At 49.1% G+C, this 244,447-nt stretch overlaps 3 protein-coding genes across 13 annotated transcripts; all 3 read right to left on the bottom strand.

Moving 5' to 3' along the window:
* Window positions 1-18,414: 18,414 nt before the first annotated feature.
* PRDM15 (PR/SET domain 15) lies at window positions 18,415-96,245 on the bottom strand. Of its 4 annotated transcripts, none has more exons than XM_073231307.1 (25): window positions 95,485-96,245; window positions 72,667-72,970; window positions 71,280-71,325; window positions 70,676-70,769; window positions 69,282-69,435; window positions 66,802-67,054; window positions 59,498-59,599; window positions 58,408-58,632; window positions 56,762-56,891; window positions 55,384-55,565; window positions 54,731-54,825; window positions 54,328-54,415; window positions 49,059-49,226; window positions 47,031-47,125; window positions 44,525-44,656; window positions 42,735-42,869; window positions 42,252-42,415; window positions 41,341-41,420; window positions 41,013-41,132; window positions 30,730-30,864; window positions 28,049-28,132; window positions 27,466-27,641; window positions 23,813-23,893; window positions 22,003-22,212; window positions 18,415-20,981 (listed from the first exon to the last, which is right to left on the bottom strand). In XM_073231307.1, exons 3-25 carry the CDS (start codon window positions 71,314-71,316, stop codon window positions 20,499-20,501), a joined length of 3,423 nt encoding a protein of 1,140 aa, XP_073087408.1. In that variant the 5' UTR covers window positions 71,317-71,325; window positions 72,667-72,970; window positions 95,485-96,245; the 3' UTR covers window positions 18,415-20,498. The 4 variants fall into 4 exon arrangements, with proteins under 4 accessions (XP_073087408.1, XP_073087411.1, XP_073087410.1 ...); XM_073231310.1 differs by having other exon boundaries at window positions 30,730-30,861; XM_073231309.1 differs by having other exon boundaries at window positions 95,481-95,575.
* A 4,008-nt stretch (window positions 96,246-100,253) lies between these two features.
* Window positions 100,254-150,340, bottom strand: C2CD2 (C2 calcium dependent domain containing 2). The gene is made up of 14 exons (XM_037014759.2): window positions 149,756-150,340; window positions 141,228-141,326; window positions 131,429-131,548; window positions 128,789-128,893; window positions 125,740-125,862; window positions 122,663-122,786; window positions 121,256-121,364; window positions 119,284-119,348; window positions 117,614-117,738; window positions 116,964-117,138; window positions 116,022-116,135; window positions 113,976-114,103; window positions 111,896-112,205; window positions 100,254-104,120 (listed from the first exon to the last, which is right to left on the bottom strand). Exons 1-14 carry the CDS (start codon window positions 150,026-150,028, stop codon window positions 103,900-103,902), a joined length of 2,091 nt encoding a protein of 696 aa, XP_036870654.2. The 5' UTR covers window positions 150,029-150,340; the 3' UTR covers window positions 100,254-103,899.
* A 23,468-nt stretch (window positions 150,341-173,808) lies between these two features.
* On the bottom strand, window positions 173,809-195,308 carry ZBTB21 (zinc finger and BTB domain containing 21). Of its 8 annotated transcripts, none has more exons than XM_037014704.2 (5): window positions 195,180-195,298; window positions 189,591-195,053; window positions 189,251-189,317; window positions 187,353-187,483; window positions 173,809-181,034 (listed from the first exon to the last, which is right to left on the bottom strand). In XM_037014704.2, the coding sequence occupies exon 5, from the start codon at window positions 181,019-181,021 to the stop codon at window positions 177,842-177,844; it is 3,180 nt and encodes a 1,059-aa protein (XP_036870599.1). In that variant the 5' UTR covers window positions 181,022-181,034; window positions 187,353-187,483; window positions 189,251-189,317; window positions 189,591-195,053; window positions 195,180-195,298; the 3' UTR covers window positions 173,809-177,841. The 8 variants fall into 8 exon arrangements, with proteins under 8 accessions (XP_036870599.1, XP_073087407.1, XP_036870601.1 ...); XM_073231306.1 differs by lacking the exon at window positions 187,353-187,483 and having other exon boundaries at window positions 173,809-178,833; window positions 179,434-181,034; XM_037014706.2 differs by having other exon boundaries at window positions 194,209-195,053.
* Window positions 195,309-244,447: the final 49,139 nt, after the last annotated feature.

Genomic DNA, 244,447 nt, shown 5'->3' with positions numbered 1-244,447 from the left:
ATCTTTGTCATGGTTAGAAGGATCTTAATTTTGTCCCAAAACGAGAAATACTGAATTCTGTTCACTCCAGGCCTCCTGGCCACCTGACTGTAGCTGGTCAGGAAGCTCAGCTGGGGTCTACAAGAGCATTTATGTGTCAACCTGATTGGCCACAGCGTGCCCGGCTATTCGGTAAAACTAGCAGGTGTTGCTGTGAGGCGTTGTTAGATGAGATTAGCATTCAGATCAATGGACTGCAGAGAGCAGACTGCTCCAGTGTGGGTGGGCCTCGTCCAATCGGTTGAAGGCCTGAAAAGAGCTAAAAGGGACTCCTCCTGCCTCGTGGTCCCTTTGGATAGAAACCCTGGCCCTCCCTGGGTCTCAAGCCTTCTGTTCCTCAGACCAGAGCCCAGCCACGGACTCGCCAGGCTCTCCAGCTGCCAGTTCACCCTGCAGATTGTTGGACTGTCAGCCTCCAAAATCATGGGAGCCAATTCCCTATAATAAATCTCTTCATATATATATATCCAATGAGTTCTGTTTCTCTGGAGAACCCCAACTAATACAGGGCCTTAGAGGTTTCCCATTTACTCCTACTTTGTAAAGCCTGGCCAGTCTTTTTGTTGGCAAACTGGTAGACTCAGTTTTGCAGGTGGTTTTGTGTTTCATATTTTGTTTTGTTTCATTTTTTAAAAGCCATTTCTAAGCCTCTACAATGACATCTGATGCTACTGTTCAAGGTCAGTAAAATGAATAGTCAGGGCAGGAGACTTCACTTGTCTGGACAGGTCCTCCGTCAAAAAGAAGTAAAGACACCAGGTGCTCTCTTTCTGAGCTGAACTGCGCTGCATTCAAATGATCTTAACACAAGGCACGTGCAGGCCGGGCTGGCCTCCCCTCTCTGCTGGTGAAGGTAGAGGGTTCCTCCTTTACTGCTTCACTTTCCCACCACCCCGGCCGGGACGCACCGCCGCCTCCTCCCTCTGCTCCATGAGTTGCACCTGCCCCGAGCCGTGAGTCTCGCATGCCTGATGCTCTGCCAACAGGGCCTCTCCTATCGCCATCCCAGATCAGACATCCAGCCAGGACTTTGCTCCCCCAAGATGTCTGTTTGGAAAGGAATGCTCCGTGAGTACTGCTTCTCACACACACCCCAGTGGCTTTGCCAAATTCTCAAGGGCACGTTTCCACGAGGTGGCCACCTGCCATCTGTAGGCCGAGTGTGCTAACTGCAGCTGTGGCCGCTGGAGAATCAGGATGGCCCTCAGATGAGCCAGCAGACTCCCAACCAGTCATTCATTCATTCAACAAACATCTGTAGTGCACATTTTGTGCTGGGCACTGCTGGTAGCACAGATGGCCATGGCCTGGCTCTGCCCTCCCTGGTATCTCAGCTGAAGCCTCAGTGAATCCCAGGGACCCAGCCTGGCGGAAGCGGCAGCATGGCACAGTGGCTTGGGCTACCCGTGGCGTCCCAGTCCGGCCTCTCCACCTCCCAGTGGGTGACTAAGCTCCCTTGCCTCAGTTTCTCCCTCTGCAGAATGAGGAAGGTAAAATCAAGGGTCCCTACTTCGCAGAACTGTGGAGATTAAATAACCGAGCATGTCCTCAGAAGCATTTGCTTGTACTGCATCCAACACAAGGGTGGGCTCTGAGCAGCTTTCTTCTTTCAGTCTGGGCTGCTTTCATGGGCTTTCAGTGATGCACTGAATACAGCTAATCTGACGTTAATCCCATCTGGTGTATTTTCCCATGGAAGTGAACAAATATAATAATATCAAATTATATTTAATAAAAGAGCAAGCTATGGGCCTTTACATAATGAGGCCATCTCTGTTAAAATATTATACAATTTGTAAGAGCAAAAGGTCAGAAGCAACCCAAATCCCCATCAATGGGGTGCTGGATTTAATTATTATTATCACTCATCCACGTGGAGGAGTACTATGCAGCCACGGAAAGAGTGAGGTGGCCTCTACACATGCCTCTAGGATGATCACAGCTCTCTGTGGACAGAGCAAGGTGCACAGAAGTGCAAAGTGGGCACTACCGTTTATCCATGACAGGTGGGAAGTAGGAAGGCAGCCAGCTCTCTGTCCCCTGTTCATCTACATCTGTCATCTATCATTACCAATCAACTATCAACTACTTACCAGCTATCTATCATCTCTCTATCAGCGTCATCTGCTTCTATGTTAAAAATGAGCAGTGAGAAAATAATCCCTAAGTATTTTTGAATGAAACCTATAGGAGATGGAGACTGGAAGGACCTGGGGGGGTGGAAGCCTCTTTGTCTATGCCTCATTTAAAGATCTAACTTCGTAACCATGGACATATCTCACATACTTATGAAACAAAATTAACTTTAAAAACACAATCCCCAAATATCCCAAATAAAATACGGCAAATGAACCAAATGTGTGTCCATTTGCTGGCCTGACCAGCCAGCCGGGAGCTGTTCCAAGCGATTTTAAAACACGAGTGTTTGAAACTCCTCCTAGTGGAGAATATGCTAAGGACACAGTGAACTACAGAGAGGGAAGAACAGTGTTGGACCCTTCCAGTGAGCGGCCTGGGAGGGTTAAGATCTGAGGCTGGTGTGTGTTAAGCGATAAAGTGAATGTGATGTTCAAATTCTATCATTACGGGTCATGGGGATATGGATATTTTTGGTGTGAGAGATGGAATTAAGGAGCTCTGAATATAATAGGGAAATATCAGCACAAAAAAAATCAGCAAAATTAATAAAAACCGATCATGCAAATGTGGTCTACATCAGGCTAGTTATCCATCATAATGTACAGACATATCTTGGGGGATTTTCTCTTCCTCCTCTGCACTGTCAGCCAACTAATTCTATGTAAACACAAAACTCCCATTTCTACCAAAGTGATGTGTGTTTTGTTTAATGTAGTGAACCTTCAGGCCAGTCTAAGAACAAAAGATGAAATACATTATTCAGAGTTTACTTTTTAAGTTTCTTAAAATGCCACCCCACCTCCCAACTGGTCAGTTACTTCTATCCATGAGCAATGGTGAGATTATCATGATTTTTTTTCCTATTAACTTTAAAGGTCAGAAAAACATATTCACTTTTCTATAACATGTCATTTAAAAGTTATGAAACAACAGTAGGCCCAAGTGATGCATGCAACTAATAACATAAGTTCTGCAGAAATCAGCATTTACATGCTTTCCACTCCCCTCTGACTGGCCCGGAGGTCTAGAAGGTATGTGCAGTGAAGTCACGCCCATCCTCTCCCAGCCCATACTCGCGTGCTCACTTACAGAGATACACGCAGTTTTCAAGCTTCAGAGAACACAGATGAAAGTGACTTTAATTAATGTAATTCTTTAAATTATTTTCAAACACAGCTCTGCTTCACAAGGACTCAACTCATTTGTACTCCAAAGCTTAAACAAATGATGTATTATGTTAAGTGCTCATTTTCAAGTTGTTGAGAGAACAGTTAATATTTAAAGACTGTGGCTCAAATATAAGACCTACCTAGTGGAAAGCAGGAAAAGATCAGGCATGACTGTTGAATACATGAAAAATATTATTAAATTTTTACAAAACTTGATCCCTCCCAAAGTCTAATGGACTTCTTTACCTGTGTGTGCACATGTGTGTGAACCCAAGCCAGCCTCCCAGCTCACTGGCCCCCGCCCCCCACCGAGAATGCTGGCAGCCAGATGCACCCACACACCACCACCCACCACACGGAAGACCCACCCTCCTGAGAAGGGAGCTGAGCACCCGAGCTTGGTGAGTGCGGACAAGCCGGCACCAGGGGAGGACAGCGTGGATCGGCTGTCAATCCCCCAGGCGCTGAGGTGCAGCCCAGGTCAGAGGCCAAGGAGAGCCGCCTGCCTTCGTGCCAAAAGAATTCTACTTGCTCTACGCACAGGTTCTTTTTAACTCTATTAGATAGAAAATATCCATGTGCTTTTCTTCAAGATAGTACCAAGACTCAGATTACAGCTAAGGGTACACCTGCCACAGACATGCTTCAGACTTACTACTGATGCTCCTGACTTACAGCCAGCCCCAGTTACTTTTGTTTGCCTTCTGATCTGTCCTTAACTCCTCCCGGTTGTCACAGAAACCACAACTGACGGGCCATTCATCTCAGAGAGGAGGTATTTCAACAACCCATGGTTGCCCAGTGGACACCTGGAACGCTTAACTATAAAGAAATCAGTAGAAATGCACACGCAATACAGTTCTTCTAATTTAAGGTGTTAACTTCTTGATTTGCAAAACAAAAGCCTTTGCAAGCAACCTCCATGATATTTGTATTACTTATTAAAAGTGTACTTTAGTATCAAAGACTTTTAATGCAATGTCAACCGTCTTGAATAAATATATATATATATTCTGTTTCCAACAAACGCAAACTACTTGCAGGGTGCCCAAGGCATGTGTCAGAGCAGTAGTTCTAAATATTTTAACCTGCAGCCTAATGGGGCCCAAATTCCCAGGGCTGTCCCCTTCACAATATGCAGGGGTGAGCGCTGTGGTCCCTCTGTGACAGATCCCTATTTCCTTCCTTCCACTGCCCCAGGGAAGGCCCAGAGCCGAATGGATACCACTAGCTGGCAGGGGCTCTTCCAGGCAGCTCAGAAGTGCAGGGAGAAGGGATGACCCACGCACCACGGATGGGCAAAAGAAATCGCAAATAGCCACAGCTCAGAGGTAGGAATTGAGAAATAGTCATTATAAAAATCATACATTTTTCTCTGCTAAACTAAGCAACATGAAACCAGAATGTAAAAAAGCCAAATCTTGTCATTTTTAAATGGTGAATTCTTCCCTTTCTGTAGGGATGCATCTTAGCAGTTTTTCCTTGGCTTTAGTAGACTGTAATAAATAAAATTATAAAAATGTGACTTCTTATAATTGTTTTCAGAATACACTATCATGTATTTATAAAGTGACATATCTTTTGTATTTAAATCTAAAACTCCCCATAAAGTCATCTGTGCTTACAGGCAAACACCAAGAACCCTAACTCACCTACCAGGCATTCTCACTGGGTGCCTTAGGCTTTGCTTACTCACAAAGTATTTGCTGCCCTCCTGGGAGGAGCATGCTCTAAAATTAAACATAAACTCATCAATAAAGTATGATTTCATACAAGATTTTTTTAAGTATAAATTCCCTATTTTTCCCCAAAAATCTACCTGGGATAAAAGTATCAGTGAGGCACACATAAAAGCAGAGTTGGGCACAGGTAGAATAACTTGAATAAAGTAACACTGCAATTAAAAATTTTTTGAAAATATAAAACTGCAATAATAAATCATCAAATATAAATATTTCAGAAGACATTTCTACCTGTCCTCTAACTTACTAATGTTAAGCACACTTTTGTAAGGACAAACTATAGGAATATTAAAGATGAATGTTAACTGCACTATTTACAATAGCCATAGATATGGAAGCAACCTAAGTGTCCATCAGTAGATTAATGGATAAAGAAGATGTGGTACATATACACAATGGAATACCATTCAGCCATAAGAAGAAAACAAATCCTACCATTTGCAACCACATGGATGGAGCTAGAGGGTATTATGCTCAGTGAAATAAGCCAGGCGGAGAAAGACAAGTATCAAATGACTTCACTCCTCTGTGGAGTATAAAACCTCAATTCTGAATGCCCATTTTTCCCTGTCTTAATTGCAAGTAGTGTACTTTTCAACCTTCCTTAAAAGAAGTTCAAATTGAAATATAATTAACTTGATAAAAGCCATCTTAGCAGATCTGCACACAGTGCGGCTTCCCAGGGAAAGCAAGGTCCTGAGTGCGGCCCGCAAAGGCATTTGCCAGGATTCTGAGCCCAGCAGGGGTCAACCTGAACATCTGCAACCTGATCAGTCGTTGTACAGAAGTGACAGTCACATTGATGTCACCATCTTGTCAACTCAACTCTAAAAGAAATTTCTTAAAGAGCTGGCAAATTGCAACGATAAGGAATTCTCTGCTGCCAACCTGTCCACAACATCCGATGTACAGAGTTATCCCCTGACTTCAGATTCAAAAGGAAGTGCCAATTTAAAACATATTACTGTAATCAGAAACTGTCAAACCTTCAGACTTTTAATGTCCCAATTGAATCCAACCACAGAAAAAAAATATTCTGCAGGGGTATTTCATTTGTTACAAGAAAAAAAACAAAGCCAGCAGCTAACATTGTCTTCTCGACTCTATTGCTTCACATGATCCAAAACATAATAAATTTGGAAAACATTCCTGGACAAGGACAAGTCAGAACATTTTCCCAAGGGCGTGTGCCCCATCTAAAAGTCACATCCTTGTGGATTATAAAAAGAGCTCGTCAAACTGGGACATTTTCCTGGATGTGAAAAGGGGTAGCATTACTTCTCACGGGGCATTCCATAAGCGTAAGAAAGATGATTACTACTATCACCGATACCTCTAGCCCTTATCTCCTGGAGCTCTCTACTTAGAGCAACTGAACAGGGCAGACAATCATGATGTGTACATGCAATAGAGTATGATGTGAGCTACAGAACAAAGGAAGTTTCCTTTCCCCTCCAGCTGTGGTGGGGCTGTCATGGACTGAAATGGTCACTGCTAAGGTATTCTCATTGAAAGGACAAGAAAAGACAGAAACATCTGCAGCACAAGGGCAGCCGCCACAGTGCTTTGGACGCCCCACAGGTTGAAATTTAAATTCCCCTGGAAACCTGACAAACAGGTCATCAAATAAATTAAGTCCAAAGTTTCCATGGAGTAGAATGCTCTGATAGAAAATAAAACCACAGAAATGTACAATGATGAGCTGGATCTTTTTGCAGAAACAAGATGGAGTTCAGACTGCTTGAAAACGAGCATATTATTTATGTGCATTAAAAAAAGAACCTTTAGTGAGCAACAGGTAGTTTCCCCTCAGCCTTAGATTTTGTATTAACACGTGGGAAAGGACCCTAGTTTTACGCAAAGGTCTTTGCACAGGATCTTTCAGAGGCTGCCTGCACATTCTTGGTCTCCTGTGCTAAACTCGTGTCCCCGTAATGGTTCGGACACGTTCAGCTTTCCCTCATCACATCACAGGAAAGTGCTTCAGACCCATCATTGTTTTACTCCTCACAGGAAAGTATTTTCAAAGGCTGTCACATCAGTGATATTCTGCCAACTTTATCGCCAAAGACAGAACAACAATCAATAAATTCTAGAAACTCTCTGTGTATTTATGTCATGTTTAATCGCAGTGAAATGATTTCGAGTTTCTAAGTCACTAGACTTCAGTCACACACAGCCCTTGCCAGAAAACCCCTTCACCTGAACACACAAAGTAAAACTTCAGGGTTTGCAATCCATATTTGGAACCCTTGAAGGTTCAGAGGAGAGCCAGAGAGGAGAAAATATCTGGAGAAAATGCTGAAGGACTAGCAGTTAGTTCTAGGAGTTCGTTTGTGGGTTAGAGAAGTGAAAGGTTATTAGACCTAAGGTATAAGTGGCTCTTGCTGATCTTTACACCAACAGAACCAGGGCGAATACTCGCAGTCATCCGACACAAGGATGCTTTCGGACAGAACTCTTAGATAATTGTGTGATGTTGTGAAATCTCTTCCTCTGGCTTCATTAATAATAAAATAAACCACATCTGGAGTAGTTTGGCCATGTTTCTGTTCTTGGTTTGAAATAATGGCACCAAAGCCCAGGTAGGGGCTAGAAGACTTGAGTAGGTCTGGGGCTGGGGAGAGCCGCCCAGCCCAGCCCCGAGGTCCAGAGCTGGGGTGAGCCGTCCGCCAGCCAGAAGCTCTCCCGGCCTCTGCGTGGCAAGCTGGAGGTGATGCCAAGCCTGGAGGGTCACAAGTCTGACTGTGGCTGGTGAATAATCAGTTAAACTATTTAGACTTTGATTCCACTTGAAAGGCAGGTATGGGGTAGGGGCTTGATCACAGCCAGAGCAGGAGAGCTCGCCAATGGGAGCCATGGATGACAGTCGGCTAGGAGCCTGTAAAGGCATTTCATTTTTGTTGTTGATGCCCTTTAAATGAAAAGGGAGGGAAATAGGTCTCTGGTTAAAAAAAAAAGTCTGTGAATAATTCGTCACATTCAGAGACTGGTTATTTAAGGGACTTTCTGACACACCCCAAGGATGCTCTTATTCAGGGGCCTAAGCACACCGGCTCAGCGTGGGCTGTCTACACCAGCATGGTTCTTCCCTTAAGAGGAATTATTTGGCCCAAGTAGGTGGCAAGCAGCTTCTTCAAGCCCCCCGTTTTCCCACCAGCACTGCCACCTGTCTAAATACTAGGGAGGAAACCCAGTTCTGCAAACATGTCACAAATCCACTGAGACCAAACTTCCCCTCCGGTGCATCATGGCGATGAGGTGCCCTTTTGTCGAGAAGCCCGCACCACCTCCCAGCCAGAGGACGGCCCTCCCGGGGCCGCTGGGGGACCAACCCACGCGGATGGAGCCCCTGCTGGAGCAGGAGCCGGCAGCTCACGCCCTCATTCCCCTCATCCTTCGCTGATAGGCTGCATATTTCAATACACTCATTTCCCTTCCACATCAATACTGAAGCTTCCAGGGCGTATGGGAAACTAAAGTCCAGCAACACACAGTTCTGCTCTCGGTTCTTAAGGAACCAGCCTACAAAATGGTACCCAGCTGCAGTAAAATGACCTCTGCTTGGGAGACTAAGATAGAGAGGACACAAGGCACCAGTATGTTTTTTACTATGGGGTCCACTGGCAATTCCACTGCTCTTATATTTCATCCATCAGGGTCTCTCACACCAGGGTCTGTCAACGGGGGGACCTAGAGTTAGAAAGGAAGGCCGGGAGGTGAGGGAGCAGTCCAGAGGAGATGAATTTTGAGAACCAAAGAGGGTACAGTAGTATCTTACCGCTTCTATATTGGAACACCCATATTTACATGAAGGTCTTTAAAAATTTACTTCAAAAATCTTAGGCAGAACACTTACAAGATTGTGCCAAATAAGCATCTTTTTTATTTGCTGTTTCCATTATGTGATCATCTAACATCATGAAGATCACTTGCCTTAAAGAAAACCATTTTCTAGTGAACAGTCCCTTGCATTAGTCATTAAGATAGTGTGAATAATCAAAAGGCTTGAATAATCATGTTTTACTATTTGTTAACAAGGGAAAAATTGTAACTTAATAAACAAAGCTGAAGAATTAATTAATAATCTTATTAGTAAGACTGAAACATTGGCAATCAGGATTTCCAAGAGTCTCATGAAGACTTAGAAACTGCAAGTGATAATTCCAACTGGATATAATGAATTCAGGGTATTTTTGGTGCTTCAAAGCTTTAGCAGCCAAGGGAGTATATTTTCCCCCAACATTTAGGAAAAGCAAGGTTAAAAATAGAAGGTGTTGGGAGTCTTTACTCCCCACTGTCCCTTTGAGTTAGGCAAATTCTTTTTCTTATTTCCTGAGGTGATGAACTCAGATGTTAAGTTTTGCTCTCAATACAGCATGGCTCATTCTCACCACCTCTGTACCTTACAGTACTAGTTACAGGGAACACACAAACCGTACCTGGAACAACTTCATTTTGGTTATCGGGTGGTTCTGCAATTATTCCCAGAGAAATCTATGTACTGACCTTACAGTCTGGTAATCACACTCTTGGACATTTATCCTAGAAAAACAAAATTTACATACATAAAAATATCTGTACACCCATGCTCATAGCAGCATTTATTTGTAATGGTCCCAAACTGGAGACAATTCAAAATGTCCTTCATTGGGTCATTGGTTAAACAACCTGTGGTCTGTCCATACAACAGACTCAGGAATAAAAGGAATGAACATGGCAGGATCTCAAGGGATTTATGCTGAGTGGAAAAAAGTGACATTCTTAGAAGATCGGCTGTAGTGGTAAATGCACAACAAACACAGGTGATGAAACTGTATACCATTTAATACACACACACACAGACACGCAGACACACACATGCAGACACACACAAACACACATGCACACAGACACACACATACACACAAACACTCACTGTCTTAGTTCATTCAAGCGGCCAATACAGAGTACTACAGACTGGGTGGCTTGTAAAACAACAGAAATGCATTCCCACAGTTCTGGAGGCTGCAGTCCAAGATTATGGTGCTGGCAGATTCAAGGTCTGGTCAGGCTTGCTTCCTGGGCCACAGACATAATTTCTTGCTGTGTGCTCACACGGGACAGAGAAGCTCTCGGGGTTCTCTTTCATTACGGCACTAACCCCATTCATGCAGCTCTGCCCTTATGAACTAATCACCCCCCAAAGGCCCCACCTCCAAACACCATCACATGGGGGATTAGGATCACAACTTATGCATTTTGGGAGCACAAACATTCAATCCATTGCAATGAGTAAAACAGGAAATCTGAGTAAGATCAATGGGTTGCATCAAAGCCAATATCCTGGCCATAATATTATAATAGTTTTTCAAACCATTACCATTGACGGAAAGTGAACAAAATATAAGGGATATCTCTGAATTATTTCTTACAACTGCATGTGAATCTACGATTATCTTACTAAAAGTTTCAATTTAAAAAAGATAATGTTGACTAAAATGTAAAGAAGAGTAAGACAAATGTGTGTAATTTTTTTATGTCATTTATTCTTGAAATGAAAATATTACAGAGGTAGACAACAGATGGTGATGGCCAGGGGCTAAGGAACAGGGCAGGGGTGGGGGTGTATAATTATAAAGGGTCAGTTCCATACCTTGGTTGTAGTGCTTACTGTAGTTTACACATGTGACAAAATCGTACAACTACACACACGAGTGTCTGTAAAAACTGGTGAGCTCTGAGGAAAGTCTGAAGTACAGTGGGTGCAGTGGGCCAAGGGCAGCACCCTGGTTTGCTGTGTGACGGTGTGGAAGCTGCCCGCACTGGCGGAGGATGGCTGAAGGGCTCGTGGGACCTCCCTGAACTGGGCAATTTGCTGTGAGTCCACATCATTTCAAAAATCTTTTTAAATCACTTTGCCTACTGTGCCTAACAGTTCTGAAACACAGGATCAATTTTCCATTTCTTACCTCCAATACAAGAAAACCTAAAATAGAAAATTCAAATGGTCCGCGCTTTACCTGTATATAAACACTAGAGCACATAAGGATGTGCACCTTTTCTGCCTCATCCTTCACAGCAGACCGTTTGCAACCCTTATCACTAACAAGAAAGGCTCTTTACCACATCAACAATGCTTAAATTCAGGGCCCCCTGAATTCAGCTCTTGAAAAAAACCAAATTGGCACAAGTTTTCAGGAGAGCAGACAACGACATTCATTTGAACAAAACCACCAACGTTTGACAATTGGGGGCCTACAAGGACAACAGTTTTGTATGATCAAACCTATGCCAACGTCCCTTTGGAAGACCTCTAGGCTCCAGGCAAAAGACTGTCTGAAAGCTAAAGGCACATGGAGTCTCAGCACTGAGTATGAAGTCCTCACTCCACCTCCTAGCAGCGTGCCCCGGGCAAGTTCCACGACCTCACTACTCACCTCGCTTGTAAAGTGAGAACGGCCATCCCCCTGTGGGGCCTGCATATCATCCAAGCTGCTTGGCGGTGACGCCCACCCCTCACCCTTTCCAGGCACAGGCAGGACTCGCTTCCTGTCCCCAGCGACTGGGCTGCGTGACTGTCCTCACCCATGAGTGGGGAGTGACGTGTGGCACTACCAGGGCACAGCTTCTTATTCTAAAGTCATTTATGTACAGGCAGCGCAGACTTGGGTCTCGTTGGTCTTTAATGCAGCCTGACAGTCTCTGTCTTTGAATTGGTGTCTAAACCTTTTCATTTACTACTGTCAGTGATGCGGTTGGATTAAATCCCCAGCCTGCATTCCTTCTCTTTGTCGCTTCTGTTCTTTTTTTCCTCTGCTGCTGCTTTTGTTTGAATTGAGCATTTTTTTATGATTTCATTGTGTCTCCTTTGCTGACTTATTAGCTCTAAGTCTTTGTTCTTTGATTTTAATTGTGGCTTTAGGGTTTCTGGTACACAGTCCTAACTTATCACAGTCAACCTACAATTGATATTCTAATACTTCACATGTAGGAGGAAAACCTCACAGCGGGGAGACCCACGCCCTCCCCTTCTAGCCTCAGCCCTGCTGTTGCCACCCAGTTTATTTCTACATATGAAACAAACTCCAGAATACACCCGTTTGATTTTTGCTAGAAACTGTTAGCTTTTTTCAGCTCTACTGAGGTGAAATAAGTAACAAATAAGTTATATATATTTAAGGTGAACACCTTGATGTTTGGATATACGTACACATTGTGAAATGATCACCACCAACAAGCTGATTAACACACCCACCAATTCACATAGTTTCCATTTTCTTTTCCTTTTTGTGGTGGGAAAACTTAAGAGCTCCCATGTTCACTACAGCATTATTTACAATAGCTTAGGTGGGGAAACAACAAAATGCCTGTCATCAGATCAGTGGGTATAGAAAATGTGGTATATACATGCAACAGATTATTATTCAGCCTTAAAAAAGAATGAAGTTCTGCCATTTGGAACAACACGGACGGACCTGCAGGACATTTTGCTCAGTGAAATAAGCTGAACCCAGAAGGACAAATACTGAATGATCTCACTCACCTGCAGAACCTCAAACAGTCAAACTCACAGAAGCGGAGAGTGGAATGGTAGGTGTCAGGGCTGGGGAAGATGGGGAGGCGTTGGTCAAGGGGCACAAAGTTTCAATTATGCAAGATGACTAAGTTCTAGAGACCTCATGTAGAACAGTCACCATAGTTAGCAATTAGCTTTTAAATATATTTAGTAAGAGATAAAGACTTGCACATTTACCTACCATTTCTGTTACCATTTCCGGGTCCATTCCTTTGTGTAGGCCCAGGTCTCCCCCTGCTGCCTGAAGGGCTTCCTTCGAAGTCACTGTCGGGCAGGTATGCTCCCCCTAACCCTTCCAGTTTCTGTATGTTTGAAAAAGTCTTTATTTACCCTCCTTCTTTGAAATATGTTTGTGCTGGATATAGAATGTATGTGGGCCATTTCTTTCAGCACTTCAAAGGCATTGCTCCCCTGACACCTGGCCGTGTTATCTTGATGAGAAGGTTCCTCTGTATGTGATGTGTCTCCTTCCTCTGGATGCCTTAAGGTTTTCTTCCTTATCACTGGTCTCAAGCCATTCTGTTATCATATGCCTCACCGTGGGTTTCTTCCTGATTCTTGTGGTTGGGGGTCCACTGAGCTTCTTGAATATGTGGGTTTATAATTTTCATCAAATTTGAAAAAATTCTATTTGTTTCTTCTTCAGGTATTTTCAGTCTCTCCTCTTCCTCCTCCCAGAACTCTTCAAGGACGTGAATGACACATATAACTGGGCTGCTCGGCGCTGTCCCTAACGGGACCTCAGTGCCCCTCACCCATCTCTTTTTCTGTATGTTTCATTTTGGATAGCGTTTATTGCTCTAAGTCCAATGATCTTTTCTTCTGCCTTGTCTGACCTGCTGTTAATACTGCCCAGTATATTTTTCATGTTATCACTGAAGTTCTACCTCGGAAGTTCAATTAGGTTTTTAAAATATGCCTTTCACGCCTCTAACATGATAGATCTTTCCTCTAGCTTTCTGAATATGTGGGAAACAGTTAAGACCACTCTTTTAATGAGCTTCTCAATTAATTCTATCCTTTCTGAGTTGGGTTTTAATTAGTTAATTCTGCTTCTCACCAAGGGTCATATTTTCCTGACTCTTTACATGCCTGGTAATTTTTGACTGGATGTTATTATGAACTTTACACTGTTGGGGGCCAGATATTTAAATATTCCTATAAAATATTCTCCAGCTTTGTCCTGGGAGTTAGCTAAGTATCTTGGAAACAGTTTAACCCTTTAATGTTCTGCTTTTAAGTTCTGTTAGGACTAGGGTAGAGTTTAGGGCTCATTTCCCCTGGTATTTAGGCAAAACACTTCTGAAAACTGTCACAATTCCCCTAATTATGAGGTTGTTCACTCTGTGTGGTGGGAGTAGGTGCCTGCTTCCCACGCATGCCCTGTCGGTGCCCAGCTGAAGAGCCCTGGGGACGCTATGCTGGTCTCTGGAGTTCTCTCCATGCAGTCCCCTCATGCACAGTCCTCCGCTTGGAAACTCTACCTGCCTTGGCTGCACTGGGCCCCCAGCTTCATCTCCTCAATTCAGAGACTGCGGCCCTCTGCCTGGATGCCCTCTCACCATTCTGTGGCCTGGAAACTCCCTGCAGGCTGGAAGCTGAGCAGCCCCAGGGCGCAACTTGTTTTGCCTCTCCCAGGGACCACTGTCCTTCACCCCTGCTGCCACTGGTTTGAGTATCACCGTTCCACGTTTCTGTCTGGGCTTTTTAGTTGTTTTAGATAGTAGGGCAAACCCAGTCCTGGACCCCTTGGCCAGAAGCAAGGTGTTCAGATCAGGTAATTCCATGCGTGAACCCCTCCCCCCCACCCCCAGTTCTCTTCTTCCTGTAGCATGACAGTGAGCAACATGTGAGAGGGGAGTGTCCTCTGAGCGACTCTGAGGAAGGGGCCCCAGGAGACACAGAGACACAGCCTGAGCACAGATCTGCGGGGCGGGCAGGTGCTGCTGGAGGCCAGTGCCACGGCGGCTGGTGCATGCAGAGACCCTGGGAGGGCCCGGCTGGGGGCAGGCAGGGCCAGTCTCTGCAGGCTTCAAGGCTGCAAAAGGGCTACATGGATGATAGGGCTGTGGGAGTGAGTGGGGACGGGCAGGGAGGGCCAGGTGTGGAGCTGGGGGTTAGATGTGCTGAACTCCATGTCCTTTGAGATCCAGGTGGAGATGAACTGGTGTGCTTTAGCTGAACAGAGAATAACGATCCACAAATGACATAGCAGATGCCCAACTGCAGCCCGCACCTGCCCCGGCATTTTAAATGAGTACAGCCTTCGATTTCTAGAGCGGGTTCCTTCAACAGAGGGCAGTTCCCTCTCAAAGAAGTGTGCCAGGTGGGTACTTTGTGAAGACACAGGGTGGGTCCATGTCCCCTTGAAGGGATGCCTTCCCCTGTGAGTCTCCCTCTGTATGGAGCAAATGTGGGAAGGCAAACCTGCCAATGGAGAGAGAGCAGGCTGCACGCTTCCAAGGCCACCTGGATGTGGGATGCTCATCAGGTACCCTGTGGGAATGACAGCTGCCTGTGCCAGGGGGCTGTGGGACCCACAGGAGTCACAGTCCCCGGGGAAGCCTCACCTCCAAGGGGACCAGGGCTTATATCTTCCGGACAGTTCTGCTGACTGCACCACCACATGAATAAGATCATCAGAGCCTGTCACTCCAGAACTAGAGGCCCTTTGACGTTGAAGCACTCAAGTCAGACGTAAAAATGACAACAGGAAAGCCAGGGCCTCTGCCATCTCCCCCTTTCTACTAGAATTTGTCTATAATGTGACTACTATATTTACAGCTTGATTTGTTAGCTCTTCATCACATCACATGGATGACTGTTAGCAGAGCAAATCATTATGTGGCAATCTGTACTTCACAATGAAACACAGGGCTACTGATGAATCTAATGTGTACGGCACCGAGTCTTCCTTTGGAGTGCTTGAAAGGTTGCCTTGGGGTGCAAAGAGAACCACGAAGGTCCAGCACTTACAGGAAGGTGCTCACGATCTGTTGAATGTGGAATGAACAAAGCCTGTTCCCTGGCAGGAGAATCAGTTGGTATCAGATGCACTCTAAAATATGACTAACGTTCCTAAGGACAGGTTCTCAGAGTTCATATCCTTAGAATGGGATGACACTAGGTATTTCATAACTTCAAAGAGAGCATTCCTAACAAATCAGAAAATCTAATATCTGATCAATAAAACAAGGGATCATTGCAGACCACCTGCCCAAAGACAGGCATTCCTTAAGGTTTCCTCTCTCTCCAGATGCCCATCTTTTTTGTGTCCTTCTTCTCCTGATCTAAGCTTTGCAAAAAAATGCCACCTGCACCTTCTTTGTTGCCTTTAAAAAGAAAAACTTAAGAAAAAAAAAAGCTTCTGGGCAAAACTGGACAGCTATATGCAAGAGAATGAAACTGGATTACTGTCTAACTCCATACACAAAAGTAAACTCAAAATGGATCAAAGACCTGAATGTAAGTCATGAAACCATAAAACTCTTAGAAGAAAACATAGGCAAAAATCTCTTGAATATAAACATGAGCAACTTTTTCCTGAATGCATCTCCTTGGCAAGGGAAACAAAAGCAAAAATGAACAAATGGGACCACAGCACGCTAAGAAGTTTCTGTACAGCAAAGGACACCATCAGCAGAACAAAAAGGCATCCTACAGTATGGGAGAATTTATTTGTGAATGACATATCTGACAAGGGGTTAACATCCAAAATAAATAAAGAACTCATATACCTCAACACCCAAAAAACAAATAACCCTATTAAAAAATGGGCAGAGGATATGAACAGATACTTCTCCAAAGAAGAAATTCAGATGGCCAACAGGCACATGAAAAGATGCTCCACATCACTAATTTAACAGGGAAATGCAAATTAAAACCACAATGAGATGTCACCTCACACCAGTTAGGATGACCAACATAGAAAAGACTAGGAACAACAAATGCTGGCGAGGGTGTGGAGAAAGGGGAACCCTCCTACACTGCTGGTGGGAATGTAAGCTAGTTCAACCATTGTGGAAAGCATTATGGAGGTTCTTCAAAAAACTAAAAATAGAAATACCATTTGACTCGGGAATTCCACTCCTAGGGATTTACCCTAAGAATGCAGCAGCCCAGTTTGAAAAAGACATATGCACCCCTATGTTTATTGCAGCACTATTTACAATAGCCAAGAAATGGAAGCAACCTAAGTGTCCATCAGTAGATGAATGGATAAAGAAGATGTACATATACACAATGGAATACTATTCAGCCATAAGAAGAAAACAAATCCTACCATTTGCAACAACATGGATGGAGCTAGAGGGTATTATGCTCAGTGAAATAAGCCAGGCAGAGAAAGACAAGTACCAGATGATTTCACTCATCTGTGGAGCATAAGAACAATGCAAAACTGAAGGAACAAAACAGCAGCAGACTCACAGAACCCAAGAAGGGACTAAAAGTTACCAAAGGGAAAGGGACTGGGGAGGGTGGGTGGGAGGGGTGGGAGAAAGAGAATAAGGGGCATTACGATTAGCACACATAATGAAGGCAGTATAGCACAGAGAAGACAAGTAGTGATTCTATAGCATCTTACTATGCTGAAGGACAGTGACTGTAATGGGGTATGTGGTGGGGACTTGATAATGGGGGGAATCTAGTAACCACAATGTTGCTCATGAAATTGTGTATTAATGATACCAAAATAAAAAAAATTAAACATAAAAGCTTCTGATACCTCAGTATCTAAGGGAACATTCCAAATAATCCAAAACATTATGGGTTCTGGACTAGAGGGAAATCGAGACATAGTTGGCAGCAGGAATTCACCTATATATCCATGTATAGGGTATCAACTACATGGAATGGACAGTTTAAGCAGAGGCCAGCCATTGAAAAGCATAGGCCAGTTTTGTCACCATACAAACTGAGAGGACATGAAACACACTCAACTTCTCAAAACCATCTTAACACCTTTCAAAATCCATTGGTTAAGCCACCAATGCTGCCTTTGGCTGGAATGCCACGACTCACGGCTTTGGACACTGTGACTTGGAAAATCACGTAGGGCCCGTGACTGGCTCCCACACCCTCCCACTCTCCCCCAAAGCGGTCTCCCACTAGGCACTGAGGTGACACCGTGTGTACTCCAGAGGCTGAGCGCCCACCCCCAATGCTCCACAGGGCACAAGATTCAAGGTGAGCGGCTGCACCCCGGGGGCCCCCTCTGAGGGCTCACCACCACGTGACACAGGACACACGACCTCCTGACCTCACAGGCCCAGAAGAAGTTCTCGTGATTTATTAACTTAGAATAACCAAGAAGGATTCACAGAGCTTGGTGGCCACAACAGCTTGATCTAAGTTCCGCCTGGACACAGCTGTGCACCTGGGATCAGCTAAAAAATTAAACACTTCCCATCAGTAAATAGTGATATATATGCAGAACCACCTGCAGTCAAGGACTTTGGCTGAGTGGCACTTTTTTTTGCTCCCCAGTTTCTTATATGCAAATTCATAGCAACTGTGTTAAGACACATGAACCAACTTTGCCACAGATAGGAACCCTTTTAAGACCAAATATGTCTACAGAAAACTCAGGAGTATATTTACTTTTTATTTAGAGTTCTCACTTATTATAACAAGAAGTATTATTATGCGTCTGTGCATTTTAATAACAGTGGTAGTATACCAGGGTCACCCAACCGAAATTAGGTTCTATAAAAACATTTGATGCATTCTTACTCAAGGCACAAACACAACTTTAAAAAAATAAAACTGTGATTTAAAAGGCCTTTATTTCATAGGAAGAGGAATAAAAGATAAATGTGAGCAGATATTTAATGTCTGGCTATTTTGCTTGGTCATTCGCACTTTGTACTCAGCAAATGCAAACAGAAATTATCAATGACTTTAAAAAAGAAATCTTATGAACCTTAGCTTTCTTGATGGTTCTGTGGCTACCTGGACTACTTTTATTTGGAGAACGGAGACAATATTTTAGAAAATATACCAACCCTAGCCCAAGTTCATCTGATGAAACTATTATGTATAAAGTAGTTAATTATATACATAAATAACATAAAAATAATTATCATAAATTAAAAAGTCAAATAATCTCCCACTATTAATTCAACTTAGAAGTGAGAGATGGGAGTGTATAAATGAGCTGTGAGTGTGGACGGTATGAATGTGGAAGACCCCTTTCACGTGCTACATGGGTGAAGAACTCCCTTAGTTCATAAAGGCATATATTGCACAAAACAAATTCCAGCCCTATCCTCAAAATTCTGCTGTTTGGAATAAAGTGAAGTGCTGAGAAAGTTCATTTTGCATAACAAATCACCCTTATCCTCACTGGCAATGTAAGATTACTCTAGTCTCATTTACCCACTACCCATCAGTATTTCTTCCAGAAGGTCTCCCAAGAAACAGAGGATCCAAGATAAACAGTAATCAAGGAAAAAGCAGGCAAATTTATCATTTCATTCTGGACAGTGTTAAACGATGTCAGGAGACTAAAACACTAACCTCCTTTCCCTACACCCCTTTCCGTTTCCTGCCTGAGCAGCAGGAGGGCAGCCGAGAGCCCTGCCCTTCCACATACTGCCTCCGAAATGGTACATGTGTACGAATACACATGCCCCAGGGAAGCAGAGACTGCTAACCGGCATGTTCACTTATTAGAGGCATTAATGCTTCTACTGGTGAACTAACTTCCACTTTCATTACTGCCTAGCAGGAAACAATATCTTTAAATTTCAGAAAAACCTACAGTTTTCCACTGTAAAGAGCCAAAGTTCATTAAATATTTTTATAGAAAATTGGTCTTGAAACACATCAACCTTTGGAACTAAATTTAAACATTAAAAAAACATGAATTTCTTCCCTGTTCTTCAGTAGAGGGGATTTGGCTAGCCTCAGCCATAATAAATACATTTGGATTGCAGAGGGTCCTGAGACAACTTCGAAGGGGCCACCAGAAGGGACACGAGGCTTACTCGTTGCACACCACTGTGCCCCTTTGCATTTGGGCAGTTGTGTAGAATTGGACCTGGACCAATGGTCCTACAGTGCAAACGACTTTAGCATGTTAAAACAAAATAAAAAACAACATGGCTACAACAGACTCCTGAACACATAACATATGCACAAAATTAAGTAAAAAGCTTTTAAAACGACAATGAAAATCAACTCACACATTACTAAGAGGCCTTTTGTGCCTCAGTCAGCAACTCCGCACCGTCCCTTGGCCCTGCTGACCTTGGAGGCGGAGGAGCACACATTCCCAGCACACCTCACACGTGGTTTCAGCCCAAAGTTGTAAAACGAATTTGACTTAACTCAGATTCCAAAGAATATAAACGTTCCTTTAACTTCTACCTGCTCATTCCCCAAATACATCCAGAAGCAAGGAGAAACTGCTTCACTGAGCAATGGCCACCCATGAACACTGTTTTAACACAGTAACTGAACTCTAAAGGAAAAAATAAAGCAGACGCTTATGTTCCTAATCATGTATCTCTTGCCTCTTATGATCCTGCTTCTCTTTATGTTTCACTTTCCAAATCCTGGGTCTGCCTAACCAGGGTTTGGTAGGGGAGGCGGAGGTGTGCCATGGCCCAGGACGCCTGCTTCACTAAGACATGGCACGGGCCCCACCCCCATGAGCAGCTAGCCTGTGGAGTTAAGCTGACAGACTAATGGCTGCCAGGTGTCTGGGAGGGAATTCTGCAAAAGCTCAGTCACCCTTACTTACATTGTGATGCAAGGTTTTTCCTTTGTTTGGTATCCAGCAAACAGACCTCAAAAATAAACAGAAAACCTGTCTGTGGTTCTCTCTCCAGTGCTCCTCAGGGCGCCTCAATAGCTGTACATCTGCTGCGGCTGCTGCTCGGTTGGCACCTGGGGCTGTGGGGCCTGCAGCTGGGGGGCCTGCGGCTGTGGGGGTGGCAGTACGTCAGTCTGGGGTACCGCCCTCCATGTGAGCGGGTGCTGGTCACCCAGCTGGTTCCCCAGGGGGGTGATGGAGTTGACCAGCGTGGTCAGATTGATGAAGTGGGCCACGGACTGAGGGTTCGAGGCTTCTGGCTGGGGGTGGAGCTGGATGTCGTTCTGGCGATTGTGCAACATGGCAGAGCCACTGACGGTGTCAAAGGTCACGGTCAGGATTGAGTTGTCCAGCTGCAGCTGGCGTTCTGGGGTGGTTAGGTGCCCAACGGCCACCGGATGGAGATTGGCAAACTGGGTCCCAGCTGCAGTGGTGATGGGGGTCACGGTGATGTTGGTCAAGCCAACCGAGCTTGATGGAGTGGTCACATTTGGGTCACCCAGAGTCACCACCACCTGCAAGAGTCACACACAACAGAAAACAGTTAATAGTTTCTGCAAAATGGAGAACGAAAGAACCTTCCCAGGCCGCACTCTGTGACAGGCACTGTGTTACTGCACTGGGAGGGTCACATGCTCAGCCCAAAGGAAGAGACGCAAGACATCTTCTGGTGAATGGCTAAACCAAGTTAACTCTGTCCTGGAAAAATTATGAAGAGGAGAAACAAGTCACACACAGTCACAGAGACTACTTAGCTAGAACTGAGAAACAGTGACTTCACTGGCCAGAGGAAAAGGAAGGAAGTAGTCATGAGAGACAGACAGCGGATTCTTCATCTTCCATCCCCCCTCTAAAGCACCTTGCCGGTGGCGAAGGAAAACCCCAACTCTGAAGCTAAAACAGGGCATTAAACAAATTCACAGTAGCAATGGTCGACAAATAGAAATAAAAGCAGCATTCCTTCCCATGGGGAGGGATGGAAAGGCAAATAAATGCAAGAAATGTTTGCAATTAAGATCACCCATCTCCAAATTCGGGCCAGGTGTGCAGTGATAAGACACATGGATTAAAGATCTTGGGGCCTCAAAAACCCAAAGTGCTGAAGTTGAGCAAACTAGAAGCTTCTGTTAAAAGCAGCAGATAGACTGGCCATATGCATCCCTCCCTTGCCCCAAGCCACCCTGGCCGGGTCATTTGGTGTAACCTGACCCCACCTGTCAGCAATGTACCCTACCTCCACAATAAAGGGACACACCTCGGCTATTCATAATCTCCCAAACTAGAGACAACCCAGTTCCCAGCCAGGGGGCACAGCTGTCCTTAACGTGCTACAATGTCATGCTGTTATTCACAGTGACAAGTGTGATCTCCCTCTAAATCAGTTAAGTGTCAGGTGCGCGAGGCTAAGGGAAATGACGGGCACATGCTGTCTGCAGCCAGGGTCCGCCCACGCGCTGCACACGCGGCAGGCAGATGCGCAGGGTTCACGGGCCCAGGCCGCAGCCTCCTGGGGGTGCCCAGGCCCCTGCTGGCCACCTGCTGGATGCTCTGCACAGCAGAGTCGGTCTCGTCCCCCACGCCGCCCGGGAACGCAGGCTCCTTCTCTGGGTACTCGCTGAAGGTGGCATCCTCGGCCCCCGGCGCCCCCGCCTCCTCCTCCGGCTTCTGCTCCCGCTTGTGAACTCTCCGGGGGGCTTTCACGTGCTTCCCCTCAGCCAACTCCTCCTGCTCCAGGCTCAGTTCAGGCTGCAGGAAAACAGGTTTCAGTGACACCAAGGTCGAGGGGCAGTGTCCCCATGGTGGCCAGTGTGCTCCCAGCATCCTCCCGGGCACACGCCTGGCTGGCAGCGAGGCCCTTGAGCACTGGGAAGTGGTGGCCCCAGCTTCTGTGCTCACTTGCATTTCTAAGGATTGGGATAAGCTCCGGTTGGTTTCACTTTTTTTAAAAAGTGAAGGAAATGACATACAAGTCATATTTTTAACAGCCTTACCTAGTGCTGAAATACAAACATCTCTAAAGACAAGTTTAAGCTACTGCGCCAGCCCTGGTGAGCTCAGCCTGCAGCTGGGAACACTCACGTCAGGGCTCCCAGGGAACAGGCTGAGACAGACGCCCTACAGAAACAAGCTTGGATCAACACGGGCCTGACCACAGGAGCTGTACGCTTGCCTCCTTCGGGGACGGCAAGGACCCGGCTGTAGAGGCAACCACCGATGGGTACCCCGCCACACCGAGGCCAACTCTGTGGCTGGGCTTACTCAGCCTCAGAGGCCACTGGGCAGTGGTGGCCAGTGAGGCTTTCCACCCTGGTCTCCCACCACCACTCCTGGGCCTCCAGGGACATCCCATGTGACTTGGTCCCACCCCAGTGGGCATCAGACCCAGAGGAAGCCTGCCAGAGCAGGGCCATGATGGGCCTGCCCTCACCAGAGCTGGCTGTGGGCCTCTGGGGCACGGCAGGGAGGTGGGCCACTCCACACGGCCCAGCACCGAAGCACAGCACTCAAAGCACCATTTCAAAACACAGGTATAAACACCATTTTAAAGGAAGACAGCATGAAGTATTCCTTTTATAATAAAAGGCCATGTTTATTAAGGTATTGACTACCCATCACCTTAAAGAGTAAGCTCACCTAATATGTTTTAGGTACTTTGCTTGTGCCTTAACTGTGCCAAGCTTTTGTGGAAACCATCTGTGAGGGTAAATTTTACGTGTCAATGTGGCCAGGCCACGGTGCCCAGATGTTTGGTCAAACAACCAGCCAAGATGTTGCTGTGAAGATACTTTTTCGATGTGGTTAACCTTTAAATCAGTATACTCTGAGTAAAGCAGATCTCCTTCTCTGATGTCGGTGGGCCTCAGCCCAGCAGGTGAGGGCCTTAAGGAAGAAGACTGAAGTCCCCGAGGAGGAGGCAGCGCGGCCCCCAGTAAGGTACGCCAGCTCCTCCCTGGTCTCCGGCCTGCCAGCCCGCCCTGCAGACTTTGAACATACCATCCCCACAACTGCATGAGCCAGTTCCTCAAAGCAAACCTGACCCTCTCTGCACACACACCCTCCTAATGATCCCGTTTTCTCTGGAGAACTCTTAATATTCCACTATTCTCCACAGTGCGATACATCAATGTTCAGAAAACTGAAGTCCTAGAAACTTTACAGAAACCAGGAGATGTTCCAAACTACTGTGCGGAATAAGACCAACCCAAATCACAGAGAACGAATTGACCGTGAAATGTGAGGTGGAGATCCTTACACCACCTGCATGCGCCCCGACCCCCCAGCCCCTCCGCAGATGTCTGTTCACCTGGAAGGTCCTGCGCCCCTGCAGGGCCGGCTCTGCGCTCACCTGGACGATGCCGATGGAGGAGGCATCGATGGTGGTGGTCTCTGGGAGGTGGTCCAGGTCATCGATCCTCACAGCCAGGACCTACGAGCAAGCAGAGCCTACCATGAGCCAGGAATGCGGGCCACCTGCTGACCTGTTAGTCCCGCAAAGGCACCCAGTGGTTCTGGCCTGGCCCTGCTCAGGACTGGCTTTGCAACCTTGGTTCCAGAACCCTATCCAGGCTCATCCTTTTTCATCCTCGTCCATCTCCCTCCTTTCGAGTTTGTGCAAAAGTCTTGCACACAGTGGGTATCATCCCACATCTGTCCTGCCCCTCACATCTACTGCCCCCGAGGGTGGAGTCTATTGTCTGCCTCTTTTGCTCATACGAATGTGCTTTCAGTCAATGAATTTGCAGTGTATCTTCTTATTTCAAGCCATGAACGCATAAGATACAGCATGGTGAACCTCTCCTACAAGGAATCACCAAAAACGAGATACCCATACTTTAAACACTTCACTTTTTTACTTGACAAGTAAAGATACTTTCACTTGTCAGTTTTGTGATACAGTGACCCCTGCCCCACCAAACCACACTGAACGGTCCCCAGCGTGCCAACCTCACACTGAGACTCACGTGGTCCCTCCCACCAGGTCAGAGTGTCTTGATTCTCATCCACAAACCTAATGCCACTTGTACCTGTCACTGTGTCCACCTAAGTTAGATCATGAGCAGGACGGCAGAAGGAGTACAGAGAACCGAATGCCCGGGAAGGTGTAATAACAGCGAGCTGAGAGTGCAGGGGAATCAGCTGTCTGTAAGGGTTCTTCACCCAGACGGCTTTGCAAACGTCAAATGTTTGCCAAATAAACACCACAAAAGGGAAATACAGACTATATGCGTAGACACGGCTTACTTAGAAAGATGGCAGAACGGCGCCTGGGGACTTAGTTCAAAGACCATTGTTGCCCCTTTCCAGGGACGGAGAACAAGGGCATGCCTGTTTACTACAGCGCTGATGCTGACAGCAGCACTGAACAGCCCAGTGCGACTCTTGTCAGCCCGGAGTCCAGATCTGTGATGCTCACAAGGACTCTTGAGTAAAAGCCAGCTGCCACTGATGCGACCTCTGCCACTGTCACTACCACCTCCACATCGTAACCACACAGTCTCATCACCTCCTCCACCACCATCACCCCCCAGGATAGGCTGTGTCTAACTGACATTCTTATCCAGCCATGTGGCAGCGTCCACACATCACTGCAGGGCCCACCAACTCCCTCCTCGCCCCTCCCTCTGCCACGTCCCCTGCTGTCTCGGAGCCTCCTCCACATCCTCTGTTCTGTAGTTACCTTCCCTCCCGTCTGCCTCCTATTCTGTCTCGGGAGACCATCAAGTCCAGGAGAGTGGGGATGCACTGTCCCCCCGCTCCCAAGCGCTCTGCACCAGCAGGCCCCCGAGATGCATCTTTTTGCACACCACAGAATGAAAGGACAGCGCTCCAAAGGCACGGCCCGAGGAGGGCGGGCTAAAGGCCCCGAGCATGGAGCTGGTGGCAGCGTAGCCCCGCAGCACCTCCCCGTTCTGTGTGCTGGCCATCCCCAGCAGGGGGCTCCTTCTGCCTGGGGGGGGGAGCCTGAGTGGGCCACGCTGCCCTGGTCTGAGAAGCAGGTGTGATGGGGTGACCCGGCAGAGTGATCAGTGAGAAGCGAAATCCGGGTAAGGACTCACTGGGCCCAAGCGATTGCTGAGCACCTGTGCGTGAGCAGGGCCTCCCTCTGCACCCAGCAGTGCAGTCACACCCTGTCTGCAGAAACTGCCCTGCCTGCTTTTTGCTGAAACACAGAACTAGAGAAGCCCCTGAGTGACAGAGAAATCACTGACTCCAGCCTCTCAGGAGCCTGCAGCGTCTGCTTGGGACCTGAGGCGTGGAAGGTGCCATGTTTGCCGAGGCTGGGCAGCAGCATGGACTCTGGCACCAGGCTCCTGCTCCCCAACCCGGTTTTTCTAGGTGGAAACACTGGCTGGTTGCGAGGTGGAAAAGGAAGCAAGCTGAGCTCAGCCGGCAGATCCCACTGCCTGAGCCCAGTGGGGACAGCCGGGAGGACTCAGGCCGGGGACCTGAGTGGGCTGCAGAGGAGAACACATCAAGGTTCCAGAAGGAAGGGACACACTTATTATATCCAAATTAAGGCAGACTGTGCTTTGATAATCGCAAAAGTAATGCATGCTCATGAAAACAAATTATTAAAAATGAAGAAAAATCCAAAGGTAAGAAATTACATTTAACTTCAACACAAGAAGCCCCCTGTATTCTTTCTTCATGTGTTTCATTTATATCACCTAGGCGAGCATTACACACACAGACCACAGGTCTGATGTATATCATACATGCACATGCAATACACATGTGCACGCTTTCTCACAATGGGTATTCACAATTTTAATTTTGTGAACAAGTTTATCTCTGTGAACACATTTATATAGTTGAGCATACTGCTAAACTATTACTTAATGTAATCACATTCCTCTTGCCGGAAATCCCTAAAGCACTGGGCAGACACCGCCATGCTTTCCTGGAGGACGTCCAACGGCTGGAGCGCACAACTCATGCCAGCCAGCATGATCGCTTTTAATCTAACACCTCCTACTAATTCAACAAAAGACGGCACCTTCTGTTAACACAAACTTCTGGGAATCCGTGAGGCTGCAGGCTACTTTCTAGGCCTCAACCATGCATACTTCCTCTTCTCTGAACTGTTTCCCCTGTGTGCACGGGGCTCTTCGTGTTCTTTGCCCTGAATGGTTATCGTTTTCAATATTAAGTTCAGGCCTCTGCATGACGGCGACCTCCACGTGTCTCACTTTGACCTCTGCTTACCCTCTGGACCCACAGAAGCACTCGGGGTTCCATGACCACACCTGTGATGCTGTTCATGGCCTCTTTCATGGCTTTTTCACTTGGAAAGACTTCCTCTACCTGCATTTTTTCTAGTTTTTTCACTTTGCTTCTTTTTAAAGCACACTGAGTGCAGCCTGGAGAATACAGCCAATGGTTCTGCAACATCTTCCTATGTTGACAGATAGTAACCACACTAGTGGGGGTGAGGATTTAATAATGTGGGTAAGTGGTGGACCACTGCATTGGATACTTGAAACCAATATAAGATTATGCAAAAAAAAAAAAAAAGATTGTGCATCAACTATACTTCAATAAAAAGAAGAAAACTAGATAGATAAATAAATAAATAAATAATGCCCTTCCTTTAGAACAGGCTTCAGGCCAAGCCAGGGTGTAATTACCTCTGTGCGGTCTGTCGCTCTCAGCCCTCAAGGCCACCCTCGGCCTGCAACCCCATGTGGAGGCTCCCCGCTCTGCTCACTTTACTAGTACTCCAAAGCAGATGGCAGGCAGGGCTGTGCCGACCTTCTGCCATCTGAGCGACAATTTAATTTGTATTATTAGCAGAACTATGTTGGAGGCCCGTCTGGTGCCTCCTGGCTGCAGGTGCTGCTGTTCAGGGCTGAGCGAATGCAGGACCCGGGTCCTGCCTCAGGGAATCCCAGGTCTGCAAAGGGAGATGGATCCTGAGCCAGCGCCTGGGGCCTGAGCAGTAGATGCTGGCGCCGGCTTGAGGGCCAGGAGAGGATGCCGCGCCCACCCCAGGCTTACCTCCGGGTGCTTGCGCCGCATGTGTCTGCTCATGGAGGCCCTGGTGGACACCTTGGTCCCACACAGCTGGCAGCTCTGCGCCTCTACCTTGTCGTGGGTAAGCTGCACATGCTTCTGCAGCATGTACTCGGTGACATATTTCTTGTCGCACACGGAGCACGTCCACTGCTTGCCCACTTCCCACACACACAAGGAGGAAAAGACAAGCACGGGTCATGAGCAGGGTGGTCCACAGCCCGCAGAACAGGCGAGGAGGGGGCCTCCCCTCTGTACGTGCTGGAAGGGCTGCCCACCAGGTTGGGCCATAGGAACACGCAGCTTGGGCAGAGAAAGCAGGAGAGGGGCCTCCTCCCGCGTGGAGCACCAAGCCAAGCCTGCTGCTCCAATACTTGCAAATTCAAGAGTGGATATTCGAAAGCTGTGGTGGGCTGACTTTGAGGGGGTAAGGGGCCACCATCAAGGCAGGATGGCACAAAGTGTTCTGAAAGAGGCTGCAGCAGAGAAGAGCAGCACAGCTGTCCCCATCCTGCACACTAGAGACTGCCGTGCAGCCCAGAACACTCTCTTGCTGCCCCCTGCTTACCTGTGTGGATGAGCTTGTGCGTCTCCATCGTGTTTCTCTCACTAAAAGTCTTTCCACACAATTCACACATGAAGTCTTTAATCCCTGCAGAAAAAGGTGTCTCCTAAGTGTTTTAATTTTACACACCAGACAGCATATTGTCCCTGACAGGCTCCAGTGTCTACAGAAGCTGCAGAAGGGAAACTGCTGAGAGACAGCAGGCAGAAACACACACTCAACCAGAAAACCATGCTTGAGAAATATATTCAACTTGAGAATCTGACCCTGCTGCAGATGGCTTAGCAAGCAGCTTCCTCAGAAAGGGAGCACGGCCAGATCCAGCCGAGCGCCCTGGGGACGGCCATAGAGCGGGAACTAGAATCCCAATCAGTGAGCTTTACTCTGCATTAGCTCAGGAGGAGGAGAGAGAAAAGCCTCATTTATGGAACTTCTAAGGTTTCGTCAGCTTCGTTCCTGTCTTGAGTGTTGAGAATGATCACTGGGTCTGGGATGAACATCCTGCCTGCTGGTCACCCGGCAGGCACACATGGAGCTCAGCAGCCTGCTTCACTCCCCAACCTGATGAGAAATAGGGCCTCTGGGGTGTTTTTTTTTTTTTTTTGGCATCATTATGAGCATCATTATGGTTACTAGACTCCCCCCATTATCAAGTCCCCACCACATACCCTATTACAGTCACTGTCCATCAGTGTAGTAAGATGCTATAGTCACTACTTGTTTTCTCTGTGTTGTACAGCCCTCCCCGTGCCCCCCCCACATTATGTGTGCTAATCGTAATGCCCCCTTTCTCCCCCCCACCTTATCCCTCCCTTCCCACCTGTCCTCCGCAGTCCCTTTCCCTTTGGTAACTGTTAGTCCATTCTTGGGTTCTGTGATTCTGCTGCTGTTTTGTTCCTTTAGTTTTTGCTTTGTTCTTATGCTCCACAGATGAGTGAACTCATTTGGTATTTGTCTTTCTCCGCCTGGCTTATTTCACTGAGCATAATACCCTCTAGCTCCATCCATGTTGTCATGAATGGTAGGAACTGTTTTTTTCTTATGGCTGAGTAATATTCCATTGTGTATATGTACCACATCTTCTTTACCCATTCATCTACCAATGAACACTTAGGTTGCTTCCATTTCTTGGCTATTATAAATAATGCTGCAATAAACATAGGGGTGCGTATGTCTTTCAAACTGGGCTACTGCATTCTTAGGGTAAATTCCTAGGAGTGGAATTCCTGGGTCAAATGGTATTTCTATTTTAGCTTTTTGAGGAACCTCCATACTGCTTTCCACAATGGTTGAACTAATTTACATTCCCACCAGCAGTGTAGGAGGGTTCCCCTTTCTCCACAAACTCTCCAACATTTGTTGTTGTTTTGTCTTTTGGATGGTGGCGATCCTTACTGGTGTGAGGTGATATCTCATTGTGGTTTTAATTTGCATTTCTCTGATGATTAGCAATGTGGAGCATCTTTTCATGTGTCTGTTGGCCAGCTGAATTTCTTCTTACCTTGGGGTGCTTTTTAAACAAAGATTTTCCCCCCAAGTAGAAACACACTTGTGGAAACAAGGTAAGTGATTTTAAAGGTCCACTGAACTCAGGCCTGTATGTATCAAGCCCCTTGTACACACAGGGCCCTGTCCTCATTGTGACTTGAGAGGGACAGATTGGGACAGAGGCCACTCCACCCCAGGGGTGGGTGTGGTGGCAGGCAGAGTGTCACAGGACCTAGAGGCGGCACATGACCTAGAAAAGGTGAAGCAAGTAAGGGGAGTGCTTCTGCATGAAAAGGAGGCTGGCACACGGCCCTGACAGCCTAGACTGGCGGCCAGCAGTCAAGGGCACCTGTCCCAGACCCGTGTGGCAGCCTGGGTGGCTAACCTGCCTTGTTTCCACTTTGAGGGAAAATCTTTGTTTAAAAGGCACTCCAAGGGTCCACCTTCTTGTCAGTCTGGGGACTGAAGCAGGCTGATAGCTTGATGCTTGCTTGCCAGGTCGCCCGCAGAGGGGGCACAGGCAGCTGGGCCCGAACCCACTGAGGGCAGACACGGGAACCGATGCAGAGGTTCACGCCAGAAACTGCCACTCAGACATACTCCAAACGGGACGATCTTCCTCCGACTCTGACGCTCCTGTCATTCTTACACGCACACACATTTATCTGTAACCAGTTTTACGAAACACAAACTCACGTTTGTCATTGCAGGGGCTGTTTTTTCTCCTATTGTATCATGAACTCCTGAGTAAATTAATACATCAATCTCATCACTTTTAATGGCTATGTGGTTCCTTCCTGTGGATGCACGGCAGTTTGGCCCTGCCCAACCCAAGTGTTTTCTGTGTCTACCACTCCAGATAAGACGTGACAACCAGCCTGGACACTCATCTCTGGGCCCTTGTCTGGCCGTTTCTCAGGCGCACTTCCCTGCAGGGAAATGACTGAGTGCAGGGCAAGGACTCTGAGAACTGGCCGGTTGCACCAAACGCCCAGTGGCAAGTAGCACAGTAACCTGGGCCCTGTGCGCAGGGGCGTGTGTGCACAGGGGTGCGTGCGACAGAGCATTTGCAGGGGAAGTTTTCTGAGACCAGCTGCTCCCCACCCCTCCTGGAAGAAAAGACCCAGGGCTCAGTGGGAGCTCAGACCGTGAAAAGCAGCGAGGGGCCTGCTTCCTGCAGGCGAGCGTAGACTCACCCGTGTGCCGCTTATAGTGCTTGAGCATGTTGACCTTCTGCGCGAACCTGCGGTGGCACTCCCTGCACTCAAACTCCTTGATGCCCTTGTGCAGCTTCATGTGGTGGCGCAGCGCATGCTTCGTCTTCATGCCTGCTGTTCAGAAGCAGGTGAGCAGACCTGCTGGCCAGCATCGCCCCCTCCAGAGCCACCCAGTGCCCACAGCTCATCATGCCTGTACCTAGGCCCCCCACACTGCTTGCACCACCCAGCCCTGGGCCCAGAGCCCACTCCACTGCCTGTGGCCCACCCTGCACCTGGGCCCCCACACTGCCTGCACTCCACCCTGCACCCTGCCCCTCAGGCACAGATCTGAGTGCAGAACCAGCAGAGGGGAAGGTTAGGGCGTGGGGCTTATCACCAGCAGCCTCCAGCAGTTGTGCCCTCAAAAGCTGCCCCTAGGGGGGTTTGCTGTGATGTCCAGAGAGCTCCCATCTCTGGGGCCCACCCATCCTGTCAGCGCTCACAGAAACAGGAGCTCTCAGTAAATGTTCGCAGTTTACCACTGTGACCCAACCGAGTCATCTGGCAGGAGACGTGCAAGTGTGCTGAGGGTTCCTGCTGATCGTGATAATGTAAACGTCATTAAGATCTGGCGTAAGTCCACTGGAAGTTACACACTCTGTGGTCTAAGCATGGGTGTTCAGTCTGCTTTGGTTTAATGTAACAAAGCCAATCTCTGCATAAGCTCCACTGAGTTAGTGAAACTCAGGCCAGTGGAGAAGGGTTGACCCTGGTATATGGTGTGAATTAATGGCCATGGCCTCGGCCCAGGGTCACCCTGGTGGGCAATGCTGAGTAGGAAGGACAAGCATGGAGGCTGTGGGGGCAGTGGGCCCGGGGCACCGCGGAGCAGGGCAACCCCCAGGCACAGGGCAGACTGGGTCCCAAAGGCAGTGGACGGGCCACCGCTAACTGCCACCAGGCCAGAAAATGACCTGGCACCTAGGTGGGGAGTGGGCAGAGTCAGACGCCACATGGCTCCCGGCCCACAGGGCCCTGGCCCCCAACAACCCCAGGCCCAGTTGTGCTGAGAAGCCCTGAGAACTGGCCCGGCTGAACCAGCAGAGGGGCCGGAGTATCTGAAAAGGCCACCTGCCTCCTGCAGAAAGGCGTTACTAGGCTACAGGACACGGAGGATGCAGTGGGCCTGGCACCAACTTCAGAACAGGATTTTTCCCTTACAAATTTACTTCTACTAATCTTTTCAACTAAAAAGTCACAGTGAAAAAACCACAGCCAATAAAGTTACCTGGAGGGGGCGCCAGCAGCCCCGCCCAAACAGCCATGCTGCACCAGGAAATGTGCTCCTGTGTGTGTCCTGGCCACACACCCTGGGGAGCCTCACACCTCCCAGGCCCTCTGCCACCCAACCACCTCTATCTGCATGACCATGAGACACATGCCTCACTGTCAGGCCTGGCCGGTACAAACCTGAGCACATCGCTCTCAGCAGTAAGACACTCATGGCTTGTATTTGTCAGCAACAGATACCTGAGCTCCTAACATGAGCTCCACTCTGTTTCCGATGCCAGAGACTGATCAGTGAGACACACCAAGTACCCAGCTTCCCAGGAAAAGGCACCAACAAGTCAAGTCCCCTGGGAAGGGGCAAAGAAAGCAGGATAAAGCAAGGATGAGGGGTGGAGGGGTGGAGGCAGTCAGACTGCTGGCTCATCATGAGGGTCACGGGATCGTCTTAGAGGATGCATCTGAAAAAGTGACCTGAAGACGTGTGGGACAGGCAGACAGCTACCTGGGGAAACAGCATTCCTGGTGGAGGAATGGTCAGTGCAAAGGCCCTGAGGCCAGTTCTGTTAATCCCTTGGTGTTGCAAGCTGTCCCGTGCCCAGTGGGTATGTGAACAGAAGGGTGCTGCTCCTTAATGTCCTGCCTCAAACCAGCACCCTTCCCACAAGCATCTAACGTGAATGGTTCTAGATCACAAATACACAGCCATCAAAAAACAGAAAATGCACAGAAGACACAGCAAAGCTCACCCCCCATTCCAGCCTCCTCATCACAACCAGTGTGACAATTATGTCCCCGTCAATTTTAACACTATCTGTGAACTGTTTTAAACTAAACATGCCTGCCACATGGTGGAAATTTTAAGCCTCTGTGAGAATTTTGATTGAATTTGTGTCACATTTACAATTTACTTTGGGAAAAACTGGTATTTTTAATCAGTTAGAATCCCCAAACCTGGAACAAGGCCTGAGTCTCTCCGGGCCTGGTGGTTTTCTTCTCTTTTCTTTTTTTAAAGATATGAAGATTATTTTTTTTTATTAAGGTATCATTGATATACACTCTTATGAAGGTTTCACATGAAAAACAATGTGGTTGCTACATTCACCCCTATTATTGAGTCTCCCCTGTACCCCATTGCAGTCACTGTCCATCAGTGTAATAAGATGCCACAGATTCACTGTTTGCCTTCTCTGTGCTACACTGTCTTCCCTGTGATCCCCCTACACCATGTATACTAATCATAATACCCCTCAATCCCCTTCTCCCTCCCTCCCCACCCGCCATCCCCCACCCCTCCCCTTTGGTAACTGCTAGTCCCTTCTTGGAGTCTGTGAGTCTGCTGCTGTTTTGTTCCTTCAGTTTTGCTTCATTGTTATACTCCACAAATGAGGGAAATCATTTGGCACTTGTCTTTCTCTGCCTGGCTTATTTCACTGAGCTTAATACCCTCTAGCTCCATCCATATTGTTGCAAATGGTAGGATTTGTTTCTTTCTTATGGCTGAATAGTATTCCATTGTATATATGTACCACATCTTCTTTATCCACTCATCTGCTGATGGACACTTAGGTTGCTTCCATTTCTTGGCTATTGTAAATAGTGCGGCAATAAACATAGGGGTGCAGATGTCTTTTTGAATCTGAGAACTTGTTTTCTTTGGATAAATTCCTAGGAGTGGAATTTCTGGGTCAAATGGTTTTTCTATTTTTAATTTTTTGAGGAATCTCCATACTGCTTTCCACAATGGTTGAACTAGTTTACATTCCCACCAGCAGTGTAGGAGGGTTCCCCTTTCTCCGCATCCTCACCAGCATTTGCTGTTCCTAGTCTTTTCTATGTTGGCCATCCTAACTGGTGTGAGGTAATACCTCATTGTGGTTTTAATTTGTATTTCCCTTTTAATTAGTGATGTGGAGCATCTTTTCATGTGCCTGTTAACCATCTGAATTTCTTCTTTGGAGAATTGCCTGTTCATATCCTCTGCTCATTTTTTAATTGGGTTGCTTTTGGGGTGTTGAGGTGAGTTCTTTAAATACTTTGGATGCTAACCCCTTGTCGGATATGTCATTTACAAATGTATTCTCCCATACTGTATGTGCCTTTTTGTTCTGCTGATGGTGTCCTTTGCTGTACAGAAGCTTTTTAGATTCATGTAGTCCCATTTGCTCATTTTTTATTTTGTTTCCCTTGCCCAAGGAGATATGTTCAGGAAAAGTTGCTCGTTTATATTCAAGAGATTTTTGCCTTTGTTTTCTTCTAAGAAATTTATGGTTTCATGACTTACATTCAGGTCATCGATCCTTTTCAAGTTTACTTTTGTGTATGGGGTTAGACAATAATCCAGTTTCATTCTCTTCCATGTAGCTGTCCAGTTTTGCCAACACCAGTTGTTGAAGAGGCTGCCATTCCCCGATTGTATGTCCATGGTTCCTTTATCATTTATTAACTGACCATATATGTTTGGGTTTATATGTGGGCTTTCTAGTCTGTTCCATTGGTCTATGGGTCTGCTCTTGTGACAGTACAAAATTTGTCTTGATTACTGTGGCTTTGAAGTAGAGACTGAAGTCGGGAGCATAATCCCCCCAGCTTTCTTTTTCCTTCTCAGGATTGCTTTGGCTATTTGGTGTCTTTTGTGGTTCCATATGAATTTTAGAACTATTTGATCGAGTTTGTTGAAGAATGCTGTTGGTATTTTAATAGGGATTGTATTGAATCTGTAGATTGCTTTAGGCAGAATGGCCATTTTGACAATATTAATTCTTCCAATCCATGAGCATGGGATGTATTTCCACTTATTGGCATCTTCTTTAATTTCTCTCATGAGTGCCTTGTACTTTTCAGAGGGGAGGTCTTTGACTTCCTTCGTTAGGTTTATTCCTAGATATTTTATTCTTTTTGATGCAATTGTGAATAGAATTGTTCTCCTGATTACTCTTTCTGTAGTTCATCATTAGTGTATAGGAATCCACAATGCAACAGATTTGTGTATTAATTTTGTATCATACAACTTTGCTGAATTTAGACATTAATTCTAGTAGTTTTCAACTAGATTCCTAAGGGTTTTTTACGTACAATATCATGTCATCTGCAGTGACAGTTTAACTTCTTCCTTACCAATCTGGATGCCTTTTATTTCTTTGTGTTGTCTGATTGCTGTGGCTCAGACCTCCAGAACTATGCTGAATAACAGTGGGGAGAGAGGGCATCCTTGTCTTGTTCCCGATCTTAAAGAAAAACTTTCAGCTTCTCGCTGTTAAGTATGATGTTGGCTGTGGGTTTGTCATGTATGGCCCTTATTATGTTGAAGTACTTGCCATCTATACCCATTTTGATGAGAGTTTTTATCATGAATGGATGTTGAATTTTGTCACATGCTTTTTCAGCATCTATGGAGATGATTATGTGGTTTTTGTCCTTTTTGTTGATGTGGTGGATGATGTTGATGGATTTTCAAATATTGTACCATCCTTGCATCCCTGGGATGATGATGATCTTTTTGATGTATTTTTGAATTTGGTTTGTTATTTTGTTGAGAATATTTGCATTTATGTTCATTAGGGATATTGGTCTGTAATTTTCTTTTTTTGTGGCGTCTTGGCCTGGTTTTGGTATTAGAGTGATGCTGGCCACATAGAATGAGTTTGGAAGTATTCCCTCCTCTTCTACTTTTTGGAAAACTTTAAGGAGGATGGGTATTAGGTTTTCACTAAATGCATGATGAAAGTCAGTGGTGAAGCCATCTGGTCCAGGGATTTTGTTCTTAGGTAGTTTTATTACCAATTCAGTTTCATTGCTAGTAATTGGTCTGTTCAGATTTTTTGTTTCTTTCTGGGTCAGGCTTGGAAGGTTGTATTTTTCTAGAAAGTTGTCCATTTCTTCTAGGTTATCCAGTTAGCATATAATTTTTCATAGTATTCTCTAATAATTCTTTGTATTTCTGTGATGTCTGTAGTGATTTTTACTTTCTCATTTCTGATTCTGTTTGTGTGTGTAGACTCTTTTTTTTCTTGATAAGTCTGGCTAGGGGTTTATCTATTTTGTTTATTTTCTCAAAGAACCAGCTCCTGCTTTCATTGATTCTTTTTTTTTGTTTTATTCTTCTCAATTTTATTTCTGCTCCAATATTATTATGTCCCTCCTACTTACTTTGGGCCTGATTTGTTCTTCTTTTTCTGGTTTCATTAATTATGGGTTTAGATTGTTCATATGGGATTGTTCTTCTTTCCTGAAGTAGGCCTGTATTGCAGTAACTTCCATCTTAGCACGGCCTTCACTGTGTCCCACAGGTTTGGCAGTGTTGAATTATTGTCATTTGTCTCCATATATTACTTTATCTGTTTTTATTTGGTCATTGACCCATCAATTATTTAAGAGCATGTTGTTAAGCCTCCATGTGTTTGTAAGCCGTTTTGATTTCTTTGTACAATTTCTAGTTTCATACCTTTGTTTTCTGAGAAGCCAATTAGTACAACTTCAATCTTTTTTTATTTACTGAGGCTCTTTTTGTGGCCTAGTATATGATTTATTCTTGAAAAAGTTCCATGTGTACTTGAGGAATGTGTATCCTGCTGCCTTTGAGTGGAGTGTTCTGTAGATGTCTGTTAGGTCCATCTGTTCTAATGTGTTATTCAGTGCCTGTCTCCTTACTTATTTTCTGTCTGGTTGATCTGTCCTTTGGAGTAAGTGGTGTGTTGAAGTCTCCTAAAATGACTGCATTGCAAGCTATTTCCCCCTTTAATTCTGTTAGTATTTGTTTCACATATGTAAGTGCTCTTGTGTTGGGTGCATAGATGTTTATAATGGTTATATCCTGCACTGGACTGACCCCTTTATCATTATGTAATGTCCTTATCTCTTCACTTTGTTTTGAAGTCTAGTTTGTCTGATAGAAGCACTGCAACTCCTGCTTTATTCTTCCTATTAGTTGCATGAAATATCTTTTTCCATCCCTTCACCTTTAGTCTGTGTATGTCTTTCGGTTTGAAGTGAGTCTCTTGTAGGCAGCATATAGATTGGTCTTATTTTTTTATCCATTCGGTGATTGTATGTCTTTTGATTAGTGTGTTCAGACCATTTACAATTAGGGTGATTATCTATAGGTATGTACTTATTGCCATTGCAGGCTTTAGATTCATGGTTACCAAAGGTTCAAGGGTAACTTCCTATCTAACAATCTAACTTAACTCACTTAGTATGCTATTAAAAACAGAATCTAAAGGTTTTTTTCTTTTGTTTTCTTCTTCCTCCATTCTTTATATATTAGGTATCATATTCTACACTCTTTGCCTATCCCTTGACTGACTTTGGGGGTAGTTGATTTGACTTTGCATCTGCTTAGCAATTAATTGTTCTACTTTCTCTGTGGTTTTATTTCCTCTGGTGACAGCTATTTAGCCTTAGGAACACTTCCATCTAATACTGTAGTGCAGTCCCTCCACAGTACCCTGTAGAAATGGTTTCTGGGAGGTAAATTCTCTCAGCTTTTGCTTACCTAGAAATTACTTAATCCCTCCTTCAAATTTAAATGATGATCTTGCCGGGTAGAGTATTCTTGTTTCAAGGCCCTTCTGCTTCATTGCATTAAATATATCATGCCACTCCCTTCTGGCCTGTAAGGTTTCTGTTGAGAAGCCTGATGATAGATAGCCTGATGAGTTTTCCTTTGTATGTGATCTTTTTTCTCTCTGGCTTTTTTAAAAAGTTTGTCCTTATCATTGATCTTTGCCATTTTAATTATTATATGTCTTGGTGTTGTCTTCCTTGGGTCCCTTGTGTTGGGTGATATGTGCACCTCCATGACCTGAGAGACTAACTCCTTCCCCAGATTGGAGAAGTCTTCAGCAATTACCTCCTCAAAGACACTTCTTATCCCTTTTTCTCTCTTTTCTTCTTCTGGTACCCCTATAATGCAAATAGTTCTGTTCAGATTGGTCACACAGTTCTCTCAATATTCTTTCATTCCTAGAGATCCTTTTCTCTCTCTGTACCTCAGCTTCTTTGTATTCCTCCTCTAATTTCTATTCCATTTACTGTCCCCTCTACTTCATCTAAACTTCTTTTAAATCCCTCCAGTGTATGTTTCATTTCAGATATTGTATCCCTTAATGATTGAATCTCAGTCCTGAATTCACCCAAGTTCTTGAATATTTTTCTATACCTCCATGAGCATGTTTGATCTTTACTTGGAAATCTCTTTCAGGAAGATTGATGAGTTCAGTTACACTTGGCCCTTTTCCTGGGGTTTGTGGGATTTTGGTTTGAACCAGGTTCCTTTGACATTTCATATTTGAATGTGGCAGCATCTAGTGCCCAGAAGCTCTACTCTTTGGAGCTGCTTAGCCCCTGGAGTGATGTCGGAGGTCACAGGGGAGCCACGCTGGTGCCTGGGTGGGATGGGGGAAAGAGCTGTTTCCTGCTTTCTGGCTGCTATTCCTGTCTCCAGTGCCAGAGCCAGTGGGCCAAGCATACAGGTTGCGTTTGTAGCCTCTATGCTTTGCGTTTGTAGCTGCCATAGGCATGGCCTCCCTCTGGTTGGCCTGATGCCAGGGCAAGGGCTGGGGGTTTGCGAGCTGGTGCTGGTTGGCAGGGAGGTAGGCGCAGCAGGCTGCATATCACAGTAGGGGCTTTGGAGCTGTGTAGCCAGCCAGGGGGCTGGAGTGCCTGAAATTCCTGAAGGTTTCCAATCTGCTGGGCAGAGTGCGCCCAGACAATTTTGTCCACTTGTCCTTTCTCCTGAGCAGCAAGCTCTGTGCAATCTTTGCCCCTTTAGCAGCCCCCTGACTGTTAGGAAGTCTCTCAGACTGCCTGCCTTTCTTTTGTCCCATAGCAGCTGGATGTGGATCCCTGTTTTCCATAAGCAGCTGGAATCTCAGTCTCTCCAAGTATTCCATGTGTTAGCTTTCCAACCCCACTAATCTCCAGAGCACCATGCAATGCAGGTTTGTGCTCCCAAAGCAGATCTCCAGGGCTGGGTGTTCAGAAGTCCTAGGCCTCCACCCCCTCCCCGCTCCATTTCTCTTCCTCCCGCAGGTGAGCTGGGGTGGGGGAGGGGTTTGGGTTCCGCCAGATCACAGCTTTGGTGTTACCCTGTTCCGTGAGGTCTGCTCTGTTCTCCAGGTGTGTGCAGTCTGGCGCAGCCCTCTTTCCTGTTGCTCTTTCAGGATTAGTTGTATTAACTGTATTTTCGTATTATATGTGGTGTTGGGAGAAGGCCTCTGTCTCACCTCATGCTGCCATCTTTAATTCTCCTTGGTGGTTTTCTTCACACAGGCCACACAGCTATCTCTCCAGCTTTGTCCCAGGTATCACATGGCACACAAAGGGACTGCGACCAAGACACGTCCCGTGTATCCTCAGCACCATGCCATGCACAGAAACGGCTGTCAGGAGGTGGGCCACAAGTTACTTCTAACAGCCTCTCACCAGAATAAGCCCCAGTCAGGTCTAGAATTTTCAGGTAACAATATAAGTAATAATATGCAAGAGCGTTTCCTGCAACATCATTTGTGATGACAGAAGACTGCACACACACAAAAACCCTTTGTACATAAATAAAAGGGTCTGGTTATAGGAATCCACAGAATGGAATCCTATTAGAATTTTAGGAGAAGAATTAGGGCTATATTTACCTATTCTGATATGAAGAGATCTCTAAGATGGAGTTTTAAGTAAATAAAAAGCAAGATAAGTGAAGATCAGACAAGTACTAGGGGTCATACACAAGAGCAAAATCACGATACCAGTGTTTTAACATTATGTGAAATAAATGGGTTAAATAAAGCATTTATTAAACTATTCAGAATTCATGAAGGATATCATGAAACTAAATATTGAACACATCTCTCATATAAAAATGTATGCAACATTACAAGGTGTGGCTCTGACTTCAGAGCTACCAGGTCCTTGGGGAGAACAGGTGTGGTTTCTCTCTGCCCACCCATCACACCATCTCCCCCTGACCCTTCCCATCTTTATCCTGCTCTACAGTCTCCCCCAGCCAGTGGGGGCAGGTGGCAGCAACCAGGAAAGGGGCCCAGGATAAAGGTGGGGGTGGCAGCTGGAGCACAAGGCAGCAGAGCTATGGCTAAGTCATAAGCAGAAACCTCTAGAAATTTCCTAGGAAACATTAACAATGGCTCTTTCACAGTGGTTCTTCTGAAGAGTGTCAGGTCAACTTTATCTCACAAACCCACTTAATGTTTTGGTAGAGAGCCTCAGCAGGCTGCCCTCACACTGGGTTACTCTGGAGGGCAGACAAAAACTGTCCCCTCTGCGGAACGGTCCTGGAGATGGGTGGGGCAGGGGAAGAGGGCACTGCCTGCTTTCCTCTGCAGCTAGGTCTTCTAGCCTGGTATGTGTGATCTTATTTGTTCTGCATGTGATGAGGCTGGTCCTGGGGCACACCACTACAGACAGCCCTGGTGGCTGCTAGGAAGAGCCACCGTCTAACCTTCTGGACAGTTTGTCTTGGTTTTTAAACAGAATTGGGTTAAAATTTTACCCTGGTCTGTTTTTTTTCTTTCCCCTCATTTCACTTGCTGATGTGAGATGTTTTGTGAATGGGTTGGTTATTTAACTAATTTCACCTGATTAAAATAAAGGTTAGAGTTATCACTGGTCACAGTAAATCAGTGTCTTAGTATGTGGCTGGTTCCAGTCAGTAGTTAATAGCCTGGGATTCCATGTGAGCATGCAGACAGTATGGGGATGTTTAGAACAATTCCCTCTTCCAGGTGACCACATGTAAACTTATTTCCGTACTTCTAAAACAACTGATTTACATCCTCAGTTTGTGGTGTCTATTCCTTCTGAATCCCTCATTTAAATACTTCATCCATATCTTTTTTCTAAGTAAATGATGTTAAGTCAGGGCCACCTGTAGGTGGGTCGGTGACCCCTCCCCGGATGGGCCAGCTTGTGCTGTGGCTCTCACCTGAGCCCACCCACCATGGCCACCCGCCCACTGCCCTCTGGTCCAAGTGCACCCGCACCTTTCCCACACTCAGCACACAGGTACTCCCGGATGTTGTCATGCACGCGCATGTGCTCCTTCAGCATGTCCTTCCTGGCGAAGGACTTCCCACACTGCTCACAGGCATGGCTCTTCACACCTGAAGACAAACAGCAAATTTCCAACCTGCACACACTGCCCTGGTATTAGAGGGAAAGGCCGGAGGGAAGCTGGCCTCCACCTGCAGCTGAAATAGTGGCAACGGAGCCATCCGTCCTCGGCCTCCCTGGAGCCTTCTCTCGGGCTCTCTGGCAGTGAGCAGGTGGGCCGGCCACTTGGGCCCACCCGCCGGCTGGGGGCCAGGCTACCTGTGTGGATGAGCTTGTGCCGCTCCAAGTTCCCGATGCTGTTGAAGATACGCCCGCAGATCTCGCAGGGGTGAATGTACCTGGAAGCAAACATGGGCTCAGGACAGCCGCGCAGCCTCGTGGGACTGCCAGCAGCAGAACGCACTTCCGAGGGGAGTGTTATCAGCAAAAGTGAGGCAAAAAGGTGCTTGGCACATGACAAGAGGCACACAGATTTTAGTCTCAGTTATGGGCTGAATTGTGTTCCTGTCAAATTCCTGTTGGTGTCCTGATGGACAGTCCCTTAGAATGTGGCTGTTTGGAAACAGGATCTTCACAGAGGTCATTACGTTAAAAAGAAGGTCATCAGGATGGCCCTAATCCAGTATGACCGCTGTCCTTATAAAAAGGAGAAATTTGGACAGATACTCACAGACCAAACAACATGGGAGGACATGGGGGAAGGACATGGGGGAAAGACAGTTATTTATACCAAGGGGAGAGTCAGGCGCAGGTGCTCTCAAGACCTCAGAGGAACCAGCCCTGTTACACCTGATCTAGGACCTACAGCCTCCAGAACTGAGGTAACACGTTTCTGTTGTTCAAGCTGCCAGCCTGCGGCACTTGGTGATGGCGTCCATGGTGGCTACCGTGGCCTGTGAGGGGGACCATGCACTCACTAGTGGTCCTGACCAGGAGCCACAGCCAGATGTGACACCAGCATTCACAGGACCTAACTGCTGTCCTGCAGGCAGGCCAAGAACCATGTTTATTCTGTAACATGTCCTGGGAGAGGACTAAATACAGCCAACCTGGCAAGCGTGCCTGAGGCCCTGGCGTGGGGCTCCAGGGGACACAGGCTTGCCCCCAGCACCTGCCTTTGCAAGGGAATGCACCCTCCCTCCGCACCAGTCCCCCCAGCCCCGCCTCACTTCTGCACGTTGGGGTCAGGCAGGTTCTCGCGGTGGATGACCATGTGGGCATGGTAGGTGGCCTTCAGGGCAAAGCGCCGATTGCAGATGCTGCAGCCGTAACCCTTCTCCTTGTGCGCGTCCATGATGTGCTTCAGGTACCCCTTCCCCCGACCGAAGGTGAGCTGCGAGCAGGTACAGTGTTCACGCCAGCACACCGGCCTCGGCCAGTGCCAGCACTGCCGTGCACCAAGGCGCCCAGGATGCCCTGTGCAGCCCGCCACCCGGCTGGGAGAGGGCCAGCTCCTCAGGGCGGCGCCACCATAACCACCAGTCGGGGGTTAAGAGGCTGACCATGGCTGCTCCCAGCCTCGAGCAGGCACGGCCCATGGGGTACCCTGGGAGGGGACACCCTCCTGCCCAGCCCAAGCCTCTGGGTCCAGCAGCCCTGCTCTCTGAACTTCCTGTCCAGACAGCCCTGCACCCGAGGCAGCAGTCAGTTACCTGACACCTTTTGCAGCTGTACTTGTGAGGCTCGGAATCTGCACTCTCATCAGAATTATCATCGTTTTCTTCTGAGGAAATCCCGATCTTGCCAATAAACTCTTCCCTTTGGTGGTCATCCATCAGCGCAATGTCCTGGTAAAACAGGTGTCTGGTTTTCATTACACGTGGAGGGCACTCTGCTGGCTTAGTTATACTGCAGGACAGTGAGACTCGCCCACATGGAGAAGCCAGCGCCGCTCTGCAGAGTAGGAAGGCCCACCAGCTCCCACTTGTCACATCCCTTATATGACAGGCAAGGGACCAGATACAAACAGTCCCCTCAGGTCCCCACTTCACACCCCACCTTCCTGACATAAAACCACCAGGCTCTTGCTGCATCCAGATAATGCCACAATGCCTAGGGCTGATGCCCACTGAGGGCTGAGGGTGGGGGCAGCAAAGTTGATGCAAGTTCCCACCCCATGTCCCTGGGTTTCATCCCAGCCCAGGCAGTGCTGCCTGGACTCAGGAATGCCTAACATCTGGCCTTGAGGTGGAATCTGTGGTCAGTGGGCTCTAAGGCTTCTTTCCTGTGACCTGGCCAGGATTGTCCTAAATTCCAGGAAGTTGTCTGAAAAAGACTGCAAGATGCACCTTGGTAGGCATCCAAAGGGCCAGAGAAACTAAGGATGCTGAGCTGGGCGGGGACCAGCCGAGAAGCCAGGAGCAGCCCTGCCGAGCGCAGCTGCAGGGAAGGAGGGCCTGCTCACTGGTGCCCCAATTCTTCTTCCCATGGCTACAGGGCCTGTGGTCCACTCTCCTCCCTGCTACCCATTTTCCGGCAAAGCCTGCCAGGGTGCCAGGTTTCCTTCTGAAGTAAAATTTAAGGGGTGAGAGCAACTGCCTCTAAAAAGTCCGTTGTCCCCTCATCCCAGCCCCTCCTGAAGCATAAGGTTTCACAGAGACCTACTGTTCATTCCCTCAACTACATCATCTCACAGCCATTCAAATTCAGTCCCTTTCTGTCTCTCCCACTAGCAAAGAAATGGCAGTGTCCATTCGAAAGCACCCAGCCGAGATTGCACCCCCGGCTGGGGGCCACGCAGCCACAGGCACTCGCACCGGCCAGGCCCTGCACCTCCACTGGCCCTGACTTCTCCTGCAGGAACCCCTTGCTGCGCAGGCCTCAGGGCCCCCACTGCAGACAAAGCGGTGGGGGCTCAGGACGGCTGTGGGACTGGCACATCAGGTCCCAGCAGGACACAGCGAGCGGGTCCGCAGGGGTCTAAGTCCCTCCCCTCGAGGCTCTCGGCTCCCCCTGGGCCCTTCCTTCCACCTCAGGTGGGCTCACGTGGCCTGGCATCTGCACTGGGAGCCTCCCACACACATGCCTCACCCCCGGGGCTGGGAAATGCCGGGGACAGTCGCTGCACTGAAGGCAGGCATCTTGGGTGGGTGTGCTTTTCCTCTTCATCTGGGTCTCGGCACTGCCTATCATCTCTCCCTGTATTGGCGCTTCTCCTGCCCATCATGACCCCGCTCCTTGCTGCGACCCCCAGCTCCTACCAACTCCTCACTCCCCTCAAGGGCAGGGAGGGAGCACATGCCTCCATCCCAACCCTTGTTCTTGCTCCCGGGAAGTGCCCAGTCTGGAGCCCCGCAGGTAGGCTGCAGGAGATGCAGCCGAGTCACAAGGACTCCTTTGGAGAGAGGCAGGTGGGCAAGCCAACAGGTGTGTCAGGACGCTGACCCGTGGGCCTGCCGCACCTCCGCATGACTACCCAGGGAAGGGCAACGCTGGCCAACACCTTGAAGTGGACGTGGATGTGGTCCCTGAGCACGTCCACACGGAAGAACTTGCGCCCGCAGATCTCGCAAGTGTATTTCTTGTCCCCATGTGTCAGGAGGTGCTTGTTCATGTTGCTCCTGCAGGAGAACACCTGGGGGCAGAAGAGCTGAGCATGAGCAGCCTCCCATGTGGAAGTCATGCTACACACGTAGAGGGCTTCCCTGACAACTGTAACCAGGCCCCAAAATGCAGCATGTTCCCCCCAAAGCTTAGTTCCAACAACTCAGGGGTTGAGACACAAATAACCACTTGGTGCTAGAATTACGATCACTCACTTCACCATTTAAACACATGCTTTGCTCTAACACAGTCTTCACTGTAAATACTACCCAGTCACTTGAATATTTCACTAGGATGGGGCCTACAAAGAAGCCAGGACATCACAGAAAGAGCTGCAGTTTTCTGAAAGAAGGAATCAAAGAAGAGTCCCAGCCTCCGTGTGTGCACCAGGTTTCAGGCACTGTGCACAGCCATTCCCCCCACTTCATGCCACTTCCGGTCTGGCGTGACGACTGTGTGCACTCAATCACTCACCCAACACTCGCCCACTGGGCATCCCTCTGGGGCAAGCACTGGGCCAGGATGGGAACACTGAGGTCACAGGCTAGCTGTGGCCCTGCACCACCAGCACAGAGCTCCGCAGACCAGAGAGGGAGCAGAGGCTGCTCCAGGGCCTGCCGCTAATCTGAGCCTCTGCCTGACAGCCAGTCCTAGGAGCCAAGGAACCCGGAGCTCGCCTGACTGCACGCATTCAGGGAAAGAACGCGAAACATGAATGAAAGGAAACAACCTGCAATAAACAGAGGGCCAATGTTCTCACGGGATGTCTCTCTTCAAGATTTCTAGTGATCTGGGGCCAAATGCCCTACGCTCATAGCCTAGGGTGCTGGGTCAGAAGCTAACTCGACAGGTGGGCTTCCTGGGAGGGACAGAGGCAGCCAACACCTCTGTTCTCAAGGCAGACTGGGCTGGAGACAAGAAATGGTTAGAAGCAGTGAAAAATTCAGTTTCAATAACATTCATGCTGTTTCACTGCCTGCCTCAACCCTCTGTGGGTACCTGATGAACATTTCAGAGTAAAACGTGTTTGAACGTTGGTCACAGAGCTGGGTGGCTTCACACATAGACCTCTCAAAGGCATGGAAGGGACATGGTACCAGTGCTGCCCGAGAGCCAGTGGTCAGCAGGCAGGATAACCAGGACGAGGACACAGCACAGGCTCTGTCCACCCTGCCCTGTGTGTGGCTGGGCCTGACCACCTGGGCTCATGTCCCAAGGCACCAGCTCCCTCTGTCCCTCCAGGCTTGTCAGCCCCCTGCCCAGACTGTAAGTCCGAGGATCAACATGAGGCCCAAGGGCCATATCGCCCTGCTGACCTGTTTGCTTTGTGTTTGGAAAAATTTGGAAATTTCACATAAAAACAGATTTGGGTTTTCTCTTTTGAGAAGGTCAAAAGATCTGGTGATATAGCCATGTGCCAGGAGGCTGGGCCGAGTCACAGCTGGCGTGCACTGTAGCTCCAGGGCCAGACGGCTCATGCAGACTGTGCAGGGCTGAGGCCCAGCAGCTGCACTCAAACAGTTGGCAGTTCCGTACCAGCCCTCATGGTGACACAGCCCTGTGGGAGCCCCTCTGGGCACCCTCATTCTATAGCACATGCTCTATGACCGTGAGGGCTGAGTTCTAACTCTAGTCTTGGGGACACGGCTGACCTTCACCAACTCCCGAGTCTAAGGGACAAGAAACAGCATTTTCATCAAGACAAAGGAGCTTGTGTGCAAACAGCAACACCACTCATGTGGCAAGCTGTCATGACCTAGACAGCAGAGCCAGGATGAGGTTCCCAGCATGAGCCAATGAGTGGTGGCATGATGGGATGTGGCCCTGGGGCTCCTCTGACGGGCAGTGTGCTTCTGGACATACAGGGTTCAGTGTCCTCACTGACAGCCCACGTTGGAGGCCTCCGGGACTGATGGCACACTTTGCTCACTCAGGGAGCACCAGCATCCACTGAACATGCCACAGCATGCCTGTGGCCTTGGGGTCGGTCAACACTCTCACTCAGAAATACTACTGAGGAGGCCAGCCCAGCACTGCCCAGGCAGAGAAAGGCCCGCAGACCTCCTCCTTCCTCAGTGCACTGGGCTCCGGTCTAGCACAGGGACACATCTCAGCAGCACTAAAGAGGACGGCACGAGGCTGGGAATAGAAAATCATGGCAAAAGGGGAAACAGGCCATAAAGGAGAAGTCACGTATTCTAAGCCCATTTATGGAGACCCACCTTGCCAGCAATGAGAAGGAAATATCAGGCACAAGAAACGCATGGGTGCACAGCTCAGACACCCTGACATCTGCTCGGATCCTAAAGATTCCCTTCAGTATTCACTGGATAGAGCTCTGAGTCTTGACTTAAGGAAATGATGGGCTTTCCATTCCAGTTCCTAGAACCAAGCACAAGAGGTACCTTGCCACACACGGGGCATCCTGAGGGCTCCTTCTTGTAGCGGACCAGGTGCTCGCTGCCGGCGTCCAGGCCTTCTCTCTTCACGCGCCTCACTCCTGGGACACCCACCCAAGCAAGAGAATCAATATACAGAACACATGAGCATCAGTCAGTTTCCCCCTCAGCCCAGTGTACTTCCAGCTGGACGAAGGGAGGGCAGAGCTGCCCGTGGTGGAGGGACAGGTGAGTGAGTGGCGTCCCTTGAATGCGATGCCTCAGAGCTAAGCACTGCTCTCATCCAGCTCCTGGGGAGGCGGAGCAGCTGCACCCCCACAGGGTTCGGTCAACAGTTCTCACATATGAAACAGCTGGGAAAGGATGAGGGCAGCGGATGTTTCACGTTTTACCCTGAGGAAGAGCTCCAATGAGCTGCCGTTAAAGGACACAATTTTACTCAACCTAAGGGCTCAGGAGGAGGCAGGCACTTTTATTGAAAAGGCACAAATACTCATCCTTGCAAATTAAACTAGTCAGGATCAGGGTAAAAAGGCAGATGATAATGAAATCTCTATGGTTTTAAGCATAACGGTTCATGATTGGGATCAAAAACAGACTTGTCTTAAAGAAGTCTACACGAAAAATGTAACCTCTGAATAAAACGAAGACAGAAATTCATTTATCATGGTTTTTGTACACTGCTGACCCATTCTGGAACATTCCTGCACACTGTGGTGCGAATGCAGAGCCAGACTTCAGAACACCCTTGCAAGCTGGACCTGAGAGACTACATCATTCTCCAAAAGACGCCCAGGGGCATAAAGCGCACCAGGTCTGAAGCAGGGCCTTACATTATGCTCCAACTTTAAGAGAAAAGCACAAAATGGCATTACTTTACTGCCATGGAAAATGACTGGAGTTATGCGTCAGTTGTAAAATGTACAAAGCCGTAAAATGAAACCCAGGTATCTGACAATCAGGAAACCCCCAACTGCTTGAAGCACTGATGGCAGCTGGCACTTAGGGCCCACATGGGGCTCCAAAGCAGGGTCTGGTTCAAAGACCCACCTGGTGATGAGGGTGACCCCACTGCACAGATGAGGAAACTGAGGCACACAGCAGCTCACCCAAGGCCAGCCGGCTTGCTGGAGGCCCTTTGTGCACCGCCTGACAGACCACAGAGGAAAGAGCGGTGGGCCCGACAAAGCCACACGAAGCACGGCGGGTGAGACAGCAGAGTACAAAGTGACAGAGAACGAGGCCCCAGGCTTGTTTAAAAAGTGTGACGATGCGTGTGTACACACGTTTGTGTGGAACAGACTTTACACACAACTTTGTTTCCCTTTCTTTTTCAACACATATGCTTTATTTGCAATTCTTTGTAAAATGGTATTTTTCAAACTCTATGTAAAGGTGCTCAGGTCAGCAAGAGGGCAGTGGCTTTGAGGGTAGAATCAGGATGACCAAAACTAAAACGCTCACTCTAAAGAGGGTCTGTGCAAGCAGGTCTTCAGAAAGGCTGCAGGCGGGATCAGGACACACCTGCAGTCCAGGTGCTTCCCTGCCCTTGGCACCTGTGCCTCCCCATTTGGGGCTGCTGCCCGTGCAGCTGGGGGTCCACCCGTGGGGTCACCCACACCCCGCACCTCCCTTCCAGTCTTCCCTCATTTCCACTCACCCCACAGATGCCCACCTTTCTCTTGTGCCTGGTTCTCATAAGCCCAGCACACGGAGAGACAGTCCCCCAATGCCCCAAGCCTGCTATGAGCTGCTCAGGCCATCAGGGACCCCACGAGGATGAGCAACGAGGGAGAAATCACTCAAGGCCTCGCTAGCAGCATCCTCCTGGAGCATTCTGCCCCGTAGCACGGCTGATCTCAGACACCATTCCTTCCCCACCATTAATCCCCGACAGCGCCTTTCCATGCTGGAGCCGGATGCTCAGAGGAAGATCGCCCACCAGAGGGGGGCACCAGCAAACAGAATCCCAAGGGGCTTTGCCAAGCTGTGCCCACCCCCCTGACGAGCTCCTCCCCAAGGCAGCAGGCTCACCTTCCAGGTGCCTCCGCTGGTGGTCCAGCATGACGTCCTTGCGGTAGAACATCTTGTTGCAGACTTCACAAGCAAACTTCTTGTCCCCATGCTTCTTCTTGTGTTTGGACAGGTTACTGTTGGTGGAGAAGAATCTGAAACACATCTCACACTGGAACGTCTTGTCATCTGTCCAGAAAGCAAGCCAGCACACAGCCACATTAGGGAGACGACACAGCACAGGCTCAACATCGGGCCATGGGACAGCAGAGAGGCCAGGTGCAGGGTGGGGACACAGGAGGACCACGCAGCCAGGGGAAGCCCCCAGCACTGCCGCAGCCTCAGGCGTCCAGCACCAGGCACACAGCCACAGGCCGAGTGCTCAAGGCCCCTTCACCAGGGGAGAGGCGCTCACTCGGCTCATCTCCTTCCACACCAACCCCGCCAGCCACTCTCCCCACGACACAGCCACACCTCCGCAGCACTGGCGGTGACGCCTCGCCAAGTAAGAGCCCTGAGCCCCACCTGTCTGTGGTCAGCCCCTCCTGTCCCTGGTGAGCCCAGCTGTCCCTGGTGAGCCCAAACTGCCCCTGGTGAACCCCACCTGTCCCTGGTCAGCCCTACCTATCCACCTGTCCCTAGTGAGCCTGAGCCCTACCTGTCCCTGGTGAGCCCCACCTGTCTGTGGTGGGCCCAGCTGTCCCTGGTCAGCCCTACCTATCCACCTGTCCCTAGTGAGCCTGAGTCCTACCTGTCCCTGGTGAGCCCCACCTGTCCCTGGTAAGTCCCACCTATCCCTGGTGAGTCCCACCTGTCCCTGGTGGGCCCAGCTGCTCCTGGTCAACCTCACCTGTCTTTGGTGAGCCCCACCTATCCCTAGTCTCCCCCAGCTGTCCTGGGCTCTCACCTCCCTGCAGTGACCTGACCACAGCTCCCACCCCTCTCCTCTGCAGCTTCAGAAGGGCCTCCCTCTTTCCACCTGGGGCTCAGCCCACCTAGTACCTCCCTTCTCCCCACTTCCCCAGCACCTTCCCACCCACGCCCACCCACCACCTGGTCTCTCCCAACTTTAGCCAGACGGTCCTGTTTCTGGGGCCCCTTTAAGAGATAAACACCCCATTATCACTCACACACCCCCACCCAGCACAGGCCTCAGCCGGAGCTCCCAGCTATGTTCTTTGCTCTACCCCATTACCCCCAACCTCCTCCCCACCAGAGTCCCCCAACCTTGCTCCTGCCAGGACATCTTTCTATCCGCAGGTCGCCGAAGCAGGCCCGCACTGCCCACCAGCCTGCCTGCATTGCCAATCCCAGAACTCAGGCCATGAGGTGCCCGGTTGAGCTGCCCTCCCCTCCCTAGGCCACCCAAACAGGTGGGTCCATAGCGTGGCTCACAGTGTGTGTCCCCACCAGAGCAGGGGCCCTTGAACACACTGTGTCACCTTCACTGCTGGGCCCTGGCTGGCCCACTGACCGGCTCCCAGAGTCAGCAAACGTTTGCCAAAAACACTAATCCCCAAGGCTGCATCTTGAAAACGTTCCCATTTTCTAGAGTGAATTTGACCGGGATTCTCAGTCTGCTGCACATCTAAGGACCCCCACCTCCAGGGGTCTCAGCTGGGGTGACATATGAGCTGGTCACTCTGTGGTGGAGTCAGCCTGTGCACTGTACATGACCGGCAGCCTCCCTAGCCTCCACCCACCATGTGCCAGAAGTGCCCCCTGCAGCCAGCCATGACACCAAGTGTCTCCTGACACTGCCTGATGCCCCCAAGGGGCGCCACCAGTCACTCTTTAGCTTCTCTCAAGTGATCCCACTGCGCAGCCCAGGTGGATGCCCAGGAGGCGTCTACACAGTCCCCTGAACCCATGTTCATGAGTATGCCGTACATGTGAACATGCAGAACATTCTCGTGCTCGTTTAAGTGGCTTCACAATATTCCATTCAGTTAGTTTACACAATTCACTCCATTATTATTGATACTGTAGGTAATTTGGTGATCCTGAGTATCGAAGCCTTCCTTTTCCTGTTAAATTCCTTCACATGTATTCTTAGGGACAGGACCACCAGAGACGAAGGTGTCTGCCATCTTTGGGAAGGGCCGTAAAGTCGGTTCCATCAGATCACTAAAGACCTGCCCTGCTAACCAGCACAGGTGAGCCTCCCTCCCACAGGTACCAACAGCACAGGTGAGCCTCCCTCCTGCAGGTACCAACAGCACAGGTGAGCCTCCCTCCTGCAGATACCAACAGCACAGGTGAGCCTCCACCCTGCAAGTACCAACAGCACAAGTGAGCCTCCACCCTGCAGGTACTAACAGCACACGTGAGCCTCCCTCCCGCAGGTACCAACAGCACAGGTGAGCTTGCCTCCCACAGGTAATAACAGCACAGGTGAGCTTGCCTCCCGCAGGTACCAACAGCACAGGTGAGCCTCCCTCCCACAGGTACCAACAGCACAGGTGAGCCTCTCTCCTGCAGGTACCAACAGCACACGTGAGCCTCCCTCCTGCAGGTACCAACACTACACGTGAGCCTCCCTCCTGCAGGTACCAACACTACACGTGAGCCTCCCTCCTGCAGGTACCAACAGCACACAGCCTCCCTCCCAGCAGGTACCAACAGCACAGGTGAGCCTCCCTCCCAGCAGGTACCAACAGCACAGGTGAGTCTGCCTGTCTTGCCTGAGGGTTTCAGCCCTGGGCAAGTTCAATCTTGATTAGATGAGATCAAAAAATAACAATGGAACGTTCTTGGGGTGAAAGGGTTTGTACCCAACTTTATTCCCACGGTAGAAGGTCAAGCACAAGAATCCTGTCCTCCTCAGGGCAAGTCTGCATGCAGGAAGCCAGTCTCTGTGTCTGGGTCTCAGTCTGTCCTGGGTGCTGACACCACTCCAGCCTCTCCTGCAGCCGTGCAGCCCAGAGCACTGGGTGGAGCTCCTCATATAGTCAATAATACCGTATTACCCACACATGTGTAGCAAGCCAGCCAGGGTCAGGTGAGAATCCTGGCCACAGGGACTTTCACTTCCTCCACACTGCCTCCTGCAGGCACTGACAGCAAAATGAGTCTCCCTCCCACAGGTACCAACAGCACGTGAGCCTCCCCTCAGACTAACCATCTGCTTGAGGGCCTGGGTGTGAACCTTTCTCTAGCTCAGTCTGGATGGTCAAGGACCATTTAGATGCACCACATTAGGACAGGTCCTGCTGAGCGAAAGCTTGGCAACAACTTGTGTACGCATTTCAAAGGGCTTCTCCCCACATCATAAAAATTCTTGGTTTAGTGGTCTACAAAGGCACATGTTCTCTCAATGTGAGTACTATAAAAAAGTGTGAGTATACAAATAATACATTATGAAAGTAGGCTGTTTCCAGGTTTATCCTTTACCTTCCATCTGTAATACCTAACCTTTGAAATTAGAAAAAAGTTATATTTCAATTCACTGCTGCTGTTATTCTACTTAAAGAAGAAAGTTAAGCATCTGATTTAACAGTAACAAAAGCCAACTTCTTTCTCCACCGAGTCTGTTGCACCAAACAGCTGGTTGGACCCAGTCATCATTCTCCACTGACACTCTGACCATGCAGCATGTGAGTGGCCACACGGAGCTCCAACTCTGTTAACAAACACAGCCCACTCCTCTGACTGATCCTGCATTGATGGAAAGAGCTGGTGGATTTCCCCCAGATTCCTGGGAATACTCAGTATGCAGAGCTCAGAATGCAGGTGTGCAGCACACTGGAAGTTCATCTACAAGTTTCCAAAGGCACTTCATCCCACAGACATGGATGCTGGAGCTCAGGTAAAATGAGACTCAGAAAACCCTGCCATGGGAGAAAGGCACCAAGGACGGAAGAAACAAGCCAGCGTTTCAAACAGGAGACCTCAAAGCAGAGAAAAATGGACAAAGGGACACAGCACAGGGTGCCTGCAGGGAGAGGAGCAGAGTTCTCTCTAATGCTGGTGTGGATAAAATGAAGGTTCCTGTGGCCAGGATCCTCACCTGGTCCTGGTTGGCTAGTTCACTACACATGTGTGGGTAATACATTGTTACTGACTCTATATAAACAGCTTCACCCAGTACTGTGTGACATGGTGGCACAGCTGCAAGGCTGTAAGAGAGCAGAGGCTGGAGTGGTGGCAGCACCAGGACAGAGACTGGGATGGCTGTGTGTGCAGAGGCCCAGAGGATGGCTGTGCAGGTAGAGAGGCCCACAGGCAGAGACTGGCTTGCTGCATGCAGACTCGCTCTGAACAAATGAGATTTTAGTGACTGATCTGACACCATGGAAATAAGGTTGGGTATAACCTTTTCATCCCAAGAACATTCTACTGTCATTTCTTTGGTCACATTGAATCTATAGTGAACTTGCCCAGGGCTGAAACCCACTGGCAAGACAGCTGGTTATGGATCTCTGAGAGACTGGGCAGCCAGCACCTTAACAGGAACCAGCACAGCCATACAGGCGGCATGCACAGATGGATGGGCCAAGAGGAAGGGAAGGGGGCTTGGAACCAAAGGCTAACCTGGCAGGTCTCTCAGCTGACTGCCACAATGCCATCCCACCTTTTGCTATGATTCCTAGAGAGAGGAACAAGGCAAAGACAACACAACCCCCGGCCGGACGCCCAGGGAGAAGTGCAGCAGGGACGGGAGGGGGTTCTCCCCACCGGCTGGGCTCCTCCTCGCTCCTCCTTGCCTGGCTTCACAAAGGGATTTGTATAAGAGGTGTGCTTGCCGGAGAGCCAAAGACGCGCCCAGGCCCAAAGTGGCCCCCCTCAGCCACAGGCTCAAAGAAGCACAGGGCTTCCATTGCAATCTGAGTTTCCATTTCACTTTGGAGATTGATGGACGACAGAGGCAGGTTCAGGACAAAGACGGTCTGCGCAGACAGCAACAAGGCCTGATCCTGGACGCTGGCAGGACTGGGGGGCGAGGCGGGCAAGGTGGGGCAGTGCTCTCTAAAGTATCACCCCACCTCCTTTTGTATTACCAGTGAGGTCCCAGGACAAACTCTACCCCACCGCTCACCATTCTTACTGAGGATGAAACCCACTGCTTCAGTGGAGGCTCAAATGTGGGGCACATATAGTTTCTTGAGTAATAGGAAGAAACAGATTTCTTCTTACTCAGGAAGTTTCCCTCTGTCCTTAGAATAAGTCATTACTACTTGGAAGCAAACGAGTGAAGGGGCATGTCAAAGGTGATGATACTTGTTAAATCCCTCTTTGCTCCCCTGCAAAGTTCGCCGGTTCCCACCCAGTCACAGGAGGGTCCGCTCACCTGTCCTGCAGTTGTGAAACTCCAGCGCGCTCTCGATGCGAAAAGTCTTCTCACAGGTGGCGCAGCGGTACCTGTACTCCCCGTCAACCTGGAGGTGGGGGGAGGGGAGGCCGTCAGCGGCAAGAGGGGGTTCCCGCTTGCTGGGCCGCTCCGGCAACTTCCGCGGCTGGGCGTTCACAAGGCTTTCTCTCCGATTCCATTTAGGAACATGGAGTTTTCCCTCCAGCCGCCCCCCATTCCCCTGCGCCTCGGCCTCCTCCCCGCCGGGCGGCCGCGCGGCCAGGGCCACCTCGACGTGTCCTCGGCTGGCGGCCGTCCTTTGGAGGCTCCTCTCTTGCCAGCGCGATCACTCAGTGAACTGTCAGCTCCTCCACGACCAGAAAGAGATGGTCGGCTCACCCACCTCATTCCTGCTGTGCTTGTAAGAAACATGCTGCTTCAGACTCTCCTTGCGGCTGAACAACTTGGCACATTCCTCACATTTAAACAGCTTGTCACCTTCGATGCAAACCAATAAAAGCGGATTCACTACTCCAGACGCACCTGGGGGCACGTGACACACGAGTACGCCGGGTCTGCGGCCGGGCAGCCCCAGCCAATGCACCCAAAGGGTATGCCCCCGTGCCCCGCCCCGCCCCGCCCTCTCCCCCTGCCCCGCCCTCTCCCCCTGCCCCGAGGCCCTGCCCTCCCCCACACTGCCCTGCCGCGCCTCCCCAAACGCCCCGCCTCCCCAGCACTCCGCCCTCCGGCAGCACCCAGCCCCCTCTGGCCCCGCCCACCTGACCCGCTCCTTCGCCCCGCCCTCCAAGGCTCCCCCCCCCCCGCCCCGCTCCCATCGCACCGCCCTCCCGGCCCCTCTCCTGCACCATCGCCACCCTTCCCTGGCCGGCCCCGCCCGCCATGCCCCACTCCCATCGCACCGCCCTCCAGGACCCCCATCGCCCCGCCCATCGCCCCACCCGTCCAGTTCCTTCGCTCTGCCCTCCCCAATCATCCCGCCCTCCCTGGCCCCGCCCCTCCCCGTCGCCCCGCCCGCCCTCGGCCCCGCGGACTCACCGTGCGAGCGCACGTGCCTGCTCAGGTTGCTGCTGTTCTGGAAGACCTTGCTGCAGGTGCTGCACTGGTACACCCGCCTGTGCTCCCCGAGCTGCCGGACCAGCTTCCGCCGGACACCGTGTCGGCTGGAGAGAATTAAACTCCTCTTGAGCGTGATGGTGCTACTCTGATGGTGGGGGAACCTGCCAGGGCAGACAGACGCACTGGTGAGACAGGCAGACGGTGCTGCTGGAGAGGAAAATTAGTTGCAAGCATCTTGGAACGGCCTCACCCCCAACTCGGGGGGCTTCTACGAGGAGACACATCTTGACGGGACCGTGTCAGCAGCCAGTGTTTTACGTACCTGCCACATGTCTGACCACATTTACTCCGGCCTCCAGGAAGCCAGGGAGACAGACTGTCTGTACCACTATGATTTCTTACTTGGTTTGGCCTCTACTCCCTGAACCTGATTTTTTAAATTTCTTCTCCCTATTATATGTATTTCTGATGGTAAGCCACCAAAATCCTCTCGGAAATAAGATTTAAAAAATAAACAGGTGACACTATTTCTGACAGCACTTTGGTCTCAGTCTTCAGTATTTCCATAGGTTCCCGGACTCCAGAACCAGGCACATTTTGACAATTATGAGGCACTCCAAAAAGGGCCCCCCCCGCAAAAAAAAACCATCAACTTATTCAACTTCAGTAAACAAATTTACCCAGGTAATACTAAAATACAAATATTTTCCTTGTTCACAAAAAGAAAAACAGAGCAAGGTATTCAATTCAGGTTACAGAAATCCAATACAGAACTGTTTTGATCATAGCCATTATTCACAACAGCCAAAAGGTGGAAGCAACCCAAGTGCCCAGCACAGATGACTGGATAAATGCGATGTGGTCCAGCCATACAGGGGAGTATTATTTAGCTTAAACGATAGGACATACTGATGTGATGAGCCGTAAGGACATGATGCTCGGGGAAAGAAGCCAGTCACAAAAGGTCAAATCCCAGTGATACGAGGTTTCTAGAGCAGTCAAAGCTTCAGACAGAAAGTGGGATGGTGGGTGTGTGGGCTGGGGGAAGGGGACAGGAGTTGGTGTTAATAAGGATGGAGTGTCAGTTGGGGAAATGTTAAAGTTCGGGAGATAGCTGGTGTGAAGGCTGCACATGAATGGACTTACCACCACAAAACTGCACACTTAAAAATGTCAAGATGATAAATTTTATATTACATGTGTATTTTACCACAATAAAATATTTTTCAACTGCTTTCACAGGGGATGTGCTAGGACACTCCACGGCTCTAGAATGCTCCTGCTGCTGCTGCCGAAGCACACCCACTTCCCACCACAAGAAATAAACCAGCCCCCTGGCCCCTGCAGGAGGCCTTACTTTGGCACTGAGCCCGAGTCACTGGTGGTGGCGGCCAGCTTCCCCAACACCAGCTCCACGATCCGCTCATCTGGCGTCACAGCCACGGGCTCATCTGGTGGGACCTCGGTGATGATCTCTGCCACTTGCTCTGTGCACAGGGGACGGGACAAGCCGTGTCACCACCAGGGCAGGGGTCAGAACACAACCGAACCAGAGGACACGCCCAAGGGGCCCGCCGCCAGGCCAAAGTTGTAGACATGGATTGCAAGACAGAAAAAAAAAGGAAAAGCTAGCATATTCTGGACTCAAACACTTACCTGCACATTTACAAGAGGAAAACATTACTCCTAAAGTGGAGCTCTAACTCATGAGTGTTTTTCAAAACCACAGCAGTTATAACACTGTTTCAGTCCCTTTTCATACCAACCAAACATTTTGATATCAGGTGGGCTCTTTTAACTTACTAAATCAGCCCTCATAGAGAAGTGGAAATACTAATTTTTTAATTAGAAAGCCATACTGAGTATGTTTAAAAGCAGATACCATTTTGTACAAGAGTCAAATATCAAATAAGCACAGTAATAGGCATCTAGGCCCAAATCTCTGGAAAAAACTAAATGTGGGAGGATTACACAAAAACACTAAGCCACAGGTTTCTACCACTTCACCTAATGCAACTAATGTTAGTGACACCATCACTTAATAAGCGCTCTGCCCCCTTCTCTACCCATTTGTAAAGAGGTAGGGAGACTGCCCAGAGCACGCTGAAGCCACTCTCCTTCTATCATTTTCAAACAGGACACAGACTGGGAGCTGCTGCACACCCAGAGCAGGAAAGGGTACTGCCGGGTATATTCTTAAAAGCCCCTCTGCACTGTTTTGTTTAATTCTGAGAAAGAATGAGCATTTCTTCTCACTCACAAAGGGAAGCCTGGGCTATCCCAGATGGCAAGAAGGAAATGGCCCAGTGGTCAGTAATGAAGGTAGGGGGAGCTGGGTCTGAGCATTGCCTCTGATCATCAGGATGAGTGAGGCCCGCCAGGAAGCTGCAGGGAGAGCTGGCAGAGGCCACGTGAGGACCAAGGGGACACAGGCCTTGCAGGGACTGCCACACCCAGAAAGGGGCATCAAAGGTCCCTCCGCACTCACCTGAAGATGCTGTCACAGAGCACGAGCTTTAACCACAGCCCAGAAACAGCATACAAACCTGAGCAGACAGTGGGGTACCCACACAGCAAATGAGCGGCCAGACCCAGTGTGCATGAGTCTTACCCCACATGCTGCCTGCAAGATGCCAGGCACAGGAAGAGTGCCAATTACGTGAAATCCCAGGATGGGCAAGACTGAGTCATGTGACCACAAGGAGGAAAGTGGCTGGGGAGAAGGAAAGGTTCTCTATCCTGACTGGGGTCTGCTTACGAAGGTGGGCCCTGCTTGACAGGTGGTGCCAGCATGCCCAGCCTGCATACTCTAGGACATGTGCTCAAAGAGCCAACAGACAGAAAAGGACAAAAGCTTAGCCCTGCCTTGACACAGCCTCCCCACGTTGAGTTCCCTGCCCAGCAAAGAGGTGATGTGGCCGGCCTTGGGTCCCTCCACCTTCCCTGGGACCCACCTGCCAGGACCAGCCCCCTCCCGACTCACCTCCCAGGACCAGCCCTCACCTGCTGGCTCTTTGTCTTCAACGATGTCTAGAGGCTGCTCTGGTCTCAACGCTTTGGGTTTTCTCCCCCTTCGAGGCTTTTTCTTCTGCTCTTTGGTGGCACTGACACTGTTGGGAACTGAAGGAGGCTTCCCCTGGGGTGCCTCCAGCTCCTTCTCGGGAGTCACCTCGTGCTGGCCAGCTGGAGGAAGGCCTTTGGCTTGCTCCAAGTGACCCAATAGATGCTCTGCAGGAGAGGCGAGCCAAGCCACAGGTGTGTGAGGAAGCCCACCCCCCCCACCCCCATCTGGTTTGTTTAATTGTATTTGCTGAGAGTGTGCCCTCTGCATAGGCAAATAAACTTTAGTTCCATTGCTTTTGAAAATAAAAGCTTGTCCACTGCACCAAACACAACTACTTTAAAAAAGTAAATTAGATGATAAAAGCACGGCAGGATCCCCAGGCACAAGTTCTGTGAAAAACAAAAGTGTGCCTACACACAGATGTGCCAAGACAGACTGGGGAAGGACGTGTCCAAATGGCAGTGTGGTTCCCTCCAGGCAGGACATTAGAGGTGATTTTAATTTTCTTCTTCAAGCATATTTGTAACTTTTAATGTGTCTGTAATGAATACATAACACAATACCTTAAAAATACAGTTTCTAAAGAGAATACTGCCAAATGCTCAATTCAGGATAAATAAAACTGTGGCTTAAAGACACTGCATGAAAGCAAGACAACTTTGCCCTTTCCAACTGAAGAATGCTTTAAAGACTTCCAGAGACCGAGGCAACAGGTGGGCAGGAATGGGCGCAGAAATCTGGGAATGGACTGGCAAACCGGATGGCAGGGCCCCAGTGAGGAGGGGGAGGGATGCCCCACAAGAGGCGGCGCCTGTGAGCACACAGGCCTTTGGTATGCAGCGGCTGTTATTCTTCATTCATTCCATATCTAGGGCATGGTGCTGGGTGAGGGTCTCAAGGAACTCAGTCTAGAGAGGATTAGAGGCTCAAAAAGCAAACACAGCCAACAGGACCTGCGCCATAGGGAGGGTTCAGGCAGAGCAAAGCCAGATAATGAGTCCGCTTGGCTGAAAAAACACCACCCCTTACCATTCAGGAGCTGCAGCTCAAGGAAGGTGGTGGAGCACACTTTACACGCCCACTGGCTGGGCTCTGAGTCCACAGGGGCGCTGTTCTCCGGAATGCCTGCAGCTGCAAGGAGTGGACAAAAGGTGAGCCCCAGCAGCGCCCTTCCTGCACAGCTCCAGCCCAGAGGGGAATGCCCCTGAGGGGTGACAGTGACTCAAATATACCAGCTCGCCCTGGTGAGCACTCTCAGCATCCCTGGCCCCACTCTTATTTTTTTTTTTATTTCTGGTTTATTTATTTATTTATTTTTTACTTTGTTATCAATATACAATCATATGAGCAACATTGTGGTTACTAGATTCCCATTATCAAATCCCCACCACATAACCCATTACAGTCACTGTCTACCAGCGTAGTAAGTTGCTGTCGAGTCACTACTTGTCTTCTCTGTGCTGTACTTCCTTCCCCGTGGCCCCCACCCCCACTACATTATGTGTGCTAATCGTAATGCCCCTTATTCCCTTTCTCCCTCCCTTCCCACCCCCACACCCCCATTCTTTTCCCTGTAGCAACTGTTAGTCCCTTCTTGGGTTCGGTGAGTCTGCTGCTGTTTTGTTCCTTTAGTTTTTGCTTTGTTCTTATGCTCCACAGACGAGTGAAATCATTTGATACTTGTCTGTCTCTGCCTGGCTTATTTCACTGAGAATAATACCCTCTAGCTCCATCCATGTTGTTGCAAATAGTAGAACTTGTTTTCTTCTTATGGCTGAATAATATTCCATTGTGTATATGTACCACCTCTTCTTTATCCATTCATCTACTGATGGACACTTAGGTTGCTTCCATTTCTTGCCTATTGTAAATAGTGCAGCGATAAACATAGGGGTGCATCTGTCTTTTTCAAACTGGGCTGCTGCATTCTTAGGGTAAATTCCTAGAAGTGGAATTCCTGGATCAAATGGTATTTCTATTTTGAGCATTTTCAGGAACCTCCATACTGCTTTCCACAATGGTTGAACTAATTTACATTCCCACCAGCAGGGTAGGAGGGTTCCCCTTTCTCTGCATCCTCACCAACAATTTGTTGTTCCTAGTCTTTTCTATGTTGGCCATCCTAACTGGTGTGAGGTGATATCCCATTGTGGTTTTAATTATCATTTCCATGATAATTAGTGATGTGGAGCATCTTTTCATGTGCCTGTTGGCCATCTGAATATCTTCTTTAGAGAAGTATCTGTTCATATCCTCCGCCCATTTTTTAATAGGGTTATTTGCTTTTTGGGTGTTGAGGCATGTGAGTTCTTTATATATTTTGGATGTTAACCCCTTGTCAGATATGTCATTTACAAATACATTCTCCCATACTGTAGGATGCCTTTTTGTTCTGCTGATGGTGTCCTTTGCTGTACAGAAACTTTTTAGCATGCTGTAGTCCCATTTGTTCATTTTTTATTTTGTTTCCCTTGCCCAAGGAGATGCGTTCAGGAAAAAGTTGCTCATGTTTATATTCAAGAGATTTTTGCCTATGTTTTCTCCTAAGAGTTTAATGGCTTCATTACTTACATTCAGGTCTTTGATCCATTTTGAGTTTACTATTGTGTATGGGGTTAAACAATAATCCAGTTTCATTCTCTTGCATGTAGCTGTCATTTTGCTAACACCAGTTGTTGAAGAGGCTGTCATTTCCCCATTGTATATCCATGGCTCCTTTATTGTATATTAATTGACCATATATGCTTGGGTTTATATTGGGGCTCTCTAGTCTGTTCCACTGGTCTGTGGGTCTGTTCTTGTGCCAGTATCAAATTGTCTTGACTACTGTGGCTTTGTAGTAGAGTTTGAAGTCAGGGAGCATAATCCTCCCCACTTTATTCTTCCTTCTCAGGATTGCTTTGGCTATTCGGGGTCTTTTGTGGTTCCGTATGAATTTTAGAACTATTTGCTCTAGTTTGTTGAAGAATCCTGTTGGTATTTCCCTGGCCCCACTCTTGGAGTTTGACACACAGGCCCTCGTTCGGTCCTCCTAAGTACCCACATTTCATGGATGAGGACACTGAGCGTAGAGGGTGGAGGCACAGCAGCCTGCTTCAGGGCCTGTCCCAGGCATGGAAATGTGGCTCCTTCCAAGAAGCTAGTCCTGGGGGCCAGACACATCTCTTCATGAGACTCCAAGAAAAAAATGCATCCTACAGACCAAACTGTCCTCCTTAGCACCCCACTGCCCATACAGAGGGTAGAGGAATGTGTGCCCAGAGCCCATGTGCAAGGACAGAAATGCTCTATAACTGTACTGTCAGCATAGCAGCCAGTGGCCCTGGGGAGATGCATTTTTAATTTTACTTAATTTGAATTTGCATTTATATGGCTGCCTGTCCCACCAGGGCAGAGCCTCCGGCCTCTCCTCGGCACTCCATATAGCCTGGAGATGATGGCCTGGAACACAGAGGGAGGCCCTGGCTGTGAAGAGGGAATTGCAGCCTCCTTTTTAACAAAAAAATCACTGATGCTCTTGTGAGACCTGAATGTTGGGGACATTCTGAGAGTATGTGTCCCTGATTTCCTGGCCCAGCTGGGTTTCCCTGAGTCTGGTGGGGCAGCCTGGCAACACTGGCCCACAGCCACCAGTCCTCACCACCACTCTGGCCCCTCTCACCACACAGCCTGTTGATGCCCATGAGCCATCACAACTGATCCAGGGCCACTCATACAGCAAAACTCCTAGGTCCTTAAAATACCATCCAGAATTGCGACTGCACATATGTACAGTCCCAGAACAGAGCACAACTCTTTCTGTATCAAACACTAGTAATCAGGCTACAAGGAATAGAAGAAAAAGAGGGAGTCCATTGCTGTAGTGGTTTGCATGCATTTTCTGAGTCTTCATAAGATAACAAGGAAGAAATATAAATGCAATATGACATTTTTTGTTATACTAAAACCAGAGCTGCATCAGGAGCAAGTGCCTAGGCGGCAGGTGTTTGGGGTGCCCCATCCCGGCCTCTGCTCCTCTGCACTTGCATGCTGGGAACCCACTGGTTGAAAATTATCAGGAGATTGTGGACAAATGGGAGCTGGAGCCCAATTCCTGCTTCACACTCACCTCTGCAAACACATGTGGGAGCTTACAGAAAAGCACACCAGCAGGTGGGAGTCTCAGGGAAGGAAGCCGAGGGGTGGTTAGCTGTGAATCAAGGCCACTTCTCCACTGCAATGGGCTGCGGTCTCCCGCAATAAGGTTTCCACCCCCACAAATGCAAATGCAAACCAACCTGGAGCAAGGACCAGGGAGCTCTGCTGCCCACATGGCGGGACTAACTAGGAGAACTAGTCGTGACCTGCTCCCTCATCAAGGGAAGTGCTCTGCTTCCCAGAAATGATCTTAAAAAGATAAATAATTTTTAAGAAAAAGAAATAGCCAACAATCAGAAGGCAATTCTTGACTACCACTTAAATGACCATTGAAGCAAAAGGCCACACATTACAGCCACGAAAATGAGGCCACAGAGACAGAATTAACAAGGAAACACTGAAGACAAGATGGTAAGTAAGAATGAGCGTGTAAGTAAGAGGAAGCAACAAAATGGCCTCAACTATATAAAAACTCACAGGTTTTCAAAAGACTACAAGAGAGATGGCAGAACCCACAGGGACATGAAGTAGCTTGCTGGTGTCACAAGGGGGTGGAGTGCAAAACTATATAGAGCAAGAAGTTCTAGATCCTGACTGTGGTGGGTTTACACAGCTGCACACTTTAGTCAAAGCTCTCTGGACTGTACACTTGAAGAACTGGTAAGTTTTGTTACATGTAAACTATTATGTCAACGTGATTTTTTAAAAATACTATGTTAGTAATAAATGCGGAGTCCTTATTAAAACGGTGATGTTACATGTGATTCAAACTAGTTCCCCAAATGGTATGAAATGTGTTTCTATTTAATCTGCTGGTCACGGCAGCTGATTCTGAACCCGACATGCTCACCCGTTACGACCATTCGTGCTTCTTGGGCCTTCATCTGTCCAACAGGCCCAGGTTTGTGTGAAGAAGGAAAAACAACATGAGCTCAAGACAAATTAGAAAAGCAAATGCACTACCAGAAGAAAACAGTAAAAATTAGTTTTTTAAAGAAGCACGTCACTGCTCTTTCAGGTGGAAGCCACCTTTTCTCTGTATCTCCTGCCACCTCCAAACTGGCTGGTCACCACGACAGAGACGCACGGGGCAGCAAATCCAAAAAGGAGACAGAATAAAGCCGGTGGGGCTGGGCTCTTCTGATGCTCCCCGGAAATACCCTGAATGATTTACAGGGAAGACCGCTACCTGTCGTCAGCCCCAGCACATCCTTCTGGAACATACTCACAGAACCCCGACCCCACTCACCGTGTTCGCCCCACCCACCCCCGCCCCCCGCTTTGGTCCAAAGGCACAGTGGTGGCCACACAAGGCCCCTCCCCTCCACCGTACAGCCTGTCTCAAGGGCACGTCCAGGCCTGGGCCAGGATGGGGAGGCCTCAGTGCTGAGGCCAGGGGAAGCCACCTCCCCGCCTGGTCGGACCTGGGTGATGGGCACCAGGCAGCCGCCACTGGCTCTGTGTTCTGGGTCTGCACAGGTCCCGGTTTCCACTCCAGCCTCCAAGAAGCGGGCAGGGGCAGGTTCCCCATGCGCGGCTACGGTAGGCGAGGAGCTCAAAACACACACTGGAGATGGCGCTGGGGGTGGGCAGGGTTCTAGAAGCTGCCCTGTGTCAGGAGGGGGCTCCTGCAGAAGGCGGGGAGGGCTTCGGGGAGGGGCTGGGTGGGGCGTGTGGTGAGTCATCACTGATTCGCCAGCAGGCGCCGGTACAGTGGCGGAGTCACTGGTCACTGGGGCCCTGGGGAAAGCCTCCCGGGGAGCACGGGGCTGCGGAAGTAAGCGCCCACTGGCGGGTAAATGCTCCGAGTGCTCATTGGTGGCAAAAGAAACAAGGAACCCAGCTGAGTCGATCATGGTCAATGGCGTCCCTACATTTCTAAATCCTTGCCACTTGTCCCCAAACGGACAGTGAAAACCCTAAGATGTACTTCTAAAATTTTAAAGTACCTAAGTCACTTCTTTATTTTCCCAATTCAAAAGCTTGTTTAGGGTGACAGTGCCTTCCAGTTCCGCATGATCTTGGCATAATTAATGGTGTCCTATGTTCTTAGAAGGCCAAAGGAGGAATCACACAGTCACCCTAGCATTCCAGAATAAGAGCTATTAGGAAGCAGCTGCGTTGGTCAACACAGTCCCAGACTAATTTCATCAGAATCTATTTTCTCAAACTCAGCTCCAGCTGAAAGAGTTTACCTATAGGTAAAAGGCAAACAGAACTTTAACTCTGATAAGGAGTAGTAATCTTCACTTTGAATTTGACCTTGAGAGTCAGGGAAGGGTGTGACATCACCCAGGACACAACTCCAAGGTCAGCCTCTAATAACCCAAACCCCAGTGCACAGCCTTGGCTGGTCCCGGGGGGATACCCCGCTCACCAGCTGCTCAGGTCACAAGGAATCAGGACACGGGAAACCAGGTCAGGAGGGGCTCTGAGAGCTCGGACAGCACGGGTGCGCCGGCCTTACCAAGCTGGGAAGTGAAGCCTGATCCAGCAGGGCACCGCCGAGGGGGGCCTCCTCAGGTGGGGGGCCAGGCCACGTGCCTGGTTTTAGCAAATCCTACCGGGTGGGGCTAGGAGCAGCCAGGTGACCAGCTACGGGTCTCTCCAAATCCTGTCTGCCCCAAAAAGGTCACAGTCTTCCTCTGAAAATATCTCTGGGAAGGGGGCAACCCTCAGTAGCAACCAGAGTCCAGTGCAGGAGGCTGGTTCCCCACTGACACTGCCCAGGGGCATCCACGGAGGCTCCACACTCCACCACCCCAGCCAGCCTGCAAGGGGTTGAAGAGTGGTCCCCCAAAATTCACGTGCACCTGGAACCTCGAACAGGGTCTTTGCAAACATCATCAAGTTCAGATGGGATCACCCTGGATTACAGGGGGCCCTCAATCCCGTGACTGGTGTCCTTACAGGGCGAGAGCACAGAGGCCACGCAAAGACAGGCAGGGCTGGGGGATGCATCTACAGGCCAAGGAACACCAAGGGGTCCCAGCAACACCAGAAGCCAGGAGAAAGGCCTAGAAAGGACTGTTCTTCACAGTCTCCAGAAGGAACCAACCCTGCTCACACCGTGACCCTGGGATCGGGACCCCCAGACTGAGTCAGTCCATCCCTGTTGTTTAAGGCCCTGTGCGTGGTGCTCTGTTCCCGCAGCCCCAGGACTCCTCCCCCCCCCACACTGCCTCGTGCTTAACCAGGAGGGGCCCATTGGGGAGCCTTTCACTAACCACAACCTCAACAAGCACACGTGACAGGCCAGAACCTCCCAGGTGTGCAGACTCACTTGTAGAGCTGTTTTGTATCACATCATGTTCATTATAAAAAAGAAACCATTTCCTTGCCAGAATCCTGCCCTTTTAGGGGTCAGAAGAAAGTGCCTATTTCGGCCCCAGCAGTAACTGTGGCTGCCCCTGGGAGGTGTCAGGCTGAGTACTGGAAACCGCCGCTCCAACTAATCACAGCTGCCAAGCGTCACAGACTTCCTGTGGCCTCAGCTTGCACATGGTGAGTGGGCAGAAAGGAGTCAGACTCCAGGCACTTGACAAAGTGGGGCCCAGGCCCTGGGCCAGCAGGTCGCACATTCTGGATTGTTCTTCCAACAGGAACACTGCCTTTGGGCAGCATTCCCACACGACCTTCACTAGGGCTTTCTCTGAACACACACGCACACATATACTCACACAGATGCATGTCCTGGGCACACACCCAAATCTGGGAGCTACAAGCACCATCACTCGAGCCAGATTCCAGGTTCGAATCCTGCCTCCTGCATTCCCAGCCCTGTGACTGGGGGCAGGTTCCTTAGCCTCTCTCTGTGCTCTTGTCTCCGCAGTCCAAATATAGGGACACTCATCCTGCCTAGAGGACGGGAGGATGAGTTACTCTGCAGAGCCCTGGGGCCAGAGCTGAGTATTAGGCGTGTGGTGTTCAGTGCCTAGATATGCCAGGGTCGAACTTCCCACCAGCCGTCTGTGTAGGGCTGAGCTTGTCCAACTGTCTATCAGCCCAGATATTTAACAAGCAGAAAACAGACCCAGGCATGGGGGTCAAGATCAGCCCCTCGGTGCTTCCCACGCCCACAAGCTCACAGGCATGATTCCCTCACTGAGGTCAGTGACTGCAGTGACCAAGAAGCCATCAGTACCCACGCACAGCATGACAGAGGCAGGGGACAGGGCAGAAAGCTGGGCATGTACCGTGGGCACTGGGGCAGGACTGCTTCAGCATGGGCTTGTCCATCTTCTTGGCGTAGAAGGCCGCATACCACACCCGCAGCTCAGTGCCGGCGGGGATGTCGCGCGACGTGGTGAAGTACACGTCGCTGCCGTGCTGGAAGGCCGTCAGGTTCTGGTGCTCGGGCTCTGCCGCCGGCCGCACCAGCATCATCCAGTTGCAGTCATCCTCGTTGGAGGTGTCGAAGCACACGGGGTGCCTGTCCTTCTGGAACACCTGCAGGTCAGCACAGCCGCCATGAACGGCAAGGGAGTGGGTTACCCAGGCCTACACAGCAGCATGCGTGTGCGGGGGCTCCTGAGCAAGCAGTGCAGACAGCAGTGTGTGGAGCCTGGCCAGGCTTCCCAGAGGACCCACCTGGGGTTTACAGTGGGTAGCAGGGTCACTGGGGGACCATGTGGCTTACACAGACCAGGCTGGTCACAGGCAGAAAGCAGCAGACAGAGCAAAAGGCCCAGGTGTCTTCGGGCGGCCCGGTGGGGAGTCGGAACACCTGCTCCAATTGGGAATTAGGAGGCCTAAGTTCTGCTTGTGATCCAGGTGGGCACCTGAGTTCTACTGCTGTCCCAGGAAGCACAAGGAAACCTGAGTTGTACCCTTGGGCTCCACATGGGACCTGTTTTCTGGAATTATCAGGACCCCTAAGTTCCATATGTATGGCCCAGGTGGGAACTGGGACATCTGAGGTCTATTCATGGTCCAGGCATAGAATCTGGACACTCAGATTCTCCTCAGTTTTCAGATGCGCCATCAGAGTTCTATTCCTGCTCCAGTGGCATGAGGACGCCTGACTTCAGCTCCCGGTCCAGCTTCCACTGAGACACCTGAACTCTGCCCCCAGTCCAGGTGTCATCTGGACACCTGATTTCTACACATGGCCCAGCTGGGATTTAGGTTATATGAGTTTGACTTGTAGTCCCAAAAGGCATCAGGACATCTGAGTCCTTCTCCTGGCTCTGTTACAAGTGTGTCTACTGACTTCAGCGAAATTCCTCAGTCTTTATAAGCCTGCTGTCATCTGTAACATATCATGGTTGCTTTTTGGATTAAATGCGGGAAAGGAGCTGGGGGAGAAACAGATATTTTGAAGTTCAAAGTAAGTGCATGAGTACAGGCGGTTCTTGTCCCCTATTTTCCGACACAATCATCGCTTCCTTCTGTAGGAAGAACTCTCCCTCATCCTGAACTTTTCCTGTAGGGACTTCCCATTGCTAACAAGCTAGAGGCCACTCAAAGGACGGAGCCCTCGGAAGTGAAAGGAGGGTGCAGAGAGAGCCACCAGGTGCCTAAGGACCCCCAGCCATGTGGGGTCATGCTCCCAGTGGGCCTCCATCCCCCCAGTAGGGGGCATAAAGCTGCCCCCAGGCACATAGTTGCTCAACACTGAGGGTGTGCTGAAACAACTCAAAATCACACACAGACCTGAAGAACCCAGTCACTGAAAGACACCAAATGGGCACCAAAAGACTTTCCCAAAGGGCATCAGCCCAACCACATGCTCACAGAGACTGTGTGCATCGACCAGCCCCAAGCCTTTGTGGGGCCTGGCCTTAGGCCTCTTTGCATCATTCCTTCACATAAAATAGACTTTCTTTTTCTTTTCTGTAAACAAATCAAATGCCATTCTTTCTCCCATTTTGCTGAAGTCTGCCTTGTAAGCTGAATTTTTCAAAGGGTGCTAAAAATTTGAGGTTGTCTATTTCCCCTCTGACCTGAAACATTCGCCTCTGTAGGTTAATTGTTGGGCTGCCAGCACCCTGTTCCTCACTGGTATGTTTCACAGATACACAAATGTTCTGGGGAGAGGGCTACACCAGGGGCGGGGACAGAACCAGAACAACACTGGTGTCCCTGGCCTCATGGCCCTTCCACAAGTCTTATGTTAAGTACCTGAAGTCTCTTCTGCAACTGACATTCATTTTGTTTTTTTATGTTTCACATAAAAGCTATTTTTTTTCCAGTTTGATGTGCTTTTTAGAGCTACCAAAGTTTGTACTGGTGTCTAATGGCTGCCTAAACAAAACACCTTCCATTTGAAAGAGCTCTGCAAAGTACCATCTACTCTGCATAGGTGTGACAATAGCTATACGGACACACTCCTGCAAAAAACCCAGAAATCACCATGCCCTAAAGCCTGCGAGATTGATTTAGGGTGTCCTGGAGAAGTAAAGGCAACAATTTGGGTCTCCTCTGGCATATGTAATACACTCTCAAGTTTTGCAAAGTTGAAAATCAGAAAATGCTAACTTAGCTTTGATGCCTTTGTGATATAAAAACAAACTAAAAAAAGAAAAGAAACGTCTTGAAAATTAAGAACTATAATATTTAAAGCTGTTTCCAAGGTATTTATAAATCACTGAAACTCAGTGGTTATAGCTCCCCATTGGCACAGGAGGAAGGTCGGAAAACATCCAGTTGCTAATGTGCTGGCACCAGCCTCTACCTTCAGGGGAAACGCAGACTCCTTCTCCCATTTGGCAACCCTCCTTGACTCAAACGGACCAAACTGCGTGCGCTTCACGAGCTGAGTTACAGCAAACACTCCCTCGGCTCCGTCATCTAGTCGTCTGATCTCCAAGTTGGAAGGAAGGGATGACCTAGAAATTGAATAAAACAAGAAACTCTCAGCTCCTGAGCACGTGTTGGCTGAGGGGAGTGCCAGAGAAAGACAGCAAAGTGCCCCACACTCAAACGAGGGAAGGGTTTCCAGCTAGGATGAACTGGGGAAGCTGCAGCCTTTATAACTAAACTAGGAGAATGGCAAGGATGTGACACTGGAGGAGGGAGGCATGTGGGCCAAGATCCCAGAATGAGCAGAGGCGTGGGGGCAGGGCAGACCCCGGGGCACCGGGATGAAGCAGAGTCCCTCCCAGGAATGGGCAGAAGGATGGTCGAGCCAGAGGGCCCAATCACAAAGGGCTACTCTTCCCACCAGACTTCTGTGTGCAACAGGCAATTACTAGAGGCTTGGGAGACTCTCTCTAGGCAAAAATATTAATCTCCTTGTTTTGAGAAGTTAAGTCACGGTGAGAAAAAGTAAAGAGGCAAGGAAAATACGTTGGAAACCTTCTAATAATAATACCGATAACAAGTTCAGCGCCTCCGTGTGCCAAGCGCTGTGTCCTGTGTGATGAGGACAACCTCACAGGGGCACTGTTATCCTCCCCACTGCACAGGTGAGGCCACCAAGGTGTGGACAGAAGAGAGCCTCCTCCAACTCCAGACAGCTCCCACGTGGCAGACGTGGGCTGTGAACTGGGCAGCCGCTCAGAGCCCTTGCTCTGGCCTGCCAGGTGACATTGCCCCTCCGGGAAACACAATGGCAGAGCCCCCGAGGCTCCTCACAAGGCCTGAGGATGTTTTTCCAGAAGCCACAATGGCTTTGCCTTGTTACTGGCACTGATGGCCCAGCGCCCCCAGCCCCCGAGCCCGCCTTGCCCTCTGCGGGAATCTGTCAGATGGCAGGCCTCGACCTGGCCACGGAGAAAGCTGAATGAGCAGGCCCACAAGCTGGGCCGCAGCGCCCGCCACACAGATCGACTCGGCCCGCTAGCCCTTGCGTGGCTGCCGTGTTGCGTCCTGGGCAGCGCTGCTCCTTGGGAGTGGGACGTACACTCTAATGCCTCTGAAACTCCTCTTGGCGCCTCCTGGTGGCCGGTTGCGTGGTGCACAGCAGGACAGAAATCGCGGGTGCCCTTGGGCGTCCAAGGACGGCCTTTCTTGCAGCCCTTCTTATTCCTCCCTCTTTGCAGACAGAGAGGCTGCCAGGCTCTCGCCACAGTCCCCCGCCCTGTCTGACAGGCAGGACTGTGAAAACAGCCTGAGGCGCTCACTCACCTTGCCCTGCTTAACACAAAGGAGTCTTTGACAGTGACCACAGGGCCCAGCTCAGGACACTCGGAGTCATGGTACTGGCTGCAGTCCTCACACCCTGCAGGCAGACATCTGGATGTCAGAGGAGACGGCAGGGGGAGATCTGGGGCTCCAGGCCCGGGAAGCGCAGACTCCCTGCCAGCCACAGGTGACCGGCATGCCTCCCACCAAGATGACCCAGCTGTGCAGCACATTTCAAAGCACAGTCACCTGTATGTTGATGGAGAACATGATCTCCCCAAGGAATGAGAATAAATGAAAACTCACCAATTTAGCCTGTTTATTGTAAATCAAACATCTTGTAAATCTCTAAACCCTTGGTCTACTTTACTGAATCAGCTGCCACTCCCTGCAAAGGGCCCTTTGCCAGGAGGTCTGAGAAAATTGGCTCTTCTACAACCACACCTCTGCAGTGCGTTTCTCATGTAATAAACTGTGTTTCTAAAGCAAGCAAAATAGCTTCAATTGTAAAAGAAAGCGGTGCTACATCATGAAAACACAACGTGGACATGGCTTTGCCCAGACAGCAAGCACTGTGCCCATGTGCATCTGAGGACAGGCCACTTACAGACGAACATGATCTCCTCGCTCCCATCGTCGGCCATCTCCGACACCTGTCGGGACACCAGACAGCACTGTTAGTGATGAGCTTTCTGCCAAAGGAATTTTTAAAGATGACTCCTGCTAAAGGCCCCCAGGAGCCTGAGCAGGAACCGTAGCTTGTCTTCAAAGGCAACATACAGTGGGGTCCCCTTTACTGTGGGATGGGGCTGGGGGTCTGAAAGGTTTTCTCGCCTAACATAATGCTGTTTTTAATGAAAGTGAGAGATCGGAATGGCCCTCAGACCAGAACATCTCTGTGACCTCAGGCTCACATCTTTTTATATCAGCTGTAAAGTAATACCTTACCATTTTTAAAAAAGCCCATTTTCACGTACTACTTCTTTTTTCCCTCCTCTGTTGCTGGACAGCAAAGTCCTCAAGGGCAATAGCAGCGCATGCAGCCTGTCTGTCTGCAGCGCCAACCTGTGCCCAACACACAGCGACACATGGTGACACCTGCTTCTCCAGGGACTAAAGCTGCGTGGAGGGGGCTCTCCTGCTCCCCACAAAACCCCTTCCATCTGGCCCCTTCCGTTTCCTACTGACCCTTAAGGTTCACCTCAAGAACCACTTTCAAGCGGGCTGAGCCTAGGCACCCGCCACATTTGTGGGGTGATCTGACATCTTAATTCTGGGGCCCTCTATTCCTGACCATGAAGCAGAAGTGAAAGTGCTTGCCTCATGCAATTCGGGAGGGGTGCCAAGTGTGACACACCCAGCATGTACCCCTGGGCGATCGGTCCCCCTCTCTGCTCCTACCACCCCATGTAGGCCAACCCCACAGTCTTGCAGCCCACCCTGCACGAGCTCAGTGTGCCCAGCAGGTCCTGCCTGGGGGAGGCGTGCAGGCGGCGCTCCAGGAGTGCCAGCCCCATGCGCCTCGTGCCCCAGCTCTGTCCCGGCAGCCTGAGCAAGGAGAGGTGGGTGGTGGCAGCCCAAAAGAGGGCTCACGCCTCCACAGGTTTCCAGGAACAGGGAGAGCTGGGGGAGGTGGGGGGAGCATCACTGGGGAAGACGACTCAGTTCCCAGGAAACAGGGCAGACACGGGGCTTCAGCTTGCCCTGCAGTGCCAAGGAGACGTCACCAGGCGCTCGTCCCAATGCAGCACAGCATCTGCTCTCTTTCCCCGGGTCACCTGTTTAGGTTAGAAGGCGCCTTACGTGGCCCTAGCAAGTTTAGCTTAGGGGTTCCTGCTGGACAGGTACATGCATGTGGCGAGAGGCCAGTCTGGAGTGGGGACCACAGGTCACCAGCAAAAGGTGAAGAGGGACAAAGAGGCAGAAAAACACGGAGAAACCTGCTTTACTGAGTTACTGAGTTGCTTGAGTGCCCCAGGAGCCTGAGCACCCACCTGCCGCCGGCAGGAGCCCACCTCACAGCCAGCACCGCTCACGGCCCAGGGGGCCTGAAGAGGCAGTGGTGGGTTCGGCCACCCTGCAGTGGGGCCACGGCAGAGCACGGGACCTGCTGCTTGTCAGAGTCGGGGTGCGGGTGGAGGGGCCGCCCTCGGTCTTTCCTTGTGGGAGCCTGGATCAATCCACTCAGGCCTGGTGCGCCCGCCTCTCCTGCTGCAGCGCTGGCCTCTCAAGGGGAGGCGAAGCAGACAGTCTCCTGTCCCCCAGATGTCCCCAGAAAAGCTGCTCCTCCAAGCATACCTGCTGGGAGAGGAAACCAGCTGAGACTTTTTCAAAGTGGCCACAGGAAAAAAACAAGCGGAGACAAGAAACACCTCCAAGTTTTATCTTTTTATTATACTGTGCTCTTGTCGTATTTTAGCATTTGAGTACTGAGAATAACATCCTTTAGTAGTAGCATGTGGTCTCTGAAACATGGCTTCTGAAATGGCTCTTTAAGCCCAAGAACACAGATCATAGCCACCCTGGGCAGCAAGTCAGACCTGAAGGAAGGGAGCATCTTGGAGACTGGGCTCTTACGGCAAAATTACTTTAGGGCTCAGAATATTCCTTTGAAGAAAGATGGTCCAGTCTCCAGACTTTTGCAGCATAAGAGAAATTCCAGAGTAAGGGGTATACATAGTGGTGTTTCAGGAAAAATGACAGAAAGACTTAAGTGTAAGATTCAGCCATTTTAACTACCAATCTTGGGAAAATTTACCTTACACCAGTGGTTCTCAAAGGGTGGTCCCTGGACCAACAATAGCAGCTGGAATTTCCGAGAAACACCGGAAATTTCTCAGAAATGCACGGGCTTGGCCCTTCCCCAGACCCACTGAGGATGGGATGATGCCCTCTGGGTTTTCACAGATCTCTAGGTTAGTGAGGCAGCCCAAGGCTGAGTGCCACTGCTCAACCTTAAATCTTTTTAAAACTTAACATGCCAAACTACTAAAAAACCTACCTAACCATAGCCACGATCACTGGGAAGCATAGCAACAGATTCAGGGACCCACATTATCAATCAGTCGGTGAGGTTCAGAGCACGATCATCTGCGCATAAGTTGGCAGGAAATGGGGAGCAAGGGTAGGTGGACAAATGCTCTCCATGACACCTGGACTCACATGGCAGGCCCCGGGATGACAACTGTTAAAAACAGTTTTTGGAAAAAGAAGAAGAGGAATGGAGAGGAATCAATCTATCTGACTCCAGGCTTGATTATAAAGCTACAGTAAAGGCTGGAGTCCCGGTGAAGGGACAGAGATGCAGCAGCGGAAGCCGCGAACAGGCCCGCACAAACACGCCCACCTGACAGCTGACAGAGGCGGGCTGCTGCCCAGGAGGGGAAGGCCACTGTGGCCACAGCACCAGCACACCCGTGGGAAACACGGGATCGCGGCCTCACGTCTTACACAAAGATCACATCCCCATGGGACATACCTGAAACATTAAACAGTCAATTTCTTAGAAAATCTTTGCGATCTAAGGCTAACCAGTTTTGAGACTTGTCACCAAAAGCATAGCCCATACAAGGAAAATTAAATTGGGCTTCATCAAAATTTCAAATTTTTGCAAATTTTATAGAAGGAGCTGTTAAGAGGGCTAAAAGTTTGTTGAAATCTGGCCTGAAGTTGGATACCAATTGTGTACAGGGCTGATCAGTTCGCCTACGGACAATGCTGCGGCATTCGAATGAGAAGCTTTGAGCCCTGTGGACGTGCTCACGCACCTTGCTGCCTCTCCTATACAATTGTACGTCCAAACCAAAGAAGAGCTATTGAAGCCAGGATATGGCCAGCAGAGCAACATCCTGCTGCCAGCCCCATCTGCATTAAGCCCAGAGACACTGTTGAACATTTCGACACATGGACCAGTGATGGTGACCCTTCTGGCACCTTGGGGGAAAGGCCTGGAAGCTGGCCTCTTGTGCATTCCTGTAGTAACAGCAAAGTGGCCAAAGATCACAGTAGTGTGCCCAAAACGTGCAGGAGGTAAGAGCATCTGATGGGGAAGTTTGTTTTATCTTTATGGCCAGTGTATGTACCTCCCGTAGCCCTATATATCGACCCACCTGTAACTCCCACAGGGATGGGGGTGAAAGTCTGGTATACTAGACCAGGACAAGACCCCATTCCTGCCACTGTCCTATCACAGGACCCCTCTCTTGCATGTATCCTACCTGATGGACAAGATTTGCCTATGCTGGTGTCACTAAACATTTATCTTATCGTCGTTAAGGTTATTTTCTCCTACAGTCCTTGTGGCCTGAATGTGCCCCCTGGCTGCAGCTGCTGCGTGACTGCTCTGAACCCTGGACTCCTGCCAGCCTATGGAATGACGAGCTATGGCCTTAATCTGCATAAGACTGTAAACCTTGCTGAATCCTCCTGCTTGAGGACTGTCATAACTTTATCACTGTTACTATTGTTATGTCATTAGTCTGGTCACAGTGCTCTAGTTTTCTCACCCAGGGACCATTGTGGAAGAAGGGGAACGAGTAGATTGTAAAGCGAGATTTCTGGAGGGGTGGCCTGTGGGTAAAAGTGTAACATTTCCAGAATATCTGGCCTGGCTGCAGTGTATCTGCATATCCTTGGGGGTGGAGAAGTTCATCTCCATGTCAATGGGTAATTACCTGGGCAACCGAGGGCGTGTCTGAACGGGAGAGTTTAAGGGGGGAGCGGCTGGCTTGCTTGCTTGCTGACTTCTTCCCAAGCAGAGAAGAAAGACAGCCTAGGACTGCAGTTTGTGAACAATAAATGGGTTTTAAACTTTATTTCTCCCTTTGACTGCTTTCGGTTTTTAGAGGTATTTTGCCCTGGGATTTCCTCTCCCCGGCCTTACAAGGGGGGTAAAAAGACAAGAGGAAGACTGGGAGGCACTTTTACAAACCATGTATCCAAATCTAGAATACGCAAAGACCTTTCAACAGTAAAAATACAGTCCAATCAGAAAATGGGCAGAAGACAGAGAGAGACAGTTAGTGAAAGAAAATCAGAATGGCAAATAAGTGAAAAGATGTCGAACATTAGTCGCCAGGGAAACGCAGGTCAAACCACAACATGATCTCACTACACGTGCACCAGACAGGCAAAAATGCTGGTGAAGATAGGGAAAACCTGGGGCGCTTGTGAGTGGCTGGTGGGGACGCAAACCATGTGGCAGATGCTGTTAAGGTCAACATGCCCGGGGTCTGTGACCCAGTGACTTGCGCTTGGGGGCCTTAATCCCAGAGAAAGAGAAACTTGAATTGCACAAAAGCCTATACAGAACTGTCCCATAAACATCTCTTCCTAAACCTCGTTTGACTTCTTGGTTGCTCTGGACAGGCCCTACTGGCTGGCTGCTCTCCTGAAGCGTCTCCCCCCGGATCCTCCTCCACCTGATCTGGGCCCTGGCCCTCCTTGGGCTCAGCCCCAGCCCCTTCTCATCTCTCCTCCAGCTGGACCCTCTCCCTCGGCAGCCACACCGCTCCTGAGGCTGACACGAAACCATATGGGTGCTGGTGACTATTCGGAATTCTGCACGTGTATCCAGCTGTGCAACCACACCTTGTCTGGAAGGCCCCTAGCAGCTCAATGTGCCGGTTGTCACAGACCTGGACTCTGGCCCCCTCATAGCCCTAGACGTGGACTCTACCAGCTGCCTCCACCACCTCCCCTGGCCAACCCCAGCTTCTCCCACTTGGAAGTCCCCGAGGGCCTCTGAATGGCTCTTCCTGCCCCGCTCTGGCTAACCAATCCTTTCCCGCACTGTGGACGGGCTCTTCTAAAACATGAACCCAATCAGACTACTTGCCAGCCTGAAACTTAAGGGCTTCCCACTGTCCCTGGGACAAAACCCAAACGCATCAGTCCACCTACCGGGCGCTGACCCTCTCAGGCCATAGCAGCCTTGTTTTAGTTCCCAGAAACACATTCTCTGCACTTGGAACTTCCTTGGCTCTGCCGCTGACTGACACAACTCACTCTTTACATTTTCGCTTAATTGTCACTTCTTTGGGAAGGGTTTTCCTGACCCTCCCGTTCCGCAAGAGCCCTTCAATTTCCCTCCACTCTGCTTTTGAGCACTGCAGTCACCTAGGTGTGTATGACTTATCCACTGAACCTAAGGACCGAGAGGGAAACACCCAACAGCAGGAGCTCAGTGCCTGCAGAGCGTGCCACCGTGAAACCTGCTAGAGAATCAGCCACTTCACCTGGACTTCCCTCCATGCCCTGCGGCCTCCCCCCTCTGGGCCACCCCCCAGCTATGGAAGCGAGATCCCCTCCTGGGGTACAGCCGCTTGCCCCAGTGTGCTTCCTCTGCCCATGTCCTCCCCACTCACCCATGACCCACCAACCCTTTCAAGACAGAGCCCAGCCTCCCCCTCCAGACATCTTCCTCTCCGTCCTTTGCTCTCCCCTCCCTATATCCCCAAATAAAGGTGACTCTTCCTATTAAACAGTCATCTCAGGCTGTCATATAAGCCACAGACGTCTGGGTTTTTTCCTAGATTTCTAACAAAAGCTTGATGTTGATCTCTCTATTCACTCCCTTTTTAAATTAGTATGTACTCGGTATGTAATACTCCACATAAATGAGCCTTGATATCTTTTGACTGGACGCCATCTGTACCTCCAGGTAATAAGAGTTGGTTGGTGTGGGTAAAACCCTAATATTTCCAGAATATCTCACTGGGCTTTAGTGCATTTGCATATCCTCAGGGGTGGAGAGAAGTTCATCCCCATGTCAATGGGTAATTACCTGGGCAAAGGAGGGCATGTCTGAACCTGAGAGGTTAGGGGGAGGTCCTTGCTTGCTTCTGCTGGAGTAGGAGAGAGAGACGGCCCCAGGCTGCAGTTTGTAAGCAATAAATGGATTTTAAACTTTATTTCTCCCTTTGACTGATTTTGGATTTAGAGGTATTTTGCCCCAGGATTTCCTCTCCCCGGACTTAACATCTGGCATACTCAGCAGGACCTCTGAATCTGAAATGGTTGCGACCTTTGGGAGGGCTGCCCCTAGAGATGGTGGGGAGATGCCCAGAACCCCCCTGTGGATGGTGGGGAGGTCCTAGTGGATACAGTGGCAGAGGGTGCAGCTTCACCTATTATCCCCCCCAGCTGTGGGGCTTCCATTTGGGAGCTCCTAGTGGGGAATTGGTCTAGGGTAAAATACCTCCTAGAGGGGTGGGGCCTTCCTCAGAACTGGGGGAGGGTGGAGACATCGGAAGCTGCAGAATTAGCCCTCCGTGAGTTGGAAGGCTGCTTGGGAGACACTAGGGGGCCAAGTAATGGCTGGCTGTGGGTAAAACAGTAGTATTTCCATAATATCTCGACTGGCTTTAGTATATCTGCATATCAACAGGAGCTCAAGGGTGGAGAGAAGTATGGCTTTACTACATTTGCATCATTCCTCAGGTGGAGAGAAGTTCATCTCCATATCAATGGATAATTACCTGGGCAAGGTGAGCTTATCTGTACCGGAGAGGTGAGGGGAGGGCCGGTTTTGCTTCTGCTGGAGCAGGAGAAAAGGGCCTGGACTGCAGTTTGTAAGCAGTAAACAAATTTTAAACTTTATTTCTCCCCTTGACTGATTTTGGTTTTTAGAGGTATTTTGCCCCAGGATTTCCTCTCCCCAGACTTACACTGGCACTGTAAGGTTTCTTTTCTTTGAGATAGTGGAAAATGTTACACAGGAGAGAGAGAGGATTATCGAGAGGGTTAGGGAGGAGAGAGAGGTACTTCAGCATTGCTTGGAGGAGCTGGGTGGCATACCCTATGGGATGCTAAAGATAGTTACTGAAAAGGCAGGTCACGCTTCTAGAAGATTCCTTAGTAGCTGCGAGCGGGGAGGCAGCAGGGAAAGCCACGCTGCAGCAGGCCATGGGGGAGGGGGAGGAAAGAGTAGTGCCTTGAGTTCCAGAGATGGTGGAGGATGGGGGGAAGGGTGAGGAGGGGGCGGAGCCACGGGTGGATCTGCTACCCAGGCCACCGCCAGAGGCACCAGCCTCTCCAGTATTAAAGGCCTACCCAGCTGTAATTAAGAAAATAAAAACCAAACTACTGCAGGCTCCGCAGGGGGAGGAGCACTCCATGCTCTGTTCCCATACCCAGGATGAGCTGGTGGGCATGAGCGTCCTGTATAGGTAGAGACCACTGGAATCTCTGCCTACATGGCTTTTATATCTCTGGGAATATGGGGGGTGGAAAACATTGTTGTGTCGGGTACTGAGATGAGTAAAAGCCTCCCTGACGCCTTTCCCTTCCCTCCAGCAGCAGTTGCAAAATGCCCATCACGCTCCTGGGAATCAGGGAATCAGACACTCCTGGAATGGCTGATAGCAGCCATCAGGGTAGTTCGGCCTAATCAGGGTGATTTACCATATTTTCCTAGTAGCTGGAAAATGTATGCAGAGCTCCAGCAGGTACTGTGGGAATTGGGTATGAAAAATATCTATGACATGGACCCCCAGGGCCTGATGAGGAGGTGTTCACTATAGGAATGAGAAATCTGGTGCTGCATACAGCTCCATCTCTCTTTGGGTCCCTAGTGAATACTCTAGGACCCCTCCTAGGGCAACCCATAAGGGAGGCTACTCATATTTAAGCAGATCTGGAGGAGGTTGAAACAATAAGGGCACAGAGGGAGGTACAGGCCATGACTGAGAGGAGAGGTGCAAAGGGCCCGTGAAGGTCTCAAGCACTCAGATGTGGGTTGATTTGAATAAAGGCCAGGGTATGGAAAGAAAAACTCGATGGGCAGCCCAATAGACTATTGTTAGAACTGTGGCACCAATTAAAGCCAGAGCAGCAGTTCCAGCTGCTGAGGTCCAGGACACGGAAACAGGAGTCAAGGCCTCATGCCCAGCCTGTGTCCCTGCAAGACTTCCTGGGGAACGATACTCAGGATTCACCTGGGCCCTCACCCCCACAGGAGGATGAGTGGGCATCGCGGTTTGACTGGGAGAGGGTATGGGGGTCAAAGTCCCCACCTTGGAGGACATGTTGGGGACTGGAGGCCACATGTAGAGTTAGCAATTCATTGGTCCCCTGTGAATGTACAATGTGTCCTGGCGCTGGTGGACACAGGAGCTGAGTATTCTCTGATTCATGGCAACCCTGAGTGTTTTCCCAGGCCCCCTGCTGTGATAGGTGGCTATGGGGGTAAGGCAATTAGAGTGGAGAAAGCCCACATCCCATGGGGGATAGGGCATTTACCCCCAAAGGAGTATACTGTGTACATTTCTCCCATCCCAGAATATATTTTGGGGGTAGATATCCTGCAGGGCCTGTGGTGACAGACCACTGCAGGTGAGTTCAGACTGAGGGTACATGTGGTAAAGGCAGTTCTGAGGGGACGTGCTAAGCACCCACCTGTAGCTCTGCCTGTACCTTGGCGGGTGACAAATACTAAGCAGTATAAATTGCCTGGGGGGCACAAGGAAACTGGAGAAACTCTACAGGAGTTGGAGAGGGTGGGCATCATAAAGCCCACTCAGAGTCCTTTGAATTTTCCCAGTGTGGCCAGTGAAAAAGCCAGACGGCTCCTGGCTTATGACCGTGGACTACAGGGAAGTGAATAAAGTCACACCCCCTTTGCATGCTGCTGTCCCCTCTATAGCAGACATTCTGGACACCCTCAGCCATGAGCTGGGAATGTATCACTATGTAGTAGACCTTGCTAGTGCTTTCTTCTCTATTGACATAGCACAGGAAAGCTGGGAACAGTTTGCCTTCACATGGGAGAGCCAGCAGTGGACATTCGCTGTCCTCCCACAGGGATACCTCCACAGTCCCACCATCTGCCACGGACTTGTAGCCCTGGACCTGGCCACATGGAAGAAACAGCAAACAGTGCAGTTTTATCACTACATTGATGATATTATGTTCACATCTGATTCTCTTGCTGACTTAGAAGGGGCAGTTCCTAGACTGTTGCAACATCTACAGAAAAAGGATGGGCTATGAACAGCACCAAGGTTCAGGGACCCGGTTTGTCTGTGAAATTCTTGGGGGTTATCTGGTCAGATAAAACTAAAGTTGTTCCTGAAGCAGTAATAGACAAGGTCCAGGCTTTCCCTACCCCTATCACTGTGGCAGTATTACAAGAGTTTTGGGGCCTTTTGGGTTACTGGAGAGTGTTTATCCCACACTTGGCACAAATTCTGAAGCCCTTATACTGATTGGTACAAAAGGGCATCAGGGGGGACTGGGATGAGACATGTGCAGCTGCTTTTACTGCTGGTGAGTGAGCAATCAAGGCCATAAAGGCCTTGAGTGTTAACAGTCTCATCAAAGCCCTGTGTGCTATATATTCATGTAACCGAAGACTGTTAAGGATGGGGGTCTTTAGCAGCTGCTTGAATGGACATGCCAACCTATTGGATTCTGGTCATAACTATGGAAAGGAGCAAAGGTCTGGTACACCTTGGTAGGGAAGCAACTGGCTGCTGTGTACCACACCTTGCTGGCTATGGAGCCCATTGCTAGAACAGCTCTGACCAAGGTAATAACCACCTATCCCATCGTGGGGTGGGTGTGAGACTGGACCCAAAGGCCACGGAGTGGCATGGCACAGAAGCCTACACTGGCCAAATGGGGTGCATATTTACAGCAGCACAGTGCCCTCTCTACTAGCCCCTTAAGTGGAGAACCCCAACACTTATTGGGGCCAGTGACCAGACCAGTAGAATGCAGGAAGAACTTGCTTTTGAGCCCTTGGTGGCTGAGACTCCTTATCAGGAGGGAAAACCCCCTATACCTGAAGACGCTTGGCACACAGACAGCTCCAGTCATGGGGAGCCCCCGAAGTGGAGGGCTGTGGCTTTCCATCCTAAGACTGAGGCAATATGGATGGAGGATGGAGAGGGGAGAGCAGCCAGTGGGCTGAGTTACGGGCAGTATGGCCCGTGATCAGCCAGGAGCCTTCCCCTGTAGTTGTCTGCACTGACAGCTGGGCCATCTATCAGGGCTTGACCCTGTGGCTACTGACATGGTATCATGCCAACTGGATGGTTGGTCACCAGCCCCTCTGGGGGCAAGAGTTCTGGCAAGACCTGTGGGCCCCTGGTGAGACGAAGACTGTTATCATGTATCATGTAACTGGCCATTTGCCTTTGGCATCCCCAGGGAATGATGAAGCAGACACACTGGCCCAGGTGCACTGGCTAGAAGGAAAGCCTGCCTCTGATGTGGCCCAATGGCTACAACAGCATTTGTTGCATGCAGGGCAAAAGACAATGTGGGCTATAGCCCATAGGTGGGGCTTGCCGTTGACCTTTGAAGAAGTCAGCTGAGCCCGGAACGAGTGCCTTGTGTGCTCTAAGAGGGACTTAACGGAGTCCCGCAGCAATGTGGGAAAATAGTGAGGGGGCTGATACCCCTTGTCAGGTGGCAGGTAGACTCTACTGGGCCTCTGCCCATATCAGAAGGGTATCAGTATGCCATGACTTGGGTGGACACGGCTGCTGGACTATTGCTTCCTTTTCCTGCACATCGTGCAAATCAGCAAACCACCAAGAGGGGCCTGTGGCGTCTCTTTGCAGGCTATGGCCTGCCACAGGTGACTGAGAGCAATCAAGGCACCCACTTTACTGGACATGCGTTACAACAATGGGTGCAGCAATTACAAATGAAGTGGCAACTTCATGTACCCTATAACCCTACCAGGGCAGGCATGATAGAGAAGTATAATGGTTTGTTGAAATCTGGCCTGAAGTCGGACTTCAATTGTCTACAGGGCTGGTCAGTTCGCGTATGGACAGTGCTGCGGCGTTTGAATGAGAAGCCACGTAAAAGAGCTTTGAGCCCTGTGGATATGCTCACACACCTTGCTGCCTCTCCTATACAACTGTACGTCCAAACCAAAGAAGAGTTATTGAAGCCAGGATATGGCCAGCAGAGCAACATCCTGCTGCCAGCCCTACTGCATTAAGCCCAGAGACACTGTTGAATGGACCTGGCCCTGGACATTTTGACACATGGACCAGTGATGGCTGGCCCTTCTGGCACCTTGGGGGAAAGGCCTGGAAGCTGGCCTCATGTGTATTCCTGGAGTAACAGCAAAGTGGCCCCCGAAGATCATGGTAGTGAACCCAAAACAACCAGGAGGTAGAGCATCTGATGAGGAAGTTTCGTTTTATCTTTATGGCCAGTGCATGTACCTCCTGTAGCCCTATGTATCGACCCACCTATAACTCCCACAGGGATGGGGGTGAAAGTCTGGTATACTAGACCAGGACAAGACCCCATTCCTGCCACTGTCCTATCACAGGACCCCTCTCTTGCATGTATCCTACCTGATGGACAAGATTTGCCTATGCTGGTGTCATTAAAACATGTACCTTATCACCCTTAGGTTATTTTCTCCTACAGTCCTTGTGGCCTGAATGCGCCCCCTGGCTGCAGCTGCCATATGATGATTGCTCTGAACCCTCAGCTACTGCCTGCCTATGGAATGGACTAACTATGGACTTAATCTGAATAAGACTCTGAACCTCGCTGAATCCTCCGGCTTGAGGGTTATCATGATTTTATTGCTGTTGTTATTGTTATGTCATTAGTCTGGTCACAATGCTCCAGTTTTCTCACTGAGGGACCATTGCAGAAGAGGGGGAATGAGTACATTGTAAGGCAAGATTTCTGGAGGGGTGGCCTGTGGGTAAAAGTGTAACATTTCCAGAATATCTTGCCTGGCTTTAGTGCATCTGCATATCCTCAGGGGTGGAGAGAAGTTCATCTCCGTATTGATGGGCAATTACCTGGGCAACTGAGGGCTTATCTGAACCTGAGAGGTTAGGGGGAGGGCCTTGCTTGCTTCTGCCAGAGCAGGAAAGAGAAACGGCCCTGGGCTGCAGTTTGTAAGCAATAAACGGATTTTAAACTTTATTTCTCCCTTTGGCCAATTTCAGTTTTAGAGGTATTTTGCCCCAGGATTTCCTCTCCCAGGACTTACAGTTGGAAAGTCTCAAATGCTGCATTTTTAAAATTCATGCCAGCAAGTTTACAAATTTGGTTAGATTAGCAGTGAGACCTAAAAGAGAAATTTTACACATTCCCAATAAAAAGCGGTTTTAAATGTTTATCACTTTTTCAGTATTTACAGAGCATCTGCCAGAAATAAGATTCCAATGGCGCCTTGGCACCTGTGGCCCAGGGCTTGGGTGGCAGGCCCCCGCGCGGTCCTGCCCCAAGGCAGGACAGGTCTGGAGCTGAGGCTCTTCTCCTTTGTGGCCTCCCCGGGAGACAGCTGCATCAGTTTGTCCCTGCTGTCACAGGGCCCCTGCCTTCCCTCACTCAGACACTCAACCTGTTTAAGGGTTTCCAGTAAATGTACTTGAAAGTTTAAACAGACAATCTGTTAGTGAAGAAATCTTGCAAACCCATAATTCTGTTACAGGATATGGCAGCTTTTCAGGGAAGTGTCTGGTACCCATGAGAATATTTTCTCAGCTCAAATAAGTCAACATCATTCTCTTAACATCCAGGTATTCACGGAACACCCACCACCACCAGGCTGCGAAGGATTATTCATTCCAGGCAGGAGAACAAGTGTGAGCCCTCTCCCCTCCCACAAAATACCAGACAAGGGCAGCCCAGGGCCTGTGGGAAGGCAGCTTGGGAAAGCTTCATGTGGGGCCTGTGTTTGGCCAAATGTGTCATTCTCCATTACTGGGGAGAAGTGCCAGCTGTCCCTGGCACAGCAATCAGCCTGCCAGGTTCAATCACAAAGTCACACACCTGTAAGGGGCTGGGACCACAGCCACACAGAGCACCAAGCCAGTCCCATTTCTCCAACGGGCTGGTGCTCAAGGGCCCGGGGTCACCCACTCTGCCCAAGCCCAGTGATTCAGGCAGGTGGTAAGGGAACAGCAGTTCCTTTCTACAGCCGCAAACATTCATCATTCAGAACTCTTGAGAGGCGAGAAGACACCCCACAGCCACCCTCAGCCCAGAAACCTCATTGGACTATTTTGAGTTTTATATGTATTTTCTATAAAAACAGCGTGGTCTACAGAATGCCAGCCATCCAGAGACTCCCCCAACCTGCCATTAGTCAAACAGGATCTGGAGAGGGAACTAAGATGAAAACCCTTTTCTTCCAGCACAGACCAACTTGACTTCAAACTCCCCAGGAAAACAGGTTTGCAAAAGGTTCCCAGAAGTTTGAAAGAAAAGCCAGAGGGTCTATTCAACCTCAGCAGAACATGTGAACAGAGCACTTTTTTAAAGGTTATGTAATGTGAATTTGACACTCCAGGTCCCTCGCATAGGTGGGATTATACAGTATCTGTCCTTCTGTGATTGGTTGATTTCACTTAAGGTCCTCTGGGGTCATCCAAGTCCCCACACAGGTCACGATTTCATTCTCTTCTAAGGGTGAACACCTGCTGTGCACATACAGAGCCGTCTGCTTAGCCACTCATCTGTCAGTGCGCACTGGGGCTGCTTCCATCCCTGGGCTACTGTGAGTAATGTTGCTGTGAACATGGGTGCACAAATATCTTTTCAAGTGCCTGCTTTCAATTTTGGGGGGAACATACCCAGAAGAGAGATGGCTGGATCCTATGGTAGGTCTATGTTTAATTGTTGGAGGAACCTCCACAGTTTTCCTTAGTGGCTGCACCATTCTGCATCCCTGCCAGCAGTGTGCAAGGTTTCTGATCTCTCCACATCCTTGCCAACACTTAAGATTATTTTATTTGTTATACAGTAGTCATCCTAATGCACGTAAGATGGTAAAAGATTTTTTTTCAATGTGACCTGTAAAGGCTGGGATTTAGAAAAAGTTTTGAAACATTGGAAAATGAAAACATCTCAATTTGAAAAGGTAGCTAAACATAACTCAGAAAGAAAGGTGTTTGCAGGAAGGGTGTTCATCTAAGTGTGAAATGAAGATTATCTCGTTGGTTCGCCTGGCTGGGCCTTCCTTTCCTGACCCCCCTGCCCACTTATGTGACAAAGGGGGACAGATAAAGGAGCAGGGTGATGAGGCTGACATCCTGGGGGTCTACTGCAGGCCTGGATGACTCACCAGAGTCTCTCCTCTTCGGTGTCCAAGTGGTACCTCAGACAGAAAAGGAAGGTAACCCACACATTTAACTTTTTTGGGCTGTTTAAAGTTTTGAAATAATTACAGAATTGCAGGAAGTTTCAAAACTAGCGCACAGACATCTGGCATGTTCTTCACTCAGTTTGCCCCAAGGGTCCTATCTTCCATAACTATGTAACCTATTGCAACTTTTACGTAACTATGGCACTGTCCAAACCAAGACACTAGCCCTGGTACAAAGGACATGCACACAGTTCTCTGTCATCTTATCACAGGCACAGTCACGTGATCACCTCTGCAACCAAAATTCAGGACTGCTCCCATCCCCAAGGAGACCCTGAGCACGTACCCCTTTACAGCCATCCCTTCCCACACCCCAAATTCCTGGCACCCACTAAGCTGTTCTCAATCTCTATCATTCTGCTATTTTGTGCAAGTGTTCAGAGATCAGCTGGTCTTCACTCTGCACGACGCCCTGAAGTCTACTCAGCCTGCTGTGGACATCAACTTCATTCCTTCTTCTTGCTGAATAATAATCCTGGTGTGAGTACCACAGTTGGCTTAACCACTCACTCACTGAAGGATGCCTGGCTTTGCCCCCACTGGGGGTTATTACAGATAAAGCCACCATGAACAATTTGTAGACATTTCTGTCATTTCTCTGGGACAAATGCCCAAAAGTGCAATGAGTCATACTGGGTCATTTATTATATGGAACTTTAGTTTATAAAGAAATTGCCACCCTGGAAACATATGAGAGATCCAGTTTCTCCACATCCTCACCAGCATTTGGTGTTGTAACTATTTTTTATTTTTGCTATCTTCATAGAGGTGAAGTGTATCAAACAGGGATTTAATTTGCATTTCCTTAATAGCTAATGATATGTAACATCTTTTGTGTGCTGATCTGCCATTTGTAAAATCTCTTCAGTAAAATGTCTCTCCATGTCTTTTGCCCATTTTCTAGTTGGTCTGTCAGTTTTTTTACTCAGTGTTGAAAATTCCTTACATATCTAGATTCTTTGTAAGACCTGTGGTTGGCCAGTGTTGTGACCCCGCCTACAGCATTGCTTTTCATCCTCTTAACAGAGTCTTTTGCAAGACAAAAGTTTTTAATTTTGAGGAAGTCCAACTTACTGATTTTTCCTTGTAAGGATGTGCTTTTAATGTCATATATAAGACCTCTGCACCAAGCCCTACCGAGGTCCTGAGGATTTTCTGTTTCTTAGGGACGTTTTTTAGTTTTACACTTTACACTTAAGTCTACTATCCAGTTGGAGTTCATTTTTGTGTAAGATGTGAGGTTAAGGTTCAAGTTCATTTTTTGCCTATAGATGTCCATCAAATTGCTTGTGCACCTCTATCCAAAACCACTTGGGCATGTTTGTGTGGGTCTGTTTCTGGGTTCTCTCTTCCAACCCACCAAACTCTGTGTCTATCCCTCCAACCAATACCACATTTGCTGGAGATCAACCACCCAGGCTTGGTTACACAGCCGCAGAGTTGGTCTCAAAATCAGATGGGGCGGCTCCTCCACTTCCTCCTTCTTTTCCAAAGTAATTTTAGCCCCTGTCATTTCTTTACCTTGCCAAATAAATTTTACAATCTTATCTATATCTACAAAAAATCTTGCAGGGTTTCACATTTGTAATTTTGGTAACATTTCATTTAACAGAATACATCCAAAATATCATTTCACTATCTAATTCATGTAAAAATAACAATTTTTTCAAACTAAGTCTCAGAAATCCAGCATGTATTTTATACTTACAACCTATCTTAATTTGGATCAGCCTCATCAAGTGCTCAGTAGTCAGCCCTGATCTAGATTCAGGGAACTTTTCAAGCAAGCAAGACATTGTACCACTGAGCATAGGCCTCTGTGACAATATTAAAAGCTTTCAGGGAAAGCAAGCCAACAGGAACTCCCTTCACAAATGTGTGTGAGCAGTCCTGAACAATGCCCTGGGGGGTGGCAGGCAGAGGCGGGTAGAGAGGAACTCTCTGGCAAATGAATTCGGGAACATTACAGATTTCCGCCCTGGAGTCCTCATGCACACTGGCACCTTGAAGGCCCTGAGAAGTCCTGCAATACTAATCTGCTGAAGTGTGTTTAGCCCAGTGGTTCCTGCACTTACTTGGGCCAAGACCACTTCTGTACATGCTCATTAACATGCTAGAGAACCATAGTCAGGAGCACAGACCCTGGGTGTGTCAATATCAGGGAAGGGCCTGGTCCTATTGTAAGAGGATGGGCTCCAGGGACCAGGGTGTGAGTCTGGCCCTGGCACTGACTGGATGGGAGAAACCTCAGTTAGTTAATTTCCCTCCATGGGCCTTGGTATCCTCATGTGTACACGAGAGTGTTGGATATCTACTCGGAGCCCATTTCCAACCTGCACAGGTATGGTTTTGAAATTATAGCTCATCATTACAACCTCATAACACAGTAGCCCTCAAACATTTCCATTACAAGACCTTATCTCCATCACTACTTTGCTATGTATCTACTTTTCAAAAGTAAGCTTTCAACTTATAAAGAAATGGTGTGCTACAGCAACCACTCCCCTTTGCTTATTAGCCAGAAATGTTCAAATCTATGAATTTGGCACTGGCAGCTCTGTAAACTGCGTTACCTTCCCTTTCTGCCTAGTCCTCTTTCCCATTACACAAGATGCTTGGCTCCAGCTGCATTATGTGACTTCCTGTGCCCAGTTTTTATTTCTGCACTTTCCCTGTCCATGTTTATGCCCACCTCCTTTCTCCCTGCCACAGGGTGTACACCATGGGGACAGAATTTGAGTCTAGTAGGTACTGCCCAGCAGACCCAGCTGGGCTCCATAACCATCTGTGGGCATTCCATTGTCTGCAGGCTAATTTCCAAGAGCAACTTCATCAAATACACTGGTCCCAGTCCAGGAACTGCAGGCAACAGCGGGTCCCAAAGGTACTTGCAGTGGCTGAGAGCCCACTCCGCACGTCCCAAGACAGGAGGGCAGTGGAATGGAACAGTGGGCTTCCTGCTACCATGGTAGCCACGTCAGCAGATTCTTGACTTCAGGATCCCAGCTCCTCCGTGTTTCCATATGTGGGAAACAGAGTGGGAGGTGCACCTGAGTGGCCAGCATGACCTATGTGACCCAAACCTGCCCTTTGGCCCATCTCAAGCCTCCCTCAGGGCAGGCCTTACAATTTGACAAAGAAGGTCTTTGCTCCCCTTCTTTCTCTTTTTCTTATCTAGGATCATTTCTGTTCTATTAACATGAATATATAAGGCACACATCTAAGAAACCCAAGTGCCTCACATCCCATCCTGGTTCCCAGGTTGACCCCTCTCAACTCTTTCATTTTTTCTGTTACATCTACTTCTGCATCTTAAAGTAAAAGTAACATGCTTCTCCTGAGAGCCCCTAACTCCTCAACGTTGGGTGTTGTGCTTTTCATCCTCACGGGAGATGAACACTTAGCTTTCTTATACTCTTCTGCTCCCGTCATCCAACAACAGAATTTTGGTCATATCAGTGTATATGATATTATGACTGAAAATATTATGTACTCTTTGCTTAAACAAATATATTATTAATATGCTCCTTTTAACTGTAATTCATTTTTTTATATTTGCTTTGTTCTTGTATTTTGTTACTGTTGTGCATGATTGTGTTATTTGTTTTGTGTGTGCATTAGAGCTTGCTGCATGTTACTTTTGCTGTTTGTGTGGAGGTTTCATTGTGTGCAGTTGTGTACATTCTGGCGATGGTGGAGGCAGTGTTGGGGGGAAGGCACCTATGGCTACATCTTCCCAAATCCTGCAACAGCATCTCCTTGTGTTCGTTTTTCACAAAGTTAAGCCACTGACACAGTCCACGGCTTCCACTGTGTTCCTGAGCCCACCATTCCCTGTCCAGTGCCCTCCATGTCTGACACAGGCTCCGTGCAGGCTCACTGTCACCTGGGCTTCCTTTGGGGTGGAGCTCTCATTTCCTGGGTCCCTTTGCCCCCATTTTCTTGGTTTTTCCTTCAATCTAGACAGCATTTATGCTGTAGTGTACTTAGAGTGGTGCACAGGAGGTGAATCTTTTCCAGGGACTTGGCGTGTCTGCAACTGTCTTAATACTAGTCTCACATGACAGCTGGAGTACTCAATGGTCCTTCAGCCTCCTGTACTCAACTATCTTTCCAGCAAGCACACCTTAGTATAGGACTCCTCACCCCTGGAGTCTTGTGGCACTTTTGTTTTAGCTCTGGTGATCTCACGTTTCCAGGCCTTCCCTGATGCTGAGTGCTGGCCTGGGGCCCTCTCACCTAACATTCGTGTCCTTCAGCCTGAAGATTTTCTTGTGTTATTTCTTTTGTAATTTCATTCCTCTTCTCTTTCTGAACTTCTTGGTTTCATCAAAGACAACATCTCTATTCCTGATTTTCATGCCTGGTTCCTTAAGAGGGATTTCTGGGCAAAGAAGGGTAAGAAAGGAAGGTCTGCACTCGGCCACCTTAACAATGGAAACCTCAGGAGGTAGTGTTGACTTTATCATGCTGATTGATGCTCTGAGAGTCATGTTTTTACTTAACCAAAAAAACGGTGAGAGTACAGGGGTAAGGCCTGATTCTTACTTAATAATAGGTGCATGTGCCAGGCAAGATGTTTTAAAACTAGGCACCCTGGGAGCTTCGATGGTGAGATTCTCATGCATGCTCAGCGCAAGGCTGCAGAGAGGAGGAGGTGGTAGAGAACAAGGCCCAGAAAAGTCTGACATGCTTGGGGAATAACCCAGACGGACATGATGGCATTGAGACAATAGGACCACTTAGCAGAATTAAGGCAGCCTGGTCAGAACAAGGAATTTTTTCAACCTCTTGACTAATATGGCACTTAAACTGCATTTAGTTTTTGGTCACAACAAAAGGCAAACTTACTATAACAAATTAGCATATATATTTTTTCAACTTATGAAAGACCAAAGGCCTCAAGAGCTACAAAACACATGGAACACTCCTTCCCAAAGACAGACTCTGTCCAGCAGACACCATCTTCTCTCCACCCTCACCCAAGAGCCAGGAGGCAGGGGGCAAGTTCTGCCACATTATCCCATGGAGGCTCCTCCCACACATGATTTAAGGACACTTGACTTATAATGAGTTTGCCTCCAGTCTCATCAACAGCAGGAGGCCATTTCATAAGGGTTTCCTGAAGATACTCGAACCATATCAATGCTCACAGCTGTGAGCTGAAGATGCAGACCAGGCTGAACGCTGAAAATAAGCCAAGAGGAGCTGGTAACATGCAGCCCGGCTCAGGTAAAGACGGCGTCCTCTCTGGGAAATCCGAGCTCCTGTCTTATGCCAGTGTGCAGAAATAGGATGCCACGGGCCCTGGGGGACTCGAGGTGCTTCTTCAGATTGTATTAGGATCAGAGGCTGCAAGAGGTCCCACATGACTTTAAACCACCCCTAAGGGAGACCACAGGTCCCTCTCCACCCAAATCATCCACGATGGACTTCCCAGCCTCTATGCCCCTTTCCTTTTATTTCCCCTTCCAAAAACTTTCTTCCTCCATCTTTCAAACTCCTACCTAATCTTTAAGACTCCATCCAAATGGCCCCTCCTCTCCTCTTGGCCGCACCGTCAGGCACACACAGGCACACTACACCCAATTTCCCTGGGAGGCCCAATGACACCTGCACCTTACCGATTACACACCTCTCTCTGTGGCGGCAAGTTACATCCTTGCACTGTTTATACCTGCCTCACACAGAGCTTACTCCTTAGAACAAACAACAATGTTTTTCTCTAAAGCCCCACTTCTGTTTCCTTTTATTGGAAAAGGTCCTCCCCTCCAGGTCTCTCTTGATCGGAAGGCTCACAGCCACGGCTCCACCAAAGCGCTCCTACAGCCAGGCCACCTTCTGTCTGGTCTCCTGGCCCTTCACCCAATGGCCGTGGCTCAGCTCTGGCAGGCAAGCATCCCTCCTGCCCTCTCTCCTTCCATGGCCTCAAGGTCTTCCTTCCAGCTCACTGGGAGCTCCTTCTAAGCCCCTTCCCTTCCACCTCCTGCCCAAAGCCGCCACCGGGTGACAGAGGCTAGCTCCCTGGCCTGCTCTCTTTCCGGACCCAGCACTGACTTGAACACCCTCTCCAAGCCCCACTGCCAGCCCAGCCGGCAGTCCTCCCTGGCTCCTGGGCCCACATGATGGCCTGGTTGCAGGCATCCTTGTTAATAACCCTGCTAACTCTGGCTAACACATCCTCCTTGCTACTATTCCCTGCCCTTCAGCTGACAGCTTCAACTGCTCATTCCAGTTTAAACAGCTGCAAGGGACGTAATTTGCAGCATATTATAAATATTGACTTCTTAAAATAAAACTGTTATGTCACTCTCCTAAACACGTCTATCGGAGTCAGCACTACAGTGGGATATCCGCTGCCATCTACTCACAGAGCACACAAACGGCTCTTCTCTGTCAGGAAGCTCACAGCGATCCTTTCTCTGACCTCTGATTTCCATTACGACAGATATTAAACCCAATGTCACACATTTGCACTTGAAATGACTCTATTGATCACTTTACTAATATGCATATGTCAAATTAGCCTTTATTTTCTATCACCCTAAATTTGTGCTAATTTCACTTGGACTCAGTTCCCTTCAACAACTGGAACCCCACTGATCAAAACAGCTATACAGGACACATTTTGATAAGCAGTCGTCTACCACAGAAGCTGTGTTTAACAAGGCCGATGGGACTTTTTCCCCAATTAGTTCACATATCACGTACAAACATTCAGTTCTGCTCCATTCTTCGTTTCCATAAACGTGCGTGCAGGAAACCCCTTTCCACAGACAAGCAAATGGCAGTGGGGGGGGGGGGGCTCTGCCACCACATCCTTCACAGCCCTTGTCAGTGACCCACCATAAATGTCCCCAGGTCGCCCCCTTCCAGTATTACGAGGCTTTCCATCTGCCGAAAGCCCGAGGTCCCCAACCACACTGCAGTACTCCCTGGACACCCACACATCTGTGGGGACCCTTAAGTTGCACACCCTGGGCCATGGCCCACACCAAGACTGGGGCTGGGGGTCACCAACCCCAGGATGATGACAGGACTCCTTCCTTGGGATCAGAGTATGAAGGGAAAGTGGGAACCCACACCCTGGTCCCCAGTCCAGGGTTTGTCCTACCCTCAAGGGGCAGTTTGAAGATGCCAGTAGTCCTCAGGGCCCTGATTCCCCTGACCCACCCTGGCCCCCAGCACCTGTCATACACACCCCAGTAACTGGCTCCTCCCACCACCCACCACTGATCAAAACAGCAATACAGGACAAATTTTGATAAGCAGTCGTCTTCTACAGAAGCTTTGTTCAACAAGGCCGATGGGACTTTTTAAAATAAAACTGTTATGTCACTCTCCTAAACACGCCCTTCCCAACAGACACCCACCCAGAGGGCTCCACATGTCACCTGCCCATCTCTAAGAAGACACAGAGCCTGCCCCACCCCTGCCCAAAGTCCCCAGTAGTGTCCGCCTGGCACTCAGGATGAACACTGAATGGTGGACAACCTGCACTGCCCTCCTGGGCTTCCTTCCCTCGGCCATACTGGCCTTTCTCTTCCTTGGCCTGCAAAGCTTGTCCCCACCCCAGGGCTTCTGCATTTGCCATTTGTCTGCCTGGGACACACTCCCCACGAGATCTCCAAGAGCCTCACTGCACCAGTCTCTGTCCCAAGGTCCCCTGCTCACTGACGTTTCCCATCCCAACAGCCGAGCATGCCGAACCCACCCACCACGCAGCCACACTTCAGTCCTTGCTTCCTTCCTTCTCCCCCATGCTCTGTCTACTGCCTACCTTACAGAGATTTGTTTTTGTCTACACCTCCCTCCCTCCAGAACATTAGGACCTCCAGGCAGGGCCTTGTCTCTTGTTCTTTGCAGTGCCCAGCACATGACAGGCACCCACTGAATAAATAAATATTTGTGAGCGAATGGCCAAAGGAATGAATACCAGCACTCAAGAACCACCTGAGGCGAGCTGGACAGGTCACACCTCACCAGTGTGAAGAGGAGGATGTGAAAGCATGAGTCACTGCTGACAATCCTAACCTCTGAAATCACGTGTGTCACCAACAGCTGCCTGAAATCTACAAGATGGAAGAAGTGTTCTTTTCCCTGCCTTCTACACAGATAACATCCAAAGGATAATGTGAGGCATATCCTAACCAAGCTGAGTTCTTTCTTCTTTCCAACATAATTAATCTGAAAAAAGCTATTAGCCTTGCAGTCAGGGTTGATTTTGTAATGTATGTATTTGTCTTCTAGAAAAAATTGTCCTTTCTGCCTCTCAAATGGACCAGTATAGCCTTCATTGGCAACTCTTCTGGGAAAGCATGAATTGAAGATACCAGCAGGTAAAAACTCTACGAAAGAGAAATATTACTGTTTTCCCCGTTCAAAATCCAAACTATAGCTGTCCTATTTCTCAACCATTCACAACGAGGCAATGATGTCAAGGAGATCCAGAAAAGCCGAGGGAGCAGTGAAAATGTGGAGAATGTGAGAATGTCCAGGTTTGAACTGAATACCCTGGTGTGCAGACACTGGGGAGGCACCTCAGTTGTAAAAAGTGTCCGTGTGGTTGTCCTCTCTCGGAGAGTTTTCAATGTTCTTTGAGGATGTATCACAAAACCAGTTGCTCCTTTACTTTACATCCTTAAAAATACCTTCAGGAATCAAGCTGGGTTCTCCCAAATTTATCTGGTCATCTGGATTTTATGGAAGTGGCTTAAGCAAAGGTGGTTTTTGTGAGCTGGCAGCTTTAAATGCACCAAGGTCCACATGTCTCTGATCACACACCTGTTTCTACCATTTTAACCTACCCTGGGGTGGAGGTGGGGGCAATTTCTGAGCATCTGTGGAAAAACCTCAACCACTGTAGTAAGAGCTTAATAAACACTTAACTATAACTATCAGGTAGGTCGATGTTTCTTTCCCTAATGAGTTTTCACTTCTGTCTTCTCAAAGCTGACCCTCGCCCAAACACCTATACCTCTCACCAGAGGCCACATGGCCAGGGCCTGCACCTGTCGGCGCCTGGGTGGCGCTGAGCTCACCTGCTCGCCGGCGCGCCCCTTCCCAACAGACACCCACCCAGAAGGCCCCACATGTCACCTGCCCACGGATTTCACCACGTTCCCTCTGCCATCCACGGGTTTACAGACACGGCGTGAGCGGTGCTCTTGGGGGCCTAGAGGGCCCATGTCTCGGCCTCGAGGCCCGCTTCCCTAACCGCGGGGGCAGGGGTCCAGGGGTCCCCGTGCGATCCCGGGACCGTGCCCAGCACGGGAGTGACATCACGAGGGGCCGTCGGCGACGAGGACGCCCGGGGGCGGGACCGCGGGCTGGGGCCGGAGCAGAGAAGCCCCCCGCCCGCGCCCACGGGCGAGCGAGGCCCGCGCGGGCGGCGGGCAGGGCGGCGGGCCCGGAGCGCCAGGCGCGGGGCTGGCGGGCGCGGGCGGCGCAGGGCGATCCCGGAGCGGCTCCGGGAAATCCAGCCGGGTTTTGACTCTGATCGCCCACGGCGCCCGCAGCCGGCGAATGTAACAAAGAACAGTCGGCATGGCGGCTGGACCGGGGCGGGTGGCGGGCGGCGGGGCCAGGCCCGGCGGGAGCGGGAGCCGCGCGGGGCCAGCCGGCCGGGGCGGCGCGCGGGGCGGGCGGCGGGCTCGGGGCCCGAGGCTTTACCTGCCTTTGGAATGTGCAGAGCGGGATCGGATCCGGACTCCGGGTTGCGATCCGCTCCGGAAACTGCGCAGCACCGGAAGCGGGGGGGCGGTGGCGGGACATTGTGGGAGTTGTAGTCGGCTGGCCGCAGGGCGCGGAAGAGGCGCGGGGTGGAGGGGACGCGGTACCGATCGTGGCGGCGGGAGACGGGGAGCGGGCGGCGTGGACTGGGAGCGGGAGGTGTGGGCAGGGAGTGGACGGTGGGGACCAGGAGCCGGAAGCGTAGACTGAGGAGTGAGAGAGCGGGCGGCGTGGACTGGGAACCGGTGGTGCGGGCAGGGAGTGGACGGCGGGGACCAGGAGCCGGAGGCGTAGACTGAGGAGTGGGAAAGCAGGCGGTGAGGACGGGGCGTGGGCCTGGGAGTGGGAGAGCGGGCGGTGTGGACGGGGCTCGGGAGGCGTGGAGTGAGGAGTGGGGGAGCCGGCGGCCTGGACGCGGGCGCGGACCCGCATCCACAAGGAGACTCGGCAGCTCCAGCTGTCCTTCCCCGGTGGCGGCCGGCAGCCACGGAGCGTTGGTCCCCACCGCCCCTTTACTACCCTTCCGACGGCTGCGTGGAATTTTCACGGGGGATGGAGCGAGGGCGGCGAATCAGGTCTGGACGCTGCTGCCCGTGCAGTGGGTGTGTGGCTGGGGCCTCTCTCCTGGGGAGCCCCGACCGGCGCCGGAGCAGGCAGCCCGAGGGACGCGCGGCGTCCCGACCTAGGCGCCCTGGTCTCCTGAAGTCCACGCTCTGCGGAAAGTTCCGGAAAAATGACGTCCTGGTCAGAACAGCATCGAATCAGACCATCCGTGGCCCTCTTGCTGCCGCTCCCCGCCTCCCAGGCGTTGGAGGCTTACGTGGACCTTTGGCCCCTCCATCAAATGTACCTACGGCCCCAAAATATTAAGACCAGAAGGGGCTAGAAGGGCTTCCAGTCTCGACCTGGCCTCGAATTGAGAGACAGCGAGCTGGCCTGCTGACCGCTGCCTGGCAGAGACCATTAGCAAAGTTCAGGAGGGGTGGTGAACTGGTAAAGAAATGATTTTAAATTGATACCAGAAAAGATGTTTCCTTCACACATATAAGGCGATTAGGAATCAATAAGAAAAAGAAATAACCCAATAGAAAAATGAACAGTCAACAGCCAGCTCACAGAGAAGCAAGTACAGTGGCTCAAGCATTGGAGAAGCTGACTATAATAAAAGAAAAGGCAAAACCGTGTGAGAATTTTTATTACATTAGGAAGGATTTTTTTGAAGAGACTAGACAAGCTATCTCATGCCTTCCTGGTTGGAGAATAAATTGGTGTAGCCTCCATCTGGGCCTTTTGTTAATACGCAGGCAATTCTAATTGCTCATAGCCCTTGGCCCAGCAAGGCCCACCTTCAGGAATTTGTCCTACAGGCTGATTCACCTGTGGGTAGGTCCCTAAGACTAGGCATAGGTAAGTAGCGATGGCAGGGGCACGTCCATGGCGTGGAAGGCTGAGCTGCCTGAGAGGGCGCTGCCTACTGTGTGTGCTGCGAGGCCTCAGTCCCCACCCTCCCTCCCTAGCACCTGCACTGGCAGACAGCAGCACTTGCAGACCTGCCTGATCATCTCGCCTGTGCCCTCTCCCCAATCCCCACAAGGCGAGACTGACCACTACAGCTAATCTCACCCCCTCACAGCCCCCCCCATCTACTGACATTGCTCAACTCTCATGCCTAGGAGGCTGCCTCTCTGGAACTCTCTATGCTGTCGGTACTGACACATGGACAAAGCAAGTTGATAACAGAAACAACGGGTCACAGTAATAGCGACACCTATAAAAATGGAAGACTTAATCCCATCTAAAGTCACACCTCTTATCAGTCTATACAGGCAAGGCTGGAGTTCATATTCCTAAGTATTCAGTATAATTCTTTTTAAGAAAGCTGGAAATAATTCCTTTAAAGGCAGATTTACATTCAAAATTCTAAAGTCAAAAAAGCTTTGTTGCTGAGCACATCAGATTTTCATTGTTAACAGCTAAGGTAATGCACAAGCTTTGCCTGATCCCTGAGCAGACAAAAAACCACCTGTAAAGAATGTTATTGGACAGTTGGGAAAATTGGAATGTGAACTGACACAGGATAACAGTGTTGCACCAGCATTAATTTCCCAAGCATAACAATTGCATTGTGTGATGTGAAGACAGTCATTGTTCTTAGGAAATGCATTCTGAAAAATAGGGTAAAACATGATATCTCTTAGCAATTGATTGATCAATCAATAGATGATTGATTAGAAACACACCAAAATAGCGGGTTTTCCTAAGAACACTGTATTCTTCCCCAGCAGAGATTCACTGTGGCATTAAGATGTAATCACTCTACTGTGGCCCGATGCTCTCAGCCCCAACGCTGGCCTGCCTTAGACATGTACTTTCCAACTGACATGTCTGATCAGCTCTGGTTTTTTGTTCATTAAAGTATGAAACTTTTAGCACTTGACATCTGGACATACATACTCTACACTGCCTTTAGCTTTTGTTTTCAATCTAGCTAATTTTTCCTATCCAGATAGAGAAGTCTAATCAACAAATAATTTAATTTCTACTATATACAAAGCATTGCATCTCACTTTGTATTATTCTCGCCCATAACAGGTAGCAATAAAGTTCAGGAGAGACCATATAAGGCCCTAAGTTCTTGGTCTCTCTCCATGACATGAGGTACTAAGAGATCATGGCTATGAACAGGGATTCTCCAAGGCAGACAGCCGGGGCTCAAATTCTGTGGCTCCACCACTGACCTGCTGTGTGATCTTGGGCAGTTACTTAACCTCTCTGTGCCTCAGTTTCCTAATCTGTAAAGCTGAAATAGACCCTAACTTGTGGAGCTAGCTGTTCCAAGAGTATAGGAGTCACTACACGTAAAACCCTGAACGAAACCTGGTACACAGCAAGTGCTCAGTTTATCAGCTATTATTGCCATTATCCAAGTGATCAGCTTTTGTGTAAAAGACCCAGGAGCCCAGGACACACAAGCAACCAGCTTTGTGAGTACGGAGACCAATATAACCAACAGCTCTGCATGCCTGGCACCTGTAGGTCACAACCTGGCCATCTGCACTGTGGAGGTCATGGTGGAGTTGGGGCGAGCTGTGGTCAGGGGGTCAGCTGGTGCTTCTAGGCACCTTGGGAAGAGGTTCTGGTCTGGGACTTTCTCTCCAGCGAGGGTACTGCGCTAGGCCATCCATCTTGCTGTCCAGACCTCTGGTTAGCAACTTTTTTTGTTTTAGAAACTATTTCTTGACATAGACACACAGCACCTGGTATTTGTAGGGCAACCGAGGTAAAAAACAGCATGTGTTTTTGTCCCTGCATCCCCTCCCTGTCAGGCTCTGTCTTGCCCCCGGGCTCTGACGAGTAGGGTAGGATGGGCACATCCCAAATGTGCTCCCAGGAGGCTGTTAATTGACAGTGGCCATCACTCACTAGGTGGGCACCGTCCTAAACCCAGGTGTGTGGGCACTGGGGAGCGAGCACAGGAGAGAGTGATATGGGGCCAGATGATACAGATGCCACAGAGTGCCATGGTCATTCTTGGTGGCCAAAGCCACTTCGTGGAGAAGGCTGGCTTGCATTTGGTTATTAGCATAGAGAAGGGTGTGTGCTGGGAATGAGGGGGGCACACTCCAGAATGTCTGTGGGGGTGACTGATGTGGATTGATTTGGACAGTGTAGAAAGAACTGGCAAGAACACAGAGTGTGGCCAGAGGTGACCAGCAGGAGTCAGGCTAGGAAAGTCTGGCCTCCCGATAAGTCCATGCCATCAGCTCCTGGAGGGTCAGCACAAAGTGGGCTTCAGTCCCAAGCCCTGGGACCTCAATCCCAAAGATGTGGGGCCACCAAGACTCAACCATGTTCAGACTGAGAGTCCAGAGTTGGAGCCCCTCTGATGGTAGACCTTGGCACAGGTAGCTTACTCCCCTAACAGGCAAAGCTGTGGGTCAGTCTGGACCCCCAAGAGGCCACTGCACGTGGGAAAGGGCTGCCTGTATCATGTGGGGGCAGAACCACTGGGAGGTGGCCCAGGGGCTTCCTGGTCCACTCCTCTCCAGGTGCTCCCAGGCCTTGGACAGCAGGACATGAAACCAAAGGAAACACACTGGTGACCAGGAAGGAGTCAAGGTGCCCACAAGGCCTGTGCAGACATGTCCGGGCTCCACTGCAGACCCCCTGGCCTGTCCCACCCGGTAACTGCCAGTATCTGCTCCTCCAGCCCCGAGCCAGGAGCCGACTCTGCAGCTGCCCACAGGCCACGCGGGGCCAGGTGTTAACCAAGAGTCAACAGGGGACAGCACTCCTCAGAAGGTCCCTGGGGCTCACACAGGGTCACTCAGTTACCCGCTCATTGCTGAGGGACCTAGGCCAAGCGGACACTGACTGGTAGCACCCACAATTCACCAGGACCCAGAAGTTCACTGAAAACATTGACTTTGTTGTAAATGCTTTGAGGCCTTAAACAGGAAGCTAAGTGACGTAAAAACCATGTAAGGTTACGAGGATGTTAGGAGGAAGGTCCTTTCCCAAGAACTAAGCAAGGAAGCAGAAGAAATGAGTGAAGGGTCTGCCTCCTCTTTCCCTCCAGCTGGCCATGTCCATGACGGCAGCAGGCAGGGACCCCCGGGGCACCTGACCAGCGGGAGGCCATGACATGTGACCCTCCCGGAAGACACGGCCTTTCTGGGACAGCAGAGGATTCAGCAAAAACCACTCAGCATGTAGTGTTCCATGTGCACGTTTATTTCTTCCCAGACCTCTCATGTTCCAGCCACATCTAACCAGCCCAGCTGCCCACTCCGGTGCAGGGCTGCACCTGATTTTAAAGTGCTTTCCAAGAATACAATCACTGTCATATAAATTCAGCACTAAACTTGATCATCAAGCCAAACCTTTCCACATACCAGAAAAAAACTTTAATTTTCTTTTTTTAAAATGTACCTTTGATGTGACATAGGGCAAAAAACTACAAGCCTAAATTATAAATGGTACATTACTGACCAGCTGGAAGCTGAGCGAACTGGACCGGTTACTGTACACCACATGCCGCCTCCTATGCAGAACAGGAATGCTAAAGAAAAGGAGCCAGAGGGAACCTGAGTTTTGCTTCACAGGATTTAGCAGAGCCATTGTCCCCGAGCCGCAAGCTTTGGCGATCACACTGTGGCAGTTCTGAGGCAGTAAGAGAGGGCAGGGCATCAGGGCTATGTCACTGCCAATACCCGTTTCCATCTGGCAGAGAGAAATGTTCTGACGTCCAATGTCCACCAACTTGTGCTCTGAGGTTTCAAGACCAAGAGCTGTGAGATTATTACCCAGAAAACACCCGAATTTGGTGGCAGCAATGTCAAATTGACCTTCCCCTTTCTGTTCAAGAAAATTTGCACTCTCCTTTGTAGATGTGGCCAGTAACACCAATAAAAAATCTAGACAAGCACCTCATTTGTGATTGGTGGCAGCAACTGGCCAGGGAGCTATCAGGAGGAATCAAGGGCTGGTCATGAACTGAAACTTGAGAGCTGACTTAATAAAGTGCTCAGTCTGACCTTCTTGCTCACAGCAGGTCTTCAGCTGGAGCAATGAGACGGCTACTTGTTATTGCTACATTAAAGCACACCCCCACCTAAAGCTCCACGCACCCCTCCCTGAGGAGCACAGGTTTACCCTGAAAAGCACAGGGCAGTGTTGCCAGCTCATTAATACCAACGTGAGCACCTGGTTCCAGATAGACGCACAGTAATCATAGTGTCCGTGAGGAATTGCTTTTTAAAATACCACTTTGCAAAAATAGCATCATGACAAAAACCAAAACCACAATTAAAGCCCTCAAGCTCCTAACGCATATGGCAAAGATAAGGGAATAAGGTGATTTACCAATTAGTGTGTTTAGCATTCGGTGTATCATCTGAATTGATGTTTGACCTTAATGGTATTTAACATAAATACTGCACACCATTTAAAGCCAAGCCGGGATCAGTAGCTTAGCAGCATTCACAGTAACAGTACAGCCATTTCCTCAGTTTTGTCCCAAGGCTCCCCACCCTTTTCATTTTCTCTAGACTCCCTGCTACTCGGCATCCTCTGTAACTTCAGAAAAGGCCCTAAGATGGAGACAATGTGCCTGCCTGTTGAGAATGGGCTCCAGGATCTTAAGCAAATGTATAGAGGTCTCAGGTAGCAACAGACACAGAGAAATACGCATCTCTACCTCTCCTGCGAGATGCACCTGCTTCCCACACACAGATGAGGTGTGGCCCCCTACATTCCCAGGACCCTCAAGAGGTTTCAAGTCACAAGGGAAGGCAGAGCCCTTGAGACAAGTGCTCAACAATGAACAGAATGCTCATGGATGGAGTCAATCTGGGAATGGGAAAGGCTAAAGCTTTTTTTTTGAGAGTAAGAAAACTTCTAAAATTCAGATACCTTCACACTTGAATAAACTCGAGTCCATCTGAATTTCAAAGTCAAACAAAAAACTACTGAAAACTTCCAATCAGTGTCTGAATTTCTGACACATAATCCCCATAGAATTCATTCTTGAATGTCACAGGGTCTGCCTGCCACGTGAGAAGTATGACAATCCTTCAAGACAAACAAAACATGGAAGTGACCACCGTTCCAAAAAGACTAGTAGTAACCACTAACTAACCTGTGAGGACTAACTTGTATTGGTACAAGTTATTGGTATATTGTATTGGTATTCTGGAATGCCGGGTGCTACTTTACAATGATGAAAATGGGAATATAGGCTTTAAAAACAAGTTACGGTGAAAAAATCATTTTACTGTCACTTGATAATTCCTGGTAGACTAAGCAGTTTTAATGTGCACTTAAAAGTAAAATATTTAATGTGATTTCTAATCTCTCCCTTCAAAAAGAGGAGAGGGAGAAAAACTCTAAATTTTGTTTTTATAAAGGTTTCTGCTTATCAGTGGCTCTATTTCCACTGAAATATCTGTTTTAAGTATTAACAAAAGCGCCTGTAGGAAGAACTCACCCAATATCACATCCTTAACAAAAGTCAAGTTTTCATAATAGCCTTTTAAATAAAACAGTCAAAAACCTTGATCCTGATGACCGTTGTCCTTTAAGAAGCACAAGTCCTACCAGCGGCAAATTCAGAAAGAGTGAGCCAAGGAGATTGTAAATGCATCCAAGCAGAAAGGCATATGGCAGGGAATGCAGCCTCAAAGACACATGGGGATATTAAAGTTACATGTCAAGTTTATCATTTTTTCCACTGGAAATCAAAACCAGGACACCCCAAAATGTGTCAAGCACTGTTCACAGTAGAATCCTGAAGAGCTTGTAAAAGCAATCTGATGCAAGTTTGGCCCAATTGTTTTTAAATTTCCATCCCTAAGACTCACACCTGAGACGTAAAATAATTTGCTCTTTTTCCCTAAAGTACTTGGTTTTAGCTATTGGCAATATTTGGCAAACCAACCTTGGATGAAAAGAAAAACCATGTGTATATGGTTACCATGTTCTATGAGCTGTCACTCACTGCTCCTAACTTCACTCCAGAGACTATGCACCCTTGCTTAGCAAGCCTGCTAGCCAGGAAAAAACAAATGCGTGTGTTGACTGATCCACTGGTATTAGAGCTTTTGACACTATAGAGAAAAATGTAAAAAATACATTAAGAATTTATACATCTCCCACTTGCAAACAGACTCAAAGTAAACTTGGAAAAGTGTCCAGCATAATGTGCATAGGATATACTTAGTATTTGCGTAACTTTTCAAGTTATATGGCTAACACCAAAGGCTAATGTCTTCCTACATTTGTTAGAGTGTTTCCTGTCCTTATCACAGTTTCTCTATTTGCCAAAAATCCATCCTGGGTTCCACCTCTCTGTATTCAGGGCCAGTTACACTTTTTAATTCTGAGCAGAAAATGAGGAGAGGTGACCCATCCATTCCATTCACAGTGACAACACAAAGGGATGCCTCCTCTTTGTGACATGGTCCAGGTGAGGACCCAAAATAACACCTGTTGGAGCATGGAGTGGGTAAGATTGAGTCCTCCAAACCTGCCCCATCCACAGTCCATTATCATATGTTTAGTTTATACTGTACATCTCCTAACATTGAACCTCAACTCTTAGATTTGAGCACCGCCCATGTGGCGGAGCCGACGGGTTGCCTTCGGCCTCTGGTGACAAACGGCTTTGGAAGTTCTCTCCTGGGGTGTCCTTCTGGCTGAAGACTCGGAATTTTCCTCCCCTTTAGAAGCTGAAATTGTTGGGTAACACCCAGATGAACAAGGCAGCTGTCTGGCAGCTTGCTGGCACTCTGCCATGCCAAGATGGGCAGTAGGCATGTCCCCACCTATGGCGCCAAGGTGGACGGCTGCTGGCCCTGGGCTAGGCAGAGGGGCCCACGGGGGCGCCGTTCATGGTGCTTTTGCCTCTGTGCCTGGAGAGCAGCTTCCGGTTCAGGATCTTGGTGAATGTCGCCCCCTTCCTCCGGGCCTCGTCCGGCTGCTGTAGGAACATGAGGTCATTGTGGGACTGGCTCATGCCTGGGTCCTTCTGTTGATACCGTCGGCGGAAAAACAGCTTTGCACCTCTCCTTAAAATCCCTCCTGGAAGAGCAAAGCACAGGGGACTGGTCAGGTGGGCTGCAGAGCAGATGCCAGAATGACTAGTCTAAGGGGAAAGAGCAAAGTTGGAATGACTGTCCTCAAAAATGATTAATACCCCCGGGTCCTGTCACTGTCTGTATGAGAAAAACAGCTGGAATCTGGCCTGTGCAAAACACTGCATTTTCAAGATGAAGTGCTCAGGAAAGCAGAAGCCATGAGCTGGGCAGGCATTCGGCACGATTCCCAGGCAGGCGTTTACACCACCGACTTTCTGGTCAAACCAGAGGGCAGCAGGCGGTCCTTATCCTGGGCCCTCCCCAACCCCCCTTCCTTAGGGAAGGCGTGAATGGCAAAGTGGTGCCCCGTGCCCCAGAAAGAAAGGCCATGCTGTGAAAACCAAATTAAGGACTCTGAGAACAGTCATATTCACTTCCTTAGGAAACTTAAATGTTTGTTTATTCTTTGGGGGAGTAAGTTTTTTTGTAACCCCAGGTCCTATGTATGCAGATCAGGCTAAGTCATTTGAAATGTCTGTTTCTTGGTCATTTTCATCTACAAATCCTCAATTTTGTATGGCTTGGCCTATTTGTGTAGGAGGTCAGGTAGTGGAATGCAGAAGAGAAAAAAGTTAGCAACAGCGACAGTAATTTCAACAGCAATAATTACTTAATGATCAAATGCCAACTCTGTAGCACAGGGCAGGAATCCACCAAGCAGCCCACGCTTTCACAAATTAGTTTAACATCCCATTAACCAAGACCCAGAAGGTCAGGCAGCCTTTCCAGCAAGCCTGTGAAACTCGTTACCATTTGCATGTAGGTGGTACTACCAACTGAGAGAAGACAGGCTTGCCCATCAGGAGGAGGAGCTTTACAGCTAATTTGGCACCTCTTTGATCAGACAGATACAGTGGGCACTTCAGTAGCCCTGACATTTGCAAATAACGTCCATGTTAATTCAAAGGGGAAAACAGAGAGAACCTGTGGGTCCTTTTCTGGGAACCCGCTGCCGACCCAGTCCTACGACCCTTTGACAGGCTAACCACTGAACAGGCCACAGCTGCCCTGGCACGGAGGGTGAACTGCTACGCCCTATCTGCTCTGCCCAGGCTGAGCTGCAGGATGGAGACCCTGAGTGCTCCAAGGTGTGGGCTGAATTTAATTTGGTCAAAGCTAGTGAAAACACTTTTTTTCTTTGGATACAACCAAATATCCTATTTTAGGGGGAATCATTGGGACACTTTTTACAATTATCCGAAGCTGGGAGGCCACACACAGGAGTTGAAGGACATGTGGGAGGGAATGAAGCAGGACAGTGCATATAAATCTGTCAGCAGACCTGATGTGCTCCTGGGTGCGCTGTAAACTTCTGTTCCCTGGAGCCATTCAGATCCTGGAAGCTGCCGTGCATCACGAAGACCAGCAGACAGGGTGTTACAATGCACATCACTACGGCCAAGCAGACCAGACTTTGGAGCCTGCTGGTTAGTTACCTGGCCTGTCAAGTGCCTGGGCAGTGAGCAGGGCCCCCAGCCTGACTAGGCTGCCTCAGGGAGGGGTACCTGCTTTAGGTGAAGCTGGGTGTCCCCAAAGGGCATGTAGATGAGGGCTTGCAGATGGGTCAGATGGGAAGGACAGTGCAAGGGGTCCGCTTGGTTAACCTGGACCACTCTGCCGCCACGCACCCACCCCATCTCCCAGGCAGAAGCCTGGGGAAGGCAGCAGGCCAGTCCAGCCCACAGGTGAGCTAGAGACCTAGAGCCTTGGATGCCCAGCAGTAAGGTTCTCTCCTGGAAGGTTCCATCTCCAAAGCCCACTCCACAGCCAGCCCTGCACTGGAATCCGGCCTGGGGGCTGGAGCCTGGGCTGAGGTATGAGCAGGGGCAGTGTTATGTGTTGGATCCTGTCCCTCCAAAATGCCCATGTTGGAGGTCCTCACCCCCAGAACCTCAGAATGTGACCTTAGAGACAGGGTCACTGCCAAGGTACAGTGTCATGGGGCGGGCCCTAGCCCCGTATAACTGGTGTCCTCATTTAAAGCAGAAATATGGACACAGACACACACAGGGAGATGCCATGTGAAGATGGGGACAGAGACCAGGGTGATGAGTCTACAAGCCAAGGAACCCCAAGGATGGCCAGAAAGCCCCCCAGAAGACGGGGAGAGGCCTGGGGCAGATGGTACCTCATGGACTCAGGAGGAGCCAGCCCTGATCGCACCTTGATCCCAGACTTCCAGCCCCCTGAGCTGTGAGACAAGATGTTTCTGTTGTTTGAACCACCCCCACCTGTTGTGTTCGGTCACAGCCAGCGGCCCCAGGACTCTAATATGGTCAGGAAAGGTGAAGACAGATCTGACCTGAGACGGGGTCCTGCACACCCAGCTGTGGCTTCCTATTTGGTCCCTGGAACCTTGCACGCTGTGTGGAAGCCCAGAAGCAGAGAGGCAGACAGCAGAGAGTTGAGTCAGGTAGTAGCTTTGTAAAACCACAGATGCCCAGGCCCACCCTGGCAAATCCGACATCACAGGGTCTGGGGAGACACCTAGACATCAGCACTTTTAAACCCTAAGTCTGTCTATTGTGCCACTGGGGGTAAAAACCATTAGCCTAGGTCAGGTCGAACAGGAAGCACTGACAGCTGCTGAGAAGCACGGGCCTGCACCAGCCTAAAACAGAGGCCAAACATGGGGGCACAGGGACAGGCAAGGATGAGCAGTGCTCACAGTTCTTTAAAAAGGGAACCTGTACATTTTCAAGCAACTGCTTCAACTCATTTAAATGAAACAGCACTTTCAACGCCTAAAAGTCAAGTTCTTGCCATACTAAGAGTAAACATCAAGGACTTCCAACCTGTGAATAACACTGTCAAAGCAGAAAGATTCGTGCCATGTTCTTACTGCTTGCTGCAGTTTGCCCCAAACCAAAGGCCTGCTTGTTAGCAGCACCCCCTTCTCCAGCCAACCTTACACCTGCTTACCTGTGCAGTACTCAGAGACCTACAACAGGTGTTTTCTTCTTCTATCTTCATGCCCTACAGAAGGTCTGCTGTTCTGTGTAATCCGCCCATTCATCATCAGTGCCAGAGCCAGCAATGTCCTCTGTACCCTGATGTGAATCATCCTGAAGTTGCGTGCACGACCCCCCAGGACTGCATTTCCCCTATGGTAACATACTTGTCACACCTTCTATGGAACAACATCAGCTTCTTGGACAGAGATCAGTTCAGCCTTGTGAGCGGAGGGGCTGAGGTTTGCAAATGGATAGGCTGGAGCCCTGCTTTTGTCTCCTAATAACCTGAGGGAGATCTTATCCCTGGCTTACAAATGAGGAAGCTGCAGTTGAGAGAGAGGAGTTCTGTCCCTTAACAGGGCCCCAGGGCAGAAGCCTGTGCTCTCCTGTGCAGGTCCTCTGTGCCACTAAGCTGTAAGGAGATGGGCCCCGTCCTGGGAAGTGGCCAGCAAGTGTATGGTTTAGGACATGCCCCCAGGTGGTCACTGGCAAGGCCTCCAGCAAGAGGGATGCGCAGCAGCTCTCAGGGGGATCAGAGCAGAACCCGTCACCCACATGGACTCAGACAGACTTCCAGGATTACGTCCTTCAGGAGGCATGCTGGTGGCACGAGCAGGACAGAACATTCTAGTGATGCAAACCCACCTCCAGGGGCCACATTTTAACTTGTCAAACGTGAAGAATAACAAGCAGAAACGGAGTCTATTCCATTTTCATTTCTAAATAAAAATGTTAACATCTGTTTAAACTTGGCCACTCAATCACAATTCCCTCTGCGGTCAAAAACGCTGGAAGAACATGGCCACAGATGTGCTCAGTGCGGTGGACGGTGGACGCTGACCTGGCCTCCCGCAGTAGGTGTGAGGGGGCAGCACAGGCAGGCGAGCGCACTCCCTTGTCCCTGGGAAGTGATACACATGTGGAGCTGCCTCGGCTGACATGGGCCACGGTGGCCGGCTCTCTGCCAGGCTGGCCAGGCCCAATAACTCCATCACACGCTAGCCCAGGGGTCGTCGTGAAGGCACTGAGTGCATGTAGTCACCCTAGATAATGTGGATGGGCGTCATCCAGCCAACCAAAGATCTTACAAGCAAAAAACTGGAGTGTCCTGGAGAAGAAATTCTGCCTGTGGACTTCAGTGTGTCCAGCCTGCTGCCTGGCTACACATTTCAGGTGTGGCAACCTCCACAATCCCACGAGTCAATTCCCTCAAATACAGAACCACTGGTTCTGTTCCCCTGGAGAACCCTGACCAAGACAGTAGCTGACAGTTTGGTATGCCACATGGCTCTGAGCCCACAGAATCTGTCCCCTCTGCTGGTAGGGAAGCTCCCATCAGCCAAGGAACAGGCGCCGTCTGGCAGTCAGAGCACCCAACTGCTCTCCTGTAGACCAACTGAGCCGCACCAGCAGGTGAGAAGGCAGGCTCAGACCTCGCCCGCAGCCTTGAAGACTCAAGATAAAATCTGGAAGGAGGGGATGTGAAATTTGAGGCAAATAACTCAAATCTTAAACGGGGGACAGCATGGCAAAGCCTGGTGAGGTTAAAAAAAAAAATCACAAGGAGGCAGAAGAATAAACAATGATGAAGGAATTCAAAAATAACTGTTCTAAATTATAGCTTTAATATTGCAAATATTGTTGCACATTTATTTCTGTTGTCTCCACGGGAGTTTAACAGACATAAAGAGCTCACTGAAGAACCTGCCTTAAAATCTGGTAAGTAGGAAAACAGTGATCAAAAGTCCCCATATACACTGTAGTTTGCCGTCCAAAGGACAGCCTTAGATTTTAAGCCTTTGATGGTCTGCTTCTAGAAGTTACTGCCTTTCAGAAATGGAGGACATGTAAGGGAGCCTGTCGGTACGCATTCTGCAGGCAGGCTGTGTTGTCACTTGCGCTAAGAGAGGAACATCCTCCTCCAGCCTGAGAGGAGGCGCTCTGCTAACCGTCCCTGGGCACTTTTAAGGAGGAAAAAGGGAAAGCTAGCATCCTGGGAAGGGAAAGCTGGGAGGGGGCACAAAAAAGGAATGGGAGGGGAAAAGGCTTGCTGCTTTGTTACAATATGTGCTTTTTTCGGAGCAAGGCAGCAGTTAATACATTTTTTTTAAATATGTAAGACAAAAATAACTTACTGTGTAGGCAATTAACTCTGGTTGGCATAGCGATCCTCTCAAGTTAAAAGGAATGAGCAGGCGATGGAGACAAGAGGAGGTAAAAAGAAGAGTATGCAAGAAGCAAACCCGGCACGCACAACGCCAGACTTCCAGAGCATTCCACGGCACGCGCACGCAGTCCTCTGCAGGGCGTCTGGCAAGCTCTCCTTTTCTCTTTCCTTTTCTTTTACTTTCTACAGTTTTTCAAAGTTTCCACTGATACGTTAAAACACATGTAATATAAAATTTACCATCTCAGCTGTTCCTAAGTGTACAGGTTCCCTTGTGCGAAGCACATTCGCATTGTTACGCAGTCACACAATACTTCAGGTGAAAACAAACCCAGACTGGGGAATACATTTCCTGTAGTGGCTGCAGCATAATATGTACATTTCCAACCACTGAAATTCAGAATTCTAAATATGCAGGTGGTCTGGGAAACCTACATCAAACTCCTTGCTGGAACAGGAGGTACAGGTGGTTCCTAAGCCTGAACATAAGCTCTAGTTTAAAAATGAGAGAAAACTCCATCGAGCTGCTCCCTGTATCACCAGTTTGGAAAAAATTTTAGTGGAAAAGGAAAACTACTTGGCACCCGTAACTCACAACCTTCTAATGTTCTGACATCTCAGAGGGGTGCTGGGTACAGGTCTCTCAGGAAACACTGGGACAAAAAGCAGTTTGAAAAACACTGGCAAATACATGCCTGTAAAGGCTCTCTGTGCAGCCGGCTGGGTACATGTCATGTGCTGTGGGGTAAGGGTCCTCCCTGTGCCCCCAAATGCCAGGCCTCTGGGTCTGGGGGAGCACAAGACTTATCCAGAGGTGGCCCCCTGCACACCTGCTGGCACCTAGGTCCCCAAGTGCCTTTTTTGAGGGATGTCATCCACCTGGTTGGTGATGGGAAAGGAGCAGGCTGGTCAGGACAGAGCAAGGCCGGACCCCAGGGGAAGAACTCTCCGGAAGAGCAGAGGGAGGGAAGGAGGGAGGGAGCGACAGGCGATGGACAGCAGCCTCAAGCAGACTCAGTCAGGGAGGTATGGCTCTGCAGGGTGAACGGGGACAAGTTGCCGGTGAGAAGAGGAACAGACTGCGGACCGTCAGGTGAGGGAAGGGAGAAGAGGCCTCACCTGCACCTTGCTGCCTGCCTGCCCAGCCCACTGCCTTCCTCACGCTCAGGCAAGCTCCTTCAGCCACCCTGGACCCAAGACAAGACAAGGCCAGGGTTGGGGGACAGCAGTCAGGCCCTGTTCCCCCACCTGGGCCCAGCCTTCTGAACAGAAGCTAGGGAGCCGCCAGAGGTCCGAGTGGGCCACAGCTTCCTGCTGCCCCTGCTCACCCAGACTGGCAGTGATGGTCCAAAGACCCTACTAGTGACCTTCTTCCTTTCTCCCTATTTTCTTCTCTCTTGCACTCCCCTCCCCTATCTGCCCCACCCGGCTCTGCCTCGACAGGCAGTGGGTCACAGGGAATGGGATGAGCAGGGATGACAGACCCCCTGCTCCATGGACATGGGGCCGCGGCCTGCCGTGTCACAGCCATCTGCTCTGCAGGGGGTTGGGCAGCATCCTCCTCATACCACCCGCCTAATGCCAGCAGCACCCCCACTCCCAGTTGTAATCACCAAACTGCCTCCAGACATTGCCAGTGTCCCCTGGGGGCACAACCGCCAGGTCGGGAACCACTGGTCTGTGACACAAGAACAAAGGAGCAGAGAGGCAAGGGCAGAGCAGCTCACCGCATCCGGCCCAGAAGTGGCTGGGGTGTCTCCGGCCTGCCCCTGGGGGAGCTGGGACTTAGCGCTGTGCCATGACACCCAGCTTGGTCCCCCAGCCCATCTTCTACACTGGGGTCTCCTTACTGCATCCTGGTGGGGGTGCTCAGGGGGAGGCGGGCACATCTCCGCTGCTGGGGGCAGGAGCTGGGGCTGGGTCCTGAAGGCACCCATCTAGAGCTGACCCCATACCCCTAGACTACACACACTGGGTAAAACTGCACACACGGAGGACATTTAAACTTAAAGCATTGATTAAGTGCTAATGGAAAACAATTGATTATTCTAGTGAAATATTACCTCATCACAAGCATATTCAGTGAACCGGTTTATTTTCCAGGGAGCTTATCTCCCTGTGGATCCTATTAGGTTTCAGCTGGAGGCAAGAGCCTGGAGACACACAGGAGCCATGGTGCCGGCCTCCTCGGATGCAGCCTTTGCCCTGCCCTGCCTGAGTCTCCTTCACTCCACGTGACACTGCCTCTTGGGGACCCCCCCAGATGCTCTGGGTACTTCTACTCCTGGGGGTATGTAAGGCCAGACAGAGGAAGGGGTGCCTCTAGGCAAGGACGCAAAATGGCCCCCATGCAGAGATGACCCAGCCACCTGAACTCGGAAGGATTCTGAACATACCCGCACCCACCCCTTCTCAGAGGCACTGAATGGGCTCAAACCGTCAGCAAAGGTGCCTTTGTCGGGGTGGGGGTGCTGAGAGTGGGATGGATTTATGGAGGAGAAGGGAAAGAAGGCAGAGACAGGAGCAAGAAGTCAGCATGGAAACCAGCATGACAGGGCAGCCACCAGGTAGGCGGTCAGAGGGCACGGAGGCAGGTACCTTTATGCTTCTTGGCGGCCCCCGGCTCCGAGACGCTCAGGGAACTCTCTGACAGCTCGTCCCCGTCGGGCTCCAGCGGGGGCTGGCTGCCCCATGCTGCAGCCTGACACTCCTTCCCTAAGTCCCAGGAGTCCAGCTCACTCTCCAGGGGCTCCGGGGCCGGCGGGGCCTGCACTGAGGCCTCCTCCTTGGGTGGGGCAGAGGCTGCGGCCGCCCCAAGATGGGACGAGGTGTCTTCCTGATGAGCACCGTCCATGGAGGCTGTGTAGTCCAGCATCAGGGCAGCATCGTTGTCCTGAGATAGCGAGGTCTATCCAAGACAGAGAATAAGTCAACGAGGGGGAAGATTACAAGGAAATGTGCAATTGGAGGTGGGCACAGAAAAGCCCAAAGGGTGTGGTCTAAACGCCTCAACTAGTGATTTCAGTGCCAGACACCCATGGTCCTCCAAGGAGGCAGCTTAAGAGCACGGCCAGTCGCTGCATTTCAGGGGGGTGCAATACACTGAATAAATGTAGGTCTCCACTCAAAGAGCAGAAGGTGGGGCCCCTGGCAGGGAAGGACATGGCCCCAAGTTCGCAGATTGGAGGGTGTTAGGGAGGCAGGTAACATCGTTCCCTAGCAGAGGGACCCAGCTGGAGTTTGTGAGATGGAAGAGTGAGCCCTGCCTTCCAAGCAGTGGATGGCACATGGGATGACAGGCATGAGCTCCAGGGTTCCTACAGAATTTTATGTTTCCTGCAAGTAGAAATTAACTGGCCTATACTTTGCATTCTAAGAATTATATTTGTGTGTAAAATATACATAGGCACTAAAGCAACCTCTGGAGCTAGGAGTCAGGCAAGTGGCTGCAAAGAGGTCTCGGGCTCCTCGGGGGGCTTGTCTGCTGCTCCTGACCCGCATGGCAGTTACATGGGAAGGGCAGCTATGACAACGGACACTCGAGTGCTGGCATGCAGGAGTGCCCACTGTCTCAAGGTGGGACAGTTTGAGCATCAGTAAAAATAGTAAATGCATGCACTGGATACATTCAATGTCAGTTCATGAGTTCCTAATGATTCTAAAAACCTCAGGGAAAGCATAAAGGACACGGACACGGGTCTGGTCCTTTCACTCAGTCACAGAGGAGGTGACTCAGCCTGGGGCCTGGGTGCTTCCAGGGACAGCACCGCCCCCTGCTGGCTGCCATGCAAAGTGCACCCAAGAGACCCAGAGAGGACCAGCTGGCCCCGTGGCCACGTACTCAAGGCCACTTGGAAGCTGTGTCTGCTGGGACTGGGGCACCCACCATCCAGGACCGCAGTCCACTGACAACCCTGAGGATTCCTAGGCCCCCAGTCTAATGACAACACTGGTGATTCACCGGCACCGCCCTTGACTCATTCTGGCCCCTGCCAGGCAGCTGAGGGATTGATTCCTTCCCACCCCACCCTGTTATTCCCTCCAAGCATCAACCCACCCCTCCATGTTCAAAAAACCTTCCTCCTCATCCTCTATCCCAACTACCAAAATCCCTCAACTGTCCCTTCACTGCTCCCACTTCTGTTCATTCTGAAAAGTTAAGAGTAAGGGACCCTGAGAGGGGCCTCTTCAGCAGCCTGGCCTGCTTGTCACCCTCCAAGGGACAGCCTTGCATCCACCATCCACTCAGGACAATGTCACAGAGCAGAAGGAGAGAGGCAATGATCAGGGTAGTTCTAAAACAAGCTGCAATTCTGATTTTTTTGCCATAAACATTCATTGCAAGAAATTTAAGTGGCCTGGCAATGCATGATGGAGAAAGTGAAAGCTCCGCACCAGGAGCAGCCTCGGGGCGGAGGGTCTGTCGACCCCCGGGGGGACCCACATCACACCCGTCCTCCCTTCCAGGGGCCCGCCAGCGCACAGTACCCAGCAGGTGCCCCGTCTCCTTCACCACAGGACGCGCTGCGGGAATGCACCACCTTGGAGAGCCCCGCCGGGTGAGGAACGTGACCTGACATTTGTGAACGAACTTTCTGGATGCTGACCGAGAGCCCGGCTAACTGCCCGGGGGACGGCGGCCAGGCCATCACACCGCGAACGCCGCCCCGCGGCCCACCTTGGAGACCCCGGATATGATGATGGTGCTTTTCTTCCGCGGCGACTTGACCTTCAGCTTGGAGGACTCGCTGAGCTGCCGGATGGCGACGGCGGCCACTGGGTCGGAGCCGCTCAGCACCAGCAGTTCTGCGGGCAGGAAGGCGCGGGGGCCTGTCACCGAGGCTGCAGGAGCCCCACGGTCACGGAACCGCGGGCCCGGTGGGGGTCGGCACGCACCCCCAGGAAGCGCCAGGGGGCGCAGATTGGGCTGTGCGGGCCGGCCGGCCATGGGCAGGCGGGAGGGCAGCCGAGGCACGGGCAGCACGCCCGGGCCTGACGCGGCTCTGTCGGGGGGCCGGATGTGGCTCCCCGGCCAGCACCTGCTGCCCCCCGCCTGCCCCCGAGGCTGTGGGGACGCAGAACCTCAGGACGCACGCCCCTAACGGCCCATCCGATTCACTGGACGTAAGTTACACCTCAACAGAGTTGATGAAAAACAGGTAAACAAAAAACCTGTGACCTTCTGGAAGACTGGGGCTGGGAAGGCAACGCAGTTAACACCGTTTCCCTCCTGAGACTGGGGCCACACCTCCTGGCCAGAGATGTAAGGGCCAGTCCCTGGCAGCGACTCCCGCGCAAGCACCCAACCCGGGCCGCGTCTGTGGAAGGCGCCGCAAGCACCAGGCGCAGGGCCCAGGGCACTGTGCGTTTCAACCTCTGAGACAGGTACTGCTTCCATCCCCTTTTGAGCAGTGGGGAAAATGTCAGGCAGCTGGGGGTGGCCGGGCCTCTGCCTCAGAGCTGACGCTATCACCTACACAAGGGCTCTGCTGCAGTGAAAACAGCCCTGCTGTCGGCAGCGGGGGACCAGGGAGCTCTTCCTGACTCCCTCTCGGCCACGGGCAGACAACACACTATGGGCCCATGAGGCACCATGGCAGGAAGCAGCCAGCAGCCCCAGAGTGGAGAGAAGGGTCGGAGGAGAGCCTGGTGAGGCCTCTCGCCACGCCCAGGGTCCGCGCCATCCTCAGGAAGCCCGGTCAAGGTGCCAGGTGTACCTGAGAAAACCACCAGGGGCCTGGCTGCATGCTGGGGGTGCTGGCTCACTGCCCACCGACCAGATGAGGAACCCACAGTGGGAAAGTCAGCCTGGGGTCTTTTAAAAAGGGTCCTGCCCCAGTAAAGGTGCCCCCGCAGTATGAGGCGTGGGACGTATTTCTAGGTGCAGAAACAGAGCATCAGGGTGGCCAGCCAAAGGGGGGCGTCTAGGAAGGTGCAGCTGGGGGGACCCTGCAGTTTCCAAAGAACCATGAAAACTCCCACAGGGAAGAAGGCAGTTCCCAACTTCCACCAGGCTGAGAACGCAAAGCCTTCCTAAGACACACCCTTCAAATGAGAGCTTCCAGCCCATGCGCCCCTCCTGCCCCATCCTGACCATGGCAAGATCAGAACAGGACTCAGAGGTAAGGCAGAAAGAAGCTGCCCCAAACCACTTCTCTGGGCAGAAACAGAGCATCGGGGTGGCCAGCCAAAGGGGGGCCTGGTCATAAGCACAAAGGGAGAAAATTTAATCCCCAAATTTAGATAGGGCTTTGATTTAGAGAGACAGTGACACATCTCTTTAAAGATGTTTACTACTTGAAAGTGACCATGAAAATGGCAACTATGCCTCAGAGTTCAGGGGGAACCTGCTTCTGTTAACCAGGTTTCATGGGACAACAGGAAACAAAAATTAAGTTGCCTTTGTGATTGTGTCCCGAGTCCTATTTATTTTATGACAGTTATGTAACTGGTGTGCTGAAGAGAAAAATAATCTTCAGAAATTTTAAAGTGAGGCATATGCTGTGTTTTCCTGTTTATTTAATTAAAGCATCCCCTAAAACTGAATGCCACTCCTGGTCTTTGATCAGTGTCAATTCCCCTTTTGTCCTTCTGATTTTTCGTTCATACTCAAAACCTCTTTCCAAACTCCAAAAAGGAAATGTTTACTTCTCAACAGACAAGAAAGGCTTATTAGAAGGGCCCAGAGCAGCTACGAGGGGGAGCACCGTGTGCCTTCAGTCACCTGTGTCTGAAGAAGAGAAGGTTTTGCTGACAGGAGCGCCGTGGCAGGACATGGCTTGGATGGAGATGTCCTTCTCAATCACCTTCACCTTGACAGGTGTCTTCAGGGGAGACTCTGCAGGGAAAATCCTGATTATAGTGGCCCTCCAGAAGGGGTGTGAACAGTTCTGGGAAACTGAGACCATACCCCTCATCCCATGTCTGCTTAGCACAGCTGGAAAAGGCGAGCCCCAAACCTTAAGGTTTTTTTTTACCCATCTCACTCTCTTTTTTTTTTTTTCGCAAGTGGGTGGGGTTGTCCCAAAGGAGTTTTGTAAATCCAGATTTAAATAAAATCTCAGAAACATTTTAATTAAGCCAGAATTTCACTTTCTGTTTTGCATCCAAGAACTGTGCCAGGTGATCTATTTTGGGAAGATAATACTTTTGCATTAAGCAGAAACTCAGTATAATTTTTAAAATAATAATAATGTCATACACTTATACAAGTTGTCTTCAAGGCAGGAGTTGTAAGGACAGGTACAGATTTCAGCTGAATCTAAAATGATTGTGCATCAAGCCTTCTGATAAATGACTTTTCGCATAAACTCTACACTGACCACTTACATCTAACGCTTCAAGATAGCAGGCTGTGCCTGTATCAATGTAATGCAGTACTCAGTTTAATGAGATATTTCATCTAATACCTTAATTTTCACTTCGAAATATCCTACAGGGTTGAACCTTGATGCAACTGGTCCTGTATTTATTTTGACAAGATAGAAAGGTAACTGCCTAAAGTAGAAAGGAGTCTTGCCAGTTGTCATTCTTTCCACACTGTGATTTTTTTTCCTAATACTCAATCCTGCAGCCTACGGTGTGCTGCAGTTTACAGGGGCAAAATATTCACAGGCAGAGTGCGGCTCTAGCGTTTCTGCAGGAAGACTGTTTCCCATTTTCTCACCAGGGCTCAGTGGGGATGCCCTCCCTGTGTCGAAGCGAGGCTTGCTTTTCACGGCAGTGACAGTAGTGACCACAGTCCCACACGGCATCACCATGCGGTCTTTTTCTATCTTTGCAGCAGGAACAGGTGGAGAAGTCTGCCAGGATTTCACTTCACTGGGTTCTATGTAAGAGAACTGCAGAGAAGGCTGGTTACAAGTCATAGCCAATGGGAAGACAGGCACCCTGCCGTGCTGCAGCAGCTTCCCTTGCAATCACCACTGATTTCTTCAGGTAAGGTCACTTAGCATAATAGTTGGCTTATAATTAACCTGTTTTCCCAGAATCCTTAAGGGGTGAGGAAACCCATGCTTAAATCCAACCACTCAACTTGTAGTGATGGGGACAGAAGGTGGAGAACACCAAAATTACACAGCCCTTTCTGGGTGAAGCCCATGTGAAAGGCTTCATGCAAAGTTCAGACATGAACTCAACAGGATCACAGGCAGGCAGCAGCCCACCCAGGGCTAAAACGCATCATACGGAATAGCAGCTCTTCTTAGATGAGCCTATTTCGTGCAGAAACATGAGTAAGATGCTGATGGACAAAGATGCTCCTCATCTCAAGTGGGTCAAGCTGGAATTTGGCCCCTGTAGAGAATGACATCATACCTCTGCAGTGGCCGAACCCAACACCGAACTGCCGCAGGAGGACCCGCTGGTCAAGGTAAAGCTTTGTGGCCCAGAAGGCTGCTTCTTAAATAAATCTAAAGGGATAGTCGTCATCGCCAACAGAGCTAGAAAGACAGAAGACAATCAGGGAACATTGCGGATGTTTCCAGGGTTTCACCAAAGCAAAAGGGTCAGCGTGAATTGCTGCAGTGAAAACAAAGTTCTGATGTGGGACCTGCTCACTTGAAAATTGTCTCATTCAGAACATTTTAGAAACCTCAATGTCATAAAGACAAAGGCTGAGGAAATGTGCCAGTCCAATGGAGGTTAACGAGATGTGGCAGAGGTAACATCTGAGCATAAAACAGCTGCTCTAAAGGCATCAGTGAGTCACCTGACAGAAAACCAGAATAGAGGCCATTAGATCAAAGAAGCTCTCAGTGTAGATCCTGGAAGCTGATAACCATGCGTGCATACAGAAGAGAATAGCACCTTCTCAGGAAATGCACACTGAAGGACCTAGGGGTAAACTTACCCTCAAATGGTTCACATATTTACCCCCACATGTGTGTGTGTGTGTGTGTGTGTGTGTGTGTGTGTGTGTAGACAGAGAGCGAGGGTACCCAGTAAGTGTGAGCATGAACAGTAAAGGAAACTGGGCAGAATGTAGAACATATGTGTGTCTAAGTTTTACAGTGGTTCTTTGTGCTGCTTATGCTAGTTTGAAATTTCATAGATCCCATCAGGTTGGACTGGGATGAAATTCTGATTAAGCCAAGAGGAGCGGTGGCCCAGGACTGGATGAGGCAGGGGCTCCTCCCCAGGCGGCCGGCCCCACCCGCCCTCCCTCGGAATGTCGGTTCTCATCCCAGGAGCATCCCAGAACCTCACGACTGCAAATCAAGGAAATTGCCTCAGAATTCCTGCTGATGACTAGCAGCTAGAATTGCTTTTCCCTGGTATTTTTGGCTTTGGGAGGTACCAAACAGCTTGCTTTCATGGTTGGATAAATCAGGTAAGGGTCCCCCTCTCCCAATGTTGGTATATTTACAAAGATTTTTAAAAACCTTATAAATACTGAAACTTGTCAACATGCACACATGTTCACCGCAGAGAGCCCACTTCTCATTGCTGCTCTCTCGCATCTACAGCATGTGCTATGGCTTTTTTTATGAGGAAAAGCCAGCTGAAATCCAGACACAGAAAGTAGGATGGTGGGTGCCAGGGGCTAGGGGGCAAGGGCTGGGGGAAGAGTTTAAGGGGGCAGAGTTCAGTTTTGTAAGACGGAAAGAGCTCTGGAGATGCCAGGGGTGAAGGTTGCATAATCACACTGATTTTTACATTCATAAAAGGTAAGGATGGTAACTTTTATGAGAACTTTACCACTATGAAGAAAAATCTACTAAGGTTAAGAGGATTGAGAAAACTGCTTCCCTAAGCAAAGAATGTTGAATAAACTATTTGAATATTTTTTCCCAAAATGTATGATTTTGTTAATAACCAAAATGGACTTTCAACCAAAGTTCCTTTGGGAATACCTGGAAGTGACTTGGGGAGAGACTGGCCTCCCCTCCTGGGTCTCCCCTCTCCCAGCCTCCCAGGACCCTGATTAGGGCAGCTGGGTGACCCCCACAAAGAGCAGGACCTCTGTCCACAGACTCGACACACACCTTCTGAGGATCGCCCATCCTCTGAAATCTGCACGTACAACTCCTTGGATTTAGCATTCAGCTCACTGCAGGAAGGGAAAAGAGCTGAGAATCCTTAAAAATGCTCAAGTATTTTCTGAAACAGTATTTTCTTCTGATTACAGAAAGGAACGCAAACCACCATCAATATTTTAAAAACTATAGAGACCGTAATCAAAATATAAAGATTACCTGCAACCTCACTATCCAAAAATAGTTCCTGTTAACAGCTGGGGACTAGTCTCCTAAATTACCTACTAATACTTTCTGGATGATGATGGAAATATTCTATATAGGTGCCAGCAAATACAGTGGCCACCAGCCACATATGGCTACTGGGAACTTGAAATGTGGCCTTAGTGCAAACTAAGGATCTAATTGTTTAATTTTAATTAACTGATAAAGAGCCACACATGGCTAGTAGTTACTGTTACAAAAAGGTGTAGCTATATAATTATCTACAAACAAAATATAGAATATAATGTACCTCTCTCCTCCTTTATAACCAATTTTTTTCAGGTAAGATCTTTCTCTGTCACTAACTGCAGAGCAGTACTTTCAACAGGCATTTACCATTCCACTATATGGCCTTATGAGTTTATTTAGCCAAATCTTCAGTAATCAATCCTTAATAATGGGTCAGTAGTTTCAAATATTTCATAATTATAAACAAGCTCAGATAAACATACATATCTCTTTGTACACACAGTGTGATTATTGCCTTAGGAAGACTGTAATTGCCTGTCACAAAGTGTATGCATTTAAGATTTTCTTTTTTCTTAATATATGTATGGATGACCCCCAGAATGGTTATTCTAATTTACAAGTCCAGTGGCCATTCTCATTCTGTTATTCTTTACCAACCTGTAAAGTGAAAAAAGGATCTCTTTTGTTTAAGTCTGCATTAATTTATTTCTGAGACTGAACATCTTTCCAGAGGTTTCCACCTAGTTCAGGAATTTTGCCCAGTTTTCTAAATGAGTGCACAAATTTTTATTAATTATTTATAAAAGCTTTATAGTTCTTTATAGTATACAGGGGACATCTTCAATTAACTTTTCTAATTATTTAAGCTTCAGAAAGCAAGTGGTTTCTCTATTTTTATAGTTAGCCACTTTACTGAAATATTATACAGTTTTTCTAGTATTACTTCTCTCCTATGTTCATTATTATTTCTAATAGTTTTGAGTAGTTTAGATATACAGTATCTTCAAGTAATAATTAGTTTTACCTCCTCCTTTCTAGTGCTTGCACATCATATCTCTTTCTTATCTAACTGCATTAACCAGTATGTCTAGAACAAAATAGTGGGTATCATTCTCTTGATTTTAGTGGGACTGCTTCTGGTATTTATCTGTTATAGTGATTTTTTTAATCTTATTAAATAAGTACCCCAAAATTTTGTTCTAATTACATTTTTAAAATTAGGAATGGGTATTGAATGTCACTGAACATCTTTTTGGGCACATGTGGAGACAAGTTTTCTCCTCTGACCTAGTGACACATTGAATTTCATGAACAGATCTGCTCACATTAAGCCATCCTTACATTCTTGGTAAGAATTCAGCCAGGCTTAGAGTACTATTTTTAATGTGCTGATGGATTCTATTTGATATGCTACTTAGGATTCCTATGTCATTATTTATAAGTGGTCTATACTTTCCCCTTTTTCTGTTCTCTTTGTCATATTTTGTTATCAATCAGAAGTTTCCATTCTGCCTTGGATGGTGTGTATTTCTATGGCAGGCAGGAGGCCCAAAATGCTTGCTCTCTTGTCACAACAGAATGTAGGTGGGAGGAAACTTGACGCCAACCACCGCCTTCAGAAAGCCTTAAAATGCCTTTTAACTTAAAAAAATTTTTTTTTGGTATGAATAGTATTACAAAATGATTTCAGGATTGAATAGGTGTGGCTTTGGAAACCCAAGCCCATGATGAACTAGGCTATACGCACAAGGTGAATTCTTCTTCCCAGGTGAGGTCAGTAGTGTTTTCTGCAAGGGCACTGGAGAACTTCTGAACGGGATCATTCAGCTGAACTACACACAAGGGGTTAGCATTGCCTACAATCGAACAAAGGGACATCAAACGACTTTTATTTTTATTTTTTAATTGCAATGAGACATTTCTGCATACAAAAGAGAGACTGAATCAAACACCTAGGGTCCTGCTTGCCCACTTCTGAGGAGGCATTCTTTCTTTCATTCGCTGTTTACAGACCCAAGAACCACTGCGTCTGGGGGGTGAAAGCGTCCTGCCCACACCTGAAACTGGCCAGCCTGGAAATCCCAGGTGCCCATGCTCCTCCGAGCGGGGACCCTCTCTGCGGGCAACATGATCACAGCAGTGATGTGGCCCTCACTTTTGGACAAGACTGCTTGCAGAAGAAGGGCATCTGGGATGACCCCTATGTGGGGATATCTCACCAAGAGCCCATTTCCTTACTTACAAAGATGTGTTTTTATACCTGAATCAGCTCAAAGACCTTTTCTGGGATATCTGATCCATGTAACAGGACATTTTGCTAGTGAACAGTCGTTTCTGCCTGAGGCGGTGTTTGCCCCTAAGCATGCAGCCAGGAGTGTACCGTGCAGTGAGTGCTCGTGGGGATGTCCTGGCCCTTTACCATGTGCCAGGCAGGTTAGACACTCTACACACGCTAGTGTACTCATCCTCACTATCGCCTTCAGGGGGCCCCTCGGACCATGGAGCCCCGAGAGCCCCTCACAGTCACTGAGCAGTGCGGCCTCAGGCAACCGCGAGGGCTGTCATCCAGAGGCACCCACAGCGAGCTCTGCAGTCTTGGGTGTTAAACGAGGCCCGCCTGTGCTTCGGAACAGGAAGAAACTCCTTGCAAATAATGGTAAGTAGCCCCTGACATTCTGGGACAACAGTCGAGCTCATTCCTACTGTCAGCAAAATTGAAGCGTGGTGGAAAGACATATCCTGTCTGAGGCTCCCGAGTGCCCGGGGCCTCAGCAGTGACGCAGAACCACCCAAGGGTGGCTGCTCTGCTCATCCTCCCTTGGAGGGCAGCTCCTCCCACACCAGAGGGCTGGCATGGGGGCCGCTCAGGCGCACGCCGGTCAGGGTCGCCTATCAAGTTTACAGGTCGGTACTGAAGGACAAGGAGAGCCCTCCACACCACGACGGAGGCAAAGCTGCCCGGGCACCTTCCTCCCCTTAGCCTTCCCCGTGTGCAACCAGGATCGTACTGTAACTGTCTCACAGCACCACGGGGTTCCTCTTCGCTCAAAGGCAGGGATCACCCTGCAGTCCCCACTGGAGGGAGCCACAGGTGACACCAGAGGCTGCTGGGCCCCCCTGGCCACCTGTGGACTCCCGGGTCACTGCCACCTACCCCAGGCACCGGCGCCCTTCAGCAGCGAGGCTCGGATGTTCTTCACCACTAATCTGAGTTCATGAGCCCTCGGGGGCTTGGGAGGGCAGGGTTCCTGAGGAGGGGGTGAAGCGTGCTGCAGGCTCTGCAAAGAGACACAGAGCAGTTAGTCAGGGAAGAGGGGGTGGCTGCCCAATACCCATTAGAGAGAATCCGGTGGCTTCCGGCAGTTCTGCATGGGAGCTGACCCAGGCCTGCTCAGTGACGGTCTTCCCTCCTCGTGGAGATGCCTGCTGGCACTCGTCAACCAAAACCATCTCCCTGCTCAGGAGCCTTGTGCATCCCAAATAATACAACTGAAGTCGCAATGCACTTTGCTGTGCATGGAGCCTGGGAGCAAAGCTTGCCGTGGGTCCACACCAAGGCCAGGTGCCTGAGAGAGAGAGGGATGCCCTCTCTCCAGGCTGCAGGTGCCCACTGCCCACCAGCACGGAGCAGGACACCAGCTAGACATGAAAATGTGTAAGGCCACCAGCCTGTGACCACCACTTCCCATCACCAGGCAGACCTGCCACCAACGTATGGAACAGCCAAGTATCATCCGGGTCTTGCACTGGAGAGGCAGAAGCAGATGGGACCAGCTTCGGTCATGCTGTCCTCAAGTCGGCATCGAGGTGTTTCCAGCAGAACGCCTCCCCAAGCCTGAAGCACCCCTCCTGCAAACCGGCCTTTGCCAAATGGCTCCTGCCTTTCACTTATGGCTGTGAGCTCTCTTTAGAAGGACCTCCTAGGTGCAAACATTAGGGAATCCTGGAGAGGCCTCTCAGAGACATCACACGCCTCTGTGCAGGGAGAGCCTTCCATGGGAGGATCCAGGTGCTGATTTGATCTCAGGATCTTTTGGGGGAGAATGTTTGCATACAGCGTTCTGTAGGCCACAGTTTAGAAAGCACCGTTCTGAACCTGGGCCAAACAGGAGCTGTGCGAGCTGGGAGGCCAAGAAGCAATCACAAGAGCCTTAAGGTCAGGGTTCATGAGAAATCCACATAGGGATGGAGATGGAATGTTTTTTCCAATTGTGTATGTGTCATGGTTAATTTTACATGTCAACTCAGCTAAGCCATGGGTGCCCAGGTATTTGGTCAAACATTATTCTGGGTGTGTCTGTGAGGGTTTTCCCATGACATTAATGTTTAAATCACTAGACCAAGTAAAGCAGATTGCCCTCCCTAACGTGTGTGGGCCTGAACAGAACAAAGTTCTGCCCTCCCCTATATAAGAGGGAATTCCTCGTGCCTGCCTTTGACCTGGGCTTCAGCTTTCTCCTGTCTTTGGATTCAAATGGAAACTGTCTGGAGCCTGCTGCCCTTCAGAATGAAATCACACGATTCTCCAGCTTGCAGGCCCGCCCTGCTATCTTGGGACTTGTCAGCTCTCATAATTGCATGAGGCAACTCCTTATGGTAAATCTCTTCTTATATATATTAACTAATACATTTCATATATAAACATATAGTTGGCTCATGTGAGTATGGAAGCCATTATTATATAACAGGATATGTATATACATATGTAATATACACATATAATCTATATATAAGATACACGTATCCTATTGGTTCTGTTTCTCCAGAGAACCCTGATCAATACAATATGGATGCTATTTTGGTATATGAATTCTAGATATTTACTTAAAAGTGGTATTTTACTTTTAGTGGTCGCCTTTTTATTTTCTGAATCCATGCATTCTAAAAATACACTACTATTTTGTGAAGTTTCTCAAATTTTGACATTAAAAATGCATTTTCATATTCAAAATGATCATGCCCCTCTGATCTAAGACAGATCATCAGGATGGAATTATTAAGAAGGCAGCTGAGACTCTGCTCTCACCTCCTGGGAAGCCTGGCCTGGCCTCCCAAGGCGCGGAGCCCCACCCCACCCTGAGGCCGCCGGTCCCTGGGAAGCCTGCACAAACATCCCCCTAACTGCCCCCCATGTCTGCAAATACCATCCACTCCTCTCTCTGCACTGCGTGCATCTGAGGGTGAAGCCCGCCTCTTCCAACCTAATAATCTCCAGTACCCAGGGCTTATCACAGAACACCTATCGATTGACACTCATCTGACAAACCAAAGAGATTGTTTCCAGACTCCACCCCTCGGCCAGTGATGCCGGCCCTAATGAGAACCAGAGGCCAAGCGCCTGCATCGTAAAAATCATATTAAAAGTTTTGTTTTCCATCTGACTTTGCCAAGAGCTGTATGATAAAGATGGATCTCTACCATGCCACATAAATATACTGGGAAAAAAAAAACAAGTTTATTTTTTTAACTTATTTTTTTAACTTATTTAACTTATATAGTTTATATATATTAACTATAACTATAAATTCATATTTTGCATAATCATAATATAAAGATCAGCTTGTCACTGGTAGAATTAATTTACCTCAAGCCAAGGTTTTTAAATGTGTTTCCAATGAAGATTTGAGAGACGCAGTCTGGTGAGGCCGGCCAGGGCAAGCACCCCGGGCACCAGGTCGGCCAAGGCGGCACCTCACCAAGCTGGTGCAAGAGGGCCCAGCATGGGGGGAGACAGATGGTACAGAAAGGGGGCCACAGTGGGATCCCCTCGTTGTCCCACATGTGCCCAAAGGGGATGGCCCTCCAAGGGGCAGACGCCACTGGGGGTAGGGCCGGCCATCAGCTGTCCCCGGGCCTGGCTACGCAGCCTCAGTCAGTGCAGAGAGCTTTGCTCTGCTGCTTCAGGGGCACATTCTCACTGCTGCCCCGGCTCCTTGGAACCTTAGTCCTGGAAGGGTGAGGCCTAAGACAACAGGCTCTGTGTGGAGAACCAAAGCCAAGATTTGGCTCCTCAAAAGCAGGGGGTCAGGGCCAATTAGGGTCGGACTATGCTGAGTGATATAGATGCCTCTTCCTCTTCTTTCCACTCCAAGGGCTTTGAATTCAAGGCTTCATCCCCGACCGTGGTTCTTAAGGACCTGCAAGCATTGGTTCAATCTCGCCCTGCCACGGAGTGGAGGAAACCTGCAGATCCTCCTGGGGAGGTGGCCCAGGACCCCATGAACCACCTACCTGAACGTCCCTGATGTCCACAGACTTGGTGCTCAGAAACACTGAGGGAGAGGTGGAGCTAACCAGCTGCTTCAAAATGTCCTTGAGAGCTTCTGACACTGCATTTGCCTCAACCACCTGGTCCTGCAGCAAGAGAAGGAAGTCGCCAGATGACAGCAGGACCTGGACTCGAGGAGCGGCTGGGCAGGCGCACTCAGCGCGGCCCGAGGTGCAGCAGCTCCGGCGGCACACTAGGGCAGGCGATGCGCGTTCCTACCTGGAGAGCAGACTCTCCCTACTCACCTCAGAAGTAATTCATGCTGCTTATTTCAGGAAATGGGAAAAACAAACCCATGTGCAACACAAAAATGTCTGTATTTCTATGTGTATCCCTCCACTCTTCCCCCAAACACATAAACATGTATTTTATCTTTCCTGAATGTCTTTTAGTGTTTTTTTGAAATTAGAAAGTGTTCAAATAAATGAAAAAGCCAGCAAGAAAGAACAGGAGCTTGTGGACCAACAACAAAGCTAGACAGCTTACGTTACTATAGACTCAACACTTACAACCCAGCAGAAAAGGGTTCTTGTGTTCTAGAATGTTCACAGCCCCACTGGAAACTACCTAAGTAACCCATCAGAAGCTAAATAGATAACTAACTGAGGTGCAGTCACACAATGGAATCCTCCCAGCTCCAGAGGTCTTGACTTCCACCAGGACCACAGACCTACCGAAAACCTTCCAGCCTGAGGGCTGGACTCTGCAGAAATCCATCTGTGGTGTCCCTCTGATAACTGGCTGGCCAGGCCTTCTTACAGCGAACTTAGCCTAAATCTGCCCTCTATTAAACTCCAGCTCTCTGCCAGGAATGCTGAGAATAATCAAAATAGTTTAATACTTACATCACTCTTTGGGTGTGTCAGGCTTGATTCTGTGCACTTGTATGTATTAACTAATTTAATCCTCACAACTGCCTTGAATATCATAATCCCCATTTTACAAATGAGGAAACTAAGGCCCAGAGAAGTTAATAACAGGTATAGGGTCACACAGCTCGTAAGTGGCAGAGCTGGGAAACCTTGGCATTAAGGATCCAGGGTCTGCACTTACAACCACTATGCCATCATCTACTCTTTGATAAATCTTTGATATACTTATCTTTTAAAAAATTGAGATGAAATTGAAATAACATAAAATTAACCATTTTTAGGTACACACTTCAGTGGCACATAGTGCATTCACAGTGCTGTGCAAACATCACTTCTACTTAGTTCCAAAATATTCATCGATGTCCCAAAAGCCCAGGGCCCATTAGCAGTCACCCCATCCCTCGCCACCCCCAATAGCCCCTGGCAACCACTGCTTGTTCTTTCATCTTTATAGATCTGCCTGTTCTGGGCATTTTATAGACATGGAATCATACAGCATGTGGTCTTTTGTCTGGCTTCCTTCACTGAGGATCATGTTTTCAGGATTTGCACATAGTGGAACATGTGTCTGAACATCTTCTTTATGGCTGAGTAATAATACTCCACTGTGTGGACAGCTTCATTTGTTTACCTACTTAAATCTTTTTTAACCCCCACAATTTCTCCTCACTTTACAGAGGAGGAAACCAAGGGTGAAAGATGAGTTTAGGTGCTCAGATGTCAGAGTTCATCGCCTGCTCAACCCCCACAGCAGCAGACTTGGGAACCTTCCTTAAAGACCTCCCCTGCCCCCAGGCCACGCCGCCCACCAGGAGGCCCAGTGGGGCTGCCTTGAGTCTACAAAACCGCTTCACTGGGAAAGTCATGCTTCTCATTAATAAGAGTACACCGGGCCCTGGCGGGGAAGGCGGGAAGAACACACACAATACACCTTCTGGGTGAGAAGGGGAGAAACTGTGTGCAGGGGGCGGATGGGACAGAAGGACGGGAGTGGAGATTAGGCTTCTAAGTGTAACATTTCATGTAAATTTGACTTTGGAACCATGTTAATATTTTGCAAATTCAAAAAATATGTAAATCAACAACAATAGGGAGCAAAACCTAAAACTAAATACTAACAGAAGCAAATGCACTTAACTAATGTCGAGTTGGTAACACAACCACACGGAAAAAAATTAATTCATGTAGTTCTGAATACAGAACTCTATCCCCTCAACCAGATACATTTGATACAAAGGCCAGGAGAACAATCTCAAACTTTGGTAGGTTTGATGCCAGTAGTGGTGTTGGGGGTGCAGTTTACAAAAATGTTTTGTGTATATTGTTCTCCATTGTGGGAGAAAGGAGATACAGGTTTCGGAAGGAAGTGGAAAAAGGAAATGACCTGGCATCAAGGGAAATACTTAATATGCATCATCCCTCATACATCAAAACAGCCAGGCAAAGGGTGCAATTCTGATGCATGCAAGTCAAAGGATTATAATGCAAACTTACTCGTAAAAAAAAGAAAACTGTATCCATCTACATCAAGGCACGAAAGGTTAAACATTTATGAACTACTGCAGTGGTACCTCAGCAGTCAAACAAGAGTGTGAAGTATCATAAAGCCACTGCTGAGGAATAACCTAGGCACTGAAGCCTTTGGGCTGATGATTTTGCAGGATCTCTCCAGCAACTGCAAGCATGACACCATATGACTGACATGCTCACTCCCTGACCCCAAATTCATGGTCTTCAAACATGAAGACCATGGAAAGCAGGGAGAAGACTTCCTCCGGACTTAGATGCAGCTTCAAAAGCCGCGGACGGGATCTGCCCTCAGGAGCCAGCCTTGTAGACTCAGCCCAAGCTGGAAGCAGGCGCTGCAGGCCAGGAGAGAGGACTGAGGACCTAAGGATGGGGCAAACGAGGACAACCCAGGTCTCAGGCCCTCCGTGGGCCTCAACCTCAGCTGCCCAGGAGAGCTTTAAACAGCTCACAGCCCAAACACCTGCAGGGGATGGGGGCCTGCTTCAGGAGTTTTAAAACTGCCAGGTGACTCCAGGTGAGGGCCCTAAATCCATGGGGGCCCTCCAGTCCTGCCCCCACTGCCCCTGGATGAAGGAGGGGCTGTACACGTCACACACGCTCACGGACTGACCTCGCCCGGCGCTCTGGGCTGGACCGCGATGGCCGTCTCGGGCACACTGATGAAGGACCACTTGATCTGAATGTCTTCCTTCTTCTCCTTCATGTGGAGCTCCAGCTGTGGAAAACCCAGTTACTGGGGGGCTGCCTTCTCCCTGTGCGCCGCCAGCCTTTCTCTGCCTCCATCACCACCCAGAGAGGAGATTTAGCACAGGGGCCTGAAGACCGGGGTCAGGAAAACTCTGCAGTCTGTTAAATGAATGGTCCTCTGTGCCCTAGCCGTCTCTTCTGGGACTATCTCTAGGGTGTAAAGAATGAGGGAACAGACAGGAGTGGATGCTCAGCCCAGCCCCACAGCCGGCCATGGCCACACATTCCCTGAGGGCTGTGTCCAGATCCCATTCTCCTCCTCTCCAACTGGGCCTCCACACGACCCTAGCTGGGCTCAGCCTCTCACATGCCCCATCCGACTCTACCCGGAATGATGCCCCTCCAGATGTCCACGCTCCAGCCCTGCGACCCTGTGGATGTTTTACCTTACTCAGCAAAAGGGGCTTTGTGGCTGTGACCGGGGAAGGCCCCCGATCCTGGGTTATGCCAGTCAGCCCAGCAGAATCACACGAGCCATTACGAATGGGACACGAAGGCAGAGGAGCAGGCCAGAGAGGAAGACGGAGGAAGGATGCCAGGCGCCTGGGAATGAGGTGCCTTGAGAAGCCGGAGTGGCCGTCAGCACTACGACCAAGGAGCTGAGTTATACCAACAACCCAATGAGCAAGGACACACATCCTCCGGAGCTTCCAGAAGGGATGTCGACAGAGGCCCCGGCTGGAGGCTGGACCTCCAGAACGGCAATAATACACTTGTGCTGTTTTTAGCTAAATGTGTGATTTGTTTCGGCAGCCACAGCAGGTCAGTACACACCCACCCTTCTTTCTTCAGCCCGAGGCTCTAAACCAAAACCCACCCCTCCCCCAGGCCCAAGGAATGGGAAGAATGGACAGCTTTAGGCTGTATTTCTGACCGCTGGGGACTCTCACCTCATGCTACCAACAGGATGAGAGAAAGGATACCCCATGATTCTGGGTAATTCTAGAAAAAATGAGCTTTAATTTCATGGCTCCAGGGTCCCTGAGTTGCCCCCACCGCCAGGTGGAGGGAGGCAGTGAGATCAGTTGCTGGTCCCTTCAGGCACCTTCTATGGAAAGAACAAAGGAGCTGAATAGCCCCGCCCTGCATTCACAATAATAATTTGCCAATCTCCAGCTTTGCGAGGTGATCGACAGACTGACAGGCTTTCAACTGTGTTGAGATCAAAGATACAATCGTGTCACTTGTGTCTGAGCTGCATAAAATGGCACATAAACACCACCTCAGAAACGTCACACACGTCACACATGCCTGATGAGTGTTTGTGGTCCTTGCTGGACTCGGTCCCAAGCAAGTATCAAATGTGGGGTAAATGTGTCCCAGCCACTGCCATTATTTTCTAGCTACCTTGTCCAAAATACCTGTGAAAGTAGGGAGTCGTTACCATCTAACACATCCAGGAAGCCAACCCTGAATGCCCCCGACTCTTAAAAAGCGGGTGTCACTGGGATGCGGTTGGGAGGGCCAGATTTCAGGACAAAGCTGGTCAGGCATCCAGGCAGCTGAAAAGTCGTGCTTGCCCGGGTCACCTGAAACCATGTCTGTGTAAGGGAGACATATAGAAGAGCATCGTCCCCATGGCTGAGAGTCCTGTAGGAGGGGGGCTCATCCCCAAAATTAGCACTAAGCACAAGGACAGAGGAGAGGAAGTGGAGTAGAATCAGCAGTGACCCCTACCACAAGTCAGAAATCCACACTTACACACACTGGCAAACGGGAGCACCAGGGAACTTCTGCTTAATGTGAGAGATGCATCCTCTGGTGGCTCAGACACCCAGGAATGTCACTAATAAGGCTTTTACCACCAGTATATGTGTCTCTCTATGTAACTGCTACATATATATAATCATTGATATTATACATATCTAATAACTATGTGAAATATAAAATAAAAAGTTATAGATTATAAGTCTATTGTAAGTCTATTTTCAGAAAAATAATGGTAATATTTTTTTAACTTATAAATTTTAACTTAAAGATACAAGTCTTAAAAGTTGACTTTTTCAAAAACTAAAAAGAGACCTGCCCAGTGCGGCCGCTAAGCTGGTTTTCCGGGGACAGTAGGCTTCTGAGGCCTCTGGCCTGACTGAAACAGGGTCCCTTTCCTCATCTCGGACCCCAGTTACCTTATTCTATCCATCAACAACTGACCTGTTGAACTACCTTGAGAAATACTTTATCTCCCAAATTCGGTAGACAGGCAACTTCTGAATCATTATATACATACACAGATGTGTGTATACATGTTTGTATATATGCATATGTGTGTGACATATGTGGGTATAGGTGTAGATGCACCTGTGTGTACATGTTTGTATGTGTGTGATATGCACACACCTTCTTTTGGTTTCCTACAAACATGATATAACATGGAAGGTTATAGTCTGGAAATTATAAAGTGATTAATAAAATCATGGGTATTCACAACCTCATGATCACACCATGCTCACCTGACAGGTGTACAAGAACTCTTTCCCATGACCACACACCTGCCCAGTAGTACCTGTAAATGTACTGGCGAGAGCCGCGCAACATGCAGCTGGCGCCTGGCGTCCACGGCCGATGCAGGCCCCGCGCTGACCAGGAACTGGATGGCGTCGCCCACCACGTGACAAGACACCACCTGGATGAGGGACAAGACTGTACTTTACGAATCAGCAGAGACAAAATTTCAGAGTTTCAAACTGGGATAAATACCCAGACTCACGTCTTTTCTATATGTAGTAGTTTGAAAACTAGAAACTGTATTTCACATCTTTTCCCTCCTGATGGATTTCTCAGAAGCTCAGAAACTCAGAAAGTGTTCAATTTCTCCAACCAGCTGATTTTAAATTCCCCAGGCATGTCCACATTCATAGGGAATAAAAGCCACTAACCATCTTTTCTCACTGAAAATGAGACTTAACAGAAAATAAGTTTTAGATATGACATGGCAAAAAATTCTAAAGTATACCCACAACACAACAAATTGTTTCTATAATTTTTAACCTATTGTGGTTTTCAAAGACATGGGGAAAATTCAAAGAACATATGCAGTATTAAACAGTTACAAAATTAGGCAGCCTTAACAAAACTAGGATCACAGAATGAGCTCATTTAGGGGCCTACAAGGCAAAGACAGGTCATTCCCTCGAGAATAAGGCAGACCATCTCCCGGGATGAATCTCAGAGCACTGTAGAGGGATGACTGTGACAGCTGTTTCTCCACAAAGAAATACCTATAGAATCCCTCTAGAGACCAGATCGGGGTCAAGCCCTTCATAGGGGTCACCCACCCTCCTGGCGGAATGCCAAGCCAGCCCAGTGAGGGATGACTCTGGGGCCAGGTGCCAGGTGCATGCAGACTGGGAGGAGGGGTGGTGGGGAGGCGCGAGGGGACCCAGCAGACGGCCCACGTGTCTGGCCAAGGTCAAGTCATCAGAAGGCTGAGATGACAGTAAGGCAGGATGGAGCCCCACATTCCCAGGGGACCTGCTGACCCCACATGGGAGGCTGTCACACAGGAAGGAAGAAAAAAATTATTTAATTCTATGGTGGATTTATTAGAATCTAATATATCATGTGGAAAGATAATCAAAACAATTCCTCAGTCAGGGCTGCTATTCGACAGTTTGGGATGGGACGGTCTGCCTTGTCCCTTTCTCACGCCTGGCTAACTCCCTCCTCCCCACACCCTGCTGCCCTGGGCCCAGGTCCCCCCACTCAGGGCCTACCTGCCCCCTCCAGCAAAAACCTGTACAAGGGGCCCCCGGGAAGGGGCAACCTTGACGGCACAGAACTGAAAAAGAAAATCATGCCTTTGCTCACTACCAGCAAAAGATTGCACCAAACTTAACTTCCACCCTTTCTTATAAGGCTGCTCTTAGAAGACTGATTCGTGATTTACATGGGTCCGTGACAGATCTTCATCATGTTTCTGCATCTCTGGGATTCACAAAAGGTTGGAACAAAAAATGTTTGTTTAAGAAATGTCATCTATTCATTTTAAAAATAAATGCTCTATAAACAATCCTGTTTGGAAGGAACTTATTTTAATGCCAGATGAGTTAACACACGCAGTGACCCCAGTGACCTGGTGCAGAGACAATTCGCTGTCCTTTCTCTCCATTGCCCAAACCTTCTTACCGGTTAAAGTAAAAAAAAAACAATCACTGGTTTACTCCTATACTACCAATGACTGGAACCTTCTCTCTATACTAAGCTAATTAGAATTCTAGCAAGAAAACTGGCAGTTTCATTAGTGCCTTGACAAGCAAGAAAGAATCTGCTTGCCCTTTGCATCCAGTTCCACAAAAGCTTTCCCACAACTCCATTCCTTGGTATGCAAATGGCCCAAGCACTGGATTAAATAAACAAATAAGCAAACAAATGAAGATGTATTAAGACTTTGAAACTTCTGGGCCAAGACTCCCAAGGTCACAATTACTCTTCAAGTCACATCAACAGAGTGCCATCACTAAAAATGGAGTAGTCACAGGTCCAAACACCCTTTCAGAGACCCCCGCACCAGCCTCCTACCCCTGGACCCTCGAAATAAAACCCACTGCACAGATCAGCCCTGACCTCCCTGTCGTGTACAGCTGGAAAAGCTGATTAAAACAGTCTGAACCTGCTGCAACATTTCAGTATAGCCACCACACAATGCCACTCCTGACCCCATGCATCCCCTTGGAGGGACAATGATCAGGGCCAAAGCCTTTTCTAGGTCAGCCTCTGCCCCTGCCACCCTGAGAATAATAATGTCCCATTTGTCAAATGGGCAAGAACAAAAGAGAAAGGTTTTACAAATAAGTAATCTTCTTTCGGTGCATTAAGGTGTTACCCACAATGGGAATTAAATTCTCTTAACCCCAGCAAACAGGGGCGAGGCCTTTGCTGTCCCTCGCGGAGCAACAGGAGGCAGGATCCCTGAAGCAAGGTTAAGCGTACCCCTTCAGCCAGCTGCCCTTCCTAAATGGCCAGAGGGTGCAGGTTTGACATGGACTTGAATATAGATGAACAGGAGCAGACCCTGATCATGACCGTAGAAACTCCCCACCTGGAGCATTAACTCTCTATGAGGATCCAACTGAGCTCCTCAGAGTCACCCAGTTACATGGAGCTGTTTAAATCTGCCTGCTAAACCCTTCCTGCTTGCCCTCCCTCTGAAGCTGTCTGGCAGTAACACTGGACTCTCAACGCTAAAAAGAAACAATCTCTTATCTACGGTGTAACTCGGAGAACAGAAGGGAAGCCACAGCCCCAGGGCAGGACTCGGACCCCCAGCTTTATTCCTGAGATGTTTTTCCAAAGCAAGCACAGTACCCCTCAGTTACATAAACCATTTCAAAATTATGCCATAGGAGGCTGAACAGGCTACATCCAGATAAAGCGCCTTCCCCTCTGCCTAAGAGGGTGTTTTTCTGGAGGGTGGGCTTCCTGTGGTGAAGGTCCCAAAGGTAGAGCCCCTGAGCCAAAGGCACACCTGGGCTGACAGGCAGAGGGGCCGAGTGTCCCTGGTCTACCCCGGGGTGGAGAGGGAAGGCAGCCAATGGAATTAGCACCACCAGATGTGAACATGAGTGCGTCTCATCATACCTGGACCGGCGACATGGAGGGGCCTCAGTCCCTGTTTTTGTGTGCTCTCTCCAGCTTCGAGACCACACACCTGTGCAAATAGGTCTTATCTCAAAAGCGTATTCCTTTCTTTAGATGCGGGGCCAAAGCACTCCAGGCCTACGGTCCAAGTTCGGCTGTTGCCAGCCACCGAAGGAGCCTCAGGTTCTGCGATCCTCAAGGCCCCTCCCCGGTTCCTTCAGGGAAGCGGCTTGTACAGCCTCAGCTGTTCTGAGAACACTCTGGAGAACTGCAAATAATTTAATTACTCTTGTCTCCAGAAGAACTGGGAGCACAGCCGCGAAAACGCATCTGAAAGGATGATGTCCCTGAGTGTCTTCTGCTGTAACCACATCACAAAGCATCCTGCAGAAAGAGCTCCACAGGAAGTGGAAGCAAAGCCCCTGCGCCCGTCAGAGGCCCCAGAGCCGCAACCTAGCCCGGCCTCTGTGAGCATCTGGAGACAGCAGTTCTGCTATCGAATAGTAATCCTACCTGGAAGAGAAACGCAGTTGTAAAAGTAAAGCCCACGAGCGGTAACTTATCAGAACATCTATTCAGTTCATCCTAACATCCTGCTTGTTCACAATATGCGGCTGGAGCTGTGTCACTCTCTGAAACCAGAGGAACAATGTGCAAAGATGCCAGCAGCAGAACCCAGGACACCAGCAGAGGCTCAGCGTGGTCCTGCTTGAGGGGCAGTGCCTCATACCAGAGGCCCAGCATGGTCCTGCTCGAGGGGCGCGCCTCGACCAAGGGCTTCAACACCCCAGCCCCGCAGCACGCCATCCCTTCTCTTGTTGGGACTGTTCAGAATGACAGCAAGGCTTTTCAGTAACCTTACAGGGCCCAGGGGTAGTGCTACTACACAATGTGGTCTCACAGGGGCCTTCCTTAGATTGGAAATCTGTTTGTCAACACGTTCTCTTCCGCCAACTGGATGTATTAGAAGAAACATACAAGACATTTCCTTTAAATGAAGGCAGGAGGGAATGGGGTCTTCTCCAAGCTGGCGGGTAGTGCTCCCCGCCTGGGTCAGGTCACTGTCACACAGCCCCCACGCCACCACTCTGCATTCCAACACACCAACAAAACCCAGCCTGGCCCCTGCTGTGTCCAGGCGAAGTCGGGCTCTTACCCGGGCTGACTCAGTCCAGGGCTCCATGCACCATGACCCAAACAAATAGGTGGCTCTCCCTGGAGGCACTGCTATCATTCGGGAATGACTCCACACTAGGCCTCAGGGGTGGGGTGTCCAAATGAGGAATCTCCACACCTGCCCTTGGAAAGAGCCCAGTTCAATACAATTTCACAACCTGCTAGCATATCAGCATAAATACTAGGTTAATGGGGTACCTGGAATTCCATGTCACACATAACAACAACAAAAAAAAGGTCAACAGAGCTGCTGTCTGCAGGTAGAGACAAACACGTACTGCCCAGGACGCTGCCCTGCAAACTGAGGGTTCCGCCGAGGCCTGGAGAGTGCAGAGGGGACCCCAGAGGCCCTCACACGTTTCAGTACACAAATGCGTAACAGACAGGAAGTCCACAGGCACACAGCAGGCCAGTGCCCTCACAGTGCGCAGTGAGACCCAGGGAAATTCCCTGCAGTTGCCCGAGTGCTGACTGCCGCTCTGGTTTTACAGAACCAAAGGCTGGTTAGCACCTTTCAGTTCTCCTCCGCCGTGCCTTTCACAGAAGGCGTGGGGCAGGAGCCTAAGTGAAATCATAGTGAAAGTGTAACAAACCATAGCCACCACCCTGACGAGCTCACTTCTGGAGGCCCTGGCTGCTACCACACAGTAGCTCTCCATCGCCTTGGCCAAGGGACCTGACCTGCCTGCCTCGGTTTCCTACTCTGTCCAATGGGCATATTTGTGGGGCAGAGGGGTGCCCAGGGCTCTCCATACCCTGTAGCCTCAGGAGCTATAATGCGCAGGCACCTTGCAGGGCACACACAGGCTGTTCCCTCATTCTTTCCGCTCCAGGGAGGGAGTCACAGCTTACGCACAAAGAACCTACAGTTCAGGGAGACTGAAGCGCCCAACCAGCCCAGAGCCAGCCTGTGTCTGGGGCTTCTCAGCTGGCCCTTTCTCCAGGCTGGGTGGGTCATTACCCAGATTTAAACTCAAACCTACACTGGATCCTGTACCATTAGAAGCCTCTATTTATTTACAAATGGCACTGAAAACAGAGGTAATTAATGCCTTTCACAGGACACCTGGCCTCAGGCCAAGAAAGCCAAGGTCACTCACTGTCTCCAAAGACTGCTCCAGCATGAAGTGCAGAGCTCAAGGGCACCAGCTTGCTTTCCAAGTGTTACATTCAGAGACACTTAACCATGCTTCCTAAAGGAAACGTGTGGCTTTCTCAGTCAGTGCCCATCACTGCACCGCCAAGCCCTGATTCACGTTCATTGAATTCACCTTTATAGACCTCATGCCTCCTCGGATTGGAGCATGGACCTTTAGAACCCACGGCTGTGCCATGGAAGGGTGATTGTTACATCCTGTAGAGGAAGAACTGGCTCTCAGGCCACCTGCAATCCAGAAATAAAGGTTTTCTTCTTCTGAATTTCACATTCTGGAGCAAACCTCTCCCCCTGGACGTGAGGAAAAAGAATGTAGGTAGAAACTTGTTACTCTGATGTAAAATAATCACAGTCTGGGAGAAATTAATGTGCTCAGCGGTGCTGAGCCTGGAAGAGAAGGCAGAGACGGCCCCGGAGAAGAGTTTAAAGGTGACGGCTGCCTTTGGGACAGAGAGCCCCACTGGGGATGTCCGGGTGCCTGTGCACAATAGCCCTGGTGACTGGGACTCTTCCAAGCACCAGGAAAGAAACCCTGCCTGGCAAGCACAGTCTCCCCAGTCCTGGAAATTCCCTTAGGAAAATGCCACAACATCTGCCTGGTTTGCTCCTCGTGACAGCCTGATATTTGGTCTTTGTCCCTAGTTCCTAGCACGCAGATACTAAAACCCTTGGAGTCTGCAGTGATAAGAGTTTGCTAAGGAGATGACTGGTGGCCAGGGCCCCTAGATAGCTTCAGGATGGGGGCTGGTTATCCGCAAAACCAAGACAAGATTAGAGGTTGGAATTTTCAGCCCCATCCCCAACCTCTGGTCAATCACCAGGGCCAGCAACTTAATCAATCGTGCCTGTTGTTAAAGAGAAAACCAACTACAGGCCCAAAGATGGAGTCACTCATGTTAATGGCCCTCTGTCAGCAAACCAAGCCTTACTACCTAACCTAATGATAGGTTCAGCAACCCCCACAACCAGCAACATGACCTTTAACCAGTCGTCATGGAATTTCCTGATCAGCACTACACTAGGAAATTTACTGATAGACCCCTTCCATTCCCTTTAGGAGAATGTCCTTGCACAAACAATGGATTCTCTGCTCATAAATTTCCTTTTTCAACTCCCTCTCTACTTTAAAAAAACCTTTCCTTCTCTGCAGCTCAATGGAGCTCCCTTCTACTTGCTAGATGGGATGCTGCTCAATGATAAATCAATTAGTAAAGTCCATTAGATCTTTAGATTTACTCAGGTGAATTTTGCTATCTAACATTCTATAACGAAACCTCCATAGAAACCCCTGAGCAATGGAGTTTGAAGAGCTTCTGGGTTAGTCCCCATGAGGACCTGCCAGGAGGGGTTGCACTCCAAGAGGCCAGGAAAGCTCTGTGCCCTTCCCGGCATACCTGCCCCATGCATCTCTTCCACTTGGCTGTTCCTGAATTGTAACCTTGATTATAAACTGGTAGTAGTAAAAAAAACTGTTTTCCTGAATTCTGTGACTGTTCTAACAAATTATCAAACCTGAGGATGGGTGGGAACCCCTGAATTCATAGCCAGTTGGTCATAAGTACAGGTGGCCCAGACGGGATTTGCATCTGGTCAAAGACAGGACTGCACACTAACCCCCTGGTCCAGGCTGGATGTGGCCCCATCATTAGCTCCAGTGCCATCCATGTGTCCCCTGTCAGGGCTGTTAGATGAGAAAGACAAGGCCTGACGCAGTGCAGTGCACTTAGACAGGGGAGGGGTAATGACTTGGAGATCACACATTGTATTTCTTTTATAACTTCTGTTTGTGGGGCCAAGATCTGTTAGTTTCTTCCTTCTCAAACAGGCAGAGAGAACGAACACATGACCACCTTAACATAGGATTCCGTGTTAAGTCTGGAGCCCAGGGGCTGGGAGGAGTAGATCCTAGGACACCACTGTCCTGCCAGTATACTCAAGACCACCAGCTCCTGAGGCAACAGGAAAGAGGGGCCTCAGTGTGTCCTCACTTCCATTTAACACAGGGGTGCCAGGGAACCTGCCACCGGGCACATACCGCAGAGAAATTCTGATTAACTTGGCTTGATTCCTTTGCAAAAGGGAAATGTGCTATGTCAACCAAGACACTTGGTTGTGCCAAGAGTGGAGAAGGCTGTGCCATGTACAGGATCTGGGCACCCAGGGTGTCCTGACAGGGGGCACTCCCACTGGTGGGCAGGCACCTGGGCTGCTGAGTATTTCTGTGACATTTGACCTCCAGACTCACTTTCCCACCAGGCTCAGAGGCCTGGTGGGGGTAGGGGGACCTGTCCCAGACAAGTTGGCCAGCTTGCCCGACGCCACCATGACAAGGCAAAGACAAGTCCTTATTTAGCCAGGAGAACATAAAAGTCAAGAAGGAAGAATTTGTAAAACAAAGCAAGATTCTGTGTGCACAGTTCCACTTGTCTGAGGTACAGGAAAAGCTTCTGGGAGCACACTGTGGGGCGTGGGGGTGGGCGGCAGTCCCATCTGGGGGAGCAGCAAATTTTTTTTTTCAACTTCACATACTTCTATACTGCTTTCAGCTTTTTAACGAGCATGCACTATTCCTTTAATTATATTAAAACAAAGACAATTTAATCACTTTCTAAAGATACTTTCTGGCATGATATATCAAGACCTTTAAAAATTCTAGTGCTATGTCCACATCTCTGCTCCCTCCTCTATACCTCTGGGCCAACCCTGAACCCTTGGTACTTCTCTTGATTGGAATTCTTTCAGGAAAGTACTGAACACAAAGGGACTTCACCCCTCCTTATCAGGAAGAGAGAGGGCTCTGGCTGCACAGGTGGCGGGGAGGCAGTCAGGCCTGCAGCGCTCCATGCCCCAGCCCCCAGCCTGTAAGCTCCGGCACAGACTGTCTGCTCACATGCACTGTGCTGGCCTCAGCATTCTGCCCTCTGGCCGCCACTTCCTAGAGACTTCCCCCAACTTGTTACAGGAATTATATAGCTGCGTGGCTCCAGCATCGGCAAGGAGATGGGGACAGAGAGCTCCCTGTGCTGCCAGCACTCTGGCCCAATTCTGGAATGCCTGTACCAGCTGAAGGGGGCGTACCTACACCATAGCAATTCCACACCCACCCTGGAGATGATCCCATGCTTGGGTGGGCAGAGTGAGGAGACAGTGAACATGCAAGTTCACTGCAGGTAACAGAGAGAGAAAGCAACCTAAAAATCCACCAGTAGGAGATGCAGAAAGCAGCCTGGTCTCTCCAGAATCCCAACCTGTAGTTAAAGCAGATAAACTAGAGCTACATCAATCAACCTGGGTGAATCTCAACATCACCACATTCTATAAAGAGAAAACTGGTTGTAAAGTCATACGTACAAAACGATAAACATTTTAAATGCACAAGCAATGCTCTAGCTCAGACAGGAGGGGTCACCCGGGTGGGTTTCCAGGGCTGGCAAAATGCTCTCCTTCTCGACCTAGGGTCACACAGGTGTCCTTTCCCAAGTGCGAATCATATGCATTTTAACTCGATAATAAAACATAGATTGATACAAGGGTGGGCCTTATATTTAAGAAACTTTCTTAGGATTTTTTACAGATACTTTTCATTAAAAAAAAATCTTTAAAGTTATTTATGGTTATTTGACCACTCTCATAAATAATTTCAGCCTGTGAACTGCTAGCAACTGCAAAATGAACTCCACATAACATCTAAATGACTCAAGCTAAATAGACATCATGTTGAATACTTATGTGTACACATACAGAGAGAAGAATTTTATTGAGACAGAATTCACATACCATATAACTCACCCATTTAAACTGTACCATTACTTGGTTTTGTGATATATTTCAAAGTTGTACAATCACTACCACTCTAGAACACCTCTGTCACCTCAGAGACTGTACCACTAGCTGCCACCCTCCGTCCCCTCAAACACTATCCACACCCAGGCCCTGGCAGCCACTAATCTACTTCTGTCTCTAATGATTTATCTATTCTGGATATTGATATAATTTATATTTAATATAATGGAATCATATGTGGCCTTTTTTCCTGGCTTCTTTCACTTAGCATGGTGTCAGCAAGGCACCATGGGCAACAGGCTCTAGGCACCCGGGCTGTCCTATTCCCCATTTCCCCGGAGCCAGGCAGCTCCTGACAGGGCGCACTCCCACTGGTGGGCAGGATTTTTTACAGATGCACCGGAATTTCATTCCTTTTTAAGGTCAGATAATATCCATTATGTGGACACACCACATTTTACACAGCCACTCATCAGCGGATGGACCGGACGTTTTGTTTGTTTCTGCATTTTTAATAATCCTAAAACAAAACATACTTCCCCACCCCAGCTTTAAATTTGCTTCCTTGGCAAGGAAAGGTCCACTGCAGGCGACCATGCCCGCAGCTCACCTTCTCCCAGGCCGCCCTGGCCTTGCTGGAGACCTGCCGCACGGCCAGCTCCAGGGGCTGCTGCCGCGGGTCCTCCTCGAAGGACAGGAGCAGTGGGCCCTGGAATGAAAGAAAAGCATGATGAGGAGACGCATGCATAGGCTTGCTCCCACTTTTTAAAAAATTATACAACTCCCCTAAGTTAATTCTATGCTCCTAGTAGCAGCAATGGCCAAGGCTAGGAGCGTACCTACGTGAACCAGCTCACGGTGGATGGTGCCTGGCACAGGTCCACTTGTGGAATGAGGAGAGGAAACAAGAAACACTGGGACAAAACTAAAGATGCTGCCACACAGACGGTAAGGGGGCATGAGTGTTCTTGTTTACAATGTCAGGACAGACACGCGGCCCTGGAGGCAGCTGCCTCATGCTGCACTCAGGGGCTGCGGTGCGGACATGTCCCACCAAGCACAGCAGGTGCATGGGCTCATCACCCCTCTTCTGGGGCACATCTGCTCTCTGACTTTAGAGCATCATATCTCCCTGCTCTACATGCTGGCACTGGACATAATGTGCCCCGTTCCCTCACCTACCACCTGAGTGGTGGTGGGCAGTACCCCCAGAGGCCGGCCGCCTTTCCTTAGAATTTGAGATTCCTTGGCTGGAGATGAGGTGGCCTAAAACTGCAGGGAGATGTTTCTGAGCCTCCACTTCACAGCCCCTGCAGCTGCCGGGCTCCTGGCCTCCAAAGTCTCCTGGTTCAACTCTGCCTTTGCCCCGAGCCCTCCAGGAAACTCCTCCATGGCTGGTCAGCCTAGTGAGTTTTGGTTCTAGCAATCACAAATCTCCAAGTGAGAGACGTGCAATTAAATTATGACCACAAGGCAAGAAGACTGATATTTTATAAAAGAAAAGTCTGGGCTTGGATTGCCGACCAAGACTTGGCCTTTTAAAATAAGTTCTCTTGCGAGGCCACTTAGGCCCACAGAGGAGCCTGGAATGAAGCTCCTCATGGATCCTTCCTGACATGCTGCAGAAAAGACACCATAGTCAAGCATGTTCTGATAGGGTGGTTAATAAAAAATTCAACCCCACAGCTTCCCATCATTATCTCATATGTTTCAGAGACAGCATTATGGTGAGCTGGTCCAACTGCTGGGCATGACCAAGGGTGGGAGAATGAAAAAGGTACAGAATGACACGGAAGTCCCCCTTGACAAGCACAGGACAAATGAGCAAGCAATGAAGAGGTCATGAGGCCATTTCTGAAGAATCCCCAAAGATGAAGAGAACATCTAAAGGCACAGAACACTGTCATTTACGTGCTTCTAATGTCACCTTAGATGTTTTAGGAACATCTATCTCACCCCATAAAAATCATCAAGGGAGAATTAAATCTATTTCTCAAGACTGATGAAATCATGGTTCCGGAGCTGTTCTGCTGACATTCTCCATGGCTGAGGTTGCCTGGGTGTGACCTGCTAGCTAGGGGCACGCCATGAGCCCGGTGATGACATTGCTCCATAAGCTGATGGGCTGGCTGATGTACAGCACCCAGACAGAGCCCAGGGCCAGTCAAAGGGCAGGAGTTGTTGAGCTGCTTCCTCCAGCTGAAACAGTGCACCTTCTCCAGCAGCCCAAAGATACATGTTGCCTTAAGCAGCCTGGCTGCTGCCTGTGCAATTTATACCTCTCACCTAGGCACTTTTTCAATTAAAAACCCTGAAAAGATTCTGCTGGGAAATTTCATGCCAAGGGATGGTCTCACAAAAGAAATAAATTACTGAGTTAAAATAAGGACACAGAATCCCTCTCCCTCTTCAATGCCTAACCGAAGTCTCAGAAAGTGTGCAGTGCACGGAGCACACAGCCACACACCCGTGCCCTCTGTCAGTGTGCGGACAGCCCCCACTCCAGACCCCACCCAGCTCAGACTAAAGCCAGACTTTACATCCACATGGAAAAACAACATGCAAGGATCTCCAGGAAAACATGCTAAAAGGAAAGCCATGAGGACAAGCGGCCTTGCAGGACAGTCACACAGCACACAGAACCTCCAGCATTCAAACTGTGTGGTATGGCACGTGAATGCACAGACCAGTGCATTAGCACAGGAAGTCCAGGACAGACCCGAGTACACAACAAAGGGGCATCCCGCATCACTGGGTAAAGATGGGTCCTTCTCTAGTCAGGATGTGGAAGGAGCCCCAGACGGAACACAAGCCCTAACAAATGGGCCTGGGTTACCAATAAACAGCATAGCCACCCTGAAGGGACTGGAAACTAGACCGAAACTAAGAACCTGTGCAAACAACATCCTGACTGCAAACACATGGCCAACTGGTCAGCAAATGTGTTTCTCACAGGGCACAGGTAAGCAATTCAGAAACCACTGTGTAGACCAGAAGCGACCAAGTAAGGACACACATTACAGACAGTACCAGATGCCTCACTTGTGGAGAAGGAAGTCAAAAATATGAAAGGGGAGACCATGGTGCTCTCTCTGCTGTTGATCTGGAATTCAGGGTGTCATATAAAGTCACGGCTTTAAGATACAGACAGATACAGAACTCTAGACAGGTGCATTTCAGTGTGGTAGCATACACACTCATATTGCCTAGCTTTGTCCACTAAAAGAAGCAGAGACCCCACCAACAGCGAGCATACTGATGCCCAGATCCTGGTTTCTAAATATCTCTCCAATGAAAGCAACCAAGGTTGCTTCCAGGGCTGGAAGAAGGGGATTCAAGATGAGTCTAGAACAAACATTTTGCGGAACTATAAAGTAAGGAAGTACTAATACACACACACACATATGTGTGTGTATAGGTATGTGTGTGTGGATTCCATATGTATCAATTGAACACAAGAGGCTACCGTCAGAATAGATGCTCCCAGTGGCCAAAATGAGGGCAATTCAGCAACAATACCAACAGTGATAGTACTGGATTATAACTCACTCAATAAATATCCTTGAGTCCATACTGATGTAAATAATCAACTAACTATATAGATGGAGGCAAGTAGCAGCTACTCCTTGTAGGAGAATTCCAATGAATAAATGTAGGTAGAAGTAGAGAGGAAAATAAAATCATCATTAAGCAAACTGCACAGAAATCACTGTTGCAGACTAGATACACAAATGGAGGCAAACCAGCGAGCAGAGCTTTGAGTTAAGAAAAGTTGTATGTACTGTGTCAAAGTATCTCCCCAAGATATCTGTTAACTACAGAGGGAATGGCTGAAGAGGCATAAGATAAAAGAAAAACCACCTTGATCAGGGGTATCAAGGCCAATGTCCCAGCAGCAGGTTCCAGGGACATAACAAACCCCAGGACACAGTGGGCTAAAAGGAGCACATCACCTCTGCAGTCTGTATGACCTCAGTCCAATCGTGTAAAAACACCAAGTGGAGGGACATTTGGTAAAATGACAATCAATACTCTTCAGAGTTGCCAAGGTTAAGAAACACAAGCAAATACTAGGAAGCTGTTTCAGTTGCAGGAGACGAAGCAGCAGCCACAGCTCAATGCCAGGGGGGCCCTGAATGGGACCCTGGAACAGTAAAAGGATGCCGGTGGAAAATCAGCAACATTCAAGGAAGGGCTTTGGTTTAATTAAAGGCGTTGTGCCAATGTTAATTTCTTGGTTCTGATCATTGTGCTATGGTTATGTAAGGCTGGCTGAGGAATGTATGGGAACTCTCTGTATTATTTTTGCCACTTTTCCATAAACCTTAGAGCAGCAAAAAATTAAAAAGTTTTGTTTTTGTTTTTTTAAAGGGAGACTTTACAAGAAAGCAGCCATATGGGCTCTGTTCGCTAAAAACCTCACACAGAGCTCATCTTATCCAGACTGGACTCTGTTTTCTGATTGAACCCAAAGTTACCTTATTCTACAAGGAGCGCAGAGAGGTTAGGATTTGCCAAAGGTCACAGAGTCCCAGCCTAAGCAGTGAACACATGCTCCTCCAAGCTGCGAACAAGTCCCCTCCCTCCTCGCAGCCCACCAAGGGGGTGGAAGCTGGCTTTGGCTGCAGTTTAGTTACATTAACACTACACCCACTCTTCCTTCCCCTGAATTCCTGTCTCACTGGGCTCCCGAATTGGAGCCCAGGGATAGGGCCTATTGACAATTTGCAAAGTCATCAGTAAAACTCCTTGAACGTTGATTCTTTACAAAGCACATTAAACAGCTTGCTTTTCCTGGGTGGGGCAGGCTCCCAAGCATAGCAGGTCTGTGTCCTGTGGGGCAAAGTGATGCCCACCACCGCTGTTTCTCCCCATAGCCACTCTTTTCTAATAGGGCCTGTCACTCAGGTCCCCTCTGCTGCCTGCTCCAAGCCCGCCTCATGCTGGTCTCTGTCATCTGCGCCTGGAGACACAGGGCTGTGGCTCCGCTCACAATCCCAGAGCCAGTGCGGGGACAAGGGCAGGCTGCTGGTGGGGGTTGCTGGGGGCTGGCGGCAGCATCCTCGCTACTGGGGAGGACCAGGGACCTCGAAGCCTGAAAAATTTACTGAAGTTAAATTAGGAAGAAAGTTGTGTCTGGGACAAAAGAACAGGCCTGTGGGAAAGGCCCACACGGGAAAGAGCCCTCAGAATAACAGCAGCTTGGTGGTCACGGTGCAGGGTACAGGGAAGGGCCGGAGGGGCTGGGAGGGGCCAGGAGGGGCAGGCCCAAGGCCCTTTCCCAAGCACATGTGCACATTCCCACCGAGTTCCTGCAGTGTGGCCCAGGCGCTGGCCGAGGACTTAGGGTTTTTGTGAGCAACACTGGAAGTGCGTCATATAATAAGAAAACTGAGTCTTTTCACTTTGTTTACTTTTTAAATTGCTGAAGTTCATATACAAGTCTGAGCTATTAATAACATGTTCTAAGTTCACACAGCATCTTTTTTTTTTTTTAATGGGGACTACTAAGTATCCCACAAGCTTGGTCATTTGCATTTAGGACATTCATCTGAAAAAGCCCTGGGGCAAAGACTGAAGAAGCAAACAGCTTTGGGGACCTCCAAATCCAGGACCCAGCCACCTTTGGGTGGCCCATTTCTAGACAGGTCCAAATGCCACAGAATCTGCCCCCACAAGTGGTGCAGACCACATCAGCCTTGGGGGAAAGCATTGTCCAGCCCCCAGGCAGGTCACTGGGTTTCCCAGGTGGGTGTCTGAGGTGTGGACCACCGCTGAGCAACTGTCACTGCAAGCCACTTGGTGGATGTCCCTGTGAATGCAGGGCCACAAAAGGCAAACCTCAGCTGCTGCCTCCAGATAATAAAGCATCAGTTCCCATTCTGGCGACTGAGCCAGTTCTGGGGTCTTTCCGTTCTCCACACGTGAACCGCCACCAGAGCTACTGGAGGTGGGTGTTTGTATGAGTGGCAAGGCACTGCAGGGTGACAGGTCTCTTACTGCCGGACACGGCTGCTCAGGAGCAGGTGGGTATCTAGTGGCTCCTCACTTGTGAGCAGCTAATCTGGGGAACTTGTAAAAATGGGCATGCTCCCTGCACCCCTGCCAACCTACTGCGTGTGTGAGGGGGTGGTGGGGTGCATGTGTATTTTCCCAAAGTTCTCCCGGCAGCTCGCCAGTGCCCCCCAAACACCCGGCATCTGCCTGACCAGCTGGAGAGCAGCAGTGGCTTCCTCTCATGTCCCTCCAACTCACTGTCCTGTCCAATCCAGGTACCTCCAGTGCAAGTGGCGTAATGGTGGGGGCCCCTCTGACACGGAGCCTGCACCGCCAGTCACTGGTCACCCAGGATCAAGGGAGACTCCACAGTTACCGATCAGCCATCAGATCCCAGGAGAGCCTGGCCCCACTGCTCAGGAAGACACCTTGAAGAGCCATACAGTTTCATCCTCTCATGCTAGACCACAATTTAAAGGAAACCGGATCTCTGCAGCCCATAGGGGCACGTGACTATAGACACAGTGGGTCATGAAGACACACGGCCCAGGGTCTAGGCTGACCCGGCAGTTTCTTCAGCTCAGGGGCTTCACTTTCCCTTCCCAACGGGGCTCTGCCAGAAGAGCATAGAGTTCCTTTCAGTCCTACAATACTAGGCTGAGGTACAGCTGACTGAGGGGTCACTGTCTCCGCTGACTGGAGAAAGCCACCTCACACAGGACCTGCCGGATGTGACTGAATTACTCCCAGTATACCCCCAGCCCCCCAGGGACAAGCCAAGAAGTGGACTCCCAGGCCATGGCAGACAGACAATGGTGGAGGGGGGACAACACTAAGCTGTCACTCTCTGGGCAGAGCTGGGAGTGTCAGCCCCAATCGGGGATTAGTGGGAATCAGGTCGGAGGGAAGACAAAGAGAAACTTAGGCAGGGCTGGCTGCCAGGATCAGGACAAATGAACTCCAACACCTGCTTGCCCGTGCTGTCGCCAGCACTGCGCTAGTGACGGCCCAGGACAGGGAGGGTGTGTGACAAGTCCATATTAGGGAGCCAGGTTACCCACATCCCGCAAAACCTTCCATTTGAATTCACATCAAGAAACACTTTCAGGCACCAGAGCAAGCACAGCAACACCCCACACTCAGAATCAACGTATCCCTGACACCGTCAGGCCCAACCTACATTTACGCTTAACTGTCAGAGAAGATAGTGCTGCTTCGAGCTTGAACCCGGTACAGTATTGCCACTTCCAGGCAGGAGTCTGGAAAAATTGATGTGTAAAACTCTGCAGTGCATGGCCAACAGCAGATAAAGAGAAATGCAAGCAGGCTCCACCTCTCTGCTCCCTAACACAGAGACCTCCCTGCTCCCACACAAAGAATCAAAAGCCTTGGGCGAAAGGTTTTCCTGCAGAACCTTCAGGTATTTCTTCAGTGACCTCGGCTCTTTCTGACCAACCATAGGCAAGTCCCAGAGCTGGGATCTTCCTCTTTCTCCCTCAGTACTCCACACACTGGGTAACCTGGATGCGTCACATCTAAGGTAATCCTATCTCTGAAACCAACCAAGAAATGCCCAGAAAATGAAGCAGAATGGTTTCAGCAGGACTGTTAGAGATGGAGTCATGCCTCTGTGCCTGAAACTGTCAGGAGTCCCAGTGTTAGAACCAGAAGGATCCTACAGGCCAATACCCAACACGCACTCAGACTTACAGAGAACAGGGCGAAGCTCATGCCCACTCACACCACCAGCCCAAAATGACACCAAACAGCAGGGTGACAGGTCTCTTACTGACAGACACGTCAGTAAGAGATCCCAGGCCTGTGTCACCAGCTCAATCAGGGGTCAACAGCAGCAGCTTCGTGGGGAAACAAATTTGTGTTAGCGCCTGTGAGGTCACATGGCTTTAGGGCTCCCACAAGAGATGGGGGAGGGGGGGATTCCCCTGAATAGATGTCCAGCTCTGGACAGCTTAGGCACAGATTCTAGAAACCAAGAGAGATGGCAGTCAACTGACCTTGAAGCCTTTTTTCATTCAAAAGGTTCTTTTGCAATAGTTCAGAACATTGTCTTTAGAGTTTTGGTATTTATGCTCAAATGTTTTTCGCTCTTTAAATCCATGGCTATGTGAGTCAAGGCCAGGGCACAAAGTCAAGGCAGAGGGCCCGCAGTGGAATATTTTGGAGACTGATCGGCCCAGACATGCAGCACGCACTATTTCCAAAGGGAATGGCCCTGGGCTTCTGCACTGAGCAGTATGGGCAGGAACGGGACAGCAACAAGGGTCAGCAAAGGCTGGGAGGTACTCCCCATCCACCAAGCCCTCATTTCTCCTCTGGAACGCCTAGAAATAGACTCTAGGAGCTTGTCATTAAACTAAGATGCCTTAAAAGTAAAAACAAGCCACCAAGTAACCAACCATGGGAAGAACAAAACCACAGGAGGCTGAGGCCACAGAATTAAGTGGTGAGCCCCTGGGCGCTGAGGTAGGAGGTAGCTGGGCTCCAATCCCAGGTCTGTCACCCACGGGCCCTGTGACCTTGGGCAGGTCACTTCATCTCTGCGGGCCTCAGTTTCCTCAGTTGTAAAATGTTGGCAAAGCCTCTGTCTGAGGAGCTGTGAGCACACAAAGAGATGACACTTCTACCTGAGGCCCACAGTACAATGTCTGCCAAGTGTCTGGCCCCCAGTGAACCGTCACCAATTTTATGCCAAGGAATGCAAACCTTTCGGTTCGTTTCTATAGAAGGAAGCATATTTGGATCAGTTATTCAATTATCAAGTGCAAAAGTAGTAAGTCTCCAGTTGGGCACCAGGATCCACTCGGGACACAGGAAGAGTGGGTTTTGAGTTCGAGGGGAATGGACCCCTCTGGCAAGTCCCTCTGGAGGAGCCCAGGGTCTGGCACCCCTAATGGGTAGTGAATAAAATCCAGCCACTGCGCCTGATTTCCCATCAGGGCTCCTTGGCTCTGCGGGGTCTTTCTACCAACTTTCAAGGATGCTCCGCCGCGGGGAAGGTTCACTTCGCTTCGGTCCAAGGCTGTGGCGAGGCTCCAGGGAAGAGTTCTGCCCCGACAGCCAGCGCCCCGCCATCAGCCGCACCCCGACCCCGCAGCGCGACCCGCCCTCACAGAAACTCACTCCTTTCCGTTTGGCCTCCCGGTTCAGGGCGGTCACCCAGGCGGCCTGCCACTGGCTCCGCCAGCTGTTCAGCGTCAAGATCCAGGAGAGCAGCGCGTCCGACTCGGGGCGCTGGCCCTCGCCAGGCTTCGCCGCGCGCCGCAGGGGCCGGAGGCGCGCCCTGGCCAGCGCCCACTGCGCCAGGTACAGGCCCACCGTGCCCAGGGCCACCACGAAGAGCGACACCAGGACCAGCCACTGGACCTCACCGAACCACGAGCCCAGGAGGGACATGGTGATGGCGCATACCCGGCGCGCCTCGCCCCAGCTTCCCAGGGCAGCCCCGGCCGGGGCGCAGCGCCCGCGGGCAGCGAGCTCAGGACATCGGCCGGAGGCCGCGGGGGCCCGCGGGGGGCGTGGAGGGGGCGCGGCAGGGCCGGCTCCGGGCTACCGGCGCTGCGGGCGGGCGGAGCAAGGGAGCAAACGCCGGGTGGGCGCTGGACGGCCAGGCACGGAACTGGACCCCCGGCCCGCACACCCAGCAAATGAGGACGCGGCGCTCTTCGCTCCCGACTTGGGCGTCTGGGCAGCTCCCGGGCCGCGGCCGGGCGCGTTTCCTCCCCCGCGCACCGCCCCCGGCGTCCCGCCCGCCGCCCGGGAGCAGCCAGGAGGCTGGGGGCGGGGCGGGGGCGGGGCGGGGCCGGGCCGCCCCGTGCCCGGTCGGCCCCGCCGCGTCCCCCCGCGGCCCGCCCCGCCTGTCCCCTTAAAGGCCCCGCGCCCGCGCCCCTCCGGCCCCGCCCCGCGCGCCGCCCGCCCCTCCGGTGACTGCCTGCGGAACGCCGGGCTCGGCGTGGCGATGCGACAGCGCGGTGCGCGGGACTTGGCGGTTGGTCAGTGCGCCCCCGGGGCTGCTGTAGGGCCGGCGGCACGGCTTCCGGCGCGCATGTGTGTGCACGCGTGCGCGTGTGCAAGATTTCTAGGATCGCCGTCTGCCCACCAGCAGGACGGTGTCAGATTGTGACATACTTGTTAAGTCCTAGAAATCCACGACTCGCTCCCTGAAGTCAGGAGGCCCTGGCGCCTCGCCTTGTGGGCCGCCATGCCCATGTCCAAGGCAGCTCAGAAAAGCGCCCTATCTTCTGATGGGTGTGTTATTTGATGAGAAGTGTGCGTGCCCCCTGCGCTGCTCGCCTGACGGAGTGCTGCAGGACACTAGCCCGACATTCTCCGAGGCCTGATGAAAGGCCGAAAGCATAAAACAGTGATTCGCTTTTATTTTTGCGGCGGGATGAAGGGAATTTGACCTCGGGTTGGTGGACCTCCACACTTGGCCTCCTGTTGCCTGGCCAGGGGCTGCTGCTGGGGATTCTGGCTCCATCATTGCAGCAGAGCAGGCCTCCCGGCTTCCTCTTCAGCCTGCCCTGCCTCCGTGCTGAGTAAAGAGAGCCCTTAGAACCTGGGTCAGAGGGGAGTTTGCTGAGAAGATAGGCTAGTTTGGCAGATTCGAGATTAGACTCTGGTTCGCAGGCTAGTGGCATTTATTGACGCCTATTATGCCGAAGTCCTGTGGACAGGACAGCAAACCACAGTGCTGTCTGCCCATCAAAGGCTGGAGTGAGGGGCAGCTGGCAGGGGCGAGGCGGCAGTAATGGTCTATGAAGAAGTGTGTGCAAAGGCCCTGAAGCCTGCCTGCCTCTCTGCAATTCTCTAAGGCAGAGAGCACAAGGGGGTGGTGTGAGCGTAGGAGGCAGTGGGGGAGGGGGCAGAGGATGCAGTGGGAGCACCCAAGTTGTGGGTAATTTGTGCCCTGGAAAAGGAGAAGCAACTTAGGCCCAGACTAAAAAAAATTCAATTGTAAAGTACCACTCCCAGAAGCAGGTAGAGGCTGGGTTCAAAGGAAGTGGGAGGGGCAGAGGGTCCCAAGAGGCGATGAAAAGGGTTTAAAGTAGACCTACTGCATGGCAAGGGGAAAGGGGACCAGCCTTCACAGAAGATGTTTCTTGCTCAGAGGTTGGAGGCCAGAGAAGACTGGAGAGTTTGCAGTGGTCAGGCGGGAGCAGCAGGAGGGCAGAGGACTTTACCCCCAAGGGCCCTGATTTTCTTTGAGAAAGAGGAAAGAATCAGGAGGCCGGTGAGCTGCAGCAGAGAAAACATGCCCTCACTAGGCAGGTCTGGTATCAGAAAGCGGAAACAGACTGATCCTATCAGCTTCTAACCAGGTATCTCATCATTACACACCGGCTCCCCATTCAGCCCACAGGCTGTTAAGGGTTGGGAGGGGATCGCTCTCTTGTCCTCGGAAATCTCGTATTTGAAGGAAACTGATTATTTTCTGATCTATAGCCAGATCTATGCAGTTGAGTAATTCAACTCCTGCTGGCCCCCTTGCCAGATGAGCAGGGATAACTCCGTATCTAGGGCCCCACGTGTCCCCATTCTGGTATGAGCACACATGTACGCGTGTGCACTGGCTGTGGCCATGTTGGCATTTACGAGACAGCCCGACCCGTGTGACTGGTGGAACCAGTCTGATTCCTCCTGCCATGTCTGGGAGACATACTCACCCACAGGCTCACTTAAAAGGCTTGTAATAAACTGTAAATATCCACTCCTGCTTTGGAGTTTGTCACATGGCTGTACGTATTTACAAAGGGAATCTAAACATACAGGTACTGAGTTACTTCTCTAGGGAAAATAAGGAAACACATAGGCTTACAGGAAAATGCAGTTGGCCAAAACATGCAGTAGGAACTCAAACGTCTTGCAAATCTATGAGGAGGACCAGGCTCCCTTTGCTTCTATGCTCCCAGTCAGGTATCCCAACTCCTGGGTCCCCTGGTGCTTTGTGCATGGAGAACATTCATCCTGCGAGAGGAAGATACCAGATGGCTCAGCCCTCCAGAAAGAGCAGTACTTCCCACACATGCTGACACTCCCTGCTCCCAGCACGCTGCCCTCTCCTCCACCCCACATCCCCCTGGCCCCAGGAGCCAGGCTGTGAGTGCCCAGGAAGGACGCACCCACCAAACCTTACAGTGGATCAGGTTCCTTCTCGCTCTGTGCAGCTGGCTGTTCTTAGCTGCTCCTAAAAGGCAACCACTGTGCTTTGAAATCTCTGACACTCACATGGAGCTTCTGTGAGCAGGCAGAATGGGGATTTCCCGGCCTGGGTGCAGGGAGGGGCCCATGGGGGCTGGCCATCATTCCCAAGCCAGGCTTTCATGCTGCAGCCCAAGAGGAACCCTCTTCACATCAAGGGACAGGACTACCAGAGGCAGCCACCTGCCTGCAATTCTCAGAAGGCATTGCTCTGAACTTTGGACCAGGTGGGTCCCAAGGCAGCAAGGAGGAAACGGCAGAAACTGTTTCCAAATTCCCCTTCAAAATGTTCCACAGTAACTGGTTGTGAGTACAGCCTCCATTGTTACAGTTTTCATTTTTAAAATGTTGAGGACAAGTAGTGATTCTATAGCATCTTACTACACTGATGGACAGTGACTGTAATGGGGTGTGGGGACTTGATAATGGGGGGAGTCTAGTAACCATAATGTTGATCATGTAATTGTACATTAGTGATATAAAAATAAAAATAAAAATAAATTAAATTAAATTAAAGGGTCAACTTTATTCAAATTAAAATCACTATACATAAATATTCCACAGAACCTGTGCAGTGTCTTTAAAAAGAATAAAACTTTAACTTTAGGCAAAAGATAAATTCTAAATAAATGGGGAGATACAGAATGTCCCTTGAGGGAGGTAGTATTTCATATATGATGGTTTTCTACAAATTAATATATAAATATAATAAGCTCACAATAAAAACAAAAATTATTTTTGCTAGAATTGAGGAAATTATTATAAATATTATTCAAAAAGTTACATGGGAGACATATAATAAGAATATATTGGTGGGTAGAATATCTTGCATTTCCAAATATTAAAATTCAAAATAAAGCTAGAATAATTTTAAAGTGTTGGACCTTGTGCCGTGATAGATAAATAGATATACAAAAAAAGAGATCCAGAATATTCATCTCTAATTCATTATGTTATACTTAGAACATCTATTACTCATGAAATCCCACCAACACAACTCCTGTACTTCCCCAAAATTGAATGGAAATGTATTATTTATGTATAATTCAAAAAGAGATGATGCAGAAACTTTGTGAATAATGTGCTGGAGTTTTTTCTTTACCTGTTTTAATAAAGATAGTATTAAAAGCTGTGATACTTGAAATATTTAACAAATTGTGTTGGGATAATGTTTTTTTTAATGTTTCCAAAATGTTCTTTGTGTAGAAAAGTATTGATTGTTGGATGTCCTGCCCAGGAAGCCACTATGTGGGTACCTCATCTGGGCATTCAGGATGGATGTATGAACAGCTTTCCCTACCACACCCAGGAGGTTCTACGTGGTGTATATTTTTAAAAGTTAATAAATATTTCTAGTGTCATGTTTCATTTCTATAAATAAATTATAGTTATTAATACTAGAAATTATTCTCCACCACTGAACCAGATATTCTTACGTATTTTTCAGATACTTAACAAAAAATTGGGATATATACTTAAATACTCACAAAAACTTTCATTACATTTCCAATTAATTATCTTACATTTCTAGAAGAGGACAGGAGGGTGCAGGAAGTTTAGAGTCTATCTCTCATTTGGTGAAGAAGCTTCTGCTCACCCTGCAGCAACTGTCTGAATGGTCATCATTATTACTGCTGAATTGTCCAGTTGGTCCCGAGGGCTCTGAGAGGCAGAGCCCCTAGGCTCTGCAGGGCTTGGGGGTCGACCTGAGTACAAATGTGCAGCTTCTCTGATGGCACTTGGGGGAAGACATTCCCAGAATTTCCTCGTAACAAAATGCTTTTAGGATCTGGCTCCCTGCCCTCTCAGCAGTGGGGTCTGTGGAGACACTTGACCCGATCTTGGCTGCATTCGCACAGGTTTAGTCATTTCCACAGTCCCAAGGCTCGGGTGTGCTTCCGGTTGGTTTCCTGTCATGCCTGCGGGTGGATGCAGGGAGCCTGCAAACCCTGTCAAAGGTCGCCCTTGGCCAGAGCCGTGCCTGCGCCAGATGAAACCATCCCCCCTCCGGGTCAGCGGCCTCCAGTTATCCCACTAGTCATTTGCATGACTTACTGAGACATTGCTTGTGACGCTCTCTGGGAGAAAAGCAGCAATTCTGCATAGCTGCCTAACTCCCAAAGCACTGCCTCAGAGGTGCTGGGAAAAGGTTTGAGGCTGTCAGACCACACACAGACACCCTGGCAGGTGTGACTGATAGAAGTGGAAGTTTCCATCCAGCAAGTGCCCCCGCATGTCCCTGTGGTAGGGGTCCCTACAAATGCACCAGGTGTGGTGGTCACTGGGCACACATGCTGGGCAATCACAGCTCTGTGTACCGACGGCACCACAGGAGGCGCTCAGCTTGATGGGCTCACTGTCTTTTCATGGCCACACACAAAGGATGGCATTTTTCAAAGTGAAGAAGTGAAGTTCAGAGAGGCTGAGTCACTTGTTCAAGGCCACACAGCACGAATGTGACAGAGCTTGATCCCAGAGGGCTTTGACCCCAGGGCCCATGTCCTTTCCATCAACAAATTCTACTAAAAAGAGAAAAGTGTTAAAAGCTGAAAGTGAATGGGTCTGATTTCTCAAGCTTGGGCAAAGATATGTCTAAAGAAGATGGACTGCCTTTTGTGTTCTGAGGTCCAGAAGACACGGACTCTCAAACCCAAAGGGAAGGAAGTTCCTTCAGGGTTCATTCGAGGGACACGTATGGAGTTTCTGCTGTGTCCCACGCCCTTTCTGAAGGGGACACAAATGACTCCACCACACTGCCCACTGGAGATGGCCAGGCAGTCAGTGATTTTGTGGGTGCCACCATGGAGAGTATGGGGCCACCACCCACCATCAGGGCCTTCTGGGCCATCCACCACACACCCGCCCTCTGATGCCACCCTGGCGATGGGCCATCCAGCAGCCTGAGCCATGCCCTGGTGCAGGGAGGCAGGTGGGTAAGGAGGCAAAGCCTGGCAGCCTGCTGCGGGTCAGCCAGCCTGCCAACAGCCTGCCAGCTGCCTTCCGCGGGCCACTGGGTAAAATTGTAATATTTCCAGAATATCTTGCCTGGCTTTAGTACATCTGCATATCAACAGGCACTCAAGGGTGGAGAGAAGTATGGCTTTAGTGCATTTGCATCATTTGCATCATTCCTCGGGGGTGGAGAGAAGTTCATCTCCATATCATCTGGGCAAGGAGGGCTCATCTGTACCGGAGAGGTGAGGGGAGGACCAGTTTTGCTTCTGCTGGAGCAGGAAAGAGAGAAAGGCCCAGATTGCAGTTTGTAATCAATAAACGGATTTTAAACTTTATTTCTCCCTTTGACTGATTTTGGCTTTTAGAGGTATTTTGCCCCAGCATTTCCTCTCCCCGGATTTACAGTCACCCCGGTGAGGCAGGCCTGGTGCAGCTGCACCCACACTGGGGAGACAGAGGAATGTGACCCAGATGCAGCCTGCATACCTGCCAGGTGGCTCAGGTAAGCCTTCCACATGATTGCCCAAGAGCAGGGTGATCTGACAATTCCCTTTAGACCCAAGGCTGAGACCTAACTTATGAAAATATTTAGCCTCATGTTTTTTTATATGCTAAAAAAACCCTTCCAAGGAGGCCATCACCTAAACTGTATGTTCTTCCCTGACTCAAGAGAATGCTGACCCATACCTGTCCACTGATGGGGGAGATCACCTGCTTGAGTCAGCCTGCCACACGGGGGTCAGTTCACAGGGGCTGCTCAGGTGGCTGGGGGCCTGGCGGGCGGGCACTCTGTGGAAGAGCAGTGAAGGCACTGCAGACAGACCCCTGACCCCAACGGGGACTCACTGGGGCCTGCATCAGAGGCGCCAGCTGGGGGTGGCCACCGTGGGGCCCTCTGGGGACAGGCCCCTGGGCCCCACGGAAGTCACTGCTCCTAGCCTTACAGACTCTGCTGGACCCATCTCTGCAGTCCCATTGATCTGGCCATTCCTGATATCAGAATAACCAGGCTTGAACTGCAGGATGGCTGGGCTGGAGAAGGGCATGGTCACAGATGGGCTGCCCAGCCCTGCAAGCCAGAGGGTGGGCCACAACTCAGCCACCCAGTGTGGGACTCCAGAAAGCACAGTTTGGGTGATTAACATTTACCTGACTTCTAGTCTAAAATTTTCCTTTGTGCTATATTTAAAAGAAAAAAAAAAGCCTTGCTGGGCACAAGGTAAGAATCAACCAAGCCTCTGGAGGGATATTTCTCCTTTTTAGAGTTAAAGAGCTTTTCAAACAACTCAGAAGAACCCATTTATCTACAGTATAATGTGCTAATTACAAATGATTATTATCAATTCCAGTGGCCCACAAAATAGTCCAATAAGACAAAGTGGACAATTTTGCTGTTCTGGAAAATACTAAAGTCTGGAAACAACTGATCTAGTGATTAAAAAATGGAAACATAAATGCCTTCTCCATATCTTGCATTTTGCAGTATTTCCTCTAACAAGTAGCTCACCAGGGACAACTTGAAGGTGGCAGAGCTAATCCTGGAGTCCCAAGGCCCCTGCACGTCCTCCAGGCTATACTGCGCAGCCGGTCTGTACGATGTGGGACGGAAGAACAAGTCTTCACACAGATTTATTGCAATGTCTCATCTTTCCCCAATTGCGGTGGAGTCTCCATCTCTCCTTGATATTCAGAGTGGGAGGTGTGACCTCTGAGCCCCTGAGGTCATCCACACTGTATTCTTGGTACATCATTTCCCGGCAGGCACCCCTTTGCAGAGCCCAGGAGGGAGCAGCCAGCTAGGCAGGGGGCGCCACCTGCATCTCCAGTTTCCCTTCTCCGGCTCCCCCTCCCTGTCCAGTCCATTCTACTCTCCTTGGGTTCCAGGGGCCGCAGAGGTGGAGCCCGGACCGCAGGGGAGGGAAGCAGCCCAGCCCTGCCCTCCAGGCTCTTCCCCAGGTGACTGGAAAAAGCTGCTGATGGGTCCCAGGGGGAGGAAAAGGTCCCACTTCAGCCCCACCGTTTCTGTTTGTCCAAGCACAGAACGATCCTGCCTTAGGTGTGTTCCTGATGATTCATGCACATTGTTTTAACTCCACACTTCAATGTCCTGCAAGCCAGGGGGACAAAATACCCTGAGAGTGTCCCGCCCACACATCCGGGAAAGCCTAGGGAATCGCAGCAGCAGCCTTTCAAATGCACAGCCAGCTTGATGGAAAAACAGGAGTCTCAAGGCTTCCCCAGAGAACAGGAAAAAGAAAAGCAGGGTGAGTTCCGGGAGCACGTGCCCATCACTCTGGGGTAGGACAGCGCTCGGCTAGCTCTGTCACCAAGTGGCAGGGCGTTTAAGGCCTGGGGGAGCAGATGAGCACTGGGAAGGTGGAAACAAGACCCTTTTAAAGGGAAACTGGAAAAAGAATGTGCCTGGTCTTCATTTATACTAACTGCATGATCTCAGAAGGGCACACAGACATTCCCAAACGGTGTCAGGCTGGGCACACGCGGGGTACCTGCAGGACCCCCTCTGCGGGGCAACACTGTTCACGGTTACCCTGAACTCCCTTTGGCTAAACTGCTTCATGGAGCACAGTTTCCAGGTTACAGAATCTCTGCGCCAAGTCGGCTGATGAAACCACCCAGCATTTCAGCCAGTACAGCTGAGCTTAGACTAAACAATAAGAATGACCAAAGACATTTAAAGGGAACTGAAAACATGAAGAAGGAATCTGACTGCCACATTTTGATTTCACCCTACAAGGCTGCAGTGCAGGCCAAGGGACATAACTCATCCCTGTTGGCGGTAGGAACCTGAAGTCCAGAGAGTTCTGGGATTTACGAAGGGCCCCACGTTTGTCACCCACACAGCTGAGGGCTAACAGGTGCGTCAGGAGCCCTGATGACCCCTGACTGGTGAGAACAGCTTCTGTAAAGAAAAGTGACCGCGCAGCAGCTAAGCTGCATTCCCGAGACCTCGGTTCCATCAGAGGCGCCTTTGGGAACCACTCACTTTTTGGCCCAGGAACTTGTAAAGGGCTGGTTGGAATTATGTGCTCCCATAATAAAACCATGCATATTCATTTAGAAAACAAAGTAATCACAGCTGCTCTGCAACAAAAAATAAAAAGTGCCCAGGCCAGGGCAGGCCTCTGCTGGTCAGGCTGCAGATGATGGAATTATTTGTACATAGCTGTTTGTTTAAATGCAGTAATTCACCTTTCTTGGGGAGAAAAAGGTCTTTAAAAAAAAAACTGAACAGGTGGTGATTATACAGCATCTTGCTATGCTGATGGACAGTGACTGTAGTGGTAGCGGGGTGTGTGTGAGGGACTTGGTGAGGTGGGGAGCCTGGTAAACATAGTGTTGTTCACATAATTGTAGATTAATGATAGCAAAAATAAAATAAAATAAAATAAAAATTGAGAAGGTGTACAAAATTGAAGGAACCAGAAAAAGACGTGGTGGGCATAAGTCTTCTGGTGCCAGAGGTGTGTTTCGTGTGGGAAGTGTTGGGTAGGAAGACAGACGTGAGCAGTGGGGGAAGGGGAAGATAAGGGTCAAGTGAAAACCTGCCCAAACTCTGAGCAGGTAGGAGGGTTCCCTCAGGAAGACAACAAAGGCTTGACAGGGAGAGAACTTCTTTGCCTGTGGGGCCAGGCCACACTGGACCCACCCTGATCCCAATGGGGGAGCAATTAAATACAACTTTAGAACCACCCCAACCACACCTCCTCCTAGTCTCATTAAAGTAAAATTGTGGTTTTGCTCCCCAACCATGGGCTTTTCTTTGTGCATTTTGGGAAAAGACATTCCCACCAAGAGTAATGGGTATATAACTAGAGCTGTCAATCAAATAACCTCACCCTGTCAATCAAAGAGTTGCCTCTGGGTAGGTCATGAGAACTAGACCCTCCCCTAAAAGTTCAGGGCCTTCGTCTACCTGAGTCTGGCCAGCTCCTCCCTTGGAGTGTATGCAAATAAAACCTTCACTTGGCTTCTAGTGTGTCTCTGCCTTTCAATTCTTTGTATCAGCAGGACAAGGACAACTCAACCCATCACAGGAAGTATGCTCTCTAGGGGAGCAGATGACACTAGGGCAGTCCTGCTCTGCGGACACCAGGTCTTTGAGCCCTCCAGGCTCTGACCAGTGTCCATGTGTCAGCGCCTGCAGGCTGGGGTCTCCCAGACCAGGGCATTGAGGGCTGGGGACACTGTGGACACAGAGGATGCTTCCACTCTCTTAAAATACCCCCAAGAGTGTTTCCACAGTGTGGCCCAGAAACAGACAGATGTGGGAGACTGAGATGCCACTCCTCACCAAAGTGACCCCTCCCAGACAATGTAGAATAAAGGATGGCAGATGCATCCTGCCAGGGGGTGAGGGCATGTATGGGGGGTTATGTTAACCATATGAAAGCCAGACTCAGAATGTGGTAAATGAGAACCAGGGGGACACCCACAGAAGCCACCAGCAGAACCATCCCAGCGCATGAGGCCAAGTGGCAGAACCACCATTCTTCTTTCCCAGTATTTAGGGAGCTCTGCCCTGAGAAGACCAGGGGAAGAGAGAGCCAGGCGAGACAGAGGGGGTCAGATGAGTCCAGGCGGGGACCTCTGCCCCTCCTGCCCTGTGGGACCAGCTGCAAGACCATAAGGCTCCGCGGGCATGAAATGTCCACAATAGCAGAAAGCAGAGCGGAGGTCCCCAGGGGCTGGGGGAAAGGCAAGGGGGGTGAGTGCCAATAGGTAAGGGTTTCTTTTCGCGGGGAGGGGAGATGAAAATATTCCAGAACTAGATGGTGATGTTTGCACAACATTGTAAGTGGTCTAAATGCCATTGAACTGTGCACTTTAAAATGGTTAAAAAGACCAACTTTATGTTGTGTTTGACCACAGTTTTTAAAAAGAGATTGATTGATTTGATATGCATTGGGAAGAATTTCCCTGAGTTAATATTGATAATGTACCTTCAGCTTTTAAGGAGTTTCTGTATCAAGACAATGCGCTTGAAGAACATTTCTGGTCTTTTAAAACCACACAAGACTTGTCTGTTATTTCACCGAGGACCCTGCAGTTAAGTGTGTAATAAGTTCTCCTTTACTGGCAGCCAGGGTTGGCTCCCCAGTTTAACTCACGATGTGCTTGTTAGCATGTGTTCCCAGAGGGAAAGTCAACACCCGTCCTATTTCGAGGACTTGCTCCCCATTGCTTTTGGGGCAGTTCCTGGGTTTGTAATTGTTCTGGTCAATATCGGCTCGCCTTGTTGAGGTCCCTTATGGGTGGGGGGGCTCATCAATAAGTGTAGAAAAAGGAGCAAACTTGAGCCAAAGAGTTTGGATTCTTGTTGTTGGGGATGAATAATGTTCTTTGACCCCTCGAGGTTCTTCACGCTGGTCCAAGCATCAAATTGACATGAGACAGATTAACAGGAGGAAAAACCCAAGTTTAATTACATACATAAAAGGAATCCAGACAGACCTGAGATTTCAAACTCATTCAGGGACAATGGGGTCTATATGTCATCCTGAACTGAGGACAAGGGGGAAGGGCCGGGGGCTTCAAAGGGATTGGGACGCAGGTCACAGGAGTACAAAAGTTAATGTTTGGTACACAATGTTTGCTTGGCCACACCGAAACAATTGGGCAAGGCAAAGAATTTTAACAGACTCAGCCACAACCCTCCCTCTGCCACCTCTAGTTGGCATCACAATGTTGTGATCTCTGGTGATAGCCACCTACTCGAACAGGTCTTCCGTCTAAATTCTTTCTGTGCAGTTGGGGTGGAGAGAGGCCATACTTTATTCCTGAGTCTTCTGGGCCTTGATGGCTTCCAGCTCTGAAGGACTCTGCATGTCACAAGGGCACATTTCTGGGTGGCCTGCTCTTGGCCCCTACATTATGAAAAATAAAATTCAAGCAAGAGCAGACACCTGCTGGTGAAGAAGGTGCCCTGGACCCTCCTAGCTTTATGGGCATTGTCCTAGATTCTCTGGGATCACACAGGACCTAAAATTCCTTAGTCACCCCGGGAGAGAAAGAAGACACATGAAACACTGGCCAGGGGTCAGAGGACCAGACTATGACAACCTATGACAACGATCTCCAAAATGAAACTGCATGCAAACATTTAATTTGTTTTACATTTCACGTATTTGTAAGTCCAGCTTTTTAAAAGAGAAGTCAGCGCTTGCTCTCCCTTTGATTCTTGCAGCCAGCCTTGATTCCCACCGCACTGCTGGCATTTCTCACGCTGTTGGTGCTGCCACCCCAGGCCAGCCTACCCCGGGGTGTTTCATGATGCCCGATGCACAGAGGAGCCAAGTGATTCTAGACTCTCAGTGGGCCAGCCAAGAATGGCCTGAGGCCTCGGCGGCGTTCCCGAGGCTGCCTCACCGATGGCTGTGGGGTCCGGAGCTGTCCACTCCGCACACTTCTTCACCTGGGGGCAGATTCCAAGGGCTCCATATTGATTATTTCCTGGGCTACCAACATGACAACTGGACCCTCAAAGCAAACCCGGCTCTTTGTTCACACTCACTCGCAGTCAGCACCACTGGCTGGAGGGGCACAAGGGTCGATGACTGAACCATCAGGACGGGCTGCAGCCATCAGCAGGCAGCTGCCAGGCAACCCCCATCTGGGCCGCTCCTGCATGGAGCTGCAGCCTCTGCCTGCTGTCAGGTGCCATGTGTCCCACCTCTACTCTCCTGACCTACTTGCTCAGACCTGCTGTGGCCCCAGCTGTGCCCAGGTGGAGCCTGGAAGCACCTTGCCTCAGCAGCACCAGGGACCTCACCCTGGCTTTCTCTGTCACTTCCACGTGGGACACACGTAACCCTGGAATGACGGAACATTAACATACTCTGGATAAGCCTTGACCAGCGGTGACCAGACCCAGGGGACCACTGCTCCCCTCTTGGTGTCCTGCTTCTCAGAGGCCCCCACCTGTCCTCGGAGGGCCTTCAGCAGGGGGGCTCCGCACCCACAGCCTGACTGGCTTGCTATGTGCCACGCACACTGTGGGGTCCACTTCTCCCTGGTCCAGCAGCATCCCCCCGCCACCTCTCCCCACCCCCCATTCCCCTGGATTCCGGAAGTAACCCAGCAGGGAGCAGCCCCTGTCCTGTGGACACCCAGCTAAGGCCTGCTTGAGGGGCTTCTCCCAACAGAGGGATGAGCGGGAGTACTCTGGACCCTTAGTTACCAAACAAGGCGGTAAGTCTGACAGTATTTCACAAACCACCAGGTGCATGGAGGAGAGTGCCAGACTCCTGCAGGGGGCATGGCCAGGGAGGTTCAGCTGGGTTTTGAGTGTAGGTAGAAATAAACAACGTTTTAGAGGAAGCAGGAGTCAGAGGGATAGAAGGTCTAGGTAGGTGGGCAACGGTTCAAAGGCCAGGAAATGGGGGCCAGCAGTGCTCTGGCCGGATCCAACTAGGTGAGGGGTGCATTTCCCTGGACCTGAGATGAGCTGGGAAATGGAGGGAAAAAAAAGGGAAATCCCCGGTCTAACGTGGCCTTGTCAGGAATTCACCGTAATCCTAAGAGGATGGGGAGCCATTCAGGACTGCACAGGGAGGAGGCCTCAAGCCTGCATGTCACCTACAGCCTCGTGTGGGCTGTGGGACCAGTGGCTTTGGCATCACCTGGGAGCTTGTTAGAAATGCCAACTCAGGCCCCGTTCCAGACCTGGGGAGCCCAAGCCTGCATTTCACTAAGACCCCTGGGGATTTTCAGTGCACATTAAAGCATGAGAAGGAGACACAGGCCTGGAGAGACGCCAGTCCCGCTCGCCAGCTCCGAGGACAGGGATCCTCCGCGGCACCGCCGTGTTGACGCACCTGGGCCCCAAGAACTGACCTGACGGAGTCCGCAGGCTCTGTGCTCTTGCTGGGCAGCTGCCACGCCCCACCCAGTACCGGTGAATGTCCCTTGTCGGCCTTCGGCTGTCTTTAGGGAGGAAGGCAGGAGCCAGATGGGAACAGAGACGGAAGCCCCAGAGTGGAGGAGAGGGTGTGCCACCTGAGCCAGCAGCTATGGCCCCCAACCTCTGGCCTCGCTCAGAAGTGGCACTGGGAGGCCTGGTTCTGCCTCCAGCTGACCGGCCAGTCTTGGGCGGGTCACTGTCATCTTGGAGCTTCCTTGAGACGAGGTGGCGTCTCTGGGGTCCTTGCTCCCAGGTGCCCACTGACCCCTGTGTCTCTCAAGCAGACCTGGGCAGGGCCCACACAGCCTGCCTGCCCCCAGCGCTGCCCAGCTTGGAATGTGCCCCCTGTCCTTGGCTGAGTTCTCCTATCTTTTTAAAATTATTTTTTAAAGTAGCCTCTGAAATCCCATAAGCCAAGTTTCTCATTTTAATTTGACAGAACTCCCTGTCAACTGACAAAACAATTGGGAACTTGGTTCTTGGGAAATTATGACTCTTCAGTGGTTTTCAAATTCATCTGAGAATCTCCGGGCACTTGTCAAAAATGCAGGTTCCCAGGCCCTCCTGGGAACCAACAGCGAGAAGTGCAGAGCCTTGCTGCATGGGAGGCCTGGGCTCGAGTGAACATCAGGCCCCGGGACAGCAGCAGCCGCGGTATAACGAGAGGTCCTGGTGACCTGCACTCACAGTAAAGTTTGCGAGGCACGGCTCTCAATCCACTGTTCTCAGCCGTGGCTGCGCATTAGAATCTTAGTCATCCCAAGATTAACAAAAACCTCTCATACCTGGGGCTCAGCCCAAGGAACTGGTTGGTCTGCGATTGGGCCTGCGCATTGTATAGCTTATATTTGCTTTTTGAACGTCTGGTGTAATATGTATAAACAAAGTGCATGAAGGAGGATGTACCTGTGCGATGACAAGCAGCCCCGTCCCCATCAGCTCACCCTCAGAGCTGGCAGCTGTCCTTCTTTTTTATCTTTGTATCCAGCTGCCTAAGGATGATGAATGGCCATTTCCAGAAGCTTCTGTGTTCTCCCAGAACAGAAGATGCTGTGCTGAATTTGAAAAAAGTCCAGCCTTATTTTCTTCAGGTCCAGGGCACTGACGAACGGTCACGTGACCTTATAACTTCGGCCAAGAAATCTTCAAGCGTCTGCCTGGGAAAGGCTGCAGTGTGATTTCCTGCGCAGTGTCCTTGTTTCTGGCCACTAGACAGAACGGAGGTTAGGTCAGGATGGGTGTGTGGCCAGAGAGGCGTTTGCCTGCAGTGCAAAATTTAAGGGGATGCCAAACATTCGGTAATAAAGATAAATACAATTTTAATGCAATATTAAAAAAATCAAAATTATTGTAAAGCAACTATGCTGAACAAAATATCATTTTGAATAAAGACCAGTGCTGAGCTGAGCCACATTGGGCTGTGAACAAATGAAAAAAGTGCACCCCTATATACATGTTCTTCGGTATGTTTTTAAATGTTTGGATTTTTTTCTAGAACAATAATTGAAAAATATTGAAGGATAGAAAAGTAGGTGTACTTAAAGTCATAACATTATTTTAAGTTTAAATATTTTACTAACACCGTAAACAGAATTTATGATAATTTTACCTTCCAGGCTTTAATGGAAACAAACTCATCCATAGTATTTTCAAGGTCAGCTTCTCCGCTTAGCTCGTTCTCAGTTCAGATAACCACAGCTGACAGCTGCTCTTGACCAAGTGATGACCTAAGATAATTTTAAAATTCATGTTAAATATTAAGTTCATATTAAATATAAAACAAAAAGTATCTAAAATGGTCACATCTAGCATTAAATATTATTACTAATATTAATATTAAATACATTAAACACCTAATGTTTTAATAGTATTAACATTATTTAAGAGGTGTCACTTCAATGCCTGGGGTCCAAAGGGTGAGAACGGCTGAGTCATGTATCGGCATTCGGGTGGGAAGGGGATTCCAATCCCTGAGAGTCCATTGGCCAGAGCAAAATATTCCGTAACTTTGAACTTCTCCTTTATATTTTCAATCTCTTTGTCCCTTTGTACGGACTCTCTAATTTTTTTCTGATGTACCTGCTCATTCCTTGGTTCTCTGCAGTCATGAAATCTCTTCTATGACCCACTTATCTTACTCCATTCAGGGTGCTCTAACAGGACATCGCAGACTGGGGGAGCTTATAAACCACGGAAATTGATTTCTCCCGGCTCTTGAGGCTGGAAGCCCAAGATCAAGGGGCCAGCAGGTGTGGTGTCTGGTGAGACCCCGTTCCTGGTTCACAGACGGCATCTTCTCACTGTCGGTACATGGCAGGAGAGGGCAGGGAGACCTGCGGGTCTCTTTTACAAGGACACTAAATCCCACCACGAGGGCTCCACCTTCATGAACTCATCACCTCCCAAAGGCCCCGCCTCCTAACATATGACTGATTACATCTCAGCATAAGAATTTGGGGAGGATGCAAATATTCAGGCTATAGCATTATTCATTGTGTTTTTAAAATTTCAAATCATTAATTTTTCTTCACTGGAAGTTTTGTTTTTTTCTCAAATCTGCTTGTTCAGTCTTGATAATGTCCAGTCATTTGTCATCTTTATTGTTTCCCGTTGAAACATCTTTGTGCACCTGACATCCACCGGCTGCCACCCCTGCAGCTCTGGGCGCTCTGACTCTGGGGCTGGCTGCCTCTGCCGCCTCCCATGCACTGGGCCTCCTCAGGGGTCGGCTGGGCGCTCTCGGCTTGATCTGCCATGATCATGAACACCTGTGTCTGAGATGCTTTCACAGGGGGCTGTGGTCGGATTCAGTTACAAGCTGACGGTGACATGGACTTCAAACCATGTGCTGGGTCCTCTCAAGGCTGCCCTCGGCTTGGTGATTTGCTAGGACTCCCGCCAGTTAAGGGTCAACATCGAACACTTTCTAAGTCTTGTTATGGCAACACTTTTCTGTGCACCATGTCTGCCCCCATCCCCACGGAGCCCTGCTCCCCTCCCTCGTCACTGGCCCCAGGCTCAGTATTCCTAGTGATGGCGGATGCCTCCTCCTTCAGGCAACCCAGCTGTCCCCTGGCTCAGGAGCTTGTTTGCTTCTTAGGAGGAAGGCTGGGGACTTGAAAATCCCTCTGCTCCTTCTGGGTTTGGTAACTCATCAGAAAGTATGTTTTATCAAGAATCCAAATGCCCCTCTGTAGGAAATCTCCAAGCACCAAATATGTGACAGAAATAAAAAACACTTCATATTTATTTTTTAAATAATTTAAAAAAATCCCAGTAGGAATTCCTCATCTCAGTTATTAGGCTAAAAAAGAGACATAAATGTTGGGAAGTTATCATCCACTGGATAACTTCTACATAAACTCTGAAAGCCTGTTTCCATTTCTCTGTCTGTGGGTCTGAGTGCCTCAGCAGGCTCGCCTGGCTGCGGGCTTCATCTGTTCCTTTAATCAGGGCTGACTTATCCAGTATGCACAGGGTGTAGGACCCCTAGCACTGTCAGGGAACCACACAAATATTTATATTTCTTTGAAAATCAGAAAGAAGAAAATGAGCTTTTAGGGCCCAAGAAAAGATTTTTAACTTTTAATCTAGCCTGGGTTATATTTTTCTTTTTATCAATGCAGTTGTAAAATAGAATATATGTTTTTTTTTATGGGAGAAAGTTCCCCTCAAAGTATCTAGGGTCCTCAAAAATTATAATATGGCTTTGACTTACTGTATCACCAAAAACAACAAACCAAAAAACCTGAACACTTATTGGGAACATAATATGTTCCTAGCACTGTGTCCTAGGATTAGCATTGGCAATACGGGTTATTTCAAAGAAGAGAATCTCTAAATTCTATCAATTATAAGACTGTTCTGAAGCTCTGGTAACTCTTAACTGTAACTCTTTGGACAAATCAAAGTAAGTTTCCAGGGAAAAAGCTTCAACTCCTGAGTTCTTTTAAGACTTTCATTAATGGTAGGCTGCAGGTATTTCCAACTAATCAAACTGAAAATTAGGAAAATTCCCTGAATGTTTCTAAAGTTACATGTGTGTGCAGGAGCCTAGAAGCAGAGCCCAGTCCTTTAAGACCCAATAGCACTTGATGTAAATTATTTTATTTAAGTGAAAGGGTTAAGAATATTTTGTACTTTATGTTTTCTCCTTTACTGCAACATCTGAAGAAACAATATCAAACATTACTCATTATTCAATAATCTATCTTTGGTCTTTGATTTTGTGAACAGAAACTGGTTCTTGATAAGCTCTGTGAATTCAACTTGGAGACCCAACTCTAATGCCTGTAAAAACCTCCTTTTCATCACTGACGCCATTAGAATGAAATCTCTGCTTCCTTGAGCACCAAATTTCTGTTTCTAGTGGTACAAATTAAGGCTTCATCCCAATTTCCCAATGTCTACCACATGAGAGAGAAAAATGGGTCTAGTGTGTCTGCCATTTTAATCATTTTTGCCACCAACATTAAGAATCAAAGGGACAGCTCCTTCTTTGGCCAGAAAGTCAGAAGTCACTCCAGCCTCTTCCTTCAGAGCCCATCTTTGCCACCCAGGTCATCTGAAGACTGGGACAAAGTAAAGGGTCATCTAATGGGCAGATTGTGACCCATTATCTGATTACAAATTTCACAGAGTGGGTGGTGACTGAGGTTTTTCACTATACATGAATTAAAAAGGCAGAGGTAGATTTATGGGGGAGTGAATGAAGCTTGGGCTCCAGGGTGTCTTACTTGTACAGGCCACATCCAAGTTGTGAATATCTTACTATGGCGAATTTTATAGAAGCATGACCAAGCATATCCCAAGGACAAGAGAGGGGTCTGTCTCTTTCCATTCTGACAGCCTCCCACCATATTTCTTTCATGATGGTTGGTATTGAGGTGAACATAGGCTCTCTGAGACCTGACTGAGGGTGAGTTGAGGAGGGGATAAATTTAGTTTGTATTTAGAGTGATGTGTATGTGATATTTTGGTCAAGTTTGAGAAACTCTCCATTCGGTTCTTTCATGATTGGAATTTGGAAAAATTTTCCATGGGGAAGTTTTTGGTGTAGCATCCATGTACATCCAGTACTACTTGCTATAGGTCATGTTAGCTAGCCAATTGACAACTAAATAACAAGTTTCAGTTCCATTTCTGACCAACATGAAATAATAGAGGCTGGATTTACTATACTGCATGAAACAACTATATTCCAGACAAAATATATAAAAAAATGATTTTCAAAATATTGAACATCAGACACCAAAGAACACTGGCCACCAAGAAAGGAGAAAGCAGTGAGGTGGCCAGTGGACAGCCTGCTTGAGCAGCTGGAGCTGGGAGGCCAGGGAAGACAAGGCGGCCAAGGCCCTGAGGGCAAGTTTGCAGCGAGAGAGGCCCCTGGGCTCTTCAGCTGAGTACCGACCCACACACATATGTGAGGAGACGTCCTGAGGCCAGGAGAAGGACACCTGAAAGGATTAGAGGGAACAATGCCTAGAGCTCGCAGTGCTTGAAATAAGTCGTGGGACATTGGGTAAGAGTGTGCTTGCCTCAGTGGTGGAGCAGAATTACTAGCCCTACTGATCTGATTTCACTTAACACAGTTTAAAAGCAAAATCTGAAAGAACAGAATTGTTTCCAAGTAAGTTAATTGTGCCCCTCAAACAAAGCTCCAGAACAATTATAGAAATACAAAAACACCCAGTACCCAACAAGATAAGATTCACTGTCTGTCATCCAACCAAAAATTACCAGATGTGCCAGGAGGGAGAAAAATGTTACTGGGAATGAGGAGGAAAAGGAATCATTGAAGGCAACCCAGAAATAGAACAGCCGATAGAATTAATATACAAAGACATTTAAAAAAGTTGTTATAACTATATTCCATATGTTCAAGAAGCTAGAGGCAAGATCAAACATGTTAAGTATAGACATAGAAGATATTATAAATAAGATCCAAACTAAACTTCTAGAGATGAAAACTACACCAGCTGGTTAATGGCAGATCAGACTTTACAGAAAAGAAAAAATTAGTGAATTAGAAGCATAGCAATAGAAACTACCCACAATGAAACCCAGAGAGAAAAAAAGGGAAAATTTTAATGGAGCAATAGTGATCTCTAAGACAATTTCAAATGTCCTAATAAATGTGTGATTGAAGTCCTTGAAAGAGAGGGCAGGAAAGAAAAAAATTTAAAGAAATAATGACTGAAAAATTTTCAAATCTGATAAAAAAATGAAACATCCAAGAAATTAAATGAATCCAGGTGTGCATGGGCATGCATGTGTGCACAGACATGCATGTGTGCACACATGCACACACACACACCATAAAAACTACACCATGGTACATCATAATCAGATGGCATAAAAGTGGTAAAAGAGAAAAATTTTAAAGCAGACAGAATGAAAATGATACATTACATATAGAGGAACAAAGATAAGGACAGCAGATTTCTCTTGCAAACAGTTTGAGCTGGAAACAATGAAGCAACATTTCGAAGTACTGCAAGAAAAAAGCTAGCCAGAATTTGATACCCAGCAAAACTATTTTTCAAAATTGGCAAAACACTTTTTTAGACATATACACATGCTGAAAGAATAGCACTAGTAGAGTTATAGTATAAGAAATATTAATGTTAATGTCCTTCAGGCAGAAGGATAATGATACCATATGGAATTTTGTATCTCTAGGTGAAATGAAGAGCACCAGAAATGAAAACTTAAATGGGAAAATATAAAGACTTTGTTTCCTATTAATTAAATGTCTTTAAAGTTTTAGTTGACTATTTGAAGTAAAAATAACAACAATGTATTGTGGGACACTTTAAATATAATGGCACAAGTAGGTTATAAGTAAAGGATTTAAAAACAATACCATGCTAAAACTAGTCAAAAGAAAGCTTGAGTAGTTATATTAACACAATGTAGGTTTCACAGTAGATAAATGTCATTTTAAAAATGATAAAGGGGTCAATTAATCAATCCTGTATATTTATGCATCTAATATCAGAGTGTCAAACCACATGAAGCAAAAAACTGAGAGAACTGAGAGGAAAAGAGACAGTCTCCTGCCTCCCTCCTTCCCTCCCTCCCTCCTGCCCCACCTCCTATCTGCTTTCCTTTCTTCCTTTGTTGAAAAGCCATTAGGTAGATCCACATGAAGTGGGCAGTCAGCCTGAGGGGTTGGAGATTGGTTACACAGGGTCAATGGCATCCTGGGAGCCTGGTCCCTCACTGTCAGAGGGAAAGCATGAACATGGGAAGGGGGAGCCATGAAATGAACCACAGGGTGTTGGATTGGAACTGAAGCTCTCGGTGTGGACTCACAGATTTCCACATGTATAGATAGATCTAGAAGATTCAGAAATAAATCCAGATGTGCATGTGTGTATTTCTTTCCCTTTAAGTCTGTGCACTGAGGGCCTGGGAGTATCCACACCCTAGTATAAGTGAGCCCACTTCATGCCCAGATCTTGGTTGTCCACACAATATTCTCCACTAAAAGGAATCAGATTCCTTAAGAGAGAGGGTTGATTTCAGGGCTCCGTCCCGGAAAGAACATGGTGAGTTGGGAAATTCTGTGTGAGACAGTAAGAAAATAGTCAGAAGAATAAAGGGGACATGTCAAAGGTCAGAGAAGCCAGTTTGAAGCTCCCACTGGCTAAATCTAGGATAATTTCAGCATCAAAACTTAAAACATGATAGCAACTGATTATAATCCATTGGACCAATCTTTGGGAGACCACAACACACACACATGTAAGTGAGTAAGTGAGAACAACAGTACATTTTTCCTGCAGTCTCGCCCACAAATAAATGAAAATGGGATTAAGGTATGGGAAAATGTCCATTTTGCAATGACTATAAAAATAAGTTCAGGACGCAAACAGCAACAGATGCTAAAAATTAGTGGGTAAAATTGAGATGGGGAATGGGTTTTTACATAGGCTCAAAATATCTCCCCACAAAATACTAACTACAAAGTGGGGAAAAGCAGAATGATGAAACATGGCAGAAATGATCCAATGATTAAAATGAATTCCATCGGGAACAGGACCAACAGGTGTCCCATGCCACCCATAGAATGAAATGAGAAGAACACAGCCTCTGTGATACTTGTGTACAAAAATATGTAATTTGGATCTGATCAGGAGTAAACACTGGGCAAACTCCAGTTAAGGGACACTCTATAAGATGTCCATAATCTTCAAAATTATCAGGAGTATTAAAATCAAAGGGAGACTTGAGGAATATTCCACATGGAGGGGGCTGAGTGCTGCAGTATCTGGGAATGGGGAAGAGGTGAGGGGACAGCCTGCTCCTATTTTACATTAGCACATACCTGTGCCTGCTTCCCGCTGCAGCCGGCACTCAGTGTATTCACCACTACAACATAGTACTGGCCACGAATTCACCAGTGCTCCTCTTAGGTTTACTGGTGAGTTTATCCAGACACCTCTCCACATGGGCGTGACCTACTGGGCACTTTAGAAGTGAGACACTCAGCGCACTGCAGGCCCAGGATGGCTATGCCAGAGCGAGTGCATTTGTCAAGGCCAAGGGACTTGGCAGTCTGACACCAGGCATTTGGATATTTCCATTCCTCCTTGAGCTTCCTGAGAACCACACACAAATTAAAATACACTCCGAGTCTCTAACTGGCTGAATCAACTTCTGGGGGATAGATGCTGAGGTGTTCAGGAAGTTTCCTTCTAATATTAGCTGAAAATAAATGGCCTTGAAAAAAATTTCTTTGCTGCGTCTATCAGGTACCTACTAGGCCGTTTCCCTTTGCCCAGCCCTGGAAACAAACAGGAATAGCTTCCCTGCTCTGCCAGCCTCCACCCATTCTTGTTGTATAGACCACACAAGGGAAACCCCGCCAGGATCTGGTGGGAACACTCGAGGAGGGATGGCTACTCTGGCTGGGGTGAGGAGCGGGTGCACAGGGGCCAGAAATCATGCCAATTACATGGGATCTGAGACATTCAGCTGGGCAAAATGAGGTTTGCGTTACTGTGAGGTCAACGAATTGACCAAGGGACAGTACTGTGGGGAACAGGGGCCGGCGAGGGCCCATCGTAAGATATCCAAATTTATGCTACCACAGGGCTGGCACCAGGCTTTGAAGTGTTTGTATCACAACAGGGAATCTTCTGCCCCAGGCATAGCTCTGTGTAACCCCTGCTCTTCAACTTCTAGTCCGCAGAGTTCTTTCTCAACAGAGCCAAGACTTAGCCCCTGGCTGGGGAAGCATCTTACACAGTGGAGACAGTCTGGCCCGCCACAGGTCTTGAGTGTGGCCCTGAGGCCAAGGAGGAAGCAAGAGGACTGACTGCATTGTAATGTGTAATAATAAATAGGAAGTTACAGATGAGAATCCTGTTGTTACTGAGAAGGGCAAATCAGTTTTTAAAACAATACTTGGTGGCAAATTGGATACAAGGCTCAAACAGGTTAGAAAAAAAATTACATGGTTTATTCCTGGTGCAGTGTGTTCAAGAAACTGCTAGCCAGGGGCTCCCAAGAGAGACAAATTTAGGCTCAGGCAAGGGAAACAAACCCCCTGGAAGCACTACGTGCAGTTCCCAGGTGGGGTGAAGCAGCACGCACTGGCCCAGTCCGTCTCTCCTTTCCTTCTCTGGGTCCACAGTCGACTTGGTGGTGTTAATCTAAAACACCTACAGCTCAGCTCTTAACTGGGAAAGCCAGGTATTACTGAAGGGCCACCTGAAAATGAGCTGCTACAACCTGGAAGCCTGTTAACATTATGAAGTAAAACTAGCTGACCAATTACTGTGCCAAAATGACAGTGCAAGGTGCTTAGAAACTTTTTTATGCATTTACCCCCAACATCATTTAAAAAACTACTAATCTGAACAGTAAACAAAATGGTGGGTAGGCAAAGACCACTGCTTATGTTGTTTTATTTATCATGTATTTGCGGCGTCCAGGTAACTTGCAGCTGCTAGAGAAGATTAGTTCTCTCACAACTCCTAAGTGGTCGTTTGTATCAACCCGGAGGGAGGGCTTGGTCTCTGCCTTCACAAGCTGAAGTGCTACAGAGCATTATCACAAAAGTCCAGACATACCAATGAGACTGTGACTCAAAACAAAATACAGTACAAATTTATTGACTCCAATCATTCTTAGTCAAGATTTAAGCCAAATGAACAGATAATGCCTGCATACAAATAAGCAATGGATTAACATTATATAGAAATTCTATTTTACATGAAATTTCAGCCCCCACAAGCTTACTCCTAAATAAAATTGAACAATGATTTACTCTAAGGCATATGACAACAAAATAGTTATAAAACCACGTTTGTTTTTCTTTTAACAGTAAGTATTCAATGAAAATTTTGAAAAGTGTTGCATTAATGTCACCTTTTGAAAATTAGTATTAACCAAGGATAACTGTGGAAAATCTGGACAGCACTAGTAAATGACTGAAGAGCACGGAACTCAATTACTGTGAAGATTTGCAGAATACTTTGGTTCCTGCACGACTGAAGGGAGGATTTTTAAGACCCGGCATTAACTCATTTTTTCTCCTCCAGAATCTAAACCCTGACCATTCGGTTTTCTCCCCAGCCATGTGGAAGTGCTGTGTGCTGGATAAAATGCCAAAAAACACTTAACAAGCATATTACAAATTAGGCAAACATCAAACTTCTTAAAGTGCTAAAGCCACAAGAGAAAACCCTATTTTTAAAATAAAAAAGCCAGTGTTAAAGGAAGTTGTCAGCATTATTTAAATCAATAATGCTTTTCACAATTACTGCAAAAAGCATCAGTGAGATACCAGAAGCTGATACTAACTTGTAATATTCCAGTATCAGTTAGTGCAATTTATGAAGAAACCTGTTACACATGACAACTAATTATTTTTGTACTAAGAAAATTCAAATTACTTCCTAACGTTCTAGATCATGGTTTCATCACACACACACACACACACACAATTTGAGGCAACTAAGGCTGCCTTTAGATCAGTTCATTCTTGTCTCTTCCTCACCCTGACTGTCCAAGTGGCTGGGGACACTCCCTGCCTCCACGAATGGGCACATTTTATTCTTGTCTCAGCTTCTACTCTCATTAGCACCAATGGGTGCTGGGTGTGGGTCAGATCATCACCGATTTAGTACAGGGTACTGGGGCCTGTTTTTAGGAAGAGAAGGCTGTAACAATCCATCCCCAAAAAGAAAACCAAGAACCACGCACATCTCCACACAAATCCAAGTAACATCACAGCTCAACTGTTAGTTGTATATCTTGATAAAATTAAATGCATACTAACCACAACTAGCTTTATGGGTGAATATTCTATTCATTTTGAAATATTATTATAGAAAAAATGCAGTTACCTCCATTGCTTACTCTTGATAAAAACGCGTTTACGGTGTCTCCCTTGCTCAAAGAAAGTGATTCAGTAACAAGCTCTTAGATTAACAAATATATTAAAACATCTTACATTCTTTCCACAACTGCAAAAAAAGTAGGCATCCTGAATACTTACAAAGATAATTAACTTTCTACATTTTCAAAAAATTACTTACAATCAGAAAAAAACATTTTAAAGATTTAAAGAGTTTCAATTTGTCTTACACCAAGTATTTGCCTACTGGCTTCAATAAACATTCTTAAGAAAACTATTTATTGAATAAAGCAATTTGCATGTCTCTCATTATTTTACTTAACATTGAACACTGAAAATAGTTATGAGTGGAAGCATACTTTATTTTTTTGACCATCAAAATAAACTCTTTCAGCCTAATGCTTGTAAGATACAGTATAAAAATTAATAGAAAAATCAGAACTGCATTATAAATGTTTTTGGTTCAAAATTTTATTGAAATCTTATGTTCCTTGCCTAGACAAAAATGTGAGCTAACAAGACAAAACATGGGCAAGTTTTAAAATCTAACAGATATGCAGAGACTATATTTAGGTCAAAAATATTTACTGATTAACATTATAAAAAAAAAACCCTTCAGAAATGTAGCATAAAGGTTCAAGCCCAGGGATAGTGAATTTACAATGCCAAGATACAGTGTATCATGGAATTTTTACAGATACTCTAACCGCTGTTAAATGATTACTCTGAGGGGAACTGTCTTCTTTTGAGGAAGTGACAGACACCAAGGTGTTCAGAGTAATTCATTACACAGGAATAAATTCAATGAACAATAATCCATCCTGTTTCACATAAAATCGTATGCTGTAGTTTTGTTTTCAAAATGCATAGATTTCTTCAAGAAAAAATGAAGATGGCAAAAATCGGTAACTGCAACTTATTTTCCTTTCTCATCAAATTTAAGAACCAAAACAGCAGGTAATCACTCAAATATTTTGGGACTCTTGATAGTTCTTAAATAAGAGAATAAAAGGCAAAATTTCATATGTATTTCTATAATGTAAAAAGTCAATTAGTACTTTATAAAAATGTTTGTTTTTCCATAGAGTATCTCTCCTACTGTCAGTATGGAATGTGGGTGATAAGACGGCTGAGTTCCCAGTTCTTTTCTGCTAGAGCACAACTTTAAGCACTCAACAAATTATTTCTTAGTCACAGTAGTTGATGTTTCTATTTAAAAGAACAGCTTGTAAAAAAAAAAACAGATTGGAATATTAATCCATTATTACCTACCTTAAAAGGATCTTGTAGTTTCAGTAATATTTCTGTTTTTATGTACCTAACCTCCCCTTAACAAGTGAAATAAACATTTTCCCTTTTGAAACACCCCACTGAGATTTGGATAACACCTACTGAAAGGCTTTTAATTACAACTTCTTCAAAATAGAAAAAAAAAAAAAAAAAAAGGCAGCCAAAACACTATGGGCCAAAAAAAAGTAGCAGAACTAATTCAGGACTCTTAATGGTACTTTAATACATTTATGAAATATGAGGCAGTGACTTAAAGCAGAATGATGTCACTACGGACGTTTTACCGCAGTAACCCCAACAAATTCTAACAGAACTCACCACCAGACACAGGCAGGAAACGCATACTATATGTAAGATAGTTTTTGAAAAGAACATGGAGACTGCACTGTGGTGTTTCTCCCTCAGCTTAAAATCTCTAGAAATCAATGGTAATTCAGAATTTAAAGTGGCTGTACTGACTCTGGGGCTTGAGATCTGTGTAAATATCTGTCCTGACCTTCTCTGTGATACGAACGCTGTTAAATTCAAAGTTAATGCCTCATGTTATCTTTGTTTTCTGTCTCAAATATACTCAGACTGTATTGGTGACAGCTTAAGTCAGAGGAAACCAAACGTTCAGTCCTTCCATGCTGGTCTGAATTTAAAACTGTAATGTACGCAGAGAGCATAATGCAACCATTTTGATTACAATGCCTAAAACTACTGAAGCTTTTGTAAACTGACTTAGAGGTCTTGCAGAAATTGTAGTATTTCCACTTCCCAAGTCTTCCATTATTAATTACATTAAATGACCCAAGAGCAAGTTTTTGTTATTTTATAAAAAACCTAAGTATTACTATTGCTGATTTAAATTTCTCACATTTTCATACAAAAAAAAGTTCTACATGACCACAAAATACCAAATATTTATTTTTCTCAAGTGTCAGGATAACTTATGAAAGTTGAAAGTTGAGGTTCGTCATTTTTTTATTGCTAAAATATTCTAAACTCTAAATCAATACTGCAAACTACTCCACTTCTTCCTGATACATTTTGGATTTAAGAACATGGCTAAGATTTGACTAGAACGTGGGTGTCTGATACAATCAAAAGAAGAAATACTTTAATAGCATTTCGCTAATTGAAAAATTAGCAAAAAAAAACAACAAAACAACCTCAAGTAAAAGATCATACTGCCACCATGGGGTGAGGAACCATGCAGACCACCAAGGTCAACCAAATTTCAAGGGGAATGAAGTCGAGTCATCCTGTGACTGTAAGGTCCAGAGAAGCACAATATTTTTTAGTTTTTCTAAGTTGAATAAGGACATACTAATTAATATCAGTTATCTCAAGCTTACATTCAAGCATGACAATTTTCACCCTTTATTACTGTTAAAAAATATTGTTTCTTACGACACATTTCACAATTTAGGTCGAAATCTGGAGACCGTCTCCCATTTCAATACAGGTGGAGAGGGGTGGTCTTTTAATTGTGGGTTTGCTCGTGACTCCAAAGACTAAACGCCGTCTTAAATGTCCTATGGCAGAGTTTACACATGAACTGTCTCTTAAATGTGATTGCGGAAAGGGGAGGGGCGTGGTAGAAAAGGGTGTCTGACTCCTGGGGCACAAACAATTTCTCCGCGGCGGGAGCCAGGTTTTCAGACACACCAGTCGGGCTGTCGGGCTCCAGGGGCTGGATCTTGGGCAGCGGCGGGGGCGGGGGCAGAGGTGGTGGCGACGGAGAGTTTGTGGGAACAGGGCACACTTCTGATTCCTTCCGAGCAGAGTCCTCTGCAGCCTGAGACATGTGGGACTGGAAGTGACTCCAGAGCCGGAAATTGGTGCGGAAAGCTTTGTTGCAAACATGACAGATGAACGGTTTCACGGAACATAAGAGCTCCTGGTGCCGCTCCAGCTGCTTGTGCACCGTGAACATCTTGCCACATTTCTCACAGGGCCACAGGGCAGCATCCTTGCTAGAACTTGCTTCTCTGGGGGTTGCACTGGCCTCGGGTGCCTCCTCCTCAGGCTCCTCTGCAGGCTCCTCCTTGACCTGGATTTTCAGTTGCTTTGAAAGGCTAAGGTCTTCAGGGAGACAGGAGGAATCTTCTGAGTCGAAGTTCACCTGCTCTGAACAATCACTGAACACGTCGTCTTTGGTGGTGACCACATGGTTCACTTTATTAGGCTCGGGCTGTGCCTGGGGCCTAGAGGAACCAGTTACTTCCCCATTGTGGTCCAGAACGGGTAGAGAAAAGTTTTCGGATGGCGCCATAGTGTTCTGATTATGCACTTCAACCTGGTGCCGCCAAATGCTGAAGGAGGACTTGAAGGTGCGCATGCACTCGAGACAGGTCAGCTTCTTATATTCACACTTACTCTCATGTTCATGCTTTAGCTCAGGCGAGAAAAACCTAAGGCTGCAGTAAGGGCAAACGGTTGCGTTCCTGCATAGTCGCTCGTGGTTTCCTTGCTCTAGAAGAGAAGAGAGCTTAGCATTACAGAGGCGGCACTGGAAAACCTCCTTGTTTGCTACCGGACTCGCAAGAGGCACATGCTCTTTAGGCTTAGCAACTCTATTCGCTCCAATGGGTTTCTCTCCCGGGTGCATTTTTACGTGCTGTTTGAACTGAGAGAGAAAGCGATAGGCTCTTCCACAGTAAGTACAAATGTATGCTCCCTTGGCTCGCGATCTCAAGTTCCTCTTGATGGCTTGTGCTTGGGAACTGCTCTGTCCCTGAAAACCGGGCTTGCTGCGCCTTAACTTAATGATCAGGGCCTTCTTAATCTCTCTCTCTCTCACTATGTCAATCAGCTTTCTTTGGAATTTTTCATCCAAAACGGCATGTGAGCTAGAGGCTGGTGACGGGTTCTTCACTATGCCGTGCTGGGTCTGACAGTGTGTCCACACTTTGAAGTTTGTGTGAAACCGCTTGTGACAGATGTCACAAGCATAGGGCTTTTCTGGGTTATGGTACATGTTAATGTGCCGGTGAAGGCCTGCTGTTGATCTAAAGATCTTAAGGCAATGTTTGCATTTAAATTTTTTGTTTGGTCTTGTTCCCTCCAACTCACCAAATTCATCTTTATTCAAGTCAGAATCTGGAAAATCTGCATCGAGGGGAGTAGGGCTTGAACCTTCCTCAAAATTATCTTCTGACCCCGGAGACCCATGCTCATCCGCCTTTAGCTTCTTCAGCGGCAGTCTTCGGTCAGCCTGGAACCTCCTTTTTGCTGGGAGTCTGCTCATGTCTTTTTGGTCGTCTTCTGTTTTCAGAGAAAGGTCTCTCGTGACAGACGAGGCCCCTGCCGTGTCTCCCACAGTGACTCGGATGATGTCCAACGGCTCCGACAGTGGGCTGCGGGGCTCCATCTTGATCTGAACCTTGGTCACTGGGGTGGTACCCTCCCTCTCCGTGGACTGAGAAGCACTGAAGGATCTGAGGCGGTGCGGCTGCAGGGCCGGGGGCCGGTCATCCAGGGCTAACCTTTCACCACAGTCTTTTGAAGATGACTTTTGAGATAAAGTACAGAACACATTCCCTGGTGCATTGCTTGACACTGAGGACGACCCCTGGTTAGGCTTCACATCTATTGAAGGCGAGTAGACAGGAACCTGGCTGTCCATTGACAATGATCGTCGGAGGAGGCTCTTAACAAGAGGGCCACTTCTGTCCACACTCTGGCTTCCAGAGCCGGCTCCGCTGGATGGGATCACCAGCCCCAACCTGGAGTAGTACAACAAGTTTCTGTCCTCGCCTGGACCACTTCCTTTGTTAGTTTCTTTCAGTACATAGGGAGTCTCTGATGAGCTTCGAAGAGATAAAACGGGTGGCCGTGGTCTTTTCAAGGCCAGCTCCACGACTTTTCCCTTGGGAAGCTGGCCGCTGAGCCCCGCCCTCCCACCCACAGCCTCTAAATCCTGTGGGGGCTTGGAAGGCAGCACTGTGTTCCTCTTCACCAGGGTGCTTCTGTCAGAGTCTTCCAAAGATCCAGAATGCTCAAGGGCCTTTGCATAGCCCACAGGACCATCTTTGGGCCAATTCTTTTCTGTTAATGACAAACTGTGAAGTGGCTCAACTGGTGCTGGAACATGAGGCTTACTGGTGCTGGTCTTGACTGCCACGCCAGGTGAGGGCCGGGAACTATGGCTCAGGTCAGGCGGGTTTGCAGTGACAGTTCTCCCCTGTGCTTCATTTCTGCTCTGACAAACAATGACGCTTCTCTTTTGAGAACTGTTTTCTTCATCTTCTATGAATACTTTTTTTCTGTTGGGACACATTGGAAAGGGGGCTTGAGGTGTTTTAGAAACGATGTTAGTTAGGAAGGAAATCCCAAGACTGTAGCCTAGTTCCTGCACAGCAGCAAGGCTGTTTTTCTCAACAAACAAAGATGAAGAATAAATGTAATTCAAAACATTATCAAAAGCATCTGGTTCGCAGAAATCAAGCTGAAATACAGTTTGTGACTCATTTTCCTTATTTGTGAATAAACTCTGGAAGTATTCACTGCTGGCAGCCAAGACATTTTTATGAGCTCGAAATTTCTGGTCTCCAACAATCAGAAGCACATCACACAGCTGTCCTTTGAGGCGCTCCTCATTGAGGGCACTTAGGAGAGAAATGGCATGCGCTGGGTTGATGTAATGCAGTAATCCCTCCATCGCTTGGGCTTATCTGAAAGACAAGAGTGTGCAATTATTATGAATAATGTGGTGAAAAGCTCTCCATGAGATGAAATGATCCCCAAGGGCAGGACACTGTCTTCTCATAGGTGCCAATATTTAGCAGACTACAGGTAGACAAAAGCTTTTTGGATGAGTCATCTTATTTAAATAACATAAAATATAAAGAAACAAGTCATAAAGATCAAGCAATATATGGGGACAAATAACAACAATAATTCAACACCGTAAAATCTGTGGGACACAGAGAAGACCGTGCTAAGAGGGAAGTTTACTGCAATACAGGCCTACCTAAGGAAAGAAGAACAATCCCATATGAACAGTCTAAACTCACAATTAATGTAAGTAGAAAAAGAAAAAATGAGATGCAAAGTGAGCAGAAGGAGGGATATAATAAAGATTAGAGCAGAAATTAAAATCAAGAAGAATAAAACAATAGAATCAATGAAACCAAGAGAGCTGGTTCTTTGAGAAAATAAAATAGATAAACCCCTAGTCAGACTTATTAAGAAAAAAAAAAAGTCTACACACATAAACAGAATCAGAAATGAGACAGGAAAAATCACTATGGACACCACAGAAATTCAAAGAATTATTAGAGAATACTATGAAAAACTATATGCTAACAAAATGGATAACCTAGAAGAAATGGACAACTTTCTAGACAAATACAACCTTCCAAGGCTGACCCAGAAAGAAACAAAATCTGAGCAGACCAATTACCAGCAATGAAATTGAGCTGGTAATCAAAAAACTACCTAAGAACAAAACCCCTGGCCAGATGGCTTCACCACTGAATTTTATCAAACATTTAGTGAAGGCCTAATACCCATCCTCCTTAAAGTTTTCCAAAAAGTAGAAGAGGAGGGAATACTTCTGAACTCATTCTATGGGGCCAGCATCACTCTAATACCAAAACCAGACAAAGACACCACAAAAAAAGAAAATTACAGACCAATATCCCTGATGAACATAGATGTAAAAATACTCAACAAAATATTAGCAAACCGAATTAAAAAATATATCAAAAAGATCATCCATCATGATCAAGTGGGATTTATTCCAGGGATGCAAGGATGGTACAATATTCAAAAATCTAATCAATATCATCCACCACATAAACAAAAAGGACAAAAACCACATGATCATCTCCATAGATGCTGAAAAGCATTCAACAAAATTCAACATCCATTTGTGTTCTCAACAAATGGGTATACAGGGCAAGTACCTCAACATAGTAAAGACCATATATGACAAACCCACAGGCAACACCATTCTTAACAGCAAGAAGCTGAAAACCTTCCCTTTAAGATTAGGAAAAATACAAGGATGCCAGTTTCTCCATTTTCATTCAACATAGTTCTGGAGGTCCTTGTCATGACAATCAGACAACAACACAAAGAAATAAAAGGCATCTGGATTGGTAAAGAAGAAGTTAAACTGTCACTGTTTGCAGATGACATGATATTGTACATAAAAAAACCTGAAGAATCCACTCCAAAACTACTAGATCTAATATCTGAATTCAGCAAAGTTGCAGGATACAAAACTAATACACAGAAATCTGTTGCATTCCTATACATTAAAGATGAACTAGCAGAAAGAGAAATCAGGAAAACAATTCCATTCACAATTGCATCAAAAGAATAAAATGCCTAGGAATAAACCTAACCAAGGAAGTGAAAGACCTGTACTCTGAAAACTACAAGACACTCAAGAGAAATTAAATAAGATGCCAATAAATGGGAACACATCCTGTGCTCATGGATAGGAAGAATTAATATTGTCAAATGGCCATCCTGCCTAAAACAATTTACAGATTCAATGCAATCCCTATCAAAATACCTACAGCATTCTTCAACAAACTAGAGCAAACAGTTGTAAAATTCACATGGAACCACAAAAGACTCCTTATAGCAAAGCAATCCTGAGAAGGAAGAATAAAGTGGGGGGATTAGGCTCCCTGACTTCATGCTCTACTACAAAGCCACAGGAATCAAGACAATTTGGTACTGGCACAAGAACAGACCCACAGACCAATGGAACAGACTGGAGAGGCCAGATCTAAACTCAAGCATATGTGGTCAATTAATAAACGATAAAGGAGCCATGGACATACAATGGGGAAATGACAGCCTCTTCAACAACTGGTGTTGGCAAAACTGGACAGCTATATGTAAGAGAATGAAACTGGATTGTTTAACCCCATACACAAAAGTAAACTCGAAATGGATCAAAGACCTGAATGTAAGTCATGAAACCATAAAACTCTTAGAAGACAGCATAGGTAAAAATCTTCTGAGTATAAACATGAGCAACTTTTTCCTGAATGCATCTCCTCAAGCAAAGCAAACAAAAGCAAAAATGAACTCATGGGACTACATCAAACTAAAAAGCTTCTGTACAGCAAAGGACATCATCAGCATAACAAAAAGGCATCCTACAGTATGGGAGAATATTTTTGTAAATGACATATCTGACAAGGGGTTAACATCCAAAATATAGAAAGAACTCACATGCCTCAACACCCAAAAGCAAATAATCCTATAAAAAAATGGGTGGAGGATATGAACAGATACTTCTCCAAAGAAGAAATTCAGATGGCTAACAGGCACATGAAAAGATGCTCCACATCACTAATATCAGGGAAATGCAAATAAAAACCACAATGAGATATCACCTCACACCAATTAGGATGGCCAGCATTGAAAAGACTAAGAACAACAAATGCTGGTGAGGATGCGGAGAAAGGGGAACCCTCCTACACTGCTGGTGGGAATGTAAGCTAGTACAACCATTGTGGAAAGCAATATGGAGGTTCCTCAAAAAACTAAAAATAGAAAAACCATTTGACCCGGGAACTCCACTCCTAGGAATTTACTCAAAGAAAACAAGTTCTCAGATTCAAAAAGACATATGTACCCTTATGTTTATTGCAGCACTATTTACAATAGGCAAGATATGGAAGCAACCTAAGTGTCCATCAGTAGATGAATGGAAAAAGAAGAGGTGGTACATATACGCAATGGAATACTATTCAGCCATAAGAAACAAATCCTACCATTTGCAACAACATGGATGGAGCTGGAGGATATTATGCTCAGTGAAATAAGCCAGGCGGAGAAAGACAAGTACCAAATGATTTCCCTCATTTGTGCAGTATAACAATGAAGCAAAACTGAAGGAACAAAACAGCAGCAGACTCACAGACTCCAAGAAGGGCCTAGCAGTTACCAAAGGGGAGGCATGTGGGAGGGCGAGTAGGGAGGGGGGAGAAGGGGATTGGGGAGTATCATGATTGGTACACATGGTGTGTGTGGGATCACAGGGAAGACAGTACAGCTCAGAGAAGACAAACAGGGACTCTGTGGCATCTTACTACACTGATGGACAGTGACTGCAATGGGGTGTGTGGGGGAGACTCAATAATAGGGGTGAATGTAGTAACCACATTGTTATTCACGTGATACCTTCATGAGTATATATCAATAATATCTTAAAAAAACCCAAAAAACTAATTACCTTAAAAAATAAAAAGTCATGTGGTTTATACATATCATCAATCATTAAAAGTGGAATTTTAGGGACTGAACTGTAACACTGACATTTTCATACCATCAAAAGGCTGCTAGAACTTGGCATATATATAAAGGAGTAATACTTGAATATAAAAGTTTATTATTTAAGGTTTATTATTAACAAGGCTTATTCATAAATAAAGGTTTACTCTTATCCATTTGAAGCTTGGTTCTATTCCTTATTAATAAGTTCAGGGAGTAAGTGTGAAGAATTGAAACCCTTAGAGTCTCTAATTCTGAAAAGAAATCAGTTTTATTAGTAGATAGACTTACTTACTGTGGATTAGTAATGGGATGCAAAGTAGAGGTCTTGCCATATCTTTAAAAATAGATACGAATTTTTGGAAAGAGAAAAATCACCTGCTAATCACCTTGGTATAGGCATTTAATAACGTGTTTAACAAAGGTTAGACTTGTTAAAGAATGCATGTTTTCTTTCCTGTGAACACCTTGCAATCTCCTAAATAGGATGTCTTATCAAATCACATTTTCAATAATAGCACACAGGAAACTCTGGCCTGGTCTAAACATGATTATTACTATTCTAAACAAGGGGATTTGAATAGAGATTTTACTGGAATTCTCTTCAAATCTAAAGGCGAGACACAGACCTAGTGGTGAGTGAGGTTCTGGCCGAGGTGGAAGTGCCAGCAACTCCGTCAGGGATGGGCCTGTCTGAATGTCGGGGTCCCTCATGTGGGATGCAGGTATTGACTGTGCCCTCTCCCCTTTGGGGTTGTCCCAGAGATCAGGTGAGCCTGCATCTCATATGCAGTCAGCATCTAGTCCAGTAACCAAGAAAAAGGGCCCATATTGACCCCACTGGCACTCTTGACAGATAAATCCATTTCATAGAGACAATGCCTGACGCTCCAAACCTGACCCTTCACTTAGGCTTCTGCTTTGATAACATCTCATTTCTGGTTTGGCTTTCTAATGCATCTTTTCTTTACAATAGTTATGATATACATTAATTTATATTGTTATCATTCATATACAATCTTATGCTCAGGTTTCACATGAGCAACACTGTGGTTACTACATTCCCCCTATTATCAAGTCCCTACCATATACCCCATGACAGTCACTGTCCATCAGCATAGTAAGATGCTGCAGTTATGACATTTATTTTTAATATTAAAATGGATTAAAGTAGCTAAGACTATTTGTGACAGTTTTACGATTCTCTAGACGGCAAGTTGCAGATGTACCAAATTCAGCACCAGCCCATGTACAGGTTCTTCCCTGGCTTCAAAGGATCAGCCTTTGCCAGGCAACCAGCATCTGGACTCTCCAGGAGAGCCACAGAGAAGAGTCTGCCAGGCCACTGGCCTGGTGACCAGGCGTGAGCTCTGACTTCCTCAGTTCTTACCTCCTTTTGTATTAGCTAGCTCAGACGCTGCCACGGGGAAGTCAACAAATGCAGAATCGAAAGCCTGGACAAGTATTTTTCCAAAGGGTTCTTAAAAATTTAATGGTTTGAAACTAGTAATCAAATGAGATGACTAGGACAAAGCAGAAATGTCAGAATGCCTCAAATGTAGTGAGGCTAAGATCTTGTGAAACTTCTGTTCCTGTTACATGCACACATATTCACATGGAGGCATACACTGAGTTGAGATGTACAATATAGTCTACCTGTGGGTCAGTCAAGAGGGTTTGGAAGTCAGTGCTCTAGGCTAATCAGACTTTCTGAGCCTCAGTTTTTCCCACTGCAAATTAGGGTGAAGAGCAGCTATAGTACAGTGCTACTGTGAGAATTAAATGAGAAAATAGTAATTGCTACCATTTATTCAGCATCTGTGACACACTACAAAGTGTACCAGGAATTTCACATCATTCGTTCATTCATTCTACATGATAGCATTTGAGAAGGCTTGAAGGTGCTGCGGATGGGCCGCGAGGACCGCTGAGGAGTGCTACAAGCTGAGGGAGGAGCCAAGGTAAGGGAACGGCAGGGCTGGAGAGGAGCCAAGGAGGTGTAAAGATGGCAGTGGGGGAGCGTGAGGAGCCACTGCTGGGCTGTGAGGCTGCTGGTAGAAGCACGCTTTCTATCGGGAGGAAAATGGGCCACGGATGATCCTGAGGGCAGGAGGGGCAGCAACCCGGAGGGCTTCTGAAGGATCGCTCTGCTGGGTGTTGAGGACAGACCGTGGAAGGTCAGGAAAGGATGAGGGCTGGGAGGCCAGGCAAGGGTCTGCTGCGAAGAGGCAGCTGGGATGTGGTGGTGGCAGGATGAAGCTGGTGGCAGTGGAGGTAAAGGCAGTTATTCAGATTTTAATGGGTTGACTGTTGAAGATAAGAAGGCATGGGGTTGAAGATGTTCCAAGGAATCTGCCAAACAACTGGAAGGATGGCCTTACTTAAGATGAAGTTTGATAGAAAAACTGATGCAGATTTTTTTTCAGTAATTTAGTTTTGACAGTTTCAATGTGAGAAGCCTATTCACTAACGCATCCCTTATGGGCATCCTTTTCCCTACAAGCTTCCCTGTGTTTCCTGGGGTCACTTCCCCAAATATAAACCTCACATCTGAGCTCTGGTCTCAGGGTTTGCTTTGAGGGGAACACAAACTGGGACACCAGAGGAACTTGAAACCACAGGTACAGGCTAAGGAACTGTGTGAGGACTAAACCAAGTGAGATTTTCCAAGTCCCTGGACGTGGAGCAAATGCTATTCCACACACCATCCACATCCCGTTCCTATATGGCAAAAAACCGCATTTTCTCACTTTCATTGTTCAGAGTAGTTTCCTTCTTTTGCTTTCCTCAAGTTATCATGAGCCCTGTTTTATTCTAAGTGCATGCTTCTAATCCCTTGAACCACAGGCTTCTGTACTCTTTGAATGAGAACATCTGGGACCTGGAGAAAAAACAAGTCACTCAGAGTTGAGTTGTAAGAGACACAGTCATGTCCCTGAAAATCATTTGGAGTTTAAAACTATTCATTCAACTACAATCTCCACTGTAGTCACCAATGAGACTGCTGCCTGAGAAGTGGCTAAGCATGTACACATTCCTGATATACCAGTGCAGAACTCTACAGTAATTATTTTCTATTTTATTCACTCAAATACTAATCAGACACTTAAGAATACCTACTATGTAAGTGCTTACTCTGACACATACTACTGTAACATTTTTTATACAGTAACTCAATATTTACAGGGTTAAGAGGTAGGTACTGTATTATCCCATTTTACAGATAAGGAAACTGAGGCACACAGGATCAAGTAACTTGCTCAAGGTCACACAGACAGTAAGGAGCAGACTGGGATTCACACCAGGAGCTCTGGCTCCAAAGGCCACGCTCTTGATCCCTATAAAATACTGCCTCTATTTCCTCTTTTCATTCTTACATTCACATCTAAGCGAGGCACTGTCTTCACCTGTTTTATAAATTAGGAAACTAACGCACTGAGAGATGAAGTAACCTGCCTACGGTCACCTATCTGTCAGTTAGTATGGCGACTCTCGGTCATCCTATCACATGCTTCTCCCAGCTGGGCACCAACTGAGTATGTGCTGGAAGTGGCTAGACACGGAAGACATCAGTGTGACAGGCAGGTCCTGCCTAACTCATTTTAAACCTTATGTGGGAACAAGACGAGTCAATCTGTCATCATGTTGAAGTGTGCTAAGTGGCCATGGACCGTGTGCAGAGGTACAGATGGGGTGCAGGTGATGGTTCTGGATGCAGGCGAGAGGTCAGGGAAGGCATTCTACAGAAACTTCTTGAAGGAGCACAAGTTCGAGAACGTGGGAGGGGCCAAGGAGAGTGAAGGGCATTTCAAGTATGGGATAGTATGCCCAGTATCACGGACTAAGACAGGCACCACCTTTGCTGGAGGAAAGGATACGTGGAGGGACGGGTATGCGATGTGGCTGGAGGCATGAGGCCGTGGGGGCTAAAGGAAGGCCATCCGAGGATCACAAGGAGAGTCACCTCCCTCACTCTAAGCACCCAGGACAAAGGCCCCAGATGCCTGGAAGGATGGGAGAAAGCATGCAGGGCAGTGTGGCCTCCTCACTTTCAGGTTGAGGCCCTTGCTTTTATCTATCCTAGTCTAGCTGCAGACAACAAACATTTTGGATTTTTGTGTTTTAATGACACTAGGTCTGTTTACTGAGTTTAACACTAAAAATATAAAATGCTACATTAAGAATGTAGGCAAAAAGGTGGGGAATTACAGTGAATTCCATGAGATAATCCAGCAAAACCATTTGTGGCTGGTGGATGCACAGACTAATTCTCAAGCCCTTTGCTATTTCTGCTCAGGTAAGGCCAGTACATCTCATCTGCTGGCTCCTTGAACTCCAATTTCTCATGCATGCTTTCATTACGAGTAATCAGGGCCTCTGACGTGAAGAAGACAGTGCATAGTAAGTTTAAAGCTCCTGTGTATAAATACAACTGCCATCACGCCCATGCCTGCTCCTTTCTGTCGCTCAGCTCTACCTGACTCGTGGGTACGGGGGCCCCCACAGCCACTTCAGACGTAATAGAAAAACCTTGGGGAGTTCTTTAAAGAAAAGTGGGTGAAGTGTGGACAACAAGGACAACAACAGAAAAAGCTGGGAAGAAATCACCCAGGAAAGCCAGATTCTGAGAGAGGGCTGGCTTGCTTACCACTTGATCCTTGCTCACAAATGTCTTCCCACAGTCTGCCTGAATTGTTGCTATTTCATGTTGTTTCCTGAAATTTCAAAATAGAATCTTTATGGTTAACAATTCATGGAAGTCATAGCTCTGTGGAAAAAACTTTCAAATCAGTCTATTTGCCTCAAATCCTGGCTTTGCCACTTACTAGGTATGTAACCTGAAGATCATTCAACCTTTCTGAGTACTGGTTTCCTTAATCTGTTAAATGGGCTAACACTACCCACCACACAGGATTTTTATGAAAAACAAGAGGCAATATGTTTGCAAGCTCCTAGTATACAGTGTTTCCTACGTGGGGAGCACGTACTTTACTTCCGTCCCCCTTTCCTTTCCTGAAGTTCCTTCAGCTGCTACAGACCATGTATCAGGAGAGGGGCTGGTGCAGATGAGTGAGGTGACCGGCTGCCTCTTCTCCGGCAGTACACATTCCCGTGGTAGGACAGACATGTACAAGTAAAACATGATGGTTAAGAAAGACTATGAGAATACTGACTTCAGGAAGCAGCTAACGGGGCGGGAGGGCCAGTGAGCGAACAATGGGGACATCAGGGACGATCTGAGGCTCATCACTCACTGGGCTCTGATGATACCAAAGGTTCCATTCTTCACATTTCCACTACAGACACTTGCTGTGACAAGTGTCTGATTGTGGTGAAGCTTAAAGACTCCTGAAGGCTGGCCTTGCCTGAAGTTCCAATTTCCTAGAATGGCTACAAAGCCCTCACAACTGAATTCAGAAATTTATTTCATACCAGGACCTTAAATTCCTCAGGCACTAAATGGTAAATGGAGTGGGGTATTCATATCTTCATATAAATTAAATTCAATGCAAATAACTTTCTCTTTATACCAATATTGTATCAGTTGGAGTTAAGATTTTTAAGGGGATGGAGGGAAGACAGGCAATTTTGGAATACAAAGTATTCTGGGGACATAAACAGAAGCAAGCACAGCTAAGTGCTCGGGTAAAAGGTCACTAGAAGGTGAGTGAGGGGCCAGAAAGGAGCTAGGAAGGGAACAAAGTAACCTCACCAGACTCCCAAGTTTTGGAGATTACAACTGAGGCTGGTGTTAGAGCAAAGGAACATTATAAATTAAATTTGCTTTAAGACTAGCCCATAAAACCCTGCTGCCAGTTTCATATGAAAATGTCTCTTTATATCCAAAACATTAACCTAAAACTGAATGCTGGGCACCCAGTCCTTTGGGATGTTGGAGATTGCTTAAACCATCCTAACCATGACACTGGAAAAAGGAAGGAACGTGTGTAACACAAAGCGAACACCTAGTTAGAAAAACAAAGCATCTACATTTGACCCTGGAATGTAAACACACACACCCACCTCAGCCCTGACACACACACACCCACCCCTCCCCCTCAGCCCTGAACCCTCACCTCTGGATTTAGGCTGCCCTTTCCATTTGATTTCACTATTAGATGGAGACAGAAAGTCAACTCTGAGTTTAGGTCTTATTGTTGTCACTCACTTGGTGACAATGCAGAAATCCAGAAATTATCTAAAGCTCCTCAGATTTCAGAGTCAGCACAGCTCATCTGACCGTGCAAACTTTGGTAAGGTCACTCTCTTAGATCCCATCTCACCACATTTTCTTTCTCTCTAGAGGTCTGATTTGGGGTTAAGGGTGTGCTGTCTGCTGTATCCAGCCAAGTGATTCTACTAGAACACAGTTCAGGTTCTTCATCTGTGCCTTAGCCAGCAGAGCAGCCTCTTGTTTTGTCCCGGCCGCCACGCCCTCCCCTGTGGAAGGAGGTCCCTTCACCTGGCTTTGGCTGAACCACTCTCACCCACCGAATACACACTGATGCACTGCTCTCCCCTAGCTCAGGGGTAGGTACACAACTAAAGCAAGCCAGTCACAAACCTCCTCCCTGGGATATGGGCCTGCACAGAACAGAAGCAGCCAGTGAGTAGAGCAGACTTCTCTCAGAAGTGGCCTGCCAGTGCCTGCTACACATTCCTATCAGTTACCTTGCTTTCTTTTCTCCCTGGCCCAATTATTTAGCTTTTCTTTATACCTTAAGAGCAACCTGGTGTCTTTATGATACATTCCTTTTTCTATTCAAGCTAGCGTGTCAGTTCCTGTTGTGTTATTAAAGGACTCTAATACATTTCTCTATTTATCCTTCCTGTCACACCCTCCCAATCCATCCTTTATAATATTGATGCTAGACTGAGCTTCCTAAAACAAACTTTTGATCATTCATTGGATGTATACATTAAATATTACTATTACTACTGCAATGTGTTTATTGAACTCCAATTATGTCAAAGCATGGTTAACCATACCTGAAATACAGGGGTGCACAAAACAGACAAGGCTTCCACTTTCTAGTGGGGTAAATCAGGTGATAAACAAGAAACCAAACAAGAAAGATACGGCAGATTGTGCTAAGTGTTATTATGGAAATAAATAGGGTGCTGTGAAAGGGTGGAGTAACCAGGAGTTTGGAGAAGATGGTCAAGAAATGCCTTGATATGACTTCTTAGCTGAGTCTTAACACCTTAGTGAAAAGAAATAACGAAATAAAAAAAAGCCAGTGGTTCTCCACTTGGTTAAAAGGCAAAAATTTAAAAATATGGACTCGAAGGCTCCATAAATCTGGCTTCAAACTACTTCTTAAATTATCTTTGCTTTTATTATTCCCTCATGGTAACTTCCTGCTTTAGACACTGTCTCTGAGACACAACACGCATGCCTTGCTTCCTCCATTACCTGATGTGCAACGTCCTATTGTCGAACCGTCTCCCCAGAACTCCAATCAGGTGAACATTCATCATCTTTCAAAGCCCAGCTCAAGTCCAAGTCCTCCATTAAGCCTTCAGCCACAGGCTGGATTGTGTGTCCCTTTCCCCCCAAATTAATAAACTTAAGTCCTGACCCCTAGTACCTCAGAATGAAAGCACACTTAGAGATAAGGTCTTCAACAAGATAATTGCTTACAACAGGTCTTCAGGGGAGGCCCTAATCCAACATGGCTGGTGTCCCAAGAAAAGGAGATGAGCACACACACAGAGAAGACAGCCACCTACAAGCCACGGAGAGAGGCCTCAGGAGAAATCAACCCTGCTGACAGGTTGGTCTCAAGACTTCTAGGTGCAGAACTGGGAGACAGCAAATGCCTGCTGTTTAAGTGTCCTAGTCTGTGGGAGCTTGTGAGGGCAGCCCAAGCTTCAGTTTATAAAGAGCAGACACCTTCCAACTCCTGTATTACACGAGTGGCACCACTTACGTAGTGTTGTTTGCTGTTTATCTTCCTAACAGAACTGTAAGCTACCTAAGGACTAAGACTCTAAATTTTTTTGATACTCTTCACAATACCCAACAAGGTACCTTGCACAACAAAATTTCTTGATGTTTTCTGTGCTGACTCCAGTTAAATGCAAGGGTAGAAATGATGCCTTCTGGTGTGTTTTCCTAAAGTAAAAGTAGTTCCATCACTGCCTCCAGAACACTACCTTGGTTTTTCTATTGCTTCATAGATAAAAACCCCAACTCTATGGGATACAAGACTGGCATACAAAACTCTTAATATTCTAGTCATAATTCATCTCTCCGCCCCTACTGACACTGCTTACCATCTACCCTACAAACTTGCACATCCAATTTCCACCTCCATCTTTGCCTTTTTTTTACATGGCCAACTTCTAACAGAAAGATTCATCTTAAACACCGCTGTCTACAAAGCGTCAGTGTGCCCCTAGCTAGTAGCTCAGTCATCTAATTTACTACAATACTTCATCTCTTTGGCAACACAATGATTTTGAGATCTGCCTCTATACCTATCTTCTTCATGAGAGTCCTTTAAAGGAAAAATCCTTGTTTTCATCTGTGTATTCCAATGCTTAGCACAGGCCTGGCAGCCATCTATTGGACAGAGAGAAACCACATTTGAGGGTCAGGACCCGACCTTGCTCACTTTCATTGCTCCAGCATTTGTTAGAGCTCAGCAGGTGGCATTACTTTGCTTTTGTATGAGCTCTTGTGGCTTTAATTGCCATTGGATGATGGCCTCCCACATCTGTGTCTCTGCCTAGGCTTCTCTGTGGGAAGGAGCCTCTCAGGGGCCCACTAAACACTGCCATAAGTGACATCCCACGAGTCCAGGATACGTGCCACCCACCCCCTCACCTGTACCCCTACATCTGCTTGCTCTCACACATTCCATTCAGTCTGGTGTGTTTCCAACAACTAGGTCTCCCAAACCAGAAACCTCTTCTCTTTCCTTCCCAGCCAGTCACCCCAACTTGTCAAGCCTCGCTCACTTCTCAACAGCTCTAGAATCTGCTCTCCCCAGCCCAATGTGCTTTGGGGATAAAACTGTGTCCTTTTGGTCATCACCTCCTCATGCAGAGACTTCCTCGATAACTTAGCCCCTCTGCTGTTTGTTACATACAAAATCTAGTATCCCGGCCATAAACACTAAGTTTCTGGAGGGAACCTTTTCACCTTTTATCTGCACAGGGCAAAGCACACTATACATTCAACAATAGTAAAAAGAATTAATTAAACATAGATTTTAAGTAAACCAATACCCCTAACTTCTACTTCAATATTAGCGGTACTTAAATTTTATGTAGTAACTGTTAGTCATTATAGATAGATGAGGGATCTACTCCAAGCATCAGATAGAAAGTTTTAAAAAGTAACTGTCAAGGAGAAATCTTTCTAAAATGGATTAATCCTCTTCCTTGTCTTTTTAAACAAGGTGTGAAGAACATAATGCAGGCTCCCCATTGCTGGCTGACGGTCGTCTTTATGAGCAATCACTGGACTGTGCTGTAATACACTGATGACCCCAGATGCTGGAGGGGAGCAGGGCCGCTAGCTCTTGCACTGTGCGGGGTCTGATTAAAGTTACCCCTCTCCCACTGCGAGGCAATCCCTCTAAAAAAACACCCCACCTCCGATGTGCTGCTCAGGTGGCACCCTTCGGAACCACGCGGCCCTGTGGCTGGAGTGAATAGCAACCGGGGTGAAGGACTAGGCCCGCGGGGCTCTCCTGCGGCCCAAGCGCGACCTTCCGCAGTGTGCTAATGAACTTGTTCCAGGTGGGTGGTCTTGGCGACAGAGAACCCAGGAGGAGACCGCGGGGCTCCGTCCAGCGGAGGTCCTTGGGCCGGTCTCCCGAGCCGCGCGCGGGTCGGACCCACCCTCCCCGGCTCAAGCTGCGGATTTCGGACGGGGGCTTTCTCAAGGGCGGAACCATGCGCACCCCCGGGGAGAAGCCGCGGTCGGCGGCGGGGGCCTGAGCGCTGTGGCGGGCGGAGGATTCGGAGAGGGGACACGAGCGCGCCCCGGTGCACACGTACGGCGGAGGGCGCCAGGGAGACGGGCCGAGCAAAGTCAACTCGGGCGGGGGAGGTGGCTCTGGCGGCCGCCAGGCAGGGCGAGGGGGCTGGGGGCGCAGGCTACTGCAGGTGCGGGGGCCTACTGCCCCAAGCTTCCGCGCGCGCTCGCGGGGCCCGCAGAGACCGCCGGCCTCCACGCGCTCTCGGGGCAGGCGCAGGCGTCCCCGGTCGGAAGGCGCCCAAATCGCTAGGCGCAGGGCGCGTCTGCGGCGGGGCACCTGGCCGGGCAAGGGAAGACCAGTGAGGGACGGAGCGTGCGCAATGGCGAGGGCGAGGCCAAGTGCGGGCAAGGAGCATGCGCAGTGTGAAGGCACAAACGGCTACGTGGGAGCCCGGGACATGCTCGGTGAGGGCCAGGGCCCCGCGCACGCGCAGAAGCGCTCGGAGCCCGCAACGCGCTGGAGAGAAAAAAGAGAGAGATCACCTCAGAGTTACGTCAGGAAAGGCCGCGTTTTGCGGGGAGGCTGTGGCCTCCCACGGGGCCCCGCAGTTCTCCTAGGGCGAGGGGCGTGACAGTTACTCACCGGCCTTCAGCCCGGAGGTAGACGCCGGGCCCCTTTCCGCTCACACTCGGCTCGCGCGCGCCGCAGCCGCCGCTGCCGCTGTGATTCCATCCATCTTGAATTTGACGTCATCCCACACCAGGGATGAGGTCATCGCAGGCAGAGCTCGTCACGTGCGCGGCGCTGTGATTGGGCGCCCGGCGCTTGGAGGCGGGGCGAGGGAGGTGCGCTGCGCCGGGGGCCGGGCGAGGGCGGGTCTGACGGGAGCGCTGCCGCCGCCGCGTCCGCCTTCCGCGGGTCGGCGCGCGTCTACCCGCACCCGTCTTCCGGCGGCCTGGCGCCGCTCGTCCCCCGCGCTTCCTCCCTGCACCCTTTCCGCGCGTCTGCCGCGCCCTCCCGGCGCCGCCTCCTGCCCTGCCCGCACCCCGCGCCCCGCGGGCGGCCCCGAGGGAGGCGGGAACCCGGCGCCAGGGCCGCCGCGAGGACACGCGCCCCGGTGGGGCTGCCGCACGGTTCGGCCTCCGCACAGCCCTGAGGGCGGCTCTCCCTGACGGTAGCGCGCGGGGCCGGGGGGCGGCGGCGCCCGTGGTGCTCTGCGCTGGAGGCTCGCGTCGGGACGGTTCGGCTCAGCTAAGTGGCCCGGAGCACTAACATTGCCTCCCCGGGAGGTGGCCCCGGCACCCCGTTTGCGAGTGAGCTGGAGGAGACAGGCCCGGGTGGTTCCGGTGAGCAGGTCGTGACGGCCGCCCGGTCCTCGGCTCGTCCGCCGTGTGTTCACAAACACCGCCCCTTTAGTAGCACAGGCTAAACGGCCACTTTCTCTAATGCCAGTTCTTCTGTGCTTCTTAGGCTGTTCGTTTTCTTGAACGAATACAAGTTCATTAATTGCAACGCTCACTTTGAATCAAAACCAGAATATTAGTGTAACAAGAATGCCAACGTCTAAAGAAAGGGTTTGTTAGACGAGCTAAACGGAACATGTGGGGTTCCCCAGAGCCAGAACAGATCAGATGGGAGTGGGAGGAGATTGCCTTCATAAACGATAATTTTAGGACAGACAACTAAGTTTCTGGATTTTAAAAATCGTGTTTAATACTTCAAAGATGACTTTTCAAATAAGTGTAATTTTTAAAAGTCGAATTTATGCACATGAACCCTGGGTAAAATAATTTACGGAATGTTTGAGGCGTATGTATAAGAAATACTGCATTCTGTTGATAAAAATTAAAAACGTGTTGGCTGTTTTTTAAGAGGACTCTTAATCTCAAAAGAAGAATCTTGGGCCTAAATTTTTTTTCCTATAGGTATTTAAAAACATCAAAAAGCATTCTTATATTTTGAGCTGAATGGTGGTAAAACAAAAAGTGGCCCTGTGCTTAAAAGAAAGCAGCATGCCGCAGGGATTTACATCTTTTAAGGGCCTTGAGTTGCTGGGGCCCCTGTGGTTAGGGTGGGTGAGCGAGTATTGTTATCCCCAGTCTAGCTGCCCGCGGAAGGCACAGTTGGTGTTGCCACTTGAAGCCGTGTAATCAGGCTCTCAGCACTAACTGAAAGGGACCTGCCGGCCAGATCCAGCAGACTCTCAGTCTTTCAGTTGTGACTCCCTTTATCAACTCCTTCCTCAACCCTGCTTGCCTCGGTGATGCCTCACTCCCCTGAATTTCCTGCTCTTACCTGACCTCTGGTTCTCAGCCTCCCTGCCCAGCACAGTCCACCCACCCCAGCACACTAGCCCAGCTGTCTGGGCCAGGAACTTGGGCACCCTCGCTGCCCCTCCCTCATCTCCAGTGGTCAGCCTGTCACTGACTTAGGTCCATCAGCCCTCTGAATGTTTTCCCTGATGCTGGAACCACTTTCAGCCCAGTAGCTCCCAGATGGCTCTCCTAGCCTCCAGGTGTTTCCCTTTTAATCCACTCACTTGCAAAGTGATCTTTTTCTAGAGCAAAATGTGTCATGCCACTCCCTCACTTAAGTTTTTGATGCCTCTCAGTTGCTCGAAGGATAACATTTAAAAGTCCATAATGGGACCCGCTGGACAACGACTTGGCCCGCCTCTAATCATGCCTGTCCGCCAACACCCACGCAGGCGCACACCCCTCAACCAGCCATGCTCTGGGCATCTTGTGCGTTGTCCCCTCCCCAGAGCTATCCCACTTCCCCTCTCTGCACACAGGGTTTTACTTGGATAATGCCACCTTGTCGGCTCTCGCTACTGCCTCCAGGATTCCACCTCCCTCCCTGTCGCCTGCTCAGCCTCTGCCTGGGTTTGGTGGAGCTTTGTACACACTGTGCACGTGCTGTTGTGCTTTCCTGCCAGGACCCCTTCCCTGCCGTGGGCCTCACCTCTGCCTACCTAGAGCTGAGAACTGCGGGGCCTCAAGTGGGAGTGCCATGCATTCCGGCCTCTGCTGCCTTGGTGGCCACATGACTGCTTTCTGTGTGTCAACTCTCCCTCTGCCTTTCTCTTAAAAGGACACTTGTAAACAACTGAGCACATTTGTTCAGTGTGAACATCAAGTTCATGTGGTTCTGAGCACAGAATGAATAGTTAAAAATGCCGACTAAACGTATCTGACCCAGGAGCTATTTTTAAAAGACCAAAGATATGACTGTTTTTTTTGTTTCCTTCCTTTTTTTCTCTCTAAATCTTGGAGACTTTAGAGTTTACCCTTAATCTTTTAGTAAGAGTCAGCCTTGTTGACCTTCGTCTTGAACATGTGCCATCTTGTGAAGACAAATATGAACATGCATGTAAATTGACTTTAAAAGTACTTTCTGCACTTAAGCACCCCCAATATCCATTTTGATATTTAGTGTATTTTATGCTATAAATCTGGCACATTTAAACATCTTAATAAACATTTGGCCCAAAATTTATGTTAAAATGCCGATTTTAGAGCTAGACCTGATAAAACATTAAAGAACTTAAGGTTTGCTTAGGAAGCACTCTCATTAAACCAGGTCAAATGGTTTCAACTATTATCTCCATGAGAGAGCAGCCATCTCCCGCTACCCCCAACCTCCTTTAAATGTGACTCAGTTGATTTGGTACACTGACTGGTTCCCTGATATCTGCAAAATTACTACTTCTAAATAGATACCCTGCTCCTTTTAGGCTTTCTAAGGTAAGCAAATTATGTCGAAATTCCAAAACTTTGAAAACTGATAGGGGGTGATGACCAGTGACCGAGAACTACATGATGTCATCTGAGATTTCCCCAAGTCTGCCTATATAATTCATTTGACATATTGCTGACTATCATAAGTCTGGAATTTTCAAATAAGGCTTGGAAATATTCCCCAGATTTTTGACTTACAAAAAAATTAAATTTAGAAAATCCAGTGTTGGAGTATGCGATAGGAAGGTAAGGGTGAAAAAATGTTTGGGCAATGCCTCTGAAATGTGATTTCCTTTTCAGATTTGGATGTCCCCTTGCAGACTGAAGTGATTGATTTAATCATGATGGCATGGCTGTCAAGATATTATTACCACTATTGTCAGCAGCCTAATAATTACAGGTAAGCACTGTGCTCTTTCTCCTGGGTCTGGAAGTTAGCTCATCAGAATTGTGTTAAAACTAAAATCCTCTCCTGGTGCTGCAAGAAGAGGGCCTCACTGCTTTTGTTGTCTATTATTGGTCTCTCCTGGGCTTAGGTGCAAAAAATCTACACGGCCATCGAGACAATTATGATTTAGTAAGAACTGTCACTTGTTTCAGCAGGTATAAGCTAATCGCGAGGATAGCGTTGCTCAGGTGATGTTTGAAATGAGGCCAAATATGTTGTCTTGCCAATGGGTTTCAGCCCCAGGCAAGTTCACTATGGATTCAATGTGACCAAAGAAATGACAGTAGAACATTCTTGGGGTGAAAGGGTTATACCCAACTTTATTTCCATGGTGGCAGGTCAATCACTAAAATCCCATTCGCTCAGAGAGTCTGCATGCAGCAAGCTGGTCTCTGCCTCTCCTCTGGGCCTCTCTGCCCCCACAGCTGTCCTCTGGGCCTCTGTCCTTGAGGCTGCCACCACTCCAGCCTCTGCTCTGCAATCTTACAGTCTTGCAGCCATGCCACCATGTCACCCAGAGCACTGGATAGAGCTCTTTATATGGAGTCAGTAACAATGTATTGCCCACACATGTGTAGTGAGCTAGCCAACCAGAGCCAGGTGAGAATCCTTCATTTTATCCACATATGTACAAAAATATGAAGAGGCAATGAGCAAAACTCATACCAGTGTCTCATCACCAAATATGCTATAGAAACAAAATGTCATACCAAAGCTGAGCTATTGTGGAGAATGTTAATTGAAACTGAAAGGCGGTCAAGTCTGAGACTTGTTAACAATCATACAATAAACAAGCTTCCCTCGATGGCTGAGAAAGCAGGGTTTAATTCTGAAATTAAGAAAGATGAAAAATGGCAGTGCTATTGTTAGAGGGCATGAAAACATGAGCTGTAGTGATGTTGCTAACCATGGCCTATGCACCTGAGACGCAGCCACTACAATACACATGGTGTCCATTTTTCTCTCTTTATAAAGATGGGCACTGAGAGGCAGATACTTGATGCTGAGAGCATGATAGTGAGGTTATCAGTCCTGGGTTCAAGTGCCAGCTCTTGGTCCTAATAACTGGATGGCTGCGGGCAAGTTACAACCTCTGTAACCTGCAGTTTTCTTGTCCACAAATGGGGGCATTGCTGATCTCCACAGTATCGTCTTCCTCCAGGGCGGGCGAGCAAAACCCTAGTCCACCTTTCAAGGGCCAGGTTGGGTATTGCTTCTCTGATCCTCCCATGGAGCAACACCTGGGTTCTCGATCAGCCTCTCCTGAAGGCAGTGCTGGGCTGCGGGCACCCACGACTGTTGCCACGCTGGGCCAGTGAGTGCTGCAAGGCCACAGCCCATGCCCCCTGGTTTGTCTCATGTCTCAGTGTGGGGGTGCTGGGCAGGTGGGAGCCTGGCCCCAGGGCAGGGCTCCATTGGTATTTGTGGGTCGGATGAGATTTACCTTTTGTAGAGCAGAAGAGACTCTCTGGGCTCCCTTCTAAGTCACCTTCCCTTCTCCGGGGCACTTATGGTAACTGATGACTGCACATCCTCCCCCACCAGGAGGTGGGACCAGATGGCCGGTTGTAGCAGGGTTAGGAGCACAGGTGATGTTTGACTCCTTCTGACTATTCAGTGACTTGACTCAGGTATTCCACGAGCATGTAAGAACATGTGCCGGGTGGCGGAGGCCTACTGTGCTGGCTGTGGGGAGTATGGTGGGGCCGTGGAGAGCTCTGGGGGACCGTAATTCTGTGCTGTCTGTGGAGCTCTGTCAGGTGCACCGTGCTGGCTGTGGGGAGCACTATGGAGCTGTGAGGAGCTCTGTGGGGTATACTGTGCTGGCACTAGGGAGCACTGTGGGGCTGTGGGGCACTCTGTAGGGAGCTTTGTGGGGACACAGGGGCCTGGGTACACTCTGGAACTGGGGGCTTTGGGACCCAGCTGGAGCCCAACAGTGGTGAGGGCCGAGGTGGACAGGTGGGGCTCCCACATGCAGCCCCAGGGTTTAGCATTGTGCCTGCCACAGTGACTAGATGAGGGATGCAGGAGGAGGAGAGTGGGAGGTGAGGGTAGGGAGGAAGCTGGGGCAGGGTGCACTCAGGTTGGTGTTGGGGGCAGGATGGGGTTTGGATTCAGCGAGGTGACCATTGCAGGCTGTGATGGCTGCAGGCAGAGCCAGGCAGGTGTGGGCCTCATGGTCAGAGGTGTAGAGTGGACCGGCAGTCTGCCCCTTGCACAGGGTGGCTGAGAGCAGGCAGGCCTGGAGCAGGCATGGGTGGGGGCAGGAAGCTGCAGGAAGCTGGGCTGGGAAAAGGAAGGGATTGGCAGAAGCAGAGAGAGAGCAGGGTGGCTGATGGTACACTTCAGGGCTGATCTGGAGGTTTGTGTGGCTCTGGGCCATCACTTGCACACAGTAGGTGCTTACTGAGTAGCTGCCAGTGAGTGAATTCACGTCTCCCCAAGTCTCCCCTTCAAGTCCTCACATCGTGCTAGGTGGCAAACGGTCTCATCAGGAGTAACCCTGGAGCCTGGGAAGGAAACCACGGCTGCGGAGAGGATGTGTGCAGATCCAGAGGCTCAGTTGAAGGGGTGGACAAGGCTGCACCCCGGGTGGTGCAGGGGCGTGCAGCCTGCTTTCCCAGAACCCCCAGTCCCCTCTGTTCCCACTGCACCTGCATTCAGGTGGCTTTCTGTCTGGGAGTCAGCCGGGCATGGCCCTCAGGGAGGCCTGGGGCACTGCTCTGCTGCCTGCCTGAAGCACCTGAGGGGCAGGTGTGCAGTCTTACTGTGGGTTGAATAGTGTCCCCAAATCTGTCCACTTCCTGACTCCCCGAACCTGTGAGTGGGGCCTTATTTGGAAATTGGGTCTTTGCAGATGGAATCCAGTTAAGGTGAGGTCAGACTAGACAGGGTGGGCCCAGATCCAAGGACTGGTGTCTTTATAAGGAGAGATTTGGACACACGTTTGTGCTGGGAGATGCCCAGTGGGGACAGAGGCAGAGACTGGCGGGAGGCAGCTGCAGCCAAGGAAAGCCGGGGATTGCCAGCTGCCATGAGAAACTGGGAGAGGCACAGACGGATCCTTCCCTAGAGTCTTCAGAGGGAACTTGGCCCTCCCGACACCTCGATTTTGGGGTTCTGACCTCCAGAACTGAGTCCACCTCGCCCCCCATATGTGGTCATTCGTTACAGCAGCCGTAGGAAACAAATACAGGCAGTGTCAGTACTTAGGACAGGGGCTCTGGGTCCAAGTCTATGCACATTTGGGTCCCGCCAGGGTTGAGCTGTGTGTCCACAAATGAGTTACTTAACTTCTCTATGCCTTGGTCTCCCCCTGGGCTGTTGAAGGATGGCATTACCCAAGCCTAAGCTATCAGACAGTGACTGGGTGCCCAGCAGATGTGAGCACCCCAAGAGTACCAGTTAGGTGTGAAGGATGGCATGTTTCAGAATCTAGGTTCCCGGCAAGGTCATTACTCTGAGGGCATGTGCTTGTTCTCTGCCTGCCTGTACTCGCTTCTGTGGTCCTGCTGCAGGCTTAAACTATAGAACTTTATCCTCTCTCAGTCTGGGGGCCAGAAGCCCACAGTCAGGGTGTCGCCGGGCTGTGTCCCCTCGGAAGGCGCTCGGGTGGGGTCTTTCCTGCCTCTCCCAGCTTTGTGGGTGCCAGCACTCCTTGGCTTGTGGCTGCCTCGCTCTGACCTCTGCCTCCTGGTCATATCACAGCGTCCCCGTATGCCGGGGCTCCACCCTGAGGCCCCCATGGTGGGGCAGGTGCTTAGGTGAAGTGTCAGGGCACCTGGGCCTCCAAGGAGCTGGTCGGTTGCAGGTCGTGGAGAGAACAAGGCCCTGGACTGCTGCCCGTTGGGGTTTCATGACTGTAGGTGCCTCAGGTTAACTTGGCATCATACAGGCTCAGCTGCTGCTCCTGTTTTTATTTTCAATACTGAATTTTTTTAGGACAGTTTTAAGTTCACAGCAAAATTGAGGGGAAGGTACAGAAAATACCTGTATACCAGCCTCTCCCATTGTCAACACCCCCACCAGGGTGGGGCCTCGCCTTGACTGATGGACCTGCACCGACACTGCTGCCCAGGGTCCATGCTCTCCTTTAGGGGCTCCCTGGGGGCTGCACGTCGTGAATTTAGGCAGATGTGTGGTCACAGGTATCCACCATCGTAGGATCAACATTCCACGCCATACAGGGAAGTTTCACTGCTCTCAAACCCTCTGCTCCTCCTGTTCACCCTCTGCCTCTTCAGTCCCTGGCATCCACTGATCTTTGTACCATCTCCATAGTGTTGCCTTTAGCTTCTTTTTTTTTTTTTGAGAGGGCATTTGTCATATTTATTGATCAAATGGTTGTTAACAGCAATAAAATTCTGTATAGGGGACTCAATGCACAATCATTAATCAACCCCAAGCCTAATCCTCAACAGTCTCCAATCTTCTGAAGCATTAAGAACAAGTTCTTACATGGTGAACGGTGCAAGGGCAGTCATATCACAGAAACTTTCGGTTTTGATCACACATTGTGAACTATAAACAATCAAGTCAGATATGATTATTCATTTGATTTTTATACTTGATTTATATGTGAATCCCACATTTCTCCCTTTTTTTTTATTTTTTGTTTTTAATAAAATGCTGAAGTGGTAGGTAGATGCAAGATAAAGGTAGAAAACATAATTTAGTGCTTTAGCTTCTTTTTTAAAAGAGCATTTTAGATGGAAATCACTTGAAACTTACAGGAAAGCTGCAATACAGGAAGAGTACAAAGAATACTCATGTACCTTTGACCCCAGCCCATCTGTCTCAGGTTTGCCCCATCTGACATTTGTCTCTTCTGTGCATGTCTGCATCTGTGTGGGTCCGAGTCTTTTGAAAGCAGATTGCATACATCATGAAACTTGCTCCAAAATCCTTCAGTGTGTTTCCTAAAAATAAGAATATGCTCTCCCATAAGCACCGGTGGGATTCTTGGGGAGAGATCGGTGGAAAGTCCCTAGCCCCGTGGAGGACATGCCCCTCTACTCTTCCATTCTGATCCTTCCCTCTGGGAACCTTGTCCTGCCCTCCTTCCCTTTCTGGGCCTGCTGCACTTCCTGTCCTGTGCTTCTGACTTCTCACTATCAGGTGCACCCTCAGCCTGGGGCCCTGCGGGACTGCCCTGTATAAACTCCAGGCAAAGGGGGCAGCCTTCGCTCTGCTCATGGTGGATGCTCACAGAGCTGCATCTGCCCAGAGCAGCAGTTTATCATCCACACAAAGGCCTATCCATATACAGGCCAGGAGTGCTCAGTAAACAAGTGTTCTAGAAGGTGGGAGTGATCCGCAGCGTCTAATGCTCCAGAGTCAAGGAAGAGGAAGACTGAGAATTGAGAGCAGTGTTGAGCAACAGGGTCGTCACTGGTGACCTTGAGACTTGTTCTGGGGAAGCCGTAGAGCTGGCAGCCTGATTACATTGCTTCAAGAATTCTGGGAAAGGAGTTAGGATAGCAGGAATGTGTGTATGGGTGGGGGCTGGGGCACAGAGAACAGGCTGGTGTCCAGGTAGTATATGAAGGTCAAGGATTTGTGGCTTTACATATGGGAAAGAGTCTAACTGTTGAGTGATTATTTTTAAGTGAAACAACAGAGAAAGCACTTAGGCCTGAGCTTGGCACATATAAGGGCTCAGCAACCGACCGACCGTGAGCTCTTACTGTTAATAGCCACACATGCAGAAAGGTCCTCGGCTTCCTGCATACATGAGGCAGAGATCTCCATGCCCTACTCAACCTCCAGTCTCCAGTATTAACAATGGGTAGCCCAGTGGGTGGTGGCCTCCCCAGGGGATGTGGCTTTAGCTTTGAAAAGAGAAACCTTTGTTCCTGCAGAGCTGGCCTAGGGATGGATCTGAGCAGCTGAGACCCCAGAACTGGCAGAGGTGGATGGCCTGAGGACCCGGGCTGTCTGGTCTTCAGGCTGAGACACTTCGTGGGGAGCGAATTCTAGTTGGCCTGGTTTAAGGAGAAAAAGGAGTCTTCAGTGAAGCCTAAGACATGGGGCCCAAGAAACACAGGCACCCCCATTGCCCATGATGGTTTGAGTTAAGAGTTCAAGTATTTTGAGTACGTGCCTATGGTATGTGGCCATGGCCTTCCTCCCACTGCCTCCATTACTGGGTATGTGAGGTGACCATAAACTCTGGACACACAGATGAGACTTTCTGCACTTCTCCAGGTCGAGATGGCCTTGGTGACATACTGTATAATCAAGCCCTGCTTCCAGGCCTGATGGACATCCTGTGTACCAGGTGTGCTCAGATGGCTGCTGGGATCATTTTTGTATCTATTCATCATTAAACATCTTTACCATTTTAGCAGTGGAGGCTTACAAAAAAATCCTTTTTCATGTAATTGCTCTCTGAAGAGCCAGCAGTGTTACTCATTGTCACCAAAACCCAGATGGTATTTTGATTCTGCACTCAAATTGGTTTCTGAATTTCTTTCCAGGCCCTGTAAGCACCTTAAAATTTCCATTTCTCAGGTCAAGCTGTTCTTTAATCAGCCGGAGAGTACAGGACACATGCATTTCTTAGTCTCTCACGAACTGAAACATTAAAAAGCATACGTAAGTGTACACATATTTTGAGAAGAGGAAGAAGGGCACCCTCTCCCTGGTACTCCGTCATAGCTCATGCTTTGCTGCGTGACGTGCAGAGGCTGAGGAAGATGGGAGCACTGAGCTGTCTTTGGCTAAACCAGGGCCAGAGCATGTGACCAGTCTTCCCTGTGGGCCAGGCTGGCACACGGCAGGCATGGGCCTCCTGGTTAGAATGGCACAGTCGCACCCCACTAGGCTGGTCAGTAAATCAGTTCCCCTTGGTTCCCAAGAAAGTCACAGGACTTTGGAGGTAAAGAAAAACTTGGAGGCCTTCCAGCTCACATTTCAGATGGGGAGTTGGGTGCACCCAGGCGGGGAAGCGACAGAGTCAGAATCACACCTCTGACTCCAGGGCTCTTTGCTCCAAGGGTAGGAAAGGCTGGAAAGAGCCTGCTGCCTGTCCCTAAGCTTCTGTCCTGTGACGATACAGTGGCAGGTTGGGCCGGGCCTTCAGGGGAAGGTGAGCTCGGAGGAAAGAGGCCGCCATGCCAGGCCTCCAGGAGTGGGCTGACCTGGCCTTTCCCCAGCTCTGGATGTCTTGGCTGACGCTGGTCTTGGTGCCACCTGGCCCCTAAGTTGTGGAGTGTGGAACATTCTCCTTTACCCTACAATGTGGCTTCTGTCCATTTCCTTCCCGATATTTGCCATGCATGGAATGCTGGCATGATTCTATGATGCCAGCCTTCAACTTCAGGTCTTAAGGGCCCGCCAGGTGAGCCATGTCAGCATTCCGTGGATTTGGAGGTCTGCCTACTGGCGGGCTTTCCATGAGGAAGCCAAGACGATGGAGCTGACTGAGCAGCCCCAGCTGTGGCAGATTGGAAAGCTCAAGAGGAAGCTCAACGTCAGTGGTAGACTTATTTTAGGATAGATGGTCCAAAATGGGAGCCCCCATGCTTATCTAGGAAAATGCTCAACCAGAAAATGACAGATCCCCTAAAATTACTCCATTTGTTTTTCTAGAAGCCCCCAAAGCCTGGGAGTGGAATGCCCTCATCTTTTGAGGCACTGAAGCTCCATTTATTACAACTTCTGGGAACCAGTCATTTGATGCAGATATGAATATTCCTGTGCTCTGGTGAAATAGAGAGGATTAGAGGAAATGATTTTCAGAAATACTGAAGCATATGTAGTTCCATTAAGTTATTAACATGGTCATACATTGAGAATGGTGACAACAGTCAAGGCTTTGGATTACATTCCCCCTCCCAACTTCTGTGTTGAAACCTTTACCCCCAGCACCTCAGAATGCCAACTTATTTGGAGATACAGTCTTTAAGCAGGTGATTAAATTAGAATGAGGTCATTAGGGTGGGACTTAATCCAGTCTGACTGATGTCCTAAAGGATGTGAGGACCCAGACACACACAGAGAGAAGACTGCGTGAGGACACAGGTCAAGGAGAGAGGCCTCAGAGGGAAACACCCCTGGCAACACCTTGATCTTGGACTTCCAACCTCCAGAACTGTGAGAAAAAATGATGTTGTTGAAGCCACTCAGGCTGCAGTATTTTATTATGAGCCTGAGCAGATTAATTCAGGGGTGGAGGAGGTGGCAAAGCAGTCAGAAGCAGCATTTGACTTCAAGTACAAGTCCTACAAATGGTGCAAGCTTCAAGCTCAGGGTTGCACGCACAAAGTAAGTGCTGGTAAATATCTGCTCACTACTGACTGGTTAGCAGACAGGGCTGAGGGTGCAGAAACTGCACCACAAACACAGGCAAGTGCTCCCCCAACTGCACTTGCCTTCATCAGCCTCCTCACACACCTTGGAAACTGCTCTTGCCGGCAGCTACAGCTCTGACTCTTCACGTTCACTTGGGAGACAGAGGAGGGTATATCATGACAACTGTTTTCTCATTAGGATAGTGAGTACTTGTGAGAGATTGCGGGTGCACACCCCAATCCCCACCCTCCCCTTCCTTCTGAGTAATAGAAGTCCAATTTTATTTGGGGTGGAGATTGCCCATCTCAGGGACTGTCTTTTCCAGCCTCTGGGCCTTCTTGGCCCTCATGTGGTATTCTACCAAAGAGATGTCCATGAAAATACATTGTGGGAATTCTGGGAAGTCTCCTTTAAAGGGAGGGGCTGCCTATCTCACATCCCCCTGCTGCTTCTCTCTGTTGCCTGGAATGTGGATGTCACAGCTGGAGCTGCAGCAGCCATATTATTCCTTGAGTTGACTCTAAGAAAAGAAGCCACATGTGGCAGAAGAGAAAAACAGAAGAAGCCTGGGGTCTGATGACTTCATGAAGTTGCTGTTTCTGCCTGGAAATGCTTGCTTTCAAAATTAAATCTTCCTGTGTTTAAACCACTGTAGTCAGATTTTTGCTGTATTCAGCTGAATCTAATCCTAACATTTTCCATGGATCAAGATCAAATGAAGACATTTTAGTACAGAGGTTTAAAAAAATACATTCTAGTATAAAGAGGTTTAAAAAAGTACATGAGCAGACACTTGGTGAGCAGAATACCTCCTTTTCTGCTAGCCCTGTGGGATCTGAGAACTCAGATAAATGGGGTGCCCTTCTTGTTCCCACATTTACAACTTCACTTTCTCTTGGCCCTGATGGAAAGGAAAGCCCTGAATACACTCCTCTATCAGCAGCCCCAAAGCCCTGCTACTTGCCACTCAGAGGAAGCCCTTAGGACACGAGGTGTGTTGGCAGAGCAGCAGGGCAAGCTGCAGAGGGAACAGTGAACGTCTTTTCCTTTCCTTTGTGTTTCCTGTTCTTGGCTTTTGCTCCATCTTTATCCATGTTAGCATTTCCATGTGTTTTCTCTGTAGATGAGTGATTTTGGAAGTCCGTTGGAGCTTGGCAGATGGGAAAAATAAGTGGGGTGGTGGAAGGGTGAGAACGGGCCCACCTAGACAGGGGCCCAAGGTCCAGGGCCTTCAGTGCTGACTCCTGTCCCCAGGCAGATGCAAGCCTCGTCGGAGGTCGCGAGTGAGGGGTCAACAGACCCCAGAGGCATCCTGGAGGGTCAGCAGCGAGGTTCCCTGTGGCCGTGGTGCAGAGGCTAAGTGCGGGTACAAATGGGAAATCTGGCCCGTCACAATAGGAGTGCTCCCGGGCTACAGGGGCGGGGCCAGAGCTGCGAGCCCAGTCATGCTCAGTCACCTGTTACTGATTGACTGAGGTGTTTGTGGGTGAACAGGATGACCTATTTCAAAATAGCAGCCTCAGTAGACACAGCTGGACTTTCATACTGAAAGACACGCTCCCTCCCCCTCTCTTAGGGGTTAAAATTCTTACAGATGCTCAAGGACTAATCCAGGGGTCTCCAGAGGCTGCTCTGGTCAGCCATGCCCACACGGGGTGGGGTGGGGGTAGGGGTAGAGGGGTGGATGGTGATTTAAGAGGTAAGGTCCTGGGAGGCAGCCCTGGCCTTGGACTTCCCTTTGGAGGCCACTGTCCCAGTTGAGGCTCAGCACAGAGGTGGGGAGTTGCAGGGGGCTGGCTCCATCTCTGGTCTCTCATCCAGGCCAGCACAAATCAGACCCCACAGCTTGCCCTATGCTGATGTGGTGAGAGCTCTGGCTCTCAGCCATTCTAGGACTGGCATAACCTGATAGGCCGGTGCTGTGCCTTCATGGGAGGGGTTCGCTCTGGACCTGGGCTGGGACCCCCTTTCCCTGGCCTTTCTCGGTCCTGTGTGCTGACCGTACCCTGATTCCAACGTGCCACCTGGGCCTTCAGTTCGAAGCTCATTTGAAAACATAGTCCCATGAGTGACCAGTTGTTACTGGTTTTCAGAGTTTAAATATTTAAAAAAATTTATGCATAGCTGGTCATGGGCCTGCTGAGCTTTCTGTAGAACAAGGATGGTGGCCAGAACCTACCTGTCTTCGGGGAGGGGACCCCAGCAGTAGTTCTCAGCCCCGTCCTGGCAGAGGAGCTTTCCCCAGACCTACCCAGCCACACACTAGACCAGTCTTCACGGTGCTCTGCGGCTTCTGGCGCCCCCCAGGGCTGAGGGCCCTTGCCCGTCAGCGGTACAGGGCACTGCCAGGGGCAGATGGCCGGGGTCTGCAGCCAGGAGACCTGGACTGATCTAGGGTCTTCACTGCGTGCAGCCTCAGGCAAGTCCCTGCTGTGTGCTCGGTGTCCTCACCAATTCCTCAGGGAAGACGGGAGCCACTCACACCCTTATCGCGGAGACCGGACTCGAGCTGCGGTGGGTGCTCAGAGTCGCGCCAATGGGCCTGCACCCACTGCTGCCTCGCCGCCAGTGGGGAAGCTCCCCAGGTTCCCTCCTGCCGTCATTTTCCTTTCTTTTCCTAGGCTCCCCACGCTCCTTGCAGCACTGTTTCTCTTCAAAGGGTCCTGCTTGTTTTCTGCCTCCAGGTCCCCGCTGATGAAGGCCACCCTTGCCCGCTCACTTCACTGCTGTCCCTGCTCCTCCGGGGGAGACGCTCGTGGTCCTCAGCCTTCCCCTTCCTGCACCTCTCTGCCCCGCCGATGCCTCTCATTCCCCGAACACGGGGCCTGCTTCCTCCAGCTGACACTCCTGCCTGGTGTGGTGACCAGCTCATTTGAATAGCCCTGTTTTTTTCAGTTTCCTTCTGGAGTGTCCCCCTGAGTTCCAAACCTCTGCTAATGTGACTGTGGTTCTCCCTCCACATGGTTCCATCTACGGGGCCAGAATGTCCCTCGTGGCCGTGACCTGGTGGGTCAGTTCACTGAATGGTGTTCAGACCCACTGCCCACTGTTCCTTTTTCATAAACTGATCGGACCCTTGAGGGCCCAGACTGACAAGTCCACATCAGGTACCTGCATGTGTGCACGTGTGTGTGTCGTAGTTTGTAATTTGCACACTTGAGTTGCTTCTCCCCTGTCGCCTGCCAATGTTTCATTCCCCGTGGGTTGGGTATGGCACAGTTTTAGGTAAGATTCTCACCGATTTCCCAGGGAAAGAACAGAAGTAAAACTTTGGTTTCAGTGGTATTTGGTTCAAGTGAGCATTGTACAGTGCTCTGCTGGGAAGGGTTTGCTCCAGGAAGTTTATAGCTGTGGGCATCGCACCTGAAACGTAAACGGTGACATTTTGATCAGGGGTTACGCAAACTGATTCTTGAGTTTATAGATTCCTGAGTTTATGTTCATGATGCTAGCGCTTGTGAGTGGCGCATTTCCATGGCGTGATGCAGGACAGTTGAACCATCGTGGTTAAGTTCAACAGTCACTCTAGAGGCCCATGCAGCCTCTGTGCTGCCCTTGAGCCTCCTGCAGGGCCCTGGGTGGGTGGAGGTGGTGAGGCAGGCTGGGTGGACTCCACCTATGGTCCTCAGGGCCAAAACAGAGTTCGTGCCCAGGCCCCTAGGAAGGGCGGACTTGCTGAGAGCTTCCCATAGGACTGGGCTGATGCACAGGCTCTGGGCAGCAGGGCAGACCCCGCACGTCCTCAGACCTTACACTAAGAGGGCAGTACTGTCATGATTCCCAAGAGATGAAAGGATTGGGCAGCTTCACAGGGAACTGGGGTGCCCCCTGCAGCAACTGCCTAGGGAGACAGAGGAGGGGGGCACTCACGGCACCACCCCAGAGAGGTTCTGGGTGGGGCAAGGGCGCTTTCCCTGAAGCCAAACACTGCGCTTTTGTGGGAAAGCATACTCGGAAGTGGGGCTGCGGCACTTGGCTCAGCAGTGGACAGGCGGAGACAGCCCACATGCCCATCAGCTGGTGACTGGGAGACAAATCCAATGCCCATGCGGAAGAATACTCAGCCGCAGAAAGGAATGAAGTGCAACATTGTGGACGAACAAGGCCAAACACAAAAGGCCGCCTATTGTGAGGTGCCACTTAGGAGAAGCGTCCATACAGACAGAAAATAGCTTCATGGCTGCCCAGGGCTAAGGGTGAGGGGCCAGCCTGGCAGGAGGGGTTTAGTATCGAACTAAAGGGTTTCTTTCTCAGGTGTGTGTGTGAAAATGTTCTAAAAATGACTGTGGCAATGGTTGCATAGCTCTGTGAATATACTAAAAATGATTGGATTTTACACCTTAAATGGGTGAATTAGATGGCATGTGAATTACAGTCCAGAAAAGCTGTTACAACAAAAAGAAAAAAGAAACAAACAGAAGTGGGCCAGCTCGGGTGGCCTGTCTAGGTCTCATCAAGGCCGACCTTGGAGCCCTCTGGCTTCGTGGACCTGCCCCCACGGCCAGCCACCACCCCCTGGTCTGTTTTAGAACACGTTGACCCTACCGGCTAAATTCTTGTGCTGTCATTTAATCTTGAGAGAGTTGGCCACGATGTCCTGTTGCTACGGCTCTTCCAGGTGGAAATGGTGGAAAAAGATGCCCTGGATTCCTGGAGGCAGATCAAAGGTCTGTGAGCAGTTACTGCCAGGTCCTGTTGTGCAATTGAATAACTGGGTGACACGCATACAACAGAGGCAACTTCCCAGCATCAAGGTGGGTTAGGAACATGAATCCACACGCCAACAGGTTAAACCTGTCAGTCCCTGCAGTCCTTGGCTCGAATCTCATTCTTTCTATTGCCACATATTCTGGATCTTAGAGAATGGAAACAGACATGATGGCTGTAAATTCTAAGTCCTCGTCAGATGGGACACTACTCCTTTCACAGTGACATTGGAGGGGTGGTAGCCCAGGAGGTGGAGGGGACCTTTCAGAATGTGTCTCCAAAGTTCCACCTATACCCAAGTTGGAAAACCTAGGCTACTCGCGGGCTAAACTATGAGCCGCCTCCCAGGTCCGCACACTTCGCACCCACTGCCCTTTCCTTCCCTTTGGTCTGGCCTTCCCTCCCTGAGGCTCTGCTTTGGCTGTGATGACGCGTCTCCCCTTGGGTTCACCTGCCACATCTCCTCTCAGCTCTGCAGGATTGGTGCCAGGTGCAAGCTCCCCACTGCTTTCTCTATTCTTCTGTCTTGATAACAAGGACATGATCCTTTTCATTCTTAGGGGCTGTGGCAGACAGAACGATGGCCCCCCAAAAGAAGCCTATGTTCCAATCCTCAGCACCCATGAAGATGTTCCCTTACATGGCAAAAGGGCCTTTGTATTAAGTGATTAAGTTAAAGATCTTTAGAGGAGACGCTGTTCCTGGATTATCCAGGTGGGACCTAGATGTGATCACAGGGGTCCTTACACGGGAAAGGCGGAGGCAAGAGATCAGGGAGATGTGTCGAGCGAAGCAGAGATCAGGGAGGAGAGGACGCTGTGCAGCCGGCTGGTCGCTGGAGACGGGCCGCGAGCCAAGGTGTGCGGGTGGACATCAGACGCTGGGAAAGGCGGGGAAGCACATTCCCTCCTACAGCTTCTGGAAGGAATGCAGTCCACCAACACTTTGGTTTTAAACTTCTGACCTCCAGAACTTTAAAGTAATACATCTCAATAAATGCAGTGTTTTAAGCCACTACATTGGTGGTGATCGTTACAGCAGGGACGGACACTGGGGTGTCACTATCGGCCAGGGCAGGGCGATGGCAAGTCTGAGCGACAGGCCCTGAGTGACCAGTTCTGGCGGGCGCCACCTTCCCCGGTGAGGCCGGGCCCAAGTCTGCTTTACCACAGCTGCTTCCCTGACTGTGAAAGCTTATCCACAGGGTTCCCAATTCTTGCAGAGGGGGTCAGTGTTGCCCACCCCTGGGCAGGTTGCCGTGGGGGCCCCATGAGTCAGGCTTGACCTCAGTGCAGCTTGAACCGGGGTGGCCTCCCTGCCTCTTCCCATGGGATTCTCACACTCGCCAATACCTGTCCTGAGTGTGGCCCTCCCGGCCCCCTCCTGAGATTCTGGGTTCCCCCACACTTTCCTAGGGCAGCATGGCTCTAGCCTCTGGGGCCCACCTGGCCCTCCAGATTTCCTAGGCAGCTGGGGCCTCCTCTGCTGGTTTCAGGCGGCCCTGGCCTCCGAGAGGGCCCCTGCTTGTGCACGCTTCAGTCTGGTGGAGCGCTCTCACCAGCTGGATAAGGGGGCTGCCATCTCCTTAGCTAAGGCTCAGCGTTGCCATCCATGGCCTGAGCTGAGTCTTGGCGAAGCCTCCCTCCCTGGCCCGTGGAGACGAAGCAGGAGACAAGTCCCCGCGTCCTGCTGCCTTAGAGCGCCTGCAGCCACGCGCCAGATTCCTGCCCTTCTTGCTCCCAAGCGGAGGCATCTTAAATGTTTCCCACTAGACAGCTGCTCTTGAGTTCTCAGGCCATTTGAACACCCCATGTCAAACAAGAGTCGGACAAATGCTCCCTGGCTCAGGGTCAGCGGCCTCTGCCTCCTCAGGCCCATTTTGGCTCAGTCTTGTACTACACGCTGGATATTTTGTTTACCACATGCTTGGTACTCTGGGTGGGGGAGTCTGGCTGTTATAACCTTCAGGGAATTTACAGTCTCGTGGAGAAAACAGATGATAACCAAGTGGGAAATCCTACAGGTGCTTAATTCCGTTGTGATTAGGTGTATGAGGAGGAAGTTACACCTGTTATACCTGGACCTCACCTGGCATCTAGGAGTAAGTGACATGCAGGCTAAGCGTTGACAGTTGAGCGGCAGTGGAGTGTGTGTGTGTGTTGGTGGGGGGCAGGTGGTGGATTCCAAATATTTGTGAAAGGAACAGCATTGATCCACTCCCTCATGTATTCACTTGGGGACTTAATTAAGGAGCACCCCGATGCCAGGCTGGAGGGTAGAGCATTTGGTGCAGGAAGCAGCCATGTGCTATGTGGACTGTGGGGTCGGTGAATGTTCATATCCAGAGGGAGGGGATGTAGTAGCTTGGACCACATAGGGGCTGGTCAAAAGAGGACCTGTGACATGCATGTGCCACTGGAGGCAGGATGAGGGGGTGGGGGTTGAGGAGGGCACCTGGGAGGTGAGCCTTTCCTGACAGCTCTGATGGGACCGCTGGGCAGCACCCCAGTTCTCTAGACCCACACACACGAAGGCCGTGCAGTTTCGGAGGACAGAGCCCAGTGCCACTCCTCACATTGGAGGCTGACGGCACCCAGCTGTGCCCCTGGGAGGCCCTGGCTGCTCAGGGGAGCTCTGGGGCACACCGCTGGTGTTCTGCCTGCCCCTGTCTGCTGAGGATGGGGATGTTCTCTGGCCTTGGCTGTGAGCCTGTGCTGCTCAAAGATGGGCTGACGGACAGCAAGGTGAGGTCCTGGGACTGACCAAATGTTGGGAGAGGAGGGTGGAGAAACCCCCTGGTTCCCTCTTGCCTCATTGGTGCTGTTCTACAGTGTACTCTCCCTCATCTCCCAGCAGAGCCCAGAGGAATGGACCCTCTGAGGAAAGTCCCTGTTCTCTCTCCCCTGTGCTTCCTGGACTACCACCCAAACCAGCTGTCTGCACACAGATCCTTAGTCTATTATGAAAATAGCAAAACGCAGGCATTAATGAAAGTCCTCCTAGATTACTGTGGTCAATTATATCCATTCACTGGAACATTAATATGGGCACATGATTCTTTAGAATGAGAAAATATCATACTAGCAGTAATGCACTGTGATACGTTTCATTCTCTCACAAAGAGTCCAACTTACTCATTGTGATCTTCGGATAATACAGGCAGACCTTGTTTTATTGCACTTCACAGATATTTCATGTTTTATAAATTGAAGGTCTGTAGCCCCCCTGCGTGGAGCAAGTCTATCAGCACCATTTTCCCATCAGTGTTTGCTCACTTCATGTCTCTGTGTCACATTTTGGTAATTCTCTCAGTATTTCAAGCTTTGTCATGATTATTGTGGCCTGTGATCACTGACCTTTAATGTTACTATTATAATGTTTTGAGACATCAAGAGCCATGCCCATACAAGACGGCGAACTTCATTCATAAATGTTGTCTCTTCTGATGCTCCACTGACCTGCCGCTCCCCCATCTCTTTCCCTCTCTTTGGGCAGTATTCCCTGAGATGCAGCAATATTGAAATGTAGGCTAATTAATAACTCTACAAAAGCCTCTAAGTGTCCAAGTAAGAGGAAGAGTCCCAGGTCTCTCACTTTAAATCAAAAGCCAGAAATGACTGAGCTTGGTGAGAAGGCGTGTCAAAAGCAGAGATCAGCTGAAAGATAGACCTCTTGTCCCAAATACTCAGCCGAGTTGTGAAGCAAAGGAAAAGCTCTTGGAGGAAATTAGAAGTGCTCCTCCAGTGAACACAAATGATAAGAAAGTGAAACAGCCTCATTGCTGATAGGGGGAACGTGTGGTCTGGGTGGGAGACCAAACCAGCCACGACAGCCCTTTAGCCAGAGCCTCATCAGAGCAAGGCCCCGACTCTCTTCAAGTCCATGAAGGCTGAGAGAGGTGAGGAGGCTGCAGAGGAAAAGCTGGAAGCCAGCTCAGGTTGGTTCATAATGGTTGAGGAAAGAAGCCGTCTCCATGGTATAAAAGTGCAGGTGGAGGAGCAGGTGCCGATGGAGAAGCTGCAGCAAGTCACGAAGGAGATCCAGCTCAGGTCATTCGTGCAGGCGGCTGTGCTAAATGGCAGATGTTCAGTGTAGATGAAACAGCCACTGTTGGAGGAAGATGCCATGTGGGACTTTCATGGCTGGAGAGGAGAAGTCAGTGCCTGGCTTCACAGTTTCACAGAACAGGCTGACTCTCCTGTCAGGGGCTAATGCAGCTGGAGACTTTCAGCCATTGCCCATTCCCCAGTCTGAAAGTCCTCGGGCCCTGGAGATGATGCTAAATCTACTCCGCCTGTGCTCTGCAAATGGGACAGCAAAGCCTGGGTGACAGCACGTCTGTTTACAGCATGGCTTCCTGAGAATTTCCAGCCCACTGTTGAGACCTGCTGCTCAGAAAAAAGATTCCTTTCGAAATATGACTGCTCGTTGCCAGTGCACCTGGTCACCCACGAGCCCTGATGGGAATGGACACCGAGATTCATGTTTTCACCCCTGCCAACTCAGCCTCCATTCTGCAGCCCATGATCAAGGGGTCATTTCGACTTTCGAGTCTTATTATTTAGGAAGTACATGTCGTAAGGCTCTAGCTGCAGAGAGAGTGATTCCTCCAGTGGATCTGGGCAAAGTAAACTGAAAACCTGGAAAGGATTCACCATTCCCGACGCCATCAAAAACATTCGTGATTCATGGGAAGAGGTCAGAATGTCAGCATGAACAGGCGTTTGGAGGAAGTCGATTGCAGCCCCCATGCCTAACTCTGAGGGGCTCAAGGCCTCCGGGGAGGAGGCAGCTGCAAGTGTGGTGGGAACGGCACGAGAACCAGGACCAGAAGCAGGGCCTGAGGACGGGGCCGCCCTGCCACCTCTCAGGTCAGACCTGCCTGGGTGAGGAGCTGCCCCTGCGGAGGAGCTGGGAATGGGCTTTCCCGAGATGGAATCTGCCCCCGGGGAGGGTGGCGTGAGGACTGTGGGACGCAACATCCGCTGAGCCGAGGAAGCAGCAGCAGGGTCTGAGGGCTGAGCCAGTTCTGAAAGCAGGTCTGCTGTGGGTCACACACTCTCAAACAGTATCACCTGCTCCAGAGAGTGTGAGCACCCGTGAAAGGAGGAGTCAATCAGTGCAGCAGACTTCACTGCTGTCTGATTTTAAGAAATGGCCATAGCCACCCAGCTGCCACCACCCTACTCGGTCAGCAGCCACCCACATGGAGGCAAGACCCTCCCCAGCAAAACGAGTGTGACTCACTGAAAGCTCAGATGGCAGTTAGCATTTTGTAGAAATAAAGTATTTTTAAATTAAGGTACATTTAGACATAATACTATTGCACACTTAATAGACCTCAGTATAGTGTAAATATAACTTTTATGTGTACTGGGAAGCTAAGAAGTCCATCTGACTCACTTTGTGGGGATATTTACTTCAATGTGCTGGTCTGGAACTGAACCCCAGCATCTCTGAGGTGTGCTGTAATAAATGTCTGGAGCTAGGTTCTTGTGACATTTAAAAACTCACTTCTGAATTAATTTGCCCCATGAAATTGATGCATAGTCGCATATGGCCATCCGAGTCTGATTATGTGTGAGGGGATCAGTTCAGCAGGATGTGCTTGGGTTGGGGTGACCTTCCCAGCACACTCAGATCCCACACTTGGGGTCTGCTGGTCCTGCCCTGGACATCACCTCTGATCCTCCCACTGTGAATACTCTTCCTTCCATTACACCCAGCTGGGCTCTCCTGTAGGGTGAGATCTGAAACGGATAACAACGTGTTGGAATCTGCAGATGTCGGAAGGCAGCTGCCTGCTAGCACCCTGTCCTCAAGGGCGTGAGGCCGGAAATCCGTGTGTGACGGGCCTTAGAATTTGTTAACCAACAGCAGTGTGTGATGCTTTGCTGTGACCCAACCCAGAGGTGGGCCAGAGGCCCCATCCTTGGTCAGCCTTTCTTCTAATGTCCTGGGTTGTGATGGAATTGCAGCCCAGAGCAGAGCTGAGCTTAGGTGGCTGCACCTACGTGATTAATTGTAGTTCGCCTGGTGTGGTTATGGCTGGCGCTGGCTCACCCAGCTGCCCTGGTGGTGGAAGACGGGCCTCTGCCGGCCCCTCGGGTGGCTCATCTGTGTTGCCCGAGGATGAGGCAGGAGTCACCCCACGAGGAATTCCAGGTGGGTTGCATGGGGTTGTGGGCTCAGGGGACACAGGCTCTAGAAAGCGGTGCAGTATGTCAGCGCATGTTAGTCCTTTTGGTGGGGAACTATCATCTCTTCCCCCTAACTCCAGGACAGATCTCGTCCCTCAGGTGCCCTTGACTTGCTGTGACCCAGGAGTCGGAAGACCAGGGTCACGATTAGCATGAGCTGGAGGCTGTGGGCTGGCGGCTGTGGGAAGGGCATTCGGGACAACAGGTTGTCACCAACGCACCTGCTTTTATACCCCTGTTAGGACTTCCAGCAGCACTGAGAATGGGGGTATTAATTAATAATTGGAAGCACTTACATTTCACAAAGTCTTTGCACATCCGTGGTTTCCCTTGATCCTGACGGTGACTGGGGCAAGGTGTTATCCTTATGTGTCCTTGAGGCAGCAGAGGCTCAGGGTGTAAAGTGTGGCCATCCAGGCAGGAAACCATGAAGCTGGGACCCACTGGACTTCCGGGCTCAAGGGCTGGCTCTGTGGTGACAGTGGCTCTTCTTAAGACCACTGTGCATGCAGAGAATGTGAGCGTGCAGGCCAGACCTACAGCTGCGTCCGTGAGTCTTATCCGGCCCCTCAGAACCAAGGGCGTCATTTGTCAGATGGCTGACGAGGGCCATGTGTGGCCTTAGGAACCCACTGCCATTTCATTCAGGCTCAGATATACAAGCCCCCTAGAAAAGCCATTGCATAAAATAGTGCTGTTTTCGTATTTCTCTAACTTTAAGGGGCTCCTCTTGGTTATGAGGGCTGGGATTTATGTAAACACATCAGCCAGCCTTTGCCTCAACCATCGGCTGCTGTTTGCCCTCGTGAGCCCTCTCCTCCCTGCTTTGGGTGGTCTCCATGCTTCCCAGGGCCCCTGAGGTCTTGGTCCTGCCCATTTCAGGGTTCGTGGGCAGGCTGGGCAGCAGGAGGTGGCTGTGGCCCCTGCTGCAGAAGGCGGAGCCCCGGAAGCAGACCTCCAGCCTGATGGCCTCAGTCCTCCAGTGGCTCCACATTTCTGACTCTATCTGACTTGGCTAAGATGGCTCCTATTTGTCCTCCTGAAACACCTCCAAGAAAGACGTGTGACAGGGGAGAGGGACACAGGGAGTGTTCTGCTCAGCATGTGACAGGGAACCCCAGGGCAGCAGGAGCTGGTTTGGAAGCAGAGGGGGAGAATTCCCTCCAACAGATTTGAGTGACTGGCTATAATAGCCACTGGGTTCCATGAGGATCAGAGGCGATCCTGTCCACGACAATTCCCCAGTGCAGTGAGTAGAAAATACCTAGAATTGGAGGGGTTTGCTTTCTATGTGGAATTGGATTATAGTTAGTTGTTATTCCCTATCCCCACCCTCATTTCCCAAAGGATTTGGGGATGGCTCCGCCATCAAGGTCAGCGGACCTGGCAGGTGACTTCAGACAGGTGTGGGCCCCTTTCCCTCATTCAGGACTGCAGTCTCCAAGTCACCTTTGCCCAAACCACACAGAGGCCCGCAAGTCTGAGAGCTCTGCCTTAGGGGTTTTCTGCTCATCCCACTAGAACTGAGCGCTGACCTCTGCTCGGTGTCCACCCCAAACCCCCACTGGAGACAGTATGGGTGGCTCAGGATCATTTTAGGACAAAGACCATCCTCTGTGACTCTTCCTGGGTCTCTGTGTCACAAAGTACAAAGGGAAAAGACTGGCCATTTCAGCAGATTTCAGGGCAAGGAAGGCTAAGGGGCATCATAGTCTATTAAGTTTGTTTTTAAAACAATAAGGCAGGACTTAGAAATTGGCAACTGACTATTCTATGTTTATTTGAGGCATGATGTGAATCTGTAATGGCAGTCTTTATTCAAAACCTGTCTCAGTTAAAAAGAAATATTTGGTTTAGCAAAGGCTGTGCTGGGGAGGAATTCCGAGAAACCAAAGTTGGGTTTAAGCATCTCTAGTCCAAACAGCTGGGGGGCCATTGGTTTGCACGTCTGCTGAGGGAAAGGATGAACTCATGTTAAATCCAGTGGATTGTGCAGTACATTGCTTTGTACATTGGGGGAGAAATTCTCACCATTTTTTATCCATAGGAAAGACACCCATTGTGCATCTTAGAGTTTAGAAGGTACGGAAAGCAGTATCAAGACAGAATACCAGACCTTAGGAACATTATTACAGCCAAATGGAATGTATCTTAAGGTTCTGAGGTCGTCGGCACCGTGCCTTATTTCCCGAGCAAAGTGCCCTGTCCTGGAGACAGAGATCCCTCCCTGAAGCTTTAGGTCATTACCACAAAGCCCATATGGAAGCCAGGTGTGAGGTCACCGGTTGGCTGCTGCCCAGGGCAGACTTGCAGCCAAGTGGCCGACCAGTCAGTGGCCAATCTGCCACCGGGCTGTACTATTGCTCTCATTGCTGCTTCTCCTGCTTTACAGAGCTGGGCTGTGAGGTGAGGGCCGGGGGGCGCTGTACAAGCAAATGGGGAGACAGCGGGGGTGCCTGTCCAGGGGATTTAGGAAGTTATCTAAGTGTTTTCTTTCTCCCGTAGTAACAGTGGAGGGTTGGGTTGCTCTGGCAATGTTCTTGAGGACATCCCACCGACCTCTTCTGTAACACCTGGTACCTGCTTGTCAGATGTCAGGGGCAGGTGCAGGAGGCTGTGGGGTTTGTGCTGGGATCCTCGGCATTCAGACCTCTGCTGATCGCCTCAGTGCTCCTGGGCTGATATCCTGGCTTAATCTTTGTTCCCTTTTTTCCCACACCAAGCATGCCCTGAACCCACTGCTTCTCTAACACAGTTGTGCCTTATCAGTCACCTGGAGGTCCTATAAAACCAAAGATTCTGGTTCAAGTGGTCTGGGCCAGCTCTGGAGTCAGCTGACTATCCAGCTCCCTGTGATGCTGCCCCCAATCCAGGGACCATACTTTGAGTAGCCAGGCCCTGAGCCTCCTTTGACTCTGGGAGACTCCTAGACCTGGCTCCTGATACTGTTTCCTCAGCAGATGGAGCGTCATTCCCATCAGGTGCTGGGAGAGCCTGTGCACATCATGATAGGTCTGCATGCAGACGTAGCCACCCTGACCTGATTGGCCCAGATGTGGAGGGATGGTGATACCTGTTTGCAAGAAGCAAAAGGCTGAGTAGCCCAGCAGCTGGGAATATGTGGGTAGGAGACTGTGAGACCCAGGAGCAGAGAAAGCCCCTGAGGGAACGCAGAGCTCTGCGCACTGAGGGTGGAGGACAGCAGGCGCTTCCTGCACAGGAAGAGTGAGGGATGACTCGGGGAGCTGAGTGGGGTGTGGATGGACTCAAGGCTGAGCCCCGGAGAAGCGGGCAGATGCTCCTGTTCCTCAGAGAGCCAAGGAATCCTAGCTTGAACTGTCACCACTGTACTGCAGGGTCTACGACGTGGTTGGTGGTCCAGGGAAGCCTCTCAGTCACCACGTCTGGAATGAACGGAGTGGAAATAGGGCAGTGTTCTGGAATGAGCAGGCCTGAGCAGGGCATGGAGTGGGGTCAGGCCAGCTGGGAGGTGAGCGGGTGCTTGGGTTTAGAAGTGGGCTTCCTGACTGGTTTTCCTCTAGCTGGAGTTCTCCCAAGCAGGGGACTTGTAGGATGCCTGGTGGGGAGAAGGATCATGACGTTGGGGCTCAAGGTCTGGATCTCAGGGGGAAAAATTGTGGGGCCTTGCGGCAGGCCCTGGCAGTCCCCAGCTAGGGAATCCAGGGAACCTCCCGTGGCTTTGCGGGTTGAACTGTGCTAGGCTCCCAACCAGGCAGCTGGCCTGGCTGGGGTTTTCTGCTCCAGATCCTTTGGGCTGAGCTGCTGCTTGCTTGGCCCAGGGCACTGTCTCCAGGAGCATTTTGCTGACTTGCAGACAGGGTGTGCCCATCACAGAGGGTGCCTGCTCAGGTAGAGGGGTGCACTGGGAGCAAGGCCAGGCCTGAGAGCTCAAGGGGGTCCCCAGGTCTGTGGCCCTCATGGTCCCTGCCCATCATGTTGTCCCTGAGGTCTCCAAGGAAGGGACTGTTTTCTATGGAGCACAGGGAGGAGCAGCTCCTGAAGCCTTGGTTCTGGCTGTGGCCCTGTAGTTGCCCGTTTAGGGTGACATTCCTGCAGAACTGTGGGCAGCTGCCTTGGCTTTGAGGCATCTCCCGGGCAACCACATGGACAGGACCACCTTTCTGCTTTCCCGGGTCAGCTGTAAGGGGATTAAGGCAGTGCATCACCGTCATCATCATTTATGCATTTTTTATTCTGATACATAATTTCAGCCTTAGAAAAAGTTGCAAGAATAGTACAAAGAAATTCCTATACCTTTCGACTGATTCACCAATTGTTAGCATTTTGCCCCATTTGCTTAACATTGTTCCTCTCTGGTGTGCTCCCTATAGGAATATCTTTTCATGCATATGTATCATAATATCTATCTCTGTATTTATCTTACATGTGGAATAATCTTTTTCTCTCTGTCTTTTCATAGATATATAGTAAAATCTCCACTTATGATTACATGTCTTTCCTTATACATATGTACTATAATCTATGTATTTTCTTTTATGTATAATGTCTACCTACATACCATTTCATACGTATACATAATATATATAGTATAATCTGTCTATATATCTTCTCATATATATAACCTCTGTGGTTGGGTAGTTTGTGTCCTCTCAAAATTCATATGTTGAAACCTAACTCCTGTGTGAGGGCTTTTGGAAGTGTGGCCTTGGGAGGTGATGAGGTCATGAGGAGGAGTGTCATGAATGGAGTTAGTGCCCTACATCTATCATAAAGGATCTCACAGAGCTGCCTCGGGCCGTGAGGACATGGTAAGAAGACAGCTGTCTGTGAAGCAGAAACAGGGCGCACACTGGATGCTGGACCTTCCCAGCCTTCAGAACTGTGAGAAATAAATTTCTATTATTTATAAGCCAGTCTATAATGTTCTGTTACAGCAGCCTGAATGGACTAAGACACACTCTCTCTCTATATGTCTGTATATATGTACAAGAATCTGTGTATTCATATTTTCACATAAATACATATATCTGCCAATGTATTTATATATATATATATATAAGACATTCTCTTACATCACTGTAATACAGGTATCAAGATCAGGAGACTTAACATTACTACATCCTCGTCCGTAAGCCACCATCCACAGTCAAATATAATGCCCCCTTTTTAAAGTTAAAAGCATGTAGATCTGGTTAATAGTTAGCATGAATATCTGACACTGTTCAGGTACTACTCTTACCATCTATATATCTGAGCAAATAAAAATGATGGGAGACAGTTCCATGGAATGAAATGGCACGGAAATGAAGTCAGTTTGTGGGTCATAATGATGCAGGGGGAAAGTATTATTTGCACTTCCTTTAACAATGTATAAATAGAGTGAATGGCACAAATGTGGCTTTCATTTAGACTTGGAACTCACCAGTCCTTTCCATCAGTCAGCAAACAAAATCCCAAAGCAAGCGCCCAGTCAGCCTTAGGCGGCTGACATCAGGGAGCCAGGGGCACAGGACCAGTTTCAGGTTTGATGTTCACGAAGCACCGTTGTCCTGCCCCCGACCCTTCCGGATCTGCTGTATAGATGGTAGTGCCTAACTCTCATTCTTGAATCTGGTTTTAAAAGGCAGATTTCTGGCCATACTCTCTGGCCGTCAATCTAGGTGCTACGGAGGAATGCAGACATCCCATTCGAGGCCCTTGCTGCCAGGTCTCCACTGGATTTGCCTCTTTCCATAGTTGAATCCTAGTTCCCTGTCCAGGGTGATGTTGGTCACTCCGGAGCCCTCCTGTGGGTGGCCTGCCTCTGGGGCCAGGAGGTGCGTGTGAGGCGAGGCAAGGCCGGGCAGGATTCAGCCCAGAGCACATGAGTCTAGGCCGAGGCCTCCATCGGGGAGGTTGCTAAGGACCATGGGCAAAATGGAGACCTGTTTTTAGTCTGCCTTTTAGCCCCCAAAACCTTTTTAATGCTCTTTACACTTTGTACCTAACAGCCAGATGTCCAGAGGCTTCATAGTGACTAGGCCACACCCACAGGTACCTGAGCCTGGCTTGTGCCGCTTGTTAGATTTCTGGGTGTTGGAGGTAGTCTCACCCTAGACCTGTGCTTTATGAGGGATGACAAAGGGAACTTTCCAGGATACCCATCCTCATTTGCAGGAGAGGAAGGTGAAGTGCAGTGTGTGGGAAGGTTGTCTAAGGTGACCCAGCTGGTGATGGCCAGGCCAGGCTGTTTTGGAGCCACCCCAGAAGTCATCACCCCAGAGGACATCACCTCAGGGGTCACCATCTCAGAGGACATCACCTCAGAGGTCACCACCTCAGAAGACATCGCTGAAGAGGCCATCACCTCAAGGGTCATTACCTTAGAGATCACCACCTTAGAGGACATCACTGCAGAAGCCATCACCTCAGAGGTCATCATCTCAGATGTCATCACCTCAGGGGTCACCATCTCAGAGGTCATCACTGCAGAGGTTACCACCTCAGAAATTACCACTCAGAGAACATCACCTCAGAGGACATCATTTCAGAGGACATCACACCAGGGGTCACCACCTCAGAGGTTATCATCCCTGAGGTCACAGGCTCAGAGGTCAGTGCAGCGCACCTGGTTCAGAGGGCTTTGGTGCTCTGTGAACAGGCATCTGTTACCCCACGGGTGACTCGGACAAGGTGCTGAGTGGCGTCCAGCGTGTGCAGGCGGCATCACCTCATCAGCCCTGGTCTTCCAGGCGCTATCCTGCTCTGAACCTCTTGTCAGCTACCACTGGCAGGCTCCAGAGCGACACTGCCTTGGGTCTATTTTTCTGTAAAAAGCACCTGATTCCCGTCAGGATGCAGTTGGAATCAGATGATCTGAGTTGGGAGCCTCGTTTTCATCAGGAAACAACTACATGAACACCTGCTCCTCTCAGCTCGCGCAGCCGCTTTAGGAACTGCATGGAGCCAGGACGCCCAAGCCACGGTGGTGGGCCTGGATATCCGTGGGTGCCCCACGGGCTCGGTGAGTCACACAGAGGGGAGGCAGCCTTTGTAAGCTGCTGTCTGTGCCAGGGCTCCTTGCTGCTGACCCTGAGAGCGAGGGCTTCCAGGAGCCAACACATTATCCTGAGCATTTTACATGAAAAGTTTCAAACATACGAAAAGTTGAAGACTGTGATGGGGAACACCCCAGTTCCACAGTTAACACTTACTATGGGAGCTTCCTCACATATCTACCATCATTCACCCTCCTTTAACCCCTGCGGTCCTGTTTTGATGCATTTCGAAGGGACCTGCCGATGTGCACGTCTCACCACAGATACTTCACCATAACATGGCTCAAGTTCCACATCTGTTCGCAGTTCTTTTGTTTTTGAGATAAAATTAAAACACGTGGAAATGCATAAACTTCAAGTGTATATTCATTCAGCTTTGACGCATGTAAAAACCTCCCTCAAGGCACAGGACACCACCAGAGCTCCAGAATGTTCTGTAATGCTCTTCCCATACTCACTGTGGGTCTGTTTAGCCATTCTACAATGTCCTAGAGCTCACTGGGCACTCGGGTGTGTCTGGCTTCTACTCTGCGGAATGTTTGTGGGATGCATCCATTGTCTATGATTCATCAGTGGCTCAGTTTCCTCATTACTGAGTAGTGTCCCATTGTAAGAATAATCTGCAGGTTGTTGGCTGTTTTGGCTATTAGGAACCTAGCTCTATGCACACTCAAGGGCACATCTCTTTGTGGGCATGTTTTCATTCATCCTGGGGAAATGTCTAGGATTGGAATTGCTGGGTCTAGGGCAGGTGCTTGTTCAGTTTTATAAGAATCTTCCAGATCCTTTCCTAAGTGGCTGTACCATTTCACACTTTTACCAACATTATTTGTGAGCTTCGATCCTTGTCAGCATTTGGGTTGTCTTTTTAAAGGTTAGCTACTCTGGAGGGCAACCTCAATAACCTTTCAAAAAAAACATCTTTGAAGACCTGTTAACATTTATCCAAATCAATGGACAAGGAGCCAGTTCACCAGAATGTGTGCAGGATCAAAAATTTTTCTTTACTGCTGCCATGATCAGCCCTTCTCTGCTCAGCCATGGGCTTGGGCTTGTCACCACTCCCAGTGTTTCCAGGAAAGAATCTGGGACCAGTTCACATCTCCGTGTGACTGTCTGACTTCTCCCAGGAGAGCTGCAGTGCTTCAGGCAGAAGTCTGCTATTTCTCCATTTGACATAAGGGGAAATTAAGGCACAGGTTGCAGAGCTGCTAAGCAGCTAAGCCAAGGCTTGAGCCCTAGCTGACTGCAGAGCCAGGTGGCCTCTACTGGTTCTTCTGACACTTCCTTGGGCCTTGAGGCCCTTGGGGTCAGGTCAGCCCTCAGGAAACCTCCAAGCAGAGTGCAAGTGTCCTTTGGGACATGTCAAACAGAGGTGCCCAAGGGCCCCCCTTGACCGTGGTGAGCAGAAGACCCACGTGGCTTGTGTGTGGAGGACGCCGGTTCAGGTGTAGCTCATCCTGTCTGCAGCATGGCCCTAAAGGCTTCCAGATCTGATGGCACTTCAGGGATGGTCTGGTAACGTCTCAGCCCCCTGGAGGATCCCTGCTCCAGAGGGAGCAGGGGAGCGTGCTGCCCAGCGGCCCCTCTCCCAGTCCCAGGCCTGAGCCCACCCAGCACCTCCTTCCCAAGGGCAAGGCCACAGGAGAAAACGTTTAGCCTCTGGAGGCTCGTTAATGATCTGGGTTCAGATGATTCTGTTTCCCTAAAGCTTCCTTCCCACTCATGGCCAAACTTTCCTGTGGCTCGGGCTATGCCTGCTGCCCCCAGCTATGCGGGCCTACCCCGGGGCAGCTCGGGGCCTCCCAGTGCTGCGGCTCACAGAACCTCACACAGGGCTGAGGGGAGATGCCTGCCATCTGCTCAACACTGCCAGTGTCAGCGAGCTCATCCCTGCACCAGGCAACTGTTGCTGCCCGACCTCTTCCTGCACTGAGCCAAAACCCACCTGGGGGTGACCTCCAGCCATCATCCCTTGTTCTGATTTTTGGATTTCTACCAAATAAAAGTATGCTTCCTCCCCATGACAGGCCTCAAACACTTGGCATCAGCCATCATGCCTGCCTTCTGCCTTCTCCAGGGGCCTCTTCCCACATGGGGGCACCAGGCCTGCTCTGCCCTCACCCAGCCCTCCTGAGTGCATCCACATTCCATCAATATTTTCTCCCCCTGTACAGATGGGTACCAGGAGGCTCCAAATGCTAACTGGTGTTGGCAGGGTGGAGTGGTATCCAGGATGGAGGGGGTGGCGTGACGGTCAGCAGAAGGTGGGTCCAGCCTTGCTGTGCACCGCCCCCTCCTGCCACAGCTGCAGGCAGACCTGGCTCCCTAGGGGCAGAATGTGTGGTGAGGGGACAGGGTGGGTTGTGAGTCCTGGCAGATAGGGGGATGCCAGAGAGCTTGGGACAGTGGGAGGACCCCAAGGAAGGGTAGAGTAAGGCCACAGTGCCTGCTTCCAGCCCTGCCCAGGTGTGCAGGAGCTGTCTTGATGTCCAAGGGCATAGTGTGAAACCACCTGGACCCACTGGGTTTTTTGTGTGGGGACCATGCAGGGCTGAGGGGAGATGCAGCCATGAAAGGGGCCTTGCCCCTCTCGCCCCTCCTGGGGCTTGGGGGTCACAGGCAGTGGGAGGGTCTCTTTCTGGTTCCTCCCTACAAAGGTGTGGCCCCAGGTTACCCACGTTCTCTGCTGGTCTCTGCACACAAGGCCTTGACACGTGTGCAAGTCCCAGGCCAGAGCTGGGCTCACTAACTCACTAACTGCAGGCTGTGGGGGGCCCCCCTGGGAACTGAGAGAAAGTGTGTGGAGGGGGCCCTGACCTCGAGGCAATGACCGTCTTTGGATTTTTCCCTCCCTCCCTTCTCTCCTCCCATTCTTCCAAGAGGGTCAATCAGATGACTGAAAGGCCAGTTTACGTCTGTTTTATGAGAACTGAGAGAAGAACCAGAAATGACTGTGTGTCTCTGGGATTGAGCCCCACTGGTCCTGGGAGGGTGTGGCCAGTTCCTCGGTTGACGGGTGGACATGCAGGGCCTGCGTGGCTGTGTTGCCGATTTAACCTGTTTGGGTGTGGCATGACCGGGGAGGTCTGTCCCCCAGGCCAGGCTGTCCTGCTGACAAGGTTGTCCCTCCCATTTGACTGACAGGCCCAGGGTCAGAGGAGAGGAGATCCCAGCCTGGAAACAGTGTGGTTTCAGAGCACCTGCCCCAAACTCTGCTCCCACAGAGGCCTGCCTAACGGTTTCCTCACCTGATTTTCTCACAAGAGTTTGGAACATGTCGAGGACAAATCACTTAAATAATCTGTATTGGCCGTGGCATCCAGAGGCATCATCTCTGCGAGCACATGGGTCTCTGCAGAATACTTTCCTTCTTGGTGGTTTGCCTCCAAGGCAGCATTGACCCAACGGCCTGTGCTGAGACGTCTGCAGACCGAGAACACGCAGACTTGGCCAGGGTCCTGCTTGAGTCCACGTGGTCCTTTCTTTCCTTTCCATTTTTAATAGTGTCCTGGGGCTGCCGCAACAAATTACCATGTTTGTGACTTCAAACAACAGAACTTTATTGTCCCAGAGTCTGGGGGACAGGAGCCTGTCGGCAGGATGCCAGCTGGGCCCGGCGCCCTCTGGAGGCTCCAGGGGGACCCTTCCTGCTCCTTCCGGCTCCTGCTGGCCACCGGCCCTGCTGGCGTTCCCTGGCTCACAGATGCGTCTGTCTGCTCTGTGCCTCCTCTGTGTCCTCTTTTGTCTCTCAGAAGGCTGGTCCCACTGGGGTCAGGGCCCACCCCGATCCAGGATGGTCCCCTTCTCAAGCCTCACCTTGATTGCAGGTGCAATGACACTGTTTCCTAAAAGTCACATTCTGAGGCTCGGAGTGGACATGACTTTGTGGAGGACACCATTCAACCTCTTGCATCTGCTCTCCTTGGCCATCATCTCCTCCTTCCCACGACACTTGTTCTTTTTCCCCAAAACACGAGGCAGTCGTTGTATATCCCCTGTCCCCTGACTCACTCAGCAGCCTCCCTAGAAGCCGTGCCGGAGAGGCTGCATTATCAGGTGGAGGGATGCTGTCCCTGGCCCTGCCAGCCTGTGAGCCACTCCAGGCTGGGCTTTCCACTCGGGCGTTCCCATCTGTCTGTCTGATTTACATGAGCCCCAGACCGCGAAACACTGCTCGGTGAACATTCATTGACTCTGCAGGGCTGGGATTGTGGAACCTGGGCCTCCCTTCCTGGGAAAAGTCTTGGCAAAGTGCTGGTGCACTGGGGACCTTTCTTCACATACTTTGAGGTTTTCCAAAAGGGTATGTTTTTCCTAACATCGCTTCCAATCTATTTCCAAACACAAACCTCCTGCCTTTTGGAAAATAGAAAAGAAGTTACTCATCTGGAAGGAAGTGCCCAGTGTCAGGACTGCATTACTGGACCTGCAGGGGGACCTTGGCCGCCTTGTCTGCAGCCCCTGGAGGGCACCATCTGCCTTGGGGCTGGTTTCCTGCAGAGATTTCTGCATTCTTACTGGTTTAAGCTCTCAGGCTTGGGTTTCCAATGGGCTTTTTGCTTCTCTGAAAGCGCCCCCTTGTCATGCCAATGGTGTGACAAGACAGGGCTGTCCCCACACCAGCCGCCTGCACACTGGAGAATCGGGCAGTTGTGATGACAGAGGAGGGGAGGGTGGCTTCTGCGCCTTTCTTTTTCCTGGGCACAAGAGTCAGCGTTCTTTTATCAGTGTTTGTAAAGTGGTCTGATTTAGAGGGAACCGCCATCCCTTTAAGAATTTTATATACATAATAATAGTGAATTTAAGTATATTTCTAAGACCATGTGCCCCATGGGGCATTGGTGTTTTTTCTGGGAATGACTCCTTCTCTCTCTCGGGTCCCTTGCCAGGAAGCAGGTGAAAAGCTGCGTGTTTGTGACCTCCATAGGCAGAGGGTGCCACCAGCCCGTAACACCAGAAGGGAGCATATTCCTGATCGTCCGAACACCAGACTGGTTATGCTTATTCTGGGGAGTGTGGTTTACCTGAAAATAAGGTGCCCTCATGGCAGAGCTGGCCATGGTGACCACCCCTTTGCACACTTGTCTTGGTGGTCCCCTAGCGTGCATGTGGGCTGACCCAGGGACATTTGGTTAACAAGCACTTACTGAGCACCTTCTATCTGCCAGACACTGGGCTGGGTACCAGGAGGAGGTGGCTTAGCCTTGATTCCTCCTGCTGCCCACCATCCATCAGGGGAGAGGAAACCTTCACTCATGTGGATACCGAGGATAAAGGAACAGTGGGCAGGAAGGTGCGGGAGGCGTTAGTGCTGGGGCCGGGGCTGGCTGGGCCAGTGCTTCTTTCCTTGTTGGTCCAGCCCAGGGGGCCCCAGGTGTGATGCCTGACCTTGGCCTCTGACCCCAGGCTTGAGCCTGAGCCCAATTCCTGCCCTCAGTGCTGCCCCTGTGTGCTGGTTGCTCAGGGCCCTCCCTGTCCCACCACAGCCCTTGGCATTCCCTTCTAGGGTCAGGAATTCCTGGGCCTGGGGGCCAGGCCAGCCACCCATGGCCAGCTGCCCTGAGGCCGGCCACCTGCACCCTGCCCTGCTTCTCTGTGGACTGTGTGCTCCTCATCCGTGCTGTCCTGGCTGCCGCACTGTCACCTACTGGCCTCAAACCTGCCTGGCTGCTGGGCCCTCTTGGAGGGCCTGACCTGGCCCAGGCAAGTGTCCGCTGCCTGTACCTCCAGTGAGGACAGTGCCGGCCAGCTCCCACCTGGGTCCGGCTTGGCCAGGCCCTCACTGCTCGTCTCTCTGTCCCCAGACTGGCCAGCAGGTCCCATGCATGGACGGTAACTACAGTTGACACGGCACATTTCCAGCACGTAAGGTCATCTCAAGGTCACTCTCGCAGTTGATCTGCAGGGACACCAAACTCAAAGCAGTGCGGATCGCGTGCCAGGGTCTCTGAGCGAGTGGCTCCAGGGCCACCTTGGGGAGGTGTGCTCTTGTCTGTGCAGATGAGGACATGGCCGAAGAACCTTCCAGGCTGCTCAGCAGTGAGTGGTGATGTGGGACTGCAGTCACATCCCTGAGGCCCAAAGGCCCACGGGAGGTTCTTCCTCATCTTCTGTGGTGGCCAGTGGGTTCCTCTCATTCTGTGCCCTGCTCCCCGGAGCTGAGCGCCTGTGCACGCCTCAGCTGAGCCACCCACTCGTGAAGGGCGGCTTGCTCTGAAGCTGTAATCTCAGGCACAGGGGTGGAGGTATGGAGGTGTGGAGGTATGGAGGTGTGGAGGTGGGTGGATGGGGTGTGGATGGGGAGCCCCACCTGCTTCTGGCAGGTTCACCCAATGTCAGCTTTTCTTCCTCACAGGGCTCTGGGCTCTTGATAAGGCATTCCAGGGCTTAACAGCCCTCATTATCTGACCCAAATACTTCCTGCTGAGATCAAAGTCCACCTCTTTGGCCTCCAGCCTGAGTGACTATGGCAGTCACCCACCACTGCAGGGGTCAGTGCCTTGTAGGAGGGAACTGGAGGGACAGGCCATGCCTGCCAGCACTCTGTCCCTATGCCCACTTCAAGAGACGTGCCACTCTCAGATGCCACGCTGTCCTGGGCCGTGGCTGGGAGGGACAAGTGGTGGGTCAAGGTGGGGCCAAACGTGGTCCCTCTGAGCACCCCTCCTGCTGCTCCTGGGGGAACCCAGCCCCTGCACCCTCTCCTTCAGTACCAGCAGTCATCCAGGGCCTGCTGGATCCCATATTTAGCTGTGAAACCACGTTTAATGCCCATCTTTCTGACTGCACTCTGCGAGATTCCTAGGGCAGCTGTGACGAAGCACCACAAACTGGGTGACTTCCAACAGCAGTTCCGGGGGCCAGAAGCCCAAACCCCGGTGCCAGCAGGGTTATGCTCCCTCTGCGGTGGCTGCTATCCCTGGCATCCCTTGGCCTGTAGCCGTTACCATTCTATCTCTGCCTCTGTCATCACACAGCTTTCTCTGTGTGTCTTCTATGAGGACAGCAGCCATTGGATTTAGGGTCCACCCTGAGCCAGTATTAGCTCACACCTGCAATGACCTTATTTCCCATGTACCAGGGAGTAGGGTTTGAGCATATCTTTTATCTTTTATTTTTTATTTTAATTTAAATTTTATTTTGGTATCATTAATTTATAATTATGTGAGGAAAATTATGTTTACTCCTCCATCACCAAGTCCCCCCCGCCACATACCCCATTACAGTCTCTGTCCATCAGCGTAGTAAGATGCTATAGAGTCACTACTTGTCTTCTCTGTGTTGCACAGCCCTCCCCATGCCCCCCCTCATTATACATGCTAATCATAATGCCCCCTTTATTCCCCTCACCCCCCTTATCCCTCCCTTCCCACCCATCCTCCCCAGTCCCTTTCCCTTTGGTAACTGTTAGTGCATTCTTGGGTTCTGTGATTCTGCTGCTGTTTTGTTCCTTCAGTTTTCCTTTGTTCTTATACTCCACATAAGAGTGAAATCATTTGGTACTTGTCTTTCTCCGCCTGGCTTATTTCACTGAGCACATTGGTGCTCAGTGCAATGGTAGGATTTGTTTTCTTCTTATGGCTGAATAGTATTCCATTGTGTATATGTACCACATCTTCTTTATCCATTCATCTACTGATGGACACTTAGGTTGCTTCCAATTCTTGGCTATTGTAAATAGTGCTGCAATAAACATGAGGGTGCATATGTCTTTTTCAAGCTGGGCTGCTGTATTCTTAGGGTAAATTCTTAGAAGTGGAATTCCTGGGTCAAATGGTATATCTATTTTGAGTTTTTGAGGAACCTCCAAAGTGCTTTCCACAATGGTTGAACTAATTTACATTCCCACCAGCAGTGTAGGAGGGTTCCCCTTTCTTCACAACCTTGCCAACATTTGTTGTTGTTTGTCTTTTGGATGGTAGCCATCCTTACTGGTGTGAGGTGATATCTCATTGCGGTTTTAATTTGCATTTCTCTGATGATTAGCGATGTGGAGCATCTTTTCATTTGTCTGTTGGCCATCTGAATTTCTTCTTTAGAAAACTGTCTGTTCAGCTCCTCTGACCATTTTTTTATTGGATTATTTGCTTTTTTTTGTTTGTTGAGGTGTGTGAACTCTATATATTTTGGATGTCAACCCTTTATCGGATCTGTCATTTATGAATATATACTCCCATACTGTAGGATACCTTTTTGTTCTACTGATGGTGTCTTTTGCTGTACAGAAGCTTTTCAGCTTGATATAGTCCCACTTGTTCATTTTGCTTTTGTTTCCCTTGCTCAGGGAGATATCTTCGTGAAGAAGTTGTTCATGTTTATGTCCAAGATATTTTTGCCTATGTTTCTTTCTAAGAGTTTTATGGTTTCATGATTTACATTCAGGTCTTTGATCCATTTTGAGTTTAATTTTGTGTATGGGGTTAGACAGTAATCCAGTTTCATTCTCTTACATGTAGCTGTCCAGTTTTGCCAACACCAGTTGTTGCAGAGGCTGTCATTTCCCCATTGTATGTCCATGGCTCCTTTATCATATATTAATTGGCCATATATGTTTGGGTTAATATCTGGACTCTCTATTCTGTTCCACTGATCTGTGGGTCTGTTCTTGTGCCAGTACCAAATTGTCTTGATTACTGTGGCTTTGTAGTAGAGCTTGAAGTTGGGAAGCAAGATACCCCCCTGCTTTATTCTTCCTTCTTAGGATTTCTTTGGCTATTCAGGGTCTGTTGTAGTTCCATATGAATTTTAAAACTGTTTGTTCCAGTTCGTTGAAGAATGCTGTTGGTATTTTGATAGGGATTGCATTGAATCTGTAGATTGCTTTAGGCAGGATGGCCATTTTGACAATATTAATTCTTCCTAGTCAAGAGCATGGAATGAGTTTCCATTTGTTAGTGTCCTCTTTAATTTGTCTTAAGAGTGTCTTGTAGTTTTCAGGGTATAGGTCTTTCACTTCCTTGGTTAGGTTTATTCCTAGGTATTTTATTCTTTTTGATGCAATTGTGAATGGAGTTGTTTTCCTGATTTCTCTTTCTGCTAGTTCATCGTTAGTGTATAGGAAAGCCACAGATTTCTGTGTATTAATTTTGAATCCTGCAACTTTGCTGAATTCAGATATTTGTTCTGGTAGTTTTGGAGTGGAGTCTTTAGGGTTTTCTATGTACAATATCATGTCATCTGCAAATAGTGACAGTTTGACTTCTTCTTTACCAATCTGGATGCCTTGTATTTCTTTTTTCTGTCTGATTGCCATGGCTAGGACCTCCAGTACTATGTTGAATAACAGTGGGGAGAGTGGGCATCCCTGTCTTGTTCCCAATCTTAGAGGATGAGCATATCTTTAGGAGGGACACAACTTAACCCACAACAGACTTGAAGGGTTTCTGGGTGTGGGTCAGCCCGGCCCACTGCCAAGTCCCCAGGGAAGTCCTGGGGTTCCCTCATGGTGTCCGTGGAATGAATGAACAAGCAGACAGTTGAGTCTGCAAACAGGTTGTAAGTGAGAAGCACCGACATCAGGAGCCATGGGCTTTGGGCCGACGATTTCTCTCTCATAAGCAGGCAGGGACGGAACCTGAGTGACTCCATTTTGGAATGAACCTCCCTCCAGGGATGTGCACCCAACCTGAAAACACATTCTTAGAAACTTCCCAGAGGGGGATGATTCTATTACGCAGGGGGCAGGCATTGTTAAATGGCACATGATTACCTACAGATTGGCCAAGTACCTGATTCAGCACAAGGTTTAGGTTAACTTGACCTGTGACGATTTATTATTAACATTCTTTTTTTCTGAAAGCCTCTGTCTAGGGCATCAAGAGAAACCTTTTGGCTAAACAGACTGTGAGATGAAAAACTGCCCTCTGTTAAACGTCAAAGGAGTGCCTCCCTGGGGACATATGGGAGTGAAAGTGCCAGGAAAGATCTATCATTGTCACTCTGAAACCCCAACTTTCAAAGTCTGCCTTTATAAAGCCCATGCCACCCCCTTTCCCGGGGGCCTGGTTTCTCTCTTTTTGATGCTCTCTTGTATGTGGGCTAGCACTAATAAACTCCACCTGCTTTCTTTCTTTTGCGTTTAGTGTTTGTTTCTACAACACTGTGATTCAAGAACCCGGTCTTTGGGGTCTGTACATCTCTCCATCCTTGTGACTGTCCTCTGTGTCACCCTCCCCCACTCTCACTTCCTGTTTCCTGCCTTGTCTGAGCTGTTTCTGAAGCTGAAACCATGAGGGCTAGACGGACCCACAGAGCAGATGCGTTTCTTCTGGCTAAGAAGCATGGACGTGTGTTCTCCTGTGCTCTGACCCCACACGTCCCCAGCAGCTCCCTGTGTCACCCTGGGACCTCTGGGGTCGATGGGTCCTGGAAGACGGCAGATGTGAGAGCTCTGAGGGTGCATGTGGCCTCACCCTGCTCCGGAGGCCAGGCTCTGGCTTCTCACGCCCCGTGCTGCTTCCACTTGTCTGCAGGGCAAAATCCTACACAGATGCACCTTTAAGCGGTTGGCTCTGGCTTTGATCTTGGGAGCTTCCTCTCCACCCAAGAGGCTCTGAGCTCATTTCTGGAAATCAGCAAGTCTCAGGGGCTGGGTGGTTGCTACTCCAGCGGTGGCACCAGCTCCTTGCATCACACCGGCTTAGTCTCCTGGGGCTGCAGGAACAAAATGCTGCTAACCTGGGGGCTTGACCAGTATCAATGGATTGTCTCACAGGACTAGGGGCTGCAAGTCCAAGATCAAGGTCCAGCCGGGTGGGTTTCTATTGAGGACATCAGCATCCAGAGAGCAGAGTTCCTGCTGTGACAGAACCAGAGCAAGTGAGGAAGAGACAGAGACAGAGACAGAGAGATAGAGAAAGGGAAAGAGACAGAGGGAGAGAAGGAGATCTAGCGTCTCCTCTTAGGACACCAATTCCATCGGATCAGGGCCCCACCCTCACGGCCTCATTCAACCGTTATTACTTTCTTACTCCAAACATAGCCACTAGCGTGAGGGCTTCAGCCTTGGGATTTGGGGGAGATGCACACATCCAGTCTACAACATGCACACACGGGTGTTGTCGGGACGATCGTCTTTTCCAGGAGAAACACAACAAGGACAGCTGCTGTGTACAACCGCTGAGGCCGTGTGACAGGCAGAGGCAGAGGGGCCCGGGCCTGGGGGTCCCCAGCTCCCTGGGCTCCCTGGGGTGGGCGTTCCGGCACCTTCCCCCTTGTGCTGCTCAGACTGCCCAGGAATACCCCTCCAGGATAACGGTTGGGGAAAACCCAGCAATCTCTCTGGGCCTCTCCCTGCAGAGGCGCAGCGACCAGGGGGAGTGAGGCTGTGCGGGTGAAAGTGGGGCCGGTTTGCGGGGAGCAGCAGCCAGTGAGCAGCTCTGTGGGAAACCAGCCATGTGTGCTGAGAGGACAGAGCCGCAGCTCTTTCATGCCAGGGGAGGGAGAGGAGCTTCCTTGGTGAGGTGAGGCTCCAGAGGCCCTCAGAACACAGGCAGCCACCTTTGATCTAATCTCAGCCCTGGGCTGGGCTGTGCACAGGAAATGCCAGGGAGCAGGCCTTACCACTCACCTTTGGAGACAGTCCCAAAGCCTTCCTCAGCTCTGCAAACTGCAGAACTACTCCCACCACCAACCACCCCGAACCCCCCACCCCTGGCCTGGAAGGCATGGAAACCTGGCCCTGCTATTTTGCACTGATCTGTACACTTCCTGAAAGGACTAATGTGACTGTCTGTGCACGGGTTCCACATGCACCGAGTGCCTCTCCTTGTTCGCCCCAGATGAACTCTGTCAGTCCCGGGGGCAGAGGAGAGGGTTTGGGGCAGAGGGGAGAGCACCAGGGCTCAGAGGACAGCTGGGCGAGCCTCTGCCGGCTGGCCAGCGGGTGAGTCCGGCAGCTGCTGTAACCAAGCACCATCGACGGCGGGGCTTAAGGTAACTGGAATCTCTTCTTCACAGCTTCGGAGGCTGGAAGTCTGAAATCAAGGTATGGGCAGTGGCAGATCCTTCTGGTGGCTCAGAGGGAGAATCCCTCCTTGCCTCTTCTGTTTTCTGCTGTTGCCACCAGCCCCTGGTGTTCCTTGGCTTGTACGCATCACTCCCATCTCTTCCTCTCTTCCCCTCTGTGTGTCTCCAATTCGTCTCTCCCTTCTGCTATAAGAATGGCAGTCACGGGAATTAGGGTCCACCTGACGTCCTGGATGAGCTCTAACTGATCCTGATGCTAATTACATCAGCAAAGACTCTGTTTCCAAATAAGGTCCCATTTACAGCACCTGGGGTAAGCACTCAGACATATCTTTTTGGGGGGCCACCATTCAGCCTTGGCCAAGGAAACCTCACTTCCATTTCCTTGTTGGCAAACTGCCCAGGGTCTGGACTGGGTCAGGGGTTGTCAACCATGCTGCCCCTTGAGATCCTCTCAGGTGCCCACCCCTCCCCCAGAGATTCATAGTCCATTTTCTGGGTGGGGGGCACTGGTATTTCTTAAAGAGCTTCCACTGGTTGACAGACTCATCCTGGTTTTTGTGGGGCTCTCCTGGTGTTTGTGGTGAAGGTCCCACAGCCTGAGAAGCGCCTGAGTCACAGGCAGGCAGGGGTGGTGGGTCGCGCTATCCTGCAGGCAGGCAGTGCTGAAAGCTTCTCAACTCAACCCGTCTGCCTCTGAGACTCCAGGTAGGGGCATTTAGGGACCCACTGGGAATGTCACTCCAGCTGCCACTTGCTTGCTTGACCCTCCACCCCCATCCCCCATGGTGGCTTTGCCCAAAGGAGGGGGTGTGTGGGTGTGGGCACAGAACTGCCTGCAGTTAAAGCCGGATGTCCCCTCAGAAGCAGCCTGGCGTGGAGCAGAATGTGCCACCAGACTGCACTTTCTCATGCATCCCCTTGTCACCCAGAGTTTCTGGGCTCCTTTTCTGCATGCCCTTCCCTGAGTGGTTTGAGGGTGGCTCAGAATGTTCTGCCCTGAGAGGCTTGAGGTCACAGCCAAGGGCAGCCACTGGCCACAGCCTCTCCTGCTGGGCACGGAGGTGAGCTCATGTCATGTTGGACTCCACTCCCCCAGTGCACAGCCCAGGTGTGGGGCAGGGAAAGGGAGGGGCGAGCTGTCACCTGGAAGGGCGACAGCAAGCAGAAAGAGGAAGCATTCTGGAGGGCTAACACAGTGGGCACAAACGCTGGCACCTTTGTGGTTGGGGTCATGCTGTGTACTTGGCGGGACACAGACAGTATCCCTGGTGGGGCACAGGCTGTGGAAGCAGGGCCTCCCCTACCTCCACCAGGTGCCCTCAGCAGTGCTGCAGCGTAAGGCGCCTCATCCCCCGGGGCACAGTAAGAAAGGCGAGACTCCATTCGGGGCCTGAATAGAAAGTGTGTCCTGATCAACAAGGCATGTGTTTTGGGGCTCATTTGCTTCTCATTGGATAGAGAGCATTCTTTGTGGTTGTTCTTTCCATTTCCTTCTTTCTTTTTTAGGGGGTGTATGTGTCTGGGGGTATGGGGAGTGGGGACATGGGCACCACCTCTGGACAGACCTTTGATGATTTATCTTCCTCCCAATTTCTTCCTTATAACTCCCTGTGTCCCAATGCAGCCCCTGCTCAGAAATCAGCAACACTGACAGAACTCATTGCACATAGAACTGATTATAAATCATATCTGTGACCATATCCATAAGAAAGAAATCCCCCCATTCTCCAGTTTTAGATCTTGGGTTAACGGTAAAGGTTAACTCTATATGAAGATCAAATGTAACTGGTAGAATTGTGACCCCATGCACTTGCCATCCTACAAGGAGCTTTGGTGCAAAGACTGCCACCTGAGAAAAAGCTGGGTGGGCTCAGGTGAAGAGGAACCTCTGCTGCGTTTGATGCAGCAGCCACGCAGGGTCAGGCCGCCCAGGACAGTCTGGATTTGAGACATCCCTTTCCTATAGTCCTTTTTAAGACGCTCAGGCTCATCAGTCATTCCTGAACAGTTCATGGCTCAGGGAAGAGCCGTGAGCCCAAGCGGAGGTTGGCTTTCATGTCATTCAGTCTTCAGCGTGTTTTCTGAAAGTTTCTACTGTTTAAAGCTAAAATTAAGAAATGCAAATGGATGCTTGAGATGATTAACTGTGTCTACCTCATGGTGCTCTGGGTGCCCAGGTATTGGTCAAACATTATTCTAGGTCTATCTGTGATGATGTTTTTGGGTGAGATTAACATTGAGTTGGTACACTGAGTAAAGCCGATTGCCCTCCTCAGTGGGGGTGGGTCTCATGCAGTCAGTCGGAGGCTTGGATAGAACAAAGGCTGGCCCCCCACTAAATAACAGAATTCCTCCCGTCTGACTGCCTTTGGGTGGGGACACTGGCTTTCTCCTGCTTTTTGGACTCTAGAAACACTGGGTCTTCCTGGGTCTTCAAAGCCTTCAGCCTGGAAGACCGAAAACATGCTGAAGGCTAAGTGACATGAGAGCCAACGTGAGCTCTGGCTCCCAGCTTTCCTCCGGGCCTCCAGCCTGGCGGCCTCCAGGCCTTCAGGCAGACGCACACCACCAGCTGTCCTGCGCCCCCAGCTCACTGGCTTGCCTCATAGATCTGGGGACGTGATGGCTTCCAGAACTGTGTGAATCAGTTCCTTCTAATAAATCATATATATACTATGCTTCCGTTTCTCTTGAGAACTCTGATGAATATAGTGGATATTTGAGAATTTAAAAATGTAATTATTGTGTTTATTCAGTCACTTGTTCCCTACTCTTACTTTCTAAAATCCTTGGGGTGTGTGTGTGTGCATATGCTGTAAATGTTAGCGCCAATGCCAGCACTCGGCGGGAAGATTCCCTGCTTTGGGACAATGGTGTTTTCCAGGAGTAATTTCTTAATAATGCTGACTCCTGATGGGGTGGGGGTGGGCCTGCTTCAGGCATAACTTGTTTGGAATCCTTCAGCAGAAAGACTTCTATTAGTTCACACTGTAGACTTGTTATGAATGTGATTTAGTTCAGATAATATTGATCTTGCTTCATTCTTTCATATCCATGTGATAATATCCATTAAAGAACAGTCCTGGTGGTCCCAGAAGTGCTGTGTCTCCACTGTCCTGAGCATGATACATGAGCACTGATGGAGGCCGAGCTTTTCTCCTTCCCGCTACGAGGAGTCAAGAGCCAGGAGCCCAGATGACTGCGAACAGCCCTACCCATGAAGACGGGCCGTCCAGTCCCAGCGAACTGCCCTTTGCTAGGCCATGCCAACCCCCTGCTGCCAGCTTCTAGGACACTTATCTGGGTGTGTTTTTGTTTCTGTACTTGCATTAGCCTCTCTATGAGAACAATTAATTCTTTATCAACAACATTATTTATTATGACTGATGTCATTTCTGATCATGGTACCTGTACTCTTTTTAATAGATCCTAAACGCACCCATAATGCTCAGAAGCCCAGAGTTGGAAGGGGTCTTGGAAGGAAGGCATCCTGTCTATCTTACCTGGTATTTGCCCAAATCCCCCTGCAGACTACTTCATGCTTTTCATATGCAAGGACAGATGCAAAGGAAAAACAAGAGGTGTAGTTCTCTCTGTGGAAAAGAAGGGAAGATATTTCCTTCCTCTCCTTTTTCTTTGAGTGTGTACATTAGAAGACTTGTAATTAAAAAATGGGCAGAGGACCAGAGTAGACATTTTCCCAAAGAAGACGTACAGATGCCAACAGGCATGTGAAAAGGTGCTCGACATCACTAATCATCATCAGGAAAAGCAAATCTCACACGGGTCAGAATGGCTAGTATAAAAAAGACAATAGATAACGAGTGGTGGCCAGGAGGTGGAGAAAAGGGAACCCTTGGGCACTGTTGGTGGGAATGTAAACTGGTGCAGCCACCGTGAGAGCAGGATGGAGGTTCCTTAGAAGGAATTAAGGCTAGAGCTCCCATACATTCCAGCAATCCCACTTTTCTGTATTTTTTCAAAGAATATGAAAAACACTGATTTGAAAAGAAATATGCACCCTTATGTTTACTGCCACATTACTCACCATAGCAAAAAAATGGAAACAACTTAAGTGTCCATTGACAGAAGAATGGATAAAGAAGATGGGGCACATGTGTACAATGGAATGTTACTCAGCAATAGAAAAGAATGAGACCCTGCCATTTGTGACAACATGAAGGACCTTGAGAGCATTATGCTAAGTGACATAAGTGGAGAAAGACAAATACTGTGTGATTTCACTTACATGTGGACAATATCTAAATAACAAAACAAATGAATAAACAAAACAAAACTTACAGATAAAGAGAACAGATGGGTGTGTACCAGAGGGGAAGGGAACTAGGCCGGTGGGCAAAGTGGGTGAAAGGGTCAACTGCACAGTGACAAATGGTAACTAGACTTAGTGTAGTGATCACTTTGTAGTATATACAAACACCAAATTATTATGTTGTACACCTGAAGCTAATATAATGTTATATACCAATTTTATGTCAGTTAAGAAAAGAAATATGCAAACACTTTAAAAATTCTTTGAAAATGTAATTTTATCACTTGATTCACCTTTGTATAGGACATGCATAATTTAAGTGCTATTTTTCATCATTTAATTGCTAATTTTACAATGGCAAACAAAAAAGCTGAAATCAATATCCTATGTAAAAAAGGAAAGGAAAACTTTTAAGTAAGGTCTCCTCTTTTTGAAATATGTATAAACCCCTTTGAAGACTAGATTGGCATTTTGTCGGCTTTATGACCCGAGCATCCCTTACTCCAGGCCCTGGGAGCACTCCTTTGCGATGCGAACACAGAGGGAGACGGTCCCCCCATCTCCCAGCTTCTGTGGAAGGATGGCAGGCCGATGTTGCCAGGTGCCTTGCTCTAATTTGCTAAACTTCCTCCGGCCGTAAATGTGAGGAGTCTATTTTTCCTCTGGATAAAGCCAGTTAGCTAACCCAGATGGCCACCCCAGTTACAGCATGAGTTCATGGTGCACTACATGGGACCAGCACTGCCAGCAAGTCCCCTTACTAGGGGACTAGGTATCAGTTACTGAGGATCAGTGTGCATTGAGCTGTCTACTTGGCTATAGAAAAGGGGATTTCTTGCTCTGTAATTACTTAGCAGATGGCCTGTGGCATGTATCTCATTCTGCTTTAATGCTCATTCAATAATAAGGGTGTTTTCTTTCTCCTCTATCTTTGTGCAGAGGTTTTCTGGGGTGGGAGATTTTGTTTCTAATGAAATTTCCTAGTAATACCTTTTCCACAGTCAATGACAACGGATGATGGATGTCTATGGCTCTAGGAGGCTCTCCATACATTGTTTTATTTGGTTCTTGCAAAATCTGGAGGCATTAGCACACTACTAAATTCGGACTCACAGTTATTCCCACTCTGCAGATGGGAAAACTGAGATGCAGACAGGGACAGTTGGGCAGCTGCCTTCCCCTGGTGGGGGCCTGGGCCCTGTAGCCCCAAGCCCCACCCAGCAGCCTGCCATGTGTGGTCGCAGGTGTGCCTCCAGGGCCCCTGTGCATGAAGGTCTTACCTCTGCTCACTGTCCTACCTGCTCTGGCTCGAGCTCTAGGAAGCAGGGTGTCCAGCAGGCTCCCTGGGGCCTGGAGACCATGAACCCTCTTCCCATCCAATCCCATTCAGAGGGCAATGGTTTCCAACATGGAATGTGAAAAAGGGGTGGTAAAAAATCATCTGCTCTGTGATTTTATAACGTTGAGGATTTGGAAAGCTAAACCTAGAAAGAAAAAACACAAAGATAAAAAGTGTGTATGTGAGAGAGAGAGACAGGCTGTGAGGAGAGGTGGGCATGGTGGAGCCCGGGGAGCTCCAGGGGTCTGAAGGCTGTCACGCGGAAGTGGGATGGGGGCTCGCTGCCTAGCTGGAGGACTGCCCAGGTGTGGCGGGCCCAGCGGCACAGTCAGCCTCAGTTCACTGTGAGGAGGAGTCTTCTGGGGGAGTTGTCCACCCCCAGGATGGGCTGCTTCCTCAGGACTCTGGGCTCGGCATTTAGAAGGATTTTGTGGAAATCCCACCCCAACAGCCTGCATTTGCAGGGACCCCTCCCCAGTGGTTCCGACATGAGTGGTCCTCACCACACTGACCAAGGGTGTGTGCCCTTGACAGCTGCGTGAAGCTCCTCTCTAGCCCTTCCTTCCAGCCTCTACCACAGCCGTGTTCCCTGGAAATAGCCCCACCCAGAGGCCCCCAAAACCCAAGGCACTTCCCCATCCCCTCATCAGACCCCATGCCAGAGACCCCAGTCCCCGAGAACCCCCAAAGCTGGAACACTGGGTGGAGGTCTCACTGCGGGTCCCCACTCCCCCAGGACAGCCCTCTGATGTGTTTCCACCACCTCTCCTCTTCCTGTGCTGTCCTCCTGCAACCTGAGGCCCTGAGAGGCCCCTCCTGGCCCCTCCACCTGCCAGATGGCTTTGCCTGTGCACTGATCAGGGTTCCAGGAAGAGGCTGTGCGCAGTGAGCGATACCACACATGCCATCTCCACGCTGGGCCACTGCACCGAGCCCCACAGCAGCTGTGCACATGTGTCCCTCGGGACATGATTGCCATGTCCAGGATTGGGGTACATCCTGTCTGGCCTGGTAATGCCAGACATGATTTTGTAGTGGAGTCTGTTGAATCTGTGTTCATAGGACCACATAACTCAGAACCTGAGATGAGAAAGGCCCTTGAGAGGTCAGCTTACTGAACCTCCGCCTGTGGGTGGAGAGAGGAGGCTGGGTCCAGCTCAGGTGCCACCACTAAAAGCATAGTCCACACCCACAGAAACACTGGGGACAGGGCCCAGGACAGGACCAAGGCCCGGGACAGGGTGAGCGTACAGGCATGTGTCTGCTTGTGCACATGCATGTGTGAGCACCCAAGCTTGCATGGTAAGCGTGCAAGCAGGCGTAAGCACACATGCATGTCTGTGCACACACAAGAATGAGTGTGAATGTGCCTACATGCATACATGAGTGTGTGCATGCATAGCCTTAAATCTAGCTTTTTGTCCCAGCTGCTTCTCCTAGATCCCTTCGTTCTTGGACACCATGCCAGGCAAGTGCTGGATTTTCTGCATGGAGGCACTGCCTGGGAAGAGTGACCCTGGGGCTCTCTGCAGGATGGACCTGAGGCCCCTACCCCCTGGAAGTGATGGACACGACATTTGGGAGGCATGTCCCTCTCCCTGCCAGGTTACAGGCTATTTTCTCCTCAATGTGTTTACATGGAAAAGGCAAGTGTGGAAAATCCCTGTGGCCATCATGCAGAGAAATATGCATAAATAATAAGTGGAGGGAATGACTTACTGTGGATTAAATTAAAAACAACGTGTGATTCTCCTTTTATGCCTGTGTGAGAAGAGGTTTGAGGGAGAGCCAAGCTAGAAACAGATAGTCAGTTTTGAGGGTTTTAAAAGTCATACGAGTTTTATTATAGAAAGAAAGTATATTACGACAGTGTTTCATGGACAATCCCAAATCAGCATAAAGTGCCCAGCTGA

This window comes from Manis javanica, chromosome 3 (genome assembly GCF_040802235.1).
Source record: "Manis javanica isolate MJ-LG chromosome 3, MJ_LKY, whole genome shotgun sequence".
NCBI lineage: Eukaryota > Metazoa > Chordata > Mammalia > Pholidota > Manidae > Manis > Manis javanica.
The sequence above is the reverse complement of the archived record's forward strand: the minus strand, read 5'-3'. Positions and strand labels throughout refer to the sequence as shown.

What these genes read in the sequence shown, in the direction of transcription:
- PRDM15 (XM_073231307.1), bottom strand. Translation starts at nt 71,316, where the DNA reads ATGGCCGACGATGGGAGCGAGGAGATCATGTTCGTCT. An exon ending in CCAGCGGAGGCACCTGGAAG is followed by an intron (nt 47,126 to 49,058) that starts GTGAGCCTGCTG and finishes TGGGTGTCCCAG; the next exon opens with GAGTGAGGCGCGTGAAGAGA. An exon ending in GCACAAGCTCATCCACACAG is followed by an intron (nt 41,133 to 41,340) that starts GTAGCCTGGCCC and finishes GTTTGTCTTCAG; the next exon opens with GTGTGAAGAGCCATGCCTGT.
- C2CD2 (XM_037014759.2), bottom strand. Translation starts at nt 150,028, where the DNA reads ATGTCCCTCCTGGGCTCGTGGTTCGGTGAGGTCCAGTGGCTGGTCCTG. An exon ending in AGCCCAGAGCGCCGGGCGAG is followed by an intron (nt 125,863 to 128,788) that starts GTCAGTCCGTGA and finishes CTCTTGCTGCAG; the next exon opens with GACCAGGTGGTTGAGGCAAA. An exon ending in GGCATCCCCACTGAGCCCTG is followed by an intron (nt 116,136 to 116,963) that starts GTGAGAAAATGG and finishes TTTTCCCTGCAG; the next exon opens with AGTCTCCCCTGAAGACACCT.
- ZBTB21 (XM_017651974.3), bottom strand. Translation starts at nt 181,021, where the DNA reads ATGGAGGGATTACTGCATTACATCAACCCAGCGCATGCCATTTCTCTC.